Here is a 288,358-nt window from a genome sequence, read left to right on the forward strand (position 1 = left end):
TACTGGCAAATCCTTTTCAATCCTTGTCATATGAAGAGAATTTATGAAGATAAATTATAGATAAAACGTTTCGGTGCTCATCGGCCATTGGGCATAAACATTACACAACAAGTTGGAAATCACAAATTCAACAATGAGTGGCTTGGAAGGAATCAGTGGCTAACTGCAAGTGTTGCAAAGCAATCACTAACCTGCTATTCAGTGGAGTGGGTGTGTGGTCCAAGTCTGGGTTTAAGGGTCTCTTTTCCAAGCTTAAAAGGATAAACATTTAACACCATGGGCCAGAAAAGTTTGAATACATTGGCCATGCTGTCAATCCAGCATGCCTTCTGCCACATTCAAAACAACTGGAAACTCGGAACTGGGAAATCTCAGACTTCAGTGAGTTCAAGACAACTGGGAACTCGGAAGAAAATGAGCTCCGACTGGGAAAATACGTTTTGAGCGGTCATCCAACTCAGAATTCCAAGTCGGGAACTCGGGCCTCTTTCTAGAGCTCTGACCTGAAGATCACTGACGTAATGATTCAACCTTGTTTTTTCAGAGTTTCCAGTTGTCCTGAAAGCACCATAAATCCAGAGAATGCCAGACTTTGATGACAACAAGGACTGCCGCGCCACCTTCCTGTTCAAGTGAGCACAGTACAACAAGGTGAGTCCAAAAATTTATTGTATGCTGCTGCATAAATGATGTAATATGCCAGGGAGATATGTATACTGTAGCTAAGAAAGTAACACTAAGTGTATGTTGTGTAGTAAGCTGTTAGTAGCTCATGTGCCTCACCCTAATAATTTGGTCCCTTTCCCCTTCATAACTTAGCCTACTGTTCTAACTCAGGGGTGCACATGTAGCCTATAGCCTGTTTTAGAGAAATGTCATCATCGAATATTGTACGAGCTTTCATTGTCTGCTTATATGCCCCCTTTATTTATCCTACGGTTCTGAGTTGGTGTACAGGGTAAATATTGTAAGAACGGCCCATGTTCTGAATTCTGTCGCTGTACATTTCAAAAGTGCTGAACAAATAGTTATATTGACTACGTCCGTCCTAGCTCGCTCATTAATGTCTTAATCGAAATTACGGGTTGCCTCTTATCCGCTCGTCGTCCCCTTATGCCATAGTTTGTACATCTCAGTTGTCAGTAGAAACCACATTTGTTTAAGCAAGACAGCCATATCAGCTATGTTTTTTTTTTAAGGCAGTAAATGAGGCTGAATGAACTGTTTCGCTGCCAGACAAGGCTCCTCTGATAGCCAGGTGTAGCAGTGGTAAAGATTCACTCCATGGTGCTGAAAAGAAAGCTCTGCTGTTGGGACAGCTTTATGTAGGCTCTAACAGTTTGTGGGCACCTTTTGTCACCGTTATAGTGCAATTAATGTATTGTTTAGTGTTGTGTTGTGTTGTGTTGTGTAGTGGCTTTGCTGGCATGCATCTAAAAAAATTAAAATTGTTTGCCCCACCATGCTAAAATCGCCACTGGCTATAGAGTCAGCTACCATCCTCAGTAGCTTTCTATCTAAGTTGTCAATGCCAGGAGGTTCAAACTTACAATGCTTTTCTTTCATTATTTGTTTTTTTTATGCATGAATACGATAGCTCACTGTTCGTTGTTGGCATTTCCTGCATAAGTTTGCCCACTTTGCCAATTAAGTAATCATAAAAATAATTGCCAACATCAAATGGTTTTGTGATGAATAAGCCATCTGACTCGATGAAAGATGGAGTTGAATTTGTCTTTCTGCCCATAATTTCATTTAAAGTACTCAAGTTTTTTTCAATCATTCTTTATATCATTGATCTTGGCTTCATAATACAGTTTCTTCTTTTTGTTGATTTTAGTCACATCATTTCTCAATTTGCAGTGAGTCAGCCAGTCAGATGTGCAGCCAGACTTATTAGCCACTCCTATTTCCACCTCTCCTTTTGCCCCAAGAAGTTATTAATTACACTTTGGAAGGTGTATCAATACACCCAGTCACTACAAAGATACAGGCATAACTCAGTTGCCGGAGAGGAAGGAAACCGCTCAGAGATTTCACCATGAGGCCAATGGTGACTTTAAACAGTTACAGAGTTTAATGGCTGTGATAGGAGAAAACTGAGGATGGATCAACAACATTGCTGTTACTCCACAATACTAACCTAATTGACTGAATGAAAAGAAGGAACCCTGTCCAGAAAAAATATTCCAAAACATGCATCCAGTTTGCAACAAGGCACTAAAATAATACTGCAAAATATTTGCCAACGCAATTAACTTTTTCTCCTGAATACAAAGTGTTATGTTTTGGGCAAATCCAATACGACACATTACTGTGTACCACTCTCCATATTTTCAAGCATAGTGGTGGCTGCATCATGTTATGGATATGCTTGAAATCGTTAAGGACTGGAGAGTTGTTTAGGATAAAGAATTCACGGAATGGACCTAAGCACAGGCAAAATCCTAGAGGAAACCCTGGTTTAGTCTGCTTTGAACCAGACACTTGGAGATTCATTCACTTTTCAGCAGGACATTAACCTAAAACACAAGGCCAAATCATGTTACTGAGTTGCCGAGTTACAGTTTTGACTTAAATCTATTTGAAAATCTATGGCAAAACCTGAAAATGGTTGTCTAGTAATGATCAACTACCAATTTGACAGAGCTTGAAGAATTTTTAAAATAATAATGGGCAAATGTTGCACAATCCAGGTGTGGAAAGCTCTTAGAGACTTACCCAGAAAGACTCACAGCTGTAATTGCTGTCAAAGGTGCTTCTACAAAGTATTGACTCAGGAGTGTGAATACTTATGTAAATGAGATATTTCTGTATTTCATTTTTTTTCTTCTAAAACATGTTTTCAGTTGGCCATTATGGGGTATTGTGTGTAAATAAAAATACATTTAAAAAAGGAGTCAATTTTGAATTCAGGCTGTAACACAACAAAATGGGGAATAAGTCAAAGGGTATGAATACTTTCTAAATGGAATACTTTTAGGGAGCAGCTCACGTGGACTCACGTCTCAATAAACCCTGCACCGAGCACATTCATTTATGTATGCGCAGAAGGGGCTTTAAAATCACAGTGCTCTCCAAGAGCCGGTGCTGCAGCAGAGATAAAGCACAGCCAGTACAGCGAGCACTGCTCCAGAAACTCTTGCCCACGGCGGGCACATGGAATGGCATCTTAGAAATTGCAGACTATTGAATATTAAAGCTTGAACTAAAGAGATGTATATTTCTTTGCGGATACTAGTGGGAGAGAGGAGCCAAGCTGTGCTTTGCACAAAGATCGTCTTGAATTATTTATATTCAGTTGAATAATTATTAACACCTCCAGACTTTGAATGACAGGCAGGTTTTTGGCCACTGTGCTTTCTTAGCTGGCACAGAATAGAGTGTAGGCTAAAAGCTTGGTGAAAGGGTTCATGTCAATAGTCTAAAGTGGCTTTCTCTCGTTGTCTTCATTCTTTCATTCTAAAACATAGAATACGTAGAATGTCCATCGGTTATTCACTCTCACAAGTCTAGTTCTTTCACATCAGTGCAGATGAAGGAAAGGAGAAAGGGAGAGAAAGCCACTTTAGACTACTGAGATGTACACATGGAGTGAGAATCTGTCAAAACCCCTATCAAACTGTGTGCTGACACCGTGTGGAGTCCATATTGAAGAGAGTTGTATAGTCAGTTGTGTCTCTGTGTGTGCATACAGTTGAGTACAATCCTGTTCTTTTTTCTTACCCATTAATCGGTGTAATGACCATCCTGTAATGCACCTAAGGTGTGTTTAATTTGAAATGCCAGCCCAGTGGTGCCAGCCCCTAATGCCAGGGTGATGGCATAATGTAGCATGGCACAGTGCCTAACTGCACCTAATGAGTGATGCCTGCTCTTCACGCCTTTTAGAATTGCCTGACCTTTTGCAGAAGAAGAGGTAACAGTGTTTTTACAGGAGGCAAGTATGTGCTCCGAGAGAATTTTCATATTTTTTTAGATATAGTTATTTTCCCATCAGATTTCAGATTCTCTTCTTTGGGAGGCGGTTTTCTCTTAAAGCTGAGCCATATTGTCTCTTTCTCACAAACAAGCTCCAAACCAACATGGTAGATGGCAAATTCAAGGAAATGACTTGCCTGAGTGAAATGGGATTTCCTGAGTGATTTGGAGGATGAAATGAATTATAAAGGAGGGCATGACATTTTCTACCTTTGGGATTGTGATCTGCAGAAAGGCACACTGTAGAACATCAATAGTTTATATGGTCATGCTACATGATTGTGCTAATTTAAATGTTTTGTCATTTAACAGACTTTCTTATCCAGATAGACTTACAGTCAGTGCATTCAAATAAGTTTAAGTAGTAAAAAAACAACCACATATCACAGTTATCATGCTAATTTTACTATGGTCGTCATAGCATTTGCACATTACCAAAACCCTTGAGTCGGACATCAGTCACTCTTCATTATAAGAGTACCGCTATGAAAGCAGGTAAATATATTTAAGTATTCTTATGGCGCATTTCCATAAAGATTTTACCCCAGTGTTTTACCCCAAAAGGTCAGACTTTTCTGTTTCCATCTACGCGGTCTGGCACCCGTGTCTCACTGGGCCATGGCTCCGGCAGACCTGCTCTCACTTGGGGCAAAGCCAGGCCACTGGTACTTTTCAGCTGGCACTTACTTATGTTATGTGAATTATTTAACAAACTATTTCAGTGTCTCTGTGCGTCTCCCAAAAGGTTGTAAATCTTTTGGGATTTAAGTAACGGACAGAGTCCCGGTCTGCATAGTCAGAGATGTTTATTCATTGAGAATTCTGCCATCACAATTTCAGAGTCCATCTTTTATACTCATACGTCATACAAACATCCTGTCCCCCCCTTAGGCGGCCTGTATTTTTCCACTATACACATCTTGTAAGCACACACACACTTCGGTTCAGCTCATGTTTTCCTCTCCTCTCCTGACCATTAGGTCACACACTGTTCTTATCTTTTCCTACTCCTTGCTCGGCCAGGTGGCAAACTTCAGTTATCGCATCCTCACAATATCCTGCATACTCCTCAAAAAGTCTAACAGTTTCTCTCCTCCCTAAATTGGGAGGCCCTTTTATCTTGGTTTAGACAGTTCTCCTTTGTTGTCTGGTCTAACTCTTACTCACATTGCTAAATAGTAGCTCAATGCCATAGTCTTTACTGGTCCTACACTCACACATTTCTAACACATTTCACACAGTTTCAGGGTGTAATAATTAGTCATTAATAATGAATCTATCAACTTAACAATTGCAAACTGTGAACTTTGAACTGTGAACATCTTCTTATGCAGAGGTTGATTATCCCTAGTATAACATAAGGTGTATACACTAGTGTAACACTAGTGTTACAGTCGAAAAGCTGCATTAGTGTAATTCCTATTAATGAGATGCAGTGAAGCTGAACATACACTGCTGGGTGAACCTTGATATCGGCCCAGTCCCTTTGTAATGGGTTTTGATCCTTGGCTGTAGTGCAAGATCAAGATCCAAGGGATATGCTCCGACAAAATCAACAGTGATGGCCGTCGGCCCGGGAGCTCCCATTGAACGCAGGTCTGACCCCTTATTAGGCCTGATTGGTAGTCAAGTTGTAAGCCGTGCTCCCCAACAATTGACCAGGGATTTCAGCGCAGAATAATCCCAATAGAAAGCCTATAGGATTGTAAATGATCCAGCTGTAACGTTTACAATGGGCATTATTCAGGTCATGTAAGGACCTACTTATGAGACTGGTTGCTAGGTCTGGATCTCTGACTATGGATTTCTAGCGTTTAGATAATCAGCTTAGAGTTGCTGATTGGAAGTCGATGCCTCTTTAAAGGGCACAGCTGAGCATCCTTTCAAATTGTCGGTGTGGCTCGCCTGCTCTGTCTTGCAGGGGAATGATTACTTTCTTGTGTAAAGTGCACCAGGGCAGCATGAGGCCTTCATTTGCTCCTGCCCGATACTGCTCCCGTGCTGGGAATGTGCAAAGCTGGTTTTAAAAGGATAGTACACTCATGCTTTTCTTGTGCTCTTCACACAAGGAAGTAGTCATATGATTCCTCTGCAAGACAGAGGAGGCGGTTCTCCGAATTGGAGGCTCTGCTCCAGGACTGCTTTGCTAGTGCTGACAGGAATACAGTATGTTCCGCCAATAGCATCGACAAGCTAACCACCTCCGTCACTGGCTTCATTAGGAAATGCATCGCAGACGTTGTCCCCACAATCAAAAGCCCAGGATTAACACTGAGGTTGACTCTAAGCTAAAAGACAGGGCTATGGCACACAGGGCTATTGCAGCCAACCCCGAGGCTACGGCTAAGGACATAAACAAGTACAAGAAGTCCTGCAGAGCCATCAAACAAGCAAAAGGACAATATCTACTGAACAAATATATAAACGCAACATGCAACAGTTACAGTTCATAGAAGGAAATCAGTTAATTGAAATAAATTCATTAGGCCCTAATAAATGGATTTCACATGACTGGGCAAGGGCGCAGCCATGGGTGGGCCTGGGATGGAATAGGCCCACCCACTTGGGAGCCAGGCTCACCCACTGGGGAGCCAGGCCCAGCCCATCAGAATGAGTTTCCTCCCCCAAAAGGGCTTCATTACAGACAGAAATACTACTAAATTATTTAAAACAATGTTGGAGACAGATTATGGTAGAGAAATTAACATTCAATTATCTGGCAACAGCTCTGGTGGACATTCCTGCAGTCATCATGCCAATTGCACGCTCCCTCAAAACTTGACACATCTGTGGTATTGTGTTTTGTGACAAAACTGCACATTTTAGAGTGGTCTTTTATTGTCCCCAGCAGAAGGTGCACCTGTGTAATGATCATGCTGTTTAATCAGCTTTTTGATATGCCACACCTGTCAGGTGGATGGATTATCTTGGCAAAGGAGAAATGCTCACTAACAGGGATGTAAATAAATTTGTGGTGATTTTTTTTTTTTTATAAGCTTTTTGTGCATATGGAACATTTCTGGGATATTTTATTTCAGCTCATGAAACATGGGACCAACACTTTACATGTTGCGTTGATATTTTTGTTCAGTATAGGAACAAGGTGAAATCCTATTACACAGGCTCAAACGCCCACCGCATTTGGCAGGGGCTACAGTCCATTAGGGATTACAAAGGAAGAACCGGCCGTGACCTGCCCAACGATGCCTCTCTACCAGACGAACTCAATGCATTTTATGCATGCTTCGACAAAAACAACACCGAGGGCCTCCGCCGACCCAGGGGACTGGGTGATCTCACTCTCCGAGGCCGATGTGAGTAAGGTTTTTAATCAGGTATTCCAGGGTGCGTTCTCAGAACATGCGCAAAACAGCAGGCAGGCATATTCACAGTTATTTTCAACTTGTCCTTGTCCCAGTCTGTAATCCCCACGTCTCAAGCTGACCACCATCATTCCTGTTCCCAAGAACAGTGCCACAATGAATACCGTCATGTAGCACTCACATCTGTAATCATGAAGTGCTACCCGGCAGGCCCAGAGAGCAAAACAAGTGCATTTATAGGCCTACCGCTGGCCACTCAGATAGCTCAGATCACCGTGTCTGCACAGTTTCCTCTAGCCATAGACTCTAAATGAAGCCTCGAACGCACAGCAAAGTTGAAACTGTGAGATTTCAAAACGTTTAAAACCATGGCTAGAGAGAGACTCAATGAATACAGCAAAGAGCTGCAATGAGTACGTTTATGTTTAAGTTGTTATTCAGCACTGTCAACACTGTTCAACACTTTTATAAGCCATGAAATGCACACTCTCCCTACTTCCACTCACGCTAAAACGAGCACAGCAGCTGCAATGAATGAGTATAGCAAAGTGTTCCGATAAGCTTTCTTTGTTATTATTAGCGGCTTGTCTTTAATATCGAGGAATATTTCACTTTCTCTGGTCATAGGAGTAACAATATGAATTAGTGCATGAGGCAGAAATAATGCAGTGCGACTTGAGTTTTGCCATCAGCTGGAAGATTGTGTCCCCTTTTCTCAGCGGAGGGAGGGAGAGCGGAGGGACGGTGAGTCGGGTGAGCGGCAGCCTCACCGTTGCTCCTTCCAAAAAAAGCACATTATTATGCTCCCTCAGCTGTGCCTCACAAGTAACCAACAAATGATCTATTACCAGTATGATCACCAACCTTATCTTTTAAAATGTAATTTTTAAATGGTCTGAGAAGAAAAACATTGGCAGGGCAATTCAAGCATAGCCAATATGCAGTGATAATGTATTGGGCCTATAGCCTACTGCACAAACCTCATTGCTACAGACCTGTTTTTAATTAGTTAATGTTTCATATGCTTATGTTTTTTAAGTCATGTTAAAAAAAATATCTGAGCGGTAGATCACTCAAAAAGTGATCTTGACTCAAAAAAGGTTGATGACCACTGCCGTAGACCCACTCTAATTTGCATACCACCCCAACAGATCCAAGGACAATGATGCAATCTCTACTTTACTTTTTTTTTATAGTACTACTGATATTGATTACTGCATTGTTGGGAAAGAGCAAGAAAGGCATTTCCCTGTACTTGTGCACGTGACAATAAAACTTGAAACTCCAAATCCAGATGGTGCTTATATTTCCCATTCATTTGCCTGAAGCCTGCAGATCTCTTGAAATTAGTGGGGGAAAAATGTATTATTATTGTTTTAAATATTTGTTTTATTACTCAAATTTATCAGGGGGTGCTGCAGCAACCCCAGCACCCCTACTTCCCACGGCTATGTCTGTGCTGATCTCACTAAGACTCTGGGCCCTGTTCAAAATACTTTGACAATACATCCTTCCTTTCTTCCTCCCTTTCTCACTTCTTTAATGGTACCTATCCAATGTTCTGTCATGACTGGATTAGCCTACTGTCACGACTTCCTCCGAAGCTGCCACCTCTCCTTGTTCGGGCAGGCTTCGGCTTTGTCGTCACCGGCGCTCCTCATCTCATCATTCCATTTGTTTTGTCTTGTTTATTACACACACCTGGTTCATCAGTACCTGCATAAGTGTTCCCTCTGCCCCCTTGTCTTTGTGTGTGATTGTTTATTGTGGAGGATAGCTAAACTCGGTGGAGCTCCGTGTATTTTGTATCGCCGGGATATTTCCCTGTGTGCCTTGTATTTTCCAGTGAGCCTGTTTTGCGCACTAGAGTGTTTCACAAATTTCTGCATAACTCTGTATTTGCGGAATAAAGCCTGTTATTCTGTGATTTACCCTCCTGCGCCTGACTCCTTCAACATTACCTCATCACACCTACATAGTGAACCCTTGATTTTCACCTATCCAACAGTGTTAACTTCAGTGGTTGCACTGTATGGGCTGGGTAGGACAAAGAAACACCTGTGCTGCCTCTCAAAACCCATATAGGTAATTGTAAAGCGCTGTTATGATTTCTTAACATTGTTAGTTCTTAGCTTGTTAGTACTGAGTGGATCACATCAATGGCCAAGGTTAAGCAGCACTTGCAATGCAGCAGAGTTTGACGTGCCAACAGGTGTCACTGTAGACTAATTCAGAGGTGAGACGATGGAGTCCATTGGCCAGAATGACTTGATTAGACCAAACCTTTATAGCTGAGGTGTTAGTATTCCTAATAAACTAGTGTAGCCTACCAAGGCCAAAATTGCAGTAGGCCCTATGGGTATTTAAACGTTCTCAACCCCACAAGGTGAGTCTTTAAAGTTGTATTATTTATTGTTATTCATACATCTACCTGAAACATGAGCTTTTTACAATTCAAATCATCCATCTTGCCAGGGGCCGACTGACTACTGATTTGCAAAATATCACTTTATCTCCCCTACCCACTCCCCTGCCAGCTGGGTGAACAAAGCCTGTTCCGACATGGAAATCCTTACTACCACCTACAGCCTGGCCATTAGCGCTAACTGCAAGAATGCTAATGAACACCCTGGGCACCCGTTTACACACACACACTGCCTTGCTCATGCCCTTGAGCAATGCACTTAACCCTAACTGCTCCAGGGTCGCTGTTGATAGTGGCAGACCCTGGCTGTGACTGCACTCTCCGAGGGTGTCTCAGGTAGAGTTGGGATATGCAAAAAAAATACATTTCCAAATCACACATGCGTATTAATACACACTTGTACATGTGTGAAATAGGACAAATGTAAGCACCACCAAATTATAATACAGTAGTTTATTGAAATAAATGGTGCAATAGAGATGGATTGTCTAAACCTACAGTATTGCATAATACATGACATAGGCCTCTCACCCCTGTACTTTTCATAAGGAATCAAAGTGCATCTAATCAACAACAGAGCTTTTTGCACAATATACCTTATTATTTAGAGAACTTGGGCAATATTTGTAACCATTCATGATACAATGCAGGCATGCTTGAAGCCACCATGTTATTTTAGATGACTATTCTGTCAAAGTCCTTCCAATGTAAAAAATGCAAATCACATGCACCCACAATTTTGGAGAATCTCTTATAAAATGGGTTAAAATCATGTATATTAACCCTAGGTGTAAAATAGTCAATAATGGCGATTTCTCAGAAAGTTTAAACTGTCAAGAGGAGTGAAACAAGGTTGTCCACTATCGGCATATCTATTTATTATGGCCATCGAAATGTTAGCTATTAAAATCAGATCCAACAATAACATAAAGGGATTAGAAATCCGGGGATTAAAAACAAAGGTGTCATTGTATGCTGATGATTCATGTTTTCTTTTAAATCCACAACATGAATCCCTCCACAGCCTCATAGAGGACCTAGATACATGTTCCAACCTCTCTGGATTACTACCACATTATGATAAATATTACATATTGGATCACAAAAAAATAAAAACGTTACATTACCATGTAGTTTACCAATAAAATGGTCTGATGGTGATGTGGATATACTCGGAATACATATCCCAAATGAAATTAATGATCTCACTCCAATACATTTTAATAGAAAATTATATTTCTGCAATATTAAAGCTCATCTACCCCCCCAAAAAAATAAAAAATAATAATAATAATCACATGCACCCCACCCAACTAACTGTCAAAGTGGACACAACTCAGCTCCCTGGCCTTGGCTGGACTGTTGTCTTGTTTACCTTTATAGCCAAATATACTGTATAGCTAGCTACTGTGTAGCTCGGAGACGCCTAATCTGGTGGCGCGCCCTGTCGGAGATTACCATGTGCCTTTCTTATCGCCACCATTCACGTTGCTACGGCGACGATGCAAGCAAGGCTACTGTTGGTTGCGCAGTCATGACGTCCGGTGGATATAGGGAATTCCGTATGCACGGAGTGGAAGAACAGCCGAGTTCAGAACTCATCAGCGAGATCCGGACGAACAAAACTCGCAAGAAACATTATTTGGGACTTCGCCTTAAATTATTTTACAGTTGACGTTATAGAAGTGTTGCTTATGTACTTTATCAAGCGTTGGCGTTGCGCAGAAGATGTGTCCATATGTGCACTAAAATAACATTTGATGCAACCTTCGAAAGTTGTATCTATCAAACCCAATGACCCACACCTCAAACATTATTCATAAACATAATATTTGAGAGCTGCTCAAACAACTCAAACAGAGACGAAGACTGCGGACTTGCACATGTAAGTTTCTTACAGCCTGTAATGTAGATGTTGAAAACGTTTTACAATGTTTCACTGGAGATGATGATGGTGATTGTGGTTGTTAAAAAATTATATCACATTTTATAAAATTATATCAATACATTATTATTTTTCCAGACAAAAAAAAAAAGCTTTTGTACTGTATGACCGGCCATTTCTTTGGACTTGACACTATCAGCAAACAAAGATGTCAGAATGTAGGGTAAACAAACATTTATGTTTGTTTATGCTCAGGTCACCCTCTTTTAACTTCGGTCAGTTGAAAGTAATATCTAAAATGAATGTTATTAAGTTAATATTAACCAGCTTTGGTCTAATACCATATCTATTTTGTTGCCTTTTTATCGTTTGTTGAGTTCATGTTTTCAGTGGACTATTGAGTTCATGCACTTACCCATCCCACAGTTAGCCCTGCAGCAGAAAGAGTCAGGACTGAGTTGACCAACCTGGTCTCAGAGCATTTCGTATTCTTCTGTAGTAAATCCGAGATACTCCATTTAGTATGATATGTTACATTTCGCATGGTTTGTATTAATTTGTGGCTGTCCATCACTCATGTCGTATGATATGTTACGAATTACAATTTGTATTATATGTTATGAATTTGCAAAACATAGTATATGTTACGAATTTGCAACATGTATGATATGTTACGAATTTTAGCTAGGTCGCTAACGTTAGCTAGCTGGCTAATGTTAGCTAGGCTAGAAGTTAGGGTTAAGGTTAGGGTTAAGGTTAGGGGAAGGGTTAGCTAACATGCTAAGTAGTTGCAAAGTAGCTAAAAAGTAGTAAGTAGTTGAAAAGTTGCTAAAGTTGTCCGTGATGAGATTCGAACTCGCAACCTTTAGATTGCTAGAAGTTTGCGTTATACGCCCACCCCGACCAAATACCCTACTTTCGTTTTTGCCTTAAGTAACAATCTGTCTTATGTAACCATATCAAAATTATAATATCATACTAATACATTTACTATGTTACGTCTAGTGTATGAGACCAGGCTGAGTTGACATTAGGAAATCATATAATTGATCTCAACAGGTTTGGGCAGTGCAGTCCAGGGGCTGTTTCATTGACAGGGCCTCTATTTTGGAATTGTTTTGGCCTGGTCTCTGCTGTAACAGCTGGTTCTGCAAAGTTTTCAGCCTGGTGACAAACTTCACATGATAAAGGTGGAAGTGGATCTTTCTCCAGAATGTGAAGTGAAACGTCTCACTTCACTGCAGTTCTCACAGTACTGACACTTGAACAGTGCTACGTTTTCAGCGCATGTGTTGTTATCTTTCTGATGCACATGTCAAGCTTAACTTTACCTTGGTTCCCATAGCACTGTAACTGACTCTTGCAATGTGCTACTTTGCTGCGTGTGTGTGGCCAGTTGGGTGTAGGCCTATGTCCCATTTTCCTTGCAAAAATTTCCTGACAACGTGTGTGTGTCAATAATAAAACATTATGTCCCTCAACCCTCTTGGCTATCAGAAATAAACCTTTCATCTCAGTCGCTGCTGGCCACATTCCCAGGTCTATCTGCAACACACGCCAAGTCTGAGTGACCTTATCATGGAGCTTTGCCATTGAAGGATCGGTGACAATGTGCGGACGCAATAGCGGCTCAAATATCCTTGCACCTCTTAATGCCTCCCGAGCCCATAAAGCTGCTAGCAGGCCATTTTTAAATAGATAAACACTTTATATTTGTGCCTGAGGGCTGTGTGGGACACTACCTCTGAGCAAAGTGCTTTTCAGTCACACCGGGTCTCCACCGGTGAGTCAGCAAAACAGAGGCTTCTCTAATTGGGCTCAGAGGGAGGTGGTAGGGCAATAGACAGACAGACAGACAGATAAACAGACAAAGGTTGGGGGTCAATTCAAGTTCAATTTAGAGATTGAACTGAAATTCATGAATTTGAGGACTTTTCAACTCTAAAGTGCTTGAAACCACTGCACTCAGAAACTTAGGCCATCAAGTGTCTCTGCACATATAAAAAAAAACGTAACAGCAGCAAAATCGAGGCCCTACTTGTTGGCACCCCTCATCAGGTCCAGCACTCACCAATAACACACCTCACCATTGCAGGACAGAACATCCCTCTCTCCCCCTCCGTTTCCAATCTGGGTGTAAAGCTTGATTCCTCCCTGACCTTTGACAGCCACAATCAAACAACTGTGTAAAGCGTCATTCTATCACCTCAAGAACATTGCCAAACTCTGTCCCACACTCACTCAGTCTGATGCAGAGAAGCTCGTCCATGCCTTTATCTCCTTAAGGCTGGACTACTGCAACACACTCTTCTTCGGGATCCCTGGCAGGAGTCTCCAGAAGCTCCAGTACATCCAGAACAGCACTGCCAGGATCCTGATGAGAGTGAGGAAGCACCATCACTTCACCCCCATCCTGGCATCTCTGCTCTGGCTCCCCATAACCCCACACACACCCTCAGGTCAAGTGATGGCCTGCTCCTCCAAGCCCCCAGGACCAACTTCTGCTCCTTTCAGCTCGACCGCCCCCCAGCCTCTGGAATGCCCTCCCGGAACACCTGAAAGCAGCACAGACTATGGGTTCCTTTAAAATGGGCCTAATGACCTTTCTCTTTAGGAAGGCTTTCTGTTGATAGCTGTGCTCCTTGGTGTCCTTGTGCCTTGAAGCGTCAGCTATGTTCTTTGTGTCAGTTGCCCTGTCTAGTTGTCAATTCTTTATTTTCTTAAATCATGTTTTTATGAGATTGTTCTGTATAATGAAAAGCGCTTTACAAATGTAATAAATTATTATTACCATAATTCAACTCCAACCCTCGTTCCCCACAGAAAGGTCCAGTTCGAACACTTTTACATGTCAACAAACCTTTGTGTTTGCCTGTCCCCTCTATAGAAGGGCAGCCATGTTCCCTGATGCCCTAGAGGCAGCTGGCCGGGTGGAAGGCTTGCCCCTGACCTCCCCCGCAACTCCAACCTTACCTGACCCTGATGAAGAGGAAGGCCAGAGGGAGGTGATGGCGTGGACCAGTCCCAGGCGGAGAGCTGGCCGCTACCGTCACAGCCTGCAGATACTGAAGCCCTTCAGGATAACACACAAGTAAGCGCCCTCTTTTTAGGGACTTTACTCAGCCCCTAATCTGAAATCCTGCAATGTTGACACTAAAGAGACCGAGTGTGCACTGCTTTTGACCAGAGCCCTATTAGTCCTGGTCAAAATTAGTGCACTATGAAGGGAATAGGGTGCCATTTAGGACTCAACCATAGTGTTCCTGTTTCGATGGAGAGAGCAGCAGGATGCCATGATAAGGGAATCGCTAACAGAGGGCTCTGCGTTTGAATGCAAACAGAGGGCTCTGCGTTTGAATGCACGCGGACTGATAAACTGCCCTGGAACTTTTTTTCGCTGCTCCCCAAGATTTCTATGAAGTGCCTGCAAACTGCTGTTCAAACAACGGTTGTTCATGATTCATCTTTCCACTTCGCCGGGTCAAAGTGAAGGCTCAGGGCCTCTTTATTATGTTATTGCTGTCTCTCTCTCTCTCTCTCTCTCTCTCTCTCTCTCTCTCTCTCTCTCTCTCTCTCTCTCTCTCCACCTAACACCCAGATGATGCCTAGATTTTCACTGTCTTTCTCGCAGGCACCAGCACCCAGTCGACAACACTGGTCTCTTCTCCTTCATGACTCTGCACTGGCTCACCCCGCTCGCTCTGAGGGCCCACAAGACATCCAGCCTCTCCATAGACGATGTATGGGGCCTGTCCTGCCACGAGGCCTCTGAATTCAACTGCCACAGGTGAGGCTATTGTCAAACATCAATCCCCAAGCACCCTACTGTCCATTGACTCTACATAGGTTCAACAGGGTGATTGTTTTCCCATTCAACAAACATTCAATTCATCACTTTTCCTGTCCCTTTGCAAGTTAAACCAACCAATGTTAAAAAAACATTGAACAAACACAGACGGTAGGCCTAGAAAACAGAAGTGCAGGCCAAGGTTTACCAGCCAGGTGCATTGTGGGTCATCTCAGAGTGGACCTCCGCAGTTGCCGCATGTGGTATTCCATTGATTTCCCAGAGTCACCCTCCACAGGGGTTGATTGACTGATTGATGAACATCCTATCTCCATAGAGATTTGGAAGGTGTTTTTAGAGAGTTAGCCGGGACTAGCTCTGCTCAGTCCTGCCTACAGAGAGAGCGGTTATGTCATTAACCCTCATCCTCGCCTCAGGACAGCCTGTCTCTCCGTGTCTCTGATTAACTGTCTCTTTGACTGGCGACACAACTGTTATTATTCATGAGTAGATGGATGGAATGAATGAACAAATGAATGAACAAAAGAAGGACATATTAACTGGTGGAGCATTTGTGGCTCACATTTTTCACGACTTCCACATCTTGATCAAAAGCAGAAATTCCTGTGAGCTAGGCCTATAACATGCTATAGGGGAGGGACGCATAAAAAGTGTGTCGCTGGCCTGGGGCCAAACGTGGCCCTGAAAACGGCCACATGCATTGTATGCGTGTGCTGCGTCTGAAAAGAAGAGGTAGAGTGGAGGGTTTAACTTCGTGTTTACATGCCTAGAACAGTTATGCAATGCAACTCCCACAGAGAGGGGGATGGGAGAGGAGCCAGAGAGCCCTCTGGGCGAGTTGACACTTGCTAAAAGAAGGTGCTATTAATGAAACGCCAGCAGGCTATCCTCTAGCTTCATTCAGTCACCACATTTGTTTTTTGTTAGGCTAGCCGGTATAAAATGTGGCAATTAGGCCACATTTGCAGCACTATGTTTATATAATTTTTTTTTATTAGTTTGAGTATTATTAAGTGAAAGTGTTTTTATAGTTGTTTTATAGTTGCTTTATGTGCACTACTACTAGACGACTCTTTTCAACCTTACAGACAGTGAACTGGATTTCATTTGCTTGTAGACTCACTATCTTTTGGGGCCTTTTACAGGATTGATAGGCTTCTCTCTAAATTAAACTGCTTGGTGTAGAGACCATTGATTTCACTTCAAACCAAAAACTCCAAAGGAGCTATATTATTTATACTAAACATTGAATGTATCATTTCCTACAAAACTCGCTCTGCAAAGACAGCTTAATTGTGTTAATTGTAACTTCTCACTCAGCTCGTAGGTAAATGTGAATTAGCACGCGGGAGAACGTGCTTGGGTTAATGCACTTTATATCTCTGAAACGTTTTTAATAAACCCATTAAGACATAAATTAGTTGCGGCAGCTGCTCCTTCCCTCTCTTTTTCAAGCCATTAGGAGTGAACCATTTAGTCAATAAGGCCTTTTTCCATCTTCATGGGGAATGTGTGCATTAGCACATATTTAGCATGTTGGCGTGTATTGCTCACACGGATATTATCCTACGCACCATCCATTCACACCTCCCATTGGGCTCGTTGCCTGTTACTGTAATTAAGCTGACCCACAACGTTTTTTAATAACAATAATGGATTTATTTTATGTAGTGCTTTTCATTACAAGGAAAAAATCTTAGTCGCTTTAAAATAAAAAAAATAAAGATTAAGGGATCGGCAGGTCTTTGGCGAGGGTTTTCCACATAAAGAGTCTAATTTAGTGTAAAATACTGGTATGAAATGTGCATTTTTCCAAGATTATAATTTGTCCTCCAAAAATGCTAATTTCAATCACCATCTTAATATTAGCTGATCTATCACCTCACCTACTATATGTCTGCGTAGTGCATACTAATTTGGAAAGATATAGGTCTACCATTGACTTCCTTCATCATTGTAAACCTTGGTTGACAATACGCTGACATGGATTAGTTCAAGCAGCTAATGTGAATGTATTATGATTATGCAGAGTAGGCATACGTTTTCCCAGTAGGAAAAGGCTAGGACTGGGTAAATGCTAATCTGATTCTAGATCTGTGATCAAGAGAAACTATTGCTGAGTCAGTGGTCTCAAGTTTCTTCTGTCCATCTTAACCTCTCTCTCTCGCTCACTCTCACTCTTACTCTTACCCTACGGTCAGACTGGAGAGCCTATGGCATGATGAGCTGAAACAGAAGGGGAAAGAAGAGGCATCCCTGTCCCGTGTCTTCTGGAGGTTCTGCCAGACCCGCATGCTGGTCGCCATCTTCTCCCTCCTCATCACCATGGTCACCGGCTTTGTGGGGCCCGTAAGTACACTCCAAATCTGCTTTCTTTATTTTTTTCTGCTGATTCAGCTAACATTGGCAGTCCTCATTCGGTCTGCATACTGGCTCAGCCCTATTCCCAATGTAGTGCACTACTTTTGACCAGGGCCCATAGGACTAAGTAGTGCACTCTGCAGGGAATAGGGTGCCATTTGGGAAGTACACTGGCTCTGTCCGAGTGTATAAAAAATAAAAGCACTATCCCATTTCACGCTAGTCTGAAAATGTAAATGAAAACATACCAGAAGATTACAAAGCTTTAGATGGTGAGACCCATATTAATCCTCCAGATTAGCCAGTGTGTACCATGGTCGCACTATGGCCCAGAAATATGCAGTTATTTTCCAACTGCCACACTTTGGGCTTAATTTTCCCCCTCCTCCTATCTAAAATACCCCAAATTAGCCTCGAACAGCAGTGAAACGGAAAAGTGCTGACAGTACAGTACATTGCAGTACAATGCGGGCGCTTATTACAGCCATATTAAATTACATTTCAGATGAAAGGCAATTAAGTTTGGAGTTCCCGAAATGCGATATTATTGAGTGGCTGTATTGTTTCCACCACCTCTAGCTTTTTATTTGGATGTCATGCTAGGGCTACGTGTGGCGTGATACGTGCTAGCAGCTTTCCTCATTCCCATAATAGAGTTAACTGGATTTACTAGTTACACAATTACTCATTTGTCTAACATTCCTGTCTGGGTGCTCTGTAGGCCTACTGTATAGATGTATTTGGCATAGATTGGACTATAGTACGCACTATAGAATGCACCTTATAAAGTCTCCAGTTCACTCTACCTCTGATATCCTCCTACATTTTTGTCTTCTGCTCGAAATGCTAACTCTTTCTCTCTTCCTCCCTCTCTTCCTCCTTCTCTTCCTCCTTCTCTTCCTCCCCCTCTTCCTCCCTCTCTTCCTCTCTCTCTTCCTCTCTCTCTTCCTCTCTCTCTTCCTCTCCCTCTTCCTCCCTCTCTTCCTCTCCCTCTTCCTCCCTCTCTTCCTCCTTCTCTTCCTCTCTCTCTTCCTCTCCCTCTTCCTCTCCCTCTTCCTCTCTCTCTTCCTCTCTCTCTTCCTCTCTCTCTTCCTCTCCCTCTCTTCGTCCCTCTCTTCCTCTCTCTCTTCCTCCTTCTCTTCCTCCCTCTCTTCCTCTCTCTCTTCCTCTCCCTCTTCCTCCCTCTCTTCCTCTCCCTCTTCCTCCCTCTCTTCCTCCTTCTCTTCCTCTCTCTCTTCCTCTCTCTCTTCCTCTCCCTCTTCCTCTCTCTCTTCCTCTCTCTCTTCCTCTCTCTCTTCCTCTCCCTCTCTTCCTCCCTCTCTTCCTCCTTCTCTTCCTCCTTCTCTTCCTCCCCCTCTTCCTCCCTCTCTTCCTCTCTCTCTTCCTCTCTCTCTTCCTCTCTCTCTTCCTCTCCCTCTCTTCCTCCCTCTCTTCCTCTCTCTCTTCCTCCTTCTCTTCCTCTCTCTCTTCCTCTCCCTCTTCCTCTCTCTCTTCCTCTTCCTCTCCCTCTTCCTCCCTCTTTTCCTCCCTCTCTTCCTCTCTCTCTTCCTCTCTCTCTTCCTCTCTCTCTTCCTCTCTCTCTTCCTCCCTCTCTTCCTCCCCCTCTTCCTCCCTCTCTTCCTCCTTCTCTTCCTCTCTCTCTTCCTCTCCCTCTTCCTCTCTCTCTTCCTCTCCCTCTTCCTCTCCCTCTTCCTCCCTCTTTTCCTCCCTCTCTTCCTCTCTCTCTTCCTCCCTCTCTTCCTCCCTCTCTTCCTCTCTCTCTTCCTCCCTCTCTTCCTCCTTTCTTAACCCCACTTTCCCACCTTCACCGGTATTCCCATTCCCAGGCACTCCTGGTCCGTGCCCTGCTGGAGTATTCTCAGAGTGCGGAGAGCTGGCTGCCCTACGGCCTCTCCCTGGTGGCGGGGATCTTCTTGATGGAGCTGATGCGCTCCTGGTCGCTGGCACTCATGTGGGCCGTCAATTACCGCACCGCCACTCGCCTCCGGGGTGCAGCGCTCACATTCGCCTTTCACAAGATACTCCGCCTTCGCAGCACCAAAGACATCAGTGCTGGAGAGGTGAGTGTTTGTTAGCCTGGTCCCAGATCAGTTTGTGCTGTATAGCCAACATCTCTGTTCATTGCCATGCCTGGTCCCAAACAGATCTGGGAACAGGCTAGGGTGTTTGTGTGATACCTTCAGTTCTGAAAGTGAAATGCACTTGCACTTCTAGTGGTTACATTGCAGGTGTGTCTCAGATAACAAATAGTTTCATTGGATCAGTTTCATGAAACAAACATAACAATGAAAAAAACTCCCACACACTGCACTCTTGCAAAGTATAATTTAGTATTGTGCCAACGTCTCAGCCTTTTGTCCTTTTTCAAAGCCATGCACTACTGTTGAAATAGTTTGGGGTCAAGTCAAATGTCAGCTTATTCTCATTGCAGCATTTCAGCTTTCTTTGGGTTAATTTCGTTGTCTTCTTTTTTTTTTTTTTTTTTTTTTTTGGGGGATGGATCAGCTTAATATTGCAGATAGATTGCATCTTCTATCAATGTAATTGTCTGCATCACTTCCAATCCCCCCATGTTTTTATTTATTTTTATATATATATATATCCCCTTTATTACTTTTCAACCCCACCATCCTTTCCCTACTTGGAGTAAATTAGTGAACAACAACGCCCAGGCCTCTACTTCCGGTCTATACTTACTATCTACACCTTATGGACAGAGTTAATTTTACAATAATTCTATATCTATATATATATATATATATATATATTTATTTATTTATTTTTTTGCTCCTGAACTTCTTCTACTCTCAACCTCTCCGATCATTTTCATGATGTCCATCCGGTTTGCTTCTAAATGCCATATCTTTCTAACTGTGCTCTTTCCCAAAAGCTCCCAACATACAACCTATATACTTATTATGGACACAGTATGCTTACATTATTAGCTATCTTTGTTATTATTTGTTGTTATTTGTTATTAGTCCCATCCTTCAACTCTATTCAATACCTCCCATCTATCTCTTAACGCCATCCATATAGGATTTCTATTTGCCATATATATTTCAACCATACTGTGATGTTTTACAAAAGTTCTGAACCTTTCTATTCTCATTGCTTCTACAGATTGTGAATTAAAAATAAACATTTTTGCTAAAAGTATTATTATATTATTGATTGATTGACTATGACTTTTCAGATCACCCAGTAATGCTATCTGCAAAGGTTAGTTCCAGGTAAATATTGCAATCCTTTAGCCATTCCTGGACCTGTGTCCAAAAACAAGCTACAAATGGACAGAACCAAAACAAATGATCTAATGATTCTATCTCTTCACAGCAAAATCTGCAGAGCTGGGAAGATTGTATCCCCCATATAAATAACATTCTATTGGTAGCAAGAATTTTATATAATAATTTAAATTGAAAGATTCTAATTTTTGAATCCGGTGTCGTTTTGCGTGTCAGTTCATAAACACTATGCCATGGGATCGGTCGTCAAAGATCTCTTCCCAACTATTTTGCAATCTATATGGGACGGCTGTCAATCCTTTGGTCCTTAAGTGAAACTGATATACTTTTTTATTTATCACAGTTTTCCTTAACCAATTATGTTCTTTAATGCAAGGCCGACAGACAAGTTCCTTACTTTCTCCCCCCTTCAACTTTCCTCTTCCACTTTTGCGGTAAGGCTGCAATTATTTGGTTGTAATTTTGGGTAGAGCAGACATTTCCATATGTTTTTGTTAGCTGCATGTGCGACATAACTCCACCAGTCCTACCGATGATATCATTTACGAAGATTATACCTTTTTTAAACATTCTGTCAAAAAACTAAGGTTTTTTGTCAATTAGTATATTTGAATTTAACCACAATATTTGTTGCATTATTTGTTCTGTCGTTTCTGGAGGATTAAATTGAAATTGCAACCAACTTTCTATGGCTTGTTTTAGAAATAGTGACATTTGGGAGATTATTTCCTTTTCAAATAACTGAAAGTGAGAGGTTGTAATCTGAATAAAGGGTAAAAGGCCTTTCTTGAACAGTGGGTGAGACAATCTTACTAATTTGCTTGAGAACCAGTTCGGATTTAAGTATAACTTTTGGATGACTGAAGATTTTAGTGATAGGTCTAATGCTTTAATATTTAATAATTTATGTCCTCCGAATTCATATTCATTATATAAATATGCTCTTTTAATTTTGTCTGGCTTGCCGTTCCAAATAAAATTGAATATTTTTTTCTCATATAATTTAAAAAACTGTTTGCTAGGCGTAGGCAAGACCATAAGCAAATAGGTAAACTGGGATAATACTAAAGAGTTAATCAGGGTGATTTTTCCACAAATTGACAGGTATTTTCCTTTCCATGGTAGTAAGATCTTATCTATTTTTGCTAACTTTCTATTAAAATTTATTGAAGTGAGATCATTTATTTCCTTTGGGATATGTATTCCGAGTATATCTACATCACCATCAGACCATTTTATTGGTAAACTACATGGTAATGTAAAAATTGTATTTTTTAGTGATCCAATACGTAATATAGTACATTTGTCATAATTTGGTTTTAATCCAGAGAGGTTAGAAAATGTATCTAGATCCTCTATGAGGCTGTGGAGGGATTCTAGTTGTGGATCTAAAAGAAAACATGAATCATCAGCGTACAATGACACCTTTGTTTTTAAGCCCTGTATTTCTAATCCTCTGATATTATTATTGGATCTGATTTTAATAGCTAACATCTCAATGGCCACAATAAATAGATATGCCGATAGTGGACAACCTTGTTTCACTCCTCTTGACAGTTTAAAACTTTCTGAGAAATAGCCATTATTTACTATTTTACACCTAGGGTTACTATACATGATTTTGACCCATTTTATAAGAGATTCTCCAAAATTGAAATGCTCCAGGCATTTATATATAAATTCCAGTCGAACTTTATCAAATGCCTTTTCGAAGTCTGCTATGAATAGCAGGCCTGGTTTCCCATATTTTCCATAGTGTTCTATTGTTTCCAATACTTGCCTTATATTATCTCCAATGTATCTTCCATGTAAAAAACCTGTCTGATTAGAATGAATAATATCCGACAATACCTTTTTTAATTCTATGCGCTATACATTTTGCTAGGATTTTTGCATCACAACACTGAAGTGTAAGTGGCCTCCAATTTTGTAAATGGACTGGATCTTTATATTTTCCACTTGTATCCTGTTTCAGTAATAATGAGATCAGACCTTCTTCTTGAGTGTCAGATAATCTACCATTTACATAGGAGTGGTTAAAACATGCTAATAACGGTCCTCTTAGTATATCAAAAAGGTTTGGTATACCTCGATTGGTATGCCATCCAACCCTGGAGTTTTCCCCGGACTTAAAGTCTTTAATTGCATCCAGAAGTTCCTCCTCTGTAATTTCACCTTCACATGAGTCTTTCTGTGTGGCTGTTAATTTGACATTATCAATAGAAAAAACTCTCTACAATTAGCTTCAGTTAGAGGAGATGGAGGCGACTGAAAAGAAAACATATGCTTAAAATACTTTGTTTCTTCCTTCAAAATATCATTAGGTGAATTATGGGTGACTCCGTCAATTGTAACCAGTTTCATTAAGTTCTTTTTGGTAGCATTCCTATGTTGAAGATTAAAAAAGAATTTTGTGCATTTTTCCCCATATTCCATCCAGTTTGCTTTATTTTTATAATATATTACACTTGATCTTTCTTGAATAAGTTTTTCCATTTCTTTTTGTTTTTCCTCTAATTTATTCTGAGCCTCTATGTTACAGTTTTTATTGCCATCTATCTGTTCTGTTAGACTTTCTATTTCCTTTCTTAGTATAAACTCTTTTGACCTAAATTGCTTTTGTTTTCGAGATGAGTACTGAATTGCATGGCCTCTAAAGGCACATTTAAAGGTGTCCCATACAATAAGGGGATTCGCTGTACCTATGTTATGTTGGAAAAAGTCAGTTATAAATTCCTTTGTTCTAATTATAAATAAATTATCATCTAATAGGCTTTGATTAAATTTCCAATATCCTCGCCCACGTGGAAATTCAGTCAGAGTAATGTATATGCCTATTATATGATGGTCCGACCGCATTCTGTCCCCTATCAACACTTTTTTTTACTTTTGGTGCCAACGAGAATGAGATAAGAAAGAAGTCAAGACGACTAGCTTGATTCAGTCTCCGCCATGTATATCTCACTAGATCAGCATATTTAAGCCTCCATATATCTACTAGTTCTAATGTATCCATGACATTCACAATTTCCTTAAGAGCATGTGGGTGATTGTTTGTGGTGTGATTTCCTTTTCGGTCCATTGAGCTATTTAAAACAGTATTATAATCCCCCACCATAATAATATTGTCTTGAGTTGCTTGCAGGCTTGATAATTTATTATATATATTGTCAAAGAATTGTGGATCATCATTATTTGGTCCGTAAAGGTTAATGAGCCATATCTGTTTATGGTCCAATACCATATTTAAAATAATCCATCTACCTTGCGTATCTATTTGGACAATTTGCACATTCGGATCAAAATTACTATTAATTAATATCATCACCCCTTTTGAATTTCTTTGCCCATGGGAGACGTATATTTCCCCCCCCCATTCTTTTTTCCACGCTACTTCATCTCGAATTGTTGAATGAGTTTCCTGTATACAATAGATATTATATTCCTTCTCTTTGAGCCATGTAAATATTGTTCTTCTTTTGTTATTATCAGCTAAGCCATTACAATTATAACTGGCTATACTTATTTCACCATACACCATAATGAGATACAAGTTTCAAGTCTATTTATCATTATATATGTTTGTAAATTTACCAATAAAAAATAGCGTAATGATTGAGTGTCCATATAGCTGTACCGTGATATTTGCATTGCTACGGAGTAACCCTTCAATTGTTCTCCACTAATTCCCCCGCTAAAGCCCCTCCCCATCCCAAGTTGAGCCGTCATCCCAGTGATCAGCATCCCACCCACGTCCCTCCTATCCCTAAGGCCCCGAGAGGCCAGGACCCATCCATCGAAAACAGCACACAGTGCCACCCACAAAACAGAAGCAGGTTAACCACCAAAAGCATTTCCAATGCTTTCACCTCTATATATATATATCTATATAACTATTTTTTTTTTTTTAATTATGCATATCCTATTTTCCATCATTATCAATTAATATGCGTAATAATGTCGGCAGTTCACGCATAGGATTCTAACATATAACCAGGATTGCCATTGTATTACATTTAATTCATTGACAAGCAATTATTATCCTAGCAAATAATTCCCGCGGTCCATCCCATACCCCCCCCCCAACATCCCCCCCCACCCCCACAACAGATGCCAGACAAGCACACACGCACATACTCACATACTCCAACACACTCAACCCCCCTCCTCCACAATCCACCATAAAATCCGATACTCAACGGTTGTTATATCCCAGAGCCCAACTCGAGAAATAACTTGATCTACGAGTGCACATACAGTTAAAGCTGATTGAGAAAGCATGCAGATTGAGCAGAAATTGATAACAATGTGAGATTTGATTAATCTACTTAATCTATGTCAAGTCCTAGGTGATGGAGATCAGATCCACCCTCTTCACCTGAGACACAAACACTCTGATCCCCTGTTGTAACCATTTTCCCAAGCATCTCCATGCGGTCAGACCTTTGATTATTTTGTGCCACCTGGGCCACAATGATAAACCCCCCTCTCTGATTGTCCGAGTGTGACCCCCTCCCCATGGGTTACTGCAGCCAGTGTTGCCAGCACTGCCACTACCTGGGTGGGCGTACCCCACCGGAATCCCCACCGGCTAGGTAAAAGGTCGTCAAGGTTCTCATTAGCAGCTTTGAGAATTTCCTTGTATATTATGCTCTCCCATCAGGGGGCTCTGGCTTTGTAGGACCAACCCTGCCAGGCAGGCTCAGAATCTTGAGGGGGCGGTGCTGCTCAAGTAGGTCTCTGACCGCATTTATTTTTCTGTTTAGGCTGCATATTCACAGCAGGTCCATAAAATAGATGGGAACTTCTCTTTGGTGTATGGGTCACTCAGGTGGGTGTCCAGGTTATAGGATTAGGGATCTTTCCATCATGATAGGACAATTAATAATTAGATTAGATGTATACTATATTTAAAAATGTATATCCCTCATCTACACAAAATTGAAAGCTCTCTCTCTCACTACCCCTGTTCATAGACCCCCGGTCGGCTCTGGGATATGCAACCATTTCCCCTCTCACTCACTTAACGCCGCACCTTTTCAAACACAAAAATGCACACCACATGGTTGACTGCGGAAGAAATGGGCCGAGCGTGCAAACGCACCCGCATCCACATCTGCTGCAAGGGGGAAAGGACGCCAGAGAGAACACAGGACCAACCACAACAACCATCCGCCAAAACAACAACCTCCCGCCAAAAAATCCATGTTCTAATTATTTGTATATAAAGATGTATTATTCTGCTTGTTATATCGTTTTATCCATTCATAAAATATTATACTTACTATAAATGTTATTTAATATTACAATCCCTATCATTGCTAGTATCAGGTGCTCCAATATTTGACTCCTCTATTACAACTTTTAGAATAGCCATGGAGTAGTCTTTGTGTCTCTGAACATTTGGTTGTCAATATATAATTTATCCACCACTAGTGCAACACGTTTCCCTTTTAATCTGTTTTCCTTGAAGATTGGATACAGAACTTTGCGCCTTTCTACAATCTCCTTCGGGAACTGATCATTCATGCCTATTTTCGTGCCAGCAAGTCTTTTTCCCAGGCTTTTCACCATAGCTTTGTCCTTAAAAAAAGCAAATTTGGCAACGATTGGGCGCTCATATTTCTGTCCTCTTTTTCCGAAACGATGTACACGTTCGAGTTGGATTTTATCGACAGCCTCGAGTGGGATTTGTAGCGCTGTATGCAGGAAGTCCTTCATAATATTCTCTGTTATTTCTCCCTCCTTTTCCTGAATACCCGTAAGTACTAGATTTTCCCTCATCGATCTAGTTTGGATGTCTAGTAAGGCTTCTCTCAGAAGATTGTTCTCCTTTTTTAATTCCCCTAACGTCCGTTTCCATTTTAGAGACTGTCACTTTTATTTCTTTGGTTTCTTTCTCCATTACCAAAGCTTTTTCGTCACTCATTTGAAGACTCGCTTTCAACTCTTTTACGTCTTTACTGACCAATTCTAATATGCCCAATTTGTCATTTATCGACTTCAACAGGTCGCTTTCCACACTTACCATACCCAGTGGTGAAAAGCATATATCATCTGTATCTGTCGATGAATCGCGTTTCCTTTTGGGGATCGGCTCTCCACGCTTGTCTTCAGTCATGCTTGGGTGTTGCTTGTTGTAGTAATATTTGTCGATATATTTCTCTAGCCTTATGATCTTATTTCTGTTATTATCCAGATTGAATTATATTAACTGCGAATATATGAAATGCTAATATTTAGTCTAACTTACTGATTTTGAATATTATGTTTTTATCTTGAGGTGTTTTGTACCGATTTCTATTCAATACGCCATCTTGTTTACGCGTGCCCCGCCCCTTCTACCATCTCAGCAAGTCAAGAATGGAAAAGAAAGCCAACATCTCTGTTCATTGCCATGCCTGGTCCCAAACAGATCTGGGAACAGGCTAGGGTGTTTGTGTGATACCTTCAGTTCTGAAAGTGAAATGCACTTGCACTTCTAGTGGTTACATTGCAGGTGTGTCTCAGATAACAAATAGTTTCATTGGATCAGTTTCATGAAACAAACATAACAATGAAAAAAACTCCCACACACTGCACTCTTGCAAAGTATAATTTAGTATTGTGCCAACGTCTCAGCCTTTTGTCCTTTTTCAAAGCCATGCACTACTGTTGAAATAGTTTGGGGTCAAGTCAAATGTCAGCTTATTCTCATTGCAGCATTTCAGCTTTCTTTGGGTTAATTTCGTTCTCTTCTTTGACTGACTATGTCTTTGTGAAGTAAATGGTCTGTTTCAATGTGTCCTCTATTATTCTGTGTCAATGTCCATACCTACAGCTGATCAACATCTGCTCCAGCGATGGCCAGCGGGTATACGAGGCAGTCTCAGTGGGCTGTCTGCTGGCCGGTGGCCCACTTGTGGGTATCCTGGGTCTGTCCTACACCACTTACTTCCTGGGACCCACTGCATTGGTTGGATCAGCCATCTTCGTCTTCTTCTACCCTGCTATGGTAGGAAGTCCTCCACATACTAACAAAGGAATGCACACCATATGAAAGTGCTGACTAATAAAAAAAATCTGAACGGATATCGAAAGGAAAGTTACACACGCCACTCTCCTCTGACACTGTTTATTTAACTCAGAGGCATCTTAGTGCTACCTTAGCTTCATACAGTTGTAGCTTATGTATAAGGTTTAGTTACTGAACATTTTGTCCACTAAAAAGGTAAACACCATTATTTTGTCAGCAGTGTCCCCACAAATGTTACTTGGAGCGTGATTACACTGAAGTTATCTCACTCTCAGCACTTGGTAATTCATGAATTGTCTTTCCTGTTTATAGTATTAGTCATAAACAGAATCATATTTTCCCATAACTGTAAGAACTAAAGTGAAAGTCCTTCACTTCACAACACAACCTGTTTGTTCCCCTTAACTTCCCCAAAACTCCTTCCCCAAAACTCTCCACCTGCCAGCCTGCCAATCTCCTGTCGACTTTAGTGTTGTTCCTCTTAGAGATTCATTAGCTTCAGTCTGAAGCCTGCCTGTTGGGGACCTTAGTATTGATATGGAAGCTGTTTATAGCCTGTTCCCTGCAGTAACCCTGACGTACAGCTGATGCAATATGGCTGTGTCTGCATCCCAAATGGTACCCTATTCCCTATACAGTGCACTACTTTTGACCAGGGCCCAAGGGGTTCTGCACTCGGGCTCCCGAGTGGCGCAGCGGTCTAAGGCACTGCATCTCAGTGCTAGAGGCGTCACGACAGATCCCCTGGTTCGATTCCAGGCTGTATCACAACCGGCTGTGATTGGGAGTCCCATAGGGCGGCGCACAATTGGCCCAGCGTCCGGGTTTGGCCGGTGTAGGCCGTCATTGTAAATAAGAATTTGTTCTTAACTGACTTGCCTAGTTAAATAAAGGTAAAATAAAAATAAATAAAAAGGGAATAAGGTGCTATTTGGGACATAGACTGTGTCTGCTTTCATTTCCCCCAACTGTCACACACATTTCTCCTCTGTTCCTTCTTTTATTTCTTCTCCCCATCCGGGAAAGATGCTGGCATCGCGTCTCACAGCGTATTTCCGTAAGAAGTGCGTGGTAGTGACTGACCGGCGCGTGAGGCTCATGAACGAGATCCTTGGCTGTATCAAGTTCATCAAGATGTACTGCTGGGAAAACGCTTTCACTCAGAACATTCACAGTGAGTGACTGGTTGCACGCGAACACACACACGGCTTGTATTTTTTGGTCAGGTCACTTGGTCAGGAAAAACACAAGGCCCGAGTCATCATGTTTATGACACAGTGACTCAGCAAAAATCATAATACATGACTCACTTCCTGTTTTGCATCTGGGTTAAGGGAATTATTTCCAACTGAGAATGTGCCACTTCCTTAATTTGACTAATATTGACATTTTCCTCTCGGTTAGGCCAATTCTATTTCAATTCCAGTCAGTCCAAGAAATTCAACCCATTACCTGAAACACATTAGTTCAAATCCTCCAATCATCAATTCAAATTAGACTCATCCCCGGAATTGACCCGGCAACTCCGTTCCCATTAGATTCCATTGGCTTAGATTCCCTCCCTGTCCTTCCGCATTACGCAAGCCCTGATTGGATCCCTGCGCCCCAAGGTTAATTAGAAAAGTGTTTAAAGCTCTTTGATACCTAAAGACCTGCAGAGGGTTGTTCCACTTAGAGGAGATTGAAGAGTTAGAGGGGGGCATTTCTCATGAGGCTCTACATTGTGGATAAGAAGCATTTGGTGCTTTTAATCATGACTGTAATTAGACAGGTGGGACTCATATCCTCATATCAGCCCATCGTTTGGATGATAAAAATAATAATAATACCTATTATTATGATAATTAATTGGACGTTCATCTTAAGGGATATCGGGTGTTTAATATCAAGAATTGTGATATCATTCTCTTCATTAGTGTTATTGTTCATTGACAGCCATATTACACCTGCTGATATCAATATGCATTGCCTTTGTAGCAGTTTCTACAAAGGCAATGCAATTGTAATGTGTTAACTAAGTAGGAGTAAATCTAACAACACTGCAGTGAGTCCCTGGAGAAAAATATGAAATGTGTTAGGAGGAGTGGAGTCATGTTAGTAGCCTTAGCTGTGTGAGAAAAAAATTAACCTTGTCTTGTAGCCAGAGTGCACTGAATGGACTGTTGAATGAAGCAGCCTGCACATACATTTGGGAGATGTACACAAACATGAACACAAGGAGGGCAAGATGGGCACTTGACTTAGACAGCTGCCAATGGCCCACAATTTTAAAAGTCAATTTTATACCGTTTATGGCTGCGAGGCCCAACTTGTCTCTTTTATTTCTATCCATGTCTGGAAGTGTCTGTCTAATGTTGTTTGGGGATGAATACAAAATATACAGTGCCAGACTAAGTTCCTGAAAGACTCACCAGTGGTAATACAAGACGAGCACATTGTCTGTTTTCTGTCTGTGCTCTCTCTCGCTCTCACACGCTCTGTCTGTCTGTCTGTCTGTCTGTCTGTCTGTCTGTCTGTCTGTCTGTCTGTCTGTCTGTCTGTCTGTCCCAGAGGTGCGATCAGAGGAGAGGGGGATATTGGAGAGGGCTGGTTATGTTCAGAGCCTCACAGTGGGCGTGGCTCCCATAGTCGTGGTGATTTCCAGTGTCTGCACATTCACGCTACACATGGCCTTGGGTTATGACCTCACTGCAGCCCAGGTAAGCCCCTCTGTCACTAGCTTTTAAAGAATCAAGTGCTTTTTCAGGAATCGAGTGCTCTTTTCTTAGCCTTTACCGGTAGCTTTTGTTAATGTTTGTGTTTGTATAAAATCCATAGAAAGCTCCCGGTAGCTTTTAAAGAGATGGAATTTCACCAAATTAACTCTACTTGACCCCTCCTCCCTCTGTTGCTCCCTTCAGGCCTTCACCATTGTTGCAGTCTTCAACTCAATGACCTTTGCCCTCAAGGTCACGCCCTTGGCTGTAAGAGCTTTATCAGAGGGTTCTGTGGCAGTCAACCGATTTCAGGTAGAAGAAATACAGATGAGATCGTTGTACAAAAATTGGGAATGATTGTGGGACTAAGTCAACTAGCATTCAGTCAGCAAGGACTGTTGTCAGCACAACACTTAAAAATGGACATATTAATTCATAATCTCCTCATGCAAATATTCAATGTCCATCTTATCATATCTGTGTCAACAGAGACTCTTTTTGATGGAGGACCGAGAGGTTGTAATGGCCAAAACGGACAACCCTATGAATTCCGTGGAGTTCCGTGACGCCACGTTGGCTTGGGAGAAGGCCAAAGCTCCCGCCAAAGCCATCACTGTCCCCAAGAAGAAAAGAGGCGGGATGCGACGTGTGCTGCGCAAGGAGAAACTGAGCCTGTATATCATTGCAGAGGAGGGTAAGGGGAACAACGAGGGTCCCAATGGACAAAATCTCCTCACCCACATGGAACAGGAGAGCCCCCAGAGCACCATCTCCTCCACCCAGAGCTCCACCATCCGCCCGCCGCTGCACAAGACCCTGCATCGCATCGATCTGTGCATCAAGAAGGTAAACGTCTCATTTACAAATATACACTACCGTTCAAAAGTTTGGGGTCACTTAGAAATGTCCTTGTTTTTGAAAGAAAAGCACTCCTCTCAGACTGGCCAATAAAAATAAAAGATTAAGATGGACAAACTGAGATAAAGGCTTTTTCTTTGCAACTCTGCCTAGAAGGTCAGCATCCCGGAGTCGCCTCTTCACTGTTGACGTTGAGACTGGTGTTTTGCGGGTACTATTTAATGAAGCTGCCAGTTGAGGACCTGTGAGGCGCCTGTTTCTCAAACTAGACACTCTAATGTATTTGTCATCTTGCTCAGTTGTGCACTGGGGCCTCCCACTCCTCTTTCTATTCTGGTTAGAGCCAGTTTGCGCTGTTCTGTGAAGAGAGTAGTACACAGCGTTGTACGAGATCTTCAGTTTCTTGGCAATTTCACGCATGGAATAGCCTTCATTTCTCAGAACAAGAATAGACTGACGAGTTTCAGAAGAAAGTTATTTGTTTCTGGCCATTTTGAGCCTGTAATCGAACCCACAATTGCTGACGCTCCAGATACTCAACTAGTCTCAAGAAGGCCAGTTTTATTGCTTCTTTAATCAGCACAACCGTTTTCAGCTGTGCTAACATAATTGCAAAATGGTTTTCTAATGATCAATTAGCCTTTTAAAATTATAAACTTGGATTAGCAAACAAAACGTGCCATTGGAACACAGGACTGATGGTTGCTGATAATGGACCTCTGTACGCCTATGTAGATATTCCATAAAAAATCAGCCGTTTCCAGCTATAGTAGCCATTTATAACATTAACAATGTCTACACTGTATTTCTGGTCAATTTTATGTTATTTTAATGGACAAAAAAATTGCTTTTCTTTCGAAAGCAAGGACATTTCTAAGTGACCCCAAACTTTTGAATGGTAGTGTACGCATGCACACATGCACACGCATGCACAAACACACACACACACACTCTAAAGGATCGAGTCACTGGCACTGGACAGATAAATGGATTAATGGCGCCGAAGAAGATGGCAGCCGTTTTACAGCCCTCTAACCAGTTGTACTAATATGTGTGTTTTTTCGTGTTAATTTGTAATTTATTCTGTACATAATGTTTCTGCCACCGTCTCTTATGACCAAAAAGAGTTTCTGGATATCAGGACAGTGATTACTCACCTCGTATTGGACGAAGATTTTTTCTTCAACGAGTCGGACGCGAAGGATATCCTGTAGACACCCGACAAGGCCCAAATCCCCGTCATTCGCGTGAGAAAGAGACGGAGATATCGTGGACGTAGGTCGGGGTGCCTTGTAAGGATCCGATGGCGAGCGAGTAAACTGCCTCTTCCATTAATCCTATTAGCCAATGTTCAATCATTTGAAAATAAATATGATGACCTAAGATTACGGTTATCCTACCAACGGGACATTAAAAACTGTAATTTCTTATGTTTCATCGAGTCGTGGCTGAACGACGACATGGATAACATAAAGCTGGCAGGATATACGCTACATCGGCAGGATAGAACAGCTGACTCCGGTAAGACAATGGGTGGCAGTCTGTGTATATTTGTAAACAACAGCTGGTGCATAAAATCTAATACTAAGGAAGTCTCGAGGTTCTGCTCGCCTGAGGTAGAGTATCTCATGATAAGCTGTAGACCACACTATTTACCAAGAGAGTTTTCATCTATATTTTTCGTAGCTGTCTATTTACCACCACAAAACCGATGCAGGCACTAAGATTGCACTCAATGAGCTGTATAAGGCTATAAGTAAACAGGAAAACGCTCATCCAGAGGCAGCGCTCCTAGTGGCCGGGGACTTTAATGCAGGGAAACTTAAATCCGTTCTACCTGATTTCTACCAGCATGTTAAATGTGCAACCAGAGGGAAAAAAACTCTAGACCCCCTTTACTCCAAACACAGAAACGTGTACAAAGCTCTCCCTCGCCCTCCATTTGGCAAATCTGACCATAACTCTATCCTCCTGATTCCTGCTTATAAGCAAAAACTAAAGCAGGAAGCACCAGTGACTTGGTTAATAAGCAAGTGGTCAGATGACACAGATGCTAAGCTACATGACTGTTTTGCTAGCACAGGCTGGAATATGTTCCGGGATTCTTTTGATAGCATTGAGGAGTACACCACATCAGTCACTGGCTTCATCAATAAGTGCATCGATGACGTCGTCCCCACAGTGACCGTATGTACATACCCCAACCAGAAGCCATGGATTACAGGCAACATCCGCACTGAGCTAAAGGGTAGAGCTGCCGCTTTCAAGGAGCGGGACTCTAACCCGGACGCTTATAAGAAAACCCGCTATGCCCTCTGACGAACCATCAAACAGGCAAAGAGTCAATACAGGACTAAGATTGAATCGTACTACACCGGCTCTGACGCTCGTCGGATGTGTCAGGGCTTGAAAACTATTACAGACTACAAAAGGAAGCACAGCCACAAGCCGCCCAGTGACACAAGCCTACCAGACGAGCTAAATCACTTCTATGCTCGCTTCGAGGCAAGTAACACTGAAGCATGCATGAGAGCATCAGCTGTTCCGGACAATTGTGTGATCACGCTCTCCGTATCTGATGTGAGTAAGACCTTTACACAGGTCAACATTCACAAGGCCGCAGGGCCAGACAGATTACCAGGACGTGTACTCCGAGCATGCGCTGACCAACTTGCAAGTGTCTTCACTGACATCTTCAACCTATCCCTGACTGAGTCTGTCATACCAACATGTTTCAAGCAGACCACCATAGTCCCTGTGCCCAAGAACACTAAGTTAACCTGACTAAATGACTAAAGACCCGTAGCACTCATGTCTGTAGCCATGAAGTGCTTTGAAAGGCTGGTCATGGCTCACATCAACACCATTATCCCAGAAACCCTAGACCCACTCCAATTTGCATACCGCCCCAACAGATCCACAGATGATGCGATCTCTATTGCACTCCACACTGCCCTTTCCCACCTGGACAAAAGGAACACCTACGTGAGAATGCTATTCATTGACTACAGCTCAGTGTTCAACACCATAGTGCCCTCAAAGCTCTTCACTAAGCTAAGGACCCTGGGACTAAACACCTCCCTCTGCAACTGGATCCTGGACTCCTAGAGAGAGGGGCAGAAGAAGGCAGAAGCTCATATGTTTCGGTCATCTGCATCTCGCAGTCTTGTCTTGCATGCCTTGTAAATTCACCAAGTGGCCTAAAATATGCCTCTTCCTCTGGTTTTATTTGAATTACACGACTTCCCCAGGCCTTTATAGCCTATCGGCTATAACATGGAAAATAAGATGTTTTGTCATAACTGAACTGTTATTTTAATTAAGTGGGAAAAAAACTAAAAAACATTGTTTTTCGGTTAGGGATTTTTCTTAACGTTAAGGATTCCAACTTCGTTTTAACGTTTAAACGCTTTATATTATAATTTTATTGTACCACAGCTGATAAAACTAACACTGTAAACGTGTGAAAACATTTGATCAGTCTTATTTCTGGACAGTTGAAAATACAATCTACACAGGACCTTCCTATAGGTTTGCATGGGCAGGAGTTTTGGCTTTCCATGGTGACATCATCATGCGGTAAATTGGTTAACCCTTTACAATCGTGGGAATTGGCCTGGATAGGGCTACATTGGTAGCAATTGAAAGCAATTGCTACCAATTGAAATTGAAAGGGAACAGTTGGGAGATTATGGACAAATTATTAGACCAAAGTTGAGGGCACAACAGTTCACCTGACAAGACTGTTGATTTTATGTGCATTTTACGAGCTAAATCACTTCTATGCTCGCTTCGAGGCAAGTAACACTGAAGCATGCATGAGAGCATCAGCTGTTCCGGATGACTATGTGATGAGCTCTCTGTAGCCGATGTGAGTAAGACCTTTAAGCAGGTCAACATTCACAAGGCCGCAGACAGATTACCAGGACGTGTACTCCGAGCATGCGCTGACCAACTGGCAAGTGTCTTCACTGACATTTTCAACATGTCCCTGACTGAGTCTGTAATAGCAACATGTTTCAAGCAGACCACCATAGTCCCTGTGCCCAAGAACACTAAGATTACCTGCCTAAATGACATTTGTCCCGTAGCACTCACGTTTGTAGCCATGAAGTGCTTTGAAAGGCTGGTCATGGCTCACATCAACACCATTATCCCAGAAACCCTAGACCCACTCCAATTTGCATACCGCCCCAACAGATCCACAGATGATGCAATCTCTATTGCACTCTACACTGCGCTTTCCCACCTGGACAAGAGGAACACCTACATGAGAATGCTATTCATTGACTACAGCTCAGCGTTCAACGCCATAGTGCCCTCAAAGCTCATCAATAAGCTAAGGACCCTGGGACTAAACACCTCCCTCTGCAACTGGATCCTGGACTTCCTGACGGGCCGCCCCAGGTGGTAAGGGTAGGTAACAACACATCTGCCACGCTGATCCTCAACACAGGGGCCCCTCAGGGGTGCGTGCTCAGTCCCCTCCTGTACTCCCTGTTCACCCATGACTGCATGTCCAGGCACGACTCCAACACCATCATTAAGTTTGCCGACGACACAACAGTGATAGGCCTGATCACCGACAACGATGAGACAGCCTATAGGGAGGAGGTCAGAGACCTGGCCGTGTGGTGCCAGGATAACAACCTCTCCCTCAATGTGATCAAGACAAAGGAGATGATTGTGGACTACAGGAAAAAAAAGAGGACTGAGCACGCCCCCATTCTCATCGACGGGGCTGTAGTGGAACAGGTTGAGAGCTTCAAGTTCCTTGGTGTCCACATCACCAACAAACTATCATGGTCCAACACCAAGACAGTCATGAAGAGGGCACGATAAAGATTTGGCATGGGTCCTCAGATCCTCAAAAAGTTATACAGCTGCACCATCGAGAGCACCTGACTGGTTTCATCACTGCCTGGTATGTCAACTGCTCGGCCTCTGACCGCAAGGCACTACAGAGGGTAGTGCGTACGGCCCAGTACATCACTGGGGCCAAGCTTCCTGCCATCCAGGACCTCTATACCAGGCGGTGTCAGAGGAAGGCCCTCAAAATTGTCAAAGACTCCAGCCACCCTAGTCATAGACTGTTCTCTCTGCTACCGCACGGCAAGCGGTACCGGAGCGCCAAGTCTAGGTCCAAAAGGCATCTTGACAGCTTCTACCCCCAAGCCATAAGACTCCTGAACAGCTAATCATGGCTACCCGGACTATTTGCATTGCCCCCCCCCCCCCAACCCCCTCTTTTACGCTGCTGCTACTCTATTTATTATTATTTATGCATAGTCACTTTAACGCCACCCACATGTACATATTACTTCAATTACCTCGACTAACCGGTGCCCCCGCACATTGACTCTGTACCGGTACCCCCTGTATATAACCTCCCTACTGTTATTTTATTTTACTGCTGCTCTTTAATTATTTGCTATTTGTAATTTTTTCTTAAACTGCATTGTTAGTTAAGGGCTTGTAAGTAAGCATTTCACTGTAATGTCTACACCTGTTGTATTCGGCGCATGTGGCAAATAAAATTTGATTTGATTTGAGCCTACAGGCACTTTCAATTATAGTAGTGCAATTCATGAAAAATGAGAATGGCTGAAAGAATAGACAATTAGAGAGAGTCAAGGTTGTACCACAACACTGAGTGCATTTCAAGTACAAATCCATACTAATACATCACTGGTATCATTCTGATCTGCAGGGGACGCTGGTAGGAATCTGTGGAGGTGTGGGGAGCGGAAAGAGCTCGCTTCTGTCCGCTCTACTGGGACAGGTGAGGATCTAGATCATTGGCCTTCAAATATCACCAGTTTACTGAGGTGTGTTTGAATAAGCCTGAAATTTGCACTTTTGGGACTATTCCATTGGTTCCATTGTACTGGGCAAATGAAGTCAAACGCAGCTCAAGTATTTCCCTCTAGTGAAAGCATTTGACTTTTGGCCCAGGTCAGCTTTACCTCTAGTATGTTTTAACATGAGTCTTATCCCTGGTGTTCAACAGATGACCCTGCTGGAGGGCAACGTGGCGGCCAGTGGCGGCTTTGCCTATGTAGCTCAACAGGCCTGGATCCTCAACGACTCACTGAGAGAGAACATCCTGTTCGGAAAAGAATACGATGAAGACAAGTAAGATTGATTGACAACTCAGACAATTCTGAGGGATAATAGTGCTGGATTTAGCTAGATGGCTCATTTTCATCTGTAGTCCATGACAAACCACATTTGGATGTCATAGTTTGATAGTTTCACATTGACAAGGTCCAAAGGCATTTCTAACTCATGGCTTACTAATTTCTCTGGACCATGACTGTGTTTCCCTCTCATGTTAACCCATGTCCTTGGCTGTGTTTCCTTAATAGGTATAATTCTGTGCTCGATGCCTGCTGCTTGATCCCTGATCTGACAGAGCTGCCCTATGGGGATATGACTGAGGTATGTATCAGACCTCTATTACATCTCTCTGTTGGATATCCTCTCAATATGAACTCTGGCCACACTGTACAATACATTGACCTTACAGTATACGAAAGTAGCAGAAAGTGGAATAACTATGTAACAGGCTAGTAAGTAGTACATGCATTTATAGATGGAATGCTTTGGGGTGCACTGTAGTATTATTAATTATTAAGTGTTATGTAACTATCTTTATGTCCTTATCTTATCTGGCCTATGATGCCCTTGTATTGAGATATATTCCTTGATACATTTAGTCAACATTGTCTCAATGTTCTCACTCTAGATAGGGGAGAGGGGTGCCAACCTGAGTGGCGGGCAACGCCAGCGGGTGAGCCTGGCACGTGCCCTGTACAGCGAGCGACCCATCCTGCTCTTAGATGACCCTCTTAGTGCTGTGGACGCCCACGTGGGCTCTCAGCTCTTCCACAACGCCATCCGCACAGTGTCCAAGGGCAAGACCATCATCTTTGTCACACACCAGCTTCAGGTAAAAGGATCTTCTGATGATCTGAATGATGTGAGATACAAAACGATTTGCAGCAAATAAGTGACTTGTGTACTATGACGAAATGATCGGAAATTGTTTTCTTACTCCTGTACAATGCATTCATGATCTGAAATGGAATGCTTAATCTGAAAAGGACTACTAGTGAAAGGAAATTAGAGAAACCCTATCTAGGCTTTGCTTTCTCCTATATAGATACAGTAGGTCAGTGATCATTGTGCAACTTGAGCTTTCACACAAATCTCTCATTGACATGAATGTATAATGTCTAAGTTAAGGATGTCAAGAATTTGGCCCGAATAGATAAAGCAGAGGAAAGGGAGCCATATCGAAATATAGAGGAGCATACTATATCCCAGGATCCTGCATCAGGAGAATCACATATATCACTGGTGTTGACCCTCTCTCAGTACCTGGCAGAGTGTGACGACGTGATTCTGATGAAGGACGGGCAGATTGCAGAGCATGGCACCCACACCCAGCTCATGGGCAGAGACCGTGACTACGCCACCCTCTTAAACAGTGTACAGCGTGAGGTAATGCCAACTACGGAGCGCATGCCTGGTCACATATGTGTTTGTGCTGTTTTACTTTAGCCTGGTCCAATATCTGTTTATGCTGTCTTGCAAACAGATCTGGGACCAGGCTAGTCTTGCCAACTTCTATGGTCATTGTCATGCATTGGCATGAGTTGACAAGACAGCACAAACTGATCTGGGACCAGGCTAGTCCAGCTCCAGCTCTCCTTTATGTAAAAACACCTTTGTCATCACTCTTTACACAATAACATTGCACGTCCATCCTGCATAATTCATGAGGCAGGAGAAGCCAAGCGGGTGGCTGGAAAATGATAGCGCATACAAGGCCTTTTCATTATTTATGCGTGCATTGATTTACCGGTGTCGCACCGCTAAAGACCCTGTCACCAATATCTGTTTAAATTACTTACTGGCCACTGTTATGGCTTGGCCGTAATTTGTGGGGTCTTATGCTGTAGCTTTCTCTGGCTTTCTTTCCTAGAACCTGGTGAAAAAGAACCTGAAGAATAAGGAGAAGAAGGAGGGAGAGGAAAAGGTTGAGTCCACCGCGACTGTAGCCAAAGTCGTCAGACCTCCGATGGAGAAAAAGAAAGGTGGATAGAATGTGTTAATGTGTTCCTTCCAAAACAGTTGGCTTGAAATAAGGAAATTATTCACATGGGTCTTTTTTTCTTTTTTTCTTTTTTTTTTAACCAAACTTCCGCCCTTCTTTCCTTCTCTTTACTCTCCAGACCAGCTCATGAAAGCGGAGGAGAAGGGCTCTGGCGGCGTGGCCTGGGATGTGTACAAGGCCTACATCAAAGCGGCTGGAGGCCCTTATGCCTTCATCATCAACGTCATCCTCTTCCTCTTCACCACCGGCAGCATCGCCTTCAGTAACTGGTGGCTGAGCTACTGGATCCGCCAGGGCAGCGGGGTGAGTTTGGCTTTTCTGCACTGGGATTCAAATGATGATCCACTCGATCAAAATGATGGCCTTACACACAGACACACAACTAAGATCAGATTACCATACGGATAATCCTTATTAGAATCATTAGAATGAAAATAATATGACCTTGTATCAGTGGGAAAGGGCAACTTCTGCCTACCTTGAGAGGTATGTGTCAGTATAGTGAAGAGGCTATGTCTCCCACAATAAAAACGACTTCTGCGCATTACTGAGTTGTATTGGGGAAAGTGAGAGCGTTAATCTCAACACGTGTAATTAAAAAAGAAACGTGGTAAACATACTGTACCAGTCAAAAGTTTGGACAGACACACCTACTCATTCAAGGGTTTTTCTTTATTTTTACTATTTTCTACATTGTAGAATAATAGTGAAGAAATCAAAACTATGAAATAACACATATGTAATCATGTAGTAACCAAAAAAGTGTTAAACAAATCAAAATATATTTTATATTTATTATTCTTCAAAGTAGCCACCCTTTGCGTTGATGACAGCTTTGAACACTCCTGGCATTCTCTCAACCAGCTTCACCTGGAATGCTTTTCCAACAGTCTTGAAGGAGTTCCCACTAATGCTGAGCACTTGTTGGCTGCTTTTCCTTCACAACTCATCCCAAACCATCTCAATTGTGTTGAGGTCAGGTGATTGATGCAGCACTCCATCACTCTCCTTCTTGGTCAAATAGCCCTTACACAGCCTGGAGGTGTGTTGGGTCATTGTCCTGTTGAAAAACAAATGATAGTCCCACTAAGCGCAAACCAGATGGGATGGCGTATCGCTGCAGAATGCTGTGGTAGCCATGCTGGTTAAGTGTGCCTTGAATTCTAAATAAATCACTGACAGTGTCACCAGCAAAGCACCCCCACATCATCACACCTCCTCCTCCATGCTTCACGGTGGGAACCACACATGCGGAGATCATCTGTTTACCTACTCGGCGTCTCACAAAGACACGGTGGTTGGTACCAGAAATCTCTAATTTGGACTCATCAGAGCAAAGGACAGATTTCCACCGGTCTAATGTCCATTGCTCGTGTTTCTTGGCCCAAACAAGTCTCTTCTTATTATTGGTGTCCTTTAGAAAGTGGTTTCTTTGCAGCAATTCGACCATGAAGACCTGGTTCACGCAGTCTCCTCTGAACAGTTGGAGACTGAGATGTGTCTGTTACATGAACTCTGTGAAGCATTAATTTAGGCTGCAATTTCTGAGGCTGGTAACTCTAATGAACTTATCCTCTGCAGCAGAGGTAACTCTGGGTCTTCCTTTTCTATGGTGGTCCTCATGAGAGCCAGTTTATCATAGCTCTTGATGGTTTTTGCGTCTGCACTTGAAGAAACTTGCAAAGTTCTTGAAATTTTCCGGATTGACTGACCTTCATGTCTTAAAGTAATGATAGACTGTCGTTTCTCTTTGCTTATTTGAGCTGTTCTTGACATAATATGGACTTGGTTTTTTACCAAATAGGGCTATCTTCTGAATACCACACCTACCTTGTCACAACACAACTGATTGGCTCAAACACATTAAGAAGGAAAGAAATTCCACAAATGAACTTTTAACAAGGCACACCTGTTAATTGAAATGCATTCCAGGTGACTACCTCATGAAGCTGGTTGAGAGAATGCCAAGAGTGTACAATGCTGACATCAAGGCAAAGGGTGGCTACTTTGAAGAATCTCACATTTTGATTTGTTTAACACTTTTTTGGTTACTACATGATTCCATATGTGTTATTTCATCGTTTTGATGTCTTCACTATTAATCTACAATGTAGAAAATAGTAAAAATAAAGAAAAACCCTGGAATGAGTAGGTGTGTCCAAACTTTTGACTGGTTCTGTAATTAAAAAAAGGACGAGCCGCCGAAAAACAGATGTGCTGCAAAGCTGTCGTCCATGTCAGATTGAAGGATGCATTTGGAATAGCGACATTATCCGAATGGCTGATTCGTTCATGTATTCTGTCTCGGATTCAGCACTCAGCTGGCTTTGTTTTATTTATTTCAGTCATTAGATAGAAATTCTGTTTTTTCCGAGGCGGCACTGTGTGTGTTTCCTTCATGGGGATTTGTTGCTCCATCTGCTCTCAGAACACATCATTAATCCTGGAGAACGAAACCAATGAAACGGTGGCAGCGTTGGCAAACGATAGCATGAGGCTCAACCCTCATGTTCAATACTACTCAAGAGTTTATGTGCTGTCCATGGGGGCCGCTCTCTTCCTGAAGACAATGAGGGGGCTAGTGTTCGTCAAGGTAAGCATCTTGCTCAAATGTCTTTTAGAGTGGTTATTGTGGATTGTTCTCCCATCTTGATGTCAGGACCATTCATTGATGTACTCTCTGGCCTGTCAAAGGAGAGTGCATCACTGTTGCTTCCCAAATGGCACCCTATTCCCTGTATAGTGCACTACTTTTGACAAAAGCTCATACGGTACCATTTGGGACATAATCAGATTTTCATTGATTTACACTCAGGCCCTTTCAAAGGAAAGAGGTGCAAAGTGGTTGTGGTAGAACCTTGACTCCCTCTAATTGTCTATTCTTTCAGCCGTTCTCTTTTTCATGAGTTGTGCTACTATAATTTAAGTGCCTGCAGGCTAAATCCATTATCTGTCCAGTGCCATGACTCGCTGCTTTAAAGGGTGTGTGTGTGTGTGTGCCTCTGTGTGTCCCTGTCCCTTTGGATATATGTCCCCTTTTCTTTGCTAAACTTTTCTGACAGCCCATTACAGAGGTCATATCCCCATGGAATTGTGTGCCACTAACTTTCCAAAGATAGCTAATCTTAGTTTTTTACCCCTAGCTGTGACGTGAATGTGTTGGTGTTGGATATTCCATTAATAGATTTAGTGTGTTCTCTCCTGCCAAAAGTAATTTCTGTACAATTGGCCAGACGTTTCTCATTGAGTTAACTTAGACATGGGGTCGTAACCTTTCTGTGTCAGCCTGCCAGACATTCATTTATGTATGAGAATTTGACAGATCGCCTGACACAAGAAACATTCCACTTGCTTAACAGCACAGTGACCAGGCCCGGTGCCAGAATAAAGTGACTAAGGGGGCAGTTAAAATCGGCGAGGGAGAAACATTTTCTGGGGTTCTTGCATTTGAATTCAATTGAATTCTGCTTATCACACTATACCACAATAAACATAAAGTTCAAATGCAGAGACTCTAAGACCGTTGAGTGCTTTTGAAGTGACAGGTTGGCGCGAAATCTGTAGGTTATCTAATTCACCTATTACAAACAGCCAATGTGAATGCAGCCCTACACAGCTGTCTTACCAAAATAATGCAAACTAAATGCTGAAAGTAGTAGCCTAGTTATTTATGCATGCAAACAAAAATACTGAATAGCAGTTTGGCTTAGAATACCGACAACTGCGAATGCGAACAAATTAAGGCCAACAGAACAAAACAGCGGTACCAAGTAGGCCTAGTAAACCAAATATCAGCTCGATAAAGGCATGACACCATCTATATTTAGGCTAGTTACATTAACAGTAAACAAACGCAGTAAACAAAAGGCGAATGTAGATCCAAATAACCAAAGCAAAGCCTACTACTACAGTGAGATGCAGCCATTCACTGCTGTCTTACCAAATAAATAGGCCTATAGGCCTGCCTCTAACATGGAAAATCATGGCGCTCATGAGTTCAGCAACACGTTGTGATATGGCACAATACACTTCTGTGGATCAAATTTGACCCACGCAATCAATTAAGCAATGCCAGCCTACCATAAACACGTTTCCAATACGTACAGTTCCACTTACAACCACGAAAACCAATAGGCTACCAAGAGAACCATACTGATGAAATGCACCAATATGTAGCTATACCCAGGGGCGTCATTTGGGTTCTTGCATTTTAATTATATTAAATTATGCTTCTATCACGCTATACTAGGGCTGTTGCGGTGACTGTATTACCGCCACACCGGCAGTCATGAGTCATGACCGCAGTAAAATTCCACGGGATCGTTGAGTCATGGTAATCTCCTGTAATGCACTCTGGACATGCTTTGGTAGTACCCAACTTGCTAACGACCATCAGGTCCTAATGGCCTGGTTCACTAATGGCCTGGTTCACTCTGACATCAATGCAAATTTACATTTACATAATTTAGCAGACACTCTTATCCAGAGCGACTTACAAATTGGTGCATTCAACTTATGATAGCAAGTGGGACAACCACTTTTTTTCTTCTTTTTTTTTATGGGGAGGGGGGGGGTAGAAGGATTACTTTATACTATTCCAGGTATTCCTTAAAGAGGTAGGGTTTCAAGTGTCTCCGGAAGGTGGTCAGTGACTCCGCTGTCCTGGCGTCGTGGGGGAGCTTGTTCCACCATTGGGGTGCCAAAGCAGCAAATGGCTTTGACTGGGCTGAGCGGGAACTGTGCTTCTGTAGAGGTAGGGGAGCTAGCAGGCCAGAGGTGGATGAACGTAGTGCCCTCGTTTGGGTGTAGGGTCTGATCAGAGCCTGAAGGTAAGGAGGTGCCGTTCCCCTCACAGCTCCGTAGGCAAGCACCATGGTCTTGTAGTAGATGCGATCCTCAACTGGATGCCAGTGGAGTGTGCGGAGGAGCTGGGTGACATGAGAGAACTTGGGAAAATGCAATCGAAAATCACATCAAACGCTTATCAGAACAATATCATGCTTTTAAAATTCAGCTCACTATGATGATCAATTTGAAGAAAGAAGTGTAAAACATGGTCGTTGTGGATGTTATTTCAAAGCGTAACACAACGAAATGGACAGCGCTTTCTAAGGTGATGATTAGATCTTCAATAGCTTAGTATTGGGGAATGTTTTATATTTTCATAATTAATTGGGTGACACAATTACCTTGAGCTATACAGAATATCTCACCTCCATCCTTTTCCATCTCCTCCTCTCAATCCTTTATTCCTTCCTCGAGTGCGCAGAGGGGCTGCCAACAGTTTAGTGAAATATGTTTTGTTTTGAAAACATGTTTCTATTGATGTTCCCAAACAGATTTCACTTTGTTTCCCAAATTAAGCACTGGGTAGCTGCAGGAACAGGGTTGGAGAGCCCATGGCAAACAGAGTTGGGGCGGAATATCACCAGTCGCGCAGCGAGAGCATGCTCCTCAAACAGTGGTTGATGCGTGGAGTGAACTAAGTGTTCTTATATTTATTTCTCAGCTGCTCATATTAAGCACATGCTCCGCTATAAAACCGATGTAGCCTACCCAGCATCATTGGAAAATGGACCGGCGGGAAAGCGTGTGGCCTCCATTCGCTGTTTGAGTGCATACGATTTATGTATTTTTTCCCCTGCCCCTGTTCCTGCCCATTTGATAATGAGCCATTCTAAATCTAAACGAATTGTACATATTAATAAAGATTAAATAGAGAATATTCTGATGGGTGAAAATTTGATCACTTGACGAGAGAACAGCTGTGCAGCCTGAGGCAACAAACAGAGCGCAAGCTTATTTTTTTGACTTTCTCAAATCAATAGCCTATAGCCGCATCATGCAGCCCATATATGTTTTGATTTCTAAGACATTCTAAGGTTTGTATCATTCACAACTAAAGTTGACAAATAGCTCTTGTGTATACGACCTGTTTCAAATGATCACTTTTACGCTCAACATAGGCACTTCGTATGCGCACTTTCTCCGGAATGGGAAAAATATATTTTCTATTTTATTCAATTATATTCTTCTTACTATAATATAATATAAAATAATGGCATGGGACTTATAAGCATATCTTGTCAGCACCATGGACAGTGCCCTACACACTAAAGCAAGGCTGTTGAAAACCTATAGGCCGGCTAAGGAAGTCATTTTGCCATCCCATACCCTAGGTTTTTGCTGAAATGATGCCACTGGCTATACCCCCAAGATTTTGATAAAAAACCAACCAGCTCGATTTTCTTACCTTTTCAAAAGAGTTGCAGCCTCCTTGATGCTCTGTGGAACTTCCTGCATAATCGATCATAATATTCTACCCGAAATCTTATTGTAAGATCCCTCTCAAATGCCAGTTGGATTAGTTGAGCGTTCCTCGGGTGTAGCATGCTTCTTCTGTGGTTAAGTGCACATAGAGCCTCCACCAGTTGGCTGTTGCGTTTGCTGAATTGTGCTGACGTTTCACCAATGACAGCATCCAAGAACAATCTTTCACACTCTGTCCTGCTGGCCTACTGTACTGTGCACCACGTATTGCTAGAGATTTGTGCTTACATAACGTTGTCCTAATTGCTTGAAGCTGGTGGTGTGTCAGTGCACTGAACTGTGCCCAAATGGCTTCGAACTCGCTGTCACACCTCAGCTTCTCGACACACTCCAACGCGCTGTGGACCACTTTGACTCCAGTGGAAAGATCCGTTGCTTTTGCCTGGGGTCATTTGTTTAGAGGATCGAGAAGACTGAGGATTCTGTGCAACATGGTGGCTGTAAACTTAAAGCCATGGTCCGTCACCGCCTTCAGCAGCTCTGTAGCCTCAAGTCTTACTTCTGTGTTGTACGGACGCATGCATTCGATGTCAGAGAGGAACTTCACAATGCTGTCAAACTTTTAATAACCACTGACACAGTAGCCAGGTGTCCCCTTCTCCTTTGGCTTTGTTTGGGTACCGACAGTGACTACTAATAGCGATGTGTCCCTATTAGTAGTCACTGTCGGTTAGCTAGCATTAGCAACATAGCATATGTGTTATATGAGTGTTAGTATGTGTACATAGCTGTGTATGCTGGCAATGATTCTCTAGGCTCTACTGCTATTATGTTTGCATTTGTTGCATCTGGGTGTTTGGGAAAGCTTTCCTGAGTCCCTACAATCTGTTTACCAGTGTTATGACTGTTTTGATGTATTTGTTATGTTTGTTTGTGTTATGTTTGGCTCCGTGTTCAAGCACATCTGTGTTTCTGTCTGACAGTGCACTGTTCGGGCTGCCTCGGTGCTCCACGACAAGCTATTCCGCCGCCTCCTCCTGAGCCCCATGCGCTTCTTTGACACGACACCGCTGGGCCGCATCCTCAACCGCTTCTCCCGCGACATGGACGAGGGTGAGGCACCCGATGATTTGCCTTGACTTCATACTCAGAGCATTGAGGTCCCCATACAACGCAGACAATCTGACAGTTGTTGTTTTATCTCTCTCTCCCTCTCTGTTGATCTCTTTGTCTCTCTCTCTCTCCCTCTCCATCCACAGTGGATGTCCGTCTGGCCATGCAGGCTGAGATGCTGCTCCAGAACCTGACCCTGGTGCTCTTCTGCCTGGCCATGGTGGGCATCGTATTCCCCTGGTTCCTGCTCTCCCTCCTGCCCCTGGGAGCCTTCCTCCTCATTGTCAACCGCGTCTCCAGGTCAGGCTCCAACCAATGGATTTAGAAGAGAGGGATTATGTTGGCTGTGTGTGTGCCTACGTGTGTTGATTAAAATATAAGAAGTGTAGAGATGGATTAGGGTTCTGTAGGTCTTTGGGTAATATACAAAATCAGTGGGACAAGAAGCATGTTTGATTCACAAGATATAAAAAGTGCAGCTTTTTTCTGCAACACCCACACAAAAAGGTAGTATTTGATCCCCTGCTGATTTTGTACGTTTGCCCACTAACAAAGAAATGATCAGTCTATAATTTTAATGGTAGGTTTATTTGAACAGTGAGAGACAGAATAACAACAAAAAAATCCAGAAAAACGCATGTCAAAAATTTTATAAATTGATTTGCATTTTAATGCGAGAAATAAGTATTTGACCCCCTCTCAATCAGAAAGATTTCTGGCTCCCATGTGTCTTTTATACAGGTAACGAGCTGAGATTAGGAGCACACTCTTAAAGGGAGTGCTCCTAATCTCAGCTTGTTACCTGTATAAAAGACACCTGTCCACAGAAGCAATCAATCAATCAGATTCCAAACTCTCCACCATGGCCAAGACCAAATAGCTGTCCAAGGATGTCAGGGACAAGATTATAGACCTACACAAGGCTGGAATGGGCTACAAGACCATCGCCAAGCAGCTTGGTGAGAAGGTGACAACAGTTGGTGCGATTATTCGCAAATGGAAGAAACACATAAGAACTGTCAATCTCCCTCGGCCTGCGGCTCCATGCAAAATCTCACCTCGTGGAGTTGCAATGATCATGAGAACGGTGAGGAATCAGCCCAGAAGTACACGGGAGGATCTTGTCAATGATCTCAAGGCAGCTGGGACCATAGTCACCAAGAAAACAATTGGTAACACACTACGCCGTGAAGGACTGAAATCCTGGAGCGCCCGGAGGTCCCCCTGCTCAAGAAAGCACATATACAGGCCCTTCTGAAGTTTGCCAATGAACATCTGAATGATTCAGAGGAGAACTGGGTGAAAGTGTTGTGGTCAGATGAGACCAAAATGGAGCTCTTTGGCATCAACTCAACTCGCCGTGTTTGGAGGAGGAGGAATGCTGCCTATGACCCCAAGAACACCATCCCCACCGTCAAACATGGAGGTGGAAACATTATGCTTTGGGGGTGTTTTTCTGCTAAGGGGACAGGACAACTTCACCGCATCAAAGGGACGATGGACGCCGCCATGTACCATCAAATCTTGGGTGAGAACCTCCTTCCCTCAGCCAGGGCATTGAAAATGGGTCGTGGATGTGTATTCCAGCATGACAATGGCCCAAAACACACAGCCAAGGCAACAAAGGAGTGGCTCAAGAAGAAGCACATTAAGGTCCTGGAGTGTCCTAGCCAGTCTCCAGACCTTAATCCCATAGAAAATCTGTGGAGGGAGCTGAAGGTCCGAGTTGCCAAACGTCAGGCTCGAAACCTTAATGACTTGGAGAAGATCTGCAAAGAGGAGTGGAACAAAAATCCCTCCTGAGATGTGTGCAAACCTGGTGGCCAACTACAAGAAACGTCTGACCTCTGTGATTGCCAACAAGGGTTTGCCACCCCAAGTTCTAAGTCATGTTTTGCAGAGGGGTCAAATACTTATTTCCCTCATTAAAATGCAAATCAATTTATAACATTTTTGACATGCGTTTTTCTGGATTATTTTGTTGTTATTCTGTCTCTCACTGTTCAAATAAACCTACCATTAAAATTATAGACTGATCATGTCTTTGTCAGTGGGCAAACGTACAAAATCAGCAGGGGATCAAATACTTTTTTACCTCACTGTATATGTTTTATGGGTCACGTCTAGCCTCCTACCCCCACAATGCATGATGAAGTAAATGTGATGAAATGGCGTGCCAAGTCACAACTCAGTGACTTTTCGAGATTTGTTATTCAGCATGACTCATCTGAATCGCATCAAACCGATTTCCTCATTTAAAAGCAAACCCAAAAGGCACCCTATTCCCTATATAGTGCATTACCTATGACCAAGGCCCGCACTATATAGGGAATAGAGTGCCATTTGGCACACATCTCCTTTGTTGATGTGGTTTACTTTGCCAGTTGGCATCGATAGATGAAAGTACCAACTGCATAAACATGTTTGTGTAGGTAACCTCACAACAAGGACTGTCATGTTCTTTCATGCTCTGTCCTCCATCCCTGCCTGCCTCCCACCCTCCGCTTTATGAGAAAAAGGGATGATTTATACATGGTCAGATTTGTTATTCACATGCGCAGCCCATCCTATCTATGGACCTAAAAGTAGAACTCCACCCCACCTTTGTCAATAAACCCCTCTCTCTCTCACTTCCCTGCCGACTCAGTCTGGTGTAGTCCGGTCGTGGTAGTGTGGGTGTGTGGCTCATAAAATCGCACATAAATCAGAAATTATTCTAGCGGAGCCCAGAAATGGCGCGAGCTGTGCCAGGAAATGGTTGTCCTGGGCAGAATTACACTGACTCCCTGTGTCCTCTCATCATATCATAGTCCACTAACCTGTCAGATAACTGCACTGTCATTGGAGTTATAATGCAGTGTTTCTCAATCCTCTCCTCAAGCACCATCCCTAGATATTTCACAAGGCTGTTGTAGGAAAAAGGGTGTTTCGTGCTCAAACAACAATGTGTGCTGGCTGGGGGTCACAGAGTCACAGAAGGGTCACAGAGTAGAGGTTTTAGAAATGCTGAGTGAATTGACTTTTTTTACAATCCCTAAAGTGGTGCTCTGGTACGTTTATATGTAATAGACTTGACGTTCCACTTTCTGTTTTTCTGACTAGTGTTCTGATTCGTGAACTGAAGCGTCTAGAGAACATCAGCCAATCACCTTTCACTTCGCACATCACCAGCAGTCTCCAGGGGCTGTCCACCATTCACGCCTACGGCAGAGGGGACGACTTCTTGAACAGGTGAGAACAGAATGGGAAAGACAAAAGATTTAAGTGCCTTTGAATGGGGTATGGTAGTAGGTGGACCGGTGTGTGTCAAGAACTGCAACGCTTTTTATTTTACCTTTATTTAACTACGCAAGTCAGTTAAGAACAAATTCTTATTTACAATGACGGCCAGGGTCAACGCTGGGCCAATTGTGCGCCGCCCTATGGGACTCCCAATCACGGCCGGGTTGTGATACAGCCTGGAATCCAACCAGGGTCTGTAGTGACGCCTCTAGCACTGAGATGCAGTGCCTTAGACCGCTGCGCCACTCGGGAACACTGCTGGGGTTTCCACGCTCAACAGTTTCCTGTGTGTAGAGAATGGTCCACCACCAACGGAACGTCCAGCCAACTTGACACAACTGTAGGAAGAATTGGAGTCAACATGTGCCATCATCCTTTGCTTTCGACACCTTGTAGAGTCCATGCTCCGACGAATTAAAGCTGTTCTGAGGGCAACTCAATATGAGGAAGGTGTTCCTAATGTTTTGTATACTCAGTGTATAGTGTTCATAGGTAGACACTCCTATGTCTGTCACAGGACGTGTGTTCAAACACTGATAAGACATTGGTTTTGACAGTTCATGTCCAATTAGCTTCGCCCACCAGAAGTCTACCAAATGGCACAACTAATAATGAGATAATGTCCCTAAGTAACATTTCCTGGAGTTTGAGTTGAGTAGCATTTGATTTCTGCAGAGCTAATGTGGACACTGTGCAGCCTCTATCGTACGAGTTGGTTAGGGAAGCCAGTCTCACATTGAAACCCATGTGTGCCAGGCAGGCTTATAGGTGAGGAGAGTAGAATCCTGGCTAGCACAGCACATATGTCCAGTTTACCAGCTCCTTAAAGGGATACTTTGGGATTTTGGCAATGAGGCCCTTTATCTACTTCCCCAAAGTCAGATGAACTCGTGCATACCATTTTATGTCTGCATGCAGTTTGAAGGAAGTTGCTCGCAATGACGCTAGTTAGCATTGGCTCGCGAAACTACCTCTAACTTACTTCATACTGGACTCAGAGACATAAAAATGATCATTGCCAAAATTCCCGAAGTATCCCTTTAATGTATGTGTCCTTGGTTCAACATGTTTGGCCTGGCCTCCCTCGACTCTCACCAAGTCCCTTGTTATTGGTTTGTTGACTTTTACCAAGTCTATCTTATTGGCTGTTGACTTCCACAAAGTCTGTTATAAGTCCGTTGACTTTCACTAACCGTTCTTAGTGGTCTATCGCTGTGTATCTCAGGTACCAGGCTTTACTGGACACCAACCAGGCCTCCCACTACCTGTTTAGCTGTGCTATGCGCTGGCTGGCTGTACGACTGGACCTGATCAGCATTACTCTCATCACCACTGTAGCCCTGTTCATCGTTTTCATGCACAACCAGATCCCCCCAGCCTACGCAGGCTTGGCTATATCCTACGCCGTGCAGGTACACATACACACACACAATGTTAGAGTGTATCTTCGCTATGGTTGAATTATTTAGACTGCCCCTTTAATGGAAAGGTTTTTTTTAAAGGCTTTTTTATGTATTATTTATAATTCCACTGTGGGATTACTACAGGCGTGGGAAGGAGCTCACTCTTAGGGAACTATGAATCTAAATTGATTGAGCCGAATGGAGAAGTATAGCCTTATCAGCATACCTGTCTATAGGGGTCGTAAAGGTTTATGGTTTGTGCTGCTCATTCATAGGGTATCATTGCACACTGGGACGGACACTAGTGTTGACATGGGTCTAGGTTGATTGTAATAGGGTGTGAGGGTGTTAATCATTGACTTATCGCTTCTCTCGCTCTCTTCTCTATCTCCCTCTCCGTCTCTCTCCTCTCCAGCTGACTGGTCTTTTCCAGTTCACCGTGAGGCTGCTGTCGGAGACTGAGGCTCGCTTCACATCAGTGGAGAGGATCAATCATTATATAAAGGTAGGTAGGCCTAATGACACCAGGGAGTGCTGCAAACAGTCTGGGGAAGGGTTGCTGATTGGCTGAACCATGTGTGGCTGAATCGAAAGTACACACATGCTGAGCCTGACACAAACAAACACACACCTATAGACTTAACGCAGCAGGACACAGGCACAGATGAAGCAACAACACACACACTTACACAGAGATAGGATACTCGCAAGCAGGCACACGCACAATACACATTACTGCGCACAGTGCACCCACACAACATCCCAATAACACAATGACATCCCAGCAGGAAGCCGATACAGAACCCAGTGTGTGGCCCGTTACATCACAGCACATGACAGGACCTGTTTCACACAACACCCATCAAACCATAAACACCCCCGTTCCCACGGGGGGCCAGTATGAAATAAGATGGATAAGAGCGTCTGCTAAATGACTAAAATGTAAAATATCAGAGGAACTCTGATAGAGGAACTTTTTCTCAAAACGCCAACAAGCTTTTGGAGATCTATAAATACATTTTCTGTTGAAAGGGAGGTGGCTTCACTTCTTGGAATTGGAGATACAGAGATTAACACTCGATATTGGATAAATTTTTTCTGTCAGACCTTGGAGGGTGAAGCGCCGAGGCAGATCAGTGGGCCATCCTCTCCTGCCCCCTGCTGGCCAGATAAGGGACGGATCTCCTTCCAGGACGTGGAGATGTGTTACCGGGACGACCTGCCGATGGTGCTCAAGAAACTCTCCTTTAACATCCTGCCAGAGGAGACCATCGGAATTGTGGGTCGCACTGGTTCAGGTACTTACCGTCCTTTATTCCCATGTGTCGTTTTACATCGGTAATGTTTCATTTTATAGTCCCATTTCCACTGGTGTTTACCTGGTATTTACTAAGAAATAATGTAATAACAATGGTGTTGAATTGATTGTATTGGTGTTTGTTTTTGAATGATTCTCATAGAAACAAAAGAGTAGTCATTATCCAGTTAACTGTGATCTTCACATATTGGTGTGGTTATCATGTACACTGAGTAGTTCACTCACAACCCCGTTTCTATCTATCCAGGGAAGTCATCACTGGGCGTATCTTTCTTCAGACTGGTGGAGCTGACTGGGGGCTCCATCACCATCGACGGCATCAACATTGCCCAGATTGGATTGGACGACCTGAGAAGCAAGCTGTCAATCATTCCCCAGGAGCCCGTTCTCTTCATTGGCACCATCAAGTATGTATGAATGATTTATTTAAGTTTCCCCTAGGTACAGATCTATGATCAGCTTCCCCTCCCCCAATCCTAACCTTAACTAGTGGGAAAATGTACTGACCCCAGATCAGTGTCTGATTCTTTATTCTTATTTTTTCTTACCAAATAGGTCCAATCTGGACCCATGGAATCAATACTCAGATGCCCAGATCTGGGATGCACTTGAGAGGACCCATATAAAGGAGATGGTAAGTTGGGATAGATAGTCAATCGAAACATAAATAGAGTAAGCAATACATGTACAGATAACTATGTCAGTTTGACCCCAAATATATTGATAAATGTCTGTTTAAAAATGTCAAGTAGTCTTTATTTTGGCATTATAGTATATATGCATTGCCTTATACGTCTTCAGATAAAGTGTTATTACTGCTGAGAGTAATTGATAACAGTTCATAGACCTGTTTAAGATTAAATATCCCCTCTAGAGATTTTTGAACAGTTGAAAAACGATATCTGTGGCTTGTGTTTTGACTCTATTTTGTCTCCCATCATATTCAGATCAGCCAACTGCCCCATTCCCTCCAGTCCGAGGTGACAGAGAACGGAGAGAACTTCTCAGTGGGAGAGAGACAACTACTGTGTGTGGCAAGAGCACTGCTTAGACACAGTAAGGTAAACGCGTGCTCATACACACTAGCGTCACGTCTCTTTCTCTCCACACCACACACACAGGACAATAGATGAGGGCAGTTAGATTAGATTTTTCTCTTTTCTGTTACCACATAGGAAAGCTTGGGTGCATCGTCACATCCTACTTTTGAGGTAGTCACATACAGTGGGGAAAAAAAGTATTTAGTCAGCCACCAATTGTGCAAGTTCTCCCACTTAAAAAGATGAGAGAGGCCTGTCATTTTCATCATAGGTACACGTCAACTATGACAGACAAATTGAGAATTTTTTTTCCAGAAAATCACATTGTAGGATTTTTTATGAATTTATTTGCAAATTATGGTGGAAAATAAGTATTTGGTCACCTACAAACAAGCAAGATTTCTGGCTCTCACAGACCTGTAACTTATTCTTTAAGAGGCTCCTCTGTCCTCCACTTGTTACCTGTATTAATGGCACCTGTTTGAACTTGTTATCAGTATAAAAGACACCTGTCCACAACCTCAAACAGTCACACTCCAAACTCCACTATGGTCAAGACCAAAGAGCTGTCAAAGGACACCAGAAACAAAATTGTAGACCTGCACCAGGCTGGGAAGACTGAATCTGCAATAGGTAAGCAGCTTGGTTTGAAGAAATCAACTGTGGGAGCAATTATTAGGAAATGGAAGACATACAAGACCACTGATAATCTCCCTCGATCTGGGGCTCCACGCAAGATCTCACCCCGTGGGGTCAAAATGATCACAAGAACGGTGAGCAAAAATCGCAGAACCACACGGGGGGACCTAGTGAATGACCTGCAGAGAGCTGGGACCAAAGTAACAAAGCCTACCATCAGTAACACACTACTCCGCCAGGGACTCAAATCCTGCATTGCCAGACGTGTCCCCCTGCTTAAGCCAGTACATGTCCAGGCCCATCGGAAGTTTGCTAGAGTGCATTTGGATGATCCAGAAGAGGATTGGGAGAATGTCATATGGTCAGATGAAACCAAAAAATAACTTTTTGGTAAAAACTCAACTCATCGTGTTTGGAGGACAAAGAATGCTGAGTTGCATCCAAAGAACACCATACCTACTGTGAAGCATGGGGGTGGAAACTTCATGCTTTGGGGCTGTTTTTCTGCAAAGGGACCAGGACGACTGATCCGTGTAAAGGAAAGAATGAATGGGGCCATGTATCGTGAGATTTTGAGTGAAAACCTCCTTCCATCAGCAAGGGCATTGAAGATGAAACGTGGCTGGGTCCTTTAGCATGACAATGATCCCAAACACACCTCCCGGGCAACGAAGGAGTGGCTTCGTAAGAAGCATTTCAAGGTCCTGGAGTGGCCTAGCCAGTCTCCAGATCTCAACCCCATAGAAAATCTTTGGAGGGAGTTGAAAGTCCGTGTTGCCCAGTCGACAGCCCCAAAACATCACTGCTCTAGAGGAGATCTGCATGGAGGAATGGGCCAAAATACCAGCAACAGTGTGTGAAAACCTTGTGAAGACTTACAGAAAACGTTTGACCTGTGTCATTGCCAACAAGGGGTATATAACAAAGTATTGAGAAACTTTTGTTATTGACCAAATACTTATTTTCCACCATAATTTGCAAATAAATTCATAAAAAATCCTACAATGTGATTTTCTGGATTCTTTTTTCTCAATTTGTCTGTCATAGTTGACGTGTACCTATGATGAAAATTACAGGCCTCTCTCATCTTTTTAAGTGGGAGAACTTGCACAATTGTTGGCTGACTAAATAAATTTTTTCCCCACTGTAAGAACATTGAGAATGTAAGGCAGCAGCTTCCCAAAGGTGTAACATTGCCACCACATGGCTTCTATTGCTATTTCACTCTGATTCTGTAGAATGCAGTTGTAAATACAAACAACTGAGGATGACAAAAGACCTAGCATTTAGGGACTAGCCTAACATTAAAGTTATAACACTCCTTAAGATTATAATATACATGTCCATATTCAAAGACCCAACACTACTTTTCCAGTCTTTACTATATTGCTACTTCCTTTTTCTACCAACCTTAGTGATTGAACCATTCTCTGCAAAGTGTGCTTAAATGTGACATGTGTTGGGTGTTGCCAGATCTTGCTGTTGGACGAGGCGACGGCAGCCATTGACGCAGAGACAGACCGGCTGATTCAGGAGACCATCCGCGAGTCGTTCAGCGGCTGCACCACACTGATCATCGCTCATCGCCTCAACACTGTGATGAGCTGTAACAGGATCATGGTGTTGGACCAGGGACAGGTGGGTCTTCTGCGCCATAGAAATATACAATGTGTCTCAAATGGCACCCTATTCCCTATGTAGTGCACTACTTTTAAAAAGGGCCTATAGGGCTCTGGTCAAAAGTAGCTCAAATCTATTGAATCATACGAAAGATGGGCTAATGTACTAAACAAAATATTTGATATACTACAGTATACCTAAAGGCACATTTCTGTTGTGAGTCAAAATACTTGTTGGTCAGAAAATACTTAATTATTTTCTTAATTCCATAACAGATTTTGGAATTCGACACCCCTGCTGCCCTGCTGGCAGACGTCAACTCCAGATTCCGGGCCATGATCGGGGCATTTGACGGCAAGCTCAGTAACACAGAGAAGTGACCCCAGTCGAATGGGTACAAAGGAGCTCTTATAAAACAGGCAATGCAGCAGAGGACCTCACTTGCACAAACTTTGAAGATGAACATCCCAATCTTTCCATGGAGCGAGGAAGATGCGGTATTTTAAAAGGCAATAGTAGAGGTTCTTACAATTGCTGCTAAATCTAGAGAAGTCTGTTGATGTCAAAAACCAATGATGACTTCATGACTATGATGATGATGACAATGTTCCAAAAGATGCATCAAAGATGTGGATCTATGGAAAGTTGGGAGTATCATACCTGCTGACCTTTGCTGCTGTGTGGAAAGAGAGAATTTCTCTGAGGCCAAAAGAGCAAGTGCAAACGAAGGGGAACAGAGCCATGACTCTACAATGGCAGTTTAAATTCCATGAAATACTGAAGCTTTTGATAACACTGAATGTTGCTTCACCCTCTCTCGACAGTGCTATCAATGAGACTCGGAAGAGAACATTCTCTATCTGTTTCACTGATATAATTACAAGGAAACCTACAGGTAAGTGCCAAAATAAAGGAAACACCGACTTTAAAGTGTCTTGGGCCACCACGAGCCACCAAAACAGCTGCAATGCACCTTGGCATAGATTTTACAAGTGTTGGAACTCTATTGGAGGGATGCGACACCATTCTTCCTAAAGAAATTCCATCATTTGCTGTTTCGTTGATGGTGGTGGAAAATGCTGTCTCAGGCGCCGCTCCAGAATCTCCCATAAGTGTTCAGTTGGGTTGAGATCTGGTGACTGAGACACACACACACATAAGATGGCGTCGCTGAGGAGGGTGTGTCTTGCCGGTTCCTGTTAGACTTTTTTTAAAAAGATTTTTACGTTAATTATTACCTTGGTTGCTCAGAATGTTTGTGCAATTTCCAACGACCGACAAACACTTCTGGATCATGAATCAGAAGCTGCACACTTCAACCTCCCAGATATGGAATACTACATTCGCTCCTTTGTTCCCCGCACCTGTTGCTGCTGACCAAGATGACCGAAGTCAACGCCGATGAGGAAGTAAAGGGGGACTCCAAGGGGTACGCTTCCTCATCAAGAATTCCTGGTGTACTGAAGTTGAAAACATCTCAAGCTCCTGTTGCCCCGACCTGGAGTTCTCCGATGCAAAAATTCCGACCCCACTATATGCCGAGGGAATTCACGTGCGTCATTAACACAGCTGTGTACATACCGCCATAAGCAAACACCAAGGTGGTACTCAGCGAACTGTACAAGAACATTAGCCAGCAAGAATCCTCTCACCCGGAAGCAGTCTTTATTGTCACGGGTGATTTTAACCAAGGATGTTTAAAACTATTTGTTTCTTCTCTGACATCTTCAACCTGTCCCAGACCATAGTCCCCACCTGCTTCAAGGATAGCACCATCGTCCCAGTGCTCAAGAAAAACAAGGTGACATGCCCAAATGACATACGCCCCGTCGCACTCACCCCGATCATCATGAAGTGCTTCAAGAGGCTGGTCATGGCCCACATCAAGGCCAGCATGCCAAGCAAACTGGACCCACTCAAATTTACCTACCGCTCCAACAGATCCATGGAAGATGCCATTTTCATCGCTATTCACACTGCCCTAACACATCTGGACAAGAGGATTGGCGGCACAACACCTCCTCCACACAGGGGTGTGTCCTCAGCCCTCTGCTGTACGCCCTGTTCACCAATGACTGTGTGGCTTTGCACGTCACCAACTCCATCATCAAGTTTGCTGATGACACCCCGGTTATAGGCCTGATAACCAACAACGATGAGTCAGCCTACAGGGAGGAGGTAAGTGAACTGGCATTATGGTGCCAGGACAACAACCTCTCCCTCAACGTCAGCAAAACAAAGGAGTTGATTGTTGACTTCAGGTAGCAGAGGAGGGAACATGCCCTGATAAATATCAATGGGACTGTATTACAGAGTCAGCGGTTTTAAGTTCCTCGGCGTCCACATCACAGAGGACTTGACATGGAGCAACAACACCACCACTCTTGTCAAGAGGGCGCAACAGCGTCTCTACCTTCTAAGGTGGCTGAAGAAATTTGGCATGCCATCCCAGGTCTTCTCCAAAAACTACCGCTGCCCCATCAAGAGCGTCCTGACCGGTTGCATCACGGCCTGGTATGGGAATTGCGCCGTCCACGACCAGAAGACCCTCCAGTGGGTGGTGAAGGTGTTCTCATACATCACTGGGGCCGTGCTCCTACCCATCCAGGACATCTACTCGAAATGGTGCCTGAGGAAGGCCCGCAGTATCATCAAGGACCCCACACACCCCAGCCACTCCCTATCCCTTAACATCGGGCAGACGATATCAGAGCATGAGGTCAGATACGAACAGGCTCAGAGACAGTTTCGATCTACAGTGCCTTCAGAAAGTATTGACCTATTCTATTTTGTTGTGTAACAGCCTGAATTCAACATTTATTAAATTGATTTATTTTCTTAACAATCTACACACAATACAACATAATTACAAAATGAAAACACGTTTTTAGAAATGTTTTCAAATTGATTGAAAATGAAATACAGAAATATCTAATTTACATATGTATTCACACCCCTAAGTCAATACTTTTTAGAAGCACCTTTGGCAGCGATTACAGCTGTGAGTCTTTCTGGGTAAGTCTCTTAAGAGCTTTCCACACCTGGATTGTGCAACATTTTCACATAATTTTTTTCAAAATTCTTCAAGCTCTGTCAGATTGATTGTAGACAACCATTTTCAGGTCTTGCCATTAGATTTTCAAGTAGATTTAAGTCAAAACTGTAACTCGGACACTCAGGAACATTTACAGTCTTCTTGGTAAGCAACTCCAGGGTAGATTTGGCCTTGTGTTTTAGGTTATTGTTCTGCTGAAAGGTGAATTAATCTCCCAGTATCTGGTGGAAAGTAGACTGAACCAGATTTTCCTCTAGTATTTTGCCTGTGCTTAGCTCCATTCCATTTATTTTCTATCCTGAAGAAATCCCCAGTCCTTAACGATTGCAAGCATACCCATAACATGATGCAGCCACCACTATTCTTGAAAATATGGACAGTGGTACTCCGTAATGTATTGGATTTGACCCAAACATAACACTTTGTATTCAGGACAAAATGTTAATTGCTTTGCCACATTTTTTGCAGTATTACTTTAGGACCTTGTTGCAAACAGGATGCATGTTTTGGAATATTTTTTATTCTGTACAGGCTTTCTTCTTTTCACTCTGTCAATTAGGTTACTATTCTGGAGTAACTACAATGTTGTTGATCCATCCTCAGTTTTCTCCTATAACTGTTTTAAAGTCACCTTTGGCCTCATGGTGAAATCCCTGAGCGGTTTCCTTCCTCTCCGGCAACTTGAGTTAGGAATGACGCCTGTATCTTTCTAGTGACTGAGTGTATTGATACACCATCCAAAGTATAATTAATAACTTCACCATGCTTAAAGGGATATTCAATATCTGTTTGTTTTTTTACACACCCTTCTTTGCGAGGCATTGGAAAACCTCCCTGGTCTTTGTCATTGAATCTGTGTTTGAAATTCACTGCTTGACTGAGGGACCTTTAAGATAATTGTATGTGAGGGCTACAGTGATGAGGTAGTCTTTCAAAAATCATGTTATTTAGGCTTACCATAACAAAGGGGTTGAATACTTATTGACTCAAGACATTTCAGCTTTTAATTTGTTATTAATTTGTAAACATTTATAAAAACATAATTCCACTTTGACATTATGGGGTATTGTGTTTAGGCCAGTGACAAAAAAAATCTACATGTAATCCGTTTAAAATTCAGGCTGTACCACAACATAATGTGGAAAAAGTCAAGGGGTGTGAATACTTTTAGAAGGCACTGTACAAGCCAACTGCTGCTACCAGACTCTTATTATGATTGCTAAATACTGCAAAATTTAAAAACACTTTCCCCCCAATCTCCCCTTTCCAAAACACTTGTAAATATTGGACTATAAATTGTGCCTTCCTATATTATACGTATGCTGAAATATTTATTGTATTCTACATTTACTTTGTTTGTATATTTATATTTTATTATTTGTTTTTGCATGGTCGAGAAGGAACCTGCAAGTAAGCATTTTGTTGGATGGTGTCGACCAGGGATGGGCAACTCCAGTCCTCGGGGGTCTGATTGGTGTCACACTTCGCAAAAACCTAGTGTGGAATAAAAATGTAGTGGGTGAAGTGTTTTCATTACTCATTTAGGCAAATTGCACGTTAATAAATTGTCGAAAGCCTGTATGCCCTCCCACCTATCTGTTTCATGTCTCAGGTAGCCCGCAAAAGCCAGCATGAATAGAATGCAATAACTGACTAATATTTAACATATTCTAATCATTCTCATGTGCCAACGTATCGCCACAGTCCATGCCATTGTAAAACTTGCACTCCTGTAGATCTGAAATAATTGGATGGTGAAACTTGCCAGCCAACCACAAAAGCAAGGCGAAGCAATTCACGCATTCTTGAAAGTCAGGACAATCAGTGTCCTGCAAAGAAACATTGTTTTTATAGTTGTAAAAATGTATTTTGCAAGACATAGGCATTTAGAATGAATTGTAGAGTGGAGCTTTATAGTTACGTGGTGACATCACATGCCTCGCGTACCTTCAAAACGATTTGACAATCATCATTTATTCGAAAAAGAATGTTTCCATCAACATTTATAGCAATAAAAAAAGTTAGACAAAATAAAAATCGGCCTGTCGAACGGATAAAAATGTTGTCGATCTTTAGAAAATGTCTCCTATATCTGTCATTTCCATAACACATGTTGCAATGATTTATTTTGTGACATTGCTTATGTCAAATATACCTGGGTCAATGGAAACCTGCCTACTGAGATCTTTCCTTCAAGCCATGGTAGCCAAAATAATGGGCAACTGGGCATTTTTATACATGACATTATATACATTAATTGCTTAATTAACTCAGGAACCACACCTGTGTGGAAGCACCTGCTTTCAGTATACCTCATTTACTCAAGTGTTTCCTTTATTCTGGTAGTTACCTGTATATCACTTGTATAAGCCACAGTGCTGGTTGGCCTATGATTTGATTTTTTAATGATATATTTATTCAAAATTACATGACAGGAAGCACATTCATCAGTCAAATCACTGGACAACTGATACCAAAGTAACCATTCCACATAAGCACTGTCAGGAATATATTGACTGATAATGTGTCAATTAATAATAATAAATGTGTCTATAATAAATCAGATTATTATATTGTAATCATTTCAGTGAATCTACAGTTATCAGTCATTCATTGTGTAGTGATGTTTTAGGTTCTGCCTTTTGTTATGGCAAGAGATTAGCATTTTTGTTGCTTAACGTTCTGTTTTGGGTGAATCAAGGGTATTTTATCCTTATTCTGGTATGTTGAAACTATCTGCATATAGTCTCTTGTATTGTTGCAGAGTCTATAGCAGGAATGTCGTTTTTTATAAATGTGTAATCATTCTATTGTGTAGTAATAAAGCACAGTTACATTCATGAGATTGAAGAACAGCAATACAGAGTTGTGGAACAAATAATGAAAGACAGAGTATTTATTTAGTTCTAAACACCCACAGACAATGACTGCAAATCTGTGTTTTTGGACAAAGTTTGGGATTGTAAACATCTAGATGCCTTAAAAACGAACATAATGTTCATATACTGAGCAAACATGGTGTGCAATAAGCACACCATCCTAGATAATTGTAAAGATTGCCTTGTAATATTTTTATATTGTCATAGAAATGCTTTACCAATAAAAGTGTTTTTTTATACATGAAATATTGTGCTTGCATTCATTGTTCTCGCATATGGTGCCTCCCTGGCTTGCATGGTGCTCTGATAATTAATTACCCATCCTGTGCCATCAGGAAAAATTGGAGACATTGCCTGTCCTAGGATGAGTTACTTCGGTACTGTTTACCACGCTTGCCAAATATCAGAAATCAAAATCAAACTGATCATGCAATATGATATGCTTTTGATGTATTTTGGACCATTTTAAATTATTATGACTACTTTAAAATGTACTCTTCTACAGAACCGCTGAACCGATCGGCACCAAATTTGGTATATCGCATCTATAGATGCACATCTTTAAACACAATACTTTCCAAAACTCTTGCTCAAACAATAGGGCTGGTATGGTTTTCCTTTTCAACAGCGCCACCATGCGGCCAAACTGAACCATACTTTACAGGTTAGCTAGACTCCTATCCCTGGGCATGTGTGCCTCATTTCATCACTGAGTCAAACAAATCAAGATATAAACATATGCCTGTTGTGCTTAGATATGTTGAGTCTTGCCAGTGTTTGGAACGTGTATCAAGTTTGGTTACAATACGAATATCTGTATCGGAGTTATATGCATTTATGTACCAGACCACACCCACATGAATGTTTATTGGTCAGCATGTTGTTTGAGATCCTATCCTGCTGTTTTTCACAAAATTCTAAATGGCGGAAAATACATAATGGCGAACCTTATACAGCCCCACAGTGGATGCGTCATAAGACCAATAAAACCTAGCGGTCAAACATGGAAATGGATCCAATTGTTTTTTTCACCATTCATTTTTCCCATAGGGGAATTTTAGAACTACACTGAACAAAAATATAAATGCAAGATGCAACAATTTCAAAGATTTCACTGAGTTACTGTTCAGTAAAATCTGTCAATTGAAATAAATAAATTAGGCCCTACTCTATGGATTTCACAACTGGGGATACAGATATGCGTCTGTTGGTCACAGATAAAAATAAATAAAAGGTAGGGGCGTGGATCAGAAAACCAGTCAGTATCTGGTGTGACCACCATTTGCCTCATGCAGCGCGACACATCTCCTTCGCATTGAGTTGATCAGGCTATTGATTGTGGCCTGTGGAATGCTGTCCCACTCCTCTTCAATGGCTGGGTGAAGTTGCTGGATATTGGCAGGAACTGGAACACACTGTCGTACACGTTGATCCAGAGCATCCCAAACATGCTCAATGGGTGACATGTCTGGTGAGTATGCAGGCCATGGAAGAACTGGGACATTTTCAGCTTCCAGGAATTGTGTACAGATCCTTGCGACATGGGGCCGTGCATTATCATGCTGAAACATGAGGTGATGGCAGCAGCTGAATGGCATGACAATGGGCCTCAGGATTTCGTCACGGTATCACTGTGCATTCAAATTGCCATCGATAAAATGCAACTGTGTTCATTGTCCGTAGCTTATGCCTGCCCATACCATAACCCTACCACCACCATGGGGAACTGTTCACAACATTGACATCAGCAAACCGCGTGCCTACACAACACAATACATGCTGTCTGCCATCTGCCCGGTACAGTTGAAAACGGGATTCATTCTGGAAGAGCACACTCAAAGGTGAGCATTTGCCCACTGAAGTCGGTTACGACGCCGAACTGCAGTCAGGTCAAGACCCTGGTGAGGACGACGAGCACGCAGATGAGCTTCCCTGAGACGCTTTCTGACAGTTTGTGCAGAAATTATTTGGTTGTGCAATCCCACAGTTTCATAAGATATCCGGGTGGCTGGTTTCAGATGATCCCGCAAGAGAAGAAGCCAGATGTGGAGGTGCTGGGCTGGCGTAGTTACACGTGGTCTGCTGGGCTGGCGCGGTTACACGTGGTCTGTGGTTGTGAGGCCGGTTGGACGTACTGCCAATATCTCTAAAACAACATTGGTAGAGAAATGACCATTACATTTTCTGGCAAAAGCTCTGGTGGACATTCCTTTAGTCAACATGCCAATTACACGCTCCCTCAAAACTTTAGACATCTGTGGCATTGTGTTGTGTGACAAAACTGCACATTTTAGAGTGGCCTTTTATTGTTCACAGCACAAGGAGCACCTGTGTAATGATCATGCTGTTTAATCAGCTTCTTGATATGCCACATCTGTCAGGTGGATGGATTATCTTGGCAAAGGAGAAATGCTCAATAACAAGGACGTAAACAAATTTGTGTACAAAATTTGAGAGAAATACGTTTTTGTGTGTGTATAGAACATTTCTGGGATCTTTTATTTCAGCTCATGAAACATGGGACCAACACTTTACATGTGGCATTTATATTTTTGTTCAGTATAACTTGTTACCATGTTTTGTTGCAGACGCAAATCCAGACCAAAATAATACAGCTAGTTTGGAAAGCTACAGCTACACTTTTTCCACATTTGTTACGTTACAGCCTTATTCTAAAATGGATTGTGTTTTTTCATCTTCAATCTACACACAACACCCCATAATGACAAAGCAAAAACAGGTTTTTAGAAATGTTTGCAAAGTTATTAAAAATAAAAAGCTGAAATATTACATTTACATAAGTATTCAGACCCTTTACTCAGTACTTTGTTGAAGCACCTTTGGCAACGATAAAGCCTAGAGTCTTCTTGGGTATGATGCTACAAGCTTGGCACACCTGTATTTGGGGAGTCTCTCCCATTCTTCTCTGCAGATCCTCTCAAGCTCTGTCTGGTTGGATGGGGAGCGTCGCTGCACAGCTATTTTCAGGTCTCTCCAGAGATGTTCGATGGGGTTCAAGTCCGGGCTCTGGCTGGGCCACTCAAGGACATTCAGAGACTTGTCCCGAAGCCACTCCTGCGTTGTCTTGGCTGTGTGCTTAGGGTCATTGTCCTGTTGGAAGGTTAACGTTCGCCCCTGTCTGAGGTCCTGAGTGCTCTGGAGCAGGTTTTCATCAAGGATCTCTCTGTACCTTGCTCCGTTCATCTTTCCCTCGATCCTGACTAGTCTCCCAGTCCCTGCCGCTGAAAAACATTCCCACAGCATGATGCCGCCACCACTATGCTTCACCGTAGGGATGGTGCCAGGCTTACTCCAGACGTGAAGCTTGGTGTTTAGGCCAAAGAGTTTGGTTTCATCAGACCAGAGAATCTTGTTTCTCATGGTCTGAGAGTCTTTAGTTGCCTTTTGGCAAACTCCAAGCGGGCTGTCATGTGCCTTTTACTGAGGAGTGGCTTCCGTCTGGCCACTCTGCCATTATGGCCTGATTGGTGGAGTGCTGCAGAGATGGTTGTCCTTCTGGAAGGTTCTCTCCTTTGAGCGGTGCTCTGCTCCAGAGAGCAAAGCGACACACAGCTCTTGACCCGAGGCGCGTGATGCTGAGCACCCAATCCTTCTGGGCGGAAGACACACAGAACATCTAAATAAGTCCACTTCTGGATACTTTGACCGAGTTAACAACACCCAACTTCTTCTCCACCCAGCCTGATACCACAAATGGGTCAGCCAAAAGGCATGACTCCACTTTCTCCATGAAACGCACTACCACTGGGCCAGAGTCATCTCGGGCATTTTCCTGCTCATTGGTGTGAGGCTTTGAAGCCTTCCCCACACCTGTCGACGCAGGTTCTTCAACTTTACTTTTGTCAGATTCGAGCTTCCACTATCCACCTCCATCTCAAGGTTCTCAAGGTTCTCAAGCGATAAAGTATATTTATAAGTAATTCCAGTTGGCTTGTATTCCAGGGACGTAGGTTTATACTTAACACCATTGTTTCGCCTTCGCATCACTGCACTTCCTCCGACTCCCACCAATCCTAGTCATGAAATATGTACCATGACTAGGTCACACAGGGTGAGCGGCATGACCTTTCAAAGTTTACATCTTCAATCACTTGTTCTAGTGCCACCATGTGACCAATTGGCATGGCATTGCATTAGAAGGTGTGGCCTTTGGCCCTTTACCATCATTCAAGGTTGCACCACAAAGTTTCTAAACCCAGAGGCGCAACATCGCAAGACTTTCGGGAACGCTTGCGAAACAGACCAACCAGACCATGGCCAGGGTTTGAGACATTTTCACTTATAAATCGATCTATGGAGACGGTAGATCGAAATGGCTTGCATTGAGAGATGCACTGGTTCCCACAGACACAGTAGTATATTTTCGGAGTCTGTGTGAAGTAGGATGTGAAATCTGAAACCACTTGAAGCTGGGATGTCCCTCCTACCATTTAATTAACTAATCTGACTGTCCATCAACTCCTGGCTGAACCCTATGCCACAGCCACTGACAAAGCACATGCCTGCAATAGTTACATTGTAGCGCAGCAGGAGAGAGTGGTTTCATCATGGTAGCACATTCAGAGATCGATTTATAGCCATCAATCTAAAATAATTCATAGACGGACAATATTAATATGAGATGAAAGGCAATTTAAGTTCTTAACGAGTTCAGGAAGCGCTAGAGCTCTGTAAGACGTTCACAGCGATGGGGGCAGACATTTTGATCAAGAGAGACCTTTAGAAAATATTCACATTTTCTCTAACACTAAACATACAAATATGTATTTTACAGTTATAAGGAAGGTGAAACCTTATAGTTAGTCGTTTTATAATTTGATTACGCTATATTTAAAAAGCATATAAGTCATTTCAAGGCTTATTCATACAGTTTTGTTGAATATGAAATACATAATATAAATTCTTTCATATTTTTATCATATTTGTACTGTGTACTTGAGCTTGTGTCCTCAAAAGTCACCTCAGCAATTTGTAACTATTTTACCAGAAAGATGAGATTCTTTGAGTATGCAGCATTACTAGTTATTTTTTATGGCCCTCTCATGATGAATCATTACTTTTGGGGATTACATAGATTACATTTTCGAATACATTTAGTTACATTAAGTGTTTTTAAATTCCCATGTATCGAATGAAAAATACAAGTTAAATGGGTTTCCATCGCATTTTCAACTCTACTGATGGCTTTGTCACAAAAACTGTTGTGTTCTATATCGTGGAGCTCCGCCCCATAGGGGAGCTCTGCTCCTAATGGTTTACCCTCTGCCCTAAGGCAGCAGCAGCCTGAGACAAAATTATGCACACACCTACAGCCAATAGGAGTACAGGTGTCCCTATAAGAGGGGGTGCCTCCCCTCAATCAGCCTCCCTTTTTCTTCAGCGACTGGACTAGACTGAAGAAGCCAAGAAGAGACGAAGAGAAGACTCAGGACGAAGAAAACGCCGTCGATTTTCCAGATCATCGACGTCGTCCTACAATGAGCACACCAAGCTTATCCATAGGGTAAGTATTTAACAAAAGCTCTTTTCAGAGCTCAATGTCGCTGTTCCCCTTGGCGGCTGTCGATCCCCCGACATATGTTTCGTGGGTTGAGGGACACAGCACGCCAGGGACAGCTTCATTAATCCCCCACTATGCGCCAGCTGCGCCCTCCTTTTTGAAGGAGTGGAAGCAGCGTTGGGCATTTATAGGGAGGATATTCCTCTTGAGGATGTGCTATCAGTGTTAGCCTCAGCTTCTGAGGCATCATCTGAGGGGCTGACTCAGGAGATGACAGGGCTATTGGGGAAGAAATGAATATTCTATTGGAACAATTCATTACACTGACCCAGATGTTTAACACCCCTTTTCCTTCGGGAAATTGTGAGGTCATTACATCCCTGGATGATGACGCCACAGCCTCTCTGTGCCTGAATTCTCAGGTCTCATTGAGTGGGCTGCTAAACAGCGGGAGATTAAGCTGCCCCCCATTCCCTCCAACCCGGAAGTGGATATGAGGAAGGGCGGCCGTTACTCTCGCTACAGCTTGGCGTCAGACGGCGGCCTCCAGCAGCAAGGGAGCGGGCCTCGCCCCCCCCTGCAGCGCCAGAGGTGCCGGCGAGAGAGGTCATTAAAGCGTCATCCTGGCATCACCCGAAGGGCGGCCAGAAGAGACGCCGTTTATGACAGGCGAAGGGGAGAGAACGGAAGACGGCACAGCGCCTGCTGTGACCGAGCCCACTGTCCCCCCCCCACTCTACTGTTGAGTGTATGGAGGAGAATGTTTTTTGTTGATGTGTGTAATAAAGAGTTGGCTCTACTTGACACTGTCAAAAAAGAGCCCCTTTTCCATAATACATCCGAGAGCGTTCGACCTTCCTCACTCTCGCTCTCTCTCTTACCACTATGAGTGCAGCTCAGCCCACCATGGTGCGTTGCTGAATGCACACATAAGGCAGGTATATAAAAGGTATTAAGTGTACCTTATAAAGACCTCACTTTACAGACTCCTAGGAGTGCTGTAGTGAGTGTCTCACATAGCAGGCTGCAGTCTCAGCCAGATAATGGCATGATGACGCGACCGCTATTCGGGAAGGCGCTCTGTCTCAGGCTAACGTTCACGGAGGGCCTGATTACTACGGTTACGGGCGTAACCAACGTATCGGCGCCCCCGTTTTCTCTCAGAACGCGCTGATAATAACCACATTGGGGATGGCGCACTATCACAGACTAAGGTCTCTGTTAGTACGACCCAGACCCATGCTGCGTTCAAGAAGGGCCCGATTACCACGGTCACGAAGGTGCCCAGTGGTGCCCCCACCTTTTTCTGAACGCGCTAATACTCACCACACTGAGCGTAGTTCAGCCCACCAGAGGTGCAGAGCTGAACGCACACAGGAGGTGAAAGGAGGTATAATACCTAGACGCCGTCTTGGTTAATCTCAAAGAGACCTCACATTACAGACTCCAAGGAGTACTGTAGTGAGTGCCTCTCATAGCAGGCTGCAGTCTCAGTCAGGAGACATGATGACGCAGCCGCTAGTTGGGGATGGCGCACTATCGCAGACTAAGGTCTCGGTTAGTGCGATTCAGACCCATGCTGCGTTCACGGAGGGCCCGATTACCACGGTGACGAAGGTTCCCAGTGTATCGGCGCCCCCACTTCTTTCTGAACGCGCTAATACTCACCACACTGAGCGTAGTTCAGCCCACCAGAGGTGCAGAGCTGAACGCACACAGGAGGTGAAGGGAGGAAAGATACCAAGACACCGTCTTGGCTTATCTCAAAGAGACCTCACTTTACAGACCCCAAGGAGTACTGTAGTGAGTGTCTCTCATAGCAGGCTGCAGTCTCAGTCAGGAGACATGATGACGCAGCCGCTATTTGAGGATGGCGCACTATCGCAGACTAAGGTCTCGGTTAGTGCGATTCAGACCCATGCTGCGTTCACGGAGGGCCCGATTACCACGGTCACGAAGGTGCCCAGTGTATCGGCGCCCCCACTTCCCTTTGAACGCGCTAATACTCACCACACTGAGCGTGACTCAACCCACCAGGGGTGCGGAGTTGAACACACACAGAAGGTGAAAGTTAAGAAGGTATCAAGGCGCCGCCTTGTTTTACCTCATAGAGACCTCATACTACAGACTTCTAGGAGTACTGTAGTGAAGGGCTCTGATAGCGAATTGCAGTCACCTAAGATGACGCAATCGCTTGCTGGGGATGGTGCCCTGCCGCAGGCTGTGGCCTCGGTCAGCGCAATTCAGACCCGCAATGCGTTCAAGGAGGGCAGGAATACGACGGTTACGGGTTTAACCGATGTCCCTACTCCTCTTTCTTTCTCAGAACGCATTTCCTCTCCCTTTCACGGGAGGCCCACCTTGGGCTGTTCCACCACTTTAATGTTGGGGAACAGTGGCGGTAAGGGCCATAGAGGAATACAGGTCCTTCCTACTGGATGCACCACAGCTTCGCGCCCAGCCACTTTCTCTGCATTGCTGGCAGTGGCGAAGAAGCTGCACCCTCTCACGCTGGCTAGAACAGACGTTGCAGAAGGGTTATGCTCTCCAATTCCACCGGACCCCACCCCCGTTCAGGGGAGTGGTGGAGATGGTGATGAAAACGCAAGACAAAGTGGCCGCTCTGATGACAGAGATTACGGTACTTTTGGCGAAGGAGGCGGTGACAGTAGTTCCCCGGGAGCAAAGGAACAAAGGGCTATATTCGCCTTATTTCCTAGTGCCCAAAAAGACGGGGGGAGTGAGGCCGATTTTGGATTTACGCATTCTCAACGAGAGCATAACCAAACGGCCCTTCCGAATGCTAACGACAAAACGTCTGCTGGAATGTGTCCAGAGAGGGGACTTTTGTACGAGCATAGACCTAAAGGACGCGTACTTTCATGTGCCGGTTCAGCCGCGTCACAGGAAGTTTCTGCGGTTCGCCTTTCAAGGGGTGGCGTACGAATACACGAGGATGCCATTTGGGTACGCCCTGGCACCTCGCACATTTTCCAAGTGTGTGGAGGCGGCATTGGAACCGTTGCGTCGTCAGGGAATACGGCTACTAGCCTACCTGGACGACCTACTGGTTCTCGCCCCGTCAGCAGAGCTGGCGATCACTCACACAACACAGACAGTGATGCATCTCACAAGTCTGGGGTTCGCTGTGAATTGGAAAAAGAGCGCGCCCTGGCCCACTCATCAGATTGTCTACCTGGGGATACAGCTAAACACTGTGAGGATGAGGGCTCGAATTTCGGACCCCCGAAGGGTAGCCTTGTTGCTAGCCCTAAGGAAGTGTCGTCCGAATCACACGGTGACGGCGCTGTCGATCATGTCACTTTTGGGTCTCATGTCGTCAGCCCACTCTGTGGTTCCGCTGGGACTCCTGCACATGCGCAGGACGCAGCGATGGTTCGCCAACTAAGACTAGACCCATTGCGTCAACGTCATCGGTTGGTGGTGGTTCCCCTCTCGCTCAGTGCAGACCTAAACTATTGGAGAAACTTCGCGCGTTCTCACGCACGGAGTCCCGATAGGAAAGGTGTCCTCTCACATCCCAGTATTCACGGATGCGTCCCTGACGGGATGGGGAGGGACATGTCAGACACAAGCGATAGGAGGTGTGTGGCCTCAATCAGGTCGTCACATCAACCTCCTGGAGTTGGAAACGGTTCGACTGGTTCTGACCCACTTCGCGTCTACCCTTCGGGGTCGCGATGTGCTGGTCTGGTCAGACAACCGGACCACAGTAGCCCACATAAATCGCCAGGGTGGAGTCAGGTCTCCTGCTCTCCATCGGGCGGCAGAGGAATTGTGGCTGTGGGCTCACGAGCACCTTCGCTCATTGAGAGCAGCACACATTCCGGGCTACTTGAACGTAGGAGCAGACCTCATGTCAAGAGGGGGTCCTCGAGACGACGAGTGGTGTTTGCATCCAGACATTGTTCTCCAGATTGGGAACAATTCGGGAGAGCCGAGGTGGACCTATTCGCGTCACGCGTGAACGCGCAATGTCCTCTGTGGTTCTCTCTGAGGGAACAGGACGAACCGCCACTGGGAAGGGACGCCTTTGCACACCAACCGTGGCCGAGAGTTCTCCTGTATGCATTCCCTCCGCTGTCCTGCATTCTCCCACTGCTAGCCAGGGTGAGGACAGGGGGGCTGTCAGTGATACTGATAGCGCCCGATCGCCCGGGGGCTCTGTGGTTTGCGGAGATGAGTCAGATGTTGATTGCGCCACCTTGGCCAATTCCACATTGACGGGACGCGTTGTCTCCGGCGGCTGGCACGATAGGGAAATTGCCCATAATCGGCCAACCACTGAAGGCCTGGCTGCTGAGAGGGACAGGCTAGAGCGCTGTGGGTTATCTGATGCAGTGATCAGGACCATACAGGGTTCACGTGCCAGTTCCACTTCTAAGATGTATGCCAGTAGATGGAACGTGTTTTCACGATGGTGTGTCACACAAGGTGTGGACCCCATGAGCTGTCAGGTGGAGAGTATTCTCTCTTTTCTGCAGCTCATGTTTGATAAGCAAAAATCGCCTGCCACGATTAGAGTGTTTGCAGCAGCGATTTCAGCTTGTCATGAGGGTTTTGGCAGAGACAATGTCTTTAGTCACCCTCTAGTGAAACGCTTCCTATTAGGAACGCGGCGACATAGGCCAACACCTAGAGTCATGCTTCCTCAGTGGGATTTGGCTTTGGTACTCGAAGCGCTATGTAAGTCGCCGTTCGAGCCATTGAATCAAATACCCCCCAAGATGCTGTCTATCAAGACAGCACTGTTGCTCACTTTGACTACAGCTAAGCGGGTCAGTGATTTGTGTGCTCTTTCGACGAGACCTGACTGCCTGGCCATCAATGGTGACCTGAGCAGAGCAGTGTTACGTCCTAACCCGCCATTTGTGCCGAAGGTTATTAAGAGTTCATATAGGTCAAAGACCGTGGAGCTGTGGGCTTTTTCTCCTCCTCCTCATAGAGAGAGGAGTGAGGAGAAGCTCCATCGCCTGTGCCCGGTACGCGCTTTGGCGTGTTACGTCGAGCGCACAGCAGCGATTAGGTCATCGCCTCAGTTGTTTGTGTGTCACTGTGCGGCTGCACTAGGTAGACCACTTTTAAAACAGAGGCTGTCTCACTGGCTTTGTGAAGGCATTGAGACAGCTTATGAGGTAGCAGGGCGGCAATTGCCTCAGGGTATCAGAGCTCACTCCCCTCGTGGAGTAGCGGCTTCTACTGCCCTTTTTAGAGCAGGAGTAGAGGATATCTGTAGAGCAGCATCCTGGTCGACGCCGTCTCCATTTATCCGTTTCTATCTCTTAGATATGTCTTCTAATTCTCTGGCTCGATCTGTACTCAGCGTGGCTGAAGGGAGATCTTGAGCAAGAAAGAGAGGAGAAGCAGGACTGTGGACACAGGTTTCCATCAGGTCCGCTTTGGTTAGGAAGACGTCTTTTTGACAGATGTGTTTTCTAACTCTTTGGCTCGGTCTGTAATCAGCATAGCTGAAGGGAGATCTGGAGCTAGGAAGAGAGGGAAAAGCAGGACTATGGACTGGGTTTCCATCAGGTCCGCTTTGGATAAGAAAACATATTTTGTGGCATGAATCCTGACTGACAGGGTCAGTACAGTAGAGGCATGCGTTGATTAACAGAGTATGAGGTCATCTATCTGCTTGTTCAGTTAGTATGACCCAGGTTTTGTTCCCGCCCACTAATCTCTGGGATTCCATTGAGTGAGTGAGGCGGTCTACCGCGTTCATAATGTAGAGTGACACTTGATGTCATTCCATTAGTGGTCGGTAGTGTTTTCACAGGATATTGAGGCACATCTATCTGCTAGTACAGATTAGTATGGCTTCTATTCTGGTGATCTGCCCACTAGTCATTGGCATTGCCATTGGACTAGGTGGGGCGGGTCTTTAACCGATGACGCGGTATATTGTGACGCCCGTAGGGGTTTTTAGTTGCAGTACTGCGGGACTCGGTTGCAGCCATTGCTAGGCTTGACTTTCTCGTTTCGATGGGAAGTGTTAGGCTCGGCAGGGAGTACATTTTGGAGCGCTACGCTCCGCCTTAAACCATTAGGAGCAGAGCTCCCCATGGGCGGAGCTCCACGATATAGAACGATTAGTTACCGGAGTGTAACTCCAGTTCTATGAGTGGAGCGGAGCCCCATAGGACTTAAGGCCCTGCCGACCCTCTCTAGTCTCGCTGAAGAAAAATATATCGGGAGGCTGATTGAGGGGAGGCACCCCCTCTTATAGGGACACCTGTACTCCTATTGGCTGTAGGTGTGTGCATAATTTTGTCTCAGGCTGCTGCTGCCTTAGGGCAGAGGGTAAACCATTAGGAGCAGAGCTCCCCTATGGGGCTCCGCTCCACTCATAGAACTGGAGTTACACTCCGGTAACTAATCGTTTTATAGCAAATGTGCCAACTCCTGTTTTAGCACATGCGCTCTAGCCAACATTTTGCACCTACATTATGAGATTATTATGGATAAGAGCGATATTATTTGTATTTGTCAAACGGTAGCCAATCATCGATCATCATGTCACCAGAATAAGACCCTCGATATTTATTGGAAAGGAGCTTCAAGCTCATCACCTTGCACATTCACCACCTTGTGAAATTCAGAATAATTTATTTAATCTGTAGCCTAATAAACTGCATGCTTTTCCGAGGCGTAGTGGGAGGACCACACAACATATCATTGCTTGACTCAAAGTTTACATCGATATTATGTTTATTATATCAACATTTGCGCATAAAGACTTTTCCACTGCCATTTCACGCATAATTAATTTTGACACAAAAAGATCCCACCGTGTCGAACAAACGTTACGTGTTTCTGCGCATGAGTTTAATAATTGATTGAATTTATATAGAGCTTTTCTACCAACTGAGGTACTCAAAGCATTTTACATAGTAAGGGGAAACTAACCTCATCAATGTGTAGCACCCACCTGGGTGATGCATGGCAACCATTTTTGTGCCAGAACGCACATCAGCTGGAGAGAGATATTCCAGTTAGGAACGAGGGGGATGATTAGGTGGTCATGATGGAATGGGGCCAGTTTGGGAATTTAGCCATGACACCAGGGTTAACACCCCTACTCTTAAGATAAGTGGCATGGGATTTTTAATGACCACAGAGAGTCAGGACAGGTTTAATGTCCCTTCTGAAAGACAGCACCCTATGCAGGGCAATGTCCCCTTCACTGCCCTGGGGATCTCCTTAGACCAATGGGAAGAGTGTCCCCTACTGGCTCTCCAACACCACTTCCAGCAGCAACTGGTCTCCCATCCAGGAACTGACCAGGACCAACCCTGTTTAGCTTCAGAGGTAAACCAGCAGTGGGATGCAGCTGGTGCAACGTCGCCATGACATGGACTACAAGCGTTTATCGAGGATTTCTATTGGGGAAGCAGTTTTTGCCTCTCTTCATACTCTTTGATTGCACCTTCCTAGGCCTCACCATTTCACGGGAATTTGCATTTTAATTTGGCCTTACGGAAGAAGAGGAATAATAATAATAATAATGAACGCCAACAAATACAATCGGGTTTCACCAGCTTCGCTGCTAAACCCCTAATGATGTCATGGCATGTCATGTGGACATATATACCTTGTTGCAATATAAGACGAGTAAATTCCACACTAATTCCACACAATACTATGCATTACACAGGCTGTTTCTGCCAATCAACATCCAGGATCCAAACTACCCGGTTTATAAATAAACGTATAGCATGAGTAAAAATGGGTGGAAAGAATAAATAATATGATTAGCTATTTTGTAGAATATGAATGAACGTATATTCTGCACATTACAAATTACATGCAGTGGGTATGTATTTGAGGGGTTTTCACTAGTTACCACAGCCACAAAGTCAATATTGTCTATATCGTACAAATTCATGAAAATATTTGCTTTTTGGTCTTAATCTAAGGTTAGGATTAGGCGTAAAATTAGGGTTAGGTTTAAAATCAGATTGGAAGAAGATACATTTTAGAAATAGGCGGGGTTTATGACTTTGTGGCTGTGGTAACTAGTGACGACCGTATTTGAGTTATCTTGTCTGCATCAGCGTCCTTCCGGCTTCCAAGACTCGGACCGAAAAAGGGTTGTCACTAGTTACTACAGCCACAAAGTCAAAATTGGCTATATCGTAAAAATTAATGAAAACAAATATTCGCTTTTTGGTCTTAATTCAGGGTGAGGTTAACAGTGTGGTTAATGTTACGTTTAAAATCAGACTATGAGAATAGAAATAGACGGGATTTACATAATTATGACTTTGTGGCTGTGGTAACTAGTGAGCCCAACGGAAAGAAAGCATTGGCTGTGATGCCGCTGGATGATGGCTGCTTTCGGGATCCTAAGTTACGAACACCGGCCACTGAAGCGGCCACGACTCGGACCTCCGGACGTTTATCCTCAAGACCCAAAGCAAAAAGAGGTCAGAGACTTAAATCGTTTCTCAAACCTACGTTGCAAAGAGAAATTGACACAAAGGGCCTAGCTACCGTCGTTATTTGGAAAGGAGTCCCCTTCCCTTAGCTAGCTAGCTACGGTTGCTAACGTTAGTTAGTCCAAGACGGCTATCAGGCCCAAGCCAGTGTCTCTAGCAATAACAATGAACAGCTACTTGGCTTGTCAGTTTGTTAGCTCGCACTGAAAACATCAACCAGGTAGCTTAATAACAGTAGCATTCTAGCTCGTAGTTAGCTAGCCAACCTTTGCTAATTTAACCAAAATGTTAACTTTACGACAAATATAATTTGGCCATATTTCACGTTAGTATTTCAAATTATTGCAGGAACCATTACTTGCATGGGTGCAGATTAGTTCAAACTCGCTTGCATTTCATATAACGTTAGCTAACTATCTACACAACTAGGATTTATTTTGGAGCAGCTTGATCGATATCCAACTAGCTAGTTAACTAGCATACTTAGCAGCTAAGTTAACTAGCTAAATGCCTTCATTTTCACAAATCAAATCGGCGAACGGTTAACAGTACCATTGAGGGTTCTCCCCAGGATTAGTTAATAAGGTGGTGCTGCTAAATACAGCCAGAGAGGACTCAGAGATTTGTGCGTTTTTGAACACCTGTAACTGCCAAAAAATTGCCTTATTTGATAACTTTTTTTTTTTACATAGTGGCGCAGCCAGTCCACAAGGTGGCGCAGCGCCTATTACCTTCTTTGGGGAGAATCTTGCATGTTGTGCTTATATAGCTAACGTAAGGATGTATGTGTCTAGCAATTATCATGTACAATGTTTGTCTAGCTAGCTATATAATTTAGCTAACGTGAGTTATTAGTTTAGCTACCAATACCATAGTTAATTAGCTATTTAATTTTAGCTAGCTAACGTTAGCTAGCACTGTCTGGAACTCTCATTTACTGTGCCAGGAGACCATTTTTGTCCAAATTTGCTGTGGGAAACTATTGGTCATGATGTATTTAATTACAGTGACATGTCACTTCACCTTCCAGGCATTTGTGGTATGGGATCCTTAGACTTAGTAAAAAAAGTGCCACCTCTGGTCTCTTGGCCGCCCCACCCCTACGGGAGGTAAACTCACGCTCAGCCCAGTCAAAGCTCTTCTCTGTCCTGGCACCCCTATGGTGGAACATGCTTCCCCCTGATCCTAGGACAGCAGAGTCCTTGCCCATCTTCCGAAAACATCTGAAAGCCTACCTCTTCTTCGGTTTTGTGTAGCTATTGTCAACTGACTTTTCGTAGCAGGCCTAGAAATTATAAATGTTTTTTCCTCTTTGTTATTACCCCTTTTTCTCCCCACTTTCGTGGTATCCAATTGGTAGTTACAGTCTTGTCCCGTCACTGCAACTCCTGTACGGACTCGGGAGAGGCGAAGGTCTTGAGCCATGCGTCCTCCGAAACACAACCCTGCCAAGCCGCACTGCTTCTTGACACACTGCTAGCTTAACCCGGGCCAATTGTGTGCTGCCTCATGGCTCTCCCGGCCACGGCTGGCTGTGACATAGGATCGAACCCACTCAAGCACTGCGATGCAGGGCCTTAGACCGCTGCGCCACTCAGGAGGCCCCCAGGTCTAGAAGAATTTACGCAGCAGGTTAGGAGAAATTTGACAAAAGCTGTATCCCATATAGATATGACCTTCTTCGTAGGGTTGTAGGGCGGACTACATCCAAAAAGTTGTATTGCAGCCCACTAATGGATTAAAAGTATGAAAGAAAACCATACTTGACAGTAGTCTATGGGGCCTGATAGGTAGTATGGCTCGTCACAGCCTTTTATGTAACTCCTTTGCCGAGAAATCCTCCAATCCCAGAAACCGCTCCGCCGCATCAGGAATGTTGTATGAAACCCTCCCTCTTCAGAGTATTTCCTACTAGCACTAACTTTGCTGATAAAAAATGTGACTTACTACGACTGTGATATGTGGTTGTCTCACCTATCTCTCTTAAGATGAATGCACTAACTGTAAGTCGCTCTGGATAAGAGCGTCTGCTAAATGACTAAAATGTAAAACTGTAAACTCAATTTAATTATCTAGCTACGCAGTCCCCCAATGAGCTATTCGCCATTTATTTTGTAAACAAAGGTGGAGATGTGGCGTCCCGTGCATGTGCTCATTGTGTGACTTCATCAACTGCATGGTCTGAATTTCACGAGGACTAATGTAAATAATTTGTGTTCCAGGATGAATTGACTGCGTTGAATGTGAAGCAAGGATTTAATAATCAACCGGCAGTGTCAGGGGATGAACATGGAAGTGCTAAAAATGTCAACTTCAATCCCTCAAAGGTGATCTTCTACTCATTAATGTTTCTCTCTGTATTACATGTAGTGAATCATGATGCATGGTGTATGTACAGTAGGATCTTTAGTTAATTGCATACTTCCCTATTACCCCAACAGATTAGTTCAAACTTCAGCAGCATCATTGCAGAGAAGCTGCGTTACAACACATTTCCAGACACAGGCAAACGGAAGCCGCAGGTCAACCAGAAGGACAATTTCTGGCTTGTTACTGCCAGGTCACAGAGCTCTATCAACAACTGGTTTACAGATTTGTCTGGAACTAAACCACTCACCCAGCTGGCCAAGAAGGTAGGACTTTGTACCAAAAACATCCCCGGGGGCCACATTCAGCAGAGCACTACATTGTGAAATAAATATGTTGTGTTCTGGCCTGGGGTGGTCTAGCGGTCTATGCTGTTGCCTCTGGAGCACATGTACAATGTACCACTGCCAGCATGAGTTCGAATCCGGCTCACTGTTCTTTCAGCACTCTCTTTCCCTTCTTCACCTCTCTATCTCTCACCATTCAATAAACATACAAAATGCCCCAAAAATATATATAAATAAATATGATATGTAGGAAGAACAAGCCTCTCTGACATGTAAACTAAGGAATCGTATTGGCTCTATTAATGAAATTTCAATCTACAAAGTTCGAGAATGTTTACCTACTGAACATGGCCCTACTCTTCCCATGACTAAGTCAACTTTAACCAGAAGCACAAGCACAATATGTCTGCCTTGGGTGAATTATACTGTCTTTACTACATCGCAATTATTAGACTGTCACTTAACATAATAAAAAATATTCTGCAGCAACATCCTCCATCATACCTTGTTTTGTTGAATTGTGTTGGTGTACCAGGTGCCAATCTTTAGTAAAAAGGAGGAGGTTTTTGGCTACTTGGCCAAGTACACAGTACCTGTGATGCGGTCAGCATGGATGATCAAGATGACCTGTGCGTATCACGCCGCCATCACAGAAACAAAAGTCAAGAAGCGGCACGTGATTGACCCCTGCATAGGTAAGCAAACACTCCTTAAAATATATAGCCTAACCATCCTCCTAGGAACATCATAGATTTTTTTATGGTTGAGCATGTTCCAGCTAACCCCCTATGGCCAAAGCTCCTCATTAATGTAACAATCCAATATCCTGGGTGTGTTCACTACCATTTAGAAAAGATAAGCTACTATATCTCTATAATTTTGCTCGGTCATGCTGCATTAACAGGAGCATATGCCATTGGGATGAATTGAACTCTAATGCTATGTTCTTTCTGTCTGCACTGCAGAATGGACTCAGATCATCACTAAGTACCTGTGGGAACAGTTGCAGAAGGTGGCCGAGTTCTACCGCCAGTCTCCCAGCCAGGGCTGTGGCTCTCCTCTCCCGGCCACCTCGGCCGAGGTGGATACGGCAATGAAGCAGTGGGAGTACAACGAGAAGCTGGCCATGTTCATGTTCCAGGTTGGATGGTCCTTTGGTTTGTCTGTTTCTTTGTCTGTTTGCCTGCCTGTGTCAGGTTGCATGTCTGTCTCTCTGTCTGTTTGTCTGCCTGCCTCAACCGGGGACCTATGTATCTGCCTTGTCTGATGAGTTTGTGATAAGCGAAATATATATACATTTTCACTAAACAGTTTGAAATTGATTGAGTTGTTACTTGGTTCGAATTTTGTGACTTTGATGTTAGCTTTTCGTCATTGCATAGCTGTCTGCAATGGCTGTTGTGGTAGTATAGCCCTATTTCACTATTACGTCACTGTATAAACAACGTGCTGCATGCCGGGTTCATTAGGGGGAAAACAGCTAGCAGCTAGCAAGTTAGCTTCTTTTTAGAGGGCCAGTCATTTCTGTGGTAAACTAAACCATGAGGTAAGCGATAAGACATTTTAATGTATGATTTTATGATTAATGCCAGATGCAATCATAGCATGACAAACAAGAAAAAACAGTTCACTTTGGGCATTTTATGATGCTAATCTCTAGCTAGCCCACATACAGTACATTGTTTCCACCGTAACGTACAGTGCCTTCAGAAAGTATTCACACCCCTTGACTTTTTCCACATTTTGTTATAAATTGGGATTAAAATGGATTTTTATTTTTTCATGTTCTACACAAAATACTAATGTCTGTGGATAAGTGGATTCTTATGTAGAAGGGCTGAGGAGCTCAGTTCTGGTGACTCTTTAAAATAACATTCTACTCCAAAATGAAAGAAAATAAGCATGCTGACACCAAAATAGAATTTCCACCTCCAGCAATTAGCCCAATAACACATTGGGGAAATGATTTGTTAAAATGATTTCAACATATTGTGCCATGTACTGTATATACAGTGGGGAAAAAAAGTATTTAGTCAGCCACCAATTGTGCAAGTTCTCCCACTTAAAAAGATGAGAGAGGCCTGTAATTTTCATCATAAGTACACGTCAACTATGACATACAAATTGAGGAAAAAAAATCCAGAAAATCATATTGTAGGATTTTTAATGAATTTATTTGCAAATTATGGTGGAAAATAAGTATTTGGTCACCTACAAACAAGCAAGATTTCTGGCTCTCACAGACCTGTAACTTCTTCTTTAAGAGGCTCCTCTGTCCTCCACTCGTTACCTGTATTAATGGCACCTGTTTGAACTTGTTATCAGTATAAAAGACACCTGTCCACAACCTCAAACAGTCACACTCCAAACTCCACTATGGCCAAGACCAAAGAGCTGTCAAAGGACACCAGAAACAAAATTGTAGACCTGCACCAGGCTGGGAAGACTGAATCTGCAATAGGTAAGCAGCTTGGTTTGAAGAAATCAACTGTGGGAGCAATTATTAGGAAATGGAATACATACAAGACCACTGATAATCTCCCTCGATCTGGGGCTCCACGCAAGATCTCACCCCGTGGGGTCAAAATTATCACAAGAACGGTGAGCAAAAATCCCAGAACCACACGGGGGGACCTAGTGAATGACCTGCAGAGAGCTGGGACCAAAGTAACAAAGCCTACCATCAGTAACACACTACGCCGCCAGGGACTCAAATCCTGAGTGTCCCCCTGCTTAAGCCAGTACATGTCCAGGCCCGTCTGAAGTTTGCTAGAGTGCATTTGGATGATCCAGAAGAGGATTGGGAGAATGTCATATGGTCAGATGAAACCAAACTAGAACTTTTTGGTAAAAACTCAACTCGTCGTGTTTGGAGGACAAAGAATACTGAGTTGCATCCAAAGAACACCATACCTACTGTGAAGCATGGGGGTAGAAACATCATGCTTTGGGGCTGTTTTTCTGCAAAGGGACCAGGACGACTGATCCGTGTAAAGGAAAGAATGAATGGGGCCATGTATCGTGAGATTTTGAGTGAAAATCTCCTTCCATCAGCAAGGGCATTGAAGATGAAACGTGGCTGGGTCTTTCAGCATGACAATGATCCCAAACACACCGCCCGGGCAACGAAGGAGTGGCTTCGTAAGAAGCATTTCAAGGTCCTGGAGTGGCCTAGCCAGTCTCCAGATCTCAACCCCATAGAAAATCTTTGGAGGGAGTTGAAAGTCTGTGTTGCCCAGCTACAGCCCCAAAACATCACTGCTCTAGAGGAGATCTGCATGGAGGAATGGGCCAAAATACCAGCAACAGCGTGTGAAAACCTTGTGAAGACTTACAGAAAACGTTTGACCTGTGTCATTGCCAACAAAGGGTATATAACAAAGTATTGAGAAACTTTTGTTATTGACCAAATACTTATTTCCCACCATAATTTGCAAATAAATTCATAAAAAATCCTACAATATGATTTTCTGGAATTTTTTTCCTCATTTTGTCTGTCATAGTTGACGTGTACCTATGATGAAAATTACAGGCCTCTCTCATCTTTTTAAGTGGGAGAACATGCACAATTGGTGGCTGACTAAATACTTTTTTTCCCCACTGTAGCCTATGCAAGGTCCATATTATCAGGTATGCTATTAGCAATAAACATTATCACCTTTAGCCCAACTGATGCAGCAAAGTGCAAATAAATAGGCTGAAGCATGGGGTTGCCTATCTCCATTTACCATATTGGGCTAATCATTAGCCTGATCTCAAATGTGATCTTTTAACTAGTTATTATCATATTGATGAATTTTATGTCCCCAAAAAACGTGCATAAACACTGAATATAATGTAGGCCTACCTGGAAGGGTAACTTGGGGTAAAAAGCCCCCTGCTTGTACTTCTCACAGAAACCACTTGGTCACAATCTTTTCCCCCACTACTCTTGCTCAACAAAAAATATTATCTGTCTCATCACAAAACCCCGGGTTGAAAATGGAGCAATTCGTGCATATTTAGGAGTTGAGAAATAAAGTAGGAATGGAAAGCTGGCATTCCCCTCTTTTTAACAAAAGCCATTACAACTGCTGTTTTTGCGATTGCAAGGTTATTATTTTTGTGTCCCCAATTGGTAGTTAGTCTTGTCCCATCGCTGCAACTCCCCTATGGACTCGGGAGAGGCGAAGGTCGAGAGCCATGCGTCCTCCGAAACACGAACCTGCCAAGCCGCACTGCTTCTTGACACACTGATCGCTTAACCTGGAAGCCAGCCGCACCAATGTGTCGGAAGAAACACCGTCCAGCTGGCGATGGGACCCTCGCCTAACCCAGATGACACTGGGCCAATTGTGCGCCGCCTCATGGGTCTCCCGGTCACGGCCGGGACGTCACACAGCCTGGGATTGAACCCGGGTCTGTAGTGACACCTCAAGCACTGCGATGTAATGCCTAAGACCGCTGCGCCACTCGGGAGGCCAACAATTGCAAGAATTGTGGTGCATTGACTGCTTGTCAGAATGCATGTTTCCCTCCCAATGGCACTTATAACATGAATGCGCCACGAGAGGAATATATATCTAGCATAGAACACAACAACAAGCCTACTAGGTAAATATATAAACTATTCTACTATGGGCTTGTTAGATTTTTCTATTAATTACTCGTTTTGTTTGCGGAGGAAAAGTACATTTGGAATGTTCTAGCATCTTCAAAATGCGCCTCAGCGGAAATATTTGTTAATGTTCCATATAGTTTTTTGTTGCGTGGCGGCAATGATTTTGCCGTGGCGCAGCACCACATCAAAATGAGTGCAGCGTAAACGCTGCCTTGTGGTGAAATCCCTGAGCAGTTTCCTTCCTCTCCGGCAACTGAGTTAGGAAGGACGCATGTATCTTTGTAGTGACTGGGTGTATTAATACACCATCCAAGGCGTAATTAATAACTTCCATGCTCAATGTGATATTCAGTGCTTTTTAAAGTTTTACCCATCTACTAATAGGTGCCCTGCTTTGCGAGGCATTTGAAAACCTCCCTGGTCTTTATGGTTGAATCTGTGCTTGAAATTCACTACTCTACTGAGGGACCTTACAGATAATTGTATGTGTGCAAAAATCATGTTAACCACTATTATTGCAACTTATTATGTGACTTGTTAAGCAAATGTTTTACTACTGAAGATATTTATGCTTGCCATAAGAAAGGGGTTGAATACTTACTGACTCAAGACATTTCAGCTTTTAATTCTTTATTAATTTGTAAAAAATCTAATAAATCCACTTTGACATGGTGGGGTATTGTGTGTAGATCAGTGGCACAAAATGTTCAATTCAGGCTGTAACAACAAAATGTGCAATAAGTCAAGGGGTGTGAATACTTTCTGAAGGCACTTTAATAGTGAAATGGGGTAGCCGGCATCATACACCACATTCTTTACACTGACGTAATAGTGAAATGAGGTAATTTCATAGGGTTAACTTACCCTAAATACTTCATGCTGTAGAAGGCCAAGCAATAACAAACGGTTGTTTGCTTGTATCCAGGATGGCATGCTAGACAGACACGAGTTCCTCACGTGGGTGTTGGAATGCTTTGAGAAGGTCCGACCTGGAGAAGATGAGCTTCTGAAGCTGCTACTGCCCCTCCTGCTACAGGTAAATGCCTATATACTATCCATCATCTTAATAATTTGGTGGGTGCTTATATTTGTCCTATTTCACATAAGTGTGTATTGGAAATATGTTTTTTTTTGCATATCCCAACTCCTCCTGAGACACCCTCAGAGAGTGGGGTCACGGCCAGGGTCTGCCATTATCAACAGAGCATTTAGGGTTAAGTGCCTTGCATGAGCACATGTTTCACCTAGTCAGCGCTTGGATTTGAACTAGCAACCTCTAAGTTACTGGCCTAATGCTGTAACCACTAGGCTATCTTTCTCTTACTGCAGTGATGGATTTCATTCTCCAAGTTACAAACCACATATTTCATGTGGAAGGTGTAACTTAAGGAGACACTCACAGAGATGTAATTTATCTTAATGAATCAGGAAATGTCCAGGTTTTTAGACATCCTCTAATTGTACAGTTGGGGGCATTATAAGCTACTTTTTCAAACGACCTTTGGTGCAGCAATGGTACATTGTTAATGTGACAAACTCTCTCGCAGGGTGACACCAAACACGAAGTTCATTAGCAATCATCTAACATTAACCTATGTAACGAAAAACATTTCAGAAATATGCCCCTGCCGGTACAGTTTAATCCACTTTGAAGCAAATGTATTTACCTGCACTGCGTTACAGCTTAACTTTTACAGGTTAGTCATTGAAGCTGACCTAGCTACCCTCTCCTCCGTTTTTCCCTGTATTCCATTGTTGTGATCACATATCAGCTCTGAAGAGTGGGTACTGACCTTGTGAGTCGTGTGCCCTCCATCAGTACTCAGGGGAGTTTGTGCAGTCGGCCTACCTGTCCCGGAGGCTGGCCTATTTCTGCACGCGACGCCTCAACCTGCTGCTAAGCGACGGGAGCCTGGGGCCCGGAGCCGGGGGACACCCGGCCCACAGCATCCTGGCACAGCCAGGGAACGCCCTGCCGCCCACGCCCACCTCCCAGCCCGCAGGGGGCAATCAGCCCCAGACCCCCTTCACAGACTTCTACATCTGCCCCCAACACAGGCCCTTGGTGTTTGGGCTCAGCTGCATGCTACAGGTACACAAAAAACACACTCCATAGCCTTTCCACTGAACTGAATGGATTGCCTAATACTGCTACTGCAGTACTATTATACTACTATTAATATTACTGTTAAGCCATAAGGCTAGTATAGTACATGGCTAAGTTGGTAATCTAGCTCTGGTAAAATGTTCACTGTTGTGATTGTTCCTGATTAAATTCTATTGTAGATTACATTTTTCCATATTGTAATAAACTGGATAGGTGCAGTGAAATGGGTTGTTTTACAGGGGCAGCCATAGTAGTATGGCGCCCCTGGAGCAAATTAGGGTTAAGTGCCTTGTTTAAGGACAAATTGACAGATATTTAACCTTGTCGGCTCGGGTATTCAAACCGGTGACCTTTCGGTTACTGGCCCAACGCTCTAACTGCTAGGCTACCTGCCGCCCTATTGTCAACCACATCCCTAAATTCTTCTTCTCCTCGTCTTCGTTTCGTCAGAGTATCATGCTATGCTGTCCCAGTGCCCTGGTGTGGCACTACTCTCTGACAGACAGCCGGAACAAGACTGGTTCCCCACTGGACCTACTGCCCATCTCCCCCTCCAACCTGCCCATGCCAGGGGGAAACGGCACCTTTACACAGCAGGTAAGGCCCAGAGTCTGGTTCCTGTCAAGGTTTCTTCCCACCTAGGGAGATATTCCATGCAACTGTACCTTTGGCATTGGGTTTGGATTATGACCCTGCTGATTGCTGCGCAGCACTTTGAGACTAATGCATTTGTCGATTGATTGAAAGTGATTTTAAATATTGACTGGCTTTCATCAAGCTGCCTACTCAACAAAAATATTTATAAACTGTAACCAGTGCCTGCAACCTGGTTCAGGTATCAGTCAACCTACCAGGGTAGTTACAAACAGCACAGGAATGAAATTATCAACATGTATTGATCACATCTTTATTAATGCTGCAGAAATTTGCTTGAAAGCAGTGTCCAGATCCATCGGATGTAGTGATCACAATATAGTACCCATACAGTGAGGGGAAAAAAAGTATTTGATCCCCTGCTGATTTTGTACGTTTGCCAACTGACAAAGAAATGATCAGTCTATAATTTTAATTGTAGGTTTATTTGAACAGTGAGAGACAGAATAACAACAAAAAAATCCAGAAAAACGCATTTCAAAAATGTTATAAATTGATTTGCATTTTAATGAGGGAAATAAGTATTTGACCCCCTCTCAATCAGAAAGATTTCTGGCTCCCGGTTTTCTTTTATACAGGTAACGAGCTGAGATTAGGAGCACACTCTTAAAGGGAGTGCTCCTAATCTCAGTTTGTTACCTGTATAAAAGACACCTTTCCACAGAAGCAATCAATCAATCAGATTCCAAACTCTCCACCATGGCCAAGACCAAAGAGCTCTCCAAGGATGTCAGGGACAAGATTGTAGACCTACACAAGGCTGGAATGGGCTACAAGACCATCGCCAAGCAGCTTGGTGAGAAGGTGACAACAGTTGGTGCGATTATTCGCAAATGGAAGAAACACAAAAGAACTGTCAATCTCCCTCAGCCTGGGGCTCCATGCAAGATCTCACCTCGTGGAGTTGCAATGATCATGAGAACGGTGAGGAATCAGCCCAGAACTACACGGGAGGATCTTGTCAATGATCTCAAGGCAGCTGGGACCATAGTCAGCAAGAAAACAATTGGTAACACTCTACGCCGTGAAGGACTGAAATCCTGCAGCGCCCGCAAGGTCCCCCTGCTCAAGAAAGCACATATACATGCCCGTCTGAAGTTGAACAATGAACATCTGAATGATTCAGAGGAGAACTGGGTGAAAGTGTTGTGGTCAGATGAGACCAAAATTGAGCTCTTTGGCATCAACTCAACTCGCCGTGTTTGGAGGAGGAGGAATGCTGCCTATGACCCCAAGAACACCATCCCCACCGTCAAACATGGAGGTGGAAACATTATGCTTTGGGGGTGTTTTTCTGCTAAGGGGACAGGACAACTTCACCGCATCAAAGGGACGATGGACGGGGCCATGTACCGTCAAATCTTGGGTGAGAACCTCCTTCCCGCAGCCAGGGCATTGAAAATGGGTCGTGGATGGGTATTCCAGCATGACAATGACCCAAAACACACGGCCAAGGCAACTAAGGAGTGGCTCAAGAAGAAGCACATTAAGGTCCTGGAGTGGCCTAGCCAGTCTCCAGACCTTAATCCCATAGTAAATCTGTGGAGGGAACTGAAGGTTCGAGTTGCCAAAAGTCAGGCTCGAAACCTTAATGACTTGGAGAAGATCTGCAAAGAGGAGTGGGACAAAATCCCTCCTGAGATGTATGCAAACCTGGTGGCCAACTACAAGAAACGTCTGACCTCTGTAATTGCCAACAAGGGTTTTGCTACCAAGTACTAAGTAATGTTTTGCAGAGGGGTCAAATACTTATTTCCCTCCTTAAAATGCAAATCAATTCATAACATTTTTAACATGCGTTTTTTTGGATTTTGTTGTTGTTGTTCTGTCTCTCACTGTTCAAATAAACCTACCATTAAAATTATAGACTGATCATTTCTTTGTCAGTGGGCAAACATACAAAATCAGCAGGGGATCAAATACCTTTTTCCCTCACTGTATCTAGGAAAACTAAAGTTTTAAAGGCTGGGCCTAATATAGTGTATAAGAGGTCATACAATAGGTTTTGTAGTGATTCCTATGTTGTTGATGTAAAGAATATATATGTTGATCCGTGGTGTGTAATGAGGAGCAAACAGACACTGCACTTGACACATTTATGAAATTGCTTATTCCAGTTACTAATAAGCATGCACCCATTAAAAAATTGACTGTAAAAACTGTTGAATCCCTGTGGTTTGATGAGGAATTGAACAATTGTATAGTTGAGAGGGATGAGGCAAAAGGAATGGCAATTAATTCTGGCTGCACAACCGATTGGCAAATGTATTGCAAATTGAGAAATAAGTATGATTAGTAAAAAGCTTTGGAGCACCTTAAATGAAATTTGGGGGGGGGGAAGGCAAATTCAGCTCTATCATTCATTGAATCAGATGGCTCATTCATCACAAAACCCACTGATATTGCCAACTACTTTAATTATTCTTTCATTGGCAAGATTAGCAAATTTAGGCATGACATGCCAGCAACAAATTCTGACACTACACATCCAAGTATATCTGACCAATTTATGAAAGAAAAACATTGTAATTTTGAATTCTGTAAAGTGAGTGTGGAAGAGGTGAAACAATTGTCTATCAACAATGACAAGGCACCGGGGTCTGACAACTTGGATGGAAAATTACTGAGGATGATAGCGGACGATATTGCCACTCCTATTTGCCATATTTTCAATTTAAGCCTACTAGAAAGTGTGTGCCCCCAGGCTAGGAGGGAAGAAAAAGTCATTCTGCTACCTAAGAATAGTAAAGCCCCCTTTACTGGCTCAAACAGCCGACCAATTAGCCTGTTACCAACCCATAGTAAACTTTTGGAAAAAATTGTGTTTGACCAAATACAATGTTATTCTACAGAAAACAAATTGACAACAAACTTTCAGCATGCTTACAGGGAAGGACATTCAACAAGCACATACACAAATGACTGATTATTGGCTGAGAGAAATGTTTAATAAAAAGATTGTGTGGGCTTTGTTGTTCGACTTCAGTGCAGTTTTTGATATTATCGATCATAGTCTGCTGCTGTAAAAACGTATGTGTTATGGCTTTACACCCCCTGCTATATTGTGGATAAAGAGTTACCTGTCTAACAGAACACAGAGGGTGTTCTTTAATGGACGCCTCGCCAACATAATCCAGGTAGAATCAGGAATTCCCCAGGGCAGCTGTCTAGGCCCCTTACTTTCTTCAATCTTTACTAACGACACGAGGAAAGCCAGTGTGTCTATGTATGCGGATGACTAAACACTATACATGTCAGCTAATACAGTGACTGAATTGAGTGCAACACTTAACAAAGAGCTGCAGTTAGTTTCAGAGTGGGTGGCAAGGAATAAGTTAGTCCTAAGTATTTCTAAAACTAAAAGCATTGTATTTGGGACAAATCATTCAACTAAATCTTGTAATAAAAAATGTGGAAATTGAGCAAGTTGAGGTGACAACTGCTTGGAGTAACCCTGGATTATGAACTGTCATGGTCAAAACATATTGATACAACAGAAACTAAGTCTGTCCATAATAAAACGCTGCTCTACCTTCTTAACAGCACTATCAACAAGGCAGGTCCTACAGGCCCTAGTTTTGTCGCACCTGGACTACTGTTCAGTCGTGTGGTCAGCTGCCACAAAAAGGTACTTAGGAAAATTGCAATTAGCTCAGAACAGGGCAGCACGGCTGGCCCTTGGATGTACACAGAGAGCTAATATTAATAATATGCATGTCAATCTCTCCTGGCTCAAAGTGGAGGAGAGATTGACTTCATCACTACTTGTATTTATGAGAGGTATTGACATGTTGAATGCACCGTGCTGTCTGTTTTGAACTACTGGCGCACAGCTCGGACACCCATGCATACCCCACAAGACATGCCACCAGAGGTCTCTTCACGGTCCCCAAGTCCAGAACAGACTTTGGGAGGCGCACAGTACTACATAGAGCCATGACTACATGGAACTCTATTCCACATCAAGTAACTGATGCAAGCAGTAAAATTAGATTGAAAAAAAAACTGATCAAAATACACCTTATGGAACAGCGGGGACTGTGAAGCAACACAAACATAGACACATGCATACACACACACGATAACATACGCACTATACACACACGTACACACGTATTTTGTACTGTAGATATGTGGTAGTGGTGGAGTAGGGGCCTGAGGGCACACAGTGCGTTGTAAATGTATTGTAATGTTTTAAACATTTTAAAAACAGCCTTAATTTTGCTGAACCCCAGGAAGATTATGGAAGAATGGGGATCCATAATAAAAACAAATACAAATACACACTATGAGGTTAACATCATTGCTTGCCTGGTGACTACTAGATTGAGATTTGTATTTGTCCTCTCAGTCTTCCCCATTAGCTGCTGCCGAGGTAGCAGCTACTCTTCCTGGAGTCCAGCAACATTAAGGCAGTTCTATACAATTAAAAATATTACAGGACATTACATTTCATAATACTTTTCACAACACATTAAGTGTGTTCCCTCAGGTCACTACATATCTACAACACAAAATCCATGTGTACGTGTGTCTGTAGAGTGCGTTTCTTATCATGTATATGTGTGTCTGTGCCTGTGTGTGTGTCTCTTCACGGTCCCCGCTGTTCCATAAGGTGTATTTTTATCTGTTTTTTTAAATCTCATTCTACTGCTTCCATCAGTTACCTGATGTGGAATAGAGTTCCATGTAGCCATGGCTCTACGTAGTACTGTGCGCCTCCCATAGTCTGTTCTTGACTTGGGGATTGTGCATTCAGCATGTCAACACTTCTTACAAAAACATGTAGTGATGAAGTCAATCTCTCCTCCACTTTGAGCCATGAGAGATTTACATGCATATCTGCTTATCGCAGTCTTATCTATGCTTTTATATCAGGTCCGTGCAAAGGTGCGAGAAATAGAGGAGCAGGTCAAGGACCGAGGGCAGGCTGTGGAGTTCCGCTGGTCCTTTGATAAATGTCAGGAGACAACTGCTGGTAAAGAAACTGCTGATAAGATCATAGGCACCTATACAATTACACAATAATACATCCAGACAATGACTCTATGGGCCGGTTTCCCAGACAAAGATTAAGGCTAGTCTTGGACTAAAAATCTATTTCAATGGAGATTCTCCATTGAGCATGCTTTTTAGTTCAGCACTAGGCTTAATCTGTGTCCGGGTTAACCAGCCCTAGGTGTATAAGGAAAATGGAAATGAGCAACATTTAGTGTTTTACTTGGAATAATTGTACTTTTTTTTTTCTTTCACCAGGCTTTACCATTGGGAGGGTCCTACACACCCTGGAGGTTCTAGACAACCACAGCTTTGAGAAGTCAGACTTCAGCAATTCCCTGGATTCCCTTTACAACCGCATCTTTGGCTCGGGCCAGAGCAAAGACGGCCACGAGGTAAAGATGTTTTCCATCAATACTGCTCTCTAAGATGAGCACTCCTGCATATGTCAAGTCTGAAGACTTCAATGGTTTTCAATTGCAGATGAAAAGGCAAAATGTCAAGTGTGAGCAAGAGCACAACTAACACCACCTGGAAAAAATGCTGCTTCCTCAGATTCCATTTGGCCCTTGTCATTACAGTATAACACATTACATTTCTTCTTCTGGGGACAATTAACTGCATTCTTCTAGAAACACTACATAGAGGTCTCCAGACACAGGTTTCCCTGCTGTATGGTCCTTGCCCTGACATGTTTCTCTGTGTAGATGTCCCCTGACGACGACGCGGTGGTGACCCTGCTGTGTGAGTGGGCGGTGTGCTGCAAGAGGTCTGGCCGCCACAGGGCCATGGTGGTGGCCAAGCTACTGGAGAAGAGACAGGCGGAGATCGAAGCCGAGGTGAGGGAGAGGCCCACACAAATGCACACTTGCGCACATATACACACACACAAATACACTCTGACCAGGGTAGAGTTTCCGCATCATGACTACAGCACCGTGACTGCTCCCTGCTCCACAATGACACGGGCCCATGAGTCACTCAGCCACGACTGTTCCTGAGGTTTCTCCTTTGTTGCCTCTTGAAAACAGGTCTCTCTTGCAAAATAGATTTGATTTTGTATTCCCCCTGTAAGGTATATTTGCTCAATGGCAGTGGTTCTCACACTATGCGTGTGATTGTGTGTGTTCACAGAGGTGCGGCGAGTCGGAGGTGGTGGATGAGAAAGGATCGGTGTCATCGGGCTCTCTCTCAGCGGCCACTCTGCCTGTGTTTCAGGACGTGCTCCTACAGTTCCTGGACACCCAGGCCCCCATGCTCAGTGAGACTGCCCTTCACTTCACTCATACCACTATTCAATTATATTCCCTTATTTTGGTTGTCTGCAGCTACGTCCCTAAGGGCACCCTATTCTCTATAAAGCACTACTTTTCACCAGGGCCCATATGTCACGTTTGACCACAGCCCTATTGGCCCTGGTCAAAAGTAGTGCACTATAAATGGAATATAGGGTGCCATTTAGGCTCTCTGCATCTCTTGATATTTCTCTTGATTCCATCACTCTTTTGGATTTCCGGTCTGCCCAACGGTTGAGTTGTTATGCACTACTATGTCTCTGGGACTTGAGCCATGCTGTACTGCGCTGGTCTAGTTACACATCCACCCTAGTGCTGAAAAGGACAATGTGAAAAGAAAACATCCGCAACAGCACAGTATTGTTCGGGTCGGCACGATAGTGGGAAAAGGGTATTGGTGTTGGGTTAGCTAAACTTAATAAGGGTTTTGTGCGGCTTAGTTGGTAGAGCATGGCGCTTGCATCAGGATAATGCGTTTGATTCCCACTTGGGCCACCCATACGAAAATGTATGTTAGTCGCTTTGGATAAAAGTGTTTGCTAAATGTCATATTATTATATTATAAACCTTTCTGTTACTGCTGCTAATGCTGGAGTGTATAGTGACAAACTATCTCCCTCTGTCTCTCCTTAGCTGAGCCGAGCAACGAGAGCGAGCGTGTGGAGTTCTCCAACCAGGTGCTGCTCTTCTGCGAGCTCATCCGCCACGATGTCTTCTCCCACAACATCTACATGTGCACGCTCATCTCCCGCGGCGACCTGGCCTCTGACTCCCACCTGCCCCGCCCCCGTTCCCCTAGCGACGAGCCCTCGGACGAATCGGAGCGCAAGGAGGCTGGCAGCAGTGTCAAGAACGAGGCATGTTATGTGGAGGCGGCTGGTGTTGTTGTTGTTTTAGTGTGCATGATGAATCATCTTACATTTATATTTGAGTCATGTGTCACGCCCCATCATCTGTAGTTACTCATTGCTTTTGAATTGATTTGGGGAATAAAACGTGTATTTTCTTCCTTTTCTTTTCGCAGGACACTGGTCTCTCAGAGTCAATGGAGATTGATCACAACTCGAGTACTAATTTCGATGAGGTAAGTGTTTATGTATCATGTCTTAGATGATACGAGTAGAAATTGGCAGCCACTGTAATGTGCACTAGTGAATATTCTCCCTGGCACAACTATAGTATTCATACCTGTACTTCATCCTACTTTCCCATTGACCTCTGGATAACCTTTCCATGCTGTGTGCAGCCCTATTCATTTTAGCGGTCTCTTGTTTTGTAGATGTTTTCTCCCCCCATGCACTGTGAGTCAAAGGGCAGCCCCTCCCCCGAGAAGACTGCCCTGGAGCAAGAAGGGAAGGGCGCCTGCAAAGACAAGGGCCTGGATCCTGCCTTTCCATTGGTGTACGAGCAGCCCCGCCACATCCAGTATGCCACCCACTTCCCCATCCCCCAGGTAAGCAGTCCAGAGAGAGGCTTTTGCTAGCTCAGCTCTAACACACAGATGGAATTTAATCTGGGACATCAGTGCAACTCTAGACCATGTTAGCCCTCTGAGCAAAAGCGTAGGCTCTGGGAGCCAAGTTTACTTATCACCCCAGCAAAGCTTTGTGAACTACCGCCGCTACATTGGCACATATTGTTGGGTTGTTGGTGCAACTCAAGGTCATGTTAGCCCTTCAAGCTAAAGCCTTTACTTGCGTTACCTCTGGGAGCTAACACACATTTTCAGGTTTCTGGTATTGCTTTGCACACAACCTCCACTACATAGCCTATGCACAAATGTACTCACTTCTTGACACAGTTAGCCCTTTGAGCTAAAGCCTAGGCATTCACTAAGGGTGCTAACACAAGTCTGCAGATCTCAGATAACTCCTAACAAGAGCTGCTGCTTTCAAGGAGCAGGACACTAATCCGTACACTTATAAGAAATCCCGCTATGCCCTCAGACGAACCATCAAACAGGCAAAGCGTCAATACAGGACTAAGATTTAATCCTACTACACTGGCTCTGACGGTCGTCGGATGCCTTTTAAATGTATTTTATGCTCGCTTCGAGGCAAGCAACACTGAAGCACGATTGTTTGATCACGCTCTCCGTAGCCGATGTGAGCAAGACCTTTTAAACAGGTCAACATTTACAAGGCCGCGGGGCCAGACGGATTACCAGGACGTGTACTCAGGGCATGCGCAGACCAACTGGCAAGTGTCTTCAATGACATTTTCAACCTCTCCCTGACAGAGTCTGTAATACCTACATGTTTCAAGCAGACCACCATAGTCCCTGTGCCCAAGAAAGCGAAGGTAACCTGCCTAAATGACTACTGCCCCGTAGCACTCATATCAGTAGCCATGAAGTGCTTTGAAAGGCTGGTCATGGCTCACATTAACACCATCATCCCTGAAACCCTAGACCCATTCCAATTCACATACCGCCCCAACAAATCCACAGATGACGCAATCGCAATCGCACTCCACACTGCCCTTTCCCACCTGAACAAAAGGAACACCTATGTGAGAATGCTGTTCATTGACTACAGCTCAGCGTTCAACACCATAGTGCCCAAAAAGCTCATCACTAAGCTAAGGACCCTGGGACTAAACACCTCCCTCTGCAACTGGATCCTGGACTTCCTGACGGGCCGCCCCCAGGTGGTAAGGGTAGGCAACAACTCATCTGCCACACTGATCCTCAACACAGGGGCCCCTCAGGGGTGCGTACTTAGTCCCCTCCTGTACTCCCTGACCGGTTGCATCACCGCCTGGTATGGCAACTGCTCGGCATCCGACCGTAAGGCGCTACAGAGGGTAGTGCGTACGGCCCAGTACATCACTGGGGCCAAGCTTCCTGCCATCCAGGACCTATATACTAGGCGGTGTCAGAGGAAGGCCCAAAAAATGGTCAAAGACTCCAGTCACCCAAGTCATAGACTGTTCTCTCTGCTACCGCACGGCAAGCGGTACCGGAGCGCCAAGTCTAGGTCCAAAAGGCTCCTTAACAGCTTCTACCCCCAAGCCATAAGACTGCTGATCAATTAATCAAATGGCCACCCGGACTATTTACAATGACAAAATGAGTAGTTGCATAAATCTTCTCCGCCCCATGGCATAATGAATTGCAGCAAACTTGCTTTAAAACTGCAACATTTTCTGTAGGCCCCATGGCAAAATGTGTAGAATTGCAGAAAGTGTACTCAAACTTTTTTCTCTCCGCTGTCAATAGGGGGGGCTAAAATGTTTTGCTCGCAAGGTGAGTGGGAGGGGGGTCCTCAACAAAATGTTGTTTAGGTCCACCAAAAGGCTAGGGCTAGCTCTGACTGCATGTGTGGGTATGGATGTGGGTACGCAGACCCACAGGCCAGTACGGCCCCTCATCATGAGTTCAGATTTTCTGTGGCCCCCACCCCCATCAAAGTTGCCCATCCCTGGTCTAGGTATTAGCTGTAAGTGCCAACATAAGTAATAATAATAATAATAATAATAATTGGTCATTTAGCAGACGCTCTTATCCAGAGCGACTTACATGAGCAATTAGGGTTAAGTGCCTTGCTCAAGGGCACATCGACAGATTTTTCACCTAGTCGGCTCGGGGATTAGAACTAGCGACCTTTCGGTTACTGGCACAACGCTCTTAACCACTAAGCTACCTGCCCCCCTAAGTCTTCAGATCTCAGGCTACATGAACTACTTCCACTACATAACGCACAGTGCATACATTGACTGACTTGTTGTCGTTCCCAGGAGGAGAGTGCCAGCCACGAGTGCAACCAGCGCCTGGTGGTGCTCTACGGCGTGGGCAAGCAGCGAGACGAAGCAAGGCACGCCATCAAGAAAATCACCAAAGACATCTTGAAGGTGCTCAACCGCAAAAGCACAGCAGAGACCGGTAAGACCCTTGCTGGTGGTGTACATGCTTTATGATTGAGGATGCTAACTGCTTGTATTACCTTATCTATGGGCCTTCTATTTCCCTAGTGCAAAATGGCATGTTTGATGTATTTCTCTCTGCAGTTGCTTTTAGCATGTTTCACGTAGAGAGATAAGAAAGACTATGCTCATTCTGGAAACTCGAGACTCTGACATGACTTTGAGCACCAGTTGTGATGTGCAACCATAGATTTATGGAGCGAGGTTATATACTCCCACAACTCTCAGCAGATGTGCTCCCTGTATATCACATTACAGATAATGTTTGTGCAGATTGCAGCGAGCCGTTATCTTGTTAACATCGTTTTTTTTATGGACGCTGTGCCTGTTTTTACGCTGGCTCAGCTCTCGGGCTACCTCACAAATGGCACCCTATTCCTACATAATGCACTATTTAGGGAATAGGGTGCGATTGTTGACGCACAACTCTGCTGTTAAATCTGCCACAATCTTATCCCCTCAGTAACGTTTCCCAAGTTGAAAACTGACCTCAGAAACCTTCATTTCTTTACTTGCAACACTCTTTCCCCCCCTCTGTTCTTCATTATAGAACACAGGCTTTTGACTTTTTTGACGATTGACCTCAGGGCTCGCATCCTTCATTCAATATTCATTTTCATCCTGTCCAATTTCTATGCTAATAGCTGTCATTTGCTGCCACCCATCTTATTTCTCAGAGCATGTGACCTTAACAAGGGCTTTTTGAAAAGTTATAATTATGCAGGCTAAAGTGCTTTATGCTTATTTCATTCAAGTAATTTCAGTTCAGCCATACAGTGAGGGGGAAAAAGTATTTGATCCCCTGCTGATTTTGTACGTTTGCCCACTGACAAAGAAATTATCAGTCTATAATTTTAATGGTAGGTTTATTTGAACAGTGAGAGACAGAATAACAACAAAAAAATCCAGAAAAACGCATGTAAAAAATGTTATAAATGTATTTGCATTTTAATGAGGGAAATAAGTATTTGACCCCCTCTCAATCAGAAAGATTTCTGGCTCCCAGGTGTCTTTTATACAGGTAACGAGCTGAGATTAGGAGCACACTCTTAAAGGGAATGCTCCTAATCTCAGCTTGTTACATGTATAAAAGACACCTGTCCACAGAAGCAATCAATCAATCAGATTCCAAACTCTCCACCATGGCCAAGACCAAAGAGCTCTCCAAGGATGTCAGGGATAAGATTGTAGACCTACACAAGGCTGGAATGGGCTACAAGACCATCGCCAAGCAGCTTGGTGAGAAGGTGACAACAGTTGGTGCGATTATTCGCAAATGGAAGAAACACAAAAGAACTGTCAATCTCCCTCGGCCTGGGGCTCCATGCAAGATCTCACCTCGTGGAGTTGCAATGATCATGAGAACAGTGAGGAATCAGCCCAGAACTACACGGGAGGATCTTGTAAATGATCTCAAGGCAGCTGGGACCATAGTCACCAAGAAAACAATTGGTAACACACTACGCCATGAAGGACTGAAATCCTGCAGCGCCCGCAAGGTCCCCCTGCTCAAGAAAGCACATATACAGGGCCGTCTGAAGTTTGCCAATGAACATCTGATAGATTCAGAGGACAACTGGGTGAAAGTGTTGTGGTCAGATGAGACCAAAATCGAGCTCTTTGGCATCAACTCAACTCGCCGTGTTTGGAGGAGGAGGAATGCTGCCTATGACCCCAAGAACACCATTCCCACCGTCAAACATGGAGGTGGAAACATTATGCTTTGGGGGTGTTTTTCTGCTAAGGGGACAGGACAACTTCACCGCATCAAAGGGACGATGGACGGTCAAATCTTGGGTGAGAACCTCCTTCCCTCAGCCAGGGCATTGAAAATGGGTTGTGGATGGGTATTCCAGCATGACAATGACCCAAAACACACGGCCAAGGCAACAAAGGAGTGGCTCAAGAAGAAGCACATTAAGGTCCTGGAGTGGCCTAGCCAGTCTCCAGACCTTAATCCCATTGAAAATCTGTGGAGGGAGCTGAAGGTTCGAGTTGCCAAACGTCAGGCTCGAAACCTTAATGACTTGGAGAAGATCTGCAAAGAGGAGTGGGACAAAATCCCTCCTGAGATGTGTGCAAACCTGGTGGCCAACTACAAGAAACGTCTGACCTCTGTGATTGCCAACAAGGGTTTTGCCACCAAGTACTAAGTCATGTTTTGCAGAGGGGTCAAATACTTATTTCCCTCATTAAAATGCAAATCAATTTATAACATTTTTGACATGCGTTTTTTCTGGATTTTGTTGTTGTTATTCTGTCTCTCACTGTTCAAATAAACCTACCATTACAATTATAGACTGATCATGTCTTTGTCAGTGGGCAAACGTACAAAATCAGCAGGGGATCAAATACTTTTTTCCCTCAGTGTATTTCTGCTTAGGAGTTGAGCGGATGTCCTTCTGGTTAAAATCATATTTCCCTTATGCTTTGCATAAACTTCTCTTTTCCTTTTTTATATTTTAATTGTGCTATTTGAGCACTATCTTTAATAATGTCCATTTTAAAAGGGCATAGGGTGCCATTTGGGACGTAACCATGTCATCAGACGACCTCTGACCTTTGAGAAAGGCCCTGTATGTAATAGTCGACTTTCTCTTCTCTCTCAGGAGGAGAGGAAGGACAGAAGAGGAAGAGGAGTAAGCCCGAGGCCTTCCCCACAGCAGAGGACATCTTCTCCAAATTCCAGCATCTCTCCCACTTTGACCAGCACCAGGTCACCTCTCAGGTGAGAGAGACCCCCCCCTCCTCCTCATAGCAGTCCAGTCTCACCGTCTTTAATGGTGCCCCAAATCTTGCTAGTGGAATCCTCTCAAGTTATTCTGTAAAAATAGATACTGATGATATGTCCACCATTCAATACTTCCAAGGAAGTCGCAATTAAATGATTCCCATAAAACCACATCTTTCACTGCAAACTGATATTTTCAATTACCTTTATTTTAATACTAGAGTATGTAATGTTATGGATATTCACAGTTATGTATTTACAGTAGGCCTGTGTGGATGTGTGAATAACCCTTTTTCCCTTCTCTCTGACTAGGTGTCCAGGAATGTTCTGGAACAGATCACCAGCTTTGCCTTAGGGATGTCCTATCACCTGCCCCTGGTCCAGCACATCCAGTTCATATTTGACCTCATGGAGTACTCCCTCAACATTAGTGGCCTCATCGACTTTGCCATTCAGGTACAGCTTTATCTCTAATGTCAATGCATTTGATCATAGCGTTGAATTACACTTCTCGTAGTTATACAGTTATATTTTCTATTTTATTCCATGGATGGTTTTAATATTTTTCTAACTAACCTTCTCTCGCTTCCCCTTTCCCGTGCCTGTGTATGTGTGTGTGTGTGTGTGTGTGTACCTGTGTATCTAGCTGCTGAACGAGCTGAGCCTGGTGGAGGCAGAGCTGCTGCTCAAGTCGTCCAGCCTGGTGGGCAGCTACACCACGGGCTTGTGTCTGTGCATCGTGGCCGTGCTGCGGAGGTACCACTCCTGCCTCATCCTCAACCCCGAGCAGACGGCGCAGGTCTTTGACGGGTAAGTCACACAAGCTTAACTATTCACTTCAATAGCCTGGGGCGCTATCCAACCCCTAGGCATTCAGCTCTATTATATAGCCTGGTTGCCAGTCTGAATCGTCTTTAGCCATTGTATGGGCAAGGCAGTGACATAGCGTTATTGAATGCAGAAACAGTCAGATACGTATTCACTGCCTATAAACCCGTCTCTGTTTTATACAGACCTAGGTCATAAAAAATTATAGCTAAATCAAATACTTTGGTATCAAATACGCCCCTCAAGTACTTTGGAGTTTGCACTTTTGGGACTATTCCATTGGTCCCCTTGTATCCTGCAAACTCAATTCAACCGGTCTTCCATAACTCATTTAGTACAGGAACCTTTCTGTCCTTTGTTGTTTTGCATTAACGTGTTGAATTCTATTCATTGAGCAGGTTGCGCATCGTGGTGAAGTCAGGGGTGAACCCTGCAGACTGCTCCTCAGCCGAGCGCTGCATCCTGGCCTACCTGTATGACCTCTATACCTCCTGCAGTCACCTCAAGAGCAAGTTTGGAGAGATCTTCAGGTAAAACATCAACATGGACCATCAACTGTTGAATGCAGTTTTATTCTATTCTACAATTTCCCTGAGATTGTTTTAGGGGGCCAAGTCATGAAAAATGCTAACATTGTGTTGAAACCAAAATGTTTGGTCCCACATGGTAGCAATGTAATGATTGGAAAAACAATCCGTGTCCTTCCTCTCCCTCAGAGCAATGTATTTAGAGAGTTTTGGGCCAATATGAATATTTGTTCTAATTCTAGACATTCAGTTACATTGCATTGCTTAATATCCCCCATGTAATGTTAATAGGGAGCTAACATGGCTGCCATAGAATAATGTTGTGCCATGTAAATGAATCATAATGCAGAAACGTCAATGTCCTAGCTCTCTAAATATATGGCTCTCCCTCCCTGGTCCAGTGAGTTCTGCTCCAAGGTAAAGAACTCCATCTATTGTAACATCGACCCGTCAGACTCCAACATGCTGTGGGACCCTGTGTTCATGATGGAGGCCATCGCCAACCCGTCGGCCCACAACTTCAACCACAGCATGGTGGGTAAGATCCTCAACGACAGCCCCGCCAACCGCTACAGCTTTGTCTGCAACGTCCTCATGGATGTGTGCGTGGACCACCGGGACCCCGAGAGGCAAGCATTGTTTTTCTATAAAACCGTTATCAATAATTGATTGTGGATATGTCCAGATGCATGGAAACAATACGGGAGTCTTGACTGTCAACTCACCAGTTATACGTATCTTACATTAATTATATAGTAAGGTGTTATGCGTTTAATTCCCATCTCTGTGTGTCTATTTATGCAGGGTGAATGACATTGGGATCCTGTGTGCAGAGCTGACTGCGTACTGTCGCTCTCTGAGTGCTGAGTGGCTGGGCGTCCTCAAGGCCCTCTGCTGCTCCTCCAACAACGGCAACTGTGGCTTCAATGACCTGCTGTGCAACGTGGACGTGAGTGTGTTCACACGCAGCTCTTTCTCTCTACACCAATTAATATGCATTCAGATTCAGAGAGTTTAATACTCACGTGTACAGGGTTGCAGATGTAATTACAAGGTACAGTGAAATTCTTGATCTCCGATGCAGGACAATAAAATAATAAAAATATACATAATAATATATACATATTAACTGTGGCAATGATAATGTCCATTGGGGTGGGGGCAGGGTAAATGTCAGTTGAGGGGAGTTGGAAATGTCCATAGGGGGAGCAGCGGGGGGAGGAGGGGTAGGAAGACCGGGGAGTAGGTGGGGGGACAGGGGGAGCAGATAGCTGACTAGTGGTGGCAATTCAGTTGCCATGATGCTCCTATACTGCCCACGTCTGAGTGATGGAAACGGGGAGAACAGGCCATGGCTAGGGTGGCTGGGTGCCCTGATGATCTTCTTGGCCTTCCTGTGACACCTGGTGTTGTAGGTGTCCTGGAGGGCAGGCAGTGTGCATCCAATGGTGTGTTCGGCTGAGCGTACCACCCTCTATAGCGCCATGTGGTCTGCGGCGGAGGAGTTACCGTACCAGACTGTGATTCAGCCCGACAGTATGCTCTCGATGGTGTTCCTGTAGAACACTGTGAAGGCCCTCAGGGACAGGCCAAATTTCTTTAGCATCCTGAGGTTGAAGAGCCGCTTATCGTGGTTTGATCATTTCTGCTCCTCGGAAATGTGTACGCAGAGGAACTTGCCGTTTTTGACCGTCTCCCCGGCGGCCCAGTTGATGAGGATGGGGGCGTGCCCAGCCTGGTTCCTCCTGAAGTCCACAATCAGCTCATTTGTTTTTCTGTTGTTGAGGGAGAGGTTGTTTACCTGGCACCACACCGTCAGAGTGCCTACCTCCTCACGGTAGGCCGTCTCGTTGTTGTTGGTAATTAGGCTACTGTCGTCAGCGAACTTGATCATGTAGTTGGAGCTATGTGAGGCCACGCAGTCGGGTATACAGGGAGTACAGGAGGGGACTGAGGATGCACCCTTGTGGGGCCCCCGTGTTGAGAATCAGTGTCGAGGAGGTAATGTTGCCTATCTTCACCACCTGGAGGGCGGCCCGTCAGGAAGTCCAGGACCCAGTTGCATAAGGAGGAGTTCAGTCCCAGGGCCGTGAGCTTTGTGGTGATGTTAGCGGGCACTATGGTATTGAAGGCCGAGCTGTAGCCGATGGACAGCATCCTCACATATGCATTCCTTTTTGTCCAGGTGGGTGAGGGCAGCGCAATGGCGATTGCGTCGTCCGTGGATCTGTCAGGGCGGTAGTTGAATTGGAGAGGGTCGAGTGTGTCTGGGAGGGAGGAGGTGATATGGTCTTTGACTAGCCTCTCAAAGCACTTCATGATGACGGAAGTGAGTGTTATGTCGGTAGTCATTCAGTTCAGTTACTTTCCCTTTCTTGGGCATGGGGATGATAGTGGACATCTTGAAGCAGGTGGGGATAGCGGCCTGAGCTAGAGAGATTTGAAAATGTCCGAACACACAACAGCCAGCTGGTCTGCACATGCTCTGAGGGCACAGCTAGGGATGGTGTTTGGGACGGCAGCCTTGCGAGGGTTAACACATTTGTATGACTTAAGTGGGTCTTTGAGAGACCGTAAGTGGGTCTTTCTATAAATAATGGGGCCAATGTGTGACATTGGGATTAACATTTTAAAATGGTTTGAAACAAAAATAAAAAGGATTTTCATGCAGTTCCACATGTGTACTTAGAGGAACAAAAGTGAAAATATGCAAATTGGCCCTTAACTCTGTCTATACAACAACATGGGCTACCCTAGGACTATACAGTGCATTTTGAAAATACTTCTTCACATTTTGTTATGTTACAGCCTTATTCTAAAATTGATTAAATTGTTTTTTTTCCTCATCAATCTACACACAATACCCCATAATGGCAAAGCAAAAAAAGGTTATTTGAAATTTTTGCAAATGTCCCAATTTTTTTTGGGGGGAAATATCACATTTACGTAGGTATTCAGACCCTTTACTCAGTACTTTGGCAGCGATTATAGCCTCGTGTCTTCTTGGGTATGACGCTACAAACTTGGCACACCTGTATTTGGGGAGTTTCTCCCATTCTTCTCTGCAGATCCTCTCAAGCTCTGTCAGGTTGGATGGGGAGTGTCACTGCACAGCTATTTTCAGGTCTCTCCAGAGATGTTAGATCGGGTTTAAGTCTGGGTTCTGGCTGGGCCACTCAAGGACATTCAGAGACTTGTCCCGAAACCACTCCTGCGTTGTTTTGGCTGTGTGCTTAGGGTCGTTTTCCTGTTGAAAGGTGAACCTTTGCCCCAGTCTGAGGTCCTGAGTGCTTCGGAGCAGGCTTTTATCAAGGATCTCTCTGTACTTTGCTCCATTCATCTTTCCCTTGATCTAGTCTCCCAGTCCCTGCCATTGAAAAACATCCCCACAGTATGTTGCTGCCACCACCATGCTTCACCGTAGGGATGGTGCCAGGTTTCCTCCAGACGTGACGCTTGGCATTCAGGCCAAAGAGTTCAATCTTGGTTTCATCAGACCAGAGAATCTTTTCTCATGGTCTGAGTCCTTTAGGTGCCTTTTGGCAAACTCCAAGCGGGCTGTCATGTGCCTTTTACTGAGAAGTGGCTTCCGTCTGGCCACTCTACCATAAAGGCCTGATTGGTGGAGTGCTGCAGAGATGGTTGTCCATCTGGAAGGTTCACCTATCTCTACAGAGGAACTCTGGAGCTCTGTCAGAGTGACCATCGGGTTCTTGGTCACCTCCCTGACCAAGGCCCTTCTCCAATGATTGCTCAGTTTGGCTGGGCGGCCAGCTCTAGGAAGAGTCTTGGTGGTTCCAAACTTCTTCCATTTAAGAATGATGGAGGCCACTGTGTTCTTGGGGACCTTCAATGCTGCAGAAATGTTTTGGTACCTTTCCCCAGATCTGTTCCTCGACACAATACTGTCTCGGAGCTCTACGGACAATTCCTTCGACCTCATTGCTTGGTTTTTGATCTGACATGCACTGTCAACTGTGGGACCTTATATAGACAGGTGTGTGTGTGTACCTTTCCAAATCATGTCCAATCAATTGAATTAACCACAGGTGGACTCCAATGAAGTTGTAGAAACATCTCTTTCGGCGTCTTTTTCAAGCACTTAATTGTCATTTTCTAGGACGTCAATGTTAAACAATTGTATAATTTATATAATCGTACATATAGGGCCTAGTATAGCAGCAGCTCTGCCTCCACCCCAAAAAGAAAAGCTTGCAAAAGTGTCAAAAAAGTTGACCATTACCACTTTAAGAATAATGAGGCCTTGCCAATGCATTAATATTCAAATTTTTATTACATTCAAAAATAGGTTCAAATAATGTGGACATTGCCTGACAAATAGATTGAATGCATGCATGGTGATTTTTCTGTAACCTATGTGGTCGACGCAGGCACAAATAAAGCCATGTATAGCGGAAGCATTTGAATCTCACCATCGCTTTTTTTATAATTAGAAAGTGACCAAAAACCAGGTTCATTTTTTAATGGAAGGATTTTGTATAGAAATCCAAGTTGAAGCCAGCATTAGATGTGATCTTCCTCATAATAACCGCACGTGGTTTTACCGCAACAGAGTAGTGCAACACCCTTCAATTGAAGCGGTGGGAAACATACTAAAGTGGACACATCGCTCAAAAAAACAGATAAAAAATTAAATTAAAGGTAATTATAAGGGAGCAGGAGAACGTATATATTGGCTACAAAAATTACAAGGACTTTTCATGCACAAATTGAGGAAATTATTTTCAAGGTAGGCCTATTTCAGTACTTTAATTTCTGAGCTCCAAATTCAAGAAGGCTACTTCAAGCCCCTTGTATGGTTTAAAATTGCAGGTGTAACATGGAAAGCAAAATGTATTTGTCATGTTATTTCATTACCAGATCATATTGTGAATAACCCCACTAGGCTAAATGTACTTTTTTTTATCATTATATCCAGAATAGTTCATAGGAATAGCGTTGGGTGTTGCGTAGTAGTCTATCCGATACAATTGCGAACAGTAGACTGTGTCCATTCCGAGGCACTAAAACATGAAAAACAACCGGCAGAAACAAATAACACTGTCTCCCGACCCCCCGACATCACTTGGATGTCATTCGGAAAATTCCTTCCTGGATCAGATGATGATGTGTGAAAATATCATGGCATAACTAATCAGATGGACACCAAATGCGCATCCAACAAGTATTATGCATAATTATTGAAGAACCACGTTAACGACAGTATCGATTTTAGGTTTTAAGTATCAAGGTAAGGTGACTCTTTCGGTTAGAAGCATTCAATCTTTCAATCGCATACATTATTTTGTATTTGTGTGCCCATAACATAAGGCAGGGTTTCCCCAAACTCTGTCCTCGGGACCCCAAGGGGTACACATTTTAGATTTTTGCCCTAGCACTACACAGCTGATTCAAATAATCAACTAATCATTAAGCTTTGATCATTTGAATCAGCTGTGTCGTGTTAGGGCAAAAACCAAAATGTGCACCCTTTGGAGTCCCGAGGAGGACAGGGTTTGGGGAATGCTGACATAAGGTGACACAAAATGTTACGTAGTTACACTGAATTTCTGAGATCTCTATACAAAAAACTGACTGACAGCTAGATCCTGGATTCTTACAGGGTTCAAGTTCAATGTCTAATTTAACTGATGATGCTTAATATATGATATCACGGCAACTTACACTGCCATACATGCAAGGACAGAAAAGTAATGTTTTGTCACATGATTTTAAACAAATCTGTCAACCAACCATGAAAAAGGGTTAAACAGGTTTTAAATCAACTTGTGCATTCGGAAAAGTATTCAGACCCCTTGATTTTTTTCCCACATTTTGTTACGTTACAGCCTTATTCTAAAATGGATCTAAAAAATGTTTTCCCCTCAATCTACACACAATACCCCATAATGACAAAGCAAAAACAGGTTTTTAGAAATGTTTGCAAAAAACTAAACAAAAAAAAACATACCTTATTCAGACCCTTTGCTATGAGACTCGAAATTGAGTTCAGGTGCATCCTGTTTCCGTTGATCATCCTTGAGATGTTTCTACAACTTGATTGGAGTCCACCTGTGGTAAATTCAATTGATTGGACATGATTTGGAAAGACACACACCTGTATATATAAGATCCCACAGTTGACCGTGCATGTCTGAGCAAAAACCAAGCCATGAGGTCGAAGGAATTGTCCGTAGAGCTCCGAGGCAGGATTGTGTCGAGGCACAGATCTGGGAAATTGTACCAAAACATTTCTGCAGCATTGATGGTCCCCAAAAACACAGTGGCCTCCATCATTCTTAAATGGAAGAAGTTTGGAATCACCAAGACTCTTCCTAGAGCTGGCCGCCCAGCGAAACTGAGCAATCGGGGGAGAAGGGCCTTGGTCAGGGAGGTGACCAAGAACCCGATGGTCACTCTGACAGAGCTCCAGAGTTCCTCTGTGGAGATGGGAGAACCTTCCACCAATCAGGCCTTTATGGTAGAGTGGCCAGACGGAAGCCACTCCTCAGTAAAAGGCACATGACAGCCTGCTTGGAGTTTGCCAAAAGGCACCTAAAGGACTCTCAGACCATGAGAAACAAGATTCTCTGGTCTGATGAAACCAAGATTGAACTCTTTGGCCTGATTGCCAAGTGTCACGTCTGGAGGAAACCTGGCACCATCCCTACGGTGAAGCATGGGGGTGGCAGCATCATGCTGTGGGGATGTTTTTCAGCGGCAGGGACTGGGAGACTAGTCAGGATCGAGGGAAAGATGAATGGAGCAAAGTACAGAGAGATCCTTGATGTAACTTGCTCCAAAGCAGGAACTCCTACTGGGGTGAAGGTTCAACTTCCAACAGGACAGCGACCCAAAGCACACAGCCAAGACAACGCAGGAGTGGCTTCGGGACAAGTCTCTGAATGTCCTTGAGTGGCCCAGCCAGAGCCCGGACTTGAACTCGATCGAACATCTCTGGAGAGACCTGAAAATAGCTGTGCAGCGACGCTTCCCATCCAACCTGACATAGCTTGAGGATCTGCAGAGAAGAATGGGAGAAACTTCCCAAATACAGGTGTGCCAAGCATGTAGTAAAGGGTCTGAATACTTATATAAATGTGATATTTCATTTTTTATAAATGTACAAACATTTCTAAAAACCATGGGGTTTGAATACTTTCCGAATGCACTGTAGCTATATCTTAATGTAATTACATGAAAATATTTAGCTGATTATTAGCAATGACTTATCAACAGCTGTAACAAGTTGTCCAGCATAGGAAATTCTCACTAGTACCCTAATTTATAGAAAGACCCAAGTACGTAACCCTTGTTGTCCTCCGGGGCTGTCCTTGGCTGCTCAGTCGTCGTTGTGCTCGAAACGTGAGAAAAAAGTGTTTAGCTCGTCCGGTAGGGCGGCATTGGTGTCCGCGACGTGGCTGGCTTTCTTTTTGTAATCCGTGATCATTAGGAGCCCCTGACACATGCACCTCGTATCCGACCCGCTGAATGCTCCTCTGGCTCTGAGAGGCATGGTTAGAGCGGAACACACACAGTAACATTCCAGCAATTCTCTCTACACCAATACGCGTTGAATAATTAGCAGTCCACATCAAATTTGAACATCTCCTTCTCTCTGTTTCCCTCACAGGTCAGTGATCTCTCCTTCCATGACTCCCTGGCCACCTTCGTAGCCATCCTCATTGCCCGTCAGTGTCTTCTCCTGGAGGACCTGGTCCGCTGCGTAGCCATCCCCTCCCTACTCAACGCTGGTAAGAGCCCGTCTCTCACCCCCAGACCCAATGACAGGGTCCTCTTCATAAGGCACCAAACGGAAGAAAACAGAGTGAAATAGGGAGGGACTACCTGTACGTTCATTTTCATTTTTCCATTGCTAAATGTTTTGAAGCGTTTTCGTTGCATGCCCTAATGAACACCACCGAGGCCTTACTCTAAGATTCTTAGATCCCAGTCTCTCCTATTTAATCTAGCCTAAACTCTCTGCGGCACGTCTTGCTATTCATTGTAATCAGAGGGCTACTATAAATACTATGCATGCCAATCTCTCTTGGATAAGAGTTGAGGAGAGACTGACTGCATCACTGCTTCTTTTTATAAGAAACAATGTGTTGAACATCCCAAATTGTTTGCGTAGTCAACTTACACACAGCTCTGACACACACACTTACAAATTCAAGAAAGCGTACAGTATTATATAGAGCCATTATTGCATGGAACTCCGTTCCATCTCATATTGCTCAAATAAACAGCAAACCTGGTTTAAAAAAACTGATAAAGCAACACCTCACGGCACAACGCCTCTCCCCTATTTGACTTACAGTGGGGAAAAAAAGTATTTAGTCAGCCACCAATTGTGCAAGTTCTCCCACTTAAAAAGATGAGAGAGGCCTGTAATTTTCATCATAGGTACACGTCAACTATGACAGACAAAATGAGGAAAAAAATCCAGAAAATCACATTGTAGGATTTTTTATGAATTTATTTGCGAATTATGGTGGAAAATAAGTATTTGGTCAATAACAAAAGTTTCTCAATACTTTGTTATATACCCTTTGTTGGCAATGACACAGGTCAAACGTTTTCTGTAAGTCTTCACAAGGTTTTCACACACTGTTGCTGGTATTTTGGCCCATTCCTCCATGCAGATCTCCTCTAGAGCAGTGATGTTTTGGGGCTGTCGCTGGGCAACACAGACTTTCAACTCCCTCCAAAGATTTTCTATGGGGTTGAGATCTGGAGACTGGCTAGGCCACTCCAGGACCTTGAAATGCTTCTTACGAAGCCACTCCTTCGTTGCCCGGGCGGTGTGTTTGGGATCATTGTCATGCTGAAAGACCCAGCCACGTTTCATCTTCAATGCCCTTGCTGATGGAAGGAGGTTTTCACTCAAAATCTCACGATACATGGCCCCATTCATTCTTTCCTTTACACGGATCAGTCGTCCTGGTCCCTTTGCAGAAAAACAGCCCCAAAGCTTGATGTTTCCACCCCCATGCTTCACAGTAGGTATGGTGTTCTTTGGATGCAACTCAGCATTCTTTGTCTTCCAAACACGACGAAGTTGAGTTTTTACCAAAAAGTTCTATTTTGGTTTCATCTGACCATATGACATTCTCCCAATCCTCTTTTGGATCATCCAAATGCACTCTAGCAAACTTCAGACGGGCCTGGACATGTACTGGCTTAAGCAGGGGGACACGTCTTGCACTGCAGGATTTGAGTCCCTGGCGCGTAGTGTGTTACTGATGGTAGGCTTTGTAACTTTGGTCCCAGCTCTCTGCAGGTCATTCACTAGGTCCCCCCCGTGTGGTTCTGGGATTTTGCTCACCGTTCTTGTGATCATTTTGACCCCACAGGGTGAGATCTTGCGTGGAGCCCCAGATCGAGGGAGATTATCAGTGGTCTTGTATGTCTTCCATTTCCTAATAATTGCTCCACAGTTGATTTCTTCAAACCAAGCTGCTTACCTATTGCAGATTCAGTCTTCCCAGCCTGGTGCAGGTCTACATTTTTGTTTCTGGTGTCCTTTGACAGCTCTTTGGTCTTGGCCATAGTGGAGTTTGGAGTGTGACTGTTTGAGGTTGTGGACAGGTGTCTTTTATACTGATAACAAGTTCAAACAGGTGCCATTAATACAGGTAGCGAGTGGAGGACAGAGGAGCCTCTTAAAGAAGAAGTTACAGGTCTGTGAGAGCCAGAAATCTTGCTTGTTTGTAGGTGACCAAATACTTATTTTCCACCCTAATTTGCAAATAAATTCATTAAAAATCCTACAATGTGATTTTCTGGATTTTTTTCCCTCAATTTGTCTGTCATATTTGACGTGTACCTATGATTAAAATTACAGGCCTCTCTCATCTTTTTAAGTGGGAGAACTTGCACAATTGGTGGCTGACTAAATACTTTTTTCCCCCACTGTAGATAGTTTGTGTGTATGTATTGATATGTAGGCTACGTGTGGTTCTGTCCTTGAGCTGTTCTTGTCTATTAATGTTCTGTATTATGGCATGTTTCATATTTTGTGTCGACCCCAGGAAGAGTAGCTGCTGCTTTTGCAACAGCTAATGGGATCCTACTAAAATACCAAATATAAATGAGTTTACAGTACACAGAGGCCCTGTCTGCCTGCCTCTCCAGGCTTTGAAGATACTCCCATCCCCATAATGCATTACCTACTTCGGTCTTTTCTGTCTGAGCGGGAGGTAAACACCAGTGTGTGTGTGTGGTGGCCAGTCAAGGCTGCCTCTCGCTCAGAGGACAAGGCCCCATTCAGCCTGTTTTCTAAGTCCCCTGTGAAGTTGTCACGTGCTGCCAGACCCCGCTCCACGTCTCCTCCTCAGCCAGCAGTTCAGCTATGTGTCAGATTCTTCTTTGCCGACGTTCCTTTGCAGCCCAGCTCTGAAAAGGCCACTTAGTATTTGGTACTCCTTGAAAGTCAATTTAGGACACATTCCAAATTATTCAAGAGCTTCTGTTCTCTGTAGTTGGGTGTTATTCATTTCCATGTCATCACATCTTGAAGCTTAGGGCTGTTAGTGTAAAGTCTATAGTTTTTTTGTCATAATGGTTAGAGATTTTCACGGGTCCGGGCAGACCCGATATACCCGAGACCGGGTCCTGTTTGATTGTCATCGGTTCTATGTAACTGCAGCTGATAGACCCGAGCATAGCCTCTATAGCATCTTTATTTTACGCTAATAAGTTGAATTTATTGACTTATAGAGGGCCTAAGCCAACATATAAAAACCTATTGTTTAACCAGAAGACCAACTTACCTGATAAGCGTTTCTTTTGTCACTGGTCCAATCGGATCTGGTCTACACCCGGACCTGTCAGGGTATGGGTCGGGTCTAGGTCGATTTGTCCTCGGGTCCATCCAGGTCCAACTTTTTGGTCCTGTGAAGACCTCCAATACTGGTCATTCATTATGTTTTATAAAAATTTTGGGAGGTGAAATATTTGACTTATTACGAACCGGCTCGTAGCCCGTGACAAAGAGGGAGACAACGCGGAGATAAAGAAATAACGAACATATATCTATTAAATAAAGTAAACTATATACAAGCAACACTGGTGTGTGTAGTCAGTAGTGTAGATGAGTGGATGCGTGCATAGATGGTGATAATGGGAGGTGCCAAAACAAAATGCCTGCGTGGAGAGAGTCTCCTCGATGTTTGGGGGGAAGGTGTATTTATCCCCGGGACACACCCGAGCCCAGGTGTGTCCCGTTTAGCTGACGATCCTCCCTGCTCCGCCCACCGACATCCTATTAAGGAAAACAAGAGCAGAGAGAAAGAATTTCGGCAGACAGAGTGGGAGGGTCGTCACACTTTGCTAAAGCAGCTTTAATCCCCTTCAGATTCATTGTTGAGGTTGTGTGTGACTGGCTGTGCGACTGTCTGTGTGTGTACCCCTACTAACCTACCTCTCTCTGTGTGTCTCTCCTCCCAGCCTGCAGTGAGCAGGACTCTGAGCCCGGAGCCCGTCTGACCTGCAGGATTCTGCTGCACCTCTTCAAGACCCCCCAGCGCAACCCCTGCCCCCAGGATGGAGCCAAGTCAGGTACACACAAAGCTAACCCCCCCTCCTGCACCAAGAACAGTCCCCTCTACATCCCCAAGCAAACTAATTCCAAGTTTGATCCCACATCGGATAAAATGTTAATTAATTAATATATGTTTTGATTTAATGGAAATGTTAATGATATGATTTTATATTTTGCAGATAAATCTTCTGTTGGGATCCGGTCGTCGTGTGATCGCCACCTTCTGGCTGCCTCGCAGAACAGCATAGTGGTCGGAGCTGTCTTTGCTGTCCTAAAGGCTGTCTTTATGCTGGGTAATACTCTCAGTATTATGCTATTGTTTTGTCCTTAAAGTTGCATACGAGTCCAATTTGACAATTGAATGTGAATAGATTTATGTAATTATAGTTATTAAAGTGGAACTGACAGCGTTTTAGCAACATTAAATCTTATTCAAATATGTTCATATACATACCCAGGATATTTTTTTACACTTTCTGACAAGCGAGCACATCGATATCGTCATTTTCACGTTTTCATAAATTCATAGAATGTTTCGTAATGTTAAGGCATTTGTGAAAATTCTATAGCAATATAGAGTGGGAAGGTGGCCATGCATTTGGACAATTAATAGACACTGCAGTAAATAAAACCTAAGAAAAGCATCTGTCTTGTCCAGGACCGGAGTCTACGCAGACCAGTGCGCCATAGCCAATCAGAGCGACAATAGGCCTATATGCAAATAAGCCATTTGCCACAAGGGCCTGCCATCATTCACTGTGACCTGGACTGTGTGGTTACAGGCAGTAGCAACAGCGCGACTTTAGATCATTAGAACGCATTTGCCAAAAGCCACAAAATACACCTGAATGGATTCCTGAAAATATGTAAATACCACAGGTGTCCTCTTACATTTGGGAATTTCACAGTCCTATTGATCAAACAACCATGAAAAGGTAGGCTCTCTCCCTCAGTTGCCTATGCACATCAACAAAGATCAACAACTAATGCCAGCCAGCGCGAGATGAGCTAAAACCTAACGAGGGAATATTAGATAAACCCATTTTTCAGCTAGTTGGCCGTCAAAATGGTACTGATAAACGATGGGGAATAGTAGCCTGCTCGTCCTTCTGCAGCTTGCCTGGCAATGCATGCTTGTCCCAATGCACGTTTTGACAACTGAATGGGAACTTGCCTGCTTGCCAGCCCATTTGATCGATGCCAAAAACATTTGATAGACTAAGAGATATTCTAACTGTCGATAAGTCGTTTAAGTTCAGCATGGCTAGCTAGCAAAGCGATTAACATTTCTTACTAGCTAACCATCTCTAGCTGTACCGAAAAACGATATGAAGGGGAAAAAGTAGGTCACTCAACCCACTCCTCCAATGACATGACATCCTCCCAGCAGCTAGCTAGCTATATAGCTAACGTTAGGTTCCGTGTTTTTAGCTTGCTAAATAAATAGCTAGCTACATAAATAGATACGCTAACCCAGGGGTGTCAAACTCAATCAGTGCACAGGCCATATTGAAAAAACTACAAATTCACGGGCCAGACATAGCGTATTTGTTTTTACAAATAAAAGTGCAACTGCGACCCAAACTGGCCGTTGTTTCATTAGAAAAAGTATGCCCCTTTTATAATGTCCACTTATGTACGTAGGCTGCTATACAGTGCATTCGGAAAGTATTCAGACTGTTTACTTTTTCCACATTTTGTTACGTTAGACTTATTCTAAAATTGATTGAATTATTCTTTTTCTCATCAATCTGCACACAATACCCCATAATGACAAAGCAAAAAACAGGTTTTTAGAAATTGTTGCAAATGTATAAAAAACAGATACCTTATTTACATAAATATTCAGACCCTTTGCTATGAAACTTGAAATTGAGCTCAGGTGCATCCTGTTTCCATTGATCATCCTTGAGATGTTTCTACAACTTGAGATGTTTCTACAACTTGATTGGAGTCCACCTGTGGTAAATTCAATTGATTGGACATGATTTGGAAAGGCACACCTGTCTATATACAGCTCTGGAAAACATTAAGAGACCACTGCAAAAATATACGTTTCTCTGGTTTTACTATTTATAGGTATGTGTTTGGGTGAAATTAAAAATTTTGTTTTATTCTATAAACTACTGACAACATTTCTCCCAAATTCCAAATAAAAATATTGTCATTTAGAGCATTTATTTGCAGAAAATGACAACTGGTCAAAATAACAAAAAATATGCAGTTTTGTCAGACCTCGAATAATGCAAAGAAAATAAGTTCATGTTCATTTTTAAACAACACAATACTAATGTTTTAACTTAGGAAGAGTTCAGAAATCAATATGGAATGTGGAATAACCCTGATTTTCAATCACAGCTTTCATGCGTCTTGGTAGGCTCTCCACCAGTCTTTCACATTGATGATTGTTGACTTTATGCCACTCCTGTCGCAAAAATTCAAGCAGCTCGGCTTTGTTTGATGGCTTGTGACTCTCCATCTTCCTCTTGATCACATTCAATAAGTTTTCAATGGGGTTCAGGTCTGGAGATTGGGCTGGCCATGACAGGGTCTTGATCTGGTGGTCCTCCATCCACACCTTGATTGACCTGGCTGTGTGTCCTGCTGGAAAAACCAATCCTCAGAGTTGGGGAACAATTTCAGAGCAAAAGGAAGCAAGTTTTCTTCCAGGACAACCTTGTACGTGGCTTGATTCATGCGTCCTTCACAAAGACAAATCTGCCCGATTCCAGCCTTGCTGAAGCACCCCCAGATCATCACCGATCCTCCACCAAATTTCACAGTGGGTGCGAGACACTGTGGCTTGTAGGCCTCTCCAGGACTCTGTCTAACCATTAGACGACCAGGTGTTGGGCAAAGCTGAAAATTGGACTCATCAGAGAAGATGACCTTACTCCAGTCCTCTACGGTCCAATCCTTATGGTCTTTTGCAAACCTCAGCCTGGCTCTTCTTTGCTTCTCATTGATGAAGGGCTTTTTTCTAGCTTTGCACGACTTCAGCCCTGCCCCTAGGAGCCTGTTTCGAACCGTCCTCACCTTGCACTTCACCCCAGCTGCCGTTTGCCAATCTTTTTGTAGGTCACTTGATGTCATCCTATGGTTGTTGAGTGACATTCGAATGAGTTGGCGGTCATCCCGGTTAGTAAAGAGTCATTTTCGCCCTCTGCCGGTCTGTAGCTTTGTTGTCCCCAATGTCTGCTGCTTGACCTTGTTCTTATGAACCGCCGTCTTTGAAATTTTAAGGATGTCAGCAACTTGACGCTCACTGTATCCCTCTGCCAGTAAAGCCACAATTGAACCCTTCTTTTCCTCACATTCAGATGATCACCTAATCAGTACCTAATTCAGTAGAATGAGGTGTGCCTCTGTTGGAATTCAACAGACACTGGAATGGAATGGTTGTCATACATGTAGAGATGCTGATTTAAGAAAAATGTGCAGTGGTCTCTTAATTTTTTTCCAGAGCTGTAAGGTCCCACAGTTGACAGTGCATGTCTGAGGAAAAACCAATCCATGAGGTCGAAAGAATTGTCTGAGAAAGCTCAGAGACAGGATTTTGTTGAGGCACAGATCTGGGGAAGCGTACCAAAAAATGTCTTCAGCATTGAAGGTCCCCAAGAACACAGTGGCCTCCATCATTCTTAAATGGAAGAAGTTTGGAACCACCAAGACTCTTCCTAAAGCTGGCCGCCCGGCCAAACTGGGCACTCGGGGGAGAAGGGCGTTGGTCAGGGAGGTGACAAAGAACCCGATGGTCACTGACAGAGCTCAAGAGATCCTCTGTGAAGATGGGAGAACCTTCCAGAAGGAAAACCATCTCTGCAGCACTCCACCAATCAGGCATTTATGGTAGAGTGACCAGACGGAAGCCACTCCTCAGTAAAAGGCACATGAAAGCCCGCTTGGAATTTGCCAAAAGGCACCTAAAAGACTCTCAGATCATGAGAAACAAGATTCTCTGGTCTGATGAAACCAAGATTGAACTCGTTGGCCTGAATGCCAAGCGTCACGTCTGGATGAAACCTGGCACCATCCCTACGGTGAAGCATGGTGGTGGCAGCATCATGCTGTGGGGATGTTTTTCAGCGGCAGGGACTGGGAGACTAGTCAGGATCGAGGGAAAGATGAATGGCGCAAAGTACAGAGATCCTTGCTGAAACTTGCTCCATAGCAGGACCTCAGACTGGGGCAAAGGTTCACCTTCCAACAGGATAACGACCCTAAGCACACAGCCAAGACAACGCAGGAGTGGCTTCGGGACAAGTCACTGAATGTCCTTGAGTGGCCCAGCCAGAGCCCGGACTTGAACCCGATCTAACATCTCTGGAGAGACCTGAAAATAGTTGTGCAGCGACGCTCCCCATCCAACCCGACAGAGCTTAAGAGGATCTGCAGAGAAGAATGGGAGAAACTCCCCAAATACAGGTGTGCCAAGCTCGTAGCGTCATACCCAAGAAGACGCAAGGCTGTAATCGCTGCCAAAGGTGCTTTCGCAAAGTACTGAGTAAAGGGTCTGAATACTTATGTAAATTTGATGTTTCAGTTTTGTAATTTGCAACAAATAAATGACTGTTTTTGCTTCGTCATTATGGGGTATTGTGTGTACATTGAGAAAAACAAACAATTTAATAAATTTTTGAATAAGCCTAACGTAACAAAATGTGGAAAAATTCAAGGGGTCTGAGTACTTTCCCAGTGCACTGTATATAGCATTTTAACATATTAAAACAAAAGAAGAGCTCAATATTTGTCCAGCCTTTGCGGCTATGCTTGCAGATGTGCATAACATTCATCAAAAAGTATTTAATAACTACAAATAACAAAAACTTAGCTGTAGGTTAAGGTTTAAACTTAAAACATGTTTTTATTTGTTTTGCACTGCATGGATCACCGGTGCGGTTGAATGCAGCATTGCTGTATGTATGGTGGACTCAAAATGTATTATAGATGAGTAGCCAGGCTAGGCTATTGCTCAAATGTTGCTGTAATAGGCCTGTACTTGTTGCTGTAATTCTCCTTTGCATGGTGTTTTGTTTTGGGGTTTTTCATTGTCAAGCTTTAAAAACCAAAGTCAGACTGCAACATTTTAGTAGCCTAGCTAGGACTGTGGCATGTGTCTGTATATTTTCCCTCCGCTGCGCGCTGTAAATGGGACACACGAAAGAGGCGCAATTGAAGTTGAATACACCGACACGATCACATCAGGCTGTAATTTCATAAAGTAGATGACTCAACTGTTGTCTCATTTATACTCGCTTGTGTGTCCTATTCGGCCCGTGGGCCTTGTGTTTGACACGTGTGCTAGCCTATTAGCCACGTTATGACTGACTTGTGATCATTGCATTGCTAGTTTGATTGTATTGACATTCCTAGCCTTAGTTACAGTCATCTGTTTTTGTTCAAAATATTGAGACATTGAAATTGAAACAGTGCATCCCGAATGGGTGGAGGCAGCAAACAATGTACCAGACCAGCTGTGATTTACAACCTGATAGCAATATTTTTTGGACTACCAAGAAATGTATTGGTGAATGTATTAATCATGCAGTGAACTGCCTCCATCTATTCTGCCAACAATGTCTTACTGTACGTCATGGAATTTTGAGTCAAATAGAACATATTTAAAAAAAACTAATATAAGTTGGTTTTGAAGCATAAACTGGGATTTTTATATATTTTACTGATAATATGATTGCCTGTTTCATTTTTAAAATGCTGTCAGTTCCACTTGAAATGTGTATCTGTTACGACTGGTCACCAGTAAGACCACAGAACCCTGAAGTTATACATTTTCTCTCCATCTCTCTCCAGGCGATGCAGAACTGAAGGGCTCGGGATTCTCTGACCCCGCCGGCCTCGACGACATCGCAGACGACGACATGGGATCCAAGAAGTCGGGCGGCCACACAGTCTCCATAGAAACGGCCAGCCTAGACATGTACGCCAAGTATGTGCTGAAGAGCATCTGCCAACAGGTGAGAATATGTGGAAGGAGACCGTTCACACCAGGGTCAAACGTTTTGAACTTTTATATTTTCTCTCTTCCGTTTCACTCTCACACCAGAAGCTGCATATTTCCAAATGCAGTACTTTCCAGGTGTGGAGTCAATTTAATTTGTTTCATTTTATTTCAGTCAATCCAGGAAGTAAACTGAAATTACAATTTTCCTCATTGAAAACCAACTGGAATTTCAGTTCATGCAAATAGGCTGACACTTTACTCTAAATTCCCCTGACGTGAATATAGCAACCTTGCTTCACAAAATTCCCCTGACATTTTGTATTTTATTAGGATCCCCATTAGCTGTTGCAAAAGCAGCAGCTACTCTTCTTGGGGTCGACACAAAATATGAAACATGCCATAATACAGAACAATAATAGACAAGAACAGCTCAAGGACATTTACATTTACGTCATTTAGCAGACGCTCTTATCCAGAGCGACTTACAAATAGGTGCATTCACCTTATAGCCAGTGGGATAACCACTTTCCAATTATTCTTATTATTTTTTTTTATTATTATTATTATTTTATTTTTTTTGGGGGGGGTAGAAGGATTACTTTATCCTATCCCAGGTATTCCTTAAAGAGGTGGGGTTTCAAATGTCTCCGGAAGGTGGTGAGTGACTCCGCTGTCCTGGCGTCGTGAGGGAGCTTGTTCCACCATTGGGGTGCCAGAGCAGCGAACAGTTTTGACTGGGCTGAGCGGGAACTATGCTTCCGCAGAGGAAGGGGAGCCAGCAGGCCAGAGGTGGATGAACGCAATGCCCTCGTTTGGGTGTAGGGACTGATCAGAGCCTGAAGGTACGGAGGTGCCGTTCCCCTCACTGCTCCATAGGCAAGCACCATGGTCTTGTAACGGATGCGAGCTTCAACTGGAAGCCAGTGGAGTGTGCGGAGGAGGGGGGTGACGTGAGAGAACTTGGGAAGGTTGAACACCAGACGGGCTGCGGCATTCTGGATGAGTTGTAGGGGTTTAATGGCACAGGCAGGGAGCCCAGCCAACAGCGAGTTGCAGTAATCCAGACGGGAGATGACAAGTGCCTGGATTAGGACCTGTGCCGCTTCCTGTGTAAGGCAGGGTCGTACTCTCCGAATGTTGTAGAGCATGAACCTGCAGGATCGGGTCACTGCCTTGATGTTAGCGGAGAAGCGACAGGGTGTTGTCCAGGGTCACGTCAAGGCTCTTCGCACTCTGGGAGGAGGACACAACGGAGTTGTCAACCGTGATGGCGAGATCATGGAACGGGCAGTGCTTCCCCGGGAGGAAGAGCAGCTCCGTCTTGCCAGGGTTCAGCTTGAGGTGGTGATCCGTCATCCATACTGATATGTCTGCCAGACATGCAGAGATGCGATTCGCCACCTGGTTATCAGAAGGGGAAAGGAGAAGATTAGTTGTGTATCGTCAGCGTAGCAATGATAGGAGAGGCCATGTGAGGATATGACAGAGCCAAGTGACTTGGTGTATAGGGAGAAAAGGAGAGGGCCTAGAACTGAGCCCTGGGGGACACCAGTGGTGAGAGCACGTGGTGCGGAGACAGCTTCTCGCCACGCCACTTGGTAGGAGCGACCGGTCAGGTAGGACGCAATCCAGGAGTGAGCCGTGCCGGAGATGCCCAGCTCGGAGAGGGTGGAGAGGAGGATCTGATGGTTCACAGTATCAAAGGCAGCAGACCGGTCTAGAAGGACAAGAGCAGAGGAGAGAGAGTTAGCTTTAGCAGTGCGGAGAGCCTCCGTGACACAGAGAAGAGCAGTCTCAGTTGAATGACCAGTCCTGAAACCTGACTGGTTTGGATCAAGAAGGTCATTCTGAGAGAGATAGCAAGAGAGTTGGCTAAAGACGGCACGCTCAATAGTTTTGGAAAGAAAAGAAAGAAGGGATACTGGTCTGTAGTTGTTGACATCAGTGGGATTGAGTGTTGGTTTTTTGAGAAGGTGTGCAACTCTCGCTCTCTTGAAGACGGAAGGGACATAGCCAGCGGTCAAGGATGAGTTGATCAGCGAGGTGAGGTAGGGGAGAAGGTCACCGGAGATGGTCTGGAGAAGAGAGGAGGGGATGGGGTCAAGCGGGCAGGTTGTTGGGCGGCCTGCAGTCACTAGTCGCAAGATTTTATCTGGAGAGAGAGGGAGAAAGAAGTCAAAGCATAGGGTAGGGCAGTGTGAGCAGGACCAGCAGTGTCATTAGACTTAACAAACGAGGATCGGATGTCGTCAACCTTCTTTTCAAAGTGGTTGTCGAAGTCATCCACAGAGAGGGGGGAGGATTCAGCAGTGAGGAGAATGTGGCAAAGAGCTTCCTAGGGTTAGAGGCAGATGCTTGGAATTTAGAGTGGTAGAAAGTGGCCTTAGCAGCAGAAACAGATGAAGAAAATGTAGAGAGGAGGGAGTGAAAAGATGCCAGGTCGGCAGGGAGTTTAGTTTTCTTCCATTTCCGCTCAGCTGCCCGGAGCTCTGTTCTGTGAGCTCGCAATGAGTCGTCAAGCCACGGAGCTGGAGGGGAGGACTGAGCCGGCCGGGAGGATAGGGGACACAGGGAGTCAAAGGATGCAGAAAGGGAGGAGAGGAGGGTTGAGGAGGCAGAATCAGGAGATTGGAGGGAGAAGGATTGAGCAGAGGGAAGAGATGATAGGATGGAAGAGGAGAGAGTAGTGGGAGAGAGAGAGCGAAGGTTGCGGCGGCGCGTTACCATCTGTGTAGGGGCAGAGTGAGTAGTGTTGGAGGAGAGCGAGAGAGAAAAGGATACAAAGTAGTGGTCGGAGACATGGAGGGGAGTTGCAGTGAGATTAGTAGAAGAGCAGCATCTAGTAAAGATGAGGTCAAGCGTATTGCCTGCCTTGTGAGTAGGGGGACGGGTGAGAGGGTGAGGTCAAAAGAGGAGAGAGAGTGGAAAGAAGGAGGCAGAGAGAAATTAGTCAAATGTAGACGTAGGGAGGTTGAAATCCCCCAAAACTGTGAAGGGTGAGCCATCCTCAGGAAAGGAACTTATCAAGGCGTCAAGCTCATTGATGAACTCTCCAAGGGAACCTGGAGGGCGATAGATGACAAGGATATTAAGCTTAAATGGGCTAGTGACTGTGACAGCGTGGAATTCAAATGAGGAGATAGACAGATGGGTTAGGGGAAAAAATTGAGAATGACCACTTGGGAGAGATGAGGATTCCTGTGCCACCACCCCTCTGACCAGATGCTCTCGGGTATGCGAGAACACATGGTCAGACGAGGAGAGAGCAGTAGGAGTAGCAGTGTTTTCAGTGGTAATCCATGTTTCCGTCAGCGCCAGGAAATCGAGGACTGGAGGGTAGCATAGGCTGGGATGAAGTCAGCCTTGTTGGCAGCAGAACGGCAGTTCCAGAGGCTGCCTGAGACCTGGAACTCCAGGTGTGTGGTGCGTGCAGGGACCACCAGGTTAGAGAGGCAGCAGCCACGCGGTGTGAGGCGTTTGTGTAGCCTGTGCGGAGAGGAGAGAACAGGGATAGGCAGAGGCATAGTTGACAGGCTGTAGCAGATGGCTACAATAATGCAGAGGAGATCGGAATGAAATGAACTAAACATCTGGGAAAGGAGAGAGCAAGGCCTCCCTCACCAAAAAAATATAACTCTCCCAACTTCCACCTCAGAAACTATAATTGTTTCACTGAACCACCCGAATAAAACTCTCCCAACTTCCACTTTAGAAATTAGAATTGTTGTAAACTACAGCGGTTCAATGTTTCAAGGACTAGACTCAACTTACTTTATTCAGCTAGCTAACTATGACGCCATAGCTAACTAGCATGCTAGCATCCAATAACACACAGTTTAGCACCAATACTTGGTTACAACAAACTACCAATAGTGTGTTAACACACTAAACAGATAATTAATGTCCGTGTCTAGTTCTTTCATAACGCAGCAATGATTAAACGTTGGCTAGCTAGCACAAAGATATTGTATTTAGCTACCACAGTACAGCCAGCTGGTAGTGTTGGCTAGCTAGCAATGGCTGCTGTGTTGACTTTGTTTGAAAAACGGCGTCGCTGCGAACGAATGTAGCTGGCTAAAAGGATATTGTATTTAGTTGCTACCGTTGCTAATAGCTACTAGCCAGCTAGTCCAGGAGGTGAGTTAGCTAGCTAGCTTCGTGCTACACCCGGCACCGCCGAATACAAAAGTAACCTACAATAACTACATACAACAACTACCCACAACAGCCCACGATGCCTACCTATAATACCTAATAATATACAGCCCACGATGCCTACCTATAATACCTAACTACAATCTAAATACATAGTTTAAGCCTTACTCGACAAAGCCCAAGCTATGTATAAAGCCAAACTTACCCAACGCCAGCTAACTGGGTGGCAGACTGCAATCAGTAGCTGTAATTAAGTACAGCAGCTACCAACCACCTAACGTTAATGCCTCGGATAATGAGGTTAGAAAAACAGCTGAATGGTAGGTAGCTAGCTGGCTCAATTACAGATACTCTTAAGCGTGAAATAACATTGGAAACAACTAACCACAGTTGCTAAAAGTTACCAGTAGCTACCTGCTAGCTAGCTAGCTTTGTTGGTCCAAGTAGTGGGTTAGCTAGCACTCGTGCTTCGCGGGTCCCCGAATACAATACTTACCTACAATAATTACCTACAATAACCTACAATAACCTACAATAACTACCTAAGTAAACTACCTATAATACCTGACTACAATACCTACCTACAATCTAAATACATGGTTTAAGCTTTACTCAACATCATATAAGAAGCCAAGCTTACCTCCTGCTATAGAAAACACAACCTCTCCCGACCACCGCGCTCACCCTGCTCTCTCTCTCTGCTACGCTCCACTATCCCAGGTATTCCTTAAAGAGGTGGGGTTTCAAATGTCTCCGGAAGGTGGTGAGTGACTCCGCTGTCCTGGCGTCGTGAGGGAGCTTGTTCCACCATTGGGGTGCCAGAGCAGCGAACAGTTTTGACTGGGCTGAGTGGGAACTATGCTTCCGCAGAGGTAGGGGAGCCAGCAGGCCAGAGGTGGATGAACGCAGTGCCCTCGTTTGGGTGTAGGGACTGATCAGAGCCTGAAGGTACGGAGGTGCCGTTCCCCTCACAGCTCCATAGGCAAGCACCATGGTCTTGTAACAGATGCGAGCTTCAACTGGAAGCCAGTGGAGTGTGCGAAGGAGCGGGGTGACGGGAGAGAACTTGGGAAGGTTGAACACCAGACGGGCTGCGGCATTCTGGATGAGTTGAAGCTCGCATCTGTTACAAGGCAGGGAGCCCAGCCAACAGCGAGTTGCAGTAATCCAGACGGGAGATGACAAGTGCCTGGATTAGGACCTGTGCCGCTTCCTGTGTAAGGCAGGGTCGTACTCTCCGAGGACAGAACTACATAAAAAAAAAATGTTAAAGCACACGTAGCCTACATATCAATACATACACACAAACTATCTAGGTCAAATAGGGGAAAGGCGTTGTGCTGTGAGGGGTTGTTTTATCAGTTTTTTGAAAGCAGGTTTTCTGTTCATTTGAGCAATATGAGATGGAACGGAGTTCCATGCAATAATGGCTCTATATAATACTGTATGCTTTCTTGAATTTGTTCTGGATTTGGGTACTGTGAAAAGACCCCTGGTGGCATGTCTGGTGGGGTAAGTATGTGTGTCAGAGCTGTGTGTAAGTTGACTATGCAAACAATTTGGGATTTTCAACACATTGTTTCTTATAAAAAGAAGAAGTGATTCAGTCAGTCTCTCCTCAACTCTTAGCCAAGAGAGACTGGCATGCATAGTATTTATATCAGCCCTCTGATTACAATGAAGAGCAAGATGTGCCCCTCTGTTCTGGGCCAGCTGCAGCTTAACTAGGTATTTTCTTGCAGCACTCGACCACTAGACAATAATCAAAATAAGACTAAACTAGAGTCTGTAGGACTTGCTTTTTGGAGTGTGATGTCAAAAAAGCAGAGCATCTCTTCATTACAGACAGACCTCTCCAAATCTTTACAACCATTGAATCTATATGTTTTGACCATGACAGTTTACAATCTAAGGTAACACCAAGTAATTTAGTCTCCTCAACTTGTTCAACAGCCACACCATTCATTACCACATTCAGCTAAGGTCTAGAACTTAGTGAATGATTTATACCAAATACAATGCTCTTAGTTTTAAAGATGTTCAGGACCAGTTGATTACTGGCCACACATTCCAAAACAGACTGCAACTCTTTGTTAAGGGTTTCATTGACTTCATTAGCTGTGGTTGCTGATGCATATATGGTTGAATCATCAGCATACATGGACACACATGCTTTGTTTTAATGCCAGTGGAAGGTCATTGGTAAAAATAGAAAAGAGTAGAGGACCTAGAGAGCTGCCCAGCGTTACACCACACTTTACACGTTTGCCATTTAGAGAAGCTTCCATTTAAAGAAAACCCTTTGAGTTCTATTAGATGGATAGCTCTGAATCCACAATATGGCAGTGGTTGAAAAGCCATAACACACGTTTTTTCAACAACAGATTATGGTCAATAATATCAAAGGCTGCACTGAAATCTAACAGTACAGCTCCCACAATCTTCTTATTATCAATTTCTTTCAACCAATCATCAGTCATTTGTGTCAGTGCAGTACATGTTGAGTGCCCTTCTCTATAAGCATGCTTAAAGTCTGTTGTTAATTTGTTAACAGATAAATAGCATTGGATTTGGTCAAACATAATTGTTTCCAACAGTTTGCTAAGAGCTGGCAACAAGCTTATAGGTCTGCTGTTAGAACGAGGAAAGGCCGCTTTACCACTCTCGGGTAGCGGAATTACTTTTGCTTCCCTCCAGGCCTGAGGACAAAGACGTTCCTCTAGGCTCAGATTAAAGATATGACAGATAGGAGTGGCTATAGAGTCAGCTACCATCCTCAGTAGCTTTCCATCTAAGTTGTCAATGCCAGGAGGTTTGTCATTATTGATCGATAACGATAATTTTCACCTCTCCCACACTAACTTGACAAAATTCAAACTTGCAATGCTTTTCTTTCATTATTTGTGTTTTTATGCATGAATACGATGGCTCACTGTTCATTGTTGGCATTTCCTGCCTAAGTTTGCCCACTTTGCCAATGAAGTAATCATTAAAATAATTGGCAACATCAAATGGTTTTGTGATGAATAAGCCATCTGATTCGATGAAAGATGGAGTTGAATTTGTCTTTCTGCCCATAATTTCATTTAAAGTACTCAAGTTTTCTTCCATCATTCTTTATATCATTGATCTTGGCTTCATAATACAGTTTCTTCTTCTTTTTGTTGAGTTTAGTCACATCATTTCTCAATTTGCAGTAAGTCAGCCAGTCAGATGTGCAGCCAGACTTATTAGCCACTCCTTTTGCCCCATCTCTTTCAACCAAACAGTGTTTCAATTCCTCATCAATCCATGGAGCCTTAACAGTTCTAACAGTCAGTTTCTTAACAGGTGCATGTTTATCAATAATTGAAAGAATCAATTTCATAAATTCATCAAGTGCAGAGTCTGGATGCTCCTTATTAATCACAGCAGACCAACAAATATTTTTAACATCATCCACATAAGACTCACAGCAAAATCTTTTGTAGGATCTCTTATACACTATTTTAGGCCCAGCTTTTGGAACTTTGGCTTTCCTGGATATAGCCACTATATTGTGATCACTGCATCTAATGTGTACGGATATAGCTTTAGAACAAAGTTCTTCAGTATTAGTAAAAATGTGATCGATACATGTGGATGATCTTGTTCCTGTAGTGTTTGTAAACACCCTGGTAGGTTGATTAATAACCTGAACCAGGTTACAGGCACTGGTTACAGTTAGAAGCTTCCTCTTGAGCGGACAGCTTGATGAAAACCAGTCAATATTCAGGTCCCCAAGAAAGTAGACCTCTCTGTTTACATCACATACACTATCAAGCATTTCACACACACATTATTTAGATACTGACTATTAGCACTTGGTGGCCTATTGCAACACCCCAAAAGAAAAGGCTTTAGATGTGCCAAGTGAACCTGCAACCGCAACACTTCAATAACATTTGTCATAAAATCTTCTCTAAGCATTACAGGGATATGGCTCTGAATAAATATATATATAGAAGTTTTGACACACCTACTTATTCAAGGGTTTTTCTTTATTTTTACTATTTTCTACATTGTAGAATAATAGTGAAGACATCAAAACTATGAAATAACACATACGGAATCATGTAGTAAACAAAAAAGTGTTAAACAAATCAAAATATATTTTAGATTTTAGATTCTTCAATGTAGCCGCTCTTTGCCTTGACAGCTTTGCACACTCTTGGCATTCTTTCAACCAGCTTCACCTGGAATGCTTTTCCAACAGTCTTGAAGGAGTTCCCACATATGCTGAGCACTTGTTGGCTGCGTTTCCTTCAATATGCGGTCCAACTCATGTCAAACCATCTCAATTGGGTTGAGGTCGGGTGATTGTGGAGGCCAGGTCGTCTGATGCAGCACTCCATCACTCTCCTTCTTGGTCAAATAGCCCTTACACAGCCTGGAGGTGTGTTGGGTCATTGTCCTGTTGAAAAACAAATGATAGTCCCACTAAGCCTTAACCCAGATGGGATGGCGTATAGCTGCAGAATTCTGTGGTAGCCATGCTGGTTAAGTGTGTTATTTCATAGTTTTGATGTCTTCACTATTATTCTACAGTGTAGAAAATAGTAAAAATAAAGAAAAACCCTTGAATCAGTAGCTGTGTCCAGACTTTTGACTGGTACTGTGTGTGTATATATGGGCCTGCTGGTGTAACTGCTAAACTGCTTGCTGTACACTGTACTGCATGATTGTAACGGGTTTACTAATGCGTTAGTTCTAGTAGCTATGTTTACTATGACGTCAGCTAATATGGTGACAACGATGTAGGCTGTGTGTAGTGGTTATGGTATGGGTGGCTACTTTGAAGAATCTCAAATATACAATACAGTAAAAAATATAGAAAAACCCTGGAATGAGTAGGTGTCCAAACTTTTGACTCGTGTGTGTGTGTGTGTGTGTGTGTGTGTGTGTGTGTGTGTGTGTGTGTATGTATGTACTTAGAGGAGGATGGAAACTAGCTGTCCTCCGGCTACACCATGGCGCTACCCCAGAGAGTGCTGTTGAGGCTACTGTAGACCTTCATTGCAAAACAGTGTGTTTGAATTAATTATTTGGTGACGTGTATAGTTTTATCTAAAAAGGATAACTTTTTTAAATGTTTCACTATTTAAATTTTTCTGAAATTCATTGAGGAGGATGGTCCTCTACTTCTTCGTCTGAGGCGCCTCTGCCTGATACTCTCATGAGTCAAGGTTGACCCACCCCTTAGTCCACTCCTTTCCTCCACAACACCAACAATTACAAACTTGAGTGATGCCCTCTACTTGTGTGTTCCACAGAGAAGCATATTGTTTAATGGTAGTTGCCGAGTTTTAACAGGCAGTCTTTGTAAATCAAAATGTGCTCTTAACATAAAATAAAAGTGAGTGTGCCCAGCTTTCGTCAACAGATTGTGTATAATGGTAAAGAAAACAACTCAGTCAATTAAGAAAATGATTTGAAATTCCAGTAAAGTACTGAATAAAAAAATCCTCATAGGAAACAATATGGAGTTTTCTAATTATGAGTTTCATTTTGATTCACGTTCTACATTGACTGAATTGAAAACGGAATGGGCCCAAACCCTGTTCAGTGTATATACCCCTTGGTGATCTCTCTCTCTCATCACACATCTCTCCCTCGATCCTCCTCCATCAGGAGTGGGTGGGCGAGCGCTGTCTCAAGTCCCTGTCGGAGGACAGCAGTGCCCTGCAGGACCCGGTGCTGGTCAACATCCAGGCCCAGCGGCTGCTGCAGCTCATCTGCTACCCCCACCGCCAGCTGGACAGTGAGGAGGGGGACAACCCCCAGAGGCAGCGCATCAAACGCATCCTCCAGGTCAGCCCACACAAGCCCCCAGCACTGACAACAGGGCCGCGTTGTGGAATATTCAGATGAACAAAATATTATGTAGAACAAACATGCCTTTCTATAATGTAGAATAAGGAATCATGCCCTGACAACGGACAGCACTTCTCATGAGCAGAGTATACTTTTTTTCACTTTTCCCTCAAGGGCAGCAGATGTATGACCTAAAACCTTTTTCTGGAAATTGCTTTCAAATGGTTTCTTTGAAGCCATCGAGGCCAGTTGTAAGTGAATCAGTGTTAGCCCTAGATGATCTTTGGGGATGGCAGAGCGAGCACAGCAGACGGCACATCCATTAGAAATGGGGGGTTGTGGGTGCTAGAATTAATCAGTTGGTGAACTTTCTCTGAACCCCTGCCATAGCTCAGCGGACCACATTAGGGTACATGAGTGTTCTGAGTTTTCTGAATGGCATTACTGCCATCTGCTGACTAAAGCAGAGCTACAGGGAGCGTGGTAAACTATGATGCTAAGTCTCTCTGTGACAACTGCTTGGGGATTGTTGTGATATATACAACTGTCTAAAAGTTGTGTCCCATCCTCCCGGCTCTAGAACATGGACCAGTGGACCATGAGACAGTCGTCCCTGGAGCTGCAGCTCATGATCAAGCAGAGTACTAACAACGTAAGTAACCAGACTCCAGTGTTCTGTAAGGCCCTCAAAACACTGACAACACTGCCATCTAGTCAAAATTAAGCATGATATGACCTTTACATTTTAGTCATTTAGTAGACGCTCTTATCCAGAGCGACTTACAAGAGCAATTAGGGTTAAGTGCTTGCTCAAGTGCACATCAACAGATTTTTCGAACCAGCGACCTTTCGGTTACTGGCCCAACGCTCTTAACTGCTAGGCGGTCTGCCGCCCAATGATATTGCTCAAAATATAGATTTTGAATACAATCCATCTGTAAAGTTCACAAGTGTGCCTCTGGTTCAATTGAGTGCATAGCGATATAGAATGAAAGTGGCTTGTGTCAAAACCCTTCATAACTGTAGAATGTGCTAGTAATGGCAGCCATCTTGGTCAGGGATAGATTCCCTGTCATTGAGTGTAAGTGGATGAACTGGTCTTCCTTGTCTCCCTGCAGGAGCTGTACTCCCTATTGGAGAACATCGCCAAGGTCACCATAGAGGTGTTCCAGAAGTCAGCGGAGATGAACTCCAGCAACCCCTCAGGAAACGGCTCGGCCGGCGCGGGAGGCTCCGCCTCCAACAGCAACAACACTAGCAAGACGAAACCAGTGTTGAGGTGTGTGTGACCTTTATAAATTCTCCCTCCCATTTTAAAAATATGTAGGAATACTGAGTTCACTGAGAAATCACATGGTAAAATGGATATTTGCTATATAATTATTTGATTATAGCTTTTCTGTGAGATACATTGAAACAAGCATTTCTTTTAATTTTTTGTTTTTAATCATAGGTACTAGCAATTGTCAAATTTCAACCAGATAATATCAGTTTTCACATAATCTCTTTTGGTAAAACCATTTGAGTTAACTAAAGCAGTGTTTCCCAACTCAGGTCCTCCTTTGTTGTAGCCCTGGACAAAAACACCTGATTCAACTTATTTGACAAGTAGAATCAGGTGTGCTTGTCCGGGGCCACAACAAAAATACGTATTGTTGGGGATACTCGAGGATCATCAAACATGCTTTCTCATTGTTGTTGATATCTAACCTTAGTGTAACATCTCATTATTTTTGTTTGTGTACCTCCCCAGTTCGTCAGAACGGTCAGGTGTGTGGCTGGTGGCGCCACTGATAGCCAAGCTGCCCACCTCAGTCCAGGGCCACGTCCTGAAGGCGGCAGGGGAGGAGCTGGAGAAGGGCCAGCATCTGGGATCCTCCTCACGCAAGGAGAGGGACCGGCAGAAACAGAAAAGGTCAGACAACTCACCCCTGAGGAACCCCTTTTTTGTAATGGTCCCAACAGATATACAGTATAGATCAATAAACACACAGCACAGGACTGGCCCCCTCTTTCAGAAAAGTTTGTTTTAGTGGGTGTCAAAAACAGGGGCTTTATGAGGTGCTATTTTGGGTTATGTAAATAATGCTCATTTTATCAACATGGTTGTACTCTCATCCAGAAACATAATACTCTGCTCTATTATTATAATTTTTTTGCCCCAGCTTTCATATTTCCAAATTCATAGTGGATGTATTGCCCTTACACATTTGTCTGTTTCCAGCATGTCTCTGCTGAGCCAGCAGCCCTTCCTATCTCTGGTGCTGACATGTCTAAAAGGCCAGGATGAACAGAGGGAGGGCCTCCTCACCTCCCTCTACAGCCAGGTGCAGCAGGTAAGACCCAACACAGCCTCTCCCCCATCTTCTTATCCCACCTCACCCCCTCTATTAGGCCCAAATCCCAACTTGAGATCTGTGTGCATAACGGTTTCATTGACATCAATTTACACAAAAGTCCAAGTGTGTGCATCTCAAGTGAGGATTCCGTCCTCCGTGTGCTCACTGTTGGCAAAATCTGCCATCTCATGCTGACTGATGCAATTGGCTGCATTTCCATCTTCCAGATTGTAACGAACTGGCGGGAGGACCAGTACCAGGACGACTGCAAGGCCAAGCAGATGATGCACGAGGCACTGAAGCTGCGGCTCAATCTGGTGAGGTTTCTTCGTCACCACTACGATCATCATCATTATCATAGTCATGTGATATCCCTGTCATGCCTGAAAGTGGTAAATTGTCCAATATCAGATAAGGCCAGACGGAATCTAAGGGGACAGAAAGTACCTCTGGAAACAATTCAAACCCAGTTAGTTACTGCTACAGAACACTGATGTTTTGTCCATTTAAAAGTACAAAGAGATGTAGAGGTCGAAAATCTATTAAGAAAAACTACATGCAAATTCTCTCTGGCCCTTGATAAGAATGTCATGAAAGTTTCTGAATTGCATACTAATGCCCTGTTAACATCATGATGTATTTCATTACGCCGTACGTCACCTTCATGGACGGAGAGCATAGGATAGGGTTTCACAAGGCAAAATAAGATGGAATAGAGTCTCTCGTCAGAGATGGCATTTATTTTGGGAGATTGCAAAATATGACCTTTTCATTCAAGACAGGAGAAGCATGCTGTTTCAGTTGATAATAAAACATGTCTTGTTAGTAATATTTTCCTCAACTTGTTTCTATAACGTTTTAGCAAGTCAAGCTAGCTTGCACTGTAAAGCGTCAAGCTAGCTTGCACTGTCAAGCTAGCTTGCACTGTAAAGCGTCAAGCTAGCTTGCACTGTCAAGCTAGCTTGCACTGTAAAGCGTCAAGCTAGCTTGCACTGTAAAGCGTCAAGCTAGCTTGCACTGTAAAGCGTCAAGCTGGCTAGCTAGTAAGTTAGCTAAAAGCGAGGCTAGGTTGAAGATACCACTGTAGGTAGCGACATCCACCTAATAATGATCATCAAAAACAAGCCCTATTACCATCACAATAAACTTAAACGGGAGGCAAGTCATAGAATTGGCTTAACAGCCAACGTAGTACTCACTTATAGGAATGGGTAATTGTTTACAAGTTGCTAGCTATCCCATAAAGCCATCACCACATATTTTCATCTTCTGCGGTTTGGTAACTTCCCGTCCTTCGACGGACTCTGGCTGGACTGAAGACGACGCAAAGTTTGGAAAATTTAAAAGTATGTGGCATCCTTCTCACAAGCCTTCAATCGCAAGGGGGCGTTACGATTCCACTCCGTTGTGGACGTCCCCATTGAAATGCATGACATCTGGCGCAACGTAACGGAGTGCTTATGGGTAATGTGAACGAGGCTTAAGATGAAATTGGATGTCTTATCTTTGCTCTCCAGGTAGGTGGGATGTTTGACACGGTACAACGCAGCACACAGCAGACCACCGAGTGGGCTGTGCTACTCCTCGACATCATCAGCAGCGGTACAGTGGACATGCAGTCCAACAAGTAAGTCCCAACACACCTGCTCACACATTTTAAACTTCATCAGCTTTACTTCATGTGTTCATTTGTTGTTAAGATGGTAATGTCAACATGTAAAGTATCTGTAAAGTACCTGACGTGTGTGTGATTTTCTCTTCTCCCTCTCTCCGTCTCTCTCGCTCTCTTCCTTTTTTTCTCTCAGTGAGCTCTTCACTACGGTTCTGGACATGCTGAGTGTGCTGATTAACGGCACGCTGGCTGCTGACATGTCCAGCATCTCTCAGGGCAGCATGGAGGAGAACAAGAGGGCTTACATGAACCTGGTCAAGAAGCTCCGGGTAAGATCACACACATCACACTGGATGTACACTGAGTGTAGAAAACATTAGGTTCACCTGCTCTTTCCATGACAGACTGACCAAGTGAATCCATGTGAAAGCTATGATCCCTTATTGATGTCACTTGTTAAACCCACTTCAATCAGTGTAGATGAAGGGGATGGAGACAGGTTAAAGAAGGATTTTAAGACCTTGAGACTATTGAGACATGGATTGTGTATGTGTGTCATTCAGAGGGTGAATGGGCAATACAAAATATTTAAGTGCTTTTGAACGGGGTATGGTAGTAAGTGCCAGGCGCACCGGTTTGAGTGTGTCAAGAACTGCAACATTGCTGGGTTTTTCACGCTCAACAATGTGTATCAAGAATGGTCCACCAGCCAACTTGACACAACTGTGGGAAGCATTGGAGTCAACATGGGCTTTCGACACCTTGTAGAGTCCATGCCCCGACGAATTGAGGCTGTTCTGAGGGCAAAAGGGTGTGCAACTCAATATTAGGAAGGTGTTCTTAATGTTTTGTACTCTCCGTGTATATGTGGAATATATAATAATATATGTCCTATGTAGCAGAGTATTCCGTTATTATTGTATTTTATTTATGTATTTAAGTCAATGGAGAGGAAGTTCAGGAGTAAAAACAAACAAAATATAACTATTGTAAAATTGACTGTGTCCATAAAATGTGTATAGTATGTATAAGCTGGAAGTAGAGGCCTAAGTGTTGTTGTTCACTAGTTTACTCCAATTAGGGGAGGGGTGGTGGGGTTGGAAAGTAATAAAGGAAAATACAGTGCCTTGCAAAAATATTAATCCACTTGGCGTTTTTCCTATTTTGTTGCATTACAAGCTGTAATTTAAATGGATTTTTATTTGGATTTCATGTAATGGACATACACGAAATAGTCCAAATTGGTGAAGTGGAATGAAAAAAATTACTTGTTTCAAAAAATTCTCAAAGATAAATAATGGAAAAGTGGTGCGTACATATGTATTCACTCCCTTTGCTATGAAGCCCCTAAATAAGATCTGGTGCAACCAATTACCTTCAGAAGTCACATAATTAGTTAAATAAAGTCCTCCTGTGTGCAATCTAAGTGTCACATGATCTCAGTATTATATACACCTGTTCTGAAAGGCCCCAGAGTCTGCAACACCACTAGGCAAAGGGCACCACCAAGCAAGCGGCACCATGAAGACCAAGGAGCTCTCCAAACAGGTCAGGGACAAAGTTGTGGAGTAGTACAGATCAGGGTTGAGTTATAAAAAAATATCAGAAACTTTGAACATCCCACGGAGCACCATTAAATCCATTATTTGTTTTTAATGGAAAAAATATGGCACTACCACAAACCTGCCAAGAGAGGGCCGCCCACCAAAAGTCACGGACCAGGCACGGAGGGCATTAATGAGGCAACAGAGACCAAAGATAACCCTGAAGGAGCTGGAAAGCTCCACAGCGGAGATTGGAGTATCTGTCCATAGGACCACTTGAAGCCGTACACTCCACAGAGCTGGGCTTTACGGAAGAGTGGCCAGAAAAAAGCCATTGCTTAAAGAAAAAAATAAGCAAACACGTTTGGTGTTTGCCAAAAGGCATGTGCGTTTGACCCAAGTTAAACAATTTAAAGGCAATGCTACCAAATACTAATTGAGTGTATGTAAACTTCTGACCAACTGGGAATGTGCTGAAAGAAATAAAAGCTGAAATAAATCATTCTCTCTACTATTGTGACATTTCACATTCTTAAAATAAAGTGGTGATCCTAACTGACCTAAGACAGGGAATTTTTACTAGGATTAAATGTCAGGAATTGTGAAAAACTGAGTTGAAATGTATTTGGCTAAGGTGTATGTAAACTTCCGACTTCAACTGTGTACATACACTGCTCAAAAAAATAAAGGGAACACTAAAATAACACATCCTAGATCTGAATGAATGAAATAATCTTATTAAATACTTTTTTCTTTACATAGTTGAATGTGCTGACAACAAAATCACACAAAAATTATCAATGGAAATCAAATGTATCAACCCATGGAGGTCTGGATTTGGAGTCACCCTCAAAATTAAAGTGGAAAACCACACTACAGGCTGATCCAACTTTGATGTAATGTCCTTAAAACAAGTCAAAATGAGGCTCAGTAGTGTGTGTGTGTGTGTGGCCTCCACGTGCCTGTATGACCTCCCTACAATGCCTGACCTCCCTACAATGCCTGGGCATGCTCCTGATGAGGTGGCAGATGGTCTCCTGAGGGATCTCCTCCCAGACCTGGACTAAAGCATCCGCCAACTCTGGACAGTCTGTGGTGCAACGTGGCGTTGGTGGATGGAGCGAGACATGATGTCCCAGATGTGCTCAATTGGATTCAGGTTTGGGGAACGGGCGGGCCAGTCCATAGTATCAATGCCTTCCTCTTGCAGGAACTGCTGACACACTCCAGCCACATGAGGTCTAGCATTGTCTTGCATTAGGAGGAACCCAGGGCCAACCGCACCAGCATATGGTCTCACAAAGGGTCTGAGGATCTCATCTCGGTACCTAATGGCAGTCAGGCTACCTCTGGCGAGCACATGGAGGGCTGTGCGGCCCCCCAAAGAAATGCCACCCCACACCATGACTGACCCACCGCCAAACCGGTCATGCTGGAGGATGTTGCAGGCAGCAGAATGTTCTCCATGGCGTCTCCAGACTCTGTCACGTGCTCAGTGTGAACCTGCTTTAATCTGTGAAGAGCACAGGGCGCCAGTGGCGAATTTGCCAATCTTGGTGTTCTCTGGCAAATGCCAAATGCCAAACGTCCTGCACGGTGTTGGGCTGTAAGCACAACCCCCACCTGTGGACGTCGGGCCCTCATACCACCCTCATGGAGTCTGTTTCTGACCGTTTGAGCAGACACATGCACATTTGTGCCTGCTGGAGGTCATTTTGCAGGGCTCTGGCAGTGCTCCTCCTTGCACAAAGGCGGAGGTAGCAGTCCTGCTGCTGGGTTGTTGCCCTCCTACGGCCTCCTCCACGTCTCCTGATGTACTGGCCTGTCTCCTGGTAGCGCCTCCATGCTCTGGACACTACGCTGACAGACACAGCAAACCTTCTTGCCACAGCTCGCATTGATGTGCCATCCTGGATGAGCTGCACTACCTGAGCCACTTGTGTGGGTTGTAGACTCCGTCTCATGCTACCACTAGAGTGAAAGCACCGCCAGCATTCAAAAGTGACCAAAACATCAGCCAGGAAGCATAGGAACTGAGAAGTGGTCTGTGGTCACCACCTGCAAAACCAGTCCTTTATTGGGGGGTGTCTTGCTAATTGCCTATAATTTCCACATGTTGTCTATTCCATTTGCACAACAGCATGTGAAATGTATTGTCAATCAGTGTTGCTTCCTAAGTGGACAGTTTGATTTCACAGAAGTGTGATTGACTTGGAGTTACATTGTGTTTTAAGTGTTCCCTTTATTTTTTTGAGCAGTGTGTATATATATGTGTGTGTGTGTGTGTGGCGCAGTGGTCTAAGGCACTGCATCGCAGTGCTAACTGTGCCACTAGAGATCCTGGTTCGAATCCAGGCGCTGTCGCAGCCGGCCGCGACCGGGAGACTCATGGGCGGCGCACAATTGGCCCAGCGTCGTCCAGGGTAGGGGAGGGAATGGCCGGCAGGGATGTAGCTCAGTTGATAGAGCATGGCGTTTGCAACGCCAGGGTTGTGGGTTTGATTCCCTCGGGGGGCCAGTATAAAAAGATATGTATTCACTAACTGTAAGTCGCTCTGGATAAGAGCGTCTGCTAAATGACTAAAAATGTAAATGTGTGTGTGATATATATATATATATGGGATTGGAAGTGATGCAGACAATTACATTGATGGAAGTTAGTCTATCTGCAATATTAAAGCTGATCTACCCCCCCAAAAAAAAGTCAATGGAAAGGTGTTATGCTCGGTGTTCGCCACAAGAGGTCCCCTCTCGCCTAGAATTCAGTTAGAGTCAAGCAACTGTCAAACAGACACTAGGAAGTATCTCAATTCAATACTATTTGTATCTTTATTTCAAGGTGTTTGGCTCGTTCTCTACTCCGAAAGGTGTCTAACTCTACTGTTGTGGTGTGTATTTGCAGAAAGAGCTGGGCGACCGGCAGTCGGAGAGCCTGGAGAAGGTGCGGCAGCTGCTCCCTCTGCCCAAGCAGACCCGTGACGTCATCACGTGTGAACCTCAGGGCTCGCTCATCGACACCAAGGGCAACAAGATTGCCGGCTTTGAAAAGGAGGTGAGTACTATGAGCTTTTACCCTTGGAATTGTTGAATGTATTACTGTTTCTCTGTCACAAAGATATTGACTATTTCTAGCCCACATGGTTCTTCATAAACTCTTGTCTTTCAGCTGTTCACTAGGAATGGCTTCAATAACTTCCATAAATAGCAGACCTGGGTTCAAATACTATGTTTATTTCAAATACTTGATTGAGCTTGCCTGGCGTAATGAAACCAATGGAATAGTCCCAAATCTGTAAACCATGCCCATATGGTACTCCAGGCCCCTTCAAATGCTCAAAGTTTATTAGGGAAAACAAATAGTATTTGAACCCAGGTCTGCTAAATACTTATGCATTTAGACATCTTAATTGTCAGGATCAATTTGGGGCAACACCAGTCTCCAATAATTGTGATCTATATCTATATAAAACCACCTCTCTCTCCTTTTCCATCAGGGCCTCCAGGTGTCGACCAAGCAGAAGATCTCTCCGTGGGACGTGTTCGAGGGCCTCAAGCACTCGGCCCCTCTCTCCTGGGGCTGGTTCGGGACGGTGCGCGTGGACCGTAAGGTCACCAAGTTCGAGGAGCAGCAGCGCTTCCTCCTCTACCACACCCACCTGAAGCCCAAGCCACGCAGCTACTACCTGGAGCCCCTCCCCCTGCCCCCTGAGGAGGAGGAGCCGCCCACGCCCGTGCCCCAGGAGCACGAGAAGAAGATGGTGGAGGCGGTGAAGCCGGAGAAGAGCGTCCCTGCAGTGTCATCCGACTCAACCAAGAAAAAGACCAAGAAGAAGAAGACTCCGTCCACCAGCAAAACTGAGGTGAGGGAGACACACTGGGACAGGTCCTGTCCAGCAAAACTGAGGTGAGGGAGACACACAGGTGCTGTCCAGGAACAACTACTAGCTAGGCCCTATTAGGGCTGTGGCGGTCACAAAATGTAGTCAGCATTGTGATTGTCAAGCAAATAACTGTCGGTCTCACGGTAATTGACCATTAATTAACAAACACATTTAGCATCTCCTGGCTTCCACACATAGCCTACAAGCCACTGATGCAGACCTTTTGGAACATCTACATTAGAAAAAAGTATAGTAAATCCATGTAATATAGCCTACACCTTCACAATAAATCCATTATTTATTTTAGACAGGTCTAAAGAAACATGATATGAAGAAAATTTACTATATTTCAGAACAACAGAATAGCATACTCTGAGTTGTCCTTATGTTAGGTCGTGATCTGGCTATGCCAAATGGCTGTGGGCTACACTAGTTAATTTAGCAGACAAGATTTGCTTAGAATTCCATGGCATTATTTTATATTATTTTATAGAATGAAGAATACAATTGAACAAAGCTGAATAAAATAGAAAGGATATTTTCTCCAAATGATTTGAGGGAGTGCGCACATGCGGCTATTCTGTGTTGAGCGGTTAACAAAGAAATAGGTACTCCTATATGCTTAATTTAGAGTTATTAATGTAACTGTAGTTGTTCTACAAACGTTGGGCTATATGTTTAGATTTTTAGTGCCTTCGGGAAGTATTCAGACCCCTTGACTTTTTCCACATTTTGTTAAGTTACAGCCTTATTCTGAAATTAATTAAATAAATAAAAATCCTCAGCAATCTACAAACAACAATATCCCATAATGACAAAGCGAAAACAGGTTTTAGACATTTTTGCAAATCTATAAAGATAACATACCTTATTTACATAAGTATTCAGCCCCTTTGCAATGAGACTCCAAATTGAGCTCAGGTGCATACTGTTTCCATTGATCATCCTTGATGTTTCTACAACTTGATTGGAGTCCACCTGTGGTAAATTCAATTGATTGGACATGATCTGGAAAGGCACACAGCTGTCTATAAGGTCCCACGGTTGATAGTGCATAGCACAAAAGCCAAGCCATGAGGTTGAAGGAATTGTCCGTAGAGCTCCGAGACTGGATTGTGTCGAGGCACAGATCTGGGGAAGGGTACCAAAAAATGTCTGTAGCATTGAAGGTCCCCAAGAACACAGTGACCTCCCTCATTCTTAAATGGAAGATGTTTGGAACCACCAAGACTCTTCCTAGAGCTGGCCACCCGGCCAAACTGAGCAATCATGGGAGAATGACTTTGGTCATGGGAGGTGACCAAGAACCTGATGGTCACTCTGACAGAGCTCTAGAGTTCCTCTGTGGAGATGGGAGAACCTTCCAGAAGAACAAACATCTCTGCAGCACTCCACCAATCAGGCCTTTATGGTAGAGTGGCCAGACGGAAGCATCTCCTCAGTAAAAGGCACATGACAGCCCGCTTGGGAGTTTGCCAAAAGGTACCTAAAGATCTCAGACCATGAGAAACAAGATTCTCTGGTCTGATGAAACCACGATTGAACTCTTTGGCCTGAATGCCAAGCGTCACGTCTGGAGGAAACCTGGCACAATCCCTACGGTGAAGCATGGTGGTGGCAGCATCATGCTGTGGGGATGTTTTTCAGTGGCAGAGACTATGAGACTAGTCAGGATCGAGGCAAAGATTAACGGAGCAGAGTACATAGAGATCCTTGATGAAAACCTGCTCAGGACCTCAGACTGGAGCAAAGGTTCACCTTCCAACAGGACAACGACCCTAAGCACACAGCCAAGACAACTCGGGAGTGGCTTCGGGACAAGTCTCTGAATGTCCTTGAGTGTCCCAGCCAGAGCCTGGACTTGAACCCAATCTAAAATCTCTGGAGAGACCTGAAAATAGCTTTGCAGCAACGCTCCCCATCCAACCTGACAGAGCTTGAGAGGATCTTCAGAGAAGAATGGGAGAAACTCCCCAAATACAGGTGTGCCAAGCTTGTAGCATGTTACCCAAGAAGAATCAATGCTGTAATCGCTGTCAAAGGTGCTTCAACAAAGTACTGTGTAAAGAGTCTGAATATTTGTGTAAATGTGACATTTCTAAAAATCTGTTTTTGCTTTGTCATTATGGGGTATTGTGTTTAGATTGATAAGGGGAAAAAAGCAATGTAATACATTTTTGAATGGGTGTAACGTAACAAAATGTCAAAAAAGTCAAGGGGTCTGAATACTTTCCGAAGGCACTGTGTGAAATACCTGTCTCGAAGCAGGGGGAAAAATACATGTCATCTAGCAAATGGAGACATTTCCCGTGGTTCATTTTCATGCCAGCCAGGTAGGCTATACTCATTTTTTACATTTTAGTCATTTAGCAGACGCTCTTATCCAGAGCGACTTACAGTTAGTGAGTGCATACATTTTTCATACTCCTGTTGTAAAGATAAGCAATGTGCTTAGTATTAGAACATTTGAGATCGGAGGGTGAGGGCTAGGGCCATTCCCCCCAGAAATGTCCAGGAACTTGCAGGTGCCTTGGTGGAAGAGTGGGGTAACATCTCACAGCAAGAACTGGCAAATCTGGTGCAGTCCATGAGGAGAAGATGCACTGCAGTACTTAATGCAGCTGGTGGCCACACCAGATACTGACTGTTACTTTTGATTTTGACCCCCCCTTTGTTCGGGGACACATTATTCAATTTATGTTAGTCACATGTCTGTGGAACATGTTCAGTTTATGTCTCAGTTGTTGAATCTTATGTTCATACAAATATTTACATGTTAAGTGTGCTGAAAATAAACGCAGTTGACAGTGAGAGGATGTTTCTTTAGTAGGCCAAGCCTATAGAAAGCTAATGGGATCCACCACTTTTTAAGAGGCCATCACTCTGTTTTCTCTGGCAATTGCATAGCCTATAGGGTCCCCAAGTGGCGCAGTGGTCTAAGGCACTGCAGCGCAGTGCTAGCTGTGCCACTAGAGATCCTGGTTCGAATCCAGGATCTCTAGCGACCGGGAGACCCATGGGGCGGCGCACAATTGGCCCAGCGTCGTCCAGGGTAGGGGAGGGAATGGCCGGCAGGGGTGTAGCTCAGTTGGTAGAGCATGGCGTTTGCAACGCCAGGGTTGTGGGTTTGATTCTCATGGGGGGCCAGTATAAAAAATAAATAATGTATGCACTCACTAACTGTAAGTCGCTCTGGATAAGAGCGTCTGCTAAATGACTAAAATGTAAATGTAAATGTATAGAAATGTTGCGCAACATGAGCTCATGGGCTCTCATTAAGTGTTTGATGCGATTTTCAAATACATTTGCATTGATGTCAGAGTGATTAGAGGGACAATAGAGTGCTGAGTACCAGGCAGTTAGGAAGTTTGGTAGGCTACTAATGACCATCAGCAGCATCAGAGCTTAATCAAGCCTAATTACCGTGACTAAGCGGTCATGTGGAATTTGACTGCCTTCATGACTCGTGACCACCGGTGTGGTGGTAATACGTTCACAGTAACAGCCCTAGGCCCTATACCCTAGGCATTTGTGCAGACCTGAAAGAATTGGATAGGTATAAAGAATGTGGCAAACATTCCACCTAGCCTATCAGAAGGCAAGACTGCGTTACAACCATATTGCCTATACCTGTCCAATCCCTTCAGATCTAGGGGAGAGGTCTTTTTGGATTAGGCTAGTTATGGTAGAAATATAAAAGTACTCATAGATTTATGGACTCTGAAATCACTGAGCACTCATGAGTGTCATCTTGAAGAGGGATTTGAAGGACAACAATGTATGCCTTGTGTAATAATATGCATTCTAAAAGTGCAAAAGCTGGATGATATTGTGGTTGCACATATTACTATTATACAGTATATGTGTAGTATGTCTCATAGAAGGTGTTTGTCCTCTCTCTCCAGGACTATGTGACCCGTTCCCAGGGTGGAGTGTCGTATGGGACGGGTTTACCCCCAGAGATCCTCATGGGCCAGCAGACTCACCCCTACAGCAGGTTAGGCTACAGCCAGCAGCCCATGGGCATGTACGCACAGAACCAGCCTCTGCCTCCAGGTCAGTGCCAACATTATCATTGTCTAAGACAAGGGTTCTGATTTTAGGATCAGTTCTGCCTTTTAGATCGTAATGAAAACAGTTACATGGACGGGGGTGGGGGGGACCTGATCCTAGGCCAGCACTCCTACTCTGATATTGATGAATATAGGCCCTGTTTTAGTTATTACTAGTTCGTTTTTTACATTACTATCATGGAAAAACACTGGAACCTGTATTCCTCTCATGACCGTTTAAGTGTGGCGTGTTTAGCTTGTGGTCATCACCAACCCTGGTCAATCGACACCATGTTTTGTTACAACCCAGCACTAAACACCCGATTCCGCTTATCAACCTAAATCTTCAAGACCTTGATTAGCTGAAACAGACTTTAATGCTGGGGTGGAACAAAACCCGGCAACCCCGTAGCTCCCCCCAAGACTGTTGAAGCTTTTTGTAATTTTGACTTAAATTCTCATCCTTTTCCCCTTCAGGGGGCCCTGGTTTGGACACCCCGTACCGACCAGCCCGGAACCCTCAGATGGGCAAGATGATGCCCACGCGGCCCAACTACCCGGGCATGATGCAGGGTGGCATGCCAGGCATGATGGGCATGGAAAAGCAGTATCCGATGGGCTACAAGCCCCAGCCCAACATACCGCAGGGCCAGATCCTGCGCCAGCATCTACAGGTCAGACTGGTGAGTCTGCAGTGACTAGACTCCATTGGAAGGGGACAGTAGTGAGTACAGAGGCTATTCTGGACTGGACCTACCTCAGTGAGTCGTTGAGGGGTTTGCTAGATATGTTATTAACATACTCACAGAATAGGACCTTGAACCTGGATTTCACTACGCATGCCATGTTGATACATTTGAGTTGGAAAGGAAAGGGGGATACCTAGTCATTTGCACAACTGAATGCATTCAACCGAAATGTGTCTTCCGCATTTAACCCAACCCCTCTGAATCAGAGAGGTGCGAGGGGCTGCCTTAATCGACATCCACGTCATCGGCGCCCGGAGAGAAGTTGTTGTTGGGGGTTAACTGCCTTGCTCAAGGGCAGAACGGCAGATGTTTCCACCTTGCCAGCTCGGGGATCTGAACCAGCGACCTTTCGGTTACTGGCCCAACACTCTTAACTGTTAAGCTTCCTGCCGCCCGTGAAAAATAAAAAAAGTTTAACTTCAGTTGTAGAAAGTAGCACATTGCTTTTTAAGAACGTTGGAGGATGACCGTTGTCTCTTGTCGTTTTCAGAACCAGAGTATGATTGGACAACAGATGCGACAGATGACGCCCAACCAACAATACAGCTCCATGCAGCAAACTCAGGCAAGTCTTTCAGATGAGACACTTTCGCCAAAATGCCATGTAATTTCTTTCCAGATGTATCTGTAAAACCAGTTTTCTTATACTTCTATTTCCTCCACCACTGAAATTGACCCCATGCATAAACTAGTGTCCTCTATTCCTGATATTCAATATTCTACCAATCTCCCTGCATATTTGTCCTATTATTTTCATTAACATTCTGATTTCTCTCTCTCCATGTACAGAACATCTCCCCGGGCTATACCACGTACGGCTCCCACATGGGGATGCAGCCGCACCCCTCCCAGGCGGGTGGTGTAGTCCCTCCGTCGTACGGGAACCAGGGTTTCCAGGGCAGCCACCCGGGGGCCAACCCGGCCGTGGTGGACTCCCTGAGGCAGATGGGCCAGAGGCCCAGCGGCTACGTTCACCAGCAGGCACCGGGCTACTCGCACACCATGCAAAACACACAGAGGTGGGCAGGAGGGAAGTCTACTGTCCATTATCAAGGATATTTTGGCTGCTTTTGGCTCATATTGTGTAGGGCTGTGACGATACCAGTATCGCAATATGAAAACACGAAGCAGAGCAAACTCTTTGGTCCTGGGGCGGCAGGTAGCGTAGCGGTTAAGTGTAGGGCCAGTAACCGAAAGGTTGCTGGTTCGAATCCCTGAGCCGACTAGGTGAAAAATCTATCAGTGCCCTTGAGCAAAGCACTTAACCATAATTGCTCCTGTAAGTCGCTCTGGATAAGAGCGTCGGCTAAATGACTAAAATGACAATATAAAAACCAGCTCTATGTAAAATATTGTGTGCTATAGCTTGGAAAATGAATAAATGTGACTCTGGAAGACAACATAATGATTTTTGTTTCCAACATTAGGGCTGTTTTCATAAAGAAGTTAAATCCGTTTCGTGTTTTGTTTCCTTGCCACGATACTAACTAGTATCACGATACTGGTATCATCCCTCCCCTAATATTGTGTTCATGGAGTGCCTTTTTTCACTCCTTTTTCTTGCACATATCAAGGCTTTATGTCACATTTAGCATCACTGCCTAGTATCTGGACAGCGTTATCCCACCCCATGAACTGCACTCTGATTTTCTTTGACGTGAATGCAAATATTTGACAGTGCAGTCACAGAACCCTTTTTTGTTTCATGCTGTAGTAATGAGCAACAGTGACCTTATTCAAGAAAAAGTGGTGTATTTGTGAAACAATGATGATGTACTGGTCCTCTGAACGTGTCTCTCTTCCACCATCTCCAGGTTTCCCCACCAGTCCATCCATCAGGCTCCCGTCATGCAGGGCCTGAGCCACATGGGAGCGCAGGGGGTCCACCCGGGCATGAGACCAAACCAGATGCTGGCCGAGCAGCAACAAGCACAGCAGCAGTACCTCAGACAGCAGGCACTCAGAGTATGCTTTGTCTATTTACTAGGTCTTCTACTAGCAATATCTAACACTACAGACCAACATGGAACAGTGGATTGATTCTATTTTAACTACACATGTACTGCTATTGCCACTCACTGTGCTCTATATCTACACATAATCACTTCCACAATTATTCAATGCTCTATGGTCTAGCACAGGGGTGGACAAACTTTTTTCTCTCGGGCCACATTGGGATTTCTAAATTCAACAGAGGGCCGCACATATATCATTTTTTGTATAATTATTTTCAGCGGGCCAGAAAAAGGGAAGTTATTTGAAAAAATATATTTAACCCAAAAGAGTCAACCCAAATAACATCCTGTAGGCCGGATTGAATGGGCTCGCGGGACCCGCGGGCTGTAGTTTGCCCACCTGTGCTCTAGCATGACGTACTGAGTGTAAGGATTCCTGTATAGTTGTACTATGGTGTAACCCTGCTCTGTTCGTGGATTTGTCCCTGTCCCCTATAGGCTCAGCAGCAAGCTCAACAGCAACAGCAACAACAGGTTCAACAACAGCAAGTTCAACAACAACAGGTCCAGCCCCAACAAGTTCAGCAGCAGCAACAACAACAACAACAACAACAACAACAACAACAGCAGCAGCAGCAGCAGCAGCAGCAGCAGCAGCAGCAGGTAGCGTCGGCCCAGCCCCCCGGTGCCCAGGCTCAGAACCAGGCCCTGGGCATGCAGCCCCTGCCCCCACAGCAGCCCATGGTACGTCCCACTTAGAGGATGATACAGTCAAATTACCCAGGGGCAGTTCCAAAAAGACGGATCAAGTTAGCCAGCTAACTGTCCCAAAATATTCAGAATTAACTTTTTCTTTTCGAGAAATATAGATTTGAAATTAGCATGGTAATTGTGGTCCTCTGTAGCTCAATTGGTAGAGCATGGCGCTTGTAACGCCAGGGTAGTGGGTTCGATCCCCGGGACCACCCATACGTAAAAATGTATGCACACATGACTGTAAGTCGCTTTGGATAAAAGCGTCTGCTAAATGGCATATTATTATTATTATTATATTATTATAATTGACTTGACAACCACCAAACACATTCAAATTTAGCTTTCAAAATGAACCATAAAATGAAGAGAGATCTGATATATGAAAGATGTGTCACTGTTAGCCGGCTAACTTAACTTAAAGATCCTGCTTGCTGGAACACCCCACAAGTCCAAAATCAAACCCTAGCCCTACCAAGCCTAGATCTATGTCCAACTATCACGCTGACCTGAACAGTTTTTTTGCGTCTCTAACTTTTCAGTGAGGATGGTTCAGTTTAAGGTTAGCACACACTGCTTTTGTCCAGCTTGGTTTAGGCAAGGCATGGCTACTATGCCACTCTGGGTTGGCACCAGCCATGTTATCGGATAGAGGTTTGGGTTGGCACGATAGATTGAAAATAGATTTTATTCATACAGTGTACAAAGCATTAGGAGCACCTTCCTAATGTTGAGTTGCAACCCCCCCCCCCCCTCCCTTTTGCCCTCAGAACAGCCTCAATTCGTTGGGGCATGGGTGTTGAAAGCGTTCCACAGGGATGCTGGCCCACGTTTACTCCAATGCTTACAACATTTATCAAGTTGGCTGGATGTCCTTTGGGTGGTGGACAATTCTTGATAAACACGGGGAAAAAACGGTGCGCCCTGGCACCTACTACCATATCCCGTTCAAAGGCACTTAAATCTTTTGTCTTGCCCATTCACCTTCTGAATGGCACAATCCATGTCTCAATCGTCTCAAGGTTTAAAAATACTTCTTTAACCTGTCTCCTCCCCTTCATCTACACTGATTTGAAGTGGATTTAACAAGTGACATCAATAAGGGAAAATTTTGTCATGGAAAGAGCAGGTGTTCTTAATGTTTTGTATACTCAGTGTAGGTAGGGATAAAGTGACTAGGCAACGGGATGGATAATAAACAGTAACATGTGATGAGTCAAAAGAGATTAGTGCAAAAAAGGGTCAATGCACTCTCACACTCAGTGTTTAAGGATAATATGTGTGTAAGTAATATGGAGGAAACTAAGATACTAAAGAGAGCTAGAGGGAACTACTTCCTCGTTGCCAGTTGTGGCCCTCTCGCGGAGTATTGATATCAGAGATTCACTAGTACGAGACGCTCGGGCCGTAGCCAGACAAAGGCATGAATAGGAATTTTTATTGCATACATTGTCTGTTTTTGTCTTTCAAAAGTTAAACTCAAGTCAACTATTTTTGGGACGAGTTGCATACGCACAAAGGCCCACATTGTGCGTTTTTGGACGGGCAATCAGTCAATCTTGGATTCTAAATCTCTGTCAGACCTCTCTCTGGCCTCGTAATTCTTTTTCTAAATGTTGCTAATGAAAAGGTACAATGAGTCCCAAGTCATGGTCACAGTTAGTTAATTCCTCTCAAATGAAGTATGACATGGCCCTGAGGTTATAGTCTGTCTGTATGTTCAACGACCAAAATGTAATATTGTTTGTGTCTCAGTTCCCACGACAGGGGATGCAGCAGACTCAGATGCAACAGACTCAACAGCAGCAGCAGACCGCAGCACTGGTCAGGCAGCTCCAACAACAACTCTCAAGTAAGAAAGACACTCATCATGTCTATGTACTTTAGTGAGATCTGTTATAGCCTTGTACTAACCCCAGGGTCATGTTCATTAGGCACCAAACAGAAGACAACAGTCTGAAAAAGGGAGGTACTACCTGGATTTGTCCAATAAGAAATGCACGTTTTTGTTTTCTGTTTGGTGCCCTAATGAAACCTCTGATATTGTCAACAGTTCTGACTATCTTATGTTGCATATTGTGCTTTGTAGTCTAAATGTAATCTTATCTTTTCACCATTTCCAGTCATTTTAGGTGTGTTGATAACAAGTGTTTTATTTTATTTTCCCCAGATACACAACCTGGACAGAACACCAACTCTTATTACTGATAGTGCTTGTTGTATATTAGTGTGTGTGGAAGAATAGGGAGACCCTGTGTGTGGGTGTGTCCCCAGCCAGCCCGTAGATTGGCAGATGTGTCCAATGCCCAGCAGTCCCCTGTTTTAGAGGTGGAGGCTCTTAGGAGGGAAAGGCTGCTATTGGCCAAGAAGGACAACTAGACAGATGAACCCACAACTTCAGTCTTCATTTCTGAAAATCCAAGGAGGGATTGTGCTGTGAAATATTATGATCATGGAGAATAATGGAAGAGTCTATGTAAAAAAGAAGTACAAGAAATTATAAGATTACAATTTTTTATTTTATTTCAGTTTGTAGAATTTTTCAGTTTAGTGTATTTCTCATTAAAGAATCATGTCAGTTTTTGTCTTGTATTTGTGTTTGGTGCATTCTTTTCATTTGATGAAGATGATGTCTGAAAAGGGTCAATGTGACAATCAGGCTGTTAATAACCAGGATATTATTAATGATATTGAAAGACAATATGAGTCATCATTATTTTCCACTATTGATTGTCCTTAGTATCTTTATTTTTAATTTAATCAGGGTTTGCACAGGTCAGTGATTTTCTGGAATGTCATGGTATTGTATTATATGCATTCCGGACGGAAAGTAATAGAGGAATTGATGCAATCATGGTAAATCATAGAATTTTATATGGATAACTATTTGGAAATGAGTATTTTTCCTATTCTTTTTCCACATTGCATTACCCTGTGAGCTTTTGGTCATTGTCATGTAAATTCTGTAAGGTTGAAGGAATGTCATGGAATATTCTAACAGTGAGAAAGAACCCTGTTAGATATACTGTACTTGTCGCTATTCGCCTAAAAATACCAATCCAATCATCAAAAAAAGCAAGATTTATTTTTTCTGCATGCGAGCTGCTGAAAGGTCTTTTGATCCAAAACCACGCTCCCGCCTCAACATCTTTATGACGAGACAGACGAATGACGCTTTCATTGGACAGAGCAATAAGTGGTTGAGCAGCAAATGTACTATAGGCAATTGCTTAGTCTCAAATGGCACCCTGGTTCTGGTCAGATGTAGTGCACAATGGGAATAGGGTGCCATTTTGAATGCGCTCTATAACCACTTTCTAACTGGCCATAGGCTACCACCCTAATACCAGAGACGATGGAAACTGAATTGTCATGACCACTGATGTACCCAGTCGATGGGGTAAACTCAGTTGTGCACCTTTTTATTTTGTGAATAGGATTTACTTGGGTCATGTCAAAGTTGCGTCAATTCAAATCTGGCATTAGGAACAAAAGAGGTCAACACGACTTCTAAGATATACTAGTTATTTTAATTAATATAAAACCTTCAATGGTAAATATGATGTTTCGTATATACGGGCTCCCCGATATGCCTCGCAGGGCACTCAGAGAACTAAATCCATTGTTTCAGATTGTTCTTCAAATACTCTTACAGAGAGAGAGTTCCCACCTCTCTGCTGGCCAATCAGAGTAGACGCTTGAGCGTGGTTTAGACTTACTCAGCCAATCCGTTGGCGCACAGGCTAGTCCCCCGCCTCTTAGCGCATCCCTGTTTCCAGGCATACGTTTATCATAACAACCTGTCATAGTGAGAAGAGCCAGCTCCCTTAGACACCATTCCTACGTCCAAGGATGGTTCACAGATCACAAAGGGGCAGTGTTCGTATCTGTGAGAAATACAAGTCTTATCTCATCCTAGCCCCTAAAGTTCCTTACATGAATCACAGCCTGTTATGTGAAACAATTTATATCAGTATAGTACAAACCTATGTTTATCATTAATGCATTCCTTCTAAGCTATTCATCCCATCAATTAGGAGAATAATAAATCCCCCATAGTCAAAACAGGCGAAACTGATGAAGTAATTCATTTAGAAGAATTCAAATCATTGACGTTTCCATCTTGGCCTTCATCAGAATTTAAAAAAAGACAGACACAAAGCCAGATTTTAGGATACAAGTAGGTGTGTGTGAGTCGACTAACTTTCGACAAGTGAATGCGTTAGTGGACAGCGCCATGGTGCTGAAATGGTTTGAACCCCACAGACAGGGCAGCACCGAGTCTGGGAATACCGCTGGCTAATTAGGGGTTCAAGCAGCGAAACCCGCCCCAGTATCTGTGCGTTTAGAGATGTAGACGATGAGTATGACGTGTCTCCTCTAACGCCCAGGAAGCTCTGATTCAAACTCCCATTAGACAGCTCTGCAAGCATTATAACGTTAAAACACGTTTGTCACTCACCAAATATGCAGTTTCGCTGAGCAACTATCTTCATTTACTCCCGTTATGGCCGGTATGTACTTCCAAAAAAGGTCAAAATACAAAATGACAAGCAACTGCCCTCTTAGGCACTTCTAATGTAAATCACTCATTACTGCCATGCACAGGTCTGAAGTCTACAGCAGCTCATTACATTGGGGATGCCTGAGGCATTTTCCTGTTGCTTGTACGTTTTTATTTCGTTTATTTTCTTATCTGTAGAAAGTCATGGAAGATTGAATGTATGAATTGGAGCCGTGTTTAATATGGGTCGCTAAAGAACTGTCCACTCAAGAAAAGTGCACAGATGTATAGGGGTTCGTTATTATCAGTATCTTTGCTGCATGTGCTCAGCTGCTGCTGGGACTTCTGGTCCAAATCTACGCCCCCATCTCAACATCTTTATGACGACACAGACGACTTCATTGGACAGCAATATGGTTGAGAAGCGCGAAAGACTGGCTTGCAACCTTGCTCATGCTTAGGTAGCTTTTGCTTCAAGTTCTGACCAAAACGGTAAGTAAGATAATGATCGTAGGCGATATCTTCAGTTTGCAAGCTAAGCATGTAAGCCATGTTCTAACTGCCCATATTATTACCAGTATGCCTACCCACCTTCTCTCTATTCCACAGGCCAGGACTGAGAGATATACAAATTCATCCTTTTACCCTACCTATGCAAATTAATCAACACAATTATTTGAATCTCCTTAATATTGCATATTGTCATGAATTTTTGTGATTTCAACTTGAATATGTTATTGTGTATGTATTGTAATATCGATGTATATATTTTCAAAGGCTACAATTCAATGTATTTGTATTAGGTGTGTGTGTGTGTGTGTGTGTGTGTGTGTGTGTGTGTGTGTGTGTGAACAGTTCGACATGTCAACGCGCCAATATTTACTAACATTATTTGATATTAGGGAATTAAATTTACGCTATCTGAATTGACCGTTTTTAGGTAGGCAAATGGCCTTCAACTTAGTTTGTTTCACTTAACCATTAATTATTTTGCTAATATTAAATTCATTGAAAGGACAAAGACAAATAGAACCATAGAAATATAATCTCTATGGATATAACTCACTCCCTGCTCAAATCAAAGAAATTGTCAGACATTGTGATGCTGCATAGTTGCCATGGTAATACCATTGTTGCAGTGTGTATAGAACAATGAGGAAAGCAGAGAAGTTGTGAATTCAGCTGACTTTTCTGTCTCTGGCGGATTATTACAAAGCTTAATTGAAACAACTTCCATCCAATCAACTCTTGCCATCTCAACACAACTGGAAAATTTGAGCCTGTGATCTTCAGCATTGGCACATGGAAGAGCAAGAGTGAGTATGATTTTTATGTTGATGCCTCTCCCATGTCTCAGGAGGAGTTTTAGAAATGTGCTGTGAATTTCACCATAGCGATTACAAACATAAAATCATGTATGACAAAGAAGCCTACAAAACAACTTAGATAAGTATGCCATTCCCTAAATTTCTACATTGGTGGGATGCAAAGGTGAGATGGTCCCTTGGGGGTCATTGGAGAGGTGTGCACAAACAAGGGTCTTACTATAGTGAAGCGTGGCGGACACACTCTCCCAAACAGAAAATTGCACACATTTTACATTTACATTTTAGTCATTTAGCAGACGCTCTTATCCAGAGCGACTTACAGGAGCAATTAGGGTTAAGTGCCTTGCTCAAGGGCACATTTACGTCATTTAGCAGACGCTCTTATCCAGAGCAACTCACAAATTGGTGCATTCACCCTATAGCCAGTGGGATAACCACTTTACAATTGTTTTGGGGGGGGGTTAGAAGGATTACTTTATCCTATCCCAGGTATTCCTTAAAGAGGTGGGGTTTCAAATGTCTCCGGAAGGTGGTGAGTGACTCCGCTGTCCTGGCGTCGTGAGGGAGCTTGTTCCACCATTGGGGTGCCAGAGCAGCGAACAGTTTTGACTGGGCTGAGCGGGAACTATGGAAGGGGAGCCAGCAGGCCAGAGGTGGATGAACGCAATGCCCTCGTTTGGGTGTAGGGACTGATCAGAGCCCGAAGGTACAGAGGTGCCGTTCCCCTCACTGCTCCATAGGCAAGCACCATGGTCTTGTAACGGATGCGAGCTTCAACTGGAAGCCAGTGGAGTGTGCGGAGGAGGGGGGTGACGTGAGAGAACTTGGGAAGGTTGAACACCAGACGGGCTGCGGCATTCTGGATTAGTTGTAGGGGTTTAATGGCACAGGCAGGGAGGCCAGCCAACAGCGAGTTGCAGTAATCCAGACGGGAGATGACAAGTGCCTGGATTAGGACCTGTGCCGCTTCCTGTGTAAGGCAGGGTCGTACTCTCCGAATGTTGTAGAGCATGAACCTGCAGGAGCGGGTCACCGCCTTGATGTTAGCGGAGAACGACAGGGTGTTGTCCAGGGTCACGCCAAGGCTCTTCGCACTCTGGGAGGAGGACACAACGGAGTTGTCAACCGTGATGGCGAGATCATGGAACGGGCAGTCCTTCCCCGGGAGGAAGAGCAGCTCCGTCTTGCCAGGGTTCAGCTTGAGGTGGTGATCCGTCATCCATACTGATATGTCGGCCAGACATGCAGAGATGCGATTCGCCACCTGGTTATCAGAAGGGGGAAAGGAGAAGATTAGTTGTGTATCGTCAGCGTAGCAATGATAGGAGAGGCCATGTGAGGATATGACAGAGCCAAGTGACTTGGTGTATAGGGAGGATTCAGGAGGGAGGAAAATGTGGCAAAGAGCTTCCTAGGGTTAGAGGCAGATGCTTGGAATTTAGAGTGGTAGAAAGTGGCCTTAGCAGCAGAAACAGATGAAGAAAATGTAGAGAGGAGGGAGTGAAAAGATGCCAGGTCGGCAGGGAGTTTAGTTTTCTTCCATTTCCGCTCCGCTGCCCGGAGCTCTGTTCTGTGAGCTCGCAATGAGTCATCAAGCCACGGAGCTGGAGGGGAGGACCGAGCCGGCCGGGAGGATAGGGGACACAGAGAGTCAAAGGATGCAGAAAGGGAGGAGAGGAGGGTTGAGGAGGCAGAATCAGGAGATTGGAGGGAGAAGGATTGAGCAGAGGGAAGAGATGATAGGATGGAAGAGGAGAGAGTAGTGGGAGAGAGAGAGCGAAGGTTGCGGCGGCGCATTACCATCTGTGTAGGGGCAGAGTGAGTAGTGTTGGAGGAGAGCGAGAGAGAAAAGGAAACAAAGTAGTGGTCGGAGACATGGAGGGGAGTTGCAGTGAGATTAGTGGAAGAGCAGCATCTAGTAAAGATGAGGTCAAGCGTATTGCCTGCCTTGTGAGTAGGGGGGGACGGTGAGAGGGTGAGGTCAAAAGAGGAGAGGAGTGGAAAGAAGGAGGCAGAGAGAAATGAGTCAAATGTGGACATAGGGAGGTTGAAATCCCCCAAAACTGTGAGGGGTGAGCCATCCTCAGGAAAGGAACTTATCAAGGCGTCAAGCTCATTGATGAACTCTCCAAGGGAACCTGGAGGGCGATAGATTACAAGGATATTAAGCTTAAATGGGCTAGTGACTGTGACAGCATGGAATTCAAATGAGGAGATAGACAGGTGGGTTAGGGGAAAAATTGAGAATGTCCACTTGGGAGAGATGAGGATTCCTGTGCCACCACCTCTCTGACCAGATGCTCTCGGGGTATGCGAGAACACATGGTCAGACGAGGAGAGAGCAGTAGGAGTAGCAGTGTTTTCAGTGGTAATCCATGTTTCCGTCAGCGCCAGGAAGTCGAGGGACTGGAGGTTAGCATAGGCGGGGATGAAGTCAGCTTTGTTGGCAGCAGAACGGCAGTTCCAGAGGCTGCCTGAGACCTGGAACTCCAGGTGTGGGGTGCGTGCAGGGACCACCAGGTTAGAGAGGCAGCAGCCACGCGGTGTGAGGCGTTTGTGTAGCCTGTGCAGAGAGGAGAGAACAGGGATAGGCAGAGGCATAGTTGACAGGCTGTAGCAAATGGCTACAATAATGCAGAGGAGATCGGAATGAAATGAACTAAACATCAGGGAGAGGAGAGAGCAGGGCCTCCCTCACCAAAACTTCCACCTCAGAAACTATAATTGTTTCACTGAACCACCCGAACAAAAACTCTCCCAACTTCCACCTTTAGAAATCAGAATTGTTGTGAACCACAGCGGTCCAATGTTTAAAGGAATAGACTCAACCCACTTTATTCAGCTAGCTAACTATGATACCATAGCTAACTAGCATGCTAGCATCCAATAACACACAGTTTAGCACCAACACTTGGTCATAACAAACCACCAATAGTGTAGCACACCCTTCCCCCTCATACTAATTTCATTAAAATGAACTCAAAATAATGTTTACAACCACAAATAACAATAACTGGATATCTTATTTGCCACTTCAGCATGCTTTTGTGACACAGTCAATGCCATGCAGGGCTATGGGCCAGAAGGTTTCCCTGTGACACAGTCAATGCCACGCAGGGCTATGGGCCAGAAGGTCTCCCTGCCTGTTTCATTACACTACGATCAGAGCCAGCTGCAGGCAATGATCAGCTAGGTAGAAATCAGATTTTCAACATTTTGATGCTATATTTATAATTATAAACTGGGTGGTCGAGCCCTGAATGCTGATTGGCAGAAAGCCGTGGTATATCAGACCCTATAGCACGGGTATGTCAAAACATTTATTTTTACTGTTCTAATTACGTTGGTAACCAGTGTATAATAGCAATAAGGCACCTCGGGGGTTTGTGGTATATGGCCAATATACCACGGCTAAGGGCTGTAGCCAGGCACTCCGCGTTGCGTTGTGCAGAAGAACAGCCTTAGCCGTGGTATATTCACCATATACCACACCACCTCATGCCTTATTGCTTAATTATATCAAATATATGCAATTAATTTTCCACCAACAGGTTTCTGTGCCAAAGCACCACACAACCAATAAGCAAAGTATATGGACATCGGTGCTTCAACATCATCGTTTGTGTTTTCAACACCACAATCAAATAGACTATGTCAGTCTAGACAAATATAAAATAGGCCTATATCCCTCCCTACATTGTAGGCCTACCCAGTATCGAAGGCTTGGCTTGACAATCTCAGAATGTCATTGCACTTTTTGGTGTTTTGTAACAGATGTCTCTTTCCATTCATCCATTGGCCGCTGCACAGTTTGGATGCTGGAATTATATTTAGGATGAACATGCGCAGGTAGCCTACAGGAAACTTTTGAAGTAGCCTAATCAGCTTAAAACATTGTGACTGGTTGTGTTTATGCCACACATAAAAGGTCATACATTTTAAAAGTAAATTACAAATATTTAGGCTATATTGAAGCGTTAGGTTCTAGGACCCCGATTCCGATGTAGGAAATTAGGACTTTCTTATGCACACCTTCCCTGCCCACTTGTTGATATTCAGACTTACCTTATTCAGTCGTGTAACGGGCTTTGCAGGCGTGATTCCCTTGAAGGCGCTGAATAGATGTAATTCAACTGCTGAAAACCCTCCCACTTGCTGGCCACAGATTTTCTCGTGGAGTTTTCATTCAATAAGGTTTTCAGTACATTTATCTTAAGCCATCCCTTTAAATACGGTGTACCTTTTAGTTTGAATTTTGTCGACAGACTCAATAGAATATATCGAGAGAACGGGTTCAGAATATTAAGGATCAATAAAAGAAAGCCATCTAAATGTATGCATATTCATCTCTGTTTCAGCACCAATTGGTAGATAGAGAAATACTCTGATCTTGTAGATTATTTAGGTTTAGGAAAGTATTTATGAATCATAAAAAACAGGTTTTGAGAGCCCTTATGCACAAAAGAAAGAAAACGGTGGTTTGATTCATTCAGTAAATTGCCACATTCAGTTCTTTAACCCATGGTAATGTTGGAAGGTTAGTGTACTTAAATTATAATAGGGAAAATAGTGTACAATAGTAAGCTATACCCTCATCTATTGCCTGCACTAACCATGGAACTGTGTGATGACACAGCCAAGTATTGCGCCATGCAATCTGTTCAAACTGTTATGCCTTGGTCTGCGCTCCACTCTACGATTTAATTAGCCTACATGTCTTTCTATGATCAATTGTTACTAATGATCCTCAGCAACAACCACATGGCAGTGATGGTGTTTACAGAGGAAGCAAATGAAGGTAAACAAAACTATGTCATGAAATGGAATGATAATGTAGGCTATAACAACTGAAGGGAACTAACAGTAAATTGGTAGTTGAATATGTGTTGTTATTAGGCCAACTGACGGTCGATACTCATATTGGCTAATATTTAACATGATAGAAATGGGAAACAGAGAAAGTCGGGGTAGCCTATAATTAAGACATTCGAGAGTGCCCATCCCTGCAAGTTAAAAGGTCATACAATTTAAATTATTGCATTGAATGCTATAGGCGCCATCAATGTCATACTCTTTTTGACCAGACAGCATTAGATAGATGGGCTACACATAGAGAGACAGAGGGGCGCTGTTTCGCTCGCTCGGATGCTTTCTCCTGTGAGATACATGCAGCCTCTTGCAAATTGAAGGGAAATTATGAGACACAGAGACAAAAGATACATAATTGGATGTTTTTTTTTCTTGGTACATTTTTTTGCGAAGCTTCCCTTGGCATGCATGAATTCACGCCGCTGGTAGACACACCTCCGCCACACCTTCATTTATTTGATCGCCACCCAAAACGAATAGCAGGTGAATAGCACACTATTCTCACGCTTACAGGAAAGATTCACTCATTTTGAATGATATATTGTTTTTCTGCATCTCTGAGCGATGTTCTATCGATTCCCTGGGTCATTTCATGTTTTCATGTTTATCTGAGCTATTGCTATTCAAGCAGGCAGAAATTTGGCCGGTATGACTTAGCATTGCGATAAAGCCGCTCTCACTACACTGAAAGTTAATAGGAATAAGACTTTCAGATCGCAAAAACGTCTAGCATACATGTCAGATTTCAATACTGGCTGTCCCGATTGTCATAATGAGTGGACCAAGGCGCAGCGTGATATGAGTACATACTTTAATAGGTACTTTTCAAACAGCAACAAAAACAACAAAACGATACGTGAAGTCCTCGGTCAATAACACAAACCTACACGGAACAAGATCCCACAAAACACAAGTGCACAACAGGCTGCCTAAGTATGGTTCCCAATTAGAGACGACAAGCAACAGCTGATTCACGTTGCCTCTGATTGAGAACCACCCCGGCCAACATAGAAACACATAACCTAGAACTGAACATAGAAAACGAAACATAGACACTACACAAAGAAACTAACACCCTGGCTCAACATACAAGAGTCCCCAGGGCGTGACAGTATCCCCCCCCAAAGGCGCGGACTGCGACCGCGCCAACATAAACCCAACAGGGGAGGGGCCGGGTGGGCATTCCACCTCGGAGGCGGATCCGGCTCCGGGCGTGACCACCACCCTCTAACAACCCCCCCGTAGCGCCCCTGGTCTGGTCCCGCTGGCTGGAGCTGGACTGGACATCGGTGGAGCGGATTGCTTAGGCTCCGGTGTGGAGCAGCTGACCGGTACCTGACCAGGCACCGGTGAAGCAGGCACGGGCTGTGCCGGACTGACGACGCGCACCACAGGCTTGGTGCGGGGAGCAGGGACGGGCCGGACCGGGCTGGCGACGCGCACCACAGGCTTGGTGCGGGGAGCAGGACCGGACCGGGCTGGCGACGCGCACCACAGGCTTGGTGCGGGGAGCAGGAACAGGCCGGGCCGGGCTGACGACGCGCACCATTGGCTTGGTGCGGGGAGCAGGAACAGGCCGGGCCGGGCCAGGCTGACGACGCGCACCATTGGCTTGGTGCGGGGAGCAGGAACAGGCCGGGCCGGGCTGGCGACGCGCACCACAGGCTTGGTGCGGGGAGCAGGAACGGGCCGGGCTGGCGACGCGCACCACAGACTTGGTGCGGGGAGCAGGAACAGGCCGGGCCGGGCTGGCGACGTGCACCACAGCCTTGGTGCGGGGAGCAGGAACAGGCCGGGCCGGGCTGGCGACGCGCACCATAGGCTTGGCGCGGGGAGCAGGAACAGGCCGGGCCGGGCTGGCGACGCGCATCACATGCTAGGTGCGAGGGGCAGGAACAGGCCGGACCGGGCTGGCGACGCGCACCACAGGCTTGGTGCGGGGACCAGGAACAGGCCAGACCGGGCTGTGGAGACAGACTGGAGGTCTGGAGCGAAGAGCTGACACAACCCGTCCTGGCTGAATGCCTATTTTTACACACTCTGTGTGAGGCATCAGCACAGGACGTACAGGGCTGTGTACTCGTACTGGCACTACAGCACGTGACACTGGCACAGGATATCCGGGACGGAGGAGGGGTACTGGAGGCCACGAGTGTTGAGCCGGCACACTCCGTCCTGGCTGAATGCCCACCTTAGCACGACACATGCGTGGTGCTCGCACAGGACGTACCGGACTGTGCCGGACCACTCGCGGCACAGTACGCAGCTCCGCATACCTCGGAACCTGCCCAGTCTCACGCTGCCTAGCCTGAGTACGGGGAGTTGGCTCTGCTCTACATCTAGGCTCCGCCAACCTCCCTTCCAGCCCCCCAAACCCGGTGGCCTCCTCTCCTAATCCCCAAACTCGCCCCGTAGCTGCCTCCAGCAGCCCCGTCGTCCATGCCGTGTGCCCCCCCCAAAAAAATTATTGGGGTTGCCTCTTGCGTGTCCGACGTCGGCCCGGTTGGCGCCGCTGCTCCTCTCTATGGCGCACATCCACCGTCTCCTCCCACGGACGGCGATCCATTCCGGCCTGGATTTCCTCCCAAGTCCAGGACCCCTGCCCGTCCAAGATCTCCTCCCAAGTCCAGGCTGTCTGCTCCTGGACACGCTGGTTGGTCCTGTTTTGGTGGGATCTTCTGTCACTATCGTCATAATGAGTGGACCAAGGCGCAGCGTGATATGAGTACATACTTTAATAGGTACTTTTCAAACAGCAACAAAAACAACAAAACGATACATGAAGTCCTCGGTCAATAACACAAACCTACACGGAACAAGATCCCACAAAACACAAGTGCACAACAGGCTGCCTAAGTATGGTTCCCAATTAGAGACAACAAGCAACAGCTGATTCACGTTGCCTCTGATTGAGAACCACCCCGGCCAACATAGAAACACATAACCTAGAACAGAACATAGAAAACGAAACATAGACACTACACAAAGAAACTAACACCCTGGCTCAACATACAAGAGTCCCCAGAGCCAGGGCGTGACACTGGCCGATGTCATAACGCGGGAGGTTGTCTTCTATCGAATGAGCCATTGATCATATTTTTGCAATATTCCTACCTCGAGAAATTTGCAATTTAACAGAGGGTCTAGCACATTTCTCCAAATTGTCTACCTCTTCAGTCCAGGGTTCATTGCATGGTGCCGTTGCGAATGTCAGACTCCACTCTGTGAGGCACATGGATCTGCAGGTTGAACATGGTGAGATTGTAGACTCCTGACTCCAGTGATTGGCAGCTAACTAGCTACTTCACATGCTGATATTGACTTTGAGATTATTGTGTGTAGCTAAATTTGCTAGCTAGCTAGCTAGCCAGCCAACCCTTAGAGAGAGCATTGCATTGTGGGTTTTGTAGTCGACTTGAGCTGCAACAGATTTCCACAATGATTTTCACATGTTGCTACCAACCTTATTATAAGGACAAAATGAAATATTTGTTCACAAAAAATGTTCTCACATATTAGTGTTATTTAACACTGTAAATTATAGGAATGAGTGGATTTTTCCTTTAAGTTCATGGTCAGAATACACATAGAGAGAAAAGTACATAAAAAGGGAATTATGATCCATTGATGCGCACTTTTTTAACCCTAGAGTCGATGTCCGCGGCCCCTCTGAAAACTGATTTGCATAATACATAAATCCCCATCAACATCTGTCTGTTTAAACTAGAGATATCTGTTTTTTTGCATGGGCTGTTTCTCAATCCACTGCATCCGCCAATGGTCGGCCTTCCGCATGTGTGGTGGAACGTGGCCGAGCTACAGTGGTGTTTGTCAGACCATGAGATGTCCTGAAAACTGGTCTTCTCACGAAAACGGTTTGGCCTACAAACTAATATGACCGCTCTATGGAAAGGTGAGACTCTGACGAACACGTGAAGATAGCCCGTCTGAAGGTAGCCCGGTACCAGTTAAAGAAATGAATGGCAGTATATATGAAAGTAGTTTATGGGTAAAAAAAAATACAAATAATTTCCTGATCTTTCTTATATCTCTCAGAAATAGGACAGACACTTTAAAACAAACTTCCTTCTGATTTATTTTTTGATTATCTGTTTTTCCATGTATGAATCTGTTATTCAATGTGTTTCTATTGGCTAATAGCAGCAAGGCCAAATTCAATGTTTCATCAAAAGAAAATGTATATCTATTTTTTGATACCTAAAGTGGGCCTAAAATTCTAAATCAAATAGCTAAATGATGATATAGGGGAGGCGCATGCAAGCAGATGAGGAAATTTGGCAGGATGGAAGAAATTATATAGTAAAACCTGCAATAAGGCAATTGTAAAACAGGGGAAAAAAGCACTACCCTCCCCTGTGCCCAATAAAAAACCACACAACCATCCCCAAAGCAAAAAACTAAAGATAGACAACCCTCCCATACCTTGGACCAACCCCCCCACCCCAGTACATTTCGAACTGTCCCTTAGCAGGTCCGCCTACTGGCTGAGAAATCAGTTCAAAGAGTTCGAGATCAGCAAGGATCGTTGCACTGTCGCCATCCACTAAAATCGCTACATTGGTGGCAACAGTGGTGGCAACAGTGGGATGATACCTTGGGGGCCATTGGAGAGGTGTGCTCACGTGAGGGACTTGCTATAGTGAAGGGTGGGGACACACTCTCCCAAACAGAGGGAATAGTGTAACAAACCATGCCTAGGCAGGCCTACATGCTTGGAAAGTGGAGACGTCCTAGAACATCAAAAAGTAAAAGTCAATACATACTGTAAATAACTAATAATCATTTAAAACTATTGTAACTTGAGCCAGGATTCAATCAAAGGTCTATTTTCGACAAGCACACTGCACTTGACTTTAAAGGTAACTTACACCTGAGCAGACTTCCGCAGCAATTATTGTAAATGCGATCTCCACGTACATCAGGGAAAATGCCTTTTAATAGGCGCATTGTCGACAGTACAGTGCACTCGTCGACAACGCACCTTTGATTGAATCTTGGCCTTGATAAAATAAAGGAAAATAATAAAGGTGTCCTCCGAAAAGGGTGGTGGTGGTGGCAGGGCATAAAATAGCATTTGTAACTGTAAAAAAGGTTTTACATTTTATTTCAACATAATAAATAATAAAGGTCCCCTGAAGAGGGGGGTAGTGGCGGGGTCATAAACATGGTTTTCAACTTGCTTATAAAAATAAAGAATAAACATTGTTCTCATAGGTAAGTTTGAGCCTTTGAGGGCCTCCCGAGTGACGCAGCGGTCTAAGGCACTGCATCGTAGTGCTTGAGACGTCACTACAGACCCGGGTTCGATCCCAGGCTGTGTCGCAGTCAGCCGCTACCGGGAGACCCATGAGGCGGCGCACAATTGGCCCAGCGTCGTCCGGGTTAGTGGAGGGTTTGGCCTGCCGGGATGTCCTTGACCCATCGCGCTCTAGCGGGCCAGGCCAGGCGCATGCACGCTGACTTCGGTCGCCAGATGTACGGTGTTTCCTCTGACACGTTGGTGCGGCTGGCTTCCGGGTTAAGCGAGCAGTGTGTTAAGAAGCAGTGCGGCTTGGCAGGGTCGTGTTTGGAGGACGCATGGCTCTCGACCTTCGCCTCTCCCGAGTCCGTACGGGAGTTGCAGCGATGGGACAAGACTGTAACTACAAATTGGCGAGAAAAAGGGATAAAAAGTACCCCCAAAAAATAAAAAAACACTGTTCTCTGATTGAAAAGAGGTGGTCAGCTAAAAGATATTGCCTCCTATGACTGTAGTTGATTTCACCCAGTTCTGCATGATATACTCTGTCACCGCCCTGTGAATGTTGGAAGTTATAGCTGAGAGTCAATGATGCAGTTACATCTCTTACATATTCAATGTGCAATAGATGATAATATAATGCTATGCAACAAGACAAATCATTACTACTAGCCTATTGGTTGTGGGTTTATATTGTTGTTAATAATATAATTTGTTGCTAAGGCTTTCTTTGTTGCTTTTTCTTTGGGTAGCGGGTAGTTTGTGAGTATTACAAACAAGCTACATCAGGGAACGATATCCCTGCCCTACGCGAGTCCCAGGCTCAACTGGCCCGGCTGTCAGTACCTGGTAAGGGCCCCTCCCTGGGTTACTTGGTCCATTCACTGCCTTGTGAGCATCTTGGAGCTCATGGTTACTACATCATAGGTACGTTTGAGCCTGTGAGGGCCTCCCAAGTGGTGCAGCTTTCTTGAAGCGTCACTATAGACCCGGGTTCGATCCCAGGCTCGCTTAACCCGGGAGATCCATGAGGTGGCGCACAATTGGCCTACTGGCGGCTGGCTTCCGGGTTAAGCGAGCAGTGTGGCTTGGCAGGGTCGTGTTTCGGAGGACGCATGGCTCTCGACCTTCACCTCTCCTGAGTCCGTAGGGGAGTTACAGCGATGGAACAAGACTGTAACGACCAATTGGATATCAGGAAACAATTTTTTTTTTAGAAAATGAGCCTGTGATCTTCACTAACAGCGGTGATGAGAGCGAGGTGTGCACATGTCAGGGACTTGCTATTCTCAGAGTTTGTAGAATAGTGAAGGGTAAGGACACACTCTCCTGAACTGAGGGGATAGTAGATGGTTAGCAGATCTGCCTACAGGCTCGAAGATCTGGGTTCAAGATTAACGCACCTTGATTGAATCCTGGCCTTGATAAAATAAAGAACAATAATATCGTTGGTAATTACGTAGCTATGGGAGGTGGTGGTGGGGCATAATATACTAATACATTTCATTTCAGTCATTTAGCAGACGCTCTTATCCAGAGCGACTTACAGTTAGTGAGTGCATACATTATTTTTTTATTTTTCATACTGGGAATCAAACCCACAACCCTGGCGTTGCAAACGCCATGCTCTACCAACTGAGCTACATCCCTGCCGGCCATTCCCCCCCCTACCCTGGGCCAATTGTGCGCCGCCCTATGGGTCTCCCGGTCGCGGCCGGCTACGACAGAGCCTGGATTCGAACCAGGATCTCTAGTGGCACAGCTAGCACTGCGATGCAGTGCCTTTGACCACTGCGCCACTCGGGAGGTGGTCTACCAAACTGTAAAATGTTTTACATTTTAGTTCAACATGATCAAATAAATAACAACAATAAAGTTGTCAGCAGAAGGGGGGTGGTGACAGGATAAAAGAATGATCAATTGTAAACATAAGCAGCAGTCAAGCAAGCTCAAACATGCAGGAAACATAATGCAGTACACCAGTGACATATTCAATCTAATTTATTTCCACTCATATCACATGGACAGAAAAAACAAATAGAATGTTCATGTTTACGATTTCACTTTAGTGGCTTTCTTAGCTTCCCCTTCTCTGCAATCACTCCAGATGATTAAACAGTACTCCAGTGTCAGGACCCAGTGCTCTGCCCTCAACAGGGCAGTTCTTTCCCTTATACTTTACCAGTATATCTTCTCGGACTCCTCCTTCCAGCCAGGGTTGCCAGGTCAAGCGAATTCTAAATGACTCTAAAAACCCGCCCACAAGGCCTGGAAACTAGCCAACATTTTGTTTTTCACAGCAAGAGAGGAGTTGTCACATTTATCCAATAAACCCTTTTTCCATAACGTTATTGAGCAAATTAAGAAGGAATATCGGCGTCATTTTTAACGACATAGGCTAAGAAGCAAAATTAGGTTTTCCACAAATTATAATTCTTGCGAGTTTAAGAATATAGTTGAAGTTTACATACACCTTAGCCAAATACACTTAAACTCAGTTTTTCACAATTCCTGACATTTAATCCTAGTAAATATTCCCTCTCTTAGGTCAGTTAGGATCACCACTTTATTTTAAGAATGTGAAATGTCAGAATAATAGTAGAGAGAATGATAGAGATTTTTCCAACAATTGTTGTTTACAGTTTTCACTTATAATTAACTGTATCACAATTCCAGTGGGTCAGAAGTTTACATACACTAAGTTGACTGTGCCTTTAAACAGCTTGGAAAATTCCAGAAAATGATTTAGAAGCTTCTGATAGGCTAATTGACATCATTTGAGTCAATTGGAGGTGTACCTGTGGATGTATTTCAAGGCCTACCTTCAAACTCAGTGCCTCTTTGCTTGACATCATGGGAAAATCAAAAGAAATCAGCCAAGACCTCAGAAAAAAAATTGTAGACCTCCACAAGTCTGGTTCATCCTTGGGAGCAAGTATAAACACCATGGGAGCACGCAGCCGTCATACCGGTCAGGAAGGAGACGTTCTGTCTCCTAGAGACACTCAAAGGACCTTGTGAAGATGCTGGAGGAAACGGGTACAAATGTATCTATATCTACACTAAAACGAGTCCTATATCGACATAACCTGAAATGCCGCTCTGCAAGGAAGAAGCCTCTGCTCCAAAACCGCCATAAAAAAAGCAAGACTACAGTTTGCATCTGTACATGGGGACAAATATCGTACTTTTTCGAGAAATGTCCTCTGGTCTGATGAAACAAAAGTAGAACTGTTTGGCCATAATGACCATCGTTATGTTTGGAGGGAAAAGGGGGGACTTGCAAGCCGAAGAACACCATCCCAACCGTGAAGCACGCGGGTGGCAGCATCATGCTGTGGGGGTGTTTTGCTGCAGGAGGGTCTGGTGCACTTCACAAAATGGATGGCATCATGAGGAAGGAAAATTATGTGGATATATTGAAGCAACATCTCAAGACATCAGTCAGGAAGTTAAAGCTTGGTCGCAAATGGGTCTTCCAAATGGACAATGACCCCAAGCATACTTCCAAAGTTGTGGCAAAATGGCTTAAGGACAACAAAGTCAAGGTATTGGAGTGGCCTACACAAAGCCCTGACCTCAATCCTATAGAAAATGTGTGGGCAGAACTGAAAAAGCATGTGCGAGCAAGGAGGCCTACAAACCTGACTCAGTCACACCAGCCAAAATTCACCAAAGTTATTGTGGGAAGCTTGTGGAAGGCTACCCGAAACGTTTGACCCAAGTTAAACAATTTAAAGGCAATGCTACCAAATACTAATTGAGTGTATGTAAATTTCTGACCCACTGGGAATGTGATGAAAGAAATAAAAGCTGAAATAAATCATTCTCTCTACTATTATTCTGACATTTCACATTCTTAAAATGAAGTGGTGATCCTAACTGACCTAAAACAGGGAATATTTACTAAGATTAAATGTCAGGAATTGTGAAAAACTGAGTTTAAATGTATTTGGCTGTATGTAAACTTCCGACTTCAACTGTATGATGATGAAAAAAACGATTTAATCAATTTTAGAATAAGGCTGTAACGTAAGAAAATGTGGAAAAAGTCAAGGGGTCTGAACACTTTCCGAATGCACTGTATAGTGAGCAATATGTTAGGAACATCAAATCACAATAAAATTGCAGTATCGAATCGCAATACCTATAGAATCGTAATACATATCATATCAGCACTTACAGTGCCTTCAGAAAGTATTCATACCCCTTGACTTATTCCACATTTTGTTGTGTTACTGCCTGAATTCAAAATGGATTACATTTATAAATTTTTCTCACCCATCTACACACAATACCCCAAAATGACAAAGTGAAAACATGTTTTTATAAATTTTTGCAAATATATTGAAAATGAAATACAGAAATATCACATTTATACCGAACAAAAATATAAACACAACATGCAACAATTTCAAGGATTTTACTGAGTTACAGTTCATATTAGGTAATCAGTCAATTGAAATAAATAAATTAGGCCCTAATCTATGGATTTCACATGACTGGGCAGGTGCGCAGCCTTCGGTGGGCCTGGGAGGGCACAGGCCTACCCACTGGGGAGCCAGGCCCAGCCAGTCAGAATTTGTTTTCCCCCACAAAAGGGCTTTATTACACACAGAAATACTCCTCAGTTTCATCAGCTGTCCGGGTGGCTGGTCTCAGACGATCCCGCTGGTGAAGAAGCCCGATGTGGAGGTCCTGGGCTGGCGTGGTCACACGTGGTCTGTGATTGTGAGGCCGGTTGGACGTACTGACAAATTCTCGAAAACAACGTATGGTAGAGAAATGAACATTACATTTTCTGGCAATAGCTTTGGTGGACCTTCCTGCAGTCAGAATGCCAATTGCACACTCCCTCAAAACTTGAGACATCTGTGGCATTGTGTTGTGTGACAAAACTGCACATTTTAGAGTGGTCTTTTATTGTCCTCAGCAGAAGGTGCAACTGTGTAATGATCATGCTGTTTAATCAGCTTCTTGATATGCCACAGCTGTCAGGTGGATGGATTATTTTGGCAAAGGAGAAATGCTCACTAACAGGGATGTAAACAAAATTGTGCACAACATTGGAGAGAAGTAAGCCTTTTGTGCGTATGAAACATTTCTGGGATTTTTTGTTTCAGCTCATGAAACATGGGACCAACACTTCACATGTTGCAGTTATATTTTTGTTCAGTATACATAAGTATTCATACCCCTGAGTCAATAATTTGTAGAACCACCTTTGACGGCGATTACAGCTTTGAGTCATCTTGGCTATGTCTGTATCAGCTTTGCACATCTTGATTTGGGGATTTTCTCCCATTCTTCCTTGCAGATTTTCTCAAGCTCTGTTAAGTTAGATGGGGAGTGGCGGTGAACAGTAATCTTCAAGTCTTTCCACAGATGTTCAATGGGATTCAAGTCTCTTTATTGGCTGAGCCACTCAAGGACTTTCACATTCTTATTCTGAAGCCATTCCAGCGTTGCTTTGGCTGTAAGCTTGGGGTCATTGTCCTGTTGGAACGTAAATCTTCTCCCCCAGTCTAAGGTCGTTTGCACTCTGAAGCAGGTTCTCATCAAGGATTTGCCTGTATTTGGCACCGTTCATTGTTCCCTCCTAGTCACTGCCACTGAAAAGCATCCCCATACCATGCTTCACGGTAAGGATGGCGTTAACCAGGCACAGCTCATTTTCTGTCTTTCTCCAGACATAGCGGTTTGCATTCAGGCCAAATAGTAACATTTGTGTCATCAGTCCACAGAATCTTTTGCCTTATGCTCGGAGTCTTTCATGTGCCCTTTTCTCAAGCGTCCGTCTGGCCACTCTCCCATAAAGCCCCAGGTTGGTGAAGTGCTGTAGAGACTGTTGTCCTTCTGGCAGGTTCTCCCATCTCAGCCAAGGAACACTGTAGTTCTGTCAGAGTGGTTCTTGGTTACCTCCCTGACCAAGGTCCTTCTTGTCTGGTTGCTCAGTTTGGTCGGACGGCCAGCTCTAGGCAGAGTCTGGGTAGTTCCATATTCTTTAAATTTCCCAATGATGGAGACCACTGTGCTCTTGGAAACTTTCAACACTCTAGAAATTGTTTTATTCCCTTCCCCAGATCTGTGCCTCATCACAATTATATCTCTGAGACATACGGACAGTTCCTTGGACTTCATGGTATAGTTTCTGCTCTGACATGCACTGTCAACTGTGAGACCTTATAGAGACAAGTGTGTTTTTTTCGAACAATTTAATTGGTCACAGGTGGACTCCAAGATGTAGTGACATCTCAAGGATGATCAAAGGAAATTGGATGCACCTGAGCTCAATTTGGAGTGTCATAGCAAAGGGGTGTGAATACTTTTATAAATGAGATATTTTTATTTTTTATTTTTTATTTTTATGTAAAAACATGTTTTCACTTTGTCAATATATGGGGTATTGTGTGTAGATGGGTGAGACAAAAAATCTATTTAATCCATTTTAAATTCAGGCTGTAACACAACAAAATGTGGAATAAGTCAAGGGGTATTAATACTTTCTGAAGGCACTGTAGGTCAATGGTCCCAATCCTACTCCTTGTGTAAGATTTGCTATTTAGTTACGTTTTTTTAGACTCTGCATCATTGGGAAGGGCTCGTAAGCAAGCATTTCACGGTAAAGTCTACACCTGTTGTATTCGGCGCGTGTGACAATTTATATTTTATTTTATTACGATTAGTAAATATATACAGCGCCTTCTTTAGACCAATCCCCTTGAATGCGCTGACAATCTTTTTGGACCAGCATGCTATGAACTAAGATTATAATTTGAGAAACATACTACATCAGTCATATCAACATCTCATAGTGACCTATGCTAAATCACTCATCATCGGTTAAGAGCCACTGATCCATAAAAGCATTGGCAAGAATATAAACTATTGCATCATGCTCCCAGAATGTACTCATTCAAACGTTCCGACTGTGGTCTCTCCCAGGATTCATTGTGTTTGCTGTGTCTGTCGTGGCGAGCAGCCTGATCCTCATCTGGCTAAGGCCAGAAGAACGTGCTGATCTACATCCTGATCTGCTCCGTGATTGGCTCCCTGTCGGTGTCCTGCGTCAAGGGCCTGGGCCTGGGCATCAAGGAGCTATTCACCGGCACCGCTGTCCTAAAGGAACCCCTGTTCTGGTGTCTACTCATCTGCCTGGTGATCTGCATCAGCATCCAGATCAGCTATCTCAATAAAGCCTTGGACATTTACAACACGTCCATCGTCACGCCTATCTATTACGTGTTCTTCACCACCTCCGTAATGGCGTGTTCGGCCATCCTCTTCAAGGAGTGGCTGAGCATGACCACGGACGGAGCTGTGGGGGCCGTCAGTGGGTTCCTCATAATCATACTGGGTATTTTCCTCCTTCATGCGTTTAAAGACATCACATTCAGCTGGGACTCACTGCCACTGTACCTGTGGAAGGGGCCTCAGGGGTCCCCCTGGGGCCAGCAGCCTTACGTGGCCCTGCCCAGCCAGGAGAGCCAGGCGAAGGGGCCAGGGGAGGAAAAGCTGGCCAGAGAGGGGAGCTCAAAGGCTGGGTATTTGCCAGAGGGCTCCATGAGGAACAAAAGCTTTGTCACCACTTAGCACCCGGGTAGGGGTCAATTCAGTATGATTGAAGCTCAACTCATTACTTGAAAAATCCTCTCAGAAAACAATGGGCAATTTAAGTCATTAATTGAATTTCCTGAATTAAACTGAATTGACCTCAATTCTGCTTACACAAAGGCCAAATGTTCAGAGACCAATCGCCCATTGCCAAGCTTTACATTTCAGTTTATTTGATATTTAAACACCTGCGTAGACAAGTGAAAAATATGTTTACTAAATCTGTATTGAGTTAGATCTTATAATGCAATAACCACTGGAAGGATAGTTTGCCTTGCTATAATGGTCATGCACTGCAATCCAGTGAGCACGCTGGATTTCTATAATGACAAAGATGTACACAGTATGTTTAGCTATTAGCAAAGTCCAATAGCATTTTCTTTTCACTGAAGGGTACGCCTAAACCACTCAACTGGTTGAAAGTATTAGTCCTACAGGTTTCCCCTTTATCTCTGGATGTTGTTTCTACGCTATAAAAAACAGGTTTATGTATGTAGTGCTATAAATGAGTTAAAGGTACACACTTTAAAATATGAAGTCATGGACAGTGTGATCAAATTGAATGTATTGATATTAGTTTTGAGATCAAATAGTTCACTGAACTGACTTTGTTTTTCACACTGAACTGTAACTTATTGATAGGCCTATTTTTGTCTTATTCCTGTATTTGAATGTCTTTAAAAATGCCACAAGACCTACTGTGAATCAAGGCAACGCAGCTTTTACCTTCATGTAGGCAGTTCAATCATCTGTGTCTCTTTCAAGAAGTTACTGATTGTGTGAAGATTGAACAAAATCTGACTGACACGTTACTGTAATATCTCAATTGTATTATTTCATTGATCATGCATATGAACATCAGTATTAACTGAGGCACTTTCCTAGACCCTTTTGAAATGCATTCCTACTGCATGTGCCAAACGACTTAGTATTTCTTAAACATTGATTTGTAAAATACTGCTGATTCTTTAGTTGAGTATTTGAATAAAGAATTATCTTCAACCTTTTATGCAGCAAGACCCTAATACTGGGACATTTATATTTTAGTCATTTAGCAGACGCTCTTATCCAGAGCGACTTACAGTTAGTGAGTGCATACATTATTTTTCATACTGGCCCCCTGTGGGAATCGAACCCACAACCCTGGCGTTGCAAACGCCATGCTCTACCAACTGAGCTACATCCCTGCCGGCCATTCCCTCCCCTTCCCTGGACGACGCTGGGCCAATTGTGCACCGCCCCATGGGTCTCCTGGTCGCGGCCGGCTACGACAGAGCCTGGATTCGAACCGGGATCTCTAGTGGCACAGCTAGCACTGCGATGCAGTGCCTTAGACCACTGCGCCACTCGGGAGGTGGACCACACTGTATTCAAGTCTAAAGGCCAACGATGACAATATTAGATTTTTGTTTATTGCAAATGTACACTGGAACACTTGTTTCAGCCATAGATCGTGCCCTTTTCCCAACAAGAAATTGTTCATACTCTGACTTGATACTGAATGCAGAGTTCCAGTGGCTTTCCGAGGCAGTGGCGAATTGAATGTGCCATTTATTTGGCCCTTCTCTTCAATGCCCCAGGACACAACCTCAACAGCTGGTCAAGATTGTTATAAAATCAGACGAATTAAGATCTCCCAGCTCAGTTTTCATGATATGATCAACATGCGACATGCTCTCTCATTCAATTTACGACACAGTTTCAGAAAAACATAAATACGAAGATATTTGCTACCAACCAGAATGTTGATATGCTGCATTCAAATACTAGTCGGAACTAGGAAACTCGGAAAATGTCCAACTTGCTAATTAGTTGAACGCGGAACGTGTATAACTACAACCAGTTAGCAGGTCGGAAATTTCAGAGTTTCCTAGTTCCGACTAGCACGTGAACGCGGCATTAATCTTGTGTCCTGCTAGGTGAGAGATAAATTGGCCAAGACTCTTTATTCGTCTCGGTGACATGATACAAGGTGCAAAACCAAGGCACTTTTATCACAACGTCATGTTTCTTCCCCACCCTGGTTATTGGACAGTGTTCTCATTGCACCATATAGAAAGCTGGTATTGCTGTAAGCCACATCTTGATTGGCTGTTCTGCATCTTGTCAGTACATCCAGTCGAGGAGGTTGTTGCTAGACTATTCAGACATGGATTCTGAGAAGGAGCCCCTACTCCTCTGTGTCTGCTCCAGTCTGTTCAGGATGAATTGGCTAGTGTCAATGAAGCGCTCTACACAGTTCACAAAGCAGATCTCTGTCCTGGAGTCCAGCTTTGGCCCAGGTTTGTCCATGCATTTCTCCTGTAGGGAACCAGAGCAGACAGGTGTTCAATCATTGGTTGGATCACGTCATTGCATGGAGTGGAGGACATTGCATCATGCATGAATAACTTGTTCACATTTAAAACACTATTTTACGGTTCGTGTTATCCGGAATCTTTGGGGCGTCCCTAACCTTAACCGTTTGAAACGTCAACTTCAATGGGGTGACGTCAGAGTTGGGACGTCCCAATGATGCTGTAACTAACCGGCATTACCAACTAACTAGCTACTAAACACAAACTAGTTAGTACAATCAAGGAGTCTACAAGCCCATTGTACTATTGGCTAACTGTCCATGTCTATGCATTCATTCACTTGGTGTTCAAGTAGCTAGTTAGCTCACCTAGCTAGCATGCTAGATATCATTGCAGAAACGTTTCTTACCCAACACACTTCAGTCATCTGATGGACCAACTGCTGAAACCTTTGTTTTTGGGACTCGATTTCGATGAATTGCTGAAGCTGAGGGTCTGCTGTTGCTCCTTGGTTCTCCATGTTCATGCACAAATCGCTAAAAAAACGAGACAGAAATGTACACTGACCTTCACGTGTGTGGATAGGCTAGGCGCATCACAGGAAACGGAAGAGAGCTCGACCAATCAGAAAGTGCGCCCCTAATATTTCTTCTTCTTCTTCTTCTTCTTCTTCTTCTTCTTCTTCTTCTTCTTCTTCTTCTTCTTCTTCTTCTTCTTCTTCAGTGGGGTTTATCGGCGGTTGGCATCCAACGTTATGGTGCATTACCGCCACCTACCGTACTGGAGTGTAGGCCAGAGACAGGGACAAACTAAATCCTACCTGCCAACCCAGTTTCTCTTTAAAAAGACAACAAAATATGTGATACTATATCTAATGACGTTCTACTCAATATACTCTTTAAACTAATTTCCTGTATCCCCTTCTCCCTCATACTTAATCTCATCGTCTCTCTTTCCCTCTGATACTGCCCACACTGTAGCAATACATGCTCCACAGTCTCTATTTCCTGACAATAATCACATTTTCCTGATGGATGCTTTCCTATCATGCTTAATGTCTTATTCAACTAGCCTCCTCTCTTCTGTCCCTTCCTGCTGTCCTCCCCTCCCCGACTTTCCTCTGTACTTGAAATAAATGCCTTCCCTTAATATTGATATTCCACTGCTCCTGCCATCTCTGCACCATCACTGTATATATCAGTCTTTTAGCCTCTGCCTTGCTCATTGACACTTCAACATCAACATCCCCACTACTAAGTGCTTGTTTAGCCTGTGCATCTACTGCCTCGTTCCCCTCCACCCCCACATGGGCTGGAACCCAAATAAATCTTATCTGAATACCCATCTGTTTAATCGTGCCATGGGTTTGTAGCACCTCATAAAGCAGGTCTTACATTTACATTTTACATTTTAGTCATTTAGCAGACGCTCTTATCCAGAGCGACTTACAGGAGCAATTAGGGTTAAGTGCCTTGCTCAAGGGCACATTTACGTCATTTAGCAGACGCTCTTATCCAGAGCGACTCACAAATTGGTGCATTCACCCTATAGCCAGTGGGATAACCACTTTACTATTTTTTTTTTTTTGGGGGTAGAAGGATTACTTTATCCTATCCCAGGTATTCCTTAAAGAGGTGGGGTTTCAAATGTCTCCGGAAGGTGGTGAGTGACTCCGCTGTCCTGGCGTCGTGAGGGAGCTTGTTCCACCATTGGGGTGCCAGAGCAGCGAACAGTTTTGACTGGGCTGAGCGGGAACTATGCTTCCGCAAAGGAAGGGGAGCCAGCAGGCCAGAGGTGGATGAACGCAGTGCCCTCGTTTGGGTGTAGGGACTGATCAGAGCCCGAAGGTACAGAGGTGCCGTTCCCCTCGCTGCTCCATAGGCAAGCACCATGGTCTTGTAACGGATGCGAGCTTCAACTGGAAGCCAGTGGAGTGTGCGGAGGAGGGGGTGATGTGAGAGAACTTGGGAAGGTTGAACACCAGACGGGCTGCGGCATTCTGGATGAGTTGTAGGGGGTTTAATGGCACAGGCAGGGAGGCCAGCCAACAGCGAGTTGCAGTAATCCAGACGGGGAGATGACAAGTGCCTGGATTAGGACCTGTGCCGCTTCCTGTGTAAGGCAGGGTCGTACTCTCCGAATGTTGTAGAGCATGAACCTGCAGGAGCGGGTCACCGCCTTGATGTTAGCGGAGAACGACAGGGTGTTGTCCAGGGTCACGCCAAGGCTCTTCGCACTCTGGGAGGAGGACACAACGGAGTTGTCAACCGTGATGGCGAGATCATGGAACGGGCAGTCCTTCCCCGGGAGGAAGAGCAGCTCCGTCTTGCCAGGGTTCAGCTTGAGGTGGTGATCCGTCATCCATACTGATATGTCTGCCAGACATGCAGAGATGCGATTCGCCACCTGGTTATCAGAAGGGGGGAAAGGAGAAGATTAGTTGTGTATCGTCAGCGTAGCAATGATAGGAGAGGCCATGTGAGGATATGACAGAGCCAAGTGACTTGGTGTATAGGGAGAAAAGGAGAGGGCCTAGAACTGAGCCCTGGGGGACACCAGTGGTGAGAGCACGTGGTGCGGAGACAGCTTCTCGCCACGCCACTTGGTAGGAGCGACCGGTCAGGTAGGACGCAATCCAGGAGTGAGCCGCGCCGGGAGATGCCCAGCTCGGAGAGGGTGGAGAGGAGGATCTGATGGTTCACAGTATCAAAGGCAGCAGACAGGTCTAGAAGGACAAGAGCAGAGGAGAGAGAGTTAGCTTTAGCAGTGCGGAGAGCCTCCGTGACACAGAGAAGAGCAGTCTCAGTTGAATGACCAGTCCTGAAACCTGACTGGTTTGGATCAAGAAGGTCATTCTGAGAGAGATAGCAAGAGAGTTGGCTAAAGACGGCACGCTCAATAGTTTTGGAAAGAAAAGAAAGAAGGGATACTGGTCTGTAGTTGTTGACATCAGTGGGATCGAGTGTCTTGTCTGCTACGTGAGCTAAAGGACTGGAGACTCATTAACACTCAAATCAAATCAAATCAAATGTTATTGGTCACAAGCGCCGAATACAACAGGTGCAGACATTGCAGTGAAATGCTTACTTACAGCCCTTAACCAACAGTGCATTTATTTTAAACAAAAAAAGTAAAAATAAAACAACAACAAAAAAAGTGTTGAGAAAAAAAGAGCAGAAGTAAAATAAAATAACAGTAGGGAGGCTATATATACAGGGGGGTACCGGTGCAGAGTCAATGTGCGGGGGCACCGGCTAGTTGAGGTAGTTGAAGTAATATGTACATGTGGGTAGAGTTAAAGTGACTATGCATAAATAATTAACAGAGTAGCAGCAGCGTCTCCCGAGTGGCGCAGTGGTCTAAGGCACTGCATCGCAGTGCTAGCTGTGCCACTAGAGATCCTGGTTTGAATCCAGGCTCTGTCGTAGCCGGCCGCGACCGGGAGACCCATGGGGCGGCGCACAATTGGCCCAGCGTCGTCTAGGGTAGGGGAGGGAATGGCCGCAGGGGATGTAGCTCAGTTGGTAGAGCATGGCGTTTGCAACGCCAGGGTTGTGGGTTTAATTCCCACGGGGGGGTATGAAAAAAATAAAATAAAAGTAACAATAATATATGCACTCACTAACTGTAAGTCGCTCTGGATAAGAGCGTCTGCTAAATGACGTAAATGTAAAAAGGATGGGATGGGGTGGGGGGGCAGTGCAAATAGTCCGGGTAGCCATGATTAGCTGTTCAGGAGTCTTATGGCTTGTGGGTAGAAGCTGTTGAGAAGTATTTTGGACCTAGACTTGGCACTCCGGTACAGCTTGCCGTGCGGTAGCAGAGAGAACAGTCTATGACTAGGGTGGCTGGAGTCTTTGACAATTTTGAGGGCCTTCCTCTGACACCGCCTGGTATAGAGGTCCTGGATGGCAGGAAGCTTGGCCCCAGTGATGTACTGGGCCGTACGCACTACCCTCTGTAGTGTCTTGCGGTCGGAGGCCAAGCAGTTGCCATACCAGGCGGTGATGCAACCAGTCAGGATGCTCTCGATGGTGCAGCTGTATAATTTTTTGAGGATCTGAGGACCCATGCCAAATCTTTTCAGTCTCCTGAGGGGGAATAGGCTTTGTCGTGCCCTCTTCACGACTGTCTTGGTGTGTTTGGACCATGATAGTTCGTTGGTGATGTGGACACCAAGGAACTTGAAGCTCTCAACCTGTTCCACTACAGCCCCGTCGATGAGAATGGGGGCGTGCTCAGTCCTCTTTTTTTTCCTGTAGTCCACAATCATCTCCTTTGTCTTGGTCACGTTGAGGGAGAGGTTGTTGTCCTGGCACCACACGGCCAGGTCTCTGACCTCCTCCCTATAGGCTGTCTCATCGTTGTCGGTGATCAGGCCTACCACTGTTGTGTCGTCGGCAAACTTAATGATTTACATTTACATTTACATTTTAGTCATTTAGCAGACGCTCTTATCCAGAGCGACTTACAGGAGCAATTAGGGTTAAGTGCCTTGCTCAAGGGCACATTAACGTCATTTAGCAGACGCTCTTAGCCAGAGCGACTCACAAATTGGTGCGTTCACCCTATGGCCAGTGGGATAACCACTTTACAATTGGGGGGGTAGAAGGATTCCTTTATCCTATCCCAGGTATTCCTTAAAGAGGTGGGGTTTCAAATGTCTCCGGAAGGTGGTGAGTGACTCCGCTGTCCTGGCGTCGTGAGGGAGCTTGTTCCACCATTGGGGTGCCAGAGCAGCGAACAGTTTTGACTGGGCTGAGCGGGAACTATGCTTCCGCAGAGGAAGGGGAGCCAGCAGGCCAGAGGTGGATGAGCGCAATGCCCTCGTTTGGGTGTAGGGACTGATCAGAGCCTGAAGGTACAGAGGTGCCGTTCCCCTCACTGCTCCATAGGCAAGCACCATGGTCTTGTAGCGGATGCGAGCTTCAACTGGAAGCCAGTGGAGTGTGCGGAGGAGGGGGGTGACGTGAGAGAACTTGGGAAGGTTGAACACCAGACGGGCTGCGGCATTCTGGATGAGTTGTAGGGGTTTAATGGCACAGGCAGGGAGGCCAGCCAACAGCGAGTTGCAGTAGTCCAGACGGGAGATGACAAGTGCCTGGATTAGGACCTGTGCCGCTTCCTGTGTAAGGCAGGGTCGTACTCTCCGAATGTTGTAGAGCATGAACCTGCAGGAGCGGGTCACCGCCTTGATGTTGGCGGAGAACGACAGGGTGTTGTCCAGGGTCACGCCTAGGCTCTTCGCACTCTGGGAGGAGGACACAGCGGAGTTGTCAACCGTGATGGCGAGATCATGGAACGGGCAGTCCTTCCCCGGGAGGAAGAGCAGCTCCGTCTTGCCAGGGTTCAGCTTGAGGTGGTGATCCGTCATCCATACTGATATGTCTGCCAGACATGCAGAGATGCGATTCGCCACCTGGTTATCAGAAGGGGGAAAGGAGAAGATTAGTTGTGTATCGTCAGCGTAGCAATGATAGGAGAGACCATGTGAGGATATGACAGAGCCAAGTGACTTGGTGTATAGGGAGAAAAGGAGAGGGCCTAGAACTGAGCCTTGGGGGACACCAGTGGTGAGAGCACGTGGTGCGGAGACAGCTTCTCGCCACGCCACTTGGTAGGAGCGACCGGTCAGGTAGGACGCAATCCAGGAGTGAGCCGCGCCGGAGATGCCCAGCTCGGAGAGGGTGGAGAGGAGGATCTGATGGTTCACAGTATCAAAGGCAGCAGACAGGTCTAGAAGGACAAGAGCAGAGGAGAGAGAGTTAGCTTTAGCAGTGCGGAGAGTCTCCGTGACACAGAGGAGAGCAGTCTCAGTTGAATGACCAGTCCTGAAACCTGATTGGTTTGGATCAAGAAGGTCATTCTGAGAGAGATAGCAAGAGAGTTGGCTAAAGACGGCACGCTCAATAGTTTTGGAAAGAAAGAGAGAAGGGATACTGGTCTGTAGTTGTTGACATCAGTGGGGTCGAGTGTTGGTTTTTTGAGAAGGGGAGCAACTCTCGCTCTCTTGAAGACGGAAGGGACATGGCCGGCGGTCAAGGATGAGTTGATCAGCGAGGTGAGGTAGGGGAGAAGGTCACCGGAGATGGTCTGGAGAAGGGAGGAGGGGATGGGGTCAAGCGGGCAGGTTGTTGGGCGGCCTGCAGTCACAAGTCGCAGGATTTTATCTGGAGAGAGAGGGGAGAAAGAAGTCAAAGCATAGGGTAGGGCAGTGTGAGCAGGACCAGCAGTGTCATTAGACTTAACAAACGAGGATCGGATGTCGTCAACCTTCTTTTCAAAGTGGTTGACGAAGTCATCCACAGAGAGAGAGGAGGGGGGATTCAGGAGGGAGGAAAATGTGGCAAAGAGCTTCCTAGGGTTAGAGGCAGATGCTTGGAATTTAGAGTGGTAGAAGGTGGCCTTAGCAGCAGAAACATATGAAGAAAATGTAGAGAGGAGGGAGTGAAAAGATGCCAGGTCGGTAGGGAGTTTAGTTTTCTTCCATTTCCGCTCCGCTGCCCGGAGCTCTGTTCTGTGAGCTCGCAGTGAGTCATCAAGCCACGGAGCTGGAGGGGGAGGACCGAGCCGGCCGGGAGGATAGGGGACACAGAGAGTCAAAGGATGCAGAAAGGGAGGAGAGGAGGGTTGAGGAGGCAGAATCAGGAGATTGGAGGGAGAAGGATTGAGCAGAGGGAAGAGATGATAGGATGGAAGAGGAGAGAGTAGTGGGAGAGAGAGAGCGAAGGTTGCGGCGGCGCATTACCATCTGTGTAGGGGCAGAGTGAGTAGTGTGGGAGGAGAGCGAGAGAGAAAAGGAAACAAAGTAGTGGTCGGAGACTTGGAGGGGAGTTGCAGTGAGATTAGTAGAGGAGCAGCATCTAGTGAAGATGAGGTCAAGCGTATTGCCTGCCTTGTGAGTAGGGGGACGGTGAGAGGGTGAGGTCAAAAGAGGAGAGGAGTGGAAAGAAGGAGGCAGAGAGAAATGAGTCAAACGTGGACATAGGGAGGTTGAAATCCCCCAAAACTGTGAGGGGTGAGCCATCCTCAGGAAAGGAACTTATCAAGGCGTCAAGCTCGTTGATGAACTCTCCAAGGGAACCTGGAGGGCGATAGATGACAAGGATATTAAGCTTAAATGGGCTAGTGACTGTGACAGCATGGAATTCAAATGAGGAGATAGACAGATGGGTTAGGGGAAAAATTGAGAATGTCCACTTGGGAGAGATGAGGATTCCTGTACCACCACCCCTCTGACCAGATGCTCTCGGGGTATGCGAGAACACATGGTCAGACGAGGAGAGAGCAGTAGGAGTAGCCGTGTTTTCAGTGGTGATCCATGTTTCCGTCAGCGCCAGGAAGTCGAGGGACTGGAGGTTGGCATAGGCTGGGATGAAGTCAGCTTTGTTGGCAGCAGAACGGCAGTTCCAGAGGCTGCCTGCGACCTGGAACTCCAGGTGAGGGGTGCGTGCAGGGACCACCAGGTTAGAGAGGCAGCAGCCGCGCGGTGTGGTGCGTTGTTTGTGTAGCCTGTGCAGAGAGGAGAGAACAGGGATAGGCAGAGGCATAGTTGACAGGCTGTAGCAAATGGCTACGAAAATGCAGAGGAGATCGGAATGAAATGAGCTAAGCATCTGGGAGAGGAGAGAGGGGGGCCTCCCTCACCAAAAACTTCTACCTCAGAAACTAAAATTGTTTCACTGAACCACCCGAACAAAAACTCTCCCAACTTCCACCTTTAGAAATCAGAATTGTTGTGAACCACAGTTGTTCAATGTTTAAAGGAATAGACTCAACCCACTTTATTCAGCTAGCTAACTATGACACCATAGCTGACTAGCATGCTAGCATCCAATAACACACAGTTTAACACACAGTTAAGCACCAATACTTGGTCACAACAAACCACCAATAGTGTGTTAACTAGCTAACTAGCATGCTAGCATCCAGTAACACACAGTTTAGCACAAACACTTGGTCACAGCAAACCACCAATAGTGTGATAACACACTAAACAGATCATTCGTGTCTGTGTCAAGTTCCTTTCATGACGCAGCAATGATTCAACGTTGGCTAGCTAGGACAAGTATATTGTAATTAGCTACTACCGTACAGTTCGCTGGTCGTGTTGGGTAGCTAGCAATGGCCACTGTGTTGACTTTGTTTGAAGAACGGCTAGCTAGCTAGCTTCGTGCTACACCCGGCACACAATGGCTACTGTGTTGACTCTGACTCTGTTCGAAAAAACGGCTAGTTAGCTCGCTTCGTGCTACAGCCGGCACGGCGGAAGACACTGCCAAGACACAGTAACTACCCACGAGACCTAGCTATGACGCCGTAGCTAACTAGCAAGCTAGCATCCATTAACACACAATTTAGCACCAATACTTGGTTACAACAAACTGCCAAGAGTGTGTTAGCACACTAAACAGATAATTCATGTCCGTGTCTAGTTCCTTTCATAACGCATAACGCAGCAAAAATTAAACGTTGGCTAGCAGCACATTTAACATTGGAAACAGCTAATCGTTACCAGTAGCTACCCGCTAGCTAGCTAGCCTCGTGCTTCGATACTAACCTACAATTACCTACGGAAACCTACAATAACAACAATACTAACCTATAATAAATACAATACCTAACTACAACTAACTACCAACCTACGATCTAATATATGGTTAAGCTTTACTCAACACCATATGAGAAGCTCTCCACCGTTGCTAATCGTTGCTAATCGTTACCAGTAGCTACCCGCTAGCTAGCTAGCCTCGTGCTTCGATACTAACCTACAATTACCTACGGAAACCTACAATAACAACAATACTAACCTATGATAAATACAATACCTAACTACAACTAACTACCAACCTACGATCTAATACATGGTTAAGCTTTACTCAACACCATATGAGAAGCTCTCCACCGTTGCTAATCGTTGCTAATCGTTACCAGTAGCTACCTGCTAGCTAGCTAGCCTCGTGCTTCGATACTAACCTACAATTACCTACGGAAACCTACAATAACAACAATACTAACCTATAATAAATACAATACCTAACTACAACTAACTACCAACCTACGATCTAATACATGGTTAAGCTTTACTCAACACCAAATGAGAAGCTTACCTCCTGCTTACCTCCAGCTAGAGAGCTAGACACAACCACAACCTCTCCCTCCATCTCGCTCCTGAATGATGGTGTTGGAGTCGTGCCTGGCCATGCAGTCATGGGTGAACAGAGAGTACAGGAGGGGACTGAGCACGCACCCCTGAGGGGCCCCCGTGTTGAGGATCAGTGTGGCAGATGTGTTGTTACCTACCCTTACCACCTGGGGGCGGCCCGTCAGGAAGTCCAGGATCCAGTTGCAGAGGGAGGTGTTTAGTCCCAGGATCCTTAGCTTAGTGATGAGCTTAGAGGGCACTATGGTGTTGAATGCTGAGCTGTAGTCAATGAATAGCATTCTCACGTAGGTGTTCCTCTTGTCCAGGTGGGAAAGGGCAGTGTGGAGTGCAATAGAGATTGCATCATCTGTGGATCTGTTGGGGCGGTATTCAAATTGGAGTGGGTCTAGGGTGTCTGGGATAATGCTGTTGATGTGAGCCATGACCAGCCTTTCAAAGCACTTCATGGCTACAGACGTGAGTGCTACGGGTCGGTAGTCATTTAGGCAGGTTATCTTAGAGTCCTTGGGCACGGGGACTATGGTGGTCTGCTTGAAACATGTTGGTATTACAGACTCAGTCAGGGACATGTTGAAAATGTCAGTGAAGACACTTGCCAGTTTGTCAGCACATGCTCGGAGTACACGTCCTGGTAATCCGTCTGGCCCTGCGGCCTTGTGAATGTTGACCTGCTTAAAAGTCTTACTCACATCGGCTACGGAGAGAGTGATCACATAGTCATCCGGAACAGCTGGTGCTCTCATGCATGTGTAACAGGTCAAAGAATTACAGATTTTTGCAACCGTTCATTTTCTATTTTTTATTTTATTTTGTGAGTTGATTTCACCAAAATATTGTATTGTTCAGCATTTCGTGTAGTCTACAGATATTGGGAGAGTTAGTTGTGTAAGTGCGCCCTCTAGTGTTGGTTTGGTTATATGCGGAGGGATGTCATGCTTTTCTCAGTCTGCATTGTACTCGGCTGGGAAAGGTATGTGTTCACTTCGGCGTGATATAAACTTGATATACCTGTTAAAACTAAAACGTTTCAGTGCACATAGTAACTTGTATGTATATTATATGATGAGTGTACGTACATTTAATCAAGCTGTGTCGTGAATTTAGACATTTTTGAGAGTTGAGAAATTGCTAACTTAGCTAACCTCGTGTTCTGTTTAGCTGTAAGTTAGCAATCATCATTCTATCCTCTTGTGACGAAGCTCACGTTGTTCTTTTTATGTTAGGCGGATTCTGGTCGAGGGTAGAGTTTTGAACATTTTCTCTCTTTGATGTTGAACAGGTATGTATTCCCTATATCAGGTTAAAAATATGTGTTCATTTAAAATGTTTTCATGTATTGATTAGTGTTTAATGGCACTGAAAAGCTCAAATGTGAAGGATTACATGTTGCTTCGTGCATATTACTGTATGTACTACCTATTTGAAAGATGGTTTATGTCATGTTGCACAGTATTATGTAAAGGCTAAAAGCTCAGAGTTTTTGGCAGAGATAACGTGAATATGACACATACATAAGATATACACCAGATGCAATGTTTATTTTCCAATGATGTTGTATTTTATTCCTTGTATTTTTGAATGTGATTATACTGAGTCTGCATTGTACTCGGCTGGGAAAGGCGGATTCTGGTCGAGGGTAGAGTTTTGAACATTTTCTCTCTTTGATGTTGAACAGATTGAGAGAGTTGTACACAATAAAGTGCCTTCAAGTACGCCAGTGTCTTGTCTTCAGTGCACCGGAACACAACGCAGTAGTCGGCAACGAGCAGACCGCGCCGGCTACATTGGTGCCGTGACCCGGATTATCTTCGCTTCAGATCATCGCCAGGGTGATCGCCGGAGGTTGCTGTGACGAGTAGGAACCTCTTCGGAATGTTACAAGTATAAGGGCAAACATTAATGTGTAAATTGTAGCTCTTAATTGCTTACCTCAGCTACTTCAATCATTGTACAATTTTTTTTTCATATTCACATGTTCTGGTGATTCACATATCATTACCATAGTCTATTACAACTTTCTATTTAAAAAAAATAAAATAAAAATGGCTGATGGCAAGGATGCGCAGACACCATTTAGTGTTGGAGATGCTGCAGGGGTAAGCCTGGGGAGGGGCAGGTTTATGAGTATGGTGGAGAGCACGCCGGTTAGGGGTGCTGGTATACTAGGCAGACCTGTACTCGTCCACACGCTTACGCACTGATGAATATTCCCCCGCACCACACATGCGTAGCTTAGGAGATGCTCCAGACATTGCAAGCAGCGTTAGTTCAGTGGGCTGTCCTGCATTTTCATACACTCACACCCAAACAGATGAACATTCTCCACGTCAGCCAGTGTCTAGTTCACATGTGAGTTCTGCAGACCTAGGGAGTCTCATCACACAGTTAGCTCATGAAATAGGAGAGAACATTGCTAGCCAATTACAGAGATCTGTTGGTAGTGCAGATAACCAAACCACTCCTACGCCTAGCCTGAACTTAGGATATGGACAGTCTGATTTGAACATGACAGGAGTTAAAGTTAGTCATGAAGACAGATGTCAAAGAGCCGCCGTACTTCAGGGGTGATGGAACAGACAAACACACAGTGCATGAGTGGGAAGAGATTATGAGCGTTTACCTGAATAAGAGGGGTGTACACCCGCAAGAGCACTCCCAGGAGATAATGTCAAGACTAATGGGAAAGGCTAGAGACATTGTTAAAGTTACCCTGCGCAGTATGCCATCGCTGCAGCCAGCTGAGAACTCCAAGCTCGTCTTTGATATTCTGAAACAACATTTCAGTGAGTTAACCTACTCCTCTATGCCTTTAGCAGATTTCTATAACACACTTCCTCTGGCTGGAGAAAGTCCCATGGACTATTGGATACGCTTGAACAAGGCTGTGGATGTCGCAGATGAGTGTCTGAGAAGGCAGGGGCGAAACATTGAGGACCCCTCTCACGAAGTCACAATGATGCTGGTGAAACACTGTCCCGACCCCCGCTCTTGCAAGTGTCCTAAAGTGCAAAACAGCTGAAAAGTGGACAGCAAATGAGATTCATGAACACCTCGTTGAACATCAGAGAGAGGCTAGAACAATGTGTCAAGCCAAATCTTATCGGCCAAAGAACATTGGTGCACATGCTCAGGCATTAACCACAGAGACAGTCGCTGCTGAAAACCCAACAGACCTTACTGGTTACCCAAAGGCAATGGGGCTTCCATCCTCTCCTCAGACAGAGAGCATCTGCATGCAGTCTCTCATTGGCTTGCTGGACCGTGTGCTAGAGCAGACGGCACACACAACAGCAGTCGTGCCACCAAGCAGGGGGCCAGCAGCCATTGTTCAGAGTAGATGTAAAGTCTGTCAGTCTGCCGAACATTCAACTACTGCACACTGTAGACAGGCGAACCTCTGTATGGGCTGTTACAAGCCCGGCCACTGGAAGAGAGAATGCCAACAGCGCCGGCCAAGAATTAACGCTCAGCCACAGTTAGCGCACACACCACCTAACTCTGAGCAAGTTGGAGCCAGTTTAAACTAGATAGCTCACATACGGAAAGGGGATGTGTGAGCGTTGAAGATTCAACCCTTGAAGAAAGTGAAGAATTGAAGGAGATGTATGTCAATGTCTGTAAAGCAATGTCTGATAATTGCACGGTAATTGTTCAGAATATTCACAGAGTTGAGACGTTCAGTGAGTTATTTCACGCACCGGTGACAGTTAATGGCTGTGCTCAGTTGCAAGGGCTCCTCGATACAGGCTCAATGGCCTGCACGATAAGTGAAGAGGCAGAGCAGAGACTACTATCGGATAGCGTCTTGACCCCACATCAAGAACTCTCACAGCATATCATCCTTGTTGGCTGTGGAGGAGTACAAGTGCGCCCCAAGTGCATGTATGACATGGAACTAAGTCTGTATGGGGTAAAGTGCATGGTCCCAGTTCTGGTGATCACTGGTCAGAAAGACGACATAATAGTAGGCACCAACATGTTGAAACGTGTACTGCATCAGCTGAAAAACGAGAACAGTTATTGGACACTTATCTCGAGCAACACAAAAGGGTCTCCAGATGGCGAACAGTTTCTAGAAATGATGACCAGTCTCACAAGATGGAGGGGTGAAGATGTCCCAGGAAAAGTAGGGACAGTGAAGCTAACTCAGGCGGTGACTCTCCTTCCCAAACAAGAGTACCTGCTGTGGGGAAGACTGCCAAGTAATATACCCAAGTCACCTGGGAGTACAGTTATGGTGGAGCCTACAACCTCCAGGTGTGTGCCTCGGGGCATTATGGTGGGGGAGAGTGGTAACACCGTTATGGGGAGATGGCTGGACTCCCATGAAAGTCACTAATATCTCAGACAAACCACTCACACTGAAAAGGAACAGCAAGCTTGCGGACGTCTCTACTTGTGTTGCAGCTGAAGATCTCACACTGTTCCAGGGTTCCTGTCAGAGTGATGCTGGCTCTGTTGGAGTGACTCATGTGAAACAGGACGACAACGGTGACCTGAAAGACAGACTGCAGAAGTCTGGTCTAGGAAATGTCGACATTGATCATTGTGAAGCGAGCCCCTCCACCAAGCTCCAACTTGTGACATTGCTGGAGAAATATCAGGATATATTTTCAAAGCATAATCTTGACTGTGGAGAAGCCAAGGGCTTTGCCCATAGGATCCGCCTCACTGACGACCGTCCCTTCCGTCTTCCATATCGCAGAGTGCCGCCAGCCCACTATCAAAAGCTGCGCCAAGTTCTCACCGAGATGGAGGAACAGGAAATCATACGGAAATCAATGAGTGAATATGCTTCTCCACTCGTGATGGTTTGGAAGAAAAATGGCGACCTCCGGATATGCACAGACTTTCGATGGCTGAATGCAAGAACTATCAAGGATGCTCATCCTTTGCCCCATCAATCGGACTGCTTGGCTGCCCTTGGCGGTAATGCTGTCTTCAGCACCATGGACCTCACGTCTGGATTTTATAACTTGCCCATGCATGAGGAGGACAAAAAGTATACCGCCTTCACAACACCATTAGGCCTGCACGAGTATAACAGAATGCCACAGGGGCTTTGCAACAGTCCAGCGTCCTTCATGAGGATGATGATGAGTATCTTTGGCGATCTTAACTTCAGCAGTCTCTTGTGCTACCTAGATGATCTCTTGATATTTGCCCCCAATGAACAGCAGGCCCTCAGCAGATTAGAGGTTGTTTTCCAGAGGCTACGGGAGCACAATCTAAAGTTGAGTCCAAAAAATGCCATCTGTTGCGGAGATCTGTGAAGTTTCTCGGACACATCGTTGACAGTGACGGTGTTGCTGTTGACCCAGAGAAGGTTGAGGTCATCACCAAAATGTCAAAGAGGGACTTGATGGAAGATGATGGCTGCACTCCTTCAGTTCGCAGAGTGAAGTCGTTCCTGGGGATGGTATTTTATTACCAACACTACATACCAAATTGCTCCTCCATCGCAAAACCCCTGTTTGCTCTCACAGCTGGCCAGAAACGGAGAGGAAAGGCCGGGAAGTACAGTCAGAATGCGGGAGTCTACAGAAAGCTCAAACCTGCGGATTGGACCCTTGACTGCGATTCCGCTCGCCGGCCTTAAGGAGAAGCTCCTGAATTGTGTGGTCCTTAGCCATCCAGACTTTACTAAGCCCTTGGTTTTGTCCATTGATGCGTCTCTTGATGGCCTTGGGGCAGTTCTGTCCCAGATACCAGAAGGAGAAACGAAGGCACGCCCGATCGCCTTTGCCAGCAAGACCCTCACTGGCTCACAAAAGAGGTATCCTGCTCACCGACTGGAGTTCTTGGCGCTCAAATGGAGTGTTTGTGAAAAATTCAGCCACTGGTTGAAAGGCCACACTTTTACAGTGTGGACCGACAATAATCCTTTGACCTATATAATGACCAAACCAAAACTTGACGCTTGCGAACAGAGGTGGGTGGCAAAGCTTTCCCCTACACCTTCAGTATCAAACACATTCCTGGGGTAAAGAACATTGTGGCAGATGCCCTGAGTAGAGATCCGTTTGCTAAATCAGTGAGCCAAAGGTTGATCAGTGAGCCCTATGGAAGTCTTTTGGCCGAGGCGGAGGGAACCAAAGAGGAGAAAGTCCAAGATCTCTTCCGGAGTAAGACCCAGTGTCTCCAGGCACTTGATGCAGGGTGCTGTGTAACTATGGACCCCACTCAAGACAGGCTGGCCGGCAGTCAAGAACCCTCTCATGTGAAATCTGCTTGTGAAGCTCATGTAGAGTGGGAAAGGGGAGCAGAGATAAGAGCAACACAGTTTCTCAATGTTCTTCCCCAGGCGGTGCCCTCAGAACAAGACACACTTCCAGCCCTCTCCATCGCGAGCTGAGGCACAGCCAGGAAATAGATCCAGTTATCAGGGAAGTCCTGCCACTCATTCAGAGGGGTGAGCCACCACCTAGGCGAGGGAGGAGGAGGTTAGCTCTACGACCCAGACACTGTGCAAGCAGTGGCATCATCTAAAAGTCCAGGACGGAGTCCTATATAGGGTAACCAAAGACCCATTAAGCAGAGAGAAGAGGTATCAGTTTGTGCTGCCTGCTAGCTTGAAGGCCAAAGCTCTCGCTGGTGTGCATGACTTCGCTGGGCATCAAGGGCAGGCTAGAACAGCACACCTCGCCCGACAGCGTTTCTTCTGGCCGCAAATGGGAAGAGACATCAAGGAATATGTGAAATGCTGCCAACGCTGTATCCTTGCAAAGACCCCTGAACCAGCTGCCCGAGCTCCCTTGGAGAGCATTCGCACTTCGGCACCCATGGAGCTGGTGTGCATTGATTTTTGGAGTGCTGAGGACTCTAAGCAAAGATCTGTCGATGTGTTAGTCATAACAGACCACTTTACAAAATTGGCTCATGCCTTTCCCTGCGTAAACCAAACTGCAAAGCAAATAGCGAAGAAGTTATGGGATAACGTATTCTGCATCTACGGTTTCCCAGAGCGAATACATTCTGATCAAGGGGCCAATTTTGAAAGCAAACTCATAGCTGAACTCCTCAGCCTCACAGGGATTAAGAAAACACACACAACAGCATACCATCCCATGGGAAATGGGCAAACCGAAAGGTTCAATAGGACACTTGGCAGTATGTTGCGTGCCCTACCCCTGACAGCTAAGCAACACTGGGCCCAACAGATACAGACTTTGACTTTTGCGTATAATGCCACCACTCATGAAACAACTAGATATCCTCCATTCTATTTGATGTATGGTCGAGTGCCCAGACTCCCAGTAGACATGGTCTTCAAACAAGTCTTGAGGGATCCAGTCGTGGTGAATTATAAGACCTATGCAGAGAAACTGATGGCGAACCTCCATGTGGCTGCCGACATAGCTCAGCAGCATGCGAGGAAAGGACAGCAACATCAAGCTGATGGCTACAACAAGAGAGTTCGTGGAACCCACTTGAACGTTGGCGACAGAGTTTTGTTAGCTAATAAAGCAGAGAGAGGGAAGAGGAAGTTAGCGGATAAGTGGGAAGCCACTATGTATACCATCATAGACCGGAACCCTCAGACTCACGTTTACAAAGTCAGAGACGAAAGTGGGAAAACAAAAGTTGTTCATCGGAATTTGATGTTGGACGTGAGCTTCTTGCCCATGCCAGAACTAAGCGATGAAGAGACGAATGGAGCTGCCTCGGATGTGGCCAGTGAGTTTCAGCCTCCTTCTGTTGATGCTTTGAGTGGCCTAGCAGTAGATGCTTCTGAGGACCGTACATGTTCGTGGTTAAACGCATCCTCTGACTCTGAGTCTATTGGAGAAGCTGATGAGTCTGAGATGGAGAATGAGACGCCCCGCTCTCTGTCCAGGGAGGTCTGTTCAGCTGACACCCACGGGAGCCCAGTCTGAAGAGGTCAGAGGCCAAGGGGAAAATGAATGCTCACCTGTGGGAGACTTGTCGGATTCCAGTGACCCCCTGATTTGCACATGACTGACACTGACTCTGTTGCCCCAGTTGATGTTCCTGACTTAGATGAGACAGGGTCTTCGGACGTCAATTCACCTGTTACACTGATTGATAGTCAGATACCCTCCCAAGTACAAGGGTTTGAAAGTCAGGTTGTCAGAACACGTACTGGCAGGGTTGTTAAGGCAGTCGATCGCTTGATAGAGAACATGGTGCAAAAACCACTCACCAAGGGTTTTGTTACAGGAGTCAGAAGGTCACTGTCTTTCCGTTCTTTATTTTAGATACATTTTTGAGATTAAGATATTTTTCTTTATTACCAGTAGTACGACCTGGGTCATGAGATGTTCATATTGGAGGGAAAGTGTTCCAAGATCTCATATGATGTATAAGGCATCATATTCACTAGAAGGGGCAGTAGCCTGATCAACTGCTGTTTTCTTTTAACTTACTTTGTAAGTAGCTTTATACGCTGTATATGGGAAATGGAGTCCCAGGGCTATCTTGGACCAAGTGGACAAGAGTTTTATTCTATATGTTTTTGGTTCTTTTCCACCCTCGAAGTGCGAAGGATTTTGGTGAAATTAAAGAGGGGTGAATGTAACAGGTCAAAGAATTACAGATTTTTGCAACCGTTCATTTTCTATTTTTTATTTTATTTTGTGAGTTGATTTCACCAAAATATTGTATTGTTCAGCATTTCGTGTAGTCTACAGATATTGGGAGAGTTAGTTGTGTAAGTGCGCCCTCTAGTGTTGGTTTGGTTATATGCGGAGGGATGTCATGCTTTTCTCAGTCTGCATTGTACTCGGCTGGGAAAGGTATGTGTTCACTTCGGCGTGATATAAACTTGATATACCTGTTAAAACTAAAACGTTTCAGTGCACATAGTAACTTGTATGTATATTATATGATGAGTGTACGTACATTTAATCAAGCTGTGTCGTGAATTTAGACATTTTTGAGAGTTGAGAAATTGCTAACTTAGCTAACCTCGTGTTCTGTTTAGCTGTAAGTTAGCAATCATCATTCTATCCTCTTGTGACGAAGCTCACGTTGTTCTTTTTATGTTAGGCGGATTCTGGTCGAGGGTAGAGTTTTGAACATTTTCTCTCTTTGATGTTGAACAGGTATGTATTCCCTATATCAGGTTAAAAATATGTGTTCATTTAAAATGTTTTCATGTATTGATTAGTGTTTAATGGCACTGAAAAGCTCAAATGTGAAGGATTACATGTTGCTTCGTGCATATTACTGTATGTACTACCTATTTGAAAGATGGTTTATGTCATGTTGCACAGTATTATGTAAAGGCTAAAAGCTCAGAGTTTTTGGCAGAGATAACGTGAATATGACACATACATAAGATATACACCAGATGCAATGTTTATTTTCCAATGATGTTGTATTTTATTCCTTGTATTTTTGAATGTGATTATACTGAGTCTGCATTGTACTCGGCTGGGAAAGGCGGATTCTGGTCGAGGGTAGAGTTTTGAACATTTTCTCTCTTTGATGTTGAACAGATTGAGAGAGTTGTACACAATAAAGTGCCTTCAAGTACGCCAGTGTCTTGTCTTCAGTGCACCGGAACACAACGCAGTAGTCGGCAACGAGCAGACCGCGCCGGCTACACATGCTTCAGTGTTGCTTGCCTCGAAGCGAGCATAGAAGTGGTTTAGCTCGTCTGGTAGGCTTGTGTCACTGGGCAGCTCGCGGCTGTGCTTCCCTTTGTAACACTGTGCATGAGTCAGAGCAAATAACTACTCTGTCTAGCTTAGCTTCCTCCACCTACTGCAAGGCCAACAGTATGGCCATCAGCTCCGCCGTATATACAGCCAGATGATCTGTAATAAGTTTCCTGACTTCCACCCCACATTCCTGCACTACAAATGATGACCCAGTACGTCCTGTCCTTGGATCTTTTGAACCATCTGTGTAAATGGCCACAAAATCCTGATACACAGTTTCCAGACGTCTCTTAAAGAAATCAGCTGGATCAACACCCTCCCTATCTTTCTGTAGTCTCTCCAACACTTCTAGATCAACTACTGGAGGCGGGAGAAGCCATGGTGGATTTACAGGAATAACTACCGTTGGACTAAACTCCCTTGCATACAGCCCCATCTCCTTCGCCTGGGTATTACCCATCCACCCAAAGCTTGTGTTCTGTCTTCGCTCATGTTCCCAGCATGCCTGTAAAATCCCTTTCGCAGGATGAGACACCCCATGTCCCTGTAGGTTGACCCAATAATTCATTGCCAGCTGCGGTCTCCTAATCTGCAATGGCATATCCCCCATCTCCACCTGTAATGCAGCCACTGGGGACGTTCGAAACGCCCCACTACATATTCTGAGTCCTTGCCCCTGTATGACATCTACCCTTTCCAGTGAGGTCCGGGCTGCCGAACCATAAGCTAGACTTCCATAATCTATTACAGATCGGATCAATGCAACATACATGGTCTTCAATGAGGAACGCCCAGCCCCCCACTCCTTCCCCGTCAGACAGCGCATCACATTTAGCACCTTCTTACACTTTCCCACCACTCTCTCAATGTGTTCTGCCCAGGTCAGTCTAGTATCAAAGTATACCCCAAGGAACCTGAAGGCCCCCACCCTCTCCAGGTTTCTCCCATATAACCTCAAGCATACCTCATCTCCCACCTTCCTCCTGGTAAAGAACACTTTTTGAGTTTTCTCTACAGAGAACCTGAATCCCCACATTAATGCCCACCGCTCTACCTGATCAATTGCTTCCTGCACCTTCCTGACTATGTATGGCACATTTCTTCCCCTCTTCCATAAGGCACCATCATCTGCAAATAACGACCTCCCTATATCCGGCTGTACTTGAGAGTAAACATCATTGATCATGATTGAGAACAACAGAGGACTAATCACGCTCCCCTGCGGTGTACCATTATCCACCAAGTAGCTGCCTGATAAAGATTTCCCCACCCTCACCTGGATAGATCTTCCAAACAGGAAATCCTTTATCCAGTTGTACAGTCTTCCTCCTACCCCCATAATATCTAGCTTGATTAACAACTCCTTTCTCCACATCAAAAAAGACAGCTACAACAGTCTCCTTGTTCACCTGAGCCTTCCTGACCTCTGCTTCTAAGCAGAGCACTGGATCCATAGTTCCCCTACCCTTCCTGAACCCACTCTGATGTGGCGTTACTAGCCCTCTGCTCTCCGGGAAGTAAGTTAGCCTCTCCGTGATCATACGTTCTATAATCTTACATACATGTGATGTTAAAGCTATTGGCTGATAGCTTGTTGGCTTCGTTGGATCCTTCCCGGGCTTCCGGATTGGTACCACTACTGCCTCCTTCCAACCAGAGCATATGAGCGGAGTGGAGCGGTGAGAATCTCAGCTCCTCGCTCACGGAGCTGTTCACCCCTCCGCTCCCCCCGCTCAAAGCCACATCAGGCCAGTCCGCTCATTATCGCTCAGCGCTCAACGCAGTTTGCATCGCGCTCCACTCAAATCGCCCCCCGCTCACTCCAAAAAAGGAACAAAATCTGCATGTATTTCACTTTTAGCTTAAACCACAGCCTTACTTTATCTCCCCGAATTTGTTGCATACAGACTCATCTCGGATTATCCATTCTGTCTTGAAACGGGGATCTAACACTGACGCTAAAATGAGATGTTAATCAGTATAGTATATTCCATAGCGAATTGACACGTTGTTTGCCAATGTTTCTGCAAAAGCAGCGATGCCCATTGGAAGTGCAGCGTGAGTGTAATCGGTGAGCAGGGATTTGATTTCTGTGACAGCAGGGAGGATCATCCCCAGGTTCCCCAGCTCCTTCTGCATTTTGTCTGTGAGGTCTGCTAGTGGTGTCAGCACACTGACAAGGTGCGTCAGCTGCCGTACTTGATTCAGGGTGATGTTAGCAACATTAGACTTGAGTTTGTTTTACCATAACGGGTCTTTTTTGGAACAACCGGATGAACGACTGAATCATCCGCAGCTGGCTGCTCCATCGAATGGCGCAGGCATTTGTGGGGCGGACACCTAATTGGTCGGTTTCCTCTGTGCTCTTGCGTACACTTTTCACCAGGTGCCCGACTTTCACTAACAGCCTATTAAGGTTGTCGTGCTTGTTAACGGCGTTTTTGATCGCCAGCTGAAGCATGTGAATGGGGCATCTCAGATGTAAATTTGACAAAGTAAAGTACTGATTTATCATAGTTTCTTGGGGGAGTGTAGCCCGGTTGAGCTGCGCTGGCGAAGTGTTGCATCCCTTCGCGTTCTCCTTTACTCAGCGGTTCATAGTCCATGAAAATCATTTCAAAAAAATGCTACATCCAGCTCTCTTTTTCTCTCCCTTGTTATGGTTGGGCCTTTGCGTGCAGTGAATAAACTTTTGAATTCCTCAACCCTTTTCTCTTGTTGCTGCTGCTGCTCCTCTCGCTCTATAAAATACAAATTCATGGACGACACAAATTAAATTAAACAGATGGATTCTGGGTCAGGCTTGAGCATGCTTCAGACTCGTGGTGTGAGCGAGCGAAATTGGAGCGGGACATAGGGCGACGCTCCGTCCTTTTAAAAATGCCGCTCTGCGCTCTGTTCAAAATCCGTCCGCTCACGCTCCACGCTCGCTCCCGCTCCACTCCGCTCATATGCTCTGCTTCCAACTGCCTGGTAGTTTCCCCTCCTCCCACACTCTGTTGTACAACACCAATACCTTATCCAGTGCCTCATCACTAAGATGGGCCAACATAACATAGCACACCTCATCTTTCCCAGTTGAAGTTAACCCTCCCTTACCTATTGCTCTTTTCACCTCTGCCCTGGTAAATGGTGCACTCAACGCGTCATTTACATCCTCCCTCCTTTCCAGCACTCCAGGATGCTCCTCTCTCGTGTTCTCTCTCCCCCTCTGCCCCTCCTCTGACAGATTTGCTGAGCTATGCACTTGAACAAATGCTTTGACCATCATCTCTGCTTTCTCCTCATCTGTTACTGCCACATCCTCCCCACTCGTCAACACTGGATAATCCCACTCCCTTCTGATCCCACTCATCCTCTTAATCATCCCCCACAATTCTCCCACAGGTGTCGCCCTTCCAATGGTGTCACAGTACCGATGCCAACATGACCTCTTTACCTGACGGATAGTTCTCCTCACCATGGCCTAGGCCTGCTTATATTGAATCAGATGTTGGAAATTATGCGTCCTTTTCAGTTCTCTAAATGCCCTGTTCCTAATCCTCACCATTGCCCCACATTCCTCCGTCCACCATGGGACTGCTTTCCTCCTCCTCCTCCCTGAACTCTTAGGTATAGCCTCAGTAGCTGCCCCCACTAACGCTGTTCTCACCCAGTTATTCATACTATCTACATCCCCTGTCATATCCGCCCGAGACATCACCTGCTCACTCAGCTCCTGAAATTGATCCCACTTTGCCCACTAAGATCCAGTAATACATGACTCCACCATCGGCTGATTGAGGTCATCTCGAACCTCTTCCCATGTCAACCCTGTCACTCAAATGTCTCCCAGCAGCTTTCACTATTAGTTTAATCCTCTCCGTTTTAGACTCTACTTTATCGGTGCTATTGATAGCTCCTGCTATAAACAGCAGCTTTCTATTTTCTATGTATACCATATCGCTGCCCACCTGCCCCGTAATCCCTGGTCTAGATGCTCCTACCCATCTCTCCCTTGAACCTGTATCTCCCTGGACCTGGACCACCCTCACTGCCTCAGCATATGACACCCTTCTCTCCTGGACCACCCTCACTGCCTCAGCATATGATACCCTTCTCTCCACTCTCACTTGTTGCACCTCCACTGCCTGCTTCATTGCCTCACACCCACTACATGCCACACTATGAGCACCCCCACAGCTGCAGCACTTTGGTTGTACACCATCTCCACACTTCCCATACTCATGCTCCCCTCCACACCTGGCACCTCTTTTTCTCTTTACAGGCTGTTGCCACATGCCCAAACCTCTGGCATTTATAACATCTTAAAGGCTTCGGTACATAAGCCCTCACATATATCCTATTGTTACCTTATTCGGCATTACCCGGTCCTTAAAATTGAACAGAATAGATGTGCTATCTACCCTATCTCCACCCCTTGTTGCTTGCAATCTTTCTGCATTCACTAGAACGCCTCCTCTCAAATTTTCCCTTATCTCTTTAGTGCTAACACTCACAGGCACTCCTGTTATCACCCCTTTACTCCACTGCTTCCCTACTTGGTCAGACCAGTTGCTCGACTCCACCTTACACTTCCCTATTTGCTTCACTCTGATAGCTTTTCCCCCCTGCGCCATGTCCTTACAGAACACCAACAAGCTCCCATCTCTTAACACTTTAGCATTAACATTGTCCCCAATCAACTCTTTTATCACAGCCGTCAACCTTATCAGACTCATCACCCCAACTCCCCCTTCCTCCCTAAACTTCATAATCACTTTATGCTCCTCCTCACCTCCATGTTCCTCTCGTGTCTTATCTTGCCCTTCCTCTGCACTTTCTGCCTCCGAACTTCCACTATCGTTGGAATCTAGGTTGCTCTCCTCAAACGTCCTTTTCCGCCTCCTCTCTACCTCCATAGAACTCTCGCTCCCCTTCATACCCCTACTCCCTTTCTCTCCCGCTTTCTTTTTCTCTTTCTTACTCCCTCCTTTATTTGTACCACTATGTTCCATACTTGCTTCCCTTTCCTCTCCATCACTATCTCTTACCATCTCTGACCCATTCACACCACGGCCGTGCCGAACCTCCGCCACACCGAGTAAAGTTTGTTTGTTTCTCAACGATTTCAAAAATCCCTCTCCTCAACAAAGTTCCCGCGAAAATCATACCAGACTGCGTGCACCCAATAACAGTACATTTCATTGGATGTGGGTCCTACAAAAAAGACGTGCCTAATACATTTTATCAAGCTTTATCAACTTGATCTCAGATACTGAATCGCCCTTTCTGACTATCCATATTGTCATTATGTGCATTATGTTTCTCTGAGATACTGGGGCTCAGACACAGCAAGGTAGGCTACTGTTCTTTCTCAATAATTTAATAAAACCACATAACTACATTTTCAGTTGATAAAAGGTATTTCTATTTAGTATACATTTCAGTGGATAGACAGAAAAGAAATATGACATCTTACAGAAACAGATAGTCCTATTTAATATATTTTATTGAATGCAGTTTACCAATGATAGTAATAAAGGAAAACATAATAAATAAATAAGGAAAAACATTTAATATCTAGCATGTTCTCAATTACCAACGGTTACATTCCTCAAATAATAGTCCTGTGTAGCTCAATTGGTAGAGCATGGCGCTTGCAACGCCAGGGTTGTGAGTTTGATTCCCACGGGGGGCCAGTATGGGAAAAAAACAATGTATGCACTCACTAACTGTAAGTCGCTCTGGATAAGAGCGTCTGCTAAATGACTAAAATGAAAATATTTTATTTATCTACTGGAGTTCATCATGGGAGTCCCATGTTCAACCATAAAGCATCTCTCAGCTCTCTCACAGGACTTCTTTAACAGTTTGATCTACTTCTCCAATGGATGATGCCCAGAATGGATGAGGCCCTGAGGCGATGAAGACTTCAGTCTTCTCTGCATGAGGAAGTGTATCTGCCAGAGGGATGAGTCTGTGAACTGTGTTTCAATCTCAGAATGTGGTGGTTGGATCTACTGGAGCTCATACAGCAAGTCCTGAACAGTCACCGACAGCTCCTGAAAGGTGGGTCTCTCGTCTGCCTTCTGCCAGTCAACGCAAGAGGAGATACAATACATGAGGGTGGGGCAAACAATTAGATTACAAGTTGTCAAGCTGACATTTATGTCCATTTCTCTGACAATTATCTTTGACCCCCACATAGCTAGCCTTATCCCAGAACTGTGCTGTTTGGCTTGACAATGACCATAAAAGTTGGCAAGACAGAATTCACAGATCTGGGACCAGGCATTATTCTGGCTACTTTATACTGTACGTACATCCAGCCAACAGCTGGTCATGATGGCGAAGACTCTGTCATTGGCCAGCTGGGGGCGATAGAGACGATGGCCTCGGGACACCTGGTCCACTATCTCATTGTTGTTTAACCGTTCGTAGGGCAGCTTTCCCAAGGTGTAGACCTCCCACATTAAGACCCCTGTGGAGAGCGAGGTAACCTTGTCAATATGTATTCAATTATCAGCAGAGGAATAAAATAGTTAGTGAATAAAGACTGGATAGGTGTAGCCTGTTCCCAGATCTGTGTGCTCTAGCTAAGTCCTATGTTCATTGGTGTTATAATGACCATACAGAGTTGACAAGACAGCACAAACAGATCTGGGACCCGGCTAAGATAGGTGGCCTTTACTAACCATAAGCCCAGATGTCGGACTTGCTGCTGAATTTACAGAAGAGCAGGACCTCAGGAGGCGACCAGCGCACAGGGAACTTGGACCCTGCAGAGCTGGTGTACTCATCATCCAGGACATACCTGAAATAACAGGGAGAGTTGTCAATTTGTCATAGAAGTAGCTCGAATTACATAATATTGCTGTAAGAATCAACTGTAGATTTGATTTATTGGTCAAGTATTTCTGCAGTGTGTGATTATTTGTAAAAGCTGCCAGAATCAAGCACAACATTCAGCCTTTACCTTGACAGTCCAAAGTCAGTGACTTTAATGGTCCCATTGGTATCTACCAAGCAGTTTCTGGCTGCCTGAGAAGAACACAGTATTTGTTATTTGAGCCCAGTATTGTATAGTGTAGTATAGTATAGTACAGTACCAAATCAGTATCAAACCTGCTGATTTAGTTTGAAATGAATGGAGTCAGTGGAATAGTCCCAAAAGTTCAAACTGCAAAACCCAGGCTATTTGACTCATATCTTATAAGTACATCTCTTACCAGGTCTCTGTGGATGTACTGCTGAGCCTCCAGGTAGGCCATGCCCTCTGTGACGTCCTTACACATTTCCAGGAGCTGGATAGGGGACATGTGCTGCTTTAGGCCTTCCCGCAGGTAGCTGAGCAGGCAGCCGTTGGAGAGGAACTCTGTGACAATGTAGATGGGCCTTTGTTTGGTGCACACGCCATACAGCTGAACCAAGTTCTCGTGGCGGAGCTTCCTGGTTCAAGCGAAAAGAGACGAGGTTGAACATGTGTTGTAGGCCTATGTGGGTTAAACTGAGCAACACTGTTGCCCTATATGGTGAGACTTTCAGCAGAGGATAAGGTGGAGGTGTTACCATATATACAGTATATTGTACCTCTGGATATATCTCTATCTATGGCTCTGAATGTATATTCCCAGTCCTTTCGGATCAACATAAGTGCCTACAGTAGGAGGAGCTAGGGGTTGATTTGGAATTGGGCACTCATTCAGTACATTTGACCCCTTAGTCCACTGACTGCATCCCTGTGAGATAGAGAGAGCTGTGCTTACATCATGACTTTGGCCTCCTCTATGAAGTCGTCTTCCGACATGGAGCCCTCCTTGATCATCTTGATGGCCACGTCATGCTGGCCCTGCCACTTCCCATACTTCACCACTCCAAACTGCCCGTTGCCCAGCTCCTTGATGAAGGTGAGGTGGCGTGGGTCAATTTCCCATACCCCTGCAGGATGAAACAACAAATTGAAGGAACATTTACAACGTAATCAAGTTAGTAGCTACAGCTAGCGTTCTCAAAATCAGTCATAACTGTTTATGTTACTGCACTAGTGTCACGGTTTCGGCCGAGGCTGCTCCTTCTCCTTGTTCGGGCAGGCTTCGGCGGTCGTCGTCTCCGGAGTACTAGCTGCCACCGTTCTATGTTTCTATGTTTGATTGGTTTTGTCTGTTTTGCTACACCTGTTCCTTATTAGTGTTTAATTAGGCGTCCTATTTAGTTCTCTTGTGTTTGGTCAGGTGTTGTGTGTAATTGTTCCTCGTCACGTTGTGTGTTAGTTCGTTTATTCTGTTCTCTCTGACTTTTGTGTTTTGAGAGAGAGTTCCGCACTTTGTGCGCCTTAGCTTACTTTACTGTTGTGCGTAAAGTCGCATGTAGCCTGTTGCCGTGTGTGGCTCGTTTTTTGGACTTTACTAAAGACGCTGTTCGAAACCTCTGTGTGTCCTGCGCCTGATTCTACACCACCTCTACACTCAACCCTGACAACTAGCCTGGTCCCACACTGTATGTGCCATAGCCAACTATTTTATTGTTGTCAAGTTGTACAGTTATATATCTTCGGCCTGCCAAAACACAAACAGACCGGACCACCAGGCTATAAAGATAATTCCCTCTCAATAGGAATGTATTTAAAGAACACACTCACCATACCCAAGCCCTGCTGTGGAAGGGGCATTTTGTGCACGACTTGACACAATGTATTTCAGCCTGCTGACCATACCTGGAATGGGAGATGATGGACAATATAGTGCCTTCAGAAAGTATTCACACCCCTTGACTTTTTCCACATTTTGTTGTGTTACAGCCTGAATTTAAAATTGATTAAATTGAGATTTTTTTTGTCACTGGCCTACACACAATACCCCATAATATCAAAGTGAAATTGTTTCTTTGAAATGTTTACTAATTAATTATAAAATGAAAAGCTTAAAGTTCAGGAGTAAATATTTGCTTAACAAGTCACATAAGTTGCATAATAGTGTTTAACATGATTTTTGAATGACTACCTCATCTTTGTACCCCACACATACAATTATCTGTAAGGTCCCTCAGTCGAGCAGTGTATTTCAAACACAGATTCAACCACAAAGACCAGGGAGCTTTTCCAATGCCTCGCAAAGAAGGGCACCTATTGCAGACATTGAATATCCCTTTGATCATGGTGAAGTTATTAATTACACTTTGGATGGTGTATCCATACACCCAGTCACTACAAAGATACAGGCATCCTTCCTAACTCAGTTGCTGGAGAGGAAGAAAACCACTCAGGGATTTCACCATGAGGCCAATGGTGACTTTAAAACAGTTAAAGAGTTTAACGGCTGTGAAAACTGAGGATGGATCAACAACAGTGTAGTTACTCCACAATACTATCCTAATTGACGGAGTGAAAAGAAGGAAGCCTGTACATAATAAACATATTCCAAAACATGCATCCTATTTGCAACAAGGCACTAAAGTAATGCAAAGAATGTGGCAAAGCAATTAACTTTTTGTCCTGAATATTAAGTGTTATGTTTGGGGAAAATCCAATACATGACATTACTGAGTATCACTCTCCATATTTTCAAGCATAGCGGTGGCTGCATCATGTTATGGGTATGCTTGTAATCGTTAAGGACTGGGGAGTTTTTCAGGATAAAAAAAGAAACGGAATGGAGGTAAGCACAGGCAAAATCCTAGAGGAAAACCTGGTTGTCTGCTTTCCACCATCAGCAGGACAATAACCTAAAACACAAGGCCAAATCTACACTGGAGTTGTTTACCAAGAAGAGTGAATGTTCCTGAGTGGCCGAGTTCAAATGTTGACTTAAATCTACGGCAAGGATCAAGAACCAATTTGACAGAGCTTGAAGATTATTTTTGTACTTTTACCCTTTTTCTTGATATCCAATTGGTAGTTACAGTCTTGTCCCATCGCTGCAACTCCCCTACGGATTCGGGAGAGGCGAAGGTCAAGAGCCATCCGTCCTCCGAAACACAACCCTGCCAAGCCGCACTGCTTCTTGACACACTGCTCGCTTAACCCGGAAGCCAGCCACACCAATGTGTCGGAGGAAACATCATCCAGCTGGCGACCAATGTCAGCTTGCTGATGCCCGGCCTGCCACAAGGAGTCGCTAGAGCGCGATGGGACAAGGAAATCCCGGCCGGCCAAACCCTTCCCTAACCCGGACGACACTGGGCCAATTGTGCGCCGTTTCATGGGTCTCCTGGTCACGGCCGGCTGTAACACAGCCTGGGATCGAACCTGGGTCTATAGTGCCTTAGACCGCTGCACCACTCGGGAGGCCAGAGCTTGCAGAATTTTTAAAAGAATAATGGGCAAATGTTGCACAATCTAGGTATGGAACGCTCTTAGAGACTTACCCAGAAAGCCTGTAATTTCTGCCAAAGGTGCTTCTACAACGTATTGACTCAGGGGTGTGAATACTTATGTAAATGAGATATTTCAGTATTTAATTTTCAATAAATGTGCTAAAAATTCTAAAAACATGTTTTCACTTTGTCATTATGATGTATTGTGTTTAGATGGGTGAGAAAAAATATATATTGAATCCATATTGAATTCAGGCTGTAAGGGGTATGGATACTTTCTGAAGGTACATTATGATGAACCTGTACTGTTACACAGATGCATATGAAGTGATGTGTTTCCGATTAGTTTCCCAAAATGTCCTGGTTTTCCAGAAATCCCAGGTGGAAGATTCCCTGAATCAGTAGAGGATAGAAAGGAAATCTGGAATCCTCCAACCAGGATTTCTGGTAAATTGGACAATTCTGCAAAAGTTGGAGTTGTACCTGCTGCATTGTGCTGGTGGTAGTTAATGAGGTCTGGGATGCTGCTGAAATGGTGCTTCTCTGCCAAGTAGAACTGGCCTTGTTGGGTGGTGCAAATGTTGTAGTGTCTGCAACTACCTGCAGTCTCCCTAATGGGGAACAGTGAATAGAGTTAGGTTTGGTTTGATTGAGTAGAGTTACTAGGTTGTGTTAAATGGATAGACATAACACTCCAAAATCAAGGTTTGTCAGATGTTTTCAGACCTCAAAAGTAGCCTAATGTCAAGATGATTCCACATCCCACGCCATCAGTTGTGTAGATCTAGCTATATGCCTCAACCCCAAATGAATGTAAAAGATAAGCACTGCAAATCTAGAAATTACATAGTTCTTATCTCTTCTGTTCATTTTGGATTATGGTATAGAGCTGAATCTTTGATTTTGGAGTGTAATGTCCCTTAAAAAAATGAGTTTCTTTTCATGGGCTGAGAATATAAAAGTAACAACAAGGTGCTCAGTTCACCGACACCTTGGTTGCATCCCAAATGGCACCCTATTCCCTATATCCCTCAAATTCAAATCTGGAGCTCGAAGCCAGTTCCACTGCCTTTTCTCATTCTTCCCCTCTAGTCAGGGACTGATTTAGACCTGGGACACCAGCTGTATCAGGTAAAAAAGAAAACCTGCAGTATTCCAGATTTGAATACCCCTGCCCCATATAGTGTGATACTTTTGACCAGAGCCCATCAGCCATTTAGGACGCAGGCTAAGACCTATGAAAAGGTAGTGCAGAAAGAATAATCCTGGTTTACATCTCTCTTCCTCTGCAGGCGACTGTTTCCGCTTTCATTATCTACTGCTGAGCAGTTCTTCTCTTGACTGTCCATTCATGGTCTGCATATGACATTGCATCCAATTCCTATGTAGTGCACTACTTTTGACCAGAGCCCTATGGTCAAAAGTAGTGCACTACATAGAGAATAGCGTACCATTTTGGACGCATTCACAGTTTTGGCTAGTGGATAGACCTACACACAGGATGCGTCCCAAATGGCACCCCAGGTCAAAGGTAGTGGACTATAAAGGGAATAGGGTGCCATTTAGCATGCTGTACACAGTACACGGTCTGTCTGCCCTCAATGAAAGGGAAAGGGAAAATAAACTCACCCGCCCTTGGTGAACACAGAAACGGTGTACTTCCCAGCTTTGCTTGAGTCTCGTACTAAGAAACCACCATCTTTGTTCTTGGAAAATACAACATTATACATGTTTTAGTCACAAACCTCAATTAGAGGAGATACATACAAAGCAGAAGTAGTATTGCTCGGTCGTTCAGCAGCATCAGTATTCAATAGCAATGTTTTGTCATTCTAAGCTATTTTACAGATGATGCCACAAGGAAGATTGGTGCCCTGATAGCTACAGTAGAAAGACCACAGCTCAGAGGACCACAATGAAATTAACTTGTTTATGTTATCCTCAATTATTTCAAATGCAGTGTATGCTCTTGTGTGGCTGGTGTAAGCATAGGAGAAGAACAGTATGACAACTGTTTTTTCATTGGCATTACCTCGGTCTTCAACAGATTCTCTGCCTGGCTGCGGTTCATGCTCTTGCAGTACCAGCTGGGAAATAGAGAAGGTGAAAAGTGCATGCTTTAAACCCACTATGGTTGACCTGACCTCATAGCAACGGGTATTAAAGCAGGTCCCATGAGGCAGTATTCTGCTGAGTCATGTTAATTAGGCACTAAATGGAAGAAAACTGGGAGGGACCACCTCGATTTGTCCGATAAGTTGAAAAAAATATCTAACGTTTTCTGTTGAGCGCTCCTACTGAACACGGCCCTGGTGCAGGGATTTCATGTGTTCGGAAGGTTAGGTGACTTGGTTCCTCATTCTTTGGTTCCCACAAGATTAGAGAGGTTTAGGGTTTCAGATTTAATCCTATCATGTTAATGCAATGTTTAACAGCAAGATAATTCCATACTCACTCAAACCTTTCCAGTTCATTTCCAGCCTCCACAACATAGTTACTGGGAATGTATCCCTCCTTCCTGCAAATGAAGGCCACACAGAAAATCTCCTGATAAATCAATATGCATTTAGTAGATTAAAGACATAGGGTGACATCTTCATGCTGCAAAACAGTTCACATCTGTGCAAAACATACCGTAAACGTAGAATTTTAATCCAAATTATAATCTAGCTGTGTGATTCAATTTAACACTTTTCCTCAACAATATGCATTATATACATAGGATTATTTAACTGAGTTTAGTAAACTCAGTAATGTATAAATGGTGCCTTTTTATGACGCACATTTGAACATCTGGTGAAGGAAAATGTCAAATTAAATCACACTGCCAGATTAAAATGAGTTTTACTGTACATTTTTACACAGATTTGAACTATTTTGCATCATGAAAATGTAGCATGTTAAAATGCTAAAACAGCACATATATCATGCAAACAGTTTGAATGCATCAGTGACTTTAAAATGACAATACCCCTTAACCTAGATCTACTGATCATCTCACCAGTCCTCAACTCTATTCTTGGGAGTGTGGTATTGCTTAGTTACCGGGCCAAGGGTTGGTTAGGGCTTTTTAATGTGGTTTTCTTGTGCTTCTTGGTGATAGGGCTATATTGTGTTATGTTTTAGAAGTGCTCTTCCAGCACACACACACAGCAGGTAACATTTGTCATTCTACATCATAATGGTATAATTTTCCTGTTGAAATCGGGTTTTCTGTCACATAACCAGATTACAACCAGGTAAAACAACCAACTTTTGAGCACCTACACACATACACATACTACATGCATTGCGTGCACGCACAACCCTTTCCCGCATCTGTGTCTTTGCAATCTCCTCTCTGACCCGTATTTGTCCCTGGCCCTCCACCAGTTGGCATCAGACATCTCCAGAATGGTGTACTCCTCATCCTTCCTCAGCTCCAGATCCTGGGGTGTGGAAGGCGTGTACTCATACTCAGCGACCACCGTCATGCCTGCAGAGAGCGCAGGCTGCTCGGGAGGCTGCGGAGGTAAAGGCCTCAAAGGTTTCTCCTGACAAAATGGGAGACAAAATTGAGAAAGACAGTTCATATATCCTTCCTGTATCAATCAGCAGTAGAGATACTGTAACTGGATTTAAGTGTAAGGAGAACATTTAAGACTGACCTCTTCTGGCGTAGGCGGAAGTGGTTTTCTGGACGGCCTCCGACAAGTATTTGAAAGCCCTATAAAGGAAAGGGAATCTTCAAGTTTTGTTCTCTGTGACTACAGATGATGCTTGTCTGCAGTTACTGTACCTATAGTAGTTATTTCCTCATCTACTTGTTATCACTTTACTTAAAGCCTGCAGGTACAAGCTTTACATTGTTGTAAGCATGTCTCTCTAGGTATCAACATTTATACTGATTAAAAATGGCTGGTATTAGTCTGGGTCATTATGAGATGATTATATGACATTAAACGGGGGTCATACATGCATAAGACATGTTTTACAATGCATCAGAGCCATATACTGAGGTTAATTTCAATATATGGTTCTGTGATGCATATAACCGCATCATGGTGCATTATACCCGCAGGCTTAAGTAAAATGTTCCCATTTACTTCCTCATTACATAAACTGGTAGAGAACACATTCTGTTTTTACCGAACAGTTTTATGGGAGGCTTTCCCACCACATCACTGACCTACATTCTTGGCCTCCAGCACCCTGCAGCCCATGGCTTGCTTGACTTCCTGCTGGCAGCACTGCCACATGCCGTCCATCCAGAAGCACGGGTGGTACTTCTGCATCAGGTCCTTGTTGAAGCGCATCACTTAACAAGGGGGCACAGAAAGTGGGATGACATTTACATTGGATCAACATTGGCAATTTACATAGACACCGAGATCTGACTAGACAATGGGGCTGGTAGATTATGGGCCATTAGGAAATGTTTGTATCTCACGTCTCTCTTTGTCTATTATTTGTCGGGCACTTTAGTGTTAGGTGTATGATGATGCTGTATACTGACCATGCTTCAGCTGGTGGATCCATTGTTTTCGGACCTCGTCGCTCTTGGCGAATATGTAGAGGGGGCCCTCATCGTAGATTATCTGTGGTAAATTGTGGGGGTTTGGGCACACAGCTGTTTCTGTAATTGGTGAAGTGTAGTACCAGGGAAGGCCATACACTTGAAAGCAATACAATAGTGTAGAAGTGTCTATTTTAGGGATGAAAATACTATTCCCTAAACCTGGCCCCAGATCTGAACGTGAACCACGTTACTGCTTTCTACATATTTGGAGATAAACTAATCAGGAATTTATTTATTGTGCTTCTCAGCCTTGTGGCCCATATCGCATAAAAATATATTGGGTATTTCCTGTCTTTATAGATGCTTTAATATAATTTGCTGCTTCGTCACCATGTCTACTGTGGTGACACCTGCGCTGTTTTTGAAACCCTCAGTTCACCTCGGTCTGCACTGTATAGAGAGTCGGTTTAACTTCTTATTCTTTTAGCATGTTAACCATTTCTACACTGCTGGTTAAAGGAGTTTCTCTCTTGAGATAGACATAGTATATCCCCTTTCACATCTATGCTACCTGAATGGTGTCTATTGGCTTTTCACACTGCATCTTTTTAGCCCAGGGCTAATTGGAATCTCAACTAAGACTGAGCAAAAAGCCAGGAGAATACTGTCAGAGAGTTAAAGGAAGCACACCACATATGCTTAATTAAACATCCACAGTATATGTAGGATATACATTCTGATGTCACTCAACTGGAACAACAGTGATTGAGTGCTTCTCTTTTTATTGTAACAGGACATGAGAAGAAGAAAGAGTCAACTAAAACATCCACAGGTCTGAGATCTGTGGTTGTGCTCGTCCCATTGGTAAGAGACACTGAGCTACAGTATGTTAACTGATCTAGGACCAGCAGGTGCTCACCTGGAATGGGTACTGGCGCTCTGCGGGGGCACTGGGCTCCGGCTGTACTGTCCCCACACACTTGATCTTATCGATGCCCACGGTGCCTTTCAACCCCTTCTTTTTCTGCAGAGGATAGGGATTACAGTAAGTGGGGAAAGCAGCAGGACTAAGGGACAGGTCAAAATTTACTGGGGGGGAGGGGCTGGTCCAACTCAAGGTATCATTTTTTTAATGCACCCCCCTCCCCAAAGTTACAAATATTTTCACATACTGTTTAATAAATTGATCTACCTCCCCCCTCATAGAATGAACTCAAAATAGTGTTTACAACCACAAATAACAATAACAGCACACTTTTGTGGCACAGTCCATGCCATGCAGGGGTACGGGCCAGACGGTTGAGGGTTCGCCTACCAAAAACCAAGCCATGCGGTCGAAGGAATTGATCGTAGAGCTCCGGCCAAACTGAGCAATCGGGGGAGAAGGGCCTTGGTCAGGGAGGTGACCAAGAACCCGATGGTCACTCTGACAGAGCTCCAGAGCTCCTCTATGGAGATGGGAGAACCTTCCAGAAGGACAACCATCTCTGCAGCACTCCACCAATCAGGCCTTTATGGTAGAGAGGCCAGACGGAAGCCACTCCTCAGTAAAACGCACATGATAGCCCGCTTGGAGTTTGCCAAAAGGCACCTAAAGGACTCTCAAACCATGAGAAACAAGATTGAACTCTTTGGCCTGAATGACAAGCGTCACATCTGGAGGAAACCTGGCACCATCCCTACGGTGAAGCATGGTGGTGGAAGCATCATGCTGTGGGGATGTTTTTCAGCGGCAGGGACTGGAAGACTATTTAGGATCGAGGGAAAGATTAACGGAGCAAAGTACAGAGAGATCCTTGATGAAAACTTGCTCCAGAGCGCTCAGGACCTCAGACTGGGGAGAAGGTTCACCTTCCAACAGGAGAACAACCCTAAGCACACAGCCAACACAACGCAGGAGTGGCTTCGGTGCAAGTCTCTGAATGTCCTTGAGTGGCCCAGCCAGAGCCCTGACTTGAACCCGATTGAACATCTCTGGAGAGACCTGAAAATAGCTGTGCCGTGACGCTCCCCATCCAACCTGACAGAGCTTGAGAGGATCTGCAGAGAAGAATGGGAGAAATTCCCCAAATACAGGTGTGCCAAGCTTGTAGCGTCATACCCAAGAAGACTCGAGGCTGTAATCGCTGCCAAAGGTGCTTCAACAAAGTACTGAGTAAAGGGTCTGAATACTTATGTAAATGTAATATTTTAGTTTATTTTTTTAACCTGTTTTTGCTTTGTCATTATGGGGTATTGTGAATAGATTGATGAGGGAAAAAAACAATTAAACCATTTTAGAATAAGGCTGTAATGTAACAAAATGTGGAAAAAGACAAGGGGTCTGAATACTTTCTGAATGCACTGGTTCCCAAACCACTATAATTTTTTCTTTCAACTTACTCTTGAAAGTTGTAATAGTAGAATGCACAAGGAGCAATTTCGAAATTGGATAGTGCATCATCAGTTTTCCTCTTGTCATGTCAGTCATTGCAGGCCTTAGAGAGCTATTTATAACTTGTCAGAAATGTCCAGATCAACTAGCCCATGTCAGCTAACGTTTTTTGCTAGGTTTTTTAGCCCATAGATTTTGTTGTAATGTTTGAGTCACTCAAATATCACGTCAATACACATTAGACATGGCAAAATGTATAGAGGGGGGCAGGATGTTCCCCAATACTGGAATGGGGGCCTGAGTGAAACAGTTTGGGAACCCCTGGCCTATAGTAGGGGGTTGGGCAACCTTTTTCATGTGGAGTGCCAATTTACAATTTATCCTACCATTTTGAAAGATCTGCGTGTCAGTTATGATTTTCATATACGCATTGTAGTCTACCTACCTGTGCCCAAAACATTTTTAACTGCCCACAAACTAAATAATTGTATTGCTGGCTACTAGACAGAGGCGCTGTCCATTCAGCACCACGCCACGGAGCGCCACTATACCTACCTGTACCGAGGCACTGTCCATTCAGCGGTTCTGAATCATTTGTAGGCCTAAGCAAGTCCATTGATGTAGGCTATGTTTTTTATTTTAATGCATGTGTAGGATTTATCTGGCATCTGTTATATGCAACGGTTACTTTCACATTGATGTCGGCATTTGAAGTCGGCCTTGTTGTGACTTGATAGCGTGCATTATGCATCTATTTCATGTTCACTGTATGCGCCGTTCCACAAGTAAATTAGTAAATTGATGATGAGGTTGAGTAGTGGTTGATATTGTAGCCTACACGCAGTTCCACAGACCTTTAAACATAATATTGCAGTGATAATTAATGGCTGGGATCATTATAGTTAGTTTTTGCTGTTCTCCAAAATAGCATTCTTGAGTTTTTAAATTATGTAGAAATGCAGTAAATTAGCTTCAACCTTCTAAAAAAAAGTATACTTTGCCATACCCTAGGTTTAGCTGAACTGACGCCACTGAATACCAGTAGTTAAAAAAGGTACTGCAGTCTATATTTGTGGGAGCATGGCTAATGTAGTGTAGTATTATAGTATTGTTATAGTATTAAACTGCTGATCTTAAAGTTAGACGGTTGGGTCATGGTAAATGTATATCATGTAAAACATACAGTACATTAGCCTGGTCCCAGATCTGTTTGTGCTGTCTTGCCAACTATGTTCATTGCCAGATCCGGGACCAGGCTAAGAGTGCATACCGCTTTGTCCAGATCATAGTCGTAGTAGGCGATCTTGTCCGGCGTGAGGATGAACAGCCTCTCCTTGAAGTTTAAAGGGGAGGTCTTCTTCTTCTGCTGGGAGCGTTTTATAAAGATCTCTTCCAGGGGATTGTCTGACATGGTCTGATCAGATGTTATCTCCCTACCTGGAGACAAGACAAATTAATATTACAGCTACAGTCAGAGATGGAACTTAACGGACAATGATATGTACCAAATATTATGACTGTTTTCCTATTTCATTCAGTCATATTTTGGTCCCATAAATTCAAGGCCTGATGGAGTATAAACAGACCAGTGGCTTCAAACACATCAAGTGCTGTAGCAAACCTTGCTAGAGACCGTAGCTACTGAAGGAAACGTATGGTTGACTGTTCTACATCGGAAAGTCATTAATGGTGTACTCTACATGTATTTTACTCATGGTATGCACGGGTTTCCCTGAAACACAGCGAATCACATGCACCCAGGCTGTTTTCACATCTGAGAACTGTGAATGGGCGAAACCAGTTCCCACAGTGCTTAACAGAGTATGGCGAAGTTGCCCTCTAGAAACACATTGTCACCCCTCATGGTTAAGGTTAGGATTTTGGGACGGTAAAGCTGATCCTAGATCTGTGCCTATAAGACCAACTAATACCCAGTCCTTATACTACTAACTACTTACCCACTCTTCATGAACTCTGCGCTGTGCCACTACAGCATAGATCTACAGCATAGATCTGAAAGCATTTGGAAAAGATAGTAACAGAAGCGATTCGGAGCAGGTATCAGTGTATGACTAACCCCTGGTTTGCATGAGCGCTCCTTCTAATGTCAATGACACTCTTTGTTGCCAGTATTTCCTCCTTCGCTGTGGCACAACTGTTTCCTTTACCGACCTCTTCCTGCTTCTCTGTGTTCCATACCACATTGACCCACTTTTTCCCTCACACGATGTCTGATATGGTTAAAGGGAAAGTTCACTGAAGATTTGGGTTTGTTGACTTAGTGCAAAACAATGTGGATTTCTGTTGGCATGCTGGCATACACTATCCCTTTAATTTGATAAATGTCCACAAACTCTATTTTTGGTAATGCAGTTCTATTGAAGTGACAATACTTTGTTGAACGAATATGAAATATGGGGAGAAATAGGTCCCTTTCGTACTTTGTTGAAAGCATAAGACACAGAGACTAAAGCAATCCTATGCTCTCTGTATCTACCCCAAGGAGGCTCATTGCACCTTGCAGGGTTCGCCAACCACACCATTATAGCTGTGAACCTCCCACACAAGGCCTCTATTGTTTCGTTACAGCATCAGACAGAACTGGAGCAAGTTTGACAGATAGAGAGAGATAGCGACAGACATTTGTTAATTATTTAGGGATCAGGATAATGGCTCCACTATGGATAGTGGTGGGGGGTGTCATCTCAGCTGATCCCATAGGCCACAAATGCACAGAGGATGATCAACTGATAACGTCAAACATAAAGCATGAAAATACCATTGTTCACCATTCAGCTGACCTGGGTCCAAATTCATACATATATCAAATGCTTTGTATTTGAGGTACTCTTGATTTACTGGTATTTTGGGGTTTGCACTTTTGGGACTATTCCATTGGATACACTGCACACTTTGGCAAACTAAATCAAGCACACCTCAATTATTCAAAGTATTTGACATCTGTATTTGATCTGTTTACCATGCAATTCACAAAATCAACAACGTGTTTGAGGAATTGAGGAAATCTGTCCAACAACCATGTATAAATTCCCTGTCTGCATCATCAACACAACCCTCTAGTTCTCTCCTAATATAAGCAGTGTCCTAAAATGAACACAGCACTCAAAAAGGAATACTTCAATGTCACAGACATTGTAATGGCAGAGCAACTCCAATTCACCAATGTTCCTATGGGCCACTCATACCGTAGCTATATTCAAAGGTGCTGAATCTTCTGCTTGCTGTCTCCATGATAGAAGTTCACTCAGCTCAGCTCAGCCTATTTTAAACACCCTACTCACTTCCTGGTTGCATCTGCTGCTGATACCCCCTCTCCTTTCACACCACTAGACAACCGTCACATCCAACTAACAATGAGTGTCACCTTTTTTTCACACTAGCTAGCTGACTTGCAGTAATCGCTCTCCTTTTGATAATGTGCAGTATGTCAACAACAGTATTATCATTCCCCGTAATGTTACAAATAATGATCTTTGACACACACATAATCACACCACTTACCTCTGCTGCAAGCGCATATACTGTACAGTCCACAAAATATGTCAAATGTAGGTCGTTAACATGCAGATATAAGTCTGGGGAAAACACTGACCTAAAGCTGCTTGGTAGAGCAAGTACCAATTGTTCTCTTTATTGGCTGCAGCTGTCCTATCAATCAAACTATCTTGTATTACAACAGTCGTGTTTAGCTTGTCAGCCACACAAGTGTTAGGGTTTTTTCTAAAGGGTTTGAGTCACTTGGGCTGACACAGTAGAATTTATAAGGAAGTTGCAAGAGTGTTGCACTACAATGTAAAAGGAAAATAGACTTTGTTTGAAAGGATCAGTGGTGCCACAGTGGTTCAACGTGTCACAGTTACATACCATAGTGTCCCTCTCTTGACCCTGTCATAATACAAATAATACATAGTCTGTTACTATCTTACAAATAATACATAGTCTGTTACTATCTTATAGGATGCAACATACCACCACAGTATTTATTTGTTTGATACAAACCTTGTGCCAATTTTGGCCAATAACGAGGGACAACAAAATGCCAGGGACACAGCATCCAATCAATGACACTGAGGATGTGTCTCTTATTTCTACCAACCAATGGGGAGGAGGAATACAGACTTTGTGCTCAATAACATATATTGGTTCAGTATCATTTTATGAAGTACTTTGACTTACTTCAGTACGCATTTCTCTTCTTTTCAATGACACACTCTCTTCCAATGAAAGTGTTGGTTTGTTGATACAAAAACCTTGCAAAAATGCTCTCTGGACGTTTCCTGTCTGATAAGTGTGTTTGTGTGTGTCGCATGTACTCTTCATAATAATACACACACACACTGGGGGTGTGTGTGTATTATTATGAAGAGTACATGCGACACACACAAACACACTTATCAGACAGGAAATGTTTTTGTATCAAGGTTTTTGTATCAACAAACCAACAGAGTCAAGACCGAGAGGGGGACAAGGGGTCCGAGACCTAGTCAAGGCCCAGACCAGAAAAATGCCAGTCCAATTCAAGACCATGATTGTAATTTTATCAAATCACCACCATAATAAGAGTTGAAAATGTCCAGTATTTCTGTGTTCATATTTCAGAACAACATATGGATTCTTTAGACTTTCAGAACTAGAAAAGATGCATGCTGAGGGAAAAATAGAGCCACTTTACAAATTATTACTAACCCAAACACAGTGGGGAACAATGGGCCTTCTACGCCTTTAGAGAAGGGCTAAGAATGTATAAAATAATGATTATAATAATAACGATAATTGTATTATTATTATTTTCAATGATGTTCTGATTTAATCTCTTCAGTTGTTGGAAAGGAAAGGGTTAACACTGAAGAGAAAAAAAGATCCAATCAGGACTTTTCTTTGCTGCTCACTGGGGAGATACATCTAGCTAGCTAGGCCATCAGAAGCTAGATAAAGGCATCTGCCATTCAACTGTGTTAGGGCCACATTTTGGAGTGACAGTGGAATCAACCAATCACATTTTGACTTAATGAGTTGGACAGTTTTTACAAAAACATATGGAAACTTCTGCCTTCTTCTTGAAGGCCAACAGGTTACTGCACATTAGTGAGCCATAGTTTTCCCACGGTCTAGCTAGCTAGCTTTTGATGCTAATTTGTTAGCTTCTCCCTTTTCAAGAATAACTTTCAACAAGAAGTTAAGTTTCAAATGATCATCATCTGGTGAGTGGAACTGTGTTTTTTACTGCAGTGCGCTTGCTGTTGTTAGCCATCTCTTTTAAAAGAACTTATGTGTGTGAAACATTGTTGCATAAAAAGTGGAACTGACAGCATTTTACCAACACGAAATCTTATAAAAATATTTTCATATACACCCCCAGGAAGAATATGACACTTTTGTAAAACATTTCTGACAAGCGACCACTTAGATGGTCAATAGATGGTCATTTTCACGTTTTCATAAATTCTTAAAATTTTGGGGAATTAAATATTCTATAGCAATATAGAGTGGGAAAGGCCGCGCGTTTGGACAATTTATAGACACTGCAGTAAATAAAACCAAATAAAAACATCTGTCTTGTCTAGGACAGGAGTCTACACAGACCAGTGTGCTATAGCCAATCAGAGCTACAGTATACCTTTATTCAAACAAGCCATTTGCCACAAGGGCCTGCCATCATTCACTTTGAACTGGACTGTGTGTTTACAGGTAGTTGCAACAGCGTGACTTTAGATCATTAGAACGCATTGACCAAAAGCCACAAAATACACCTGAATGGATTTCTGCAGATATGTAAACACCACAGGAGTCCTCTTACATTTGGAACTTTACAGTCCTATTGATCAAACAACCATGAAAATGTAGGCTCTCTCTCACTCAGTTATGCACATCAACAAAATCAACAACTAATGCTAGCCAGAGCCAGATGAGCGAATATCAACGAAGGAACATAAAATAAACCCTCTCAAACTGTTTCAGCTAGTTGGCCGTCAAAATTGCACTGATAAACGATGGGGAATTGTAGCCTCCTCGTCCTTCTGCAGATTGCCTGCCAATGCATGCTTGTCCCAACCAAACACCCAAGCTAACTTGCTAGCTAGCTACTTCCAAACATAAATGAGAGAACACCTCACTCTGACCATTTTACTCGCCGTAGCAGAGATGGTTAGGCTGTTTACATGTTATCTAGAGCGTTTTTGACTAACTATTACTTTTTTTGCCTACATGTACTGACACCGGTCATATTCAGCAGGTGTTGCCCATTCGTAAATTCATCACTTGTTCTGTGCTCTGAAATCGGAGTGGATAGCCAGAGTGAATTTGTGAACACAACAGATATGCTTACTGTATAACAGGTGTTCAAGTTCTTGCTAGCTAACCAAATGACACCTGCATCTCTAGCTGTGTATAGCCACCGAAAAACGATATGAGGGGAAAAGTCAGTCACTCACCCACTCCTCCAATGGCATGACATCCTCCTAGCAGCTAGCTAGCTAGTTAACGTTAGGCTCCATGTTTTTAGCTGCTACATAAATAGATACACTAGCCTATTAGCCACGTAATGACTGACTTGTGATCATTGCTCTTGCTAGTTTGATTGTATTGACATTCCAAGCCTTAGTTACATTCGTGTGTTTTTGTCCAGAATATTGAGTCATTGAAACTGAAACACTGCATCCAGCTGTGATTTACAACCCGATAGCAATATATTTTGGACTTCCAAGAAATGTATTGGTGAATTATATTAATCATGCATTGAACTGCATCCATCTATTCTGCCAACAATGCCTTAGTCATGGAACGTTGAGTCAAATATAACACATTTTTAAAACCTCTTATAAAGTTGGTTTTGTAGCATAAACTGGATATATTTTTATTTTTGATTGATATTATTATTGTCTGTTTGTTTAATATCTGCAAAGTAGTTAAAACACAGTCAGTTCCACTTTAAACTTTAGGTCACCGGTTACTTTGTGTGCTAAACGTGAAATGTTTTTTGCAATGGGAAGTAATAGTTATACATTTCGATTGGGAAATGCTTAATGCTTGTGTTTTTGTATTCTTATGATTGGGACCTACTGGCTTATTATGTCTGAGTTTATGGACTGCTTATCCTTTAACATCATGCTGTGTGTGACTGATGTCTTTCCATCGGCCCTATGCAGTGGTGTAGTGGTGCCTGAAGAAGTGTGTATGCTCAAATTCAAAATCACACCAATTTGATGGTCTAAGTCCACAACAATGCTTAAACCACATCAATCTGATTGTGTGGGCCTGTCAGGACCTGGCTCCGAAGTGGGTGGGCCTTGGACCGACATTTTCGGACTACTAAACAACTATTGATTTAGAACCACTGAGAGTTACCGCAAGTCGCAAAGAAAACAGGAGCTGCCTCCACTATTCCAGCACCATTGCTTAGTCTAATACAGAGACAACTAAAAGATACCAAAAACTATTTAGTTCAATCAACTTAAACTAAATATGATGTGGCTGTCCATGGTACTGATTTATGTGTGTGTGTGTGTGTTGACTCACCCTACTTGTCATACAGTACACACTTTTAGTTTTTGTTGTCCTAGGATACCTGGCTAAAATGCTTGCTCCTAGCCTAACTTCCTTTCATGGGCAACGATGCGCCTGGCCAGCTACTAAACATTAGCATACTACATCTAGCTACATGTTGAACTTCCATCCTCTCAGTCCAGGGGCACAATGTATGAATTTTTGGGTATTTTACCCAATTTTTCTCCCCAATTGGTAGTTACAGTCTTGTAACTACTGCGAAGGTCGAGAGTTGTGCGTCCTCCGAAACACAACCCAACCGAGCCGCACTGCTTCTTGACACAGTGCCCACTTAACCCGGAAGCCAGCCGCACCAATGTGTTGGAGGAAACACCTGGCGACCGAGTCAGCGTGCACTGTGCCCGGCCCGCCACAGGAGTCGCTAGTGCGCAATGGGACAAGAACATCCCTGCCGGCCAAACCCTTCCATACCCTGGACGACGCTGGGCCAATTGTGCGTCGCCCCATGGGTCTCCCGGTCGCGGCCGGCTGCGACAGAGCCTGGACTTGAACCAGGATCTCTAGTGGCACAGCTAGCACTGCAATGCAGTGCCTTAGACCACTGCGCCACTCGGGAGGCCCTCAATGTATGAATTTATGGTTGGATCAGAATCGCCGTTATAATCATTGGCCAGTACGGAGAAATAAGTAAAACCACAAGGCTAATTTATGAAAGGGACGATTGTAGCTAGCTAGCTAGCCACCGGAGGACAACAACACAACGAGATGCAACAATTCAAGTTTTTTTTTATAGTGAATGACGTTTGGCTTCTGAGGTGATGTGATTGGTCTGAAGCCAAATCCAAACTGGCTTCCCTTGACACTTTTTTTGGGTGCGCCAGGACCATTCACAGCTGAGCTCACTCAGTTTAGCTCAATGCTGATTGGCTATTATTTTATTATTATTTTTATCAAGGGAGGCCAAATGCTCGCTGGCATCCCTTGCATTGAAGGAGTGAACAAGGTATAACATATTTTGGCCCCGCGCCATAAGGGGATTTGGGCTCGCTGAAGAATGGTACTGAATTGAGGAAATGGATGCAAGGCCTGGTATTACAGCTAGGAAGGTGGGGCTTCCGAAAGCGGGCTCGGCATCCATTGGCCCGTTAGGCGTGATTTCAGTTTTCTTCAGGTGAATATGATTGGTCATTGACTCCCCATAGTATGTTATACCACTTTCCCTCCTTCAGGGAACAGTAGTTATATTCATAGCTGTATGTTCTCCTATGGGGATGGCCAAATAACCTTTTTTTTTACTAAGAATGTAGGGGATTTTTCTTCAGATATTGCTGAAATTGCACAGACCAACATATGTAATCAAATTAATATTAAGACATTAATGTTGAATATTCACTGTGACTGTGAAATGTAAATGTCAAATTGATGTAAAAGCATGGACAGTGGACAAGTTACAATGGAGTTTAGGGATGAACATGATAGTGTTTGTTTTCTATTTCCAATCATTCCACTGCTATCCAACATTCTTTGGCACTCATTAATTGACCAAATATTGTACATATTGGATTGGGGGCAATGTCTGTAAAAAAAATTGGGAACCATCCAACATACGATATGTCCAAGTCAAGCCTGGACAATGAACAGCTAACTAACTTTAGAGATGTTTAGGAATGATAGGCTGTAGTTTGTTATGATGTTTCCATCACTAAGAGAACATTTGCATGAACAAGCAATTTGGTTTAACAGTGTTGCTGCTTTGCATATGAAGTCCAGAAACATCAAGCTTGCTTCATTGTTGGAGCTTTCAATGTCCTCCCAATGTAGCCTACCATCATTCATTATATACTGTCCCCTCTCTTTCAAACCTAAAAAAACCAGACCAAATTGATGACTCTGCTAATTCATTTCAAGATATATGGTGGTAATGTCAACTGTCTGACTATCCTTTTCAATATATCTATTTAAACCTTTATTTACCCAGGTAAGTCTTAGAGAACAAGCTCTCTTTTACAATGACCACCTGGTTCTCTCTTAAGGAATGAAGACCTGCATACTCAATAGTAGCCTCTTTTTTTTCAATATAATGCATGCAGTAATACATAGCCTACATATAACTTTTATCTATCCCCAACAGCTACCAAAGACATCATCACTTACCTTGACTCTCACACTCAGCTAGGCCTATAGACAGACCACTCTCTTCAGACTATAATGTGAAGTATTGAGGTTATGGAGCATGGACAAAGACCTCTGCTATGGCTGCTCTTATTCCATGTACTGACAGTGTGTAGCAGCGGGAGACTAAACCCCTCCCTGTGAGAGGAATTGACTTCACTCAGTTCCCCTTTTGCTTCCTGCTCATTTTCATATCAGCTCTCTGAGGCAGATTTGGTGTGAAGTGAAAAGAGGGGCCAACTAACCATTAACATGCCAGTATCCGTACAGTAGCATTAGACTGTTTTCAAACTTGACTGCCTGTGTGAAATGATAGCTTACTTGAGGCCTTTTTGAACCAATGATTATAAGGAAAACAGCTTGAGCAGGGGCGCAACTTTAGTTTTAGAAGTGTGGGGAACATATATATATATATATATATATTGTGACGTCACGAGAGGCTACACAGCTTTCAGCGGGATTGCTCAAGTAGTGCAAGGAGACAAGGTTCAAACAAAACAAGGATTTTATTATAGGTCTTGGGAAATTAACGAAAATATAACAAAATTCTGTTCTCTTGTGGCTCTTTAAGGGTTAACAGTTCAGGGATGTCTCTTCCACATCCAAAGTCATAATTCTCACTCGCTCAGATAACTTTTCCCCAGCCTTACTGTAGTCCACGTTGCAGCTAGTGGCCAACCCAGCAAAAAGTCCTTCCAAATGTCTCTCACGTATTTCCACAGGTGCATATATCCAAAGGTGAGTATTTCCCAAAGGTAAGTATCTCCAAATCCTTATATTCCTCATGGAAGTGGACGTGCAGCCCTCTTGTCCTCCAGAGAGCCCAGGTTGGAGACTGTCTCTCTTCCCTTCCCAAACCTTCAGCTCATCAGCTCCTCATTTGTTTCAGCTGCGTGGGAAGATTGGCCATAGAGGGGGTGGAGTTCCCGACCATACCAGCAGATGGAGCCATAGCTGTCTGGGTTTGCAGCCACCTCAGGGGGATGTAACGTCCCTCCAGGACACAGCCTCTCGTGACATCACAATATATATATATATATATATATATATATTTTTATCCAGTCGGATAAACACTCCAAACAGCCTACCCAATGCTCGGAGGGGTCCGCATGGTCCTAAAGCACACCGTTGCCTCGTTTTGTATCACATTCCAATGATAAAACTGGGGGGGACAAAACTGCAATTTCAGAATGTGGGGGGGACATGTCCCCCCTGTCCCCAGTGAAAGTTGCGCCCCTGAGCTTGATTATTTATGGTGGTTATCTGCAATGAATATATGTTTAGCCTCATTCATCACATCACTTGCATCACCTGATCTAAATGATGATCGAGTCAAGTTCTCACACTTGACTCTTTTCCTTCTTACTAGCTCTGGCTTTGCTGATAGTAGGTACATTTTTCCTCAATAAAGTAGCTATGACTGATATGTGGTTGCCCACCTAGCTATCTTAAGATGGATGCACTAACTGTAAGTCACTCTGGATAAGAGCGTCTGCTAAATGACAAAAATGTAAATGATAAGTTATAAGTAACCCGAAATTCTGAAGAAATGGGCTGACTTCATTGATCCTCATATGATTAATCATACACACCAGTAGCCTTGTCATTTTACCAATATACTTAGTGCTTAATTTGTAAATCGGGAGGTGCCGGGACAAAAAGTGAGCGGGAGAGGGGTGTGACCTAGGCAGTGGTGGAAAAAGTACCCAATTGTCATACTTGACTAAAAGTAAAGATACACAGTTTAATGTCTTAATGTAGTCTGAAATTGAAGCATAGAACAAATAAACAATTGGAGACAAAAACAAAATAATGGAATCGTTTTTTTTTTAACAAAATGTAATCTAAATGTTTGACTCAAAGTAGCCACCTTTTGCAGACATAATAGCCGAACACACTCGTGGCATTCTTTCTACAATGGAAATCAAAAATTGGTCGGAATGTTCTTCCCAACACTGTTGCAGAAGTTCCCACAAATGTCTTGCACTTGTAGGTTACTTTGCTTTCACCCTTCTGCCCAGTTCATCCCAAACCAGCTTGATGGGGTTTAAGTCTGGAGACTGTTCTGGCCATTCCATGATTTGAAGTCTACCGTCTTGTTCTTTTCTTCTAAGGTAGTTCTGACAGCCTGGAGGTGTGTTTTGGGTCATTATCTTGCTGTAGGAACCCCTGACCAACTAGGCGTACACTAGATGGTATTGCACGGCGCTGCCAAAATGCTGTGGTGCCGTTTTGGTTCAGGGTGCCACTCACTCTGTGCAAGTCGCCGTCTCTGGATCCAGCAAAAGAGCCCCAGACCATCACACTTCCTCCTCCATGTTTGACAGTTGGTGTCACACACTGAGGAACCATCTTTTCAAAAACCCTGCGTGATGAACCGACGATTTCACATTTTTATTAATCGGTCCATAAGACCTTCTTCCAGTCTTCAGTAGTCCACTGACTGTGCGTCATGGCCCAGGCAAGCCTCTTTTTCTTATTTTGCCATCTTAGCAATGGCTTTCTTATTGCCACTCGACCTGTCAAACCTGCAGCTCGAAGTCTTCTCTTCACAGTTGAAACTGAGACTTGCTTACTTCGACCAGTGTTAAGCTATGCTTGAAGCTGTTGTCCTGTGAGCCGCCTATCACGCAAGCTGTTGACTCTCAGAAACTTGTCATCTGATTCTGTTGTGGCTCTGGGTCTGCCAGACCTCTTCCTGTCAGAGTTACCTCCAGATTGATGGTGTAGGAAACTGTACTCACTGCCACCTTGGCTTTCTTTGCAATTTCCCTAAAGGAAATACCTACACTTTTAAGGGTTATAATGGTCTGTCTATCTTCCTTTGTTAATTGCCTTTTTCTCGCCATTATGATAGCAATATACTACTACCTGCAGGACAATACTGTCCAAATAGTGCTTTAGAGGGTGTAGTAACACAGTCTGTTCCAACACTGCTTTTATACAGACAGAGGGTTTGGAAGTAACCAACAAAAGTTGGGACACCTGTAGGAATTGTTAGCGTCAACTTTCAAGCCTTAATTTACTTCCATTGCTGCAGAACAGCTGTAAGTTGTTAACCCATTACTTGAAAAAGGCCTTTTTTATAACTCTGAAATGTACATTATTTTTCATTTTTGGTAACCGAAACCTTTTTTTTTAACCTCTGGTAGTTTTCCGCTTACCTTTGTCCATTTCAGGTTATTCACTGGACTTGAATTGCTTAAATTTCAATAAAAACTGGAAAAATGGGGGTGTTCTAAAACAGGGGTGTCAAACTCATTTTAGCTCAGGGGCCACATGGAGGAAAATCTATTCCCAAGTGGGCCGGACCGGAAAAATCATGGTATATATAACTTAAAAACAACAACTTCAGATTGTTTTCTTTGTTTTAATACGATCAACATACAACATAAAGCTGGAGCCTGAGGACAGTGTTTCCAAAATAGTACAAGCACAACATCACTATTAATCATAAAACACGTCAAGTTTATTTGAAAATTCTAAAGAAAAAGAACACACAAACACACAATGCCTCAGTGATTAACAGAACTGTTTCACAGATCACAGAACTATATCAGGGTGTCATTTCTCAGGCAGAAATGTAGATAAAAATAATGAAATCCTGTTCCCCAAACAAGTGCAAGAACCACAGAGTCAAGAATAGGTTAAATATACAAATAAAATAAAATCAATTAAAAACAATAGCACATCAACATAAAAACATATAAACATAAAGCTGGAGCCTGAGGACAGTGTCCAAAAGCACAACATCACTATTAATCATAAAACACCTCAAGTTATTTGAAAGTTCTGAGGACAAAGAACACACAAACACACAATGCCTCAGTGATTCACAGAAGTATATCACAGATCACAGAACTATATCAGGGTGTCATTTCTCAGGCAGAAATGTAGATAAAAATAATGAAATCCTGTTCCCCAAACAAGTGCAAGAACCACAGAGTCAAGAATAGGTTAAATATACAAATAAAATAAAAACAATTAAAAACAATAGCACATCAACATAAAAACATATAAACATAAATCTGAAAGCGTTGCTCAAACTCCCGTAACAGTCCCGCTATTTTATCTTTGAACCGCTTCATGTCTGCCACATGTTGGGTCGCGCACACATTTTTCAGACAGGGGAAGTGAGCTGCATCACCACCGGCAAGTTGCGTCTCCCACAATGACAGCTTCAACTTGAAAGAACGTATGCTGTCATAATACTGCGTGACAACTTTGTTGCGCCCTTGCAGCTGTTTGTTCAAGTTATTCAGGTGCTCTGTAACATCCACCATAAATGCAAGGTCCTGCATCCATTCTGCGGAATGAAATTCTAACACTGGTTTGCCCTTTTCTTCCATGAACTGTTCAATTTCTTCTCGTAAATCAAAGAAACGCCTCAGCACAGCACCTCGGCTTAACCATCTTACCTCAGTGTGGTATGGCAGGCCATAGATGTGGTCTTTCTCTCTGAGAAGGCTGTCAAACTGACGGTGATTCCGGCTTCTGGATCGGATGAAATTAACAGTTTGGATGACCACCTTCATGACGTTATCCATCTTTAATGACTTGCAACACAAAGCCTCCTGGTGCAAAATACAGTGAAAAGTCAAAAAATCACGTCCTCCATTTGCAGATTGCACTTTCTCTCTGAACTTTGTCACAACGCCTGCTTTTTTCCCGATCATTGAGGGCGCACCATCTGTAGCCAGGCTGACAGCGCGGGACCAGTCCACTCCGACCCTGTCCAGCGCGCCGACGAGTGCGGTAAAAATATCAGCTGCTGTCGTTGTATCTGTCATCGGCACCAACTCCACAAACTCCTCGGTGACGGTCAATGTGTCATCAACTCCACGGATGAAAATGGCCAGTTGTGCAACATCTGTAATGTCCGTGCTTTCATCAATTGCAACCGAAAACGCAATAAATGACTTTATTTTTTGCTTCAACTGGCTGTCCAAATCCACTGAAAGATCGGAAATCCTGTCCGTGTTTCTTGTCAGGCTGATATTTGCAAAAGCCTGCCGCTTTTCAGGGCACACAATCTCCGCTGCCTTCATCATGCATGTTTTTACAAATTCACCCTCACTAAATGGTTTTGAAGCCACTGCGATTTCATTAGCAATGAGGTAGCTAGCTTTCACTGCAGCGTCACTGATGTCTCGGCTGTGAGTAAACACAGACTGCTGTTTCTTCAGACCCGCCAACAGTTCATTCACCTTCTCTCATCTCCGCTGTCCTTGAAAGTTGTCATATTTGTCGGCATGAAGACTCACATAGTGGCGACAAAGGTTATATTCTTTCAGCACTGCAACATGCTCTGAACACACCAAACATACAGCTTTCCCATTCAATTCCGTGAATAAATAGGATGACCATTTTTCTTGGAACACTCTGCACTCTGCGTCCACTTTTCTCTTTTTTGACAGAGACATATTGGGGCAATGAGGGTGCCAAAGCACATAATGTTAAAAGTAGAAGCCGTAATAAATATCGCGGGCAAAACAAAGTAGCTCATTGGCTGCACGTGCTTGACCTACTTGCTCTGCCCCGGTATAAACAGTTTGCTTGCTTAACACAATTGCTATTGCGCCATCCAGTGGACGCAATTGGAACAGCAGTTTATTTTATAGAAAAATTGCAGCGCATTTTTATACTTAACCATTTTTTATTTTTTTATTTTTTATTTTTTATCATCTCGCGGACCGGATTAAACTCGTTTGCGGGCCTGATCCGGCCCGCGGGCCGGACGTTTGACACCCCTGTTCTAAAACTTTTGATCGGTAGTGTGTATATATAGAAAAGTATGTGGACACCCCTTCAAATGAGTGTGTTCGGATTTTTCGTTATTTAGCCCTCCGAAAAGGCTCACCAGGAAGCACACAATGTCATGACTCGTGTTTTGTCCTTAATTTTATTTTAAATCAAATGACCACAGGTCATAAACCTGAAATACAACAAACAAATAATGACAATATATTATTCAAATATATAATGTAAATATATTATTCAAATAATATAATATAATAATAATGTAAATAATGAAAATCAAATAAGCCTGCAACACCATCAAAAATGTGGCAAATCTGGCTTAAAACAACATTGACTACATTACCCAGAATGCCTAGCGACAGAGGAGGATGCGCACAGTGACTCTGCCGTAACTGGTTGCTATGGACGCTGTCACAGGACATAGAACCCATGCCACCACATGCCTCGTCCAAAGGATTTACACACGCACAAACGCAATATAACGCAACACTCCACCATGGATCACTGAACCAAACCACCGCTATCACCACCGCCACCAGAAACCAGCAGAGTGCTCCGAACAATCAGCACAACGCCAATGGCTGATAATGATAGTCTAATGCTATACAGCATCTGGGTTGCTGAGCTACCGCATCCAGCGAGCTACAAGTTACTCTCGGCCAACTAACACCGACACAGTGAGGTAAACGTTCAGTGCTCAAACATATAAGATACTTAAACATTAATGCTAGACTGTGAGTAGTTCGCAGTTACATACCAACGGGCTGTGTGCTCCTGATGATTGTCTGCGGTGAAATGATTACCAGCTGCCATAATTTAAGTCTCATTTGCTTCTCTTTTATCTATTTATAAATATGTTTTTTTCTTTTCCTGAGTGAGCTAGAAGTCTCAACACCTCCCACTTGGCCGACTGATCGAAGATCCAAGGAGGGCACAGTCTCTTGAGTCTCTCAGTGAGAATTTCAAACTAAAGTCCAGTCTTTACAAACAAACATGTATTAACTAAGGAGGTAGGCTCCACCACCTTTCCTCCTACTGAGTGTAGGTTTGCCCTTGAAGCACTCAGTTGCCTCCCAGGGTTACCCGCTAGCTAAGCAAAGAACACAGAGTCACAGTCTTTGGGTACCCATGGCGAGGACTTATCTTACCTCCTCTTGGTCTTCAGCAGGAATCAAGATCACCAACCTCCGCACATCCCTGCGAATGACGATTGTCGTGTGCATGGTAGAGTCCTTTCTCCAGGCCCTGGGAACCATGGGAGCAGGAAGACCCATGCAGGTTGTTATGTCCGCATCCCGGACAACCCCCTTCTCGTCTGGATATGTTGTAGCAACCCGGCCGAGCCGGAACTGCCCCCTTAGAGCGTTCTGGTCCGCAATCCAGACTACGTCTCCAACCTTGATACTTCTCTCTGCTCGGTGCCACTTGTGTCGTATGAACAAGTTTGGTCCTGCCAGTTCACTCAATTTCTTCCAGAACCTGTCGACTCCAGGCTGGACAGCCCTCAGTCTGCGCCAAGAGCGGGTTTCCATGTCGATTCCGATAAGGGAGTTGGGGGTCAAGTACTCCACTGAGTCCTCTTGTTCCTGTGCCCTGGCGTCGATGGGTTGCTCATTAGTCAAGTTGGCTGCAGAGTAGAGAAGGGTCTGGAACTCCCCCCAGGTGTAGCAGCCAGTTGTTCCGCCAAGACTGTTAAGAGCTCTTTTAAGGAGCTTGACAGCTGCCTCTGCTACTCCATTCCTGTGTGGCGAGTCTGCAGGATGAAAGTCCCATTGCCACTCTGTGCTATTTCTGGCAGCCTTGTCTTCAACGGATGCCTTCTGCAAACAGGCCAGGTGCTTGTGTAGCTCTCTCAGAGCAGGCCTGGCACCCAAGAAGTTTGTGCCTCTGTCTGACCATAGCTTTTTGGGATGCCCCCTCAGAGCAGTGAACCGGGAGTAGGCCTGAAGAAAGCTCTCAGAAGACTGGTCGTCGACGAGATCAGCATGGACGGCTCTGGAAGTCATGCAGCAATACACGACTCCCCAGACCTTTTTCTTGGTTATTTTCTTAACAGCGTCCTTCACTTCAAAGGGTCCAAAGAGGTCTAGTGTAGTATACTCTAATGGGTTCGCTCTACTGGTACGTTCCTGAGGAAGAGCGCTCATCACTTGCTGGCACAGCCGGGCTCTTTGCTTCTTGCAAGTGATGCACCTGTTGACCACCTTCTTCACTGTCCTCCGACCTTGCACAACCCAGGCCTATCTTTTAGTGTGCAGCATTGTGGCAGCCACCCCTTCATGATTCGCTTCGTGAGCTTCCCTCGCAAGCAAGGCCCCCAGCCACGACCGGAACGGGATTAAAGGTACAGCGGTTCTGTCTTCATTCCAAGACTGGACTCTACCACCACAAAGTAAGACTCCATTGTTGTCATCTTTAATCACAACAAGGCAGTTTAAGGTCATATCCTGAAAGTTCACGCCGTCTTGGGCCGCAAGGGCTAGGTCTTGGAAAGCCGGTGTTCTCTCTCCCACAGACAGCCTGGGGCCCCTCACCTCCCACTTTGCTGAGCTCGAGGCTTGGTAGCTTGTCCTCAGCCAGGATTCTGCAGTTCTTCGAACCCAGGCGATTGTTCCACACAATTTAGACAAGCTACTGAATCGTTCGGGCCCAACAAGGCGCACTAGAGCTACACCCCAGGGCTTCCTCTTTGGCCTCTCTACTGCTGGAGTTGGACCTTGGTCTTTCATCTGCGGTCACGGTGCGCAGTCTTGCAAGTCTGCCCCAACATCAGTATTGCTGGGGCCTGAGAATTTTTCTGCCTGAGACCTGGTGACTACAGCTGAGAACGCTCTTCTCTGCAACCTTTTAACGTCATCAGCCACGCTGGTTACTATCTCACTGGCCGTCTTCACAGGCCACTCAGCCTCAGGCCAACTCAGGAACTCTGGGCCTTGTTGCCACTCTGACCCTTCATCGAGTTCCTCAGGAGTTGCTCCCCTTGTGATGATGTCCTGGTTCAGGTTGCCCTCAATCCACCTCCAGTCTTCCAGCGAAGAAAGTTTGGTAGCCATGGCTATCCTTGTGAATTGCTCCCAGGATTGTTTGGCTATCCACGAAGTGGACCCAGCGTGCGACCTTGATGCGGCAGTGCTTTACAAGGTATTTTCTCAGACGGATCGAAAAGACAGCACCACATACCTCTGCCTTAATCAAGTCTCCTTTCTGGTTGAGAGGGGTAAGCTTTGCTTTTGACTCAACCAGCCTCACTACGACCCCATTCTGTGTCTCCCAACGGAGATAGAGCACCACGCCGTAGGAAGCCTCACTCCCATCTGAAAACGTGACTCCCATTGGATGGCCTATGGCTCCAGTTGGTGTGAGGCTTCTTTCGAACCTGATCTGGGCAAGTCTCACATATTCTTCGAGGAGTCTTATGGAAGCCTCCCGTAGTTTTGGTGAGAGTGGGTCATCCCAAGTGTCCTTAACTGGACTGCTTATACTCGCTTCTTGGTAAGCTTCTCTCACAAGCATCACCCCTTTCTGCTTTGCGGGTGTGGCAAGACCAATGGGGTCGTAGAATCCAGCGATCTGGCTTAGCAGCATCCGACGGGTCAATGGGTTTGGAGTTTTACCTCTGACTTCCTCTTCGCGCAAATCGACTCCTGTCCTCATCTTTCCTCTCTTCTTTGAGTAATTTACGGAGGTCATCACACGAAGTTTGTCAGTCTCTGGTTCATAGCCGACTCCAAGTGCTTTGCTTTCTTCGTCCCGCATCTGGTTGGGTAACACCAGCGTTTTGCGCACACTCACAGTTTTCTTACTGATACTGGCATCAGTTGTGGTTGTGGACCTCCCACTTTGGCCTGATAAGACCCATGGCTTAAGGGAGAAGCCTCCAGCCTTTAATATCTTTTCCACTCCTTTGGTGATTTTCTCCAGTATCCGCAAGTCATTGTGGGACGTCAAGATGTCATCCACATAACTATCTTCTACCACAACTCTGCGCTCCTCAACCATGGCTGCAAACTGGGGCAGGTTGGCTGTTTCTCTCATTGCCACCTGGGTGATACAACCATTAGGTTTATTGCCAATGTTGACCCTGACGACAGCAAAGACTTCGATCACCTCCTCAGGATTGTCTCTCCAGAGGAATCGATGGTGGTGTACTTCTTTGTCTTCTAGCCAGACAGAGTTGTAAAAAAAAATCACATCGCCCAGGGCGGCGTACAACCCAGTCCTGAATCTCAGAAGCACGCCCCTTATCTGATTTAGGACGTCAGGACCCTTGTACAGTAGGTCATTTAAACGTATTCCCATGAATTCTTGGCTACTGTTCCAGACAATTCTTACAGGGGTAGTGGTTGAGTGCGGATTAGGAGCAACTAAATGACTGATATACCACTTAGGTCCCTTCCAGCTCTCAATTTCCTCTTGGGTGACATTAACAGCAGCCCCTCTTGAGACCATATCGTGGATTTGCTCTCAGTACGCAGCCTTCCATTCCGGCTCCCTCTCAGGTCGTTTCTCAGTGTTTAAAAAGGTCGCTTCCACTGCACGTCGATTGTCAGGCAGCGTTGCGGGGTCTCCTTTCCACGGGGAAGCTGCGTCCCAGTGAGGGGATTCACTGTGCTTGTCAGCTTGCACGTAGGTGAGACATTCCTTTATTTTCTCCAAGTCTCTTTCCTCTCCTAGGGTCATTTCCTTGCCTCCAGGGGGGCACCTACCGCATCTGCAGCCACCACACTGAGGATCACAGGCGGCGCCAATACTGTCCCACTTGAACCATTCAAAAATGTCTTTGTTGGTAGTTGCAGTGTTTCGGAGGATTGCGTCTTCTTCCACCGAAACTCCACTGGGTCCTTCCGTCTTCACGAGAATCTCTTTGTACGCCCTTGAAGCTGTTCTCATTGACCTAGCGAAATGTGTTTCAGACCTGTGCACTGCTAGGTCTATCACTTCAAAGAGGTCAGGATGCGTTCCACCAACAGTCTTCCCAAGGGGGCCATCCCAGAAGACGAGGTCTCCAACTACACTGACTGGCTGTGGGACCAGGCAACCCTCCCTGTGGCTAATCAACAGGTCGATATTTTCGGGCCGGACCAAGTCCTTGAGTGGAACATTTGGAAATAACTTTTGCAGTTGCTGTGGCGTGACAGCTTGGTTCACCTTCGCAACATCTTCCAAGCCGTAACAAAGGAGTTTGTGCTCTGCTACTGTACCTTTGGGAGTTTTTACTCTCAGCCTCAGGGTGTACTTCTTGGTAGGAATGGTTTTCTCCATCCCTCCAACACCTTGGACAATCAACTTAATGTTCTCACCATTTAGCTTGAGACGCTTGCTGCTTTATTATAGATATAATTAGTTTCTGAAGCGAGATCAATCAACGTACCGACTAGCTGGCCAGAGTTTGTCGTCACATCCAACAGCATCATTATGACAGGGCACTCTTTTGGCTCACAACCAGTGCTAGCACACACTTTTGTCGTGATCTTCTTTGAACTCTGCCCGCAGCTCTGGAGAAAGTTTGGCAAGGAGCTCCTCCTGTTTGTTGGTTAGTCCAAGCCCCCTTTTCCCCAATTTTGCATCGCTATGCTCTCCGCTCTTTTCCTCTTTCTTCTTGATCTGTGGCTTTGGACAGAGCAAGTAATTGTGGTCTGAAGAGCCCTCTTTCTGACAGTCATCCTTTGAGCATAGATACTTTTGTGTGCAGCCGCCATCGTCACCATGAAGGCGCAAGCACTTAAAGCATGCTCCTGCTCTCCTAAGCTGAGCCTTCTTGCCTGTCAGATTGAGCTTCTTGAAGAGCTTGCAGGCGAACAGCCTACCTCCGTGCTCGTTGTCTCCACATGTGATGCATGAGCTTGGTTGAGAGCCCTTTAGGGTGTTTCCTCATGTGGCTCTGGTAAATGCCCTCCTTTCTTTTTTATTTTCGCTTGACCTCTCGGTATTGTCCGCCGGGCTAGGCTGTAGCTGGTCTAGCTCCTCGAGAATGTCCTCCTGCTTTTTCAAGTATTGCAGTAGACAGTCGAAGTGGTTGCGTGGTGAAAACCAGCTTCCAGGGTCATTTTTGTGTGTTAACCACTTTTCTTTCAGGGAGTCAGGAAGCTTACTTTCAATCGACTGCACAACCACTCGGTTCTTTACAGCATCTTCCTCCCCTAAGACTTGTAGGTCACGAAGAGCTCTCTCCACGGCTTGAATCAGTTCGATTGTCTTCCTCGGATGGTTTCCCTTGATGGGGAAAAGTCCTTGCACTTCTTGTGCAATCAGCAGCACTATTTTCGGCTTATTTCCGTACTTGTTGTCCAGGAGCCTGAACACGTCGTTGGCGGATCCACAGCTGGACAATACGAGGTCCCTCTTGACTTTTTCATCTAGGCTTCCCAAGAAATTGAATTTCCTCACATTTTCCAATCCATGAGGGTTTCCCAGACATTGCAAGTCCTCCCATTCAGCTTTCCAGCGGTAGTAATCCCTCATATTACCAGCAAACATGGGCAAGCGTGCACGTTCTAGGCTGATCTGGGGCCTGTAGTTGTAAGCCCCAACTGGCTCCTCCTGCTCCACAATTTTCACTTTTCCCAGTTTCTATTCGTCGTCGGATTGAGAACCGCCTTTCCATGCCCACTCCACTCATCCCACAGTTTTGCACGCCTTTTCTTCAACTTCCGGATCTGGTCCTTTGACTCTGTTGCCTTGGACCGAGGGATCAAATCTTTCCACTCATCCAATCCTTGTTCGAAGTTGTAGACCTCCCGTTCCAGGTTCCTATGAATCAATTCACATTCCCTCCTGGTCATATGGTGGTGATCGGTTGCCTCGGCCTGGTCCATGGCTGATCCAGCCTCTTCAGTGAGGGTGGTAATTTCCACCTCAGCGAACCTTGTCCAGAAGCTGATCAGGATGATTTGTTCAGTTTCATCAAACTTACAGTCACATTCTGTTGTTTTTCCGTCAATGTTTTCCGCCTTCTTTTTGACTTCATCGTCGTCCACTTCTCTCAGGGCCGTGGCATACTCAAACCCTGCATCTCTGACTCTGGAGTGATCCACTTTAAAGTTCCTCCTCTCACTTCTCATTTCACTTTCCCCCAGTGCACTAGCTCTGGAGGCGAGGTAATTGGCTCTTCTAGTGAACGCAGTCTTGGCTGCTGACCGCTTCTGTTTTAGCCTCTCCAGCTCCTCCTCTGATGCTGCCATCTTGCCAACTTTTCTAGCGTTTAACTCAAGTTCAAGTGTTTTCCACCAACTGGAAAACACTTGAACTTCCTCTTCTTGGCTTTCACTCATTAATGATTTGCCTAGTAAGTCAGCAGATGAGCAGACAGCTTTATGGGTGGACTGTTAGCTTATCAGAAGTTAGTCTCATGACGAATGTTCTAGACCTTGCATTATCCATGTAAAAGGAGAACCATGGTTCATGACTGTTCGGATTTTTCGTTATTTAGCCCTCCGAAAAGGCTCACCAGGAAGCACACAATGTCATGACTCGTGTTTTGTCCTTAATTTTATTTTTAAATCAAATGACCACAGGTCATAAACCTGAAATACAACAAACAAATAATGACAATATATTATTCAAATATATAATGTAAATATATTATTCAAATAATATACAGGTGTATAAAATTGAGCACACAGCCATGCAATCTCCATAGACAAACATTGGCAGTAGAATGGCCTTACTGAAGAGCTCAGTGACTTTCAACGTGGCACTGTCATAGGATGCCACCTTTCCAACAAGTTAGTTTGTCAAATTTCTGCCATGCTAGAGCTGCCCCGGTCAACTGTAAGTACTGTTATTGTGAAGTGGAAACGTCTAGGAGCAACAACGGCTCAGCCGCGAAGTGGTAGGCCACACAAGCTCACAGAACGGGACCGCTGAGTGTTGTAGCGCGTAAAAATCTTCTGTTCTCAGTTGCAACACTCACTACAGAGTTCCAAACTGCCTCTGGAAGCAACGTCAGCACAATTATTCGCTTTTACAGGGGAAATCAGCAGTTTCTACATCCATCGTTTGACTTTTAATGATATGTACACATTGATTCTTGAATATATAACTTATAAATGCATTATGAGCTTAGTTCAACTGTCATACCCCACCAGACCCTCAAATAAAAGCTTGTTTTACTCCAATGTTTGTAAACAAAGTAAATGTAAACAAACACTGTATAGCCTCAAGCTATATCATGGATGGTCAGTCCTTGCATCCATAGCTCTGGCTATGAATTTGAGAGTGGTAACATTTCTCCAGCCCCTTCCCATAGCTTTTTACCCAAACAGGAACATGGAAGATGCTTTATTGTTTCTACTGCTGATTGCCGCTTGAAGTGCTTTTCATTTGCTTCACATTGTAACCTGCAGTAGGCTCTCTATGTGAGTGCAGTATAATGAAAAGACGGGCTCCTATTACCCTGACCAAGGGCTTTTGGTCTTGCTGGCAAAGGCTAATTACCTTTCAGTTAGACCAAAAGGCCTGAAGGCTCTTGTTCAAAGACTTAAATTTAATATTGAATATATCTTTGTTGTTGTTGTTGTTGTTGTAGGAAGACACCTCATAACGGCTAACATCAGGGGCACCCTTGTGTCTTATCATGAACGGGGTATGAAAAGGAGGTCCTCAGCCCTGGTGACGGAGGCTGCTGCAGCTACAGGACTACCCGTGTCTGTAGTTAAGGTATGAAATGGAGGGAAGGGGTGGGTGGTGGGTGAGAGGGAGGTGGAATTAGGGACATGTGACTACAAGGTTGGTGGATTTTGAGGGGTTAGTGGCAAGAGGGATTGGGGGGACAAATAGATTTTGGGGAGAGTGGGGAAAGAAATAGGCTGTGTTCTGATACCCTGCATCCAGAAGTGTTCACACTTTCATTTCACCTCATGCATTTAAAAGCATTGGATTGGTGCAAGCGTAATGGGGAGATATTCCACCAGAGCACAAGCCCACTGAACGACTCCAGGCCTTTTTTTTTTTCTTTTCTAACCCCCTGTATTATTAGAATATTGTGAAATAAAGAAGAAACAATCCATCACCTAAAACACAGCGGATTAGGCAGGATCAGGCAACTGTAAAATCATGTTTAATTACAGTACTGTAAACAGCATTTTATCAACACAGAAGTTATACAGTGTTATGCTTGAATGTTTTTAGTTGAGTTACATCTAGCGACAATGCTTTCTTTTCAAATTACAGAACTGGATTGGTAACTATGGGTGTTCACTCCTGCAACACCCCGCACCGCAAAGCTGCTGGTTATAAGCGCAGTGTGTCAGCCTGCGCAGAGGTGCTGAAGGGAAAGGTATGTATTCTCAGATGAATGTTTATTCCAACATAAAAAATGCAGTCCTACATTCTGATGTGAAATGTTGAGAATTGCTCTATCACTTTCACCTCTCCATTCCATAATGCGTCTTTCCACAGTGGGGCGGCAGGTATCTTAGTGGGTAAGAGTGTTGTGCCAGTAACCGAAAGGTCGCTGGTTCTAATCCCCGAGCCAACTAGGTGAAAAATCTGTCGATGTGCCCTTAAGCAAGGCACTTAACCCTAATTGCTCTGGATAAGAGCGTCTGCTAAAATGTAAATGTAATCGTTTTTTTGTCCGAAAAATAGGATATATTCCTCATTTCAAATAAGACTGTTTCCTGCTGGATTATTTTTTAAAGTAGGATATATTATAAAAAAAATGATATTAACTGTCCAATTGCATCTTTTTTGGGGGTGTTTTTTCCACGATTCACTACTACTACTACTACTACTACTACTACTAATAATAATAATAATAATTCATTTTAATTTGGCGGATGCCTTTCAGGACACTCAAGGACATCTTAAAAGTAGGCCTACATAAAATGAAGTGTGATACATCAAGTCATAAAATCAAGCGCATCAATCAACAGCAATAATATATAATATATATATAATATATATAATAATATCTCAAATCAAAGAACCAGATAAAATAGGACAGATAAAAAAGGAGGGAGGGGATGGGAAGAGGATACCTTAGAGCAGGGGTGTCAAACGTACGGCCCGCGGGCCGGATCAGGCCCGCAAACGGGTTTAATCCGGCCCGCGAGATGATTACAATTTTTTAAATTTTTTTATTTTTTTTAAGTATAAAAATGCGCTGCAATTTTTCAATAAAATAAACTGCTGTTCCAATTGCGTCCACTGGATGGCGCAATAGCAATTGTGTTAAGCAAGCAAACTGTTTATACCGGGGCAGAGCAAGTAGGTCAAGCACGTGCAGCCAATGAGCTACTTTGTTTTGCCCGCGATATTTATTACGGCTTCTACTTTTAACATTATGTGCTTTGGCACCCTCATTGCCCCAATATGTCTCTGTCAAAAAAGAGAAAAGTGGACGCAGAGTGCAGAGTGTTCCAAGAAAAATTGTCATCCTATTTAATCACGGAATTGAATGGGAAAGCTGTATGTTTGGTGTGTTCAGAGCATGTTGCAGTGCTGAAAGAATATAACCTTCGTCGCCACTATGTGAGTCTTCATGCCGACAAATATGACAACTTTCAAAGACAGCGGAGATGAGAGAAGGTGAATGAACTGTTGGCGGGTCTGAAGAAACAGCAGTCTGTGTTTACTCACAGCCGAGACATCAGTGACGCTGCAGTGAAAGCTAGCTACCTCATTGCTAATGAAATCGCAGTGGCTTCAAAACCATTTAGTGAGGGTGAATTTGTAAAAACATGCATGATGAAGGCAGCGGAGATTGTGTGCCCTGAAAAGCGGCAGGCTTTTTGCAAATATCAGCCTGACAAGAAACACAGTTGCAGACAGGATTTCCGATCTTTCAGTGGATTTGGACAGCCGTTGAAGCAAAAGTAAAGTCCTTTATTGCGTTTTTCGGTTGCAATTGATGAAAGCACGGACATTACAGATGTTGCACAACTGGCAATTTTTTCATCCGCGGAGTTGATGACACATTGACCGTCACCGAGGAGTTCGTGGAGTTGGTGCCGATGACAGATACAACGACAGCAGCTGATATTTTTACCGCACTCGTCGGCGCGCTGGAAAGGGTCGGAGTGGACTGGTCCCGCGCTGTCAGCCTGGCTACAGATGGTGCGCCCTCAATGATTGGGAAAAAAGCAGGCTTTGTGACAAAGTTCAGAGAGAAAGTGCAATCTGCAAATGGAGGACGTGATTTTTTGACTTTTCACTGTATTTTGCACCAGGAGGCTTTGTGTTGCAAGTCATTAAAGATGGATAACGTCATGAAGGTGGTCATCCAAACTGTTAATTTCATCCGATCCAGAAGCCTGAATCACCGTCAGTTTGACAGCCTTCTCAGAGAGAAAGACCACATCTATGGCCTGCCATACCACACTGAGGTAAGATGGTTAAGCCGAGGTGCTGTGCTGAGGCGTTTCTTTGATTTACGAGAAGAAATTGAACAGTTCATGGAAGAAAAGGGCAAACCAGTGTTAGAATTTCATTCCGCAGAATGGATGCCGGACCTTGCATTTATGGTGGATGTTACAGAGCACCTGAATAACTTGAACAAACAGCTGCAAGGGCGCAACAAAGTTGTCACGCAGTATTATGACAGCATACGTTCTTTCAAGTTGAAGCTGTCATTGTGGGAGACGCAACTTGCCGGTGGTGATGCAGCTCACTTCCCCTGTCTGAAAAATGTGTGCGCGACCCAACATGTGGCAGACATGAAGCGGTTCAAAGATAAAATAACGGGACTGTTACGGGAGTTTGAGCAACGCTTTCAGATTTATGTTTATATGTTTTTATGTTGATGTGCTATTGTTTTTAATTGTTTTTATTTTATTTGTATATTTAACCTATTCTTGACTCTGTGGTTCTTGCACTTGTTTGGGGAACAGGATTTCATTATTTTTATCTACATTTCTGCCTGAGAAATGACACCCTGATATAGTTCTGTGATATACTTCTGTGAATCACTGAGGCATTGTGTGTTTGTGTGTTCTTTGTCCTCAGAACTTTCAAATAACTTGAGGTGTTTTATGATTAATAGTGATGTTGTGCTTTTGGACACTGTCCTCAGGCTCCAGCTTTATGTTTATATGTTTTTATGATGATGCGCTATTGTTTTTAATTGATTTTATTTTATTTGTATATTTAACCTATTCTTGACTCTGTGGTTCTTGCACTTGTTTGGGGAACAGGATTTCATTATTTTTATCTACATTTCTGCCTGAGAAATGACACCCTGATATAGTTCTGTGATCTGTGAAACAGTTCTGTTAATCACTGAGGCATTGTGTGTTTGTGTGTTCTTTTTCTTTAGAATTTTCAAATAAACTTGACGTGTTTTATGATTAATAGTGATGTTGTGCTTGTACTATTTTGGACACACTGTCCTCAGACTCCAGCTTTAAGTTATATATATACCATGATTTTTCCGGTCCGGCCCACTTTGGAATAGATTTTCCTCCATGTGGCCCCTGAGCTAAAATGAGTTTGACAACCCTGCCTTAGAGTATGAAAAAAGTATGAAAAATGAATGCACTCACTAACTGTTAGTCGCTCTGGATAAGAGCGTCTGCTAAATGACTAAAATGTAAAAAATTGTAAGGGTTTGGTTTAAGGTGGTAGGGTACCCGGTTTAGGGTAAGGGTTTGGTTTAAGGTGGTAGGGTACCTGGTTTAGGGTAAGGGTTTGGTTTAAGGTGGTAGGATACCTGGTTTAGGGTAAGGGTTTGGTTTAAGGTGGTAGGGTACCCGGTTTAGGGTAAGGGTTTGGTTTAAGGTGGTAGGCTACCTGGTTTAGGGTAAGGGTTTGGTTTAAGGTGGTAGGCTTCCTGGTTTAGGGTAAGGGTTTGGTTTAAGGTGGTAGGGTTGGCAATAGGAGCTAAAGGCCCGGGCACCCATGGTGGAGAGGTGGAATGGGGGGGAGACAAGGAGACCAGCAGAGGAGGAGCGGAGGGAGCGGGAGGGGGCATAGACTGGGAGAAGATCAGAGAGGTAGGTGGGTGCCAGGTTGTGGAGGGCTTTGTAGGTGAGGAGGAGTATTTTAAAGTTAATACAGGATTGCACAGGGAGCCAGGATTGGTTTGATGTGTTCAGTTGATCCGGTGCTGGTGTGGAGTCTGGCAGCAGTTCAGAACCAGTTGGAGTCTATTAATGACTTTGGTGGGGATCTGGTGAGGAGGAGGTTACAGTATTCTAGACAGGAAGTATCCAAGGCATCTGGTGAGGGTTTCAGTGCTGGAGTGTGACAGAGAGGGGTGGAGCCTGGAGATATTGCGAAGGTGGAAGAACGCTGTCCGGGTGCTGGTTTTTATGTGAGGTTGAAAAGAGAGGGAACTATCCAGGGAGACACCGAGGCTTTTGACTTGTGTTTACAGAGGGTCCGGGAAACCATCTATGGTGATGCTTGAAGAGAGTGGATTTGGAGCCGATGAGCATGACCTCAGTCTTGTTGCTGTTGAGTTTGAGGAGGTTCATGCTCATCCAGCTCTGGATGTCATGAAGGCAGCTGATGAGGGAGGGGAGTGGTGGGTTTGGTGGAGAGGTACAGCTGGGTGTCATCAGCATAGCAGTGGGAGTGAACTTTGTGATGTAGCATGATCTCGCCCAGGGGTAGATGGAATATGGATTCTTCTGACAGTAAGCATTCATGGTTGAGGAAGGTTTTTGCACAATAATGAGTGATTTACAGGAATGAGGTCCATGGTTTGAATCATAAGTGAAATCTATTCAGAAATGTATTACTTAAAACTATGTGGTGCACTACTTATCAATCCATTATCATTCAGAAGCTGTGAGATGGATGCCTATGTAAGTAGTAATGACAGTGTACCTAGTCAAGCTGCCCTCAAATCTGTAGAACTAGTACACAGTAATAAATGCAGTATAAGCATTGTTCTGAAACATGTTGGCTGGAGTTGTGCTGTTATCTAACAACCAATACCGCTAGACTGTAATTACATAGCAGTTACATAGCAGTTATTATGGAAATGATGCCATGTTTCCTAATTCGTTTCCAAGTGAACAGTAATCCAAGTTTATCATTTTATAAGCCCTTTTGCAATTATGTTAGCACAGCTGAAAACTGTTGTGCTGATTAAAGAAGCAATAAAACTGGCCTTCTTGAGACTAGTTGAGTATCTGGAGCATCAGCAATTGTGGGTCCGATTACAGGATCAAAATGGGCAGAAACAAATAACTTTCTTCTGAAACTCGTCAGTCTATTCTTGTTCTGAGAAATGAAGGCTATTCCATGCGAGAAATTGCCAAGAAACTGAAGATCTCGTACAACGCTGTGTACTACTCCCTTCACAGAACAGCGCAAACTGGCTCTAACCAGAATAGAAAGAGGAGTGGGAGGCCCCGGTGCACAACTGAGCAAGAGGACAAATACATTAGAGTGTCTGTCTAGTTTGAGAAACAGAAGCCTCACAGGTCCTCAACTGGCAGCTTCATTAAATAGTACCCACAAAACACCAGTCTCAACGTCAACATTGAAGAGGCGACTCAGGGATGCTGACCTTCTAGGCAGAGTTGCAAAGAAAAAGTCCATTGTCTGTGTTCTTTTGCCCATCTTTTCTTTTTATTGGCCAGTCTGAGATATGGCTTTTTCTTTGCAACTCTGCTTAGATGGTCAGCATCCCAGAGTCGCCTCTTCACTGTTGACGTTGAGACTGGTGTTTTGCGGTACTATTTAATGACTCTTAACAACTAAGTAAGTAAGGGAAGCGCAGCACAATAATAGATTTTTGTAGATAGAAGTTGCTCTTTTGTCTCTCTCCCTCTCTGATCATGTGTAGAATAATGCCTTATTAATGGCAGTAATGTCCTGTAACTTATGGTTTTGCCTTGTTATTCAATGTTCACCTTTGATATTAATCTTTCAGATCTTTCTTGATAGCCTATTAGTGTAACTTAACAATAGTCCTTTTGCACATTGCTCCAGTCCCCCATCCCCCCGACGTGGCGAGGGCCAGCCGGGCCCCAGTGGACCTCCAGCCCCCCCCAGACGTGGCGAGGGCCAGCCGGGCCCCAGTGGACCTCCAGTCCCCCCCAGACGTGGCGAGGGCCAGCCGGGCCCCAGTGGACCTCCAGCCCCCCCCAGACGTGGCGAGGGCCAGCCGGGCCCCAGTGGACCTCCAGCCCCCCCCAGACGTGGCGAGGGCCAGCCGGGCCCCAGTGGACCTCCAGTCCCCCCCAGACGTGGCGAGGGCCAGCCGGGCCCCAGTGGACAAGGTGAGCGCTACCATCAGTCCTGTGTCATGCCAACAGTAAAGCATCCTGAGACCATTCATGTGTGGGGTTGCTTCTCAGCCAAGGGAGTGGGCTCACTTACAATTTTGCCTAAGAACACAGCCATGAATAAAGAATGGTACCAACACATCCTCTGAGAGCAACTTCTCCCAACCATCCAAGAACAGTTTGGTGACGAACAATGCCTTTTCCAGCATGATGGAGCACCTTGCCATAAGGCAAAAGTGATAACTAAGTGGCTCGGGGAACAAAACATAGAAATTTTGGGTCCATGGCCAGGAAACTCCCCAGACCGTAATCCCATTGAGAACTTGTGGTCAATCCTCAAGAGGCGGGTGGACAAACAAAAACCCACAAATTCTGACAAACTCCAAGCATTGATTATGCAAGAATGGGCAGCCATCAGTCAGGATGTGGCCCAGAAGTTAATTGACAGCATGCCAGGGCAGATTGCAGAGGTCTTGAAAAAGAAGGGTCAACAAATATTGACTCTTTGCATAAACTTAATGTAATTGTCAATAAAAGCCTTTGACACTTATGGAATGCTTGTAATTATACTTCAGTATACCATAGTAACATCTGACAAAAAATATTTAAAAACACTGAAGCAGCAAACTTTGTGAAGACCAATACTTGTGTCATTCTCAAAACTTTTGACCATGACTGTAGGTATTGGTATTGCTCATACAAACTGAGCCATATGTTTAAAACTGTCAGCTCTGTCATCCATGGTCCAGAGAATGTAGCACACATGCATACTACCTTTACTCCGGTCACTGTCCTTATTGTCATTACTTAAAGGGCTGTGAAAACAATGAAAATGTCACAATATATTTAGGGATGCAAAACCCAGTTAAGAATCATGTGTTGATCTATTGCCATGGACGTAGCATCTTCCTTTCCCAATCCATTGGCAAATGACTTTAAACTGCATGTTTCTCAAATGATGATTTAGGACAGGGTTCCCCAACTGGCGGCCCGTGTGCCGAATTTGGCCCGTGGGTGGTTTTATTTGGCCCCTCAAGTTTTCAGAGCAACAAAATTATTATTATTATTTTTTTTTTTTAAATCATACATTTACATTGTTATACATAAAATACCGTAAAAACACCAGGAAATGAGCTCCAAGTGATTTTTATTTAAGAAATCTGTTCCCAAGTATTCCCACACATAATAGAGAGACGTGATTGTATACAAATATAAGCAAGGTTTGAAATGATTGTGTTTTAGTCAAACATATATGTTTGGGCTTCTTGCAGTCAATATGCAGTCTGCAAATTATTTCTAATTATAAACTGGGTGGTTCAGCCGTGGTATATCAGTCCGTATACCATGGGTATGACAAAACATGTATTTTTACTGCTCTAATTACGTTGGTAACCAGTTTATAATAGCAATAGCACCTTGGGGGTTTGTGGTCTATGGCCAATATACCATGGCTAAGGGCTGTATCCAGGCACTTCGCGTTGCGTCGTGCATAAGAACATCCCTTAGCCAAGGTATATTGGCCATATACCACACCCCCTCAGCCCTTATTGCTTAATTATGTTCCGCCTCCCGACCATCTGCTCAAGAAAAAAATTGTGAGCAGATCTAGTTGATGATCTGCTGATTTAGGATGTTAATTTATGGGCTGTAGATGATGATTGACAATATCTCACATCTCACCAGATAAAGCAAAGGGTGTGATGGAGTGTGCTTCAGGGTTACAATGCCTCCATGTAGGTAAGTAAGAAGAAGCCTTGCAGGAGCCTTGGGTCTGCGAGCCAGAACGGCTCATAGGAGCAGCAGGAAAAATGCCTCTCACTAAGTAGTAGAAGCAGATCATTCAGTCAACTTTCATACCGGTCCTAGACTATGGAAACATCATCCACATAAGCAAGTGTGTGTAAATTATTTTGCTGTATAAAGACATTTCTGCCCATTGCAACACTGTACAATAACACTTTTTTAAAATGTGACTTTCCAAATCCAACACTAGTAAGGCCTATCCAACCGTTTCACTCCTACAGTGGAATGTTACCCAACATTTAGATTTAAGCAGTGCATTATAGGTACACTACACCACCATTTCGAACACATTAGGTACCCTTTCCATTTGTCCTATTAAAACACACAGAAAAACAGGTATTTAGCCTAAAGCGGCATACGATTTTACAGTAGACTATATATGTAGGCTACTGTATAGTGACATGGCATGATGTTAAAAATGTTAGAGCAGCACATTGGTCTGAACAACTTATAGCCTCTTAGTGAATGTCTCTTAATGAGAAAAAAATCATCAACATGTATGAGAATATTGCATTTTGAAATGCAAATACTATTGAATCTGTAGGCAAATTGAAATAGTGATTCCGACTATTGTGTGTCAGATGAATTCGGGCGTTTTGGAGGGGCTGAATGTTGCACCATTTAGGCCTAGGCTACAGACGGGAGCCCCCCGTGGGCCTACTTTCTCCTGATGAATTTGCATGGGAATGACAGACAGGAAGTCAGAGAAATATACAGTCAGTAAGCAACGTCAATAAAGGATGACAAAGACTAGTTATCGGCCTAACATCCAAAACATGCAGCTGCACAACAGTATGAACCACTGGTAGTCCACTTTCCATTATATTAGCCGACTTGTAGAAATTGTAGTCTACTTAACCTAGGATGCATACGCAGGGTCAAAATGACCCGGCCTAATGTTTTTTTTTGCTGTATTGATCCCCCCCAAAAATGTAATCATCTAATATTCCAGGAATTCCTTAAATAATGTGTCTTTAATGTTCCAACATCCTAGTTTTGTTGTTTAATTTCTTATTTGTTAAGTAAAAATCGTTTTTTGCATCACTACCCCAAGTTTTCATATGTGGGTCAAATATGACCGTATGTATTTCATATGGAATTCACTGCATTGCACTCGTCAAACTGACCTTTCTTTTTGCAACAACAATAAAATCAAAGTATTTATTAAATATCTTGTTTTTAATGTTCATTAATCACCGTTTTCATTTCTCCTTTTTAACTCATTGAGTAAAAGGAGTTTCATAAGGAGGCTCATAAGAATGTTGCCAGATATACAACCAAAATGGTTTTACGGATGCTGGATGAGGAAGCCATTGGTGCCTCTGACTCAGAATCTGAGGTATCCAATTCAGATGACACAGACTGTGTGCCTGTGGGTCAAGTTGGAGATGTGGATGCACCTGGTAGTCCAGCTGTTCTAGACAATTCTACAGATGGGGAGGACCCCCACTAAAGGCATGACTAGAAGCCATAACATCCTGAGGAGCTGCCCAGGGCCTGTGCCGGGGTCAACAGTTGTGTCACCAAAAGATGCTTGGGAGCTGTTCATTAGTGACAACGTCATTGAGGAGGTCCTAAAGTGTACAAATTTAGAAGGACGGAGAACAGCGACAGCAAAAGGGAAAGGGTGGAGAGAGGTCAACAAAGAGGAACTAAAGGCCTTTATTTGTTTAACCCTCCTCGCCGGCGTGGAGAAAAGCAAGGGATGTCTCCACACGGGAGCTATTTTTGGATCCACTGCGGAATCCAATGTATAAGGCCACCATGTTGGTCGGAAGATATGAAGATATCCGTCGCTACCTGAGGCTTGACAAGAGGACCAGAGTGTTCAGAGAGACAACGGACCACCTGGCAGCCTTCCGGTATGTGTGTTCTCAGTGCAACACACCCGTCTGCAAAGAGCACAGTTGTTTGTAACAAATGCATGAACTAAGACAGCATAAGTAAGCATGACACACACATGCACACATACTTTCTTCCTTTTAGTGTGTTTTTTAAATTCACAATTGTTAGTGTTTTCGTTTATATTGATGATGAACTTTGGATTTTCAAATAAATGTTTTGAAATATTATAAAACATGTTTAAGGTGGTTTTATTCCTTGGAAAGCTTCAAGTTCCTTGGCGTACACATCACTGACAAACTGAAATGGACCACCCACACAGACAGTGTGGTGAAGAAGGCGAAACAGAGCCTCTTCAACCTCAGGAGGCTAAAGAAATGTGTCTTGGCACCTAAAACCCTCACAAACTTTTACAGATGCACAATTGAGAGCATCCTGTCGGGCTGTATCACCGCCTGGTACTGCAACTGCACTGCCCGCAACCACAAGGCTCTACCGGGAGCAAACTACCCTCCCTCCAGGACACCTACAGCACCCGATGTCACAGGAAGGCCAAAAAGATCATCAAGGACATCAACCACCCGAGCCATTACCTGTTCACCCCTCTATCATCCAGAAGGCGAGGTCAGTACAGGTGCATCAAAGCTGGGACCGAGAGACTGAAAAACTGCTTCTTTCTCAAGGCCATCAGACTGTTAAACAGCCATCAATAGCACATTAGAGGCTGCTGCCTATAGACATAGACTAGAAATCACTGGCCACTTTAGGAAATGGAACACCAGCCACTTTAGTAATGTTTACATATCTTGCATTACTCATCTCACGTACGGTTGAAGTCGGAAGTTTACATACACTTAGGTTGGAGTCATTAAAACTCGTTTTTCAACCACTCCACAAATTTCTTGTTAACAAACTATAGTTTTGGCAAGTCGGTTAGGACATCTACTTTGTGCATGACACAAGTAATTTTTCCAACAATTGTTTACAGACAGATTATTTCACTTATAATTCACTGAATCACAATTCCAGTGGGTCAGAAGTTTACATACACTAAGTTGACTGTGCCTTTAAACAGTTTGGAAAATTCCAGAAAATGATGTCTTGGCTTTAGAAGCTTCTGATAGGCTAATTTGAGTCAATTGGAGGTGTACCTGTGGATGTATTTCAAGGCCTACCTTCAAACTCAGTGCCTCTTTGCTTGACATCATGGGAAAATCAAAAGAAATCAGCCAAGACATCAGAAAATAAATTGTAGGCCTCCACAAGTCTGGTTCATCCTTGGGAGCAATATTCAAACGCCTGAAGGTACCACGTTCATCTGTACAAACAATCGTACGCAAGTATAAACACCATGGGACCACGCAACCGTCATACTGCTCAGGAAGGAGACGCGTTCTGTCTCCTAGAGATGAACGTACTTTGGTGCAAAAAGTGCAAATCAATCCCAGAACAACAGCAAAGGACCTTGTGAAGATGCTGGAGGAAACGGGTACAAAAGTATCTATATCCACAGTAAAACAAGTCATATATCGACACTACCTGAAAGGCCGCTCAGCAAGGAAGAAGCCACTGCTCCAAAACCACCATAAAAAAGCCAGACTACTGTTTGCAACTGCAGATGGGGACAAAGATCATACTTTTTTGAGAAATGTCCTCAGGTCTGATGAAACAAAAATAGAACTGTTTGGCCATAATGACCATCGTTATGTTTGGAGGAAAAAGGGGAATGCTTGCAAGCCGAAGAACATCATTGGCAGCATCATGCTGTGGGGGTGCTTTGCTGCAGGAGGGGCTGGTGCACTTCACAAAATAGATGGCATCATGAGGAAAATGAAGTGGATATATTGAAGCAACATCTCAAGACATCAGTCAGGAAGTTAAAGCTTGGTCGCAAATGGGTCTTCCAAATGGACAATGACCCCAAGCATACTTCCAAAGTTGTGGCAAAATGGCTTAAGGACAACAAAGTCAAGGTATTGGAGTGGCGATCACAAAGCCCTGACCTCAATCCTATAGAACATTTGTGGGCAGAACTGAAAAAGCGTGTGCGAGCAAGGAGGCCTACAAACCTGACTCAGGTACACCAGCTCTGTCAGGAGGAATGGGCCAAAATTCACCCAACCTATTGTGAGAAGCTTGTGGAAGGCTACCCGAAACGTTTGCCCAAGTTAAACAATTTAAAGGCAATATTACCAAATACTAATTCAGTGTATGTAAACTTCTGACCCACTGGGAATGTGATGAAAGAAATAAAAGCTGAAATAAATCATTCTCTCTACTATTATTCTGACATTTCACATTCTTAAAATAAAGTGGTGATCCTAACTGACCTAAGACAGGGAATTTTTACTAGGATTAAATGTCAGGAATTGTGAACAACTGAGTTGAAATGTATTTGGCTAAGGTGTATGTAAACTTCAGACTTCAACTGTATATACTGTATTTTATAGTATTCTACGGTATCTTAGTCACTTTAATAATGTTTACATATTTGCATTACTCATCTCATATGTATATACTGTATTCTATGCTATTCTACTGTATCTTAGTCCATACCGGTCTGACATCACTCGTCCATAAATGTATATATTCTTAATTAATTCCTTACTTAGATTTGTGTGTAGCTCCGACAGTGCAGTGTTACTGCACTGTCGGAGCTAGAAGCACAAGCATTTCACTACACCCACAATAACATCTGCTAAACACGTGTATGTGACCAATAAAATTTGATTTGATTTATTTTGTTCTTCACACTAAAAGGTTGAATGTGAAACTTTGATTGTAAGATTGATTGTAAGAAAAATATGCTAATATTTTCAATAGCCGTTATGAATTTTCATAATATGTTATCATTTAAATATCTATCAAACTGTTGAAGAGCAACTAAAAACATTTAAAACAATAAAATAATGATTGAAAGGTCGAAATCGTCACTCAAAATAATTATGTTCCACAAAATGGATAATATTTTAGACCCATATAAATAAAACACAGATATTACATTATCGGGTCATTTTGACCCGACATATGAATTCTTGGGGTGTCATGTTTACTATGCATCCTAGGGTTAACAATATGTATAATCGATTCGTAACAGGGAACAACAGTCAATGTTATTACATGGCCGACTTTCCTTCAAATAGCCTACGCAATAGCCTAACGGCCTATGCAATAATAAGCACATCTTTATATATAAGCACAAATACATCTTTGGGATGATTCTGAGATAATTTTCTAACCCCATAACCCTGGTGCACATGGGGGGCTTTCTAAATAATGAATAGATTGACATATCATAACGTAGCTACACATGAAGGTTGTCACGACCGTCTGAAGGAGGAGACCAATGCGCAGCGTTGCGAGTGAACATGATGATTTTATTAACTTAAAGCAACCACGAAGAAAACAACAAATGACGATCCGTGAAGTTCTATACTGAATACTACTAACAGCAACAAAGAAACAATAACCCACAACACAAAGTGAACTCACACAGTATAAATATGGCTCCCAATCAGAGATAACGAGCCGACAGCTGACACTCGTTACCTCCGATTGGGAGTCATACGACTAATCAAGAACAATAACCAAACATAGAAAATGCACAACCAGAAATCCCCAACATAGAAATACACCCAAACAATAAAACTAAACAACCCTGGCTCAAATATCAAGGTCCGTGGAGCCAGAGTGTCACATTACCCCCCCCTAAAGGTGCGACCTCCGGGCGCACCAGCATACAGTCTCGGGGAGGGTCTGGGTGGGCGTCTGTCCCTGGTGGCGGCTCTGGCCCAGGTCGTGGTCCCCACCCCACCTTAGTCACTATCCGCTTCCGTATTCCCTTCCTCATGACCACCCCCCAACTAAACCCCACTGGATTAAGGGCGGCACCGGACTACGGGGCAGTACCGGACTAAGGGGCAGTACCTGACTAGATGGCGGATCCTGGCTGGCTGGCTCTGGCGGATCCTGGCGGGACGGCTCTGGCGGATCCTGGCGGGACGGCTCTGGCGGATCCTGGCGGGACGGCTCTGGCGGATCCAGGCTGGACGGCTCTGGCGGATCCTGGCTGGACGGCTCTGGCGGATCCTGGCTGGACGGCTCTGGCGGATCCTGGCTGGACGGCTCTGGCGGATCCTGGCTGGACGGCTCTGGCGGATCCTGGCTGGACGGCTCTGGCGGATCCTGGCTGGACGGCTCTGGCGGATCCTGGCTAGACGGTTCTGGCGGATCCTGGCTGGACAGCTCTGGCGGATCCTGGCTGGACGGCTCTGGCGGATCCTGGCAGGACGGCTCTGGCGGATCCTGGCTGGACGGCTCTGGCGGATCCTGGCAGGACGGCTCTGGCGGATCCTGGCTGGCTGACGGATCTGGCGGATCCTGGCGGGCTGACGGATCTGGCTGCTCATGGCTGGCTGACGGATCTGGCTGCTCATGGCTGGCTGACGGATCTGGCTGCTCATGGCTGGCTGACGGATCTGGCTGCTCATGGCTGGCTGACGGGTCTGGCTGCTCATGGCTGGCTGACGGGTCTGGCTGCTCATGGCTGGCTGACGGATCTGGTTGCTCATGGCTGGCTGACGGATCTGGCTGCTCATGGCTGGCTGACGGATCTGGCTGCTCGCGGCTGGCTGACGGATCTGGCTGCTCGCGGCTGGCTGGACGGATCTGGCTGCTCATAGCTGGCTGACGGATCTGGCTGCTCATGGCTGGCTGACGGGTCTGGCTGCTCATGGCTGGCGGAAGGCTCTGGCTGATCCTGTCTGGCGGAAGGCTCTGGCTGATCCGGTCTGACGGAAGGCTCTGGCTGCTCCTGTCTGGCGGAAGGCTCTGGCTGCTCCTGTCTGGCGGAAGGCTCTGGCTGCTCCTGTCTGGCGGAAGGCTCTGGCTGATCCTGTCTGGCGGAAGGCTCTGGCTGATCCGGTCTGACGGAAGGCTCTGGCTGCTCCTGTCTGGCGGAAGGCTCTGGCTGATCCTGTCTGGCGGAAGGCTCTGGCTGATCCTGTCTGGCGGAAGGCTCTGGCTGATCCTGTCTGGCGGAGAGCTCTAGCGGCTCCGGGTCTGGCGGACGGCTCTGAAGGCTCATGGCAGACGGGCGGCTTTGCAGGCTCAGTACAGACGGGCAGTTCAGACGGCGTTGGGCAGACGGACAGTTCAGACGGCGTTGGGCAGACGGGCAGTTCAGACGGCGTTGGGCAGACGGGCAGTTCAGACGGCGTTGGGCAGCCGGGCAGTTCAGGCGCCCGTTGGGCAGACGGGCAGTTCAGACGGCGTTGGGCAGACGGGCAGTTCAGACGGCGTTGGGCAGACGGGCAGTTCAGGCGCCGTTGGGCAGACGGCCAGTTCAGGCCGGCTGGCGACGCACATCGTGGACCTGGTGCGTGGAGTAGGAACAGGCCGGACCGTACCGGGAACACCCACCACTGGCCTTAACTGGGGATCAAGAACGGACCGGACCAGACTGGGAACACACTTCAGTCTCTCATGCCGTGCCACAACAACTTCCCCTCCCTCTACTCGCCAATGGCTCCCGTAATCCGATAGCCTTCTCTCCTTTTTCTCCCTGTGGCAGCCTCCTGCTGCCCAGGCGCCCAAGCCATGTGCCCCCCAAAAAATTTTTTGGGGAGTAACCACGGGCTTCCAGCCTCGACTCCGCGCTTCCTCTTCATACCACCTCCTCTCGGCTGCAGCTGCCTCCAGCTCTTCACGAGGGCGGTGATATTCCTCCTCAGACCACCTCCTCTCGGCTGCAGCTGCCTCCAGCTCTTCACGAGGGCGATGATGTTCCTCCGGTTGTGCCCAAGGACCCTTTCCAGCCCGAATCTCCTCCCATGTCCAAAAGTCCTTAGGAGGCATCCATAACTCCTGTGTCCAGACCCCTTGCTCCTGGACGCGCTGCTTGGTCCTTTTTTGGTGGGTTATTCTGTCACGACCGTCTGAAGGAGGAGACCAATGCGCAGCGTTGCGAGTGAACATGATGATTTTATTAACTTAAAGCAACCACGAAGAAAACAACAAATGACGATCCGTGAAGTTCTATACTGAATACTACTAACAGCAACAAAGAAACAATAACCCACAACACAAAGTGAACTCACACAGTATAAATATGGCTCCCAATCAGAGATAACGAGCCGACAGCTGACACTCGTTACCTCCGATTGGGAGTCATACGACTAATCAAGAACAATAACCAAACATAGAAAATGCACAACCAGAAATCCCCAACATAGAAATACACCCAAACAATAAAACTAAACAACCCTGGCTCAAATATCAAGGTCCGTGGAGCCAGAGTGTCACAAAAGGTTCACTAAGGGACACTTATTAAATCATGTCAGCCCCACATTTCAAGCTTGAATTTTAATGACCGAAAAAGTGCACCACTTAAAACATTGAAATGGCATGTGCTGATGTAGTACAGCTTTATTTAGGTATTAATGAAGGTACATGTCATGTTACACGTCAATTGGAATGAGCCTATAGACCTATTTATTAAAAATAAAGTTCACCACTGTAAGAGTCCTAAATTGTAGTGAGAACATTATGTAATATGTTTAAGAGGTGTTTCATGATTGTGATTCCAAAACAAACACGGCAAAATGTTCCAGTGCTTAGGAACTGTAATGGTTCGAATACACCTGCGCTTCTGTGAAGAACTACAACTCCCTGTTTCACGTTGCATCGCGTCCAGCGGCGGCGACCGGAAATGGCGCCGAAACTGTAGTTCTAACCCCTTTGTGGTTTGTTTTCGAATAATTATTAAATGTGCTACTTCGACCACACCATGGCCTCGAGTCTCCTCTCTCCAGCAAAGTCAATTTATCAGAAGTTAGGAGTCTACAAGGCTTGATCTCTAAATTTCTTTCTCTGTAGGCTACATACTTAACCCTTCAAGCTGGAATCCTTAGTTGCTAAACCCATTTTTGGACCATTAAATGTTGCAGGAGCCAGGCAGATCAGTTGAAGAAGTTTTATTTAAAAATGACAATGTGATTTAGATGTTCAAATGACAATATTTACAAAATAATCTAAATTGATATTTACAATCTCCACAACTAACAGGTCAATGAAAATACAATACTTTGGAGGAAGCAAACCTGTCTATTCCATTAGATTCAGGTTGGGGTGTACCAGGCTCACGTCAGGTTCTCCTCACCATGACATAAATAATAAATGACATGCAATAATGGCATGTATCGCATCGAACAATTAAACAGAAATGTCCACAGATGCTTATAGTGCTTATTTTAACCCCAAAAGAGCAATAAAACATACAATTGTAAACAAAGGGCAGGAATACAATGGCATAAATTAAAACAGAATGGACTTGTAAAAAAACAAAACAAACAAACAACAAATAGACAAGGCAATCCCCCTCCCCCTGCCACACTCTCAGCCTCATTAATCTATTCCTCCATCAATGTCACCATTGTTATCGTCGTCGTCATAATAGTGTCATGACTCTCCCTGGGTGAGGATCAAAGGCCTCACATCAGCTTGGTAAATGGCAGACAACAACCAGACCGTCTTACCCACAGGGGGGCTGTGCCGGTCTTGACACCTTAATACTGACATAAATTAGAGAGAGAAATTAGAGAGAGAAAATCTATCTCTGGCATTCTAGTATGGTGAAAGGAATGCCTTTGTTTCAGATACTTTTTGCCGCCCAAAAACTTCACCATCCAACAATGAACATTGGGACAATATATTTCAACATCCAAACGTTGGGAATGATGAGAAATGGATTATGGAAAATTAATGTATATTTTGTGATGTCATTAAAAATGGTATAAAAGCGTTTTAACAAAAACATTGTGACTTGAAGAGCTTTTACACTGTGTATATCAGGTTTACTGTCACGGACGCCGCCGAGGCTGCTCCTCCTCCTTGCTCGGGCAGGCTTCGGCGTTCGTCGTCCCCGGAGTACTAGCTACTACCGCTTGATGTTTTCGATGTTTGTTTTGTCATGTCTAGTTGGTGCACCTGTTTCGTATTCTGTATTGATTATGTCACCTATAAGTTCCCCTGTGTTATGTTTGCATTTGTGTGTTATTGTCCTATTGTCTTGACTGTATAGGTTCGGTACCTTGGCAATTCGTGTTGTTTTACGCACTCCGCGTATTTGTTCGCCTCGAGTGTTTTGAGGCCGTTAATTTTTGTGTACCTGTAGAGGTTATTAGTAAAGTCGTCTTGACTTATCCTCTGTGTCCTGCGCTTGACTTCACCACCGCATCCACATCAGCACTCTTTACATTTACATCCTTTACGTTGTGTAGAAAATATCAAGGAGGAAGACAATGTTTTTGTGAAGATAGGAAAGTGATTTTAGCTTTCTAACAAAATCATAGTGATGATAATACTTTTACCTCGTAACTAACCACACCCGAGGGAGCTCAGAGAGCGTGTCAGTATGACGGAAACGCCCCTCTTTACCAGAGTGCATAAAAGATTGAGATAAGAATTATCAGATCAGACTAGATGGACCTCAAGCTGCAGCTTTTGTCCATATTGGGCCCGACCCTGAAAATCAACACGAGATGAAGACGACAAAGTTGCCTCCACTAACAATCAATGTTACGGCTGAATAGCTGTTCTGAGTACTGTATATAAGAAGGTGAATTTAAGTGGGACCATCCTTGTACTCTCTTCAAACCATCGTCTACTACACTGCTCTTATCACCCCACAGGGGATCATCGACACGGCTGATTAGCCGTCCTCAGAAGACCACTTCCAGAACGAGTGAAAGTAAACAGACAACTAAGAAGAAGGACATTGTGACCTCTTGTGGACAATCTGAGCCTTACATCTGAAAGGCCATCTGAAAGAGAAGGCCCAATCGACCACTTCCCACGAAGGCCTGGTCCAACAGAGATACACGATGGTGTCCAGTGATGTTCCTACAGTGACAGATGTGACAACATTTCTAATCAATACTGAAATTCTATGCTTAGATTATTGATACAATGGTTTACCTGGAAGAGACTGTGCAATTTCTGCCATTTCCCTTTCTGCCTCTGTTGCAACTTCTGTTGCTCGGGAAAACATATGTGGCAGAGAGTCCACTAAAACAAAAAAACTGGAAATGTTAGGAACATCACTAGAGTCAACCAGCATCAAGTAAATGAATAACAATACCAAGTGTACTAACGTTGCCTCTGGCGTATCTTTTCCCCATGGTGGAGAAGTGCATCAGTCAGGAGATCAATACGATGGGACGGTGTCATTTCTTTGGTGACCTTCCCAAAGCACCTCAGATACGACCACAGCCTCTCCATCTGCTCCCCATCTGCCAGTCCAGCACCTTCCACATATCGGATGTTGAATTTCATCTAGAAATATAAAATCATGTCATATCATGGTAAAAGGGTTATTTGGTTAAACCTTATAAAATATGAATAAATACCTACTAACAATATGAATGATCATGTTCAAGTACCTGACATGGCAAGCCATGTCCATAAGCATGGAAAACTGGCACAACGAATTTGGTCCCATGCTTCAATTCAGGAAAGTTTCTCTAAAAAGTTATGGACAAAATGTTAACTTTTTTTTGGAAAAAACTGCTATTCAAATGTTAAAGTCAATGAGATCTTGAATAAAATAAAAAAATTACTTGCACATGTGGCTGCATCTTGCATGCAATGTCATACATGAAGATGAGATAGATGTTCTTGACTCTCATCCCCTCCTTCATCTGTCTCAGCAGGTACACTGCATTTGACAAACTACAGAAGAGATATATAATGATTTGCTAAATTAATCAAACACTGAAAAAGAATACTGAAAAATAAATAAAAACTCATTATTACTGCATCCCACCTTTCACCCTTTTTCATGTTCAAGAAGTGAAGTAGGTGCTCATGCTTGCAGGAAACCCCCAACACGCCTGTCTCGTCCAATTTCGTTGTTTTGGGTTTGGACCGGATGGCGTTGCCCGCTTGAAATCCAAGGCAACCCTAAAAAATGTTTTTTAATATCAAGTACAGTACAGGTATAACGTACTGAGCTGTTGCCTGAAGTAGATCACACACAGTGGTGCCAGGTTCAGTGCCTAAATGGATGTTGCATGAGACAACCAATAATATTACATTCAACATACACAATACCAACATACCGTCTCCAACCTTAAGACCACTGAGTCAAACAGATGAAGGGGAGTGACAACTGCATAATTTAAATATGAATTTGTGGCGAGGTCTGATATCATGAGTTCAAATAATTCTAGATTTTGTTTACATTCATTTCAGTTGCACATAAGTAACAATGGAAGGTATCCTTAAAATGCAGTGCATATTACATTCAGGCATTACAAGTCGGAACTCCTCATATGCCTCATTTGTCAGGGCAAATGAATGAACAGAGTCACTTAAAGGCACTCTGATTCATTACTGCATTCCATCAGTAGGCCATCAATACATACAGCAAATGCATCTTCACATACAAGTAGCACATGGTTTCTATGACAGATATGTTTATCAAAACAGGAATTTGGTAATGAACTTTTGCAGACAAAGTAGACATAGTATAGAATCAGATTATAAAAGTGATTACTACACTATGAAACAAAGAGAAATGACAAAGAATGATAGTAAAAAGCTTTGGAGCACCTTAAATGAAATTTTGGGGAAAAAGGCTAACTCGGCTCCATCATTCATTGAATCAGATGGCTCATTCATCACAAAACCAACTGATATTGCCAACTACTTTAATGATTTGTTCATTGGCAAGATTAGCAAACTTAGGCATGACATGCCAGTTACTACAGCGACTGAAATGACTGCAACACTTAACAAAGAGTTGCAGTTAGTTTCAGAGTGGGTGGCAAGGAATAAGTTAGTCCTAAATATTTTTAAAACTAAAACCATTGTATTTGGGACAAATCATTCACTAAACCCTGTCCCAGCCATAACAGCCCATAGGGCAGAAGCCTATCTCCTGTTTCAGTAGTGTGAGGCAACTTGATATACAAGTACACCTCTTGGACAGGACGCTAGTCTATCTCAATGCCTTACCCCGAATCCATCTGCTTAATGCGGAGTGCCAAGCAGAGATGCATTAGGTCCCGCTTTTTAGAGTCTTTGGTATGACTGAACTGGGGATCGAACCCAACCTTCCAATCTCAGGGCCGACACTAACCTCAAGGCCACTGAGTTGATGGGTGCATTCTGCTTTAAATAAACAACATCCACTGCAGATTGTCAGCTGCTGTAACTCAAAACTGAGGTTTTAGGTTTTCTCCTTCAATGATTTGAGGGCAGTCACTTACCGAAACTGTCTTGTTCACTTTTAATATCTGCAAAACCATGTCTTCCGAGTTGTAAAGGGGTGGCCAGCCACATAATTAGTTATGTCTGTATGAAAAAAATAAGTATGCACTCACTAACTGTAAGTCGCTCTGGATAAGAGCGTCTGCTAAATGACTAAAATGTAAATGTAAAGTCTCCCATGACAACAACAACTATCCCATTGACTATATCCAGTAATAGTTTCTTATTGTTCTAGTTATGCTATCCTAATACAGTTACGCTACTACAATCAAGGGGTATACACTGAGTAATCCAAACATTAGTCTTTATGGGTGGCCACCACACATTCAGAGCAAAATATTGTCTCAGCCCCACGGTCAGTGCACCACCATATTATCTCTGGCTCGATCCCACACGAAGCAGATGGATTTTACTGGGGGGGGGCATGTTCTCCACAAGGATGTTGTGCAGCTGCTCCCTCATTTCTCTCCATCCAGCCACTGTTTCCCCTTTCCTCCTCTGAGCACTGGTAGTCTGGGTATTACTTGTAGCTGGACTATGGTCCTCCCTTTGGGCCTGAGGAGGTTCCGAGCCGGAGGTGCAGTACTGAGGGACAATGTGCCTCTTTCGCCTCAGAGCCTTACCTCTCAATGGAATTTCCTTTCCCAGGATAAAGATTTTTGTTTTCCCAAATTTGGGCATTGTTGCACAATTCTGAAACAAAGACAGTTTTGAAGAATCAGATAAAATACATATAGTTGATCACAAACTCTAGGATGGCAAGAAGCCAGCAAATTCCTGTCCACTTTCAAAAGGTATTCACCATATGTCTCTGATGTTTCACAAATCATTTGACAAGGATTATGCAACATTTAGGGCAGGGATCATCAACTAGATTCATAAATGCTTCATGGTCATCCCCTGTAGCTCAGTTGGTAGAGCATGGCGCTTGCAACGCCAGGGTTGTGGGTTCGATTCCCACAGGGGGCCAGTATGAAAATGTATGCTCTGGATAAGAGCGTCTGCTAAATGACTAAAACGTAAAATATGGACTGACAATGCCTCTGTTATGACGGGGATTAACAATGGGGTCCATAAAGTGCTGAAGGAGGAGTATGGCCTCAAAGATCTGGTTCTTATTCGCTGTGTGTGCCACTCTCTGCAGCTTGCTGTAAGTCAAACTTCCAATGACACCATCCCCCGTAGTGTGGAGTACTTGGTACGAGAGACTTATAACTGGTTTTCAGTGTCTCCAAAGCGCAGGGAGGCCTACATATATGAGACCATCAACTGTGGGGAGAAACCTTTACAGATAACCAAGGTGTGTGCCACATGTTGACTCTCCATTGAACCTGCGGTTTCACGCATTTTGGACCAGTGGGAGGAGCTTAGGTTGCATTTCGCAGTCACCAAGTCCAGTGAACACTGCTACATGGCTGAGGTTTTATACTCCATCTACAGTGATCCTCAATACAGTGCTGGGTGAGGTACAGTTGGCCATCAAGGCTTTTGAGGGAGAGCAAGTAGATCCTCTTAAGCTACTTGACAGCTTGGTTAGCCTGATCAAGTCTGTGAGCAGCAAGGTGCTGAATCCACTGGCAAATGTTGATGTACTCAAAGGGCCAATAGATGGATACATCAGTCCCAAACCGTACCTTGGTTACCTTTTTGAGTCAAAGGCAGCTGAGCTTCACCTTGCGCCTGAGGATGAAAACAATGTCGAAAGCGGTGTGTAGCCTTCACCATCTCCCTCACTAATGAGTTGAGGGTGAGACTGCCGGACAACATCGAAGCATTGCAGTACATGTCAGTTTTCAATGTGGAGGAAACTCTAAAGCACAATAAGAGCCCTGGAGAAATAGAAAAAATAGCCAAGCTCCTTGGCTACTCCCCTGCAGAGATAGACAAGATTGTCCAGCAATGGCGTGCCATCCATCTTAGTAAATGGAATGAGACAAAAAACACACTGGGCTTCTGGAGTGAGATTTGAAAGTTCAGGGATGCAGCTGATATCAACCCGTTTCAAGAACTTGTCATGGCTGCTGTGTCTGTGTTGTCCTTGCCCCACTCAAATTCTGAAGTCATTTTACATTTATATTTTTTACAGAGAGAGTATTCAGCCAGATGAGTGTGGTAAAAAGCAAACTTAGAAATCGGATGTCCTTGCAGACCCTTAACTCCATCCTGTACATTCGATATGGACTGAAACTGTCTGGTGAGGCTTGCTATGAGCACCAGCTGCCTGATAATGTTTTGCAGCTTTTTGGCACATCAGCTGCTTACTCATTTAAGTCAGCTCCCTCAGTTGCTGAACCTGCCATAGAGAGCCTTGACCAAAATGATGATGACCCACTCTTTCTGTGAGCCAGCACAGCCTGTGTGTGTGTGGAGGGGGGTCTGAAAAAATAAAAAAAATTACCTGAATTAGGGGCAGACGAGTTACCATCATTTTCTCACATTGCCATTGACAGTTTTTTCTATTGTCTCTTTTTGGTCCATTTAGATTGTTAATGTAGATTGTGTACACATTTTTTTTTTTTATGTTATGGTTAAAAATGTTCATGTTTTACTATGACTTGTTGTAGGCTCCTAAGTGGACCATAAGGATAAAAACCAAACCAAACTTAAGAAAATAAAAAAATTAATAATAATAAAAAGAAAAAAAGAAAAAAAAAGAAGTAACTCCGCCAGAGTGTCTCTTTTGGGTCACTTTTGCCGGTCCCAAGCCCGGATAAAGGAGGAGGGTTGGAATTGTGACATAAAAAAAAACAAGAATCGACAGAAGAAAGTTCATTTGTAGTTCTAAACATATTTAGGGTGTTTTTCACTCACTTTCTTTCTCTCCCACAACGTTATTCCTCTCTCCTACAGTGTCCATCACAATTACATGCACATGGTCAATTATGCAAATTAGGTGATGACGTCATTTAGCGACTTCTAGCGACTTTTAGGACAGCCAATAGCTACTTTCCTTACTGAGGAGTTGGCAACACTGAAAATTTACCAGTATGTGAATCTGTGCAATAGAAACTCTTGTTTTCATTGCAAAAAAAAACCTATAATCAATACATTCCAACCCCTTACCTCATGTCGCCAAGGCAGCAAATTGAAGCTAACACATGCGTGCGCTACGCTGCTACTGGTGAGAATGGACAATTTACCCAAAAAAAACACGAATTTGAACTTTGGCCTTCTATGATGAACATGCGCACTCAGTCATAATTGAAATAGTCCAAAATCACCATTGAAAGGGTCACGTATCACACAGTACGATGTTGGGTTCTGAATCACTGTTCAAAGGTAGTACCCAAATGTCTTGTAAAAGTAAAGATACCTTAATAGAAAATGACTCGAGTAAAAGTCACCCAGTAAAATACTACTTGAGTAAAAGTCTAAAAGTATTTGGTTTTAAATATACGTAAGTATTGTGGGGATCTATATGTGATGCCTAGCTTAGAAAGAATGCATTAATGATTAAACATAATAGGTTTGTACTGTACTGATATAAATTGTTTCACATAACAAGCTGTGATTCATGTGAGGAATGTTAGGGAGTAGGGTGAGACAGACTTGTATTTCTCACAGACACATACACACTGCCTCTTTGTTAAACCGCGCTCAAGGACGTGTACTGCAAAAAGGTGCTGACTCTACAAGTTGTGATGATAACAACTTATGCCTGTCAGAGTATTTGAAGAAGAACTTAGAACAATGGATCAGTTCTCTGAGTGCCCTGCGTGGTATTTCAGTGGACCCGTATATACGAACATCATATTTACTATTGAAGTGTTTGCATTAATTAAAATACTAGTCTATTTTAGAAGACGTGTATTGACCTCTTTTGTTCCTAATACCAGATTTGAATTGACGCAACTTAACAGTATCAAAAGTAAATGTAATTGCTAAAATATACTTAAGTATAAAAAGTAAAAGTATAATCATTTGAAATTCCTTATATAAAGCAAACTAGACAGCATCATTTTCTTGTTATTTTTTATTGACGGATAGACAGGTTTCACACTCCAACACTCAGACTTCATTACATATGAAGCATGTGTGTTTAGTGAGTCCGCCAGATCAGAGGCAGTACGGATGACCAGGGATATTATCCTGATAAGTGCATGAATTGGACCATTTTCCTGTCCTGCTAAGCATTCAAAATGTAACAAGTACTTTTGGGTGTCAGGTAAATGTATGGAGTAAAAAGTACATCATTTTCTTTAGGAATGTAGTGAAGTAGAAAATGTAAGTAAAAGTAAAAGTTGTCAAAAATATAAATAGTAAAGTAAAGTACAGATACCCAAAAAAGCTACTTATGTAGTACTTTCATGTATTTTTACTTAAGTACTTTACACCACTGTCAAAGGTAACGCGTGTGATTGGTAAGATGTTTCCACCTTTTAATGGGGGTGATTGTTGTCTGATCGGGTGCACCTATAGTATTTGGTTATACTCTACACTCCTAAACACAAGGAAGCAGTGTTCAAAATTAGAACCTATACTTCTGCATCCGCCAATCGTCTTTACGAAGGAGTGCTTCCGGCTTCGTTCTTCCTCTTTTCGTCTGGATCGGGCCGTCACCATGGTACGAAGCTCGACCATGAATACACTTAGAAAAAAATCAACTGTAATCTTTTAAATATACATATACTTGCTACGTGCTAAATTACCTCATGTGTGAATGCAATGGTTAGGGACACATATAGCCCAATATTAGTGTTTGTATCTAGATACCCAACAAAACACGAATGGTTACGTCGACGATATCGCTAGCTACTTTTGGTAATATAGCTAAGTTGGTATTGCCATTTTAGATGGGCATCATTGCTATGTATTTCACGTTTTTAAACATAGCAAATGTACTATTATAAGCTGGTCATCAAGTAGCTAAGTGGTGCGCGTTAAGGAGATACTGGTGTCTTAACTTGTAGAGCCAGCCGGTCACACCAAAGCGATTGTTGGGAGACTTAATTAAACACATGTTTGTGTCAACGCAAAACGTATGCACATGTAACTAGTATTTTGAACAAAAATGCCACATTGATGGGAAAAGGCTCCTGGCTGGGTAGCAGCCCCCTAGGTTGAATGGTAGTGACCTGACCACCATACTGGATATTTGTTGTGAAGCCCAGTGACTCATTCAGTAAATAAAAACGAATGCAGTGGTACTGTAAATGACAATGTACCATACTACTGCACTGTTGGTGTACATCTTTCTAAATCAATGTTTGTGTGATTCAGGTGAACGTACCGAAGACACGCAGGACCTACTGCAAGAAGTGTAAAAGGCACCAGCTTCACAAAGTTACCCAGTACAAGAAGGGAAAGGATTCCCTCTATGCACAGGGTGAGTTTCAGCCTCAAAGTTAGCATTGGCAGATCGCATGGACTGCCATGTGTTCCAAGATCAATCACTGATATCTGTGTTTTAGGTAAGAGGAGATATGACAGAAAGCAGTCTGGTTATGGTGGACAGACCAAGCCTATTTTCCGCAAAAAGGTAAGCTTGCAAAGCTTTGTGTGTACTGGATACGTTACCAAAGGGTACCTTATCAGTTAACACCTTTCCTTGAGTAACCGCAACAGAACAGTTGTGTTATCGTGGACAACCACAAGTGTGGGTCTGGGGCAACATAACTGTACTTTTGTGGTGACTCAAGGAAAGGAATTGAACCACTGGTAAAAGCTACCCTACAATGTATCCAATAATGTATACTACAAATGTAGACTGTTCATGCAGGCCGTTGTCAGCGAGGCTTGGCCTGTAGTGCCTTTGTCCTTTCCTAAAGTGTCTGCTAGAGAGAACTGAGATGGTTTGAGGCCCTGCTGTGTCTCCTCCATGGCAAGGTTATAGGTAAACCTCAGACAACTTAATGAATGCTTCTGTTTTTTCCCTTTACTTTTACACCTACATATAAAACAGTATTGACTGTACCTTTTTACACCAGAAAATAAAAGTGAACTGTTTAGGGGTACTACTTTCAGTGTGCACTCGCACACTCCCCCTCATGGATTTTAACGGAATGGACACTTCCTTCACCAATCCGATGGTTTGAAATGCATGACGGGGAGTGAACGAGTACACATTTAAAGGGTAGAGAATGAAAATACAGCCACTGCCCTGTAATTTTACATTTACATTTACGTCATTTAGCAGACGCTCTTATCCAGAGCGACTTACAAATTGTAATGTGTGCATGATTCCTGGATTATGTGGTACGTTTGTAACATGGATTCTCTCCTCAGGCTAAGACTACAAAGAAGATTGTGTTAAGGCTGGAGTGCGTGGAGCCCAACTGCAGGGCCAAGAGAATGGTGCCCATCAAGAGATGCAAACACTTTGAGCTGGGAGGTGACAAGAAGAGAAAGGTAAGCACAAACTCACTCCAACCAAGTAGTGTAACCCTGATGTTCCTTACCCATGTTTATTCTGCGTCTGGAAAGGGTTGTGTATTTGTTCCACAACCATAAAAAGCAATGTATAAGGTTTGTGGACGTCTAAATGACGTTTGGTGTTAATCATTTACATTTGACACGTGGTTCAACTATTGATACACCTCTGCACTCATTCACTTTAGATCGTTCTGCAATATAAGATTTCGTCAATTCCAAATATACATGCTTCCTCGGTCTTTGTGGTTAAGATACTGCCTAGAGAGGAATTGGCAATCGCACTCTGAAGACCTTCACTGGCCAAACGTGTGCTGCTCTGGACATGTTTGCCTTTTAGATATGCCCTAAAGAATGTTAACAAGTCCTATTAATTTAGCCTAGTTTTGTGAAATTGAAAGATGATTGGATTCGGAAGCAGTGTTTGTATTTTTCATTTTGGAAAGGTGAATGGTGCTGTTTGAGCTGCCTTGTAAACTTTTTTTATTTTCTCCTTTCAGGGCCAGGTCATCCAGTTCTAGGCTGTGGCTCAATCCATTGGGTGGACTTGTCACTTTTTTTCAATAAATGTATTGAAATTATACCTGCTGTCATCTCTCCTTAGCTGTACATTAGTGGTTAAAATGTGGCAATTAAAGATGTTGTATATTGATATGTAATTGGCCATCCAGTGAAATGTTTAGTTGCCATTAGAAATGTACAATGGCATCAACCAACATCTGTTTTAACTTTAACCACTCCAGGAAACACCAACTAAATAACATTTCCAAAAGTAGTTAAAGCATGTTGCAGTACATTACAGTATTTATTCACTCTGGCGAATAACCATGCCTGAATCATATCCTCATGCGCAGTCTTACCCCATCAGAACCCAAAATATTACGTTTGTTTTAAAGCCATACAATCATTTTGATATGGATGGTCAGTCGTTGCATCCATAGCCTGGAATTTTGAGGGGTTACATTTCTCCAGCCCATCCCTAAGTTTACCCAAAAAGGTTTGGCAGGGTGACTGCTTTGACTTGGTTTGAATTCCAGATTGCCCCTCTAATGTGAACATAAAGACCACTGTTGCACATAAGTAAAACATTGATTTCAATCAGGTAAAATTGTTACAGTACTGCTGTTATTTGATATCTGAACATTCAGGTGTTAGCCAGCCAGTAAATCCCCCTTTTGTTACCAGAACATGGACAATTTACGAACTCATTCCATGCTTTATTTTATTTTACATTTAAAGTAGCTTTAAAAAAACTCAGAACTTGAGGTTCAATCATTCTAGGGCAGTATGCCAACAAATGACCTATTCAAGAGGGCCTATACATGGCTCTTTAGCAAGTAAACACCATCTAGAATTACAACATAAAAAGTAAATGTAACTTTAGCTGTGTTTACACAGGCAGTCCAATTCTGATATTTTTTCACTTGACCAATCAGATCAGCTCTGAAAAAGTTGTGACGACCAATTAGTGGGGAAATAGAGCAATTAGGCTGCTTGTGTAAATGCAGCCTTTCTGTGCCTGTGAGTTAGTGCTGAGCCAGGGCCCATATGCTTGTCTGCTAGCCAGACCATACTAAAGAACAGTTGTGTGTTGGACATGTCCTTCCATAATTGCCATTGGGTCTTGGAAGTCACCCTTGATGGGTGTGACAGTTGTCAGTTCTGTGCCAGAAGGGTTAACATCCACTACCAGTTTGCTGAGGAGGGTCTGGACCCCTAGCTCCTTGTAGCTGGGCAGGACCTGGTGACACACTGGGGGTGGCAGATCTTCCAGCTAGGCACTGTGGCCAGGGTGTGGGGGAAGCCTTGGACTGCCGATCTCCTGCTTGTCCAACACTGCCAGAGCCAACTGGCCGCCAGACAGGGATATCTCCCACACCGGATTTCAGATCATTTTATATATAAATACATATAAATAATGATATTTACTGTAGGGCACTTAAACAATAAAAGCTACAAAGCTACTGAATGCAACTTTTGTGTACCCTGCATTATAGTCAGTACCATATTGCCAGTAGATGGCAGTATATACAAAGACATTATTGAATGTGTGCTAAAATAAGTAAATATTTGATGTGGCTACAGGTTAATGCCGTATGGTTGAATGCATATTACACTGAACAAAAATATAAACACAACATGTAAAGTGTTGGTCCCATGTTTCATGAGCTGAAAAAAAAGACCCCAGAAATGTTCCATATGCACAACAAGTTTATTTCTCTCATTCTGTGCACAAATGTTTACAGCCCTTTTACTGAGCATTTCTCCTTTTCCAATATAATCCATCCACCTGACAGGTGTGGCATATCAAGAAGCTGATTAAACAGCATGATCATTACACAGGCACACCTTGTGCTGGGGACAATAAAAGGGCACACAGTTTTGTTACACAACACAATTCCACAGATGTGTCAAGTTTTGAGGGAGCGTTCAATTGGCATGCTGTCTGCAGTAATGTCCACCAGAGCTGTTGCCAGAGAATTTAATGTTCATTCCTCTACCATAAGCTGCCTCCAAAGTCATTTTAGAGAATTTGGCAGTACGTCCAACCGGCTTCACAACCGCAGACCACGTGTAACCACGCCAGCCCAGGACCTCCACATCCGGCTTCTTCACCTGCGGGATCGTCTATGACCAACCACCTAACAGCTGATGAAACTGTGGGTTCGCACAACCAAAGAATTTCTGCACAAACTGTCAGAAACCGTCTCAGGGAAGCTCATCTGCCTGTTCGTTGTCCTCACCAGGGTCTTGACCTGACTGCAGTTTGGCGTCGTAACCGACTTCAGTAGGCAAATGCTCACCTTCGATGGCCACTGGCACGCTGGAGAAGTGTGCTCTTCATGGATGAATCCCGGTTTCAACAATACCGGGCAGATGGCAGACATGTGTGCGAGTGGTTTGCTGATGTCAACGTTGTGAACAGAGTGCCCAATGGTGGCAGCGGGTTTTTGGTATGGGCAGGCATAAGCTACGGACAACAAACACAATTGCATTTGATCAAGATCCTTATTGTAGGGACGTTCATCCCCTGCCATCACCTCATGTTTCAGCAGGATAATGTATGGCCCCATGTCGCAAGGATCTGTAAACAATTCCTGGAAGCTGAAAATGTCCAAGTTCTTCCATGGCCTGCATACTCACCAGACATGTCACCCATTGAGCGCGTTTGGGATGCTCTGGAACAACGCGTACGACAGCTTGTAACCAGTTCCCGCCAATATCAGCAACTTCGCACAGCCATTGAAGATGAGTGGGATAACATTCCACAGGCCACAGTCTGCAGCCTGATCAACTCTATGCCAAGGAGATGTGTGGTCACATCAGATACTGACTGGTTTTCTGATACACGCCCCTACCTTTTTTTAAAGGTATCTGTGACCAACAGATGCATAACTGTATTCCCAGTCATGTGAAATCCATAGATTAAGGACTAATTCATTTCAATTGACGATTTCCTTATATGATCTGTAACTCAGTAAAATCTTTGAAATTGTAGAGTTTTTTTGTTCAGAGTATATGTCATTTCTTGGGCGTTTCATGATTTCTAAGCCCTGTGTTATGGTGTAGCCGCATGTGGGTATAATATTAGTTGCATTCAACTATTAGCACGAGTAGTCTGACATATACATACCACAGAACAGAAGTTGCATATGCCCTGGTTTTGTGTTGCGTTTGTATTATTCTCCATTGGGCATTACCATGACAGAGCAGAGGTGTACTACCTTGGCAGTACGATAGCCCTGCCTGCCCAGCGGGTCCTGACTGATGAGGATGACCTGTATGTTCTGCAGCAGCTGCTTGGACTGGGGACAGATGTCCCTCAGGTCGTTGGACATCAGCAGAGGGGACCATGATGGCCCAAAATACCATCCGAGACTACTGTTAGGCCAAAGTTCCCAATCACCAGCTGAGGAAGAAACACTGTCAATGTCAGTCAGATACTATTCAGACACAGTACATGGGTTATGGCAGGCACAGCTGGTGTGAGTAAGATGAGGAGTTGATGATTACTCAGACTAGTTTTACTGTTGCTCTGAATGCCATCCACTGAGTAGCAGGAAGTTGACTTAAAATTCCCCATTGAAAACAATGGGCATTGGAAAGTTAATTAAATTTAAAACTGAATTAATTGACCCCAACCCTTTATACAGTGAAACAGTCACAGTACCATGCCAGGGTCATTCCAGCCCCTGGGACAATGATGTCCTGATGGTCGGCAGTCCAGTCCAATATGGTTTTCACACTGCCACAGGAGTCATATACATCCGCAAAGTTACGCCAATGGTTGCAGGCCTTCCGTATGGCAGCATAGTCTGGCTGTAAGTACATCATTGACAATTGTTTATTTTTTTTTACATGTAACCTTGCAAAACAAATCGTGACTGTGTCCTGACTAATATTGAATTAATTCAATGTCTTGTATATTTGGCAATTTTGTGACCTATTATGAAGAAAAGCAATTTTCACCTCCCTCTTTCTTACCACATGGAATAGCCTGTCATACAATGGCCACTCACATACTTCTCCCAGTTTTGTTCAGTGCTATTGACATGTTTTTGTAACCTGGACAGAAACACAATAGTCATAGCATTAGTACCACCTCAATTTAGTAGATATTGAATTCAAATTTGTATTGACATTTCATATATATTTAAATCACTATAGACCTATCCTTCTCCTAGTCAAGTACACTTCATGTAGCACACATCAAATTTGAGCAGATCCACGCCCCAGTCAGCAAAGGTCTGAGCATCTACACTGAGTATACAAAACATTAGGTTATGCGCTTTCCTTGACAGACTGACCAGGTGTATCCAGGTGTGTGTATGTGTGAGGGGGGGAATGGACCTGTATACACTATCACAAATAACACTATTTTACAATAGATAGGTTTCAGAACAGGTTTGTCCTGTAAGCAACATCACTGAAGAAAGTGGATACATACAGTTGCAGGAGCACATTGAAACCAGTAGATGGAGTGTTGCACAATGCATACACCACATTTTCATGGTGGTTTGAAACCTTTGGTGGTTTAGCGCCATGGTAACAGCAAAATTCACTTTCTGTTTCCTCATAGTTATGTGGCACTCTTTGCAATGTGGATGATGTAATTAGTAAACCACAAGCTTACAGTCCCATTGGGTAGGGTTGCTATCACTTGAGGAAGGACATTGTTGTGTGAAAGTGACACAGAGTGGGAGATAGAAAATCACAGGGAACTAGGCTACATTGGAGATAGATCTAACATAAGCAGTACATCACCAGGTGTATGTGGATAATACAAGTTGTCCCCCAATAACGGTCATGTTCAGTAGGCACAAAACCAAAGAAAATGTCCTGAAACGGAGTGAAAAAGGTTGTTTTAGTTTTTCATTGCAAAATGTTTTGCTACCGTGTGCCCTAATGAGCATGACCCCACTGTAGGCTATACATTCACAGTCTGCCAGTTTATTGATGCCCCCTGGGAACCGCTTGGGGTCTGCCTGTAGGTGTACCTGGGTGTCATGTTGGTGGCTGGGCCAACAGTCATCGATGAAGACGTACTCATAGCCAGCCTCCTTCCAGCCCTCCATCACATCTGCCATCTGCATGTAGAGATTCTCACCAGCAGAACAGGAGGGACAGCCAGCGGACAGTTCATATTGTTCATATTAACTATGCCTTAATGTGCCAATTAAGAAAAAGTGAATGTGTAAGGTCATTTATGCCTGATGATCTGCATGCAGCTAATGATATGTTGATCATTGAGGTGTTATGTACTGCTCTGCAAGTAAGGTTGATTAGTATGAATGTAGAATCAACCCACTCACATTACTGCCTACAGCTACTGTACTTCCTGCTATGAGTTTGAATTGAGGTGACATCAACATTGTCAAAGCTAGTTTAGTGGTGTCAATTTTATTTCCTTTGCTTTCAATGTTTGAGTCTGGAAAATTGTAATTTACGCGTAGAGTTGAGGGTGCAACGCACTGCAGCCAAATATCTTACCTGATGCAATTATTGAGGTCCGTGTCACAGTCGACATTGCACATGAATCTCTCCAAATGCAGTCAACCCATTTCAGGCTTGAGTGCGAGACCCAGGGCCGGCCCTCCCATTAGGCAAGATTAGGCGGTCGCCTATGGAGGCACTTGAATTTGGGGCGGCCCTGATTGGCTACTACACCGCCGGTGGTGCCCCAGCCACCAGCTCATAGCCGTTGATGCAGTTCCCACCCCATTCCCACTTCTCCCGAAGTTCACTCCCACTATCCTTGGTAGCTATGGTGATACAGTATGTGTTTTTATGGGATTATCCAATTGTAAAACATGAATCTTCCAATTAAGCTATTGTATAGTTTTTTAATGTTTGTGTGTGATGAAGACTGTTAGTGATTAACGCAGTAGCCTAACCTAGCATGTTAATGTTAGCTAGCTACTAGTGGAAATCATTTCAGCTAAAAGTAAGCTACCAAATTTGCTACCATGTCTAAGAGACAAAAACTATCAGGAAGTGAAAAGAAAGAGGCACAATCTGTAAGCCAAAGAGATTCGCTGCTGAAGTTTATCAGCGTGCAGCAATGTGGAGGTGTGGAGAACAAGCCTCAGAGGACAGGCCGTTCATTCGCCGAGACGGACAAGGCCCCGTTCGCTGGTTCTAGCAGCGAAGAGGGCGAACCCGGAGGAGTTCGAGCCATCCAATTCCACCGATGATGACAACTCTCTGGGTGGACGAGAACAGGTGGTTGCACCAGGCCTAGCCACACCTCCACACAGAGCACTTCCTGAAGTTTAGTGAACTGCTTGGTGCAACGGGGACGGGCTTGACAGAGTTGCTCATCTCAAAACTACAGGAACATGGCATCGCCATCATGGACATGAGAGGGCCTTTTTTTGTGCCATGCAGTGCGCACTTGCGGAACCTGGTTCTCTCTGATGCAGCATCGTGTTGCTTGGAGGCGGCTGAGTTAACACCATCCAAGAGATTTATACATTTTAATCCGGATATACAGTACACACCGCTGGGATGTGCTGAAAAGCACGTAAAAGATGGACTCACAGTGAAATCCCTCAGAACCACGAGATGGGAGAGCCGGGTGGAGGCTATGAAACCTGTGCGTTACAAAATCAACCTCCGAGAAGCAGTGCATGCTTTTGCTGCCAGGGAGGCCAGGCGAGTCAACTTGTCCTTGAATATAAGGTAAGTGTTGATCATAAACTCGCATTAATTCTATCACCAAGTAATTTTTAAGATTATCCAATTATTTAGTCGCCTGTTTACTCTATAATTTTTTGTCTTAAATTCTCTCATCGCTGACTGCAGTGGAGTACCACAGCAGGGGAAAGAGGCCACTCTAGGCGGGCCACGAAATTAAGAAATGCTGAAACTGATGTTTGGATTGTGGGGTTGTGCCATGTGTGATAACAGGTGTTATATTATTAGTAAGAAATTGTTTCCTACTATAGGCAGCTGGCTGCATAGTGATTGCAACTTTGTAACTCTCCAATGCAGGGGTTAAAGTAAAATTCATTTCTGCCCCATAAGGGACATCCTATATGTGCATACCAACATTTTTTATGTGCCTAATCATAGAATTACATATAGAATTGGAGCCTATTTCTTCCTATTCAAAACCGTGGTAGGCCTAAATGTTTGACAAACACAATTATGCTATCCATAGATGTCGGTATAGCCAAATCCTCCAATACTGTCGCATGCACTCCTTAAATACCTCAGTGTCAGGGAAGGGCTTGGTGTGTTTGGGTTCAAATTGAGTGAGGGTATCCCATACCCTTTGTTAAAGAAAAGGGCAAAAAGGATAACTATTGTTAGCTTTATATTTACAGTGCATTTGGAAAGTATTCAGACCCCTTCACTTTTTCCACATTTTGTTACAGCCTTATTCTAAAATGGATTCAATCGTTTTTTTCCCCCTCATCAATTTACACAAAATACCCCATAAAGACAAGGCAAAAACAGGTTTTTAGAAATGTTAGCAAATTTATATATAAAAAAACAAACAGAAATATCACGTTTACATAAGTATTCAGACCCTTTACTCAGTACTTTGTTAAAGGACCTTTGGCAGCGATTACAGCCTTGAGTCTTCTTTGGTATGATGCTACAAGCTTGGCACACCTGTATTTGGGGAGTTTCTCCCATTCTTCTCTGCAGATCCTCTCAAGCTCTGTCAGGTTGGATGAGGAGTGTTGCTGCACAGCTATTTTCAGGTCTCTCCAGAGATGTTCAATTGGGTTCAGTCCAGGCTCTGGCTGTGCCACTCAAGGACATTGAGACTTGTCCCGAAGCTACTCCTGCGTTGTCTTGGCTGTGTGCTTAGCGTTGTTGTCTTGTTGTCCTTCGCCCCAGTCTGAGGTCCTGAGCCCTCTGGAACAGGTTTTCATCAATGATCTCTCTGTACTTTGCTCCATACATCTTTCCCTCGATCCTGACTAGTCTCTCAGTCCCTGCTGTTGAAAAACATCCCCACAGCATGATGCTGCCACCACCATGCTTCACCGTAGGGATGGTATTGGCCAGGTGATGAGCGGTGCCTGGTTTCAATCTTGGTTTCATCAGACCAGACAATCTTGTTTCTCATGGTCTGAGAGACCTTTTGGTGCCTTTTGGCAAACTCCAGGTGAGCTGTCATGTGCCTTTTACTGAGGAGTGGCTTCCGTCTGGCCTCTCTACCATAAAGGCCTGATTGGTGGAGTGCTGCAGAGATGGTTGTCCTTCTGGAAGGTTCTCCCATCTCCACAGAGGAACTCTGCAGCTCTGTCAGAGTGACCATCGGATTCTTGGTCACCTCCCTGACCAAGGCCCTTCTCCCCCGATTGCTCAGTTTGGCCGGGAGGACCAGCTCTAGGAAGAGTCTTGGTGGTTCCAAAGTTCTTCTATTTAAGAATGATGGAGGCCACTGTGTTCTTGCGGACCTTCAATGCTGCAGACATTTTTTGGTACCCTTCCCCAGATCTGTGCCTCGACACAATCCTGTCTCGGAGCTCTACGGACAATTCCTTCGACCTCATGGCTTGGTTTTTCCTCTGACATGCACTGTCAACTGTGGGACCTTATATAGACAGGTGTGTGCCTTTCCAAATCATGTCCAATCAATTGAATTTACCACAGGTGGACTCCAATCAAGTTGGAGAAACATCTCAATGATGATCAATGGAAACAGGATGCACCTGAGCACAATTTCGAGTCTCATAGCAAAGGGTCTGTATACTTATGTAAATAAGGTATCTGTTTTCTATTTTTAATACATTTGCAAAAATGTCTAAAAACTTGTTTTCGCTTTGTCATTATGGGGTATTGTGTGTCGATTGATGAGGAACAAATGAATTTAATCCATTCGAAGAATAAGGCTGTAACGTAACAAAATGTGGAAAAAGTCAAGGGGTCTGAATACTTTCCAAACGCACTGTATATTTAGAAATAAATACATTAAAAAGGTATCCAGATTATATAAAGCGTTCTATAACAATGCTTAACGCAGTGATGCCTTATGGTAGAAACAAGCTTTAAAATGCCCGTGAAAGAGGTGACTGATGCATATGGGGATATATTGATTCCTCTCTGTGACATTTTGAAGTTGAGCTGTAGCCTATAATATTCAAGGACACAAACAAATTGACTTTGCCTTTCTGTCTCTATTAATTGAGCTTTTCACTTTCTGAAAAGAGAAGATGTTTGTTTAAACCCAGGCAGCTTTTAGGGAAGCACTTCTGTTGTTGGGTTATGCAATGGACAAGTAGCCAGCAGTTAAAGCGTACATTTTTCTGTGTCAGTAAAGCGTCTGTCTGGGTGGAAAGGTAACTTCTGAAAATGCCATACTTAGATTCATAAGGATGTCTAAAATGTAATTATTTGCTAACAGCGTTGCAAACAAGATACACTGGTTTGACGTTTGAGAAATATGGTAAGAATGCCTATTTCCCTGTCCATTCTTCCCTGAAACTTCTATTTTCATTATCCACCTTTCTTTTGATACTTTTTCAACCCAACATTTACTTTTGATTGCAATGTGTTTTTCCCTAATCAACACACACAGAAATATAAAAACAAATTTAATAGAGACATTGGAGATTTTATCAATGTAATCAGATTGAAAATATTAGGCTGTTATTGACATTGAACTGATTATATAGCCTACTAACCACGTGTTAAAATGTGTACAGTAGGCCTATGAATTGGGCTGCTATTATTGGCTGTTCCTCCGACTTTTAGCTTAGAAAAAAATTGGCCCAAGGCCAAACCTATTGCCGACATAGTTTAGCAGGGATAGGAGTGGGGTGGCCATTTTTAGTCTCACCCAGGGCGGCAGAACGTCCTGGGCCGGCCCTGGCAAGACCATTGTCCATAGATCGAACTGGACTGATAAAAGCACTGATTGTAAATAGTAGCATAACTGAATTGTTCATGACAAATTGTTCACACCCCTCTCGTTGGCAGAGAGAACATTTTGCAGGTTTAAAGCTTATTTCATGCAATTCTACACATTCTGTAATGGGGGGGGGGCAGAGAACATTTAGCAGTTTTAAAGCTCATTTTCTTACAATTTTATACATTTTGCCATTTCAAATGTGTATTCATGTGATAGCTAAGTGACTCAAACATTACAACAAAATCTATGGGCTAAAACACCAATCAAAAATGTTTTGGGCTGACATGGGCTAGTTGATCTGGACATTTCTGACAAGTTATAAATAGCTCCTTACATTTTTTTAAAAAGATGTGTACTACATCATCACGCACAGCCTCTTATCCCCAACAAGTCAATTTGATTGAAACACATCTCTGGTGAGAAAATGTGTGTGATACAAACTTGGGTCCGCCCTCCCGGAAGATTGACAGCAACATGGACCACTAATATCATTAGCGCTTTAAACTAGTCAATAATGTTGCATCCGTGTCTGCATATAAACAAGGAAGCACATTTCACAGGTGGGTGTTATGTGGTTGCTTGATGACATGGCTTGTAACAGAGCTAGCTGCTTGTAATCAAAGATTATCTATTATATTGACAAGATAGCCAAGTGACCGCTCTAACAATGGAAATACATGTACTCAATGGTTGAAGGCAGGCGAGATCAGGTGGGACCATTCTACATTTTAGTAATTTAGCAGACACTCTTATCCAGAGCGACTTACAGGAGCAATTAGGGTTAAGTGCCTTGCTCAAGGGCACAGACAGTTTTTCACCTAGTAGGCTCGGGGATTAGTACCAGCGACCTTTCGGTTACTGGCACAACGCTCTTAACCACTAAGCTACCTAGCCAATGATAGGTCAGATATGCGTGTGAACAACAAGTAAAACAGTCGTTTTTCTCAAAGTTACCGGAATGTCACGTGCATCCATTTATATCAGTACATTTGTAACAGCCTAAACATTACGAAACTTCTATTCGATCGAATAAGATAAATGTAATTCGACACTCATAGACCTCCATACAAAAAAGGGCACGTGGACCGATATTGGGCAGAGTCAATTCTCTGGCTTTGCCTCTTCCTCTTGGTTGTAATTCAACATGTTTGCCTGTAACTTGTGATATGCTCGTAGGCAATGTTCCCTTAAAAAAATGTTGGCACTGCTGAGCACAAACATTGACATTCTGTGCATCTTCCTGTGCGCGTTTACTGTGAACACTGAGGCTGTACCCACTTTAAAGTTAGTTTTAACAGTGGCCATGCAGGCTACTGTGGCTATTTGACCATAATGTAGGCCTACCATCAAAAACAATAGAGAAAATGCATCACATAACATTTTAACATGGAAATTGCTGTTCTATCATTCAGCCTACAGTAGCAGCCAATGTGTGGTGTTCAATGAGACTTTAAGAAAAAAATAAACATGCAGGGCTTGACATTAACCTGTTAATCCACTGGTCCTTCAGACAAGGAGGTGACTGAAAATGTTGTGTTGTTTGATTCAAGAAACCACTTTACAAAATAAAATGCATTATTATTCCCATACCATTATTACAGAGGATCTGACAAATTATGCTACCCTCTGCCTATTGGCTACTTAGCTTATTCAAGCCTGTCTCAAAATACAACACTGTCCCTTTAAGACAACAAAAAAGCTCTTTACCTGACTCGCTTTTCAAAGATGTCTAGAAATGTATAAATTTTTTGCTCTTGTAGGAAGAAATTACTCCCCTATTACTGACTACAAAGGATCTACAAATGGGCTAATAACTCACTAACTTGATCTCAAAACATGTGCATCTACTCATGACCGCTCAGTCCAGTTCAACGTAAATGGCACAGATCCATTTATGGCAATGGTGTATTTGTATATAGGCCTACTGCAGCTCTGATTGTTTATGCCACACCGGTCTGTGTAGAGTACGGGCTGAGTAGTGCATGTCAATGCAACAGAATCCTACTCCGATGAGTTCTGCCTACAACAAAATCCCTTGCATAGTTTGTTTGTTTCAGTATGTTGCATTGAAAGTGGCTAATATTGCGTTGACTCAATCACAATTGCCACAGTAAAGGGAAACGTTGATAGTGTTAACAGGGAAAACTAGAACAGTGGTCAACAACCTTTTGAGTCAAGATCACTTTGAGTCAAAATGCAAGCAGAGATCTACCGCTCAGATATGTTTTAAACTTTAAAAAAACATCAGCCTGTGCAACATTAACCAATTAAAAAACAGTAGTGTAGCAATGAGGTTTGAGCAGTAAGCTTTAAGCCCAATACATTATCACCGCTTATTGGCATTGCTTGAATTGCCCTGCCAACGCATTGTTATTTGGGCCAATTTGAGGTAGGTTATATGATCTCACCAGTTACAGATCCATTGTTGTATTATAGCTGAGTGAGCATACATTTTAATAATTCGATTTGTATTTTATTGGGCTGATGGTGCCTGCATCTGATGGTCAGTCTCACCGGAAGGAGAGCAGCAGACTGAGGGTCCGCCTCTCAACATCCCTCCGCTCTTCCTTACCAAAAAGGCACACTGTCTTCCAGATGATGGCGAAACTCGAGTCACACCGCATTATTTCTGCCTCATGCACAAATTCCTGTTGTTACTCCTATGAACAGAGAAAGTGAAATATTCCTCGATATTAAAAAAAGACCCAAGCCGCTAATAATAACAACGCAAGCCTACAGATACACCTTCCTACTCATTCATTACTGCTGCAGTGCTTGTTGTAGCGCTGAGTGGAAATAGGAAGAACGAGCTGGCTTCTAGAAGTGTTGAAAACAAAGAGTTGACAGTGCTGAGTAAGAACTTAAACATGAACTCCCTCATAAATACATAATCTCTTTGCTGTATTCGTTGACAGTCTCGCTCCAGTCATGGTTTTAAACATTTTGAAATCTCATAGTATCAACTTTGCTGTAGCTTTCTTTCATGCCTGCTACGTTACTGCAGATACGGTCATCTGAGCCATCCGATTGGCCAGCAGTCGGCCTATAGTGCACTATTTGCTTGGCAACAGTTCTCCTACTCGGTGCGCAGGGCAGCTGAATCGGGTGCACCCTACTGCCAACAGCCCTAGATGAAAAATACAATAAAAATAGGAACAAGTCTTTATTGTTGGGTTTTTTACAGAAATGTTTGGTGATCGACTAGGAATGCCTTGGAGATAGCGATCGACCGGTTGGTGACCACTGCTCTAGAAAGTTGAATGAAGTTCAATCTCGTGCTTCTCTCTGTGGGCTAATATCTCTCTGTGGGCTAATATTTCTGCGCAGCAGTCCTGGGGAGCTGCGCTGCAATCTTGGGGCTACTGCGCGCGCACAGTTTAGATGGACCATTGCTCATAGCCATATCTTCAGAAACCTGTTTGCTAGGTTCACAACGAATGAGTTAATGTTTTAACCACCTCTCATGCGCATTTTAATGAGATTATACATGTTAACACTTTGGCAGCATCAGAGAAGCAGCAGCACCCATACGATGACCCAACAATTCAGCAGCTTTGGAAGAAACAGAAAAAGCGAATGTATCAGGTATGAAATCAGGTGGCAAAATGTTTTATTTGACCTGTATTTCAAAGCTCTCCAAATCTTATATGGATGCTATCGAGGGGTGGGTTGGTCGAAATTGACACCAAAAAATATTTGTTGACAGTATATAAAAATATGAAAAAATTGTAAAATATTTTTGCGCATTTCTTTGTTAAACTAATCTATAATGAGCCTTTGGCTGATCAGTGGACAACATATACAGTGAGGGAAAAAAGTATTTGATCTCCTGCTGATTTTGTACGTTTGCCCACTGACAAAGAAATGATCAGTCTATAATTTTAATGGTAGGTTTATTTGAACAGTGAGAGACAGAATAACAACAAAAAAATCCAGAAAAACGCATGTCCAAAATGTTATAAATTAATTTGCATTTTAATGAAGGAAATAAGTATTTGACCCCCTCGCAATCAGAAAGATTTCTGGCTCCCAGGTGTCTTTTATACAGGTAACAAGCTGAGATTAGGAGCACACTCTTAAAAGGAGTGCTCCTAATCTCAGTCTGTTACCTGTATAAAAGACACCTGTCCACAAAAGCAATCAGATTCCAAACTCTCCACCATGGCCAAAACCAAAGAGCTCTCCAAGGATGTCAGCGACAAGATTGTAGACCTACACAAGGCTGGAATGGGCTACAAGACCATCGCCAAGCAGCTTGGTGAGAAGGTGACAACAGTTGGTGCGATTATTCGCAAATGGAAGAAACACAAAATAACTGTCAATCTCCCTCGACCTGGGGCTCCATGCAAGATCTCACCTCATGGAGTTGCAATGATCATGAGAACAGTGAGGAATCAGCCCAGAACTACGCTGGAGGATCTTGTCAATGATCTCATGGCAGCTGGGACCATAGTCACCAAGAAAACAATTGGTAACACACTACGCCATGAAGGACTGAAATCCTGTAGCGCCCGCAAGGTCCCCCTGCTCAAGAAAGCACATATACATGCCCGTCTGAAGTTTGCCAATGAACATCTGAATGATTCAGAGGAGAACTGGGTGAAAGTGTTGTGGTCAGATGAGACCAAAATCGAGGTCTTTAGCATCAACTCAACTCGCCGTGTTTGGAGGAGGAGGAATGCTGCCTATGACCCCAAGAACACCATCCCCACCGTCAAACATGGAGGTGGAAACATTATTCTTTGGGTGTGTTTTTCTGCTAAGGGGACAGGACAACTTCACCGCATCAAAGGGACGATGGACGGGGCCATGTACCGTCAAATCATGGGTGAGAACCTCCTTCCCTCAGCCAGGGCATTGAAAATGGGTCGTGAATGGGTATTCCAGCATGACAATGACCCAAAACACACGGCCAAGGCAACAAAGGAGTGGCTCAAGAAGAGGCACACTAAGGTCCTGGAGTGGCCTAGCCAGTCTCCAGACCTTAATCTCATAGAAAATCTGTGGAGGGAGCTGAAGGTTCGAGTTGCCAAATGTCAGCCTCGAAACCTTAATGACTTGGAGAAGATCTGCAAAGAGGAGTGGAACAAAATCCCTCCTGAGATGTGTGCAAACCTGGTGGCCAACTACAAGAAACATCTGACCTCTGTGATTGCCAACAAGGGTTTTGCCACCAAGTACTAAGTCATGTTTTGCAGAGGGGTCAAAAACGTATTTCCCTCATTGAAATGCAAATCAATTTATAACATTTTTGACATGCGTTTTTCTGGATTTTTTTGTTTTTATTCTGTCTCTCACTGTTCAAATAAACCTACCATTAAAATTATAGACTGATCATGTCTTTGTCAGTGGGCAAACGTACAAAATCAGCAGGGGATCAAATACATTTTTTGTCTGACAGACATATTTACGCCAGCAGACATGCCATCAGGGGTCTCTTCACAGTCCCCAAATCCAGAACGAATTCAAGGCAATTCACAGTATTATATAGAGCCATGATCACATGGAACTCCTTCAATCTCAAAACAATCAAGCAAACAGCAAAATTAGCTCACAGCACCATGCCTCTCCCCTATCTGACCTAATTAAATCATAGGCACATGTATATGTACTAATGTATGTATGCCTGAAACTTTCTGTAGGAGTTTTCTTTGGTTCTATTGTTCTTATTTTACATTTGTGTAGTTCAGTCCTTGAGCTGTTCTTGTCTACTGATGTTCTGTATTATTATTATGTCATATCTTATGTTTTGTGTGGACCCCAGGAAGAGTAGCTACTGCTTCAGCAACAGCTAATGGGGCTCCTAATAAAATAAAATAAAATACAATAAAAAAGGGTGGCCAAAAGCATGATCCTCATGATGAAAGTGAGCCAATGCTAACTAGCGTTAGTGCAATGACTGGACTACCCATAGACTTCCAGTCTCGCAGAACTACTTCTAACTTCCTTCATGCTGGACACAGAGATATAAAAATGTTATCCACAAGTTCATCTGACTCTGGGGAAGTAGATACATCCCGAAGTATCCCTTTAAACATTTTATTTTATTTGTTTGACCAGGCCAAGGCCTATCCAATGATCACCACCAAAAACACAAATACTACTTGAACACCCTACACTGTAAACAAGCAAGGTAGAATTATTGAGATGGCATAACACCAGATTATCACAATAATCCCTGTGCTGCCATGGGTCTAGAAAGTGAGCATCATATAATTAACACAAAACCTGACCTTTGTGAAAACGTGAAGGGTATGTATTTCAACCCTACACATCATCAGAGGCCTCACGAAGAGGGACAAGCCTGATACAAACAATTTGTCAATTGTTGTCGTTCATATCAGAGAGCCTGGGCAAAGGCGTTGCAGCTCTAAATGTCAGATTTCAATTTGACTCGGACCACTTGATGGATGGACCAATCGACTTACTTGGTTACAAATCTAGTTTCCTCACTGTAAAAAGGATCTCGTTCGCAGCCGCAGCAGTGATAGATTCTCCAATTTCTTGTTTGTGGGATTACTTGAAAGTTAGGGTGGGGGCCCTATCCCGACTGGGCTTGTGATTGTTTGACAGATGGGTAGCACATGTTGTTGTCTGCCCTCCTCCCCAGATCAGTTACGTCAATCTATCACACGCCATTCTCCAGCCGTGTCACATAATTGAAGAGATTGTCACCACTGATTTATGTAGTCTAACCAACTTTGTTATGTGCAGCCAGTGGGGACCAAATGAAAAAGAAAACTGTAGCTAATATCCTGCTCCCCAGGGGATTCCCTTGTTTACATTATTGTAGCTATTGATCTACACCGGATTGCCCCCCCAGAGACTTAACATATTCAATATATCAAACAATGACCAATCAACCTTTTACCTAATGAAGTCTGGCAAAGTGTAGACAGAGATTGAATCTCCATAAGCACTTTAAAGGCTTCATAATTGTTTCAATTTAGTTCATGTTTCAAAAAGTCTAGAATACCATTCATTCCTTTCACATATGTGTATCTTGGTAAACAGCCACCAAAATACTATTTAATGTATTTATTCACTCACTCTTATTTACTTGTCCATTTCTGGAGAGAACAGATTGTTCTAGGGTCAGACACTTTGTGTGAATCAATTTGCGTGGCCACACACACGACTCCAACACCATCATCAAGTTTGCTGATGACACGACGGTGGAAGGCCTGATCACCGACGGCGATGAGTCAGCCTAAATGAAGGAGGTCAGAGACTTAGTAGTGTAGTGCCAGGACAACAACCTCTCCCTCAACGTCAGTAAGACCAAGGAGCTGATCGTGGACTATAGGAGAAAGAGGGGAGAGCACACCCCCATCCACATCGACGGGGCTGTTGTGGAGCAGGTTGAGAGCTTCAAGTTCCTAGGTGAACACATCACTAAGGACCTAACATGGTCCACACACACCCGCACTGTCGTGAAGAGGGCTTGGCAGCGCCTCTTCCCCCTCAGGAGGCTGAAAATATTTGGCATGGGACCTCGGATCCTCAGAAAGTTCTACAGCTGCACCATCAAGAGCATCTTCACTGGCTGCATCACCGCAAAGTGCTACAGAGGGTGGTGCAGACAGCCCAGTACATCACTGGGGCTGAGCTCCCTGTCATCCAGGACCTCTCTATCAGGCGGTGTCAGAGGAAGCCAAAGACTCCAGGCACCCAAGCCATAGATTGTTCACTCTGCTACTATACGGCCAACAGGCTCAGAGACAGCTTCTACCCCCATGCCATAAAACGGCTAAATAGCCAGACTGCTAAATAGTAAATTAAGGGTACCCCAACTTCCTGCATTGATTATCTTGCACTGACCCTACGCACACTCACTAGTCTATATACAGCACCAGTCAAAAGTTTGGACACACCAACTCATTCCAGGGTTTTTCTTAGTTTTTTACTATTTTCTACATTGTAGAATAATAGTGAAGACGTCAAAACTATGAAATAACACATATGGAATCATGTAGTAACCAACAAAGTGTTAAACGAATCAAAATATATTTTATACTTGAAGTTCTTCAAAGTAGCCACCCTTTGCCTTGATGACAGTTTTGCACACTCTTGGCATTCTCTCAACCAGCTTCACCTGGAATGCTTTTCCAACAGTCTTGAAGGAGTTCCCACATATGCTGAGAACTTGTTGGCTGCTTTTCCTTCACTCTGCGGTCCAACTCATCCCAAACCATCTCAATTGGGTTGAGGTTGGGTGATTGTGGAGACCAGGTAATCTGATAAAGCACTCCATCACTCTCCTTCTTGGTCAAATAGCCTTTACACAGCCTGGTGGTGTGTTGGGTCATTGTCCTGTTGAAAAACAAATGATAGTCCTACTAAGTGCAAACCAGATGGGATGGCGTATCGCTGCAGAATGATGTGGCAGCCATGCTGGTTAAGTGTGCCTTGAATTCTAAATAAATCACAGACAGTGTCACCAGCAAAGCACCCCCACACCATCACACCTCCTCCTCCATGCTTCACGGCGGGAACCACATATGCGGAGATCATCTGTTCACCTACTCTGCATCTCACAAAGACACGGCGGTTGGAACCAAAAATCTCACATTTGGACTCCAGACCAAAGGACAAATTCCATTGCTCTTGTTTCTTGGCCCAAGCAAGTCTCTTCCTCTTATTGGTGTCCTTTAGTAGTGGTTTCTTTGCAGCAATTCGACCATGAAGGCCTGATTCACACAGTCTCCTCTGAACATGAGGCTGGTAACTAATGAACTTATCCTCTGCAGCCAAGGTAACTCTGGGTCTTCCTTTCCTGTTGGCGGTCCTCATGAGAGCCAGTTTCATCATAGTGCTTGATGGTTTTTGCGACTGCACTTGAAGAAACTTTCAAAGTTCTTGACATTTTCCGTATTGACTGATCTTCATGTCTTATTTGAGCTGTTCTTGCCATAATATGGACTTGGTCTTTTACCAAATAGGGCTATCTTCTGTATACCACAGCTACCTTGTCACAACACAACTGATTGGCTCAAACACATTAAGAAGGAAAGAAATTCCACAAATTAACTTTAAACAAGGCACACCTGTTAACTGAAATGCATTCCAGGTGACTACCTCATGAAGCTGGTTGAGAGAATGCCAAAAGTGTGCAAAGCTGTCATCAAGGAAAAGGGTGGCTACTTTGAAGAATCTCAATTTGTTTAACACTTTTTTGGTTACTACATGATTCCATGTGTTATTTCATGGTTTTGACGTCTTCACTATTATTCTACAATGTAGAAAATAGTAGAAATAAAAACCCTGGAATGAGTAGATGTGTCCGAACTTTTGACTGGTACTGTATATACACACACACACACACACACACACACACACACACACACACACACACATACACACACACACAGAAATATAAAACGCAACATGTAAAGTGTTGATCCCATGTTTCATGAGCTGAAATAAAATATCCTCAATTTTCCATATGCACAAAAAGCTTATTTCCCCAAAATGTTGTGCACAAATTTGTTTACATCCCTGTTAGTGAGCATTTCTCCTTTGCCAATCCATCCACCTGACAGATGTGGCATATCAATAAGCTGATTAAACAGCATGATCATTACACAGGTGGGGACAATAAAAGGCCACTCAGTTTTGTCCCACAGCACAATGCCACAGATGTGTCAAGTTTTGAGGGAGCGTGCAACTGGCATGCTGTCAGCAGGAATGTCCACCAGAGCTGTTGCCAGAGAATTGAATGTTCATTCCTCTACCATAAAATGTTATTTTAGAGAATTTGGCCTCACAACCGCAGACCACGTGTAACTACGCCAGCCCAGGACCTCCATATCCGGCTTCTTCAGCTGTGGGATCGTCTGAGACCAGCCACCCGGACAGCTGACGAAACTGTGGGTTTGCACAACTGAAGAATTTCTGCACAAACTGTCAGAAACCGTCTCAAGGGAAGCTCATCTTGCCTCTCCGTCGTCCTCACCAGGGTCTTGACCTGACTGCAGTTCGGCTTCGTAACCGACTTCAGTGGCCACTGGCACACTGGAGAAGTGTGCCCTTCACTGATGAATCCCCGTTTCAACTATACCGGGCAGATGGCAGACGTGTGGGTGAGCGGTTTGCAGATGTCAACGTTGTGAACAGAGTGCCCCATGTTGGCGATGGGGTTATGGTATGGGCAGGCATAAGCTATGGACAACAAACACAACTGCATTTTATCGATGGCAATTTGAATGTACAGAAATACCGTGACGAGATCCTAAGGACCATTGTCGTGCTATTCATCCACTGCCATCACCTCATGTTTCAGCATGATAATGCGTGGCCCCATGTCGCAAGGATCTGTACACAATTCCTGGAAGCTGTAAATGTCCTAGTACTTCCATGGCCTGCATACTCAGGCATGTCACCCATTGAGCATGTTTGGGATGCTCTGGATTGACGTGTACGACAGCGTGTTCCAGTTCCTGCCAATATCCAGCAACTTCGCACAGCCATTGAAGAGGAGTGGGACAACATTCCACAGGCCACAATCAACTCTATGCGAAGGAGATGTGTCGCGCTGCATGAGGCACCTTTTTGTTAAAGGTATCTGTGACCAACAGAGGCATATCTGTATTAGCAGTCATGTAAAATCCATAGATTAAAGCCTAACGTATTCATTTCAATTGATTGATTTCCTGAACTAACTCAGCAAAATCTTTGAAATTGTTGCATGTTGCATTTATGTGTTCAGTGTACAAACCTTAAACAGTCACACACACTACATTGACACTCCCAAACAAAACCCACACACATTCACGCACACTCATAATTTGCTGTTGCTGCACTGTTCTTTATTTTAATTATTATTATTATTATTATTAATATTATCTGTCCTGATGCCTAGTCACTTTATCCTGCCTTCTACATATCCTTGTAACTCTGCACATTGATCTGGTACTTGGTACTCCCTGTATATAGGTCCATTCTTGTGTATTTTATTCCTCATGTTACTATTTTATTTTAAAACTCTGCGTTGTTGGGAAGGGCTCGTAAGCAAGCATTTCACAATAAAGGCTACACCAGTTGTATTCGGTGCATGTGACAAGTAAAATTAGATTTTGTTTCTAATGTCGTTAATGTCTCCAATATTTTATCGGTGTCTTCCCAAATGCCCTGCAGATGTTTTAGCCATGGTTTTGTCAGGCAATTCATTTGTGTCAATAAAAAATGTCAAATTATTCAATGCATATGTTGTAGGCGGAAACACATACACGCTTTTCAAGCAAGGGTGCATCTCAATAGTGGCATCGTTTCATCATCTCCTTCCTTCATTCAGCACAGATCTGAAAACAGGGTAGGTGAAAGCCACGTCTGAAGCTTAGTTAGTGATGTACTTTTGACCTATCCTGTTTTTTCAGATCTATAAACATGGGAATGAGACAGAAGACCGTATGCGCCTAAATATAATTTTATGCTGTTATGAAAATGGTTTTCAATGATGGCTTCCTCGTGATTACAATTTAAAATATTATTTGTAATAATGATCTAGTAGAGCGAGTCGAACGACTATACCTCAATGGCGAGTTACAAGGCCTCGGTGAAGGGCCTTTCAATATATTTGAAAAATATAAATCTATTTTAATAGTGTAATCGATACATGATTCAGCTTGTAGTCCTTTAAAGAGTCTGGGAGTACACAAAGCCTGACCTTCACTCTGACTATGATTACCACTCGCAGCACTGTACTGTAGGGTTGCCATGACTAATTTCGACTGTGAGGAGCCTCGACGGTAATCTCATGCCTCCTGTAATAATTAGATAGACCTGCATATTACTGCTTATTGCTGGAGTAGGAGCTGGGAAATGAAGCGCCACAGCAAAATGCCAAGCAAAGAGTAGTGGCAATATGTTTCCCACAGAAACAGCCAGCAGACAGGCTGGTGGAGAGAGCAGCTCAAGGATCTCTGCAGACAGTCTTCCAGGGTTTGTCTGAGCTCATTGTTCTCCAGCACAGTCACAAAAAAATCTGTCTGTCTGAGTAGGAATAGACCAGTAGATTCATGGGCACTGGTAACACTGTATTTTATAGTCCTAGACCTCTGCTATTTCAGGGAGGTGGTATTTGTACCTGGTATGGCAGAGGGCTTTCACTTAAAATAATTCAACACGATTAGCAACTACCTGATACCAACTTATACTGTGTGGCGCTTGTTTTAATGTTTCACAAATGAACCAAAATGAATTCCTAGGTAGTAGGTATAACATTTTATGAGATTATTCCTTTTTAAAAAAGAAGGTAAACAGTGGTTCACACATAAATAAGCTGTCTTTCACCTTGAAAGCTAGCATATTTCTCATTCTTTTCACAGATAAAATAATGTGAAACGGAACTAAAAAACATTTATTTGATGGGAGTCTGATGTGTGCGTCACTTCTTAGTCCTCTGTGTCATCCAGCTACTGCCACACCGCATTTACACCACTGGTCCTTCACGCTGAGTAAGCTGCTTCAGCATGACCTTTGTTTTTGCGCTCACTAGCTGATGAGGTAAATAATATCCGCAGGTGATTTTTTTTATTGGATAATTATTCTTGTGTTGCCGGACAGAGAGGAGACGGCGGTCACACTGTAGAATGTTCTGTCCCTCTATCACCTAACCTTGCCATATGGCACAAAGCAAGAGATTTTTACTAGGATAAGATCCTCATTGTTTCATGGTTCATAGAACGGGTTGCTGCATCCGTGTGAGGGAGTACAGTAATTACCTTTTCATTCTGAGATAAAAACGATGGTGCCAGCAATAGCCCTTGTAAATCAACACACTGGTTATAAATGTAATAAACTACTGGAGAAGGAGCGAGTAAGTAGGTTTTAGCATTATTTACTATAGAACACAAATTATCATCAACAAATATATCCAGTGTTAAGTCTCCTCCCGTTGCTCCCCTAAGGTGAGATGGACCTTGATACCCTCATCGCCACGTTCATTCATCTTGAAGACATGTTGAGAGACCGACGGCATTCCCAACACATCTCTGAGCCTCGACGCTCACCCCATTGGAGCTATGGAAGCCGCCCTGCCGCCCAGCACCCCCTACACCACCACGGACCACAGATCTCCTGCTGGCTCCCTATCTAGGCGGTATGACTCCCGTCGCCGCTCCGTGAGTGTTCCGTCATCACCTGTCAGTCACCAAACCATTGTTTTTAGTTCCCCTAACGGTGAATGGTTCTTCCTTCTCTTCGCTTTCCACGGCAATGATAGATTCCGGATCAGCGGGGAACCTTATAGATAGGGAGCTGGTCTCTGAATGGGGGTTGCCCACCGTGCCACTGCCTTCTCCGCTACACGTCACCTCGCTGGACAATAACGCACTTGGATCAGGCACCATTACGCACGTCACTCTCCCCATCACCATTCCCACACTACTGGAGCACCACGAGGAGCTGTCCTTCCACATCGTCACGTTACCCCTTCACCGGACCGTCTTGGGATTGCCCTGGCTCAGACTACACAACCCCACCATCAATTGGATCACCAAGAGGATCACAGCCTGGTCCCCCTCATGCCGGAGGACCTGCCTGCCGGTGGTTTGTTGTTCCACGTCAGTGGAGAGTCCGGAGTCCGCCCTCCAGCCTAACTTTCTCTCTGATGTCTTCTCTGCCTCCAAGGCTAAGTGTCGCCCTGGGACTGTGCCATTGACCTGCTGGAGGGACAACACCCCCCGAAGAGTCGCATTTACTCCCTCCCCATAGCGGAGACTGAGGCCATGGAGAAGTATGTGGCGGAGACCCTGAAACAGGGGTTCATCAGACGCTCTACCTCTCCTGCCTCCGCCAGCTTCTTCTTCGTGGCCAAAAAAGACGGAGGACTGAGGCTCTGCATAGACTACCGGGGGCTGAACGCAGTCATCACCAAGTACCAGTACCCCCTCCCTCTGGTTCCTTCAGCCATCGAGCAGCTGCGAGGGGCCCGGTACTTTACCAAGTTGGACCTGAGGAGTGCCAACAACCTGATCCGAATCCGGGAAGGAGACAAGTGGAAGACGGCATTCAGCAGTACCTCAGGCCACTATGAATACTGCGTCATGCCCACGGACCTTCCGTATTCCAGTCCTTCGTCAATGACATGTTCCGAGACATGCTGAGTAGACAGGTGGTGGTGTACATCGACGATATCCTGATCTACTCGGCTACGTTTGAGGAGCACGTCAGGGACGTCAAAGCGGTCCTACTCCGCCTCCGGGAACACAGCCGGTTGTTGAAGGGGGAGAAATGCGAATTCCACCAATAGGCCATCTCCTTCCTGGAATACAGGATCAGTCCTCAGGGGGTGTTTATGGAAAGAGCTAAAACGGATACCGTCAGGTCATGGCCAGTCCCCACAACCATCAAGGGCCTACAGAGCTTCCTGGGCTTCACAAATTTCTACCGGTGTTTCATCAGGTCCTTCAGCTCCATAGCTGCCCCGCTCACCTCTCTCCTGGAACCCTGAGGCTGACGCTGCCTTCAAGAGGCTGAAGGAGATGTTCACTACAGCGCCCCTCCTAAAACACCAGATCCAGCTCGTCCTTTCATCCTGGAGGTGGACGCATCTGAGGAGGGCGTGGGTGGGGTCCTCACCCAGCGGCAAGGTAAGCTAGAGAATATGTATCCCTGTGCCTTTTTCTCAAAAAAGCTTACCCCCGCAGAGCGGAACTATGAAGTTGGAGACAGGGAGCTGTTGGCAGTGGTCCTCGCTCTGGAGGAATGGACACACTGGCTGGAGGGCGCAGTCCATCGATTCCGGATTCTCACTGACCACCGGAATTTGAAGCACATACGGGCAGCGAAACGGATGAACTCTCGTCAAGCCAGGTGGGCCCAATTTCTTACTCGCTTTCAGTTTATTCTGTCCTACCACCCAGGATCCCAGAATGTGAAAGCCGACGCACTCTCCAGGATGCACCATACCGGAGAAAGGAAGGATCTGGGGCGTCCTATCCTGCCACAGTCTCTCATCGTGGCACCTGTCATTTGGGATGTGGATGAAGACATCCGCCTGGTGGCTCAGGAGGACCCAGCGCCTGCCAATGCCCCTCCGGGGTGCATGTACAGTGGGGAAAAAAAGTATTTAGTCAGCCACCAATTGTGCAAGTTCTCCCACTTAAAAAGATGAGAGAGGCCTGTAATTTTCATCATAGGATTTTTTATGAATTTATTTGCAAATTATGGTGGAAAATAAGTATTTGGTCAATAACAAAAGTTTCTCAATACTTTGTTATATACCCTTTGTTGGCAATGACACAGGTCAAACGTTTTCTGTAAGTCTTCACAAGGTTTTTACACACTGTTGCTGGTATTTTGGCCCATTCCTCCATGCAGATCTCCTCTAGAGCAGTGATGTTTTGGGGCTGTCGCTGGGCAACACAGACTTTCAACTCCCTCCAAAGATTTTCTATGGGGGTTGAGATCTGGAGACTGGCTAGGCCACTCCAGGACCTTGAAATGCTTCTTACGAAGCCACTCCTTCGTTGCCCGGGCGGTGTGTTTGGGATCATTGTCATGCTGAAAGACCCAGCCACGTTTCATCTTCAATGCCCTTGCTGATGGAAGGAGGTTTTCACTCAAAATCTCACGATACATGGCCCCATTCATTCTTTCCTTTACACGGATCAGTCGTCCTGGTCCCTTTGCAGAAAAACAGCCCCAAAGCATGATGTTTCCACCCCCATGCTTCACAGTAGGTATGGTGTTCTTTGGATGCAACTCAGCATTCTTTGTCCTCCAAACACGACGAGTTGAGTTTTTACCAAAAAGTTATATTTAGGTTTCATCTGACCATATGACATTCTCCCAATCCTCTTCTGGATCATCCAAATGCACTCTAGCAAACTTCAGACGGGCCTGGACATGTACTTGCTTAGGCAGGGGGACACGTCTGGCACTGCAGGATTTGAGTCCCTGGCGGCGTAGTGTGTTACTGATGGTAGGCTTTGTTACTTTGGTCCCAGCTCTCTGCAGGTCATTCACTAGGTCCCCCCGTGTGGTTCTGGGATTTTTGCTCACCGTTCTTGTGATCATTTTGACCCCACGGGGTGAGATCTTGCATGGAGCCCCAGATTGAGGGAGATTATCAATGTCTTCCATTTCCTAATAATTGCTCCCACAGTTGATTTCTTCAAACCAAGCTGCTTACCTATTGCAGATTCAGTCTTCCCAGCCTGGTGCAGGTCTACAATTTTGTTTCTGGTGTCCTTTGACAGCTCTTTGGTCTTGGCCATAGTGGAGTTTGGAGTGTGACTGTTTGAGGTTGTGGACAGGTGTCCTTTATACTGATAACAAGTTCAAACAGGTGCCATTAATACAGGTAACGAGTGGAGGACAGAGGAGCCTCTTAAAGAAGAAGTTACAGGTCTGTGAGAGCCAGAAATCTTGCTTGTTTGTAGGTGACCAAATACTTATTTTCCACCATAATTTGCAAATAAATTCATAAAAAATCCTACAATGTGATTTTCTGGATTATTTTTCCTCAATTTGTCTGTCATAGTTGACGTGTACCTATGATGAAAATTACAGGCCTCTCTCATCTTTTTAAGTGGGAGAACTTGCACAATTGGTGGCTGACTAAATACTTTTTTTCCCCACTGTATGTACCCACCTGTGTCCGTGACCGCCTGCTGATCTGGGCGCACACCACCCTTACGGCAGGGCACTCCGGTATGACGCACACCCTACATTCTCTCTCACAAAAATACTGGTGGCCCTCCTTGGCTACTGATGTCTCCCGCTATATAAACTCCTGTTCCGTATGTGCCCAATCAAAGACACCTCGGAACGCCCCGGCAGGCAAACTAGTTCCTCTCCCAGTCCCTCAGCGACCTTGGTCACACCTGTCCATAGACTTTGTCACCAACCTCCCACGTTCTGACGGCTTCACCACAGTCCTGGTTGTCATAGATCGGTTGCCCCCAATTCACCTCCCGAGTGTGGAAGGCTTTCACGGCCAGCCTCGGCCAGCCACGGCCAGCCTCACTTGCAGGTATAGGCCACAGTCGAATGGGCAGGTGGAGCGTATGAACCAGGAGCTGGGGAGGTTTCTCCGTTGCCAATGTCAGGACCGGCAGGGTGAGTGGGTGAGGTTTCTTCCCTGGGAAGAAAATGCCCAGAACTCCCTCGTTCACTCCTCCACGGGGCTCACTCCCTTCCAGTGCATCCTGGGGTACCAGCCGGCCCTGGCCCCTTGAACACTGTCACGTCTCCTCCCGTTGTTCCCCTCCGGCGCTCTGATTCGCCAGTCTACTGAGCCACCGGTCTGAGCGCACCACCTCTAAAACACCGGAATGGAAACCCAAACCTGGACTGTGTTGTGTACTCGCTCTTTCTTCTCTTGCTCAGTGTTAAGTAAACCTTTTCATTGTTGATTCCTGCATCCTGCCTCTTCGTATACTCAATACTCGTCACACAGAGACATATACTGTATAGCTCTATATGGCACTGGGTATATATACAGTAGGGATCAAAATGCAAACAGTTTGTCCCCATGGCTGACGTCAGAAAGATTTGATTTTCATTCTTGTAATGTCCATCATTTACATTTTTTTTTAAACATTTTAGTCATTTAGCAGACGCTCTTATCCAGAGCGACTTACATCAGCAATTAGGGTTAAGTGCCTTGCTTAAGGGCACATCGACAGATTTTTCACATAGTCAGCTCGGGGATTAGAACCAGCAACCTTTTGGTTACTGGCACAACACTCTTACCCACTAAGCTACCTTACCTCTTGTTAAACTTGACTGGCAAGAGCAATATTCGACATTTCTAATGTGCATGAATGCTATTTTTTTCTGGAAGGCTTAAACTGATACAAACAGTGCCATGTCCCTACTACACCCTCTTGCCTTTTGTTAGATACAGTGAGGGGAAAAAGTATTTCATCCCCTGCTGATTTTGTACGTTTCCCACTGACAAAGACATGATTTTTACATTTTAGTAGACGCTCTTATCCAGAGCATACATTTCTCATACTGGCCCCCCATGGGAATCGAACCCACAACCCTGGCATTGCAAACGCCATGCTCTACCAACTGAGCTACATCCCTGCCGGCCATTCCCTCCCCTACCCTGGACGAATTGTGCCCCGCCCCATGGGTCTTCCGGTCGCGGCCGGCTACGACAAAGCCTGGATTTGAACCAGGATCTCTAGTGGCACAGCTAGCACTGCGATGCAGTGCCTTAGACCACTGCGCCACTCGGGAGACATGATCAGTCTATAATTTTAATGGTAGGTTTATTTGAACAGTGAGAGACAGAATAACAACAAAAAAATCCAGAAAAACGCATGTCAAAAATGTTATGAATTGATTTGCATTTTAATGAGGGAAATAAGTATGTGACCCCTCTGCAAAACATGATTTAGTACTTGGTGGCAAAACCCTTGTTGGCAATCACAGAGGTCAGATGTTTCTTGTAGTTGGCCACCAGGTTTGCACACATCTCAGGAGGGATTTTGTTCCACACCTCTTTGCAGACCTTCTCCAAGTCATTAAGGTTTCGAGGCTGACGTTTGGCAACTCGAACCTTCAGCTCCCTCCACAGATTTTCTATGGGATTAAGGTCTGGAGACTGGCTAGGCCACTCCAGGACCTTAATGTGGTCTTCTTGAGCCACTCCTTTGTTGCCTTGGCTGTGTGGTTTGGGTCATTGTCATGCTGGAATACCCATCCACAACCCATTTTCAATGCCCTGGCTGAGGGAAGGAGGTTCTCACCCAAGATTTGACGGTACATGGCCCCGTCCATCGTCCCTTTGATGCGGTGAAGTTGTCCCCTTAGCAGGAAAACACCCCCAAAGCACAATGTTTCCACCTCCATGTTTGACAGTGGGGATGGTGTTCTTGGGGTCATAGGCAGCATTCCTCCTCCTCCAAACACAGCGAGTTGAGTTGATGCCAAAGAGCTCGATTTTGGTCTCATCTGACCACAACACTTTCACCCAGTTCTCCTCTGAATCATTCAGATGTTCATTGGCAAACTTCAGATGGGCATGTATATGTGCTTTCTTGAGCAGGGGGACCTTGCGGGCGCTGCAGGATTCAGTCCTTCACGGCATAGTGTGTTACCAATTGTTTTCTTGGTGACTATGGTCCCAGCTGCCTTGAGATCATTGACAAGATCCTCCCATGTAGTTCTGGGCTGATTCCTCACCGTTCTCATGATCATTGCAACTCCACGAGGTGAGATCTTGCATGGAGCCCCAGGCTGAGGGAGATTGACA

The 288,358-nt window shown here is 44.2% G+C and overlaps 5 protein-coding genes, 1 non-coding gene and 2 pseudogenes across 11 annotated transcripts; 5 read left to right on the top strand and 3 right to left on the bottom strand.

Moving 5' to 3' along the window:
- The first annotated feature begins 11,209 nt into the window (after positions 1–11,209).
- LOC121534902 (multidrug resistance-associated protein 5) lies at positions 11,210–57,381 on the top strand. Of its 2 annotated transcripts, XM_041841522.2 has the most exons (29): positions 11,211–11,614; positions 14,502–14,705; positions 15,246–15,401; positions 17,624–17,771; positions 19,610–19,843; positions 27,852–28,025; positions 29,073–29,220; positions 30,597–30,745; positions 30,947–31,054; positions 31,232–31,588; positions 37,311–37,382; positions 37,611–37,735; positions 37,969–38,041; positions 38,349–38,552; positions 38,981–39,106; positions 39,591–39,702; positions 39,841–40,025; positions 42,151–42,315; positions 46,976–47,105; positions 47,252–47,405; positions 50,208–50,336; positions 51,613–51,799; positions 52,206–52,295; positions 52,896–53,088; positions 53,356–53,515; positions 53,664–53,742; positions 54,056–54,169; positions 56,261–56,425; positions 56,683–57,381. In XM_041841522.2, the coding sequence occupies exons 2-29, from the start codon at positions 14,512–14,514 to the stop codon at positions 56,785–56,787; spliced, it is 4,236 nt and encodes a 1,411-aa protein (XP_041697456.2). In that variant the 5' UTR covers positions 11,211–11,614; positions 14,502–14,511; the 3' UTR covers positions 56,788–57,381. The 2 variants fall into 2 exon arrangements, with proteins under 2 accessions (XP_041697464.2, XP_041697456.2); XM_041841530.2 differs by lacking the exon at positions 56,683–57,381 and having other exon boundaries at positions 11,210–11,614; positions 54,056–54,164; positions 56,261–56,383.
- An 18,565-nt stretch (positions 57,382–75,946) lies between these two features.
- On the top strand, positions 75,947–147,605 carry LOC121534917 (mediator of RNA polymerase II transcription subunit 12). Its single transcript, XM_041841542.2, has 44 exons — positions 75,947–76,312; positions 78,547–78,651; positions 78,766–78,957; positions 79,514–79,673; positions 79,944–80,119; positions 84,504–84,614; positions 85,398–85,670; positions 86,136–86,282; positions 91,218–91,317; positions 91,596–91,732; positions 92,045–92,176; positions 92,472–92,598; positions 93,266–93,489; positions 93,657–93,716; positions 93,912–94,085; positions 96,371–96,515; positions 99,166–99,284; positions 99,600–99,743; positions 99,934–100,097; positions 100,514–100,645; positions 101,044–101,271; positions 101,447–101,591; positions 108,276–108,396; positions 112,097–112,207; positions 112,370–112,483; positions 118,002–118,165; positions 127,957–128,136; positions 128,720–128,791; positions 129,258–129,418; positions 129,893–130,054; positions 130,364–130,475; positions 130,706–130,795; positions 131,996–132,105; positions 132,284–132,419; positions 136,537–136,686; positions 137,129–137,494; positions 141,421–141,571; positions 142,045–142,250; positions 142,807–142,881; positions 143,106–143,335; positions 144,131–144,281; positions 144,770–145,015; positions 146,780–146,876; positions 147,195–147,605. Exons 1-44 carry the CDS (start codon positions 76,211–76,213, stop codon positions 147,230–147,232), a joined length of 6,540 nt encoding a protein of 2,179 aa, XP_041697476.2. The 5' UTR covers positions 75,947–76,210; the 3' UTR covers positions 147,233–147,605.
- A 19,012-nt stretch (positions 147,606–166,617) lies between these two features.
- Positions 166,618–168,578, top strand: LOC121535938 (annotated as a pseudogene).
- Positions 168,579–169,989: 1,411 nt separating this feature from the next.
- Positions 169,990–171,526, bottom strand: LOC121534926 (mitochondrial import inner membrane translocase subunit Tim8 A). The gene is made up of 2 exons (XM_041841554.2): positions 171,306–171,526; positions 169,990–170,900 (listed from the first exon to the last, which is right to left on the bottom strand). Exons 1-2 carry the CDS (start codon positions 171,420–171,422, stop codon positions 170,739–170,741), a joined length of 279 nt encoding a protein of 92 aa, XP_041697488.1. The 5' UTR covers positions 171,423–171,526; the 3' UTR covers positions 169,990–170,738.
- A 23,862-nt stretch (positions 171,527–195,388) lies between these two features.
- Positions 195,389–216,632, bottom strand: LOC121534936 (tyrosine-protein kinase BTK). 5 transcript variants are annotated; one of them, XM_041841587.2, is made up of 18 exons: positions 216,532–216,632; positions 208,124–208,290; positions 205,399–205,503; positions 204,477–204,558; positions 204,150–204,278; positions 203,629–203,687; positions 203,327–203,514; positions 202,437–202,499; positions 202,014–202,068; positions 201,611–201,687; positions 200,465–200,592; positions 198,309–198,383; positions 197,437–197,608; positions 196,900–197,119; positions 196,647–196,711; positions 196,366–196,484; positions 195,994–196,151; positions 195,389–195,756 (listed from the first exon to the last, which is right to left on the bottom strand). In XM_041841587.2, the coding sequence occupies exons 2-18, from the start codon at positions 208,262–208,264 to the stop codon at positions 195,688–195,690; spliced, it is 1,905 nt and encodes a 634-aa protein (XP_041697521.1). In that variant the 5' UTR covers positions 208,265–208,290; positions 216,532–216,632; the 3' UTR covers positions 195,389–195,687. The 5 variants fall into 5 exon arrangements, with proteins under 5 accessions (XP_041697521.1, XP_041697499.1, XP_041697514.1 ...); XM_041841565.2 differs by having other exon boundaries at positions 195,389–195,759; XM_041841580.2 differs by lacking the exon at positions 216,532–216,632 and adding an exon at positions 210,376–211,148 and having other exon boundaries at positions 195,389–195,759.
- A 40,233-nt stretch (positions 216,633–256,865) lies between these two features.
- LOC121534962 (60S ribosomal protein L36a) lies at positions 256,866–259,354 on the top strand. Its single transcript, XM_041841607.2, has 5 exons — positions 256,866–256,968; positions 257,625–257,730; positions 257,816–257,883; positions 258,630–258,752; positions 259,274–259,354. The coding sequence occupies exons 1-5, from the start codon at positions 256,966–256,968 to the stop codon at positions 259,292–259,294; spliced, it is 321 nt and encodes a 106-aa protein (XP_041697541.1). The 5' UTR covers positions 256,866–256,965; the 3' UTR covers positions 259,295–259,354.
- Positions 258,118–258,254, top strand: LOC121537419. The gene has a single exon (XR_005995066.1). It is a non-coding gene; the product is annotated as a small nucleolar RNA SNORA9 (small nucleolar RNA).
- A 103-nt stretch (positions 259,355–259,457) lies between the features above and the next one.
- LOC121535947 lies at positions 259,458–269,182 on the bottom strand (annotated as a pseudogene).
- Positions 269,183–288,358: the final 19,176 nt, after the last annotated feature.

This window comes from Coregonus clupeaformis, chromosome 2 (assembly GCF_020615455.1).
Source record: "Coregonus clupeaformis isolate EN_2021a chromosome 2, ASM2061545v1, whole genome shotgun sequence".
Classification (NCBI taxonomy): Eukaryota; Metazoa; Chordata; class Actinopteri; order Salmoniformes; family Salmonidae; genus Coregonus; species Coregonus clupeaformis.

What these genes read in the sequence shown, in the direction of transcription:
- LOC121534917 (XM_041841542.2), top strand. Translation starts at nt 76,211, where the DNA reads ATGATGGCTGCTTTCGGGATCCTAAGTTACGAACACCGGCCACTGAAG. An exon ending in TCACCCAGCTGGCCAAGAAG is followed by an intron (nt 78,958 to 79,513) that starts GTAGGACTTTGT and finishes TTGGTGTACCAG; the next exon opens with GTGCCAATCTTTAGTAAAAA. An exon ending in CCCCTCCCTACTCAACGCTG is followed by an intron (nt 108,397 to 112,096) that starts GTAAGAGCCCGT and finishes CTCTCCTCCCAG; the next exon opens with CCTGCAGTGAGCAGGACTCT.
- LOC121534902 (XM_041841522.2), top strand. Translation starts at nt 14,512, where the DNA reads ATGTTCCCTGATGCCCTAGAGGCAGCTGGCCGGGTGGAAGGCTTGCCC. An exon ending in TTTCACTCAGAACATTCACA is followed by an intron (nt 29,221 to 30,596) that starts GTGAGTGACTGG and finishes TGTCTGTCCCAG; the next exon opens with AGGTGCGATCAGAGGAGAGG. An exon ending in AAAGAATACGATGAAGACAA is followed by an intron (nt 37,736 to 37,968) that starts GTAAGATTGATT and finishes TTTCCTTAATAG; the next exon opens with GTATAATTCTGTGCTCGATG.
- LOC121534926 (XM_041841554.2), bottom strand. Translation starts at nt 171,422, where the DNA reads ATGAACATGGAGAACCAAGGAGCAACAGCAGACCCTCAGCTTCAGCAA. An exon ending in AGATGACTGAAGTGTGTTGG is followed by an intron (nt 170,901 to 171,305) that starts GTAAGAAACGTT and finishes GGTTCCCTACAG; the next exon opens with GAGAAATGCATGGACAAACC.
- LOC121534962 (XM_041841607.2), top strand. An exon ending in AGCCTATTTTCCGCAAAAAG is followed by an intron (nt 257,884 to 258,629) that starts GTAAGCTTGCAA and finishes TTCTCTCCTCAG; the next exon opens with GCTAAGACTACAAAGAAGAT. An exon ending in GAGGTGACAAGAAGAGAAAG is followed by an intron (nt 258,753 to 259,273) that starts GTAAGCACAAAC and finishes TTCTCCTTTCAG; the next exon opens with GGCCAGGTCATCCAGTTCTA.
- LOC121534936 (XM_041841565.2), bottom strand. Translation starts at nt 208,264, where the DNA reads ATGTCAGACAATCCCCTGGAAGAGATCTTTATAAAACGCTCCCAGCAG. An exon ending in AGAATCTGTTGAAGACCGAG is followed by an intron (nt 201,688 to 202,013) that starts GTAATGCCAATG and finishes GTATTTTCCAAG; the next exon opens with AACAAAGATGGTGGTTTCTT. An exon ending in GTCCGACATCTGGGCTTATG is followed by an intron (nt 196,152 to 196,365) that starts GTTAGTAAAGGC and finishes CGCTCTCCACAG; the next exon opens with GGGTCTTAATGTGGGAGGTC.